Source organism: Indicator indicator, chromosome 5 (assembly GCF_027791375.1).
Source record: "Indicator indicator isolate 239-I01 chromosome 5, UM_Iind_1.1, whole genome shotgun sequence".
NCBI lineage: Eukaryota > Metazoa > Chordata > Aves > Piciformes > Indicatoridae > Indicator > Indicator indicator.
The window spans coordinates 29734602-30022959 of NC_072014.1; the positions used below are offsets into that span (position 1 = coordinate 29734602).

General features: G+C 43.2%; 1 protein-coding gene across 1 annotated transcript; it reads left to right on the forward strand.

Annotated features, from left to right (window-relative positions):
- Positions 1–93264: 93264 nt before the first annotated feature.
- GLI2 (GLI family zinc finger 2) lies at positions 93265–232915 on the forward strand. Its single transcript, XM_054380837.1, has 13 exons — positions 93265–93397; positions 165262–165367; positions 192059–192261; positions 193878–194069; positions 205776–205977; positions 208208–208421; positions 210084–210197; positions 213590–213721; positions 217498–217647; positions 221256–221420; positions 225848–226129; positions 229168–229504; positions 230556–232915. Exons 1-13 carry the CDS (start codon positions 93265–93267, stop codon positions 232913–232915), a joined length of 4590 nt encoding a protein of 1529 aa, XP_054236812.1.
- The last annotated feature ends 55443 nt before the right edge of the window (positions 232916–288358 follow it).

Below are 288358 nucleotides of genomic sequence, written 5' to 3' on the forward strand. Positions count from 1 at the left end.
ATCCAAGCACAAGTCAGCTGCTTGGGAAGGGTGGGCGTGTTGTGAAACTACAGTGATCCTACTCAAGCTGAATGGACTTGTCCCTGGAGAACCACAAGCACCCACGGAAGGCACTGGTGCACCTAGGTTTAACCAAGTTTCCCTCTCAGGGCTGGAATTAGTGCCTGTCACGCATGCATTGCACAGAACTTCTTTCCCTTAAAGACTGGCAGCTCTGGCTGTGTTTCTATAATGGGACTGTCAACCCCATAATAAGCATCATCGCACCAGTGTTTTGGGTGAGGAGATCCATTGTGTAAGCACAATGTCTGCTTGAGGTAAAATGTTCTCAGTGCAATGGCTGTCAGATGAATAAGTGTTATCTCCCAGATTCTGGTAAGCACTTAGAGGTCATTTTTTTAGGTTTTCAGGTCCACAACGGTATTTTGCTAAGTGTGGCATAGCACATGTAACTCTTTCAGCCAGCTCCTTCTGAAAATGACTTATTGCTCCTCATACACTTAGGATAAATCTGCACCCTCACTCCTGCACAACAACTTCCATGACTTACTCAGGGTTTGCTCCAGGTCTCCTTCCTTTCTCAGGGCACATATCTTCTGTGTGGTCCCCTACAAAAAGAGCCTGATCAGAGGAAGACAGCACAGACTGTGAGCATGCTAGAGCCAGTTAGCATTTTGTGCACTTTGCATGCCTATTTCTGTTTGGTTATAATGTCCCCCAAATTATTAATGTGAACTAATCCCTTTATCTATGACATTTCTTTTTAAACTGAACACAGTCTGTTACCCCAGATTACATCATACACTAATTAAGAAATCTAGAGAGTACTACAGAATATGTTTTTCACCTGAGTATTTCCAACAGCCCTTAACAAAGGGAGTTACTGTGGTATCAGCATAGTAAAGAATAAAAAAAAAAAGAAAGACATTCTGTGTACCACTGCAGAATAATTGTGGTAGAACAAGTGCTGAGCAGTTCCCCTGTATGTTGCTTTAAAACTCTGAAAGAAATATACAGCTTTTTTTTCAGCAGCTCAGCAGCAACGGTTAAAATACCCAACCCCACTATCACTTTCCTTTTTAAAAGTCAAAACAGGTCAACAAGGGTGACAGAAAGTTCTTTCTTCTGCTTGCCTTCATTAAGCCTTTTGCTTAAGAAACAAGAGAGAAGTGACTGAAGCATGCAGCAATTCCTTCAATAACCTTGCAGCAAGCTGCCAGAAAGTTTTCCAAGGCTCTCATGCGACTGAACCTGGTGAAAAGAACCTCCTCCCCTATTCCAGCCCACAGCCCTCCTTAATAAAGTTGCTGGAAGTTGGGTTTTTTGGTTTGTTTTTGGTTGTTTTTTTTTTTTTTTTGGGGGGGGGGGGGGGCGTTGGTTGGTTTTTGGGTTTGTTTTTTTTTTCTTTTTTCCTCTGAACACTTAATTGCCCTGGTCTCCCAACACACTGGTGCCAGCCTGGGAGGATCAGAGCTGACATTGCTGGTGGGTATGGGAAGAAGCCGAGCTGGCGGAGGACGCTCAGGGGTGCACGGGAGACTGGAGATCTGCAGTCTCCGGTTTCCACTGCTAGCTGGCATACAGAAGTCACCAGTTATGATTGGGTTACAGTGCATGACTATTTAGACTTGGACATGGACTTGAAGCCACTTCATGTAGGTACAAAGGCAGGAATGTAACACTGTCTCTCCAGTGCCAGAGGGGAAAGATTTGTAGGTTGGTATGTGACCTTCACTGCTGGCCCATGCAGGTGCTGTTCAAAGGCCCTCCCCATTCAGCTCTTGATACTGATACTAGATTAAAAAGAGAGAATGAAAAAAGTCGTTGTTAAAAACGTTCCTCTCTCTTTTTCCCCTTTATCTCTGTGAACAAGTTGTCTTTTGATTTGCTTGGGTTTGTGGGTTTAGGAGGCTGTTTTCTTTTCAAGGACTTACTCTTGTACTATGTATTTTTTCCTGTAGTGAATAACATTTAGCTTGGTGAAAGCAGATTTGTCTTGAGGCAATTCTTGGGTGATTTAAAACATTTTTTTTTTTTTTTTAGTTTGTGCACATGCTGTTTTGCCACACCAATTTTTTACAGTTTAAATTGTAGTTCCTTATTTATTATTAAATTATTCATATGCCCACTGTATTTCAGTGTGTGTATTATAAGAGTTGAATCAAGGGATAGAGAAGCATGCAAAGCCAGCAAATGCACATCACCAGGACAATTAAAACAATAGCTAATAATAGTCTTCCTGGCTGGCGATCAGGGAAGGGACCAGCATCCTCTCTGGTCTCTGGCACCATTGTCTCTGTCAGTTGTCAGTGTCCAAACAGCCCACTGTTCTGTGCACTCGAGCAATTCATGGTATTTAAGATGTCTTCAGAGATGACGTGTTTGAAAACTGTTGAACAAATGTGCTCTGCCATCCTGTAGATGGAAGCGGAACAGAGCAGCCTTCCTCACCCTGCAAAGCAGATGACATCTATCAGCAAAGGAAAACTTTGCTTAGCACAGATCCTCAGGACTGACTTTTGGACCAGAAAGATCACAGGGTATCTAAGGAGCTAAATTGTGCAACAGAGCAAAGTTTATGTACCTGTCTTATGCTATTGTGTGCTTAGGTCAAATTTATCCTCGACTCCTCTTTGGAAAGCAGCAGAACTACGATGCCCTCTTTTAAAGACTGTTCTTTTGCTGTATGCATGCTAAAAGGACCAAAATATGTAGAACAGAATTGCTCCTTCTGCTTCCAAACTCACCCCTTGGAATGCTACATAACAGAGCAAGCCTGTTCAGCCTTAGCAGCAATTTTTTCCTAACCCATATAAGATACTCTTATTGAAGTGGTTGGTATAATTAAGAAGCAACTGGGCTGCTTCTGATTTTCTTTGTTTTATATTTACTGGAGAAAACCACTGGGTTGTTGATCTGTGAGTTTTATGTTATTATTTAATTACCTTGAGGGATGATCCTACGTTTTGGCCAATTTATTTTGAGCACTCCATTTTCCAGGGCCTCGTTTGGTTCTAGTATTAATCCCTGTCCTTCACAGAAGTTTGCATATGGCTTTGGATTATTTATACTTCATTGTGCTTCCAAATCCATTATTAATCACACAGGTATTGAAATACATTTCACAGATAATACTGGACATACTGCTGTATTGTTTGCTCACATAATAGGCATGCTTTCACTCGGCAGGTTTCTCATACATCAAATTATCATTAGATAAGAAAAAATGCTATGGTGAAGATTTGCCAACAATTTAATACTGGATGCTCAAGCAAAACCCTGACGTTCCCAATTCCAGGTGATGACTCCTGGGGACAATAAATGAGCAGATGCTCTTGTTAGATGAGAGCATATCACCTTCAGGGATGTGAACGGTGCAAGGTTCTGCTCAGTGGACTTAAAGGAAACCTCCTGTTCATTTTTTCTCCGGCAGCAGTCCAGATGACTAAACAAGAGAGATTTCTTTTACAGTTGCTTTTTGGTTAGTATAGAAAGCGGGCCATATTTTAGTTTTGAGACTGTCCTGCAGCTATCAGTGACTGTAAGTCAGAGGGCTGGAAAGGACCATCTGTGTCATGGTGTCCAGTTTCTGGGTCATCCATCTCCTAACAGCCCATGGGCTGCAGGCCATGCTTCTCCAGGCTCAATTGTGTAATTAAAACCTCACAGCAAAACTCAAAAACCTCAACTAAAAAGAAAGAAAAAAAAGAAAGAAAAATCAAAGGGAAAAAACAGGAGTGATAAAGAGTTTTTGCAACATTCTAGACCCATGAAGGAGCAGAAAGTATAGATAAAGCTCCTCAGTGATCCCAGCAGTCAACTCTAGCCTACTGTAGAGAGAAAGGCAAATTCTCCTGTCTCTTGCTTTCTCTGCAGGCTTTCCTACATGAACCCTTCTGTAAAAAAAATGGTTTAACCCTGAGAGTTTCAGAAAGTGCATGTAACAAGCTTTCGAGATTCTAGCCACCAGGATCTGGAGCATTTTCTACCTTGCACATGGCAACCGCATACTCACTGCTCCAGTGCAAGCAAGGTGTTTTAGAGCCAAACGAGAGCACAGCTCTGCACTGTACAGAACAGGGCTGGGTGGTGGAAAGGGATGCACCTACACTCTGCAACATGAAGGTCCAGTTTAGATCTCTGAGACGATTCTGCCATGCTCAGTCTGGTAGGAATCTCAGCATGGATCCCTAGCTGAGGTACAACATGGCACTGACCCAAAAGCCTTTTTCAGCTGGCACTGGTTTAAGGAGCTTAAATCTGAGCATATATACAATGCAGGGGCTAGGGAAGAACACATAAAAACTGGAGATCTTGGTGCTGTTGACAAGTCAGAGAAGAACCTTCAAATACCTCCTTTTTTTTTTTTTTCATTTCTACATCTGTATTTAAGGGAAAGTAATCACACTTAGACATAAAAGCATTTTTCTGGTCTTGAACGGATGGTTGGTACTGACATTAAGATATAAATCTGTTAAAGCTGAGGATTGCAGTAATTGTTTTCTGTTTGCCCACACAGTCAGGCACACATGAAGTCCTCAAGAGAGGGGAGGAGATCTGCTGTATTATCCTCATCAGTTTCTGCAGTGTCTGGCTCTTTTCATCACAGTAAAAGGTCAGTTTCTGTAGGTGAATAGCAACTGTAATAATGTCTACATCACTCAAATTTGATCTCTTGTCTGAAATTCAAAGGAGTAGCAAGATAGGTTTACAGAATTTCCTTCCAATGATAACAAAGTGGAAAAAAAAAAAACGACTCACAAACACCACCTTCATCCAGTCACTGGGCCCCAGGGAAGTGTGACTATTTTGCAGATGGTGAAGACATGTCACAAGCAAGAAGTGACTCATCAGATACATACAGGAGAGCTGGGGCACAGCAAAGAGCAAAAGAGCATTAGTCTGTAGTTCACCTATGCTAAATACTAATCTTACCAAGACGGATAAACGCATAAATACAAGTAGAGATCTGTTTCTGTTGCCCTTTGAATTTCATATTAAGTCATGTGCAAATTAGTCTGTATCCTTCTTTCTAGTGTAGTATCAGCTCTAATTTGGCTTAGCCTTTGGGAATGATGTTTGACTGAATTAGAGACGGATGGTTGTCTGTTACCTGTCCATGGGCAACTCTACCAAAACCAGTTTAGTGATTGGCTTATGTTCAACCCATTTTGGCGACTCATGAAGTCTCTTTATATGGTGATATTTATAATTTATATGTAATGATCTTAATCTTTATAATTTATATAATTGCAATATATTAATGTGGTTGCTTTAGATTAATTTTTCTGCAGACAAGCACCACTGTGCTTCCTAATGTAGAGAATTACAGCTGGGCCAGTGTAGCATATTCTGACCTGTCACTCTTTTAGCTCAGAAACATTCTTGAGAGCAGCTTCAGCTTGCCCTTTTGAGTTTTGTGGCCATAATTTTTCCTCCCAGAACCATGTATGAGCTCTCACTGTTTTACTTACTAGTTCAAAAGTCTCTATACTGCCTATTCTCAGACTGTTGGGTCCGGGCTCTAAGTAACGAGATTGCACAGAGGAAGCACAGGGGATTTCTTGGGATAGAACAGTGTCTTCAATGAATCTATATGGAGAGCTATCTGGAGATAGCACCATCTTCTTGATTTGTCTGTTGAGTGCCCAGCTCACTAGGGGACATGCTTAGGGAATAGACATCTAGCCAAAAGGCAGTTGGGTGAAAACACAAGAGAGATTCAAAGTAAAAGAACCGGAGAGTTTGATTTTCCTGTCAGAAGTGAAAGGGTGATCAAAAGGTAATGGAAGTTTTATCCAGGGGGGGGCGAAGATTTCTGGATTATTATTTTTTTAAAGCAGCCACATCATGACCCCTTCTGTGTTCATGTGTCATTACTTCTGTGAATATTCAAACTATCTCCTCTGTGTTCAGGATTGCAACATCAAAAGGACCATAGAACAGACTTCTTTGATGTTAAATGTTTTTGCTGATGCCATCTGTGGTCAGGTAATACCACATGATTAATATGAAAAGATTTGACCTTTGCGTATTTTCCCATGTTTGCTAGCAAGGCAAAGATGCAGTGCCTCAGTGGGGATATGAGATATAGTCAAGCAAGAAATTCCTCCGGATTAGAAAAAAAGATTTTTAGCCTCCCCAAATCAACCTTGATGTATTTTCTTTGTGTTTATTTTGTGTGTGTGTTTGCATAATTGTTTAATATTAAAGGAAGAGAGTGTGGTTGGGTCATTTAGTCAGTAAAATCAGGCCTTGGGACAACCAGGCCTGGGAAGAACTGGCTCATCTTGCTCCACTCAGCTTGGCTATTGGCCAGCCTAGGCAAGTCACTTTGCCTCTTTATAAAATAAGGATAATGGTTTCTCCATTGTAAAGATGTGAGATCTACTGCTGAAAAGCAGTACATGAGTTAGGTAATATTATTTCTGGCTCTCCTACAGATGTGCTTAGTGTTCAAGCTTTCCCATTTGTAATGTGGGGATGTTAGAACTAATCTACCTCCCAGGGTTGTTTTGCTTAATTCCATAAAGTACTTGAAAACCTCACATGGAAAGAGTTATAGGAGCACAAGGTTTCTTAATAAAGCTCATTCATGAGTAATGTATTTTTGAAGTAAGTGACTTGAACCTTCACCCATAGTTGGAAACCAACATGAGCCAAGTCCTCTTTGTTGTTCAGCAAAGGCTGGTTGATACTTTTTTCTTTATAGATATAATTCTCATAAGGCTTCACATTTCTGGTTTCTGGCTATGATTGAAAGCAGAAATGCCAAAACACCACAAAAGAGGATCGGGGTTTTTTACATTTTTTTCCTGACCCTCCCAAAGGCTGGAAGTTTTGAAACCCATTAGAGTCTTCCCCACCATCCCAAGTTCTCACTCTCCCCCTGCGAAGATAGCTGTCTGAAGTTGTTTCCTCTGAAAACTGAGATTTACCCAAACACAGTCCATAACCTGCAACTTTTGAGGCCTCCCCAGCCACATTGAATATGATCTGCAAGTGACTCTTAGGTGCATCAAGGCTGCTCTGTTCAGGCAACCACCAGGTTCTTCTTTAGCACTTATCTGCCTTGCCTTGAGCTATACAAGACCACATTCAGTCTCATTCACTACACAGTTGTTGTTGGCTGTTGGCTACAGCATAGTAAGGATCTTCTGAGGTGCCTCACAAATGCCAAGGCTGAGATGGTCTTTATGTCAAGGGCTTGTAAGAGAAAATCAGCCAAAACTCATTTATCTCAATGTCAAAATTCCTAGTAACTCAGGAAGAAGTAAAGTTCCATCAACAGGGAGGCTTTTACAAAGCCTGGCCTTCACACCGTGGGATGCATTACAAACCCGGATTTGCAGGATCTCTGCCTGCAAATAATCCATACTCGGCGCGCCCCGCACATATCATTTGATGTGTGTAAAAGAGGGATCGTGCCAGGAGCACAGAAGCTAACTTGGAGCTTGGGGAAGTTTTCAGTGGGTTTTGCCAGGGTTTCCCTCGATGGGAAGGCACGGACGGCTTTCTTCTGCCCCCTCCTGGTGCAGCCCTCGAAATGTGGCTCTGAAAGCACTCGGAAAGCAACCTAGAGGCTGAAAAAAATAACACCCTCGTTTGTCAGGGGATTTGCACCTGGACTATATGGCAAAGCTGGTCTGTTTTCATGGCACAAAAAGGAGGTGTTATAATTTTTTTTTTTTCCTTCTTGGCATTGTTCATCTAGTTGAGCCTTGTGAAAATAAACCAAAGCTGGGTCTGTTTACTGCACTTGCAGTAGAATGGATAGCAAAATTCAGTCTTTCTGGTGTTTGCTCTAAAGCCCATCATCATGGGAACACACTGTCTTAGGAAATATTTTTAATTTCTTTTTAAGATGGTCTGGTACTTGGCCAACCAAAGAATAATGTAATGCAAATATTTGAAAAAAGGTAGAAAAGAATATGTAGTCCTCTACCAAATGTAGGGAGTCTGTTCTAGGGAGTAGCTGTAAACCCAAAATTGAACCTCAAATATAAAACTTGGCAGTTTGTAAGATGTTCCCATTGTGCATTTGAACAAAAGACAACACCAGGACACTGCACTACATGGAATGGGTTGTTGAACTAGATGATCTCCAGAGGTCCCTTCTAACTCGTATCATTCTGCAGTTCTGTGAGAGAAAGGGCTGCTTGACAGTGTTCGGATCTGCAGCACCACCAGTAGTATGACAGCACAGCTGAGCAGACAGACCAGTGTAGTCTTCAGTTTTGTAATGTTTGCCCATGAAACAGAAAATCTGAGAGTGGTAAGTCAAAACAGCTACTATCAAAGCTTGTTCCAGCCTTTAGCCTTTTGGATTGAGCACAAATGGAATGCGGTCGAATCCAAACTAAAGCAGAGCTCCCTGTAGGTAGGCATCCTAAATCTGGGCTATGCATTAAGTTATTGCACTTTTAAAAGTTGTTGTTATCATTCACCAGGACAGAAAAAGATAGTACAAGGACTTTCAGACCTTTTGGTTACAGTATTTGGTTACATACAGAAATATGGCTAACCTTTCCTGTCTATTTCGCTCTTGATACAAACCCCCTTGACACCCCTGTCTTTAGGAAAAATAAATAAATAAGCCAACAAAGCCACACACACAACAACAAAAAGCCACCAAACCCCAATCAAACAGAACCCCACCAACGACAAAAAAGCCCCTTATTTTCAAATGTAGAGATTTCTAATCACAGCAAAAAAGAACAGATGAAGAGTTTATGACTTTATTTTTTCCATTTCTGTTCCCTTATCACACCTAAGATATGCCTATTGCAGAGGCTGAGTCTTCTCCATTATTTTTTCTTTTGAGTTTCATCATCTGTGATTGTGCTACGTTTTCAGAGGTTGTTCATATTTCATGGGAAGGTGTTAAACTTTCCATCAAGTCCCAAACTGGTGGGAGCACTCTTTCTGCATAGCTATACCCCAAGCTGAGCTGAAGTGATAGATGCTCACTGTAGGTTATTATCTTTCTTTGATAGATGTGTTAGAAAAACATGTCTTGTAGCACTGTATGGACAAGCTTAATGATATAGATTCCTCTCTATAAAAATAACATGTTGTTCTTTTGTGTGTTTTGGCTGAGAAATTTCCATACAAGTTCTTGCAATTCAGCTCCCACTAGGTACCAGGCTTTCTGTCCAGTAGCTGGAGAAAGGTAAGTGACATTTCTCCATGTGGTCCTCATGACTATATGTTTGCAGCATAGAAGATGAGACAGAAAACAGGGTAATTCCTGCTAAATGAACAGTATCAAAGAGAGAAACAAAAGGCAAGACTTGCAATTTTCTTTTGGTCATATTCAGTAGTTTTGAGAATAACTGGCTGCACAAAACTTTTCTACCTGTGAGACATTTTCTGGGGAAATTTCCAGATATTAATTCTTTTCATTGAGTTTCTTTGGGCTTTCCCATTGCAGGGTTTATCCATCCACCTTTTGAAGGGCCACGACTCTCTGATGCATATTGATATCATCTGGCATCCAGCAGTATAACTGTTGAAGCTTGAAATGCATAGAAAGGTCTGAGAGAAGTGACAAAAATTTTGGAAGGAGGAATGATTTCTTCACCACTCTAAAACCCAGTTAGGGATTTATTTTTCAAGATATTTTTCCATAAATTTATGTTTATATGCCACAGACCACTAAGACAAAACATTTTCAAATCAAATGAAACAGTTTAGTCAGACTGACAAAAATAACTTCATAGCTCTTTCCATCAAGAAACAGACATGAACTTCACTTGAGGGCAGTGTGAATGTTTTTTTCTCCCTTCAAGTTCACCTGGCAAACTGAAAAATTAGTTATTTGTACAGGCCTGGTTGTGAATCATCTTGACTCAGATGTGTCCCTGCTGGGGAGGGCATGTTAGCCCCTGACACTTTTGCGTGGTGCTTTTGATTTTCTGCTTTTCAAGTTCACCATGATCCAGTTTGGCCTCAGATGGCCTGAAAAACACCATTTCTCAAAAAGCACTTGAACTGCTACAGAGCTTCAGGGCAGGTAAGTACTGAGATAGGTATTAGATAACCAGAACCTCCATTTTTTATCTTTCCTAGACACTAGCATTTCCAAAGAAAAATTATAAAAAAGCAGGCAGAGTTACCTTCTTAACAGAGTAATCAAAATATGGAGATTTTGTATTATCACATAATGTTATGCTCAAATTTTCATTTTGTTAGACTTTCTGCACAACAGAGGACCTATCCCTCTCCACTAGTTTTAGCATTGTGCCTGTGACTTTCACTTGAATCATAGCACAGAAATGATAGCAACAGATGAGACCTTGGAGGTAATCTAATTCTATCCCTTCCCTAAGCAGAATCAGTGACACTGAACTGAATTGAATAGAATATTCCATCTCGAAGAGACCAGAAAGGATTATCTAGTCCAACTGACCAATTCAGGGCTGACCAAAAGTTAGAGCATGTTGTGAAGGACATTGTCCAAATGCCTCTTAAACAATTACAGGCTCAGGACATTGACCACCTCTCAAGGAAGCCTGTTTCAGTGTTTGACCACCCTCTTGGTAAAGAATTGTTTTCTAAAGTTGAGTTTAAATCTCCTCTAGTGCATCTTTAAACCATTCCCACACGTCCTGTTGCTAGGTACCAGGGAGAAGAGCTCAGCATCAATCTGTCCACACCCCTTGCTCAGAAAGCTGTAGAGAGCAGTGAGGTTGCCCCTCATTGGAGATGGCAACTAAAAGTGTTACTCACAAAGATTTGCATAAACAAAGCTTAAAAACTCCAGTGATGGTGACTTTGTGACTCTACAGCTTTCCTAGATAGTTAATCTGCAATGTATACAACTAGAAAAGATTATTTACCTGTCTCTCCCTCTGGTTTTGTTGTTGTATTTGGAGATTGTTTTGTTTTGGTTTGGGGGTTTGTTTTGTTTTGCATTGTTTTGTTTTGTTTTTTGGGGGGAAGGGAATGTGGGTTGGGTTGGGCTGGTGATTTTTTCTGAGAAATTCAGTACGGTTGGAGTGGTAGCACTATCAGCATGTCCAGTGGTTAATTAGAGTCACTTCGATATTTTTAGCTCATTTTCAAGTTTAGGTTTAAAATCTTTTTCCCTAGTGGGTTGTACTTCTATATCAGATTAGATGTATCTTTTTTGCAGACATCCAGAGCTTCTGCACTTAAAGAGGAACATGCAGTCATCACATTTTTCCTCCTGCCTGCCATAGACTTTTATACTTCATGCTGTTACCCAATACTTTGCATTTGAATTAAGCATAGCTTTTATTTTGGCTAAAATATATTTTCTGGAATAGCGTCTAATTTTGATATGAATACATCAGGAAATGGATAATCAATCATTTCCTTTAGAAGTTTGTCACAGCGGTTAATCGCTGTCACTGTTTGAAAAATTGTGACCGTTTTGAATTTCTGATTTCAACTTCCAGTCACCGGTTCTCATTATGCTTTTCTCTGCCAGATGTAAGAACCCTTTAGTATCCAGTATGTTCTTCTCTGGAAGTAACCATGCAGTGTAATGAAGGCATCACTCATTTTTTCCTTCCCAATAAACTCGGTAGATAGGTCTCTAAATCTCTCATGGTCAGGTGTCACCTTCATTTATCAGCTCACTCTAACACTTGTTCTTCTCTGCCGTTTAAGTTATTAACAGCAGTTGGTAAAACTGGGCTCCAGGTTTCCGTGAGATGTTGTACTGTGAAGAGGTTAAATCATGATGCTACTTATTGCTCCCTTCTTTGTAGGTGTATGGATCATGGGAACAACTTGACTATGTCTCAGTCTTCCTGGAATTAGTAATCACATGCCTCCTTGTCCACTGTGACCATTCTCCAGAAGCACAGCTTTCTAGGATTCAAGGTCCCATCAGGTCTGTTTTTCTCTTTGCCTTGTAGATCACCTTTGCCTTGACTGCATTTGGTTGAAATGGACTCCCTTTAACAACTGACCCAAAATACTCTCCACATGAGTATTTTCTCCTCGTCGTTATTTACCAGCCTGCTAATATTTATGTCAGCCATCTGTCTATCAGTGCTGACTTTATATTCCCTTGCAGAACATCAGTGAAAATGCTGAATAGCACCGAGTATACTTCAAAACCCTGCAGAAAGGCAGTAAAGTATCTCATTGATGATGGTCTGATTGACGCAGCTGGGTTTTGAGTTATGCTAAATAGTCATGTCTTAGCTATTTAACATAAGTTTCCTTGATGTTATATAGTGTTTATCTATTAAGTATGTCATGCACTAAGACTAAAGCTTTGAGAAAACCTGCTATGTCTGTACTGTTAGATTTTTTTGCAGGCAGAACACAAAACCTGTTTGATTCAAGAGGAGCTATTTTTCATAAACCCATGTTGACTGGCAGTAATTAAAATCTTGTTCTTTCATGTTTTGGCAGTTCAGTCCTGTTTCAGCTTTTCCACTATTTTACCTGGGATTGATGTGAGTTTAACTGCTCAATAACTCCCCTGTAATTGCACTTGATTTCCTGTTCTCCCTCTATGCCTCTCTCTCTCTTTATCTCTGCCTCTCACTTTCTCTTTTTTTTTTCAGGCTACTACTCTGCTTCCAGTCACCTGGAATCCCTCTGATATTAAAATTTATTAAAAATTAACATTAGCAAGCCAGAGTTCTCCTCAGTCAAATATTTTAGGACCCCTGGGTGTGATTTATCCAGGCCTGCTGATTTAAAAATGTTTATCTCTACTAGCTGATGTTTAACATCCTGCTTATTTCCTAATGGGCTGGAAAGTACTTATTCAACCATGGTCTCATATAAACACCATCACATTATTACTTTCCAAAAGACCGAGCAGAAACATTTATTGAACAAATCTGCCTGTTTGTATTGTTGTTTGCAGTTTTACTCTGTGCAATTCAAACACTCTCAAAAAAATCCAGTTTAGCATCATCAGACTGATTGTTCGCATTCTCTTTAATTTTGCAGTATCAGTTTCTTCTACATTGTAACTCTGCACTTCAGACAGTTGCTGTATATTTCCTATTTGTTGACTCTTTAAAACACTTTTGGTTTTCCACTGAAGTAGCTGGGCCTTAGCCAGTTTGTCCTTAATGCTGATGGACTGAATATGCTGAAAGAACTTCTGATTTTCATTCATGCTTTCCTCTCAGATTTCTTCCTCCCACTCACTGTTTTTTCATAATTTTCCTCAGCTGGAGGATATTAGCCATTGGGAGGCACCAGCTACAATTGTCTTCATTTTGTCCACTTTTAATTGTGAGCACTTAGGATAATGTCATTTTCCAGCTGTTTGACTGATACATTCTTTGTTAATCAGGATGTAAAATAAGTAGTTCATGCTGGATGCATTATCTTTTGCTTATGTAAATGCATAAGCACATGTTGCATCAGATCACTTCCTCACACTCATTTGGATGAACTGCATTGCACCCAGGATTAACAAGATTATTAAGATTTCTTCAGAAACACGGGTCAGATGTGGAAATCTCTGCACCACGCTCAGTCCTGAACCTCAGCTTCTCCAGGGGTCACAGACATCAGACCTTGCTTTTTATTCTGGCCCTAGCTCACATTTGGTCCTTTTCTCTCTGCGTAAATTGCTCCATGTTCTGGTGCCTTCCTCAGGGCTTACTGCTGCAGATGGTGTATTTATATTAACCTAAAGATCACATTCCATCTTTCAAATGAGATTAATAAATTTTTCAGACCATTGTGGTTACCCAACCTGACCTCCTATAAATGCAGCCTATAATACTTCAGCCAGATTCCAGCATCTGGCTCTATAACTCATACTTGCAACATGGCATATATTTTTTTGGAAATGCATCTCAAGAAGATGTAAAGCCTCTGGCACTTGTATATTTTTCTTTATATAGAATAAAATCTTGTAGTTTGGTGATGTATAGGCATCACAGTACCTATGGCTGTTTATAAGTGTGTGACTGTGATGTGTTCCTAACTGTATACTAGAACTCATCATCTCCCTACCTAAAGTACTGCCCTTGGTGTATTTCAAGTGAATATTGTTCTAGGCATGGACATGGGATCCGAAAGTCAGAGTTACAGATGGTTACTGAAAGATGCATCATAAAACCTTAAATAATCCAATTACCTATTATGATGTCTTTCAATTAGACATGCGCAGGGGTCTGTTGAATGTCTGTATCTCTTTCATTGCTGTGTTTCAATTTTCTGTAGTGTCTTTCAAATAAGGATGCAGCTATAGCTGCTGGAATTAGGAAGGCATTGTCATTTCCTCTGTGAAAGGACCATATCTGTTTGTATCTGTGATTAGGGTCAGAAAGCAAGAACTAGGGTAGAGTGTTCAACGTCTTACTAGCACTCCTGGGTTTTACCTTTATTTTTTATTTCATTTAATTTCTTTTTCTATGGTGAGGTTTTGCACTGAACCCTAATATACTCCTGCATTCTCCTGGGCCTATTTGAAATTCTTGATCTTTTCTGCATCTGTTTAAATCCTGCATTCGTGCACGTACAGTACAAGGTCAGTCCTTTTGTTTGTTACTTTATGGAGTTTAAAGAAAGTCCAAATACCTGACCGAGATACCTGTCTGGTGCAGCCTTGTGACAGTTGCAAAATCATCAGACTCCAAGAGTCACATGATTAACTGTTTCACGAGGAGCAGAAGAAACCACAAAATTGGGGATTTGCCACATAAAGGGTACATTTTGCAGCTAACAGGTATTTAGGGTTGGCTCACCACTGATCAGAATGCAGAAGGTGGCAAATTGTATGCTCGATCAGCCAAGTAACATGTTGCTGACTTGTGCTCCAAACAGAGCCTCACATACAGGGAACTAAACAGCTCACAAACAGTCCACAAAGCTCAGCTCTTCCTTAACCTTATTATCTTCACAATTGGTCTTACCACACAGCGTGGCTAGCAGCTTCAGAGATCAACGAGCATACAAGCAGAGATGATCTGTCAAGAACATTCTGAGTTACTTCTGCAGTAGTTACACACCTGAGTTTGGTACTGGCACTTTCCAAGGCCATATCAAACACAGTTATTAAATGTATCATGCTCCTGGGGGGTTGTCCTTCATCTCAAAGATGAAGCTCAGCTGCCTACTGGTGAACTGGATACACTGCTGAAATCCAAGGAACTTCTTCACTAAAGGTGTTGTTTTGGGATTGCTGCAGTTAGCCCTGAAATTATAATTACTTTTCTTCCTCTTTTTTTTTTTTTTTCTTGACAAAAGATAAACTCCCTTTAGACATTTGAAGGGATTTTGTTATGTTTGTGCTTCATTTTGTTGGTGTGAGTCTTTGGGGAGAGACTGATGTCTAAAGGAAATTTATTATTAAGAACTAGCTATACTGTTTCCCAGCAGTGAGCTTGTAACTGCCACATCTTCTCCTAACCTTTGTAATTGGCAATTATGTTTGCCTGACCTACATTTTACTGTGTAATTGTAGCAAGTTATGGTATTTTTCAGTTCCTGAGTAAAAAATGTCCACACCAGTTGTGAAGTGTTGCTGGGCAGAAGCTTCTACCCTCAAAAGGCAACAGCATTTTTGTGGTGGAGGATGCATTTTTTTGGGTGTATCTAGCACTAGGATCCTGTGGGGGTAAAAAGCAATGTAGAAATGAGTTAGATATAATGACATGATTTTTCAGAACCTAGGAAACTAATGGTCAATTAAATCCCATTGGAGGGTGTATATTAGCTTCCTAATTTGTTTTGGACCCACAACTGGAATGTGTCCACACATGCTATTCAGTCCAGAGCATTCATGTGAAAGATCCTTTGGGTAATTTAAAAGCCACAAATGACACTTCCATCTAAAATTGTTATTGTGTTGTGTTTCTGCACCAGCTGAGTCTTTGATAACAAATTTGATGATCAGGTTAGAAAATTCCCCCTCTCCTACTGATTTTATCATCTAAAAAAAAGAAAATTCATATTCTGAGGTTCCTCGGTGGATAAAAACATTCCTTTCCACTTAACAAATTATTTTTGATTTCCCATAAATAACATGAGAAATATCTTCCCTACTGCTTCATCTCAGAAGTTTTCAAAACTTTTCACCCATGAAGATCGGAGGATGTAGTGGATTGTTAGTATTTCCCAGTACGTGGACTAGATAATCTGACCACAGACCTTGTTTCTGAGCCTTTCACTCTCTGGCTTATTGACCCAAAAGTTTTTCATCTGTTCCTTGGGGGCTACTGAGAATTCTGATATTTTCTCCATCTGTTTCTTGAAATTTCCCCTGTGAGCACTCGGCATGTTTCCCTGTTCCTTCCAGATGACCCTCTCTTGCTGTTCCCACTGGGTGTCATAAACTCCATGACTACTTCCAAGAAACGTTAAGGTGAGTCGCGTTTTATTTATTGTGCTGAGTAGTGCCATTAACACTTTCCAAATTGATCCGTCAAAGAAGTCAGCCTGGAAATCCTGCTCAGTGGCAACCTCAGGTCAAATATTTAGGTGGGGCACTGCCGTTTACCTGAGCACTACATGAAGTTGTTATTGAAGTATATTGCCTAAAATACCCCTCTGGGCTCTGCTGGATTTGCTGGCCTATTCCACGAAGTCAACCAGGTGCTTCTTTTAGAGTCCCCCTCTGAAATGTGAACACAGGACAGTGAAACTGCTGTCCCGTCGGAGCATTCATCTGGAAGAGACGTTATTAATAAGGAGTGATAGACTTCCTGCTGAATTGGGTAGAAGGTATGGTTTTATTTTATCGGTGTTTTGTTTTCGCAGTTTTTTGAGACCAGCGCTGAGCCCCTGAACAGAGCCTGGATGAGTCTGACTCTTGCCTTAGGGGAAGTTCACAATGTTGACACTTAGAATGGCTGCAATGAATGCTGGCAAAAGCGTTCCCTTCATCTGAGAGACACCACAGTGATTAAGAAAACCAGAATCAGGTAATTCCCTGTGATGCTTTAGAGATATAAGGCCTGATGTCTGGAGCTCCTCAGAAGTTGCTTTTTGGTCCTCAGGCTGTCTATGGAGGCAAGGGACAGTTACTTGTTTTCTGGAAAAACCCAAACACAACACCTAAATAGTTTAATTTTTAAAACCTCATTAACTAACTTGTACCAATCTTGGTTTTCTTTGTGTTTTGCCATGCGGCTGCACAGAAACTGTGTTTTGGGTTCCACTTGATCCTGTTGTCTTCCAGTTGTGCATCCACCTTGGGCTGCACATACCATGATGTTTCATGGCACACCCTTTGGGAAATGTAGAAGCAGCCCCTAACAGGAGTCCCAGCTTGGACAAACTGGAAGCCTGGCACACAAGGAGAATGGGAAGAACAAGACCACAGAATGACAGTGTCTCTGGTTACCAGGGAAACACTCCTAAATGGGAGCATTTTTTATTTCAATCAGAATATTTGTTTTCACTTGAAATATTTTTATAGCGGTTTTGGGTTTTGATTAAAAAATATTTTTCAGGGGCAAATTTGTTTTTAAAGCCTTAACATTTTTTTGTTTGGTTTGATTGGGGTTTTTTTAACCAGTCTTTATGATATGAAGATTGGATTTTTTAAAAAATGATGAGTTAAGTCATCATCATCTTTTCATAAACAACTAACCTTGTGCATGACTTCACAGAAATACAGATATCAGTGATGGAGCTGGAGATGCTTAAAGGGGTGCACTGGTGCAGACAGGATCAACTATACTTCATTTTCCCCCAACACATATTTGTTTAACATGCTTGTAGAGAGGTAATCATTGTGGGGATTCCCCACTCATATTAGGTGATCCTACAGTTTCCCTACCCCTAGAGTTAGTAAATAGTCTCTGATCTTGATCTTATCTTTGCCACAATTTTAAAGCAGTTAAATACAAATTTTGACTTTGTTCTGTAAAGCAATCTTTTGCATATTTGCAGACCATTGTGTATCCCCAGTATCTTCCAAATACAGTCATGTCAATGTTACCTTCTTGGTCAGAGGTCTATAATCCATGACCTTTCATGCTTACTCCCTTCAGACTGTATATTTCTTGAACTGTCATGCCCACAGCGCACATAGCATCAGAGAATGGTTTGGGTCAGAAGGGACTTCCAGAGGTCATCTACTCCAAACCCCCTGCAATGAGCAGGGACATGCTCCACTAGATCAGGTTGCCCAGAGCCCCTTTGAGCCTGAACTTGAATATCTCTAAGGATGACGCTTCAACTCCCTCCCTGGGTAACCCGTTCCAGTGTTCCACTACCCTCATGGTAAAGATCTTCCTCTTAAGTCCCACCTAAATCTACTCCTCTCTAATTTAAAACCATTGCCCTTTGTCCTATCACATAAATGGTTTTATCCCAGCATGCATGTTTCTGATTGCAGAAAGGATCATACTTTTTAAGCAATATCTGCATCTTTTCCTTTGAGCTGAACAGATATCTCACTATATCCAAAACTGTGTGTTTAAACATATTTTACCCTTCATGCCTATATAACAACAATATTTTGACAATGTAATTTGTCAGTAGCATCCTCCTGTTAAGAGCTATCATCTATAATCCAAAGAAGTGATACAAATCTTAAGTACTCATAACCCTCTTGACTTGTTCATCGAAGATGATCTTACGTAGCCTTCACACCTGCCATTTCTCTGGCATTTTCCTCCACAGTATCCATTTGATGCTCATTAGGTTTTCAAGTTATTTTCCCAGCTTTTTAACTATGTGTGCAATCTTGTATTCTAAATAGGGTTGTTTATGCCCCATGTGTTTCAGTGAGTATTTTGGTAACAGTACACATGCAAGTGATATATTTGTCCTACACATCTTTGTCCCAGCATTCTGCAGTTCCTTCCCACTCGTGCCTGAAAATTGGAGTACACTGTTTTTTTCCCTTCATCTCATCATTGTTGTTGTATTTTTTTTACCCTCTAGCATTTTTAGAACATAACATATTTTCATGTAAGTAGTGTTAATTATGTAACAGCAATTTATCTCAGATAAGATCTTTTATTTTTGTTGCAATTTGGCAATTAGAATGCAGAAAATTTCAGGCTTTGAACCCTGCCTTTTATGTCAAGTTGTCTGCCCACAACTGATGAGTATAAGTATCTTATGTGCCTCAGAAAAGGAAGTGAAAAAAGTACCATCTGCAAATTTATTGGGAATTTAAATATCTTGGAGGTATGCCTGAAGGAATAGATCATGGAGTAGTCAGAATTTCTGTGTGATAGTGACCACAAAGTACTTCGATTCAGCACCCCAAGAACCAATATCAAAGGGCATCAAGAACAAAAGCAGATCTTGCTTCAGACACATCACATAAGACAATTCACTAGTGTCTGATAGGAAGAAAGTAACATGGCAGGGAATCTAAATGAACCCTTTTTGCTCATGCATCATGATTTACTGGAGTTCTTTAAAGGGGTCAGCAAGCATGTGGATAAGGGAAAACCAATTCTTATAGACTACCCAGATGTCTAAAAACTATTTATAATGCTTTTGTGGGAACTGAGTAATGACTGGAGAATAGAAAAGACTCACAGTGGACTTCCATAGAGATTTGTAGAAGAGTAAATGGCAAGTGTCACTGTAGACTACTACTAGGATTTTCTTTTTAACCTTTAATCCAACACTTTTGATCATTCTTATGTTCTAGTTTAGTCAATCTACCATGTGCTTGAACCAGGACTCTTGAGTGGATGGTAAGTCTGACTTCATGTCTCCCAAATATGCTGCTTTCACACCAACTCCTTCTTTAAAGGGACTTCACTTACACTTTTTTAATAGGAACCTGAAACTAATGGGAACTAGGCACTCTACTACTTCGTTAGGAAGGTTCCATTTCTAACTTTGCTGTAAATTACAGTAGACCTTTTAGTGCTGGTCACACAGTTGTCTTCCTACAAGTGTGTACATTGATGTTGTATCATCTCCAGGACATGGATGCCATATCACCTCTAGGAGGTCTCACTGTGGTGGAACAATGCAAGCATGCTAGGCTTCCCAATAGTTCTGTTCTTCCCATTGGAAGGGCTGTAGTGCTCTGCTTTATCCTTTTAATCTTAGGGAAAACATCTCTTTTGATATTCATCCACTTTATGTTAGTGACACAGAATTATCACAACTACCAATCCTAATTTAGATAGTTTTTCAGTGTTGGTAGAAGACTGTAAGTCTCATATTCTCTATGAACTGCCATGGTATTTCTGGGCTATGGAAGATGCTCCTCACTCTTCTGGTATCTATCATTGAACTTGACTGTCCTCATCAAACCCATCAGCTGACAAATAGACTGTATTGCCTTGAACGTCAGAGTTGATTTTTCTAACTAGGTCTAGCTACTGAGCATATGCAGGAGCCAGAATAGCAGTTGCCTGTCTATTTCATCCTCCTCCTCTGACAAAGCTAAACAAGCTGATGTTCCCTGCCCAACATGATCTTTCAGGCCTTTTAGCATCCTCTATTCAAATAACTTCTCTCTGAAAGAGAAATTATAGCTCCTTCAAGCTTGCTGGGTGGGGATGATGGAAAGTAATTACCCCAGATGGGTAGACCCTCATACATGTGACTCAAAGGCTATAACATATTATCATGATATATTTCCTCTAGACATCTTCAGATATGTACCTTTTTAATCTCAGGCATTCACAGATCAGCATTCTGTGACACTTCAGGCTGTATATCTCCAAAGGAGTGTAACTTCATCAATGTTGGCTTAAAGAGTCTACTGTCTTTTTAAATGTGGTAGTGTTGCTTCTGTCAGCAGAGCTCCCTGGTGTACAGAAAGCCCTGAAGACCCTCACTCTTACACCCTGGCAATGGCAGACCAAAGTCAGCATGGCAAGAAGACAAAATTTTGGGGGGGACCTGCATGACTTTGAGACAGAGACACTTCCAAGAGGTACGGCAGTGCTGAAGGATGTGAGTGCACATTCAGTGGGTACTGCAGTGCTGTGGAGAACACACCTGTTTGGTATGCTTCCCTCACACAGCCAGGTTTAAATTAGTCACCAGATTTGGGCTGAGGGCAAAGTATTTCTACAGCAGGTACCAACGTCTGTCTCTCTCCTTCCTATAGCTTCTTCCTCTCCAGCAGCATGGTCCACGGCCCAGTTCCCAAGGAACAGCTGTATCTCCTAAATCCTCTCTGCTATATCCACCTATATTAACTGGCCAAATAACCCTTATTGGCATTACTAATCTAAGATCACACACACAGTTTCAGCCACAAATGCCCTTGAGTCACAGTGTCCTGTCCACCTCACAATTGGCTGTGTCATTAATTCATCCTCTTCTTGTCCTCCTGCATGGTACAGCATCTGGAGCTTCTGATCTTTGATGCAGAAAGTTTACAATGGGCATTGAGAGCTGTTTTGTGATTAGCCATGTCTAGGCCTGGGGGAAGGTAAAAGGACAACATGTATTTTTTTCCTTACAAACCGTTCATATACAGCGGTAATGACTGAAGAGACCTGGCCCTGATGCCCCAACTAGGCTGTTCCAATTCTGACTTTCCTCTGTCTTAGAGGACTGTGGTTCTTCAGCAAAAGGTAATAACCCTGTTTCCTCTGACCCAGAAATACTTATATGAGTCATAATGTTCTAAATGTGCCTGTTGGTGTAAAACGACATGCCAATGTGAAATCCTTCTTTGGGTTTCAAGGTTGTTTCAGAACAAAGAGGATTTTAATTCTCCACGAATGTTTTACTTTATTGTTCTTAGAACTGGAGGTGAAGGTACCTGTATGTGATTTTTATTAACACAGAGTAAATATGTGATCTCATAGCTGCACCCTAGTGAGGAAAGAATGGGGAGATGAGAAAAAGAAGTTCAGAGATTTAAGCAATGCTGACAAGGACAGCAAAAAATCAGTGTTTCCAGAGAGTCCCTGTCTCCTAAATTTCTCTGCAGTGTTTAATGGACCATCTGTCATGCCCAAGGAGCAGGATTTTTAGAATGATTGGAGAGGCCACCAAGACCTGAAATCTTTTATATTCTGTCTTTCTGAGACAAAACAATTCCCCTCAAATATCTTTATGTTGTTCAGCATAAAATTATTCTAACTCACTTAAGCAAAAGAAGCTCACCTTCTGATGAACTCAGGTGAAGACAACACTGTAACTGAAACTTGCTCTTAAAACTTAAATTTTCTTGAAACAAACTCATTTAGGAGTGGAAGGAGAATAGGAGAGAAAGGGGCACACCAAACTGAAAAGCTACAGAGAATGTGAGAATTGAATAGGGCAAATAATGAGTTTATCAAAATGAGGTGCTGGCTGAATCTGTAGTTGGATGGTGATGGCTCCACCATTTTTTCTTTTCAATTTTTTTATCACTGTTTTATCACCAAAAGAATTACTTGTTCTATAGAAATAATGCCTTGAGATACTTTAATAGCTTTAATATATGGTAGCCAGTGAAGATTCTTGCAGCTCTAGAGTTGTTGCTCTTTCTGTTTCTGGAGAGTCCATGACCCTGTAGGTTGCAGGTGAAACTCCCTTTTAAGTCTCTTCATTAAACAGTTCAATCAGTCCATGTAGCATGAACATTACAGAGTTGGGAGATGCTTAGCTAGGTTTGGCAGCCTGTATCTGAACCTTAGGTGACTACAGAAGTGGGGATAAGGGTAGCAGATGGCAGCCTCATAGTCATTCAGGAGGTATTCAAGATAGTGCCATGGAATGTGACTCTATTGCCTTGGGCTCTCCTTTGTACACAAAGCAATGAAGGCAAGAGTTCCTCATCCTGCTGCAAATCTAAAGCTGAGTTATGAGTACAGGTAAACAAAGTACAAGGCAATGTCTGGCACACCAAGCAATTAGGACTCAACAAGCAACTGGATCATGATAGACCTCAACAATCACATGCAAGCACGTTAATATATAACACAATGTTAAAGATTTATCTGTGAATCTTTCTCTTGTATACAAGCCTACAGTAGAAAAAGGTGTAAAATTGAAAATAAGTTGCAGGATAAGAGCAAGAAAGAGGCAATTCTATTGATGTCCAAGGTCCTTGTGAAAGCTAGAAAACTCTGTAAGAGAAAATTCACTGATGGCTCCCAGGAAGCAGGTTATGGTCCAGGGTACAGAGAAGGGCAGGGCAGTGGCAAATCCAGGAGCATCCCTTCTAAAGAAGTTCCCTCCATGTCCAAATCTGGTTGTCAACTTGAAACTGGGTATGTGCAAGGATACCCTGACTATGTACCAAATTTAGCAGTTGAAAAGAAAGGGGCACAAGATGTTAGTGATCTGCTCCAGGCATGAAGCAGTGATGAGGAGATCCTGGTTCCTGTCTCCTCTCTCCCTCTTACAATGGTAAATACAAGAAGTAAATGGGAAAGCTAATCACAGAGAGCTGTGATTGTGGTTACACCTGAATACTTAGGGATCTGGGTTTTACCATGGGGAGATGATCGTTAGCATAGCTGTGTTGAGCTTGGATAAGGTCAAACAGAAGGGCTGGAACCAGCACCAGTAATGTGAAGCACTATTTTTGCACACACTCTAACTGCTGTACATTGGTGCCATCTACTGCCTGGCTTGAATCTGTCCCTGCCTGGGCCTCTGTGAGTGTCACCTTAGCCACAGGTAGCAAAAAGGCAACAGAGGAAGGAAAAAACTACAATTCTCTGTTGATGTCCTGACATAAGAAGAAAAATTTTAACGATCTGTCGTGATGATAGCAGCACTGGTTTGAAGAGAGGAGACCTGCTAACGAGTAATACAGCTCAGTGGATTTGGAGGTAGAAGAGAAACCACGGGTGAGCAACTTTTTGGTCTGGAGGAAACAGGAAGGAATCAGCTGGGTTCCTATGTCGACATGCTATGGCACTACAAATCTCATCTAATCCCACTGTGAGACAGTACCAATGGGTGTGGAAGGAGGTGCTGCAGCTCTTGCAGAGCTGATAGTATAGAGCTGCCTCCCTGGTATCAAAGCAGAGGTTCATGTGGCATCTGTGCCAGGAGCCTGTCACTAGAGGACATGACCTATCTCTCACCCCCTGCAGCTGCTGTGATTGTCACCATGAACAGGCAGCTGTGAATGTCTGAAACACCTGTCTGCATGCTAGGGCTTCTCTGTAGTTCATGTCTCTTTTAAAGTCATTACAGTAACTCACTCATGAAGCTTTTGTGGTGCTTCCTTAAGCTCAGGGCTGTTGTATAAATGAATATATGTCAGGGATGTCTCACTCAGCTGAGAGCTGTACAGCACAGTTCATATCGTCACAGTTAACTCGACTGAGGCTGCTCCAGAAATCTTTGGGTGTAGGGAAGGCAGGAGAATGCATCTAGAATTTCTAGTCAAGCATTATGCTATCAAGGGATGAATAATGACTAGGTACCTCCTTACATATGCCAGATGTTGGCTCCTTAAGCCATAGAAATTGTGAAATTAGCTCAATTATTCAGATTAAACTTTAGTAATATCTACATGTATGTTGGGTTGGTCTACAGGCCTCACATTCAGTACCAGCACTGTTTTCAGTGAGCAGTGGCATTTGACAAGAAAAAAAAAATCCCCCCAAAATGACAAGCACAGAAAAGCAGAAAGAAAGCTTAAAACTTTCCAGAAGAGTTTGACTGAAGCAAATGGAAAGTCAGCAGGTTATGCTTTGTACTTTGTATCCTCAGAAAATCTTTATGAACGCTTCATAAAATTAAAGGATATTACAATCTGAAAAGTCTTTACATTGCATATTTTTGATGTTATTCACTGTCCAAAGAAGCGGCTAATAGGGAGAGAAGGTATGACTGATGGCACATGATTCTGACACTCAGGAGCACACTATAGCATCCAGCCTTGAAGAACTGCATGGGCTGAAAATGGTGTTCCCCCAGGTGGGACAGCTGCAGGGATCAGGAGAGAGATCTATCATCCTTCCCCTGGAGAATGGGAATAGGGTTAATGTCCCTCTCAAACCATGGTATTTGCTGTTCTTCAGAGCTGTCAAACTGGGTATTGTTTACAAGGTAGCTCAAAACACTGTGCCCCATTTGTGAGCGTGCTATCCCCCTTTTACAGGCAATAGCAGCCAAAATCCTGAACCTCTGGCTTGTGACCAGCCACAAAGCCAGTACCCAAGCAACAAGAGCAGTGCCAGCAGCAGCAGGAAATTCCATCCTCCAACAGACCTGTCCAGAGAAAAAGAGGGAAGAGTACTTCAAGATAGAGACAGTGTTTGCCTGACTGATGGTTCAAAGTGAAGTCTCTTTCAATAACACAGGCCTCTGTGTTTACTTTGGATAGAAACTGCCTCAGATCTTTTCAGTGAATAAATGCTACCTTTTATAAAAACTTATTCTGAAGCCTCACTTAATCATTATGATTACAAGGTAATCTCATAACCAAAGACATCTTCAAGTGCTTATCGAGCTCAGCTATTTCAGCTCCAAATTAAGAGCAATATTAATCATAAATATTCCAAACCCAATTCCTATCCAGATAAAAATTTTCATTGATAAGAATATATATTTTTGTTATTATGTTACCAGTGGAGAAAAATAATCACAAAATATATTTCATTCTTCTTATAAATGGTAAATTGCTTAGAAGTCATGGAAAATAGCCTTTTATGATAATTCAGTTTTAAACAAATTGAATGTAAACTCACTCTGAGAATATTAGAGTAAAGAAAGAACATTTTTGCCAGAGCTGCAAACCACTAGAGACTGCCTTTCAGGAAAATAAACTTGAGTTTCCCCCTGCAAGCTGATCCCACACATGATTTTCAGGTAGGCCAAACATGGTCACCAACAGTTACACCTTCAGAGCCAAAGAGAAACCTTCAGGGCAACATGATATGACAAGCGGCTGCCACTGCTGAAAACTTTCTTTGTAGACCCTGCCATCTGGCTTCTTCAGCTGTCAAGCCTGCTTCCTCCAAGGTACCACAGGAGACAAGTTGTGGTAGCAGGTAGGGAACCAGAAGGACAAAGATCACAGTTAGCTGTAATTGGGATGTAGGAGACAAGGTTGGCTGGGTATCAGGCACTAATTTGCAAGCCTTTTGTGACTCTTTTTATTGTCTACTAGTTTACTCCTGACTTTGCAGTTCTAGATGCATAAATTATGGTAGTAGAAGAAGGGAAAGGTGAAAGGAAGGGTATGTGAAGGGTTGCACTAGAACTTTTAATCTATGCTTGTGTATTCAAAAGACTGGGATAACCAGCTGGTGTACAGCGATTTTGTCTGATGCACAGAACACCAAAACTTCAATCCTTTTTCAGGTGAAACCAGGCTGAGGCTGCTTCTTCAGATACTGAAGAAGCCAAGATTTCGTTTTAAGAGGTGATCACTTGATATCTGAATGGTGAGACAGGGTGAAGGGAAGTTCATGTTGTTATGCTAAGTGTGACCACATTGTTACAGGGAAAACAAGGTGTTTGTTTTCCCTGGCTTGCCAGCTGCTGGCTGTATAGGGAGAGAGAAAAAGAACTAGATAAAAACAAGGGTGTCTTACTTCTCCCTCTGATGTATCTGATTCCAGTGTGCAAGACAGGCTAGGTCACTGGTTTTAGCAAGGATAACACTTTGTGTTGTACACTTTGTGTTGTCTTTTGGTAATGTGCAAATATCTGTTTTCCAAAAAGTTTAAACTATTCTTTGGTTTGTAATAATTTTTGCATATAATTGACTGAACTGCTTTCCTCACAACTTGGCTCCAACCTAGACCTCAGTGAGGAGGAAAAGAAATTACCTGAATTTAAATGCTCCCCTGTTTATAATCCAAACACAGCAGCATGGAACTATTGCCTGAGATCTGGGAAGGGAACCTGACTACAAGCCAGGTTTTCACAAATGTGAAACAAATGTCAACCTTTTATTGACTGAGACAAAATATAAAGGAAAGAGCCACGGCACTAATTCACTTTTTAACCTACATCACGGATAGTTTAAATGGATGGACGTGTTCCTAGCAATGCAGAAAAGCCTTTTCCATCAATATTTTAGCTTATAAATCTTTAGCAAAAGTCTTACGCAGTCGCCATGCGCAGTTGTCGCCAGGACTGATCAGAAATTGAACAGCACTTTTTAAAATCTACCACTAGATGGCAGAGTTGGACTTAGAACAATTACACCTTCATGTAAACTAATGACTGAAACTTGATGTCAAAAATGTCTTTGTGTCCTGTGGAGAACAAACAAACAAGAGCCATCTTCAATGGCACGGAAATGCACATATGTATAAAAAGAATAGTACCACGCAAACTAACCAGATCTAAAGTCAAACACTGGAATATGGGCTCCTTTCTGAATAGCTCTGTCCACAGTGGAAGCACTTACCTGGATTGTGATACGTACAAGAATTGAGAAGTGATTTGGTGGTACTTTCCCCGCCGCCCCCCCTCCCCAAGGTCAAGAAAAGCAAAAAGCCAGGCAGCAGCAGCTGCAAGATGATTTCCAAAGATGGTAGAAAAGCACATGATGGCCCACTGCTAACTGCTAGTGTTATCATAAAACTTCCAGGAATATATTCGCCATAAAGAGAGAGTTGTATGCTGCTTAGAAAGTATTTGCCCTTACAAATTGTCCCTGTTAAAATAATCCTTTCAAAAGTAATATCTACCTGCAGCTACAGTGGTGTCTTCCATCCAATAAAGTTGATGTCTTGAGGAATATCCTAAGAATCAGATTTCCTGTGTTTCAAAATGGTTATATGATCTCCAGGATGCTAATCACCCATACATTGTACACTAAGTGCCTGCTGTTTCCAGATGCCAGAATAAGGTAAAGAGAGGGTGCATGGAAGTGATGGAGACGTTTAACTGCTAGAAAACAAGCAACATGTGCCCATGTCTTTGGAAGCACAGGCCAGCATTGCTTGGCTGCTGATAGCAAAACAATACAGACTCTTACAGAGAAATCCAGCTCTGTCTGTATACCTTAAGATGGCTCTGAAACGATAATACAGTCTCCTTTAGCTGTGTGTTGTTGGGTAGCTAGAAGATAGCCTTGGCCGTACTCAGTTATTATATCGATGGGATGGGATAGGATGACGTTTACTAATCTGGCTTTTTCCAGCTTTCAGGGAATGTTTTTAGTGCCTTCAGTGCTTGGTTGAGGGGCGATTTTCACTTTTCCACTAGATGGCAGATGGCCATAGTTGAAATCCTCGTTCTGGTCCGTTAATGAGCATCGTCTACTTGACAGCTTTCTAGGTGAACTGTTTCATGTAGAAAGAAAACATTAAACCCAGAATAGATTTGGTCATGCGCTCTTCACCAACTTGTTTAAAATTCAACAGGTTCTTTTGCTTATTTATAGAGCTCAGTCTGACATTTCAGTACCTGTGCAGCAGGGCACATGGTTTCTGAGAGCGTTAGACATATGTGCTTTGTAGTTGCTTTGTACCTGCACAGCTACTTCAGGGCTCTTCAGAAAGGAGTGTGTTGGACAAGTCTTATACAGATCTAAGACATGTATGCTGTGGCTCTCTGGGATTTCTGGACACAGGGTATCTCCAAAAGTCCAGTACTATGATGCAATTTTTAAAAAATATGTGTATTTTCTCTCTGAACCCTAAAGGAATTGAACATGCTTTCTAATAACAGACCAGCAATAACCACCTCTTTTGTTCACATACTGCAGAGTTTTTCAGTGCTCTCTTCCACTGCAAGTGGTGAGCAGCCTTCACTAGAACAGGTCAAGGTCTTTAAAAAGTCCCAGCAATAAAATCCTGCAGTGCTGATGCTCCTGTGCTTGCATGATGTTTTCCGGGATCCAGTTCAAGCTTTGAAACTCAAAGTAAGTACCACTATAGGTACCAGATTTTTCCTGTTCCACTCAAACCTATAAGTTGTTACAGATCCCTGGAAAAGGACCTTAAGTCACAGGACAGTTTAGCTGGAACCAGGTTTTCTCCTCTGGAATTTGTTATTTATAACCTTAAGAAATTCTTCTGGGGATAGTCTTGTGCTAGTGTCATTCACTGAGTTTAATGGATTTTTTTTTTTCCTGCTTTATTTTAGTGTAAGAGAGATCAGAGTCAGTCCCACGGATTTCTCCCTACCCATAACAGATTTTCCTATAGTGCTGTACTGACTCCACAGTCTGTGCTAAGAAAGTAAATTAGCTAAGTGTCAGGGTCTCTCCATCTAAAACCACAGTGCAGATTTCACATGCCCAGCTCAAACAGCAAAGGGTTTCGATTAGTTGTGAAGCAGCCACTGGCACCTGAAATTTCACTTCTGAAGGAATGTGTGTGAGCTTTGCATATACTTCTGGAAGTGTCAGCTTTGTCATGTGCTGTTTGTTGCCTCAGCAATGGGGGCCTTTTAACAGCCCCAGAGAGGTGTGATGTGCTCACACCTATCTGTATCTGTTTTCTTAAGTGTAGTGCAAGTCTTTCAAACTTTCATTTCAGACTATCAATGCTTCTTATTAGGCAACTTCATTGAGTAACCTCCCACTTTCCTGCAACCTAGGTAAGGACCTTGGCCTCTTGCAGTGCTAATTGGAGCCTTGTTACAAATGGACTGATCTGTCGGACTGTGACAGCATTAGGCACACAAAGGTCACCTAAACTTTTTTTTTTTTTTTTGGTAAATGATGCCTGGAGCTGGCTATGTTCTGCAAGGTGGTGATCTCACTTCTTCACACATCTAATTTGAATGACTTCTGTCATGGTGGATTAGCACTGATTGGACACATAATAATCAGGACAATCTGCTGCCCCATGCTCTTGGGAGTTTCTCTACCCCTCTTACTTGGGAACTTTTTTTGCACATTTGTAGATGTTAAGCTACCAAAGCAATCATTAGGGTTTCTCCTTTGTTCCTTCCCTGCCCCAGCATCCTACTAGTTTGTAAAAGGTGGATTTGCAGATCGATCTCTCAGGGAGGGTTTGGCTCTTCAGAGAGCTCTACAAGCCCAGCAAACACAGCCGTGTGGAAATACTTCATTTTCCCTAGACACAGCTATTCCTTCAGGCTCCAAGCCTGCTTCAAGCCCATTCCCATTTGTGTCCATCTGTAATTTTCTGCAAGAGTCGTGCTGCCAAATTTTGTTTTGACTACATGCAAACAGAAGCTCCCTAGAAACTATCTGAATTGATCTAATGGAAAGCCAAAGACCTGTGGCAATGAAACAACTGGTTATAGAGCAGTGACAGGTTTTCAGGGTATAAAAAGCTTGTGACTGAAACTCCAATGCTTCATAGACTGCAGAAGAGGGAGCTTTATATAATTTTCAGCTCACTAATAGTGTTGCCAACTCTCATGATTTTATCATGAGTCTCATGATATTCTTCTTAAAAGCTTAGTTTCTGGAGTTAGGCAATTAAAAGAGAATCTTCCTCTCTCTCCTCCCCCCTTTTTTTTTTTTTTTAAACATTCTTTTCTTAGCAGCAAGCTTCTAGCCCTGCTGTTTCCAAGGGAGGAAAAAAAAAAAAAACTGAAGAAATGAAAAAAAGAAAAATCTTCAAAACTTGACCAGGGTTTGTCCTGAAGTCTCAAAAACCCCAAGAATTCAAACCAAAAGAGGTACATAGGTATTATTGAATGCTTGTTTCTTTTTAATCTTGTGGGTTTCTTCAAAGTGAGCCTCATGCCCAACTCGTGATTTTTAAATGCTTGGGACTGGCAACACTATTTTGACAGACCTAATATATATGTGTAGCACTGGAAGTTCTGTTGTGGGATTTATTTTTAGAAAAGCTATTTTAGCTCATTTGGCAAGGTCTTTGTAGTTCCATCTACCTTGTGTAGTTAGACTCATGGGGCCAGATCCTTCAATGGAGGAAATTAGAGCAAGACCAATGATTTAAACCATCTGGAGATATAGCCCATGGTGCAGTCATCTGGCTTTACTTGCAAAGGGATACAAAATATAGTCCAAATAGCATTTTTTTAAAACTCCATAAAATGTTTCTAAAATAGTCTTCCGTCATCCTGGAGCAGATGTGGTATAGACAGAGAACACAGGATGGAAAGCTTCAGAGAATTTTCTTGCTGCTTGTTTGAGAGTATCCCCATAGCTCACTCCATAAGATCTGCCTCTTTTGGGTTTTGTACTCTTCCCCTGCACTGCACCACAACTGAGCTGCTGATTAAGCATGTCTGTGCTGGGTGCTGCAAAATCATCCTCACATGTGTGATTTCCACACCAGAGTTACTTACTCTGCTTCCTTTTCTTCACAACCTTTTTACTCATTGCAGTGAAACCATGCAGATTAACATGCATGAAAGAGCTCCTCAGATAATAGCCCACACTCAAATCTCTTCATGCTGGCCTCTCAAAAGTCCTCTGAGGTCAGACAAGGTCAATTCTGCTCTGAGGTTGGATTCCTGAAGGACCACAGAGGAACTGCAGGAAGTGGTCTTAGTGACTCAGCTGATGGCAGTACTCCTGCTGGTTCAGCACTGAGACCATGTCCCAGCAAGATGTGAGAAGACAATGTTTGCATGGACATCCTTCTGACAAATGCAAGGTGGGGATTCAGACCACTTTGTTTCCAAAAGATCGTATAAGCTTTTTTAGTAGGAGTGAAAATCGGAGTACCCTTTCTAGAGATTGAAATGGTCAAATAAATGTGGCTGCTAATTCAAATAGAAGGAAATGTGTTTTTAAAAAATATTTAATCCATTCCCAGCTCTTCCTCCAGATACTCTCAATGAGAGTCCCCACATCATCATGCAGAGATCCTGAATCTCACTAAACCGTTCCACTTTGTTGGCTGTACTTCATGAGGCTGAGCTTCCCTTGCTGAACTGTTACCAGTGTTAATTGGAGCTGTTCCAAGCTGCTCTTTGACTTTAATTTCTGTGACAGTATTGTTGACACTGCAGTAGAGGGATGTGAGCCCTTCTTCCACTATTCAGTAATTCCAGTGACAATCACCAGAGCAAATGAAACGTCAACAACTCTGAGCCTCTCTGGCATCTTTTGCTCATCTTTCTAAAGCCACTTCATGGAAGCTGAGTGTTTTGCAGCTCACAACATTTCTATTCAAAGGTGATCATGGAAAGGAGACCACAGCTCAGCAGCTCAGCTGCAAATTGTGCAATGCCCTGAACCACACTGTGGCTGGAGTTCTTTGCTCCCAGGAAAGTGCTGTAGCTAGGATGGCCCATTTCCTCAGGGACTGTACACATGCAAGACATAGGGCTCGATGTGGTCTTCTGAATGGCAGATGTTGTTTGTTGTGGGCTTTCTTGTGGTTTTGCCTGCGTCACTCCTTGATGAAGTTATTCTCCTACAACACAGTCCATGGGTTCTACCTTTTGACTACAAGGTATATGCTATCTCATGCTACATCAGCTCTACCCTTTTTCAGCGTTTACTTTGTGTGTTCCTCTGGACTCATCCAGAACCTGATCAAGTAATTTTGTCCTGGGCAGTTAACTGATCTGAAAAGCTGGAGAAGATGGGCTCTAGCCAGAGAGCATTTGGAAAGAAACCCAGAGGGTGGGCTGTGAGTTAAACCCTTGGGAGAGTCAGGGACCCAGCACAGGCTGATGTAGTACTCTGTGGCCTCGCTCTCTTCTTGTCATGGTCTTCAAAGGTGGTGCACACTTCAGATGGTAACTGTGACATTCTCTGAAAGATGAGGAAAAAGCTGGGCAGGCACAATCCTTTGGGGTACATCTGGTTGCTTTTACCACTAATATTCTTGTGTGGTCAGATGGGGAAAATGTAATTTAGCTGTGTAAGGAAATATTTGCTGGGTTAAATATATTCACATCAAAATATTGCACATTTTTCAGACAAGTTGTGGGAGGTGTGTTGAGAAAAGTCTCAGGATGTGGCAAACTTTGGGGCTGCACCAGGATCCCATGAGTTACTAGCCCTGTGCTGGGAGGACCATACTGCTGCTTAGGGTTGTTGTGACTGAATGACAGGACTCGAAACAGTATTCTTTCTGATATTTGGAATTTATTAATAAGTCTGGACTACTGGGCTGTATTCTGTGTCAGAATCTCGTGATGATCTTTGCAGAGAGGAATGTTGTTCTTTGCATTGATTACAATCTGCACGGTCAGTAAGGAGGTGTTCTCACTGTAAGCACCTGGCTTGGGGAAGCTCAGCTCCCCTTGGGGCTGCCTGGGCAGGTGGAGGAAAGCATAGTTTCTCCAAAGAGGGATTCACAGCAACAGCCTGGCTTACATGCTCTGACATGACCCATTTACAATTCTCTCTCTCTACACTGATGCATAGGAAACTTAGAGCAATACCCTCCTAGCTCAATGAGGTGCCCACATTTTCTGTCATTCTCACCATGCTGCAGTTACTATTTAGGTTATGTCATATTGGCTGTGCCAGATGGAACTGAGGATTTTGCAGTGATACTAGAAGATTAATTGGCCTATTAATAGGTCATCTTACCACAGAACCAGACATACCCCATATTTTTTATACAAACACAAAATCATGGGGCTTTTTTCATGCTTTATGCTGGACAGTTTTGTGTTACTGATTCTGAGGAAATCAAGGACTGATACACTACATATTAGTAACACACTCTCTTTTCTCCTTGTGTGTAAGACTGTTACTACAGTGAATTTTCAAGTTTTTCTCCATTCCAAATTTTGGAAATTTTTAGGGATAAAATATGTTTGGTCTTGGTTTGTTTATTAATATAAATGTTGAAATGTTCACTCTGGTTTGGAAAACTCAGTTTGAATTCACGCATTGGAAACAATAGATTTAAATAAGTGAATGGTTAGAAGGTGGTAGAAATGCATTTCAGACTTTTGGGGAAAGTTTATGTGGTCCTTGCCAGTCACCTTCTGCTGATACCATTGTTCTATGAATATGTGAACAGATCTAAAATGTATTGGATTGTTAAATATCTATGACATCTAAGACCAAGACATATTTCAGTGGTGGTCAATGTGATTTCAATGTATAGAACTGCATGTATTTCTTGTGTAAGGCCACATGATCTACATGTCTGCTACTGAAGATTATATCTCATCTGCTTATCCCATGACAAAAAGCACAGATCATCTCCCATGTGTAAAGCCAGCAGGATTTAGGCTCTGTTTTGGAAATGTTCAGGATCTTTCTGGAAGAAGAAGTATTATAGAGCTACCTATCTGTACATATTATCCTGGAAATGAGCAAGGAAAAGAGACAAAGAAGTGGTTGAGTTCTGTGGAAAGGTTTCATGCTGTGCATTTCAATGGATTTAACTTCTGTCTCTGTGGATGTGTAACTTTATAGTATTGGTTCCCTAAGTATATGTAAAATGTATTCTGCCAGTAAAGCACATTTTGTGCAGTCAATATGCATATTTATTGGTAAAGCATACATACACTATCATCTGTCAAATGTTTTAGTTGGTATCTGATTTCAAATTACTTGAATAAAATAATTGCATTAGGCTGCAGAGGTATATTAGTAAAACATAGATATTTTCTTATCATAAGAGGAAGTTCTGAACCTCACTAGAAATTGTGGTTCATAATACCAAACCCTATTAAACAGGGTATAAAATCTTGCCACAATGGCAGTTTGAGTTGTGTTCCCTTCGTGAGGAGCACTGAGTAACACATTAAGTTCATCAGACAATCTAGAGAAAGGGGGTATCCAAGCATTAATCTTTCATCTCAATGCTTCATGAAAAAAAAAAACAAAACAACTCAGTGAAAACAAAAGCAGGAAACTCAACTGTTCTAAAAAGCACTTTAAAGTAGCACTAGTTTCAGCTACCAGGTATTTGCACTATCAATCAAAGTATATTTATTTATCAGTTGAATCATATATTAAAACTCCAGGCTATGCAGAATAAGAGGCAGAGGAGAAAATATTGAATGTATACATGCAAAAGTACCAAAGCCTACACTTTCTGGAAATAATACATACATGTCATTTGCTGACAGAAATACAGATTGTTGTAAAAAGAACTTCAGAAATGACCTGACATCAGAATCACAATTTCCTGTGTCACAGGTTAGTGAGAAATTGCTTCTTTACAGCCTAACAATTCAAGAAATAATGACCTAACATTGTTCCACTGTGAATTGGGGCCAAGAGATATATTTTTGCAGGTAGCAACAAATAAGAATAAACCTTGCAAAGAGCTGAAATGCATAAATCCTAAAGCACACTGGAGAATTCACCAACTCTGACATAAGCAATCTATAGACAATATAACCAATTGGAAATATATTAGGTATGATTGCAAACATTGCTTGTCTCTTCAGCAAACCAGGCTGGACTTCTGTGGGCAGTACACTGGAGAACTATTATTTAGGAATTTGGGGGTGTTCTGGTTCTAGATGTCAATGCTAGCCATTTATTTAAAAATGTAAAGAAAATTCACATTGGCTGACAGAGTTTTTCGACACCTTGTGCTGTTCAACCAGCAGCATCACACATCCATGTCTACGATTTTTATTCATCATCATAAGATGTCAGTCAAGATTCAGAATAAAGAATTGATATTTTGGATGCCTGGCTTGAGCTAACTCACAGACACTTGATTTTCAAAGAAGGTAGGCTACCTCTGAAAATTTTTAGTACTGAAGATTAGGAGCCCTTTCCAGAACTCTTAGCATTTATACAACTTGGGCTGTTGTTCTGCAACCCTTGGAGGTGTTATCTTGAGAAAAGTGTCCTTGATACACAAGAACTCTGAGATGTAGATGATATATTCTTGTTTCTAATATTTTTATTCCTTTACAGCCTCCTAAAACTAGGATTAGTGCAACAGTCCATGCTTTTGCTGAAATGTCTTCTAGAAGATTTGTAATTCCTCTGAAAGTGACTTACAAAAGCAAATAAGGTGAGATGTTTTCAAATACTTTATATGCACTGAAACTCAGGGCAGCAGAAAGAAGACTGAGCTCTGATAAAGCAATTCTTCTTGGGACAGCACTATCTGGCAGCCTGAATTTGGGTCTACAAATTGGGATTTTCTTTCTAGCTTTATCAGGGACTCTTTATCTGGCCTTGGATGAGATAAGCGTTAGATTTCCTAATTAATACTAACAGAACTGTAAAGGTTAAATGAACAAAGTTTTTTTTTTGCTGGGGGAAAGCACAAACTTTTATTAGAATCACTGTCCACTGTAGATAATGTTTCAGCAATTTAAAATCAATGCAAATCATGAAAATTATTCATCGGTGTGTATATATATATATATATATATATATATACACGTAGTATGTGTGTATATATATATTGTACTGAGAAGGATATTGGGTTTTCTCCAAAATGCAACAAATTTTCTGTTCCTGAGGTAAATGGGTAAATGAAAAGTCTTCTTGGATGTCCCTTGTGAAATACAGATTTCAACAAACCTCATTAACTTCATATCAGTGGCTGAGTTTTGCTTTCAGTAAATTGCCAACTTCAGTTCATAGATTCACAGAATGGTTTGAGTTGGAAGGGATCTTAAAGATCACCTAGTTCCCACCCCCTGCCATGGGCAGGGACAACCTTCTCTAGACCAGATCAGTCCCTCAGAAGCTGTGGATTTTGTTTTCACATCTATGCCAAAGAGCAATAGTTCTGCAGTGCTACTTATATTCCTTTCTCCACGTAAGCACTATGTACTGCTTTCTCTCTGGAAGCACCATGAGGGATATAGACCTAGACTCAGTTTTTCATGTTAAACTTTTGGGTTGGGTTCTGGAGCAGAGTTTCTACTCTTAGAGCAGAACACACTTGTGTTTCAGATTTGAATGGAGGAAAGGACCTCTCACTTCTGGAGAAAAGGCCGGGTCTGGCAAAATCAGTCACAAGTGTGACAGTTCTTAACTGTACAGACATGACAGGCCCTGTGTCTTTTGAAGAAGCTTCTGCTCTTCTTTTGAGTCAGGTAAGAGATGGTCTGTATACTCTTAGTTTACAGTGAATGCACATTCAAATGGTTTACTTATCGTTTTACGAGCAGTAATTTCAGTGTATGTATTCCTGTGAATAAGGCCCTGATTTAGCAGGGTGTTGCAATTTGTGTTTGAAGTTGAATAAGATCTTGCATGTTGTCTGGAATGAAAGGCAAGCTTCCAGGCTGTTTTTTTCAGTAAGTAGAAGCACCACCTCCTTTGCTGATGTAGCATAGACATATCCTTTTGTAATCACCAAAAAAAACCCCAAAAGCCTATCAGGAAATTAGCATTGAAGTAAAACTTTGGATAGACTTTGGAGGGAGGAAAAATAAAATAAGACTTAATCAAAATTTAGAATGCAGGAAGATGGCACCTGCCTCAAGGAACTTACTGCTGAACCTTTAGACAAGAGACAACACATACATGGAAGAAGATAGGAATCAGAGCTGCATATCATCCCTATGAGTATTGTCTCATTGTCTACTCACAGTTACATTTCCCTCAGGTACCAGCACAACTTTATTAAAAAGAACTGAGTGTATTTTGCCAAAAAATCTTCTCTGTTCCCCTAGCAAATTCTGAGCCAGCATTGCACGCGGTGTTGTTAATTTATTAAGTATAATTGTGATTGATTATGTTCTACAGATATGAGGTACATTTAGACTTGGTGCAACTTCATTGACCCCAGAGCTGGTACAGCTGTTTAAATGAGGGCAGAAATGATTATATACTACTCCCCACTTGGACTTAAACCAGACATCATAAAGACAGAAGTTGCATGAAACATGATTTTATGCCTCTATCTCCTAGTGATCACCCCACATGTAATTAATTTCCTCATTCTAAAAAAGAAGCATATTTAAATGTGGGGTTTTTTTCAGGTAGCTTCTACCCGTGAGTATCCTTTGGAATACTCAATTGGGCCTTTTAATTTATCATAAAGATCTATGAAGATTTATAGAAATAAATCCTATAATTATGAACAGAATGGAGCATCCTCCACTGGTTTTTCAACTATTTTCTTGAAATATCTTCTTTAATAAAAAATTACAGTTCTCTTTCAGAACCATACAAACCATTTTAAAAGCCACATTTGTGCCTTTTGAGGCTAGTCTAACTTCCTCTGTGGTTAGTCAGATTCGTTCCATTGACCTAACAGAAGTGGGACAGGTCCCAGATTAGCAATACTAGACCTGGTTGTATGCCAGTCTTTAATCATTGTAAGAAATATCTTTTTCTTTAATTGTGATTAAAACTCTCTCTTCCCTTAGTGCGGAACATTTTTTAATATGTTCTCTACATCCACACATTCATTCTACAGCAAAGCATAGTAAGTGTATGATGTCATATATCTTTATATCCCTTCTTGGTTTCATCCCCATCAAGTTACACAAGAGCAGGAGGGAAGACCAGAGGGAAGAGCTGCACTTTGACCTCTTGTTCATATTTTGGTTCTTTTATGTATACCAAATGTCAGTCATTCTGTCGTCTATTTAATCTCAGACACCTATGGAAGATTAAGAGAGGGCAGTTCAATGAGCAGAGCAGGAGAGGGAAGGATGGATGAGCTACAGCAGTCAGATAATGTAAAAGCCACCTCAAAGTTCTCAAAAAACTCCAACTGTCACCAGCCATCATCCTTCTGACAAAAAGGAGGAGTTTCCATTTAGGTTTAAAAATTGTCTTCTAAAGGATTGACATTTATGAATTCTAGAGAGGAAAACTGTCCTTCTTAACTACATATCTCCTCTGAATTAATCCTTTCATTCTTCCTTCTTTTGATTTAAAATATTATTCTTGGCCAACAGTCTGAATGTACATGTGTTTGTAACTACATGGCAAGAATTTAGAACATATCTAATACAAATTCTTTTGCTTCTCTTTCTGGTCCATCCAAAACCCTCTTACTCTAACCCACCTTCCAAAACAGCAGGTCATTTTACCCCATTAAAGTAACCTAGGAATACAAGTGGACTTTGTTTTCTGGAGATCAAAGACTTGGTTTGTTCCTACTTCTGGTAACCAAAGCCCCCTTCTACACTGTGTGGTGCTCTTTGGTGGTAGATGCAATGAAACTCCTCTCAGCACAAAATTGTCCACTTGCATAGGGTAAGGTTACATTGCTCTGCCAGCATGAACTGCATATGTGCCGTGGAGAAAACTGGGAATGTCTTCAGACGACATAGTGCTAGTACATGCTAGTGCTAGTATTTGACCAAAAGAAAAGTTGCAGTGTTGGTGGTTGCTAAAATAATCTGTCACCTCCCAGTCCTCCCCAAGCTATTTGAAAGAAATAAGTGAGGTTTGAGGTGCATGGGGAGCCAGTTGTCACCCTCAAATATCACCCTTCCAATGCCATTAAAAAAAAAAAAAAAAGGTGCAAGCTTTCAGACAGAAGGCACCCAAATTTGTAGCAGGCTTTTAGGCTTGAAAAATCATAGTCTTGAGCCTGGGGTCCAGCCAGGTTGCTCTGCACAGGCTAGAAGAGAAAGGCTTCTGAGCAGCATAAAGCTCATTTTCCACTTGCCTGGACCTGGGCTGCATGTCTGGCAAATCTGCTGGCAACTGTGAACACTGCCCAAGGGACTGAAAGTGAAGCTGGGGGCTGATGTGGCATGCGGTTGCCATGGTACTGGCCATAATCCTGCCGGAGTCAGATACCCTGATGATATGGCAAGTTTCAGCTTGCTCGTGGGTACAGCAGGATGACCCTCCCTAGGAGCATCTGGTTGTTTTAAAGTTTTGATAAATTCCATAGCCAAAGAAATCAAAACAAATGAAGAAACAAGCCCAGTCTGCTTGCATTTCTCATTAGTACGACTGTTAATGCATCAGATCAGTGCAAAAGCAAAGATCTTTGGGGTAAAAGTGGGGCACTTTTGGGAGATTCTTTTTCCTCTTCTGGGAGCCTCGGTCCCAAAACACGAGGATTAAAATAGATTATCATGCTCTGGTGAGGCTGGTTACCGCCTTTAGGGGAACGTCTTTAACGAACGCTTCATCTACCGAAGATGTTCCTCTCGAAGGCTAAAGTCGCTAAAGTGTGCGGGGCTGTCTCCTCGCTGGGCTACGGCCGCAGTACGGGCCAAGCTTAGCCGCGTCCGCCGCGATGCTCCGTGGGGCTTTGGTGCCTCCAGCGCGGCGACTTCAAAAGTAGCGCAAACTGCGGGGAAAACCCACCAAACCTCACCAAAGTTGGAGGGAAGCCACTTGCCAGCTCCATCCCCGGCTCAGCGCCAGTGAATCGCACAAGGCCAAACTTTGGTCTTAGGGGGAAGGAGGGGGACTACTTTCGCCGAAGATTTTTTTTTTTTTTTTTGATGGGTTTGTTGCAGCTGCCCTCCAGCTGAGCGGGCTGAGGAGGGGCTGCTGGCGGCCCCGTTCCCGAGCGGCACCGCAAGGCCAGAGGAAGACGGTAAGCGGGTCCCACCCAGCTGCCGGAGAGCCCCACACCCGAAATGGTGCTGTTCGCCAAGGCGAGGGGATGATCCAGGATAGAAGGAGAGAGTGGGTCCGGAGCAGACTGCTGCTCCCGCGCAGAAAGGGTGGGAAGGGTTTCCCCCACCTCCCCTCCCCCCCCTTTTTTTTAAATTATTATTTCATTTCCCTACTGCGGCTGTGGCGGGGAGGCAAGAGGAAAACAGACCCTACAGCCAGTTTCCCTCTTGTGTCAGGGCTTGAAAGCGCTGCAGCGTCTTCTCTGCAGGCTGCTCAACTTCAACCTGTGTGCGTGTGCGTATACATATATACACATGCACAAAACTATGTATATGTGTGCACGCCGTGTCCCGGCCCGGGCTGATGGGCAGCAGGAGCCGCTCCGCCGCGCCCCGCACCTCTCCAAACTGCCCCCGGCCCTCCCCAGCCCTGCCTTCCTCCCCGCCTGCGCGTCCGCGGCACCAGCCGGGAGTACGCGGTACCGCCGCTGGGATTCGCGGCAGCTTTTGGCGAGGAGCGGAGCAGAGTTGAGGGGAGAGGCACAAAAGGGAAGGACGGAGCGAAAGTCCCTCCCACGCCCCCCTCCCCCAAGTTTATGATGGGGGTCCGGAGGAGCAGCTCTGCTCCGCAGCAACCGTTCGCCTGCTGAAAACTTGCTGCTTCGCTTTTGGGGTAAAGTTGATGCTTATTTTGTCTTTTTATTGTGCTTTTTATTTATCCCCTCTCCTCTTCTTCTCCCGGTTTTGTCGGAGGTGCCCTGCGGGGTGAGGGAGGGTAGAAATTTTTCGAGGGGCTCTTCTCTAGCGGGGGGTAGAGGGGGGGGTCCTGTCCCGTGTCGTGTTCTTCTTCCCTCCCCCGCAGGTGAGCGGGGCGGATGCGGTCGCGCGTGTGTGTGTCCCCGGTGTGTGACTCCCCCCGCCCCAGATTCCGCCAGGACTGGGCTTCGGGCCGTGCCTCTACGGCCATTGTTTTTCCCGGGGGCTGCGGTGACAGTCCCAGCCCCGAGCCGCTGCGGGGACCGCCTTGCCCTGGGTCTTGGAGGACGGCTGGGCTCCCTATAGCCAGCAGTGAGTTTGTATTTTTTTTGTTGTTGTTGTTGTTTTAATTAAGTTAACCCCTCACCCCACCTGGGAAGGAGCAATCTTTCGACAAGTATATTTGCTGAGGAATTTAAAAAATTCCCTGCTGCAACTTGATCCCTGTGTGATGAGGAGCGGCTCGGAGAGACCCGGACTCCAATCCTATTAAGGACTTAGAGGGTTGAGAGTTTTCCCCCCAGACTCGGTGGCTTTAAAACAATCGAGGAGGAGGGGAGGGAGATGGGCTCATCTAAATGCCTTTTCTGCCTCAAGCGATTGCCATCATTTCCTGGGAAACCTGACTTTTCCAGCGCAGGGGCTTAGTGTGGTTTATCAGCGGTCCCGCCGCTGGCCCTGCTGCCGATTTTCTGGCGGTTACGAGGTTTTTATAGATTTATTTTTATTTTTGCTGACCTGCAGCTTGGGCTTCAAAACTTGGCGGGATGGGGCCGCTCATCTGCGCGGGCGCGGTGGCGGTGCGCGCAAAGCCGCGCCCCCTCCGCGAGGCCGGGACCAGAACTCCTGGGTGAGCCGGGCCCGGGGTCCGGCATGGCCTCCCGGTAGATTTCTGTGGGGGAGCAAATGCCCAGGCGCGGGGCTCACCGGGACTGATGCCGCGAAACTTGTGCCTGTCTATTGATGCCCCCGTGTGTCCTACAGCTGTGGTGCTGGAAACCCGTTTGCCCGCCTTTCTGCCCGTATAAATTAGCATTTTATTGGCGTATCGTGTTTATATTTTTACAGCCACTGATAAAGGGACTAGTTGTAAAACTTTGTCCACTCCCTGCTAATCCCCTTCACTTTTAATTTTTTTTTTTTTTCAACTGAGGCTCTTGGGATGGTCAAGAGTTTGAAAGCAAACGTTTGACTAGCATGCTGCATAAAACAGCATTTAAACAAATATTGTATTGGCATGTTCTGTGGAGCTGGTGCCAGAAAAGTAAAGTAAATAAGCTATGAAATTCAAAATATACAGAAGTGGAAGAGACTGATTTGTTCTAAGGCTTGCTGATTTGATCTGTTTGTTCTAGCTACCTTGCTTTAAGAAGAAAAAAAAAAAAAGTAAAAAAAAAAAATTCAGGGCTTTTGTAGTTCTAAACTCCATTCACTTAACTTCGCTAGAATAGAGACTACATTCATGTGGAAAAAATGATCCTGATAAATAATTGTCTATGGTCCTGGGATGTTTGAAATGCCTGGCAATTGCTGCATGCAGCAACTACAGTTGGTGAATTGGTTTGGTTCAACTTTTTTGATGGGTTGATATGGTAATTTGTATTTTGGCTGGAACTTGAGGAAATGTTGACACCTGTCAGACTTTGAATTGCAATAAAAATGTCATATTGAATGTTATTGCAAAACTGACAACTTTTAAGAAGTGAATGAAATTCATTATGGCTTTTCCACTGTAAACAACTCTTGGAAATTTGTCACTTGATTGAAATCATGACCTATCTGTAGCACTGAAAAGTGCCTGATCCACTGAAGATGAACTGTTAATCTATGGGTATGTGTATATCCAAGCCTCTGGTGTATGTTTGTGAAAGAGCTAATCTTTAAAGCAAGGTGAGGTAAGATTCAGTTGATCTCGAATGTTGTTATTGCTTAAAGTATGAGACTTTGAAGTGCCCAGAAATGCAACTGCTGTTCTTCAAAGAAAAGCAGATCTCAAGGACTGTTTCCAACTTCCTTTCAATGTCTTTTTTTTCCAGTGTGTCAAAGGGGATGTATACAGATGGACAAATACTGTTTGTGTGAGGTCATTCATTCTGAGAAAAATTAGAGCCATAGAAGAACTTGAACTAGCCAGTATAAATCTAGTGTAATTTCAGTGAAGCTGCTCCAGTTTATACTTGTATAAAAGAAAACATAACTTGATCTCAGATAGACAATAACACAGCAGTCTGCATTCCTTAACGTCACACTGAGCACTGAAGTCACATGTAGAAAAGACAGCTTTGTTGTGGCATATATATATATATATAATGACTGGGATTATGGGCATTACTTTGAAAACTATTTTAAATTTTTATGGCAGTGAATAATTTTTGAGTATGGTTTCTGTGATTCTAGTGATCTTATTGATTTATATCACACATTCCCCTTCAGTGGCACATTTGTGTAAAAACTGTATGGGCTGTGGAGCTATGTGGTCAGTTGTACAGAGGAAGGGTTACATGATCACTACAGCACTGTATAACTTGAAAATAGCTTTTTCATGATCCTGATACTTTATTTCTTTTTAGAGAGTTTGAGTTTTTTCTAATGAGTTTTCCAGTCCTCTGGCCCTTTTTTTTTTTTTTTTTTTTTGTCTAAGGATATGGTAGGGTATCTAGTCTAGTATCAAGAGCATTAACCCCATTCTTTTCTTCTAAGTACAGAGAACACTTGGTTAACTGCTTCCCCCTGGTTTTGGTGGCATACTGTAAGCCAGTTGTTTGCCCTGTAGTCTGAAAGGTACACAGATACTACATGCTTTTGTACTCTCAGAAGTGCTCTGTTCATACTGAAGTTTCCAGTGCAGATTAGTGGAGGCAGTGGAGTCACCAAAATCTGTATGTATTTGTGCAGCAAACACCTATCTATTGCTCCATCACAAAGCCTCCACTTAATAATCTGGCCAAGGATTTCAAGGCAGTGAGTTTTTTCAAAGAAGCTACTTAGGCACATTAGATGTGACTATAGCATCAAACTAATTAGTTGCCACTCCATTTCTATGAAGCTTCCAGAGCTTTATAGAAATGCAATATTTGCACTTCTTACTTGCTGCTGAGGCATTGAGGTTAAGCAGTCTCTGCTTTTTGTCTGCTTTTTTACTGATGGGAAAGATTCCAGGGCATTGTTCGAGAGCTGCACAAGCCCTGCTATGTACCTAGGTAAATATTTTAAACAGTTGCACATTTGGACAACTTGCCACAAAGCATTAAGTGGTATTTAGGGTTTGCTTCAACTCTGTTCCCAGGGCCTTTTTAAAGAAAGCCAAAACAACAGGAGGTATTTGGGAATTAATTGAAACAACACTAAATGAAATGGCAAAGAATGAATTCTAGTATGAATGAGGCCAAGAAGTTACTGTGTAGCAAAGTAAATATTGCTTATGTGCCTGGGTATCCATACATATGCGTACACATGTGTATGCATGCATGTGTGCAATGTGATGCAGATCCCAGATGCATCTTCTAGAAATTAACTGCTGTTGGGTGTGCAAGTAATGAGCACTGGATCTTACACAGTAGTCTTGATAGTTGCAGAGGCAGCGCTGCAGGTTTGCCTTGTGAACAAGTGACTGGAATGGAAGTACTGGGTAATCAGGGGTAATTTTCTGCAGACCAGTTCCAGTGGGGGGTGAGCAAATGGTACATATGTGTAGTCCAGGAGAGGTCACAGAATTCATTCATGCTTTTCTACTGTAAAACCACACACCACACCCTTTAGCTTATTGTAAACTAAACAGACTCAAATACACAAAAGATGAAATGTGCAGCACAAAGGGAACAGAACAGTTGTTGTCCTGTAGTTCAAAAGTAGTTCAGAGCTGTAAAAATTCTTTGGGATTTGTGAATATTCAGTACAACTGAAAAATAGACCTTGGTGCCTGGAAGTGGATGCTTAAACTATAAAACATTTGAAATTAGTCTCCTTTGGGCCCCTGCTGCAGTGAGTGGGGGCATTTCTGGTACTGTCATGGGCATGGCTGCCCAGATACATGAGTCACTGGTGAATCTTTTCTCATCATTTCACAATTATTTGCAATTGGCTGTCGCCTTCCCACAACTGTAAATATTCTAAGAGGAAACAATGCAAACTAGAACTGTAGGTACCAGGATCTTTGTACTGGATGTATTTCTTTTTACTTTCTAAGTGTTCTTTTTCATATGAAAAGAGTTTAGCAGCTTTATCCTTATTCAAGTCTTTTCTTTTTGTATCTGCTGGGGAGAAAACCATTAATTTTGAGGAATGGTGAGAGTAAGCCTTAAGCTCTCTTTGACGTTTTAGTTTAACTTGAATAGGTTAATTTTATTTTATTTTTTTAAAAAGAAAACAAGTTGGTGGGAAGTGTGTTTTAACTGTGAGCGCCTGATTTCAACCATTAGCATAAGAAAAAAAGTTTTAGTGCATTTACTATTGTATTGAGTGAAGAGTTCCAACAGTCAGGGGAAAGAAAGTAAAAAGGCTGTAAAGAAATGATGGTCTATTCAGATTATTCAGCAGCCCAAAGCTCTGGTCATCTGCCTCTGAAATCTGTGATCGGGATATCACTTTTATCTTCCTGTGCCTTTCTCTCGCCTTTTTCACATGTTCAGTTTTGTCAAGGTTTATTGATCACGTTTTCTTCTCTGCAAATCTGTGGAAAATTTAATGAACCAAAAACAACAGAGAAATAAAAGGAACTTTTTATTCATTAGCACTAGTTTGAATTTTATTCTATAGCGACTACTCTTCTGCCTCCCATGTGCGTCATTGTGTCATTCCTGCGGGACTTACAGTGCATACAGTGGGGATGGCTGCACTATTAATTCTTTTCTGAGGAAAAGTTTGTTCAATGTTGTGATCTCATGGCAGATCCAACCCTACTGCTTGTCTCTTCTTCTCTGCCCTCCTGACAGTCACATCCTTAATGTGGTGCTTCTGCTGCTAAATACCTTAAAGTGTGTATTCCGCAGAGCATTTACCTCTTCAAGAATGCAATGTATTTGCTCCCTAGCAATTAAGCCCAAATTTAAATGATTGCAGATTAGTAGTAATTATTTAGAATCCTGATTGTTTTGGTGCTATGATCCTTGTTCATTACACATCTGCTTTGCCAGTGGTGCTGCCCCAGAGTGCTTTGTGATGCAAATGCTTTTGTTAACTTACAAATAGTTTCAGTATCTAAATCATCTCAGGTGACATATTTAAGTCTCTTCTTTTTTCCCAGATGGACTTAAAAAGCTGTAATTAAATGTGGCTTCTAGTATGATAAGCTTTGCTAACGTTTTCTGTGGAACCACTTACTTGAACTCTGGCAATTCGTGATCCTGGAAGATTTTTCAGTAAAGGACCCTCTTAACATTAATTTAATTTCATTTAATGCAGCTTGTGAGTGTAAGGAAATAAGTTAAAATGGAGGATGTGTCAGCTGAAAAGATTTCTTGATTCCAAGTAACTTCACTGCTGCTCTATGTTTAAATGCCAAGGTGTAAATCCCAGGGGAAGGAAAACCATGTTGTTCTGTAGAATAGTCCCAAATACTCTCAATAATGATTGGCACCATCAATGCTGATACTTCTAAGGGATGACCTAAAAGCCACAGAAGGGCATCAGTGTTTGAGATTGAATTTCACCTACAGTGCTAGCACATCTGTGACTGCATCTTCTTTTCTGTGCAGTGAGTGACTCTATGTCCTGTAGGAATACACATCTGCAATCCTGAACTGCCTCTAAATCTAGAGGAGGAATTTCGTGTCCAGCAGAAGGAGCCCTGCTGGGGAAATCTGGACTCCTCTATGGAAAGAAAAAAAAAAGTAATAAAAAAGTATTCTGTCCTCTGTGAAATGGTGGGATTTTAGTGTAGGTAATTCATTCACATGAAAATAATGAAATCTCTCCAGAGGACCATGCTTTCTCTGGGTTGCTCTACTGCTCAGTGGAAGCCAGCATGTGTCTAGTCCCTCAGTGACAAGCAGCTTGCGTTCACAGTCCCTCACCTCTTGCTGTGATGTGCCAAACACCCTCGACAGGGGACTGGCTGGTCCTCCCCAGGATCTGCAAGGGGTGGTCAGCTGCACAGCTTTATTTCTGCAGTAGCAGTGGAAACGCTTCCAGTGTTACAAATGCAGTTCAGATGAGCAGGTGGTGCTGTAGTATAACCTCACTGTGGCTTTTTTCGTCACTGGAAGCTTTAAATACCCATTCTCTGGAAGTTAATTTTTTGTTTTTCCTTTAAATGTCCATATATTTAGTGATTATATTTTCTTAGAACAAGAAGATTGCCTGGGACATGTCTAGCACTATGTTAAACAGTTTGATTCTGTTACTAAAATTCTTTTAAAACGTCTTACCAAATTTTTTTTTTTTCAGCTTGGAAAGTGGCATCTCTAGCTAAAAATGCTGCTCCTCTCCATACAGACCTGTGAAGTCCCATTAGAAACCCTTTTTTTATTCCTCCTTTAAAAGTGAGGTCTGTTGATTATGACAGTGTTAAAAGAGCATCAGTTCCCAACACCCAGATAGCTTCTTTTCAGAGCAATGCTCGGCAATGCCTCTTTGTGCAGTGGACAATGCAATAAGTCAGACAGGACTCTCTGAGCCACCTCTATAAGGAACTGTAAGGGCTGCTGAAGTACACTTGTGTTAAGTTGAATTGATTGAAATTTAATGGCTGTTAGTAGCTATGAATGGTAATGATTTTCTAGAGTATCTTCACCATGCTTGACATTAATAACTGGAGAGTGTGTATGTGTGATGCTAGTGTGTTACTCATTTTTAAAGATACTTCCTCCCAGCCCTCTTTCCCATAATTTAGGTGTTCTGATGCTTTGGAAAAAAAGTCTTGGACTTTGAAGAGCACGTACATCTTGTCAGCATAATTTTGTGCTCATGATTTTTATTTTTTCCAAGTCCAACATAAATCAAACTACAATATAGTGAGAATGATGAATTTGTTTTACATGCCACTATGAATTAATGCTATGCAAATAGAAGCTTTACAGGTGCTGTGATTTACTTAATAATTTCAAGTTCTAATATTTAAGCTCATTCATTATGTTTGAGTAAAAAAAAAAAACCACAGCATGTTCATATTTTTAAACATGAAATGTGAGATTTGTGTGCGTTTGCTGTGTGGAGTTGCTGTGTAAGCACATTTGATGGCTAAGAAAGAATCAATCAGTGTTTGCATTCAGCATCTTATTCCTGTAGATGTTACAGAGACATTTCAAAGGGAATAATCAAACATTTGCGTGTAAGGAGAGGAAGATGCAGGTAAAACAGCCTTCAAGGATATAAAGAAGCAGAAAACTGCCAAAGTAAAGTTTTTTTGGCCTTTAAAAATTGAGCAGAGTGATGTAATTTTGTTATGCAAAATGGCCTTTATTTCGTCTTGAGCAGCTCACTGTGAACTGCTCCCAGATTGCTGTCTTCACCATACAGTGAGGATGAACCAAGGAGCTCCTGAGAGCTATAGGCATCCTGGGTCAGAGGTGAATGCGGATGTGATCGCAGGGTTTTCAGGCTTTGAAATAATTTTTAGTGTGCTTCCCAAAGGCTAAGGACAAGGGGGAGAAAGTCTAACACATAAATACATCTTGAATCTCTGAAGATAAGAATAGATTTTGGCTTTATTTCTCAAAGAATTGAGGTCACTGTGGTCTGATGACAGGCTGAAAGCCCATCACTCAATTTATTTTTCTTACATTTTCTTTCCTTCCTCCCACCCCCCCCTTTAAATGAACAGATAGAATCCTATTTTTGATACATTGTACATACCGAGTTAGTGACAGCATATTCAAGTTTTGAAGTTTGTGGCCCCAGGGTCAAGGATCAGCATCAACATCAGGGCCTCTGCTCAGGTAGTAAGAATTTTACTGATTATGCCTTGAAACAACCAAAATTCTTTAATTTGGTAATGTAGATGAGTGAAAAGTGAAGCTTTGCAAAATATATTTGCTCTCTGCAAGAGGGCCATGTGTTTGCATGATTGCCACAGCCATTAGTCATGGGAGGAGGCTCAAGAGGTTGGTTCTTGACCTCTTCAAGCCTAGGAGACTGTTGACCAGGGAGCAGAGTGGTACTTGGCTTTTAGTAATGTTGACAGCTTCTTCTTTTGCTGTGTGTGTTCTTGAAGAACTCAGAGGAGAAATTCATCCCGATGTGCCATTCAAGCCAAGGGTTTAGCTGGGTGTTAAAGGGCCATTTGGGAAGTGGTGCACAGTGTATGTACCGTGGTCAAGTTAATTATGTTGCTTTGGCAACCACAGCTTTGGTATTTCCTGACTAGGGCTTGTTGATGGAGTCATATTCCAATATCTGGCATCATCAACACTAAACCCTCTTGCAAATTCAAATCAGTTTTGTCAAAAAGTTGCAGAAAAAAAAATGAGAAGAGGGATTTTTCTGGCAGTGTTAAAAATTCATTATTTTACAGGTTTTGAGTTGAAATAAGATTCTATTTAGAATTTTAAAATGTCATTCCATTGTAGGAAATAGACTAGCAATACAATTGATTCTTCAGTAGGTTCCAAGTGATTGTTTCAAATTTGTGGAGTATTTCAGCATGTGGAGATTTTGTTGCAATCGTAAATTCCTTTGTAAATTACAGTAAATGTATTCCTAACTTTGCTCTTCCTTTCTCAGAACTGTAAGGCAATACAGAGCTGAGCACAGTACGTATGTTACCCAACCATGCCCATGGCTAAGTTTTTTGCCCTTAATTTAATGGGTTGTGTTGTTGGGGGAGTTTCCCCATGTTTTTCTTTTAAAGAAAAGGGACTGAAAGGAAAAACATTGCACATACTGTCTCAGCAAAGCCTGCGCCTAATAACTGACCCTGCTGCAGCACTCCTAATCTCTGTTTTCTGTTTGAGAAAATATTCCTACCTCTGTGTTTTCCTCCAAGGCCTCTGGCAAGGCTTTCTAAAATATAAACGATGTGTTGGACTTATTCTGAGAAATTCACTGGTGCTGTAGGTGAGTTCATCCCTCTGGGACAAAGCACACAGGGGGAGGTGGGCGGCAAAAGGCAGGTCCAGATCTGCATCATGGGGACGGGGATGAAACAGGGCAGCGCTGGCAGCCGCTAGAGGTTGCACCATTCTCCCAGGAGCATGCAAGGTGAGGGATCCTCCTTTGCTTTCCAGAGGGCATTTCCAGCAGTGCAGATGGCATGGGGATCATTGCCAAAGCATTAATTTCCTTTAATCTCTTTTCAGGGTAGAGATACCCAAGAGCTAGACACCATCCAAGCTGCTGAAGGTGGAAGATGAGCAGAGCTTGCTTGGTGGAGGGATCTCACTGACAGTGAGCTGACATTGCTCTCTGCTGCCCTTTTCGGCTGAAACATTTCAGGTCCCCTTGGGTATGTCTCTCTGTCTGATGGTTTGCCAGGGAGGCATTGCCTCAGGTTAGGCTTGACGTTTTTAGTGTGTTGGGTGTAGTTAGACAACACTGTGCTCCAGCAGTCAGGCTGAAGGAAGGGCACATAAAATAACTTGGGACCCCTAGCCATGACCGTTTTGGTGTCTTCCTCCTTTGCTGTTGAAAACGCCACTTTGCAGCATAATGGAACCTCCTGTCTTCACCCCAGTTCCTCCCTGCTGTTGCTGCATGTTCTTGGGATTTACCAGCGGATGTGCAGCATAGGATCCTCCAAGGGAGGTGAAGAAGGCAACCGCTCAGGATGTACTCTTCAAAGTGGCTTTTCCATCCTTTCCTTGGCTGCACTCTTCTGGCATGGTGCAGCTGAGGGGCTGCCACTCTGGGGCTGGCTGGATGTTAGCTTTCTTGTAGTGAACTGGGAGCATTTTTGTATTTTTTTTCCCCTCTCATGTTAGTTGCTAGGATGAGGTCTATGCTCCTTGCATGCCAAACGGCGTGCCTTCTGGGTGTACTAAATTACAAACCTCCTGTGTAGGCTGGACCAGGAACCATTGGTACAGCAGTTCAAACAAAGTGCAGTGCTGCAGGTGCTCTTTTGCTGGCTGCTTGCTTCAAATGTCACACCTCTCCTTGACTTAACATCTATGCTATTTCAACATCTCACATGAGCTAATGGAGTTTAGACATCACCTGTTTCTCCCTCTCTCCCTGGAGGTCACAGATTTCTGGACACCCTTGAAATGGAGTTTTATGGTCATCAGTGGCATTTTTAGGTCGCACAACTGCAGCACTCGGTCTTCTTGCCAGCTAATCAAATGACTAATTAGTTCTTATGTTGCTGCTGTTATCTTTTTCTCTAGGTTTGGTTCAGCTCTGCAGGATGGAACCTGCTAGGAGATGACTTCTGAGAATTATTTGATTGGAAACTTAGAGGCAGATATGGTCAGGAGACTCTGTATGAGCAATCATCAGTGCCTGTGTTTGTGTACCTCGACTCGTCCATGTATATTAAAGCATCTGTCAAAGCACAGTGTTTAAATACAGCCTTTTTGTAAGCCTTCATGTGATTATGGCATTGAAGATACCACATCCACAGCTCTTTTAATTCCATTGTAATGTGGGTTATTTCCACAAGATTTTTTTTTTTTTAAACAAAGGCATCTGTGTACATCTATTATAGTTTATTTTTACATACATTCATTTTTGCATCAAGGCGTTTTACCATGCACCCTCTAAAATGCTCACAAATGGACGTGGGCAGTGCAAACCTTTGTGTGTATTGCAATCACATTAACCCACATTATTTCCCACTTTTCTCAGGTGTTAATGGCATCTGGTTGCGACAGATGCTTTCTGATAAAGCCTTCAGATCAACATGCCTTTGGAGACATCAGTGCACTGTGTTGGTACTTGCAGACTGCTGTATCCAAATACTCTTCTTTAATTGTCTTATTAAGTAGAGAATTAAGCTCTGTGCTTTGACTGTTTTGGTGCCAGTGATTCTTATTGCAGGCTTTGGCACTGCACTGCGTTGTGTTTTAAAGAGGCAGCATCACTTTAATGGTGTGGGAATTGAGTTGGAGGATAAAAATCCACTGAGAACAATGGCTGACTGAGAGTATGGTACGTCAAATCTGATTTTACGTTCTTCTCTTCAGATTGTTAGGTGGGGAGTTTAGTTCAAATGCCTGCGACGATTTAAGAAATGAAAAGCAGAAATTCTGGCTGCTGCCAGACCACAGGCTCCTCAGCGCCAGACTTGCAGACGAATGTCACATGTTGCTGTATGTTTTGAAAGCATACCATGTGTTATTCTTTAACTGTCTCAGTCCCTCCCCCAGCTGTATTGTCTTCTCCCTAGCCAATCTCATAGGAAAACTTTTAATGAAAGGAATTTACCTCTTCCTCCGCTCCCATGCAGACCACGGGATGTGTTCCCCCATACCTGTCACTCCGCAAAAAAGTCTCTGTCTGTGAACTTGCAGAAGTGATCTTAACTTGACTTCATGTAAATCTGCCTCTCATGCTTTAAATAAGGCACTTTTGACACCAATATTGCAGCTTATGTTGTGTGTTAGGATCAAGGAGCTCACAAATGACTTAACATATGCTTAAAACTTTTTTTTTTCATGGAATATAATATGTTTCAGTTTAACTTGGCTGTGGCTCTAGATAACAAATGCTTGCTGTTAGAATCATTGTGTTTCCAGAAACAATTTTTTTACTTCTTCTTTTCTACTGTCTTGGATTAATGTTTCCTCCAGCTAATGACAGGACTGGACATGCAAACTAGATTAGAGCATAGTGTGAGTAGTATGAACTGAAAATGCTGGTATCTCCCTTTACTGCCTACAAGGTTAAGTGGTTTATTGTGAGGTCACAAAAAGTAAACTGAAAGCAAACAGGCAAATTAATTCAGATCTCTTGGGTCCTTTCTCTGGAGAGAGCAGGTCCCAGGGGATTTACTTCTAAAATGTTGTTTGAAACCTCGACTGTGTCTCTCCCCCCCAGCCTGCAACAATGCAGAACCTTCCCACTGATGGCCAAATTGTGTATGTACAAGAGATCAGTCTTGGTGTCATTCCAGAAGTGCAGCCATGGGATATTGCACCTCCTCCTCATCTGTGATGACAGGATGACTGTGGCAGAAGACGAGATGTCAGTGGTAGCCCAGTGCTGTGACTGCCATGGATGGCAAAGGCTGCTTCATATTCAAGCTGCTCCCCGGGGCTGCCTTCTACAGGAGGTCTGCTCCTCTTTTCAGCAGGGACTGGAAGCAGCCAGTGCTTTTGCTTGACAAATTTATTAAACTTGTCTCACCAAAAAAATCCTGTGGCTTGGGAAAGCATACTGCTTCAGTTTTTTCAGAAATGAGCCTTTGAGTTGGTCTGGTGGTAGGACTTTAGATCACATCTCTGATAAGCCAGAAAATGTTGGGGATTTATGTTAAAGGATAGATGGTGAGGACTGGGAAGACTAGAGCAGCTGGTACAAGGAATCATACATGCATATCTATGTGGGCTAGCCATAGGTACGTTCTAGATCTCTGCTGAAAATGTATCATACTTTGTCAGTATTCCTCGGGGTTCTTTTTCTCTCCTTTTTTTTTTCACTTTTTTTCTTCTTTTTAAACACTGTTGTGAGTAGGATTTATGCAAGTGCTTGCATCCAGCTGTATCTTGTAATTGTAGATGGTGCTCCCACCAGCCTGGGACCCCTCAGGTGCTCAGTGTGCCAAGTGGTATCTGAGTTTGCAACCATATTTGCCATACTGGAGACTGGATGGGTCTGCATACTTACTCTACTCAAAAGCCTAGATTTGAATCCATGCAGAAAGGCAGGATCCTAGCCTGTCTTGGAGTTCTCTCTTCAGTAGAAATTAATGATTTATTGTTTTGCTATGAAAACCAGACAATAATAGAAAGTTTCTATTTCACATTCAGATGTAACTGTGAGTGTGGTACTTGAATAAGGTCTTCAGTGTTCAGAAAAAACCTGTCACCATCCTGTGCAAGTGCAGGATTTCTACCAAGCCTTGTCCACCAAGTCCTGCTGTGACTGGGACCTCCTTCCTCACCACTTCCTCCTGTTTATTAGGCACTGCATTGCTCGAACTAGGCTCACCAACCAGCTGTGTTGTCAGGGCAGAAAAACTGCTGGGACATGGCAAGTGCTCATGCTGGGGCCATCAGCCTAAGGGAGAGCCAAGCGCCCAGCTGAAATACATAGCTTGTGTCTGTGGGAAGGAAGATCCTCATCTCCCACTAGTGAGACTGCTGGAAAACAGGGTTGCATGGCTGGAGGTTGGGCTACATGGTGGGGGTACCATGGGAATCAAAGTTAAAAGGAGACAGCCATGAGAAGGCAGGAGGAATGATGCCTTCTACTTGCAAACCAGCTTGTTAATTTTTAAGTGATTTTTTTTTTTTCCAGTTCAGGAATGAGTTGTGTTGGTTGTAGCAAGACTCTAAAACTGCTTAGCTTAGGCTAGTGCTTCTCACATGGTAGAGGGGAATTTGAGCCATATTTGGAACTAGGCCTGCTTTTCCCCTAGTGGATAAAAGACGTATCTAAGGAACTACTTTAACCTCTGACCCTTTTAGTGTAATCAGGTGGCATGGGTTGCCTTTATTGGTAATTAGAAGGGATCTCAAGAAATTATTCCCATCTGCTGCCACCCTCAGGAGACACTGGAGGAAGGTGGAGAGTGCAATACCCAGGCACCCAGACTCCTCAAACACATGACTTTGAGGTGAGGAGTCAGACCAGAAAACTCTACTTCTGCTATGTATGGGTCCAACACCTGGCAGCAGAGTTGGATGAGAGGTCAGTGCAGCTGCTGGTAACACTAACCCATCTTTATCATCTGGGAGGGTGGTTTTTAGGTGCAGTTTCCCAAACATTTCTGCTTCCTGAAGAGATTCCAAGGTGCAATGCTGCAGGTTGCCTTCTTCTCTCTGTTACCTTGGGCTGCCATGGGTGAGGGTGTTACACAGGGCCATTTGGAGCATGTTTGCAACACCGAAGGTGTGAAGCTCTGAATCAGTATCAAATATATATTTCTAGAGATGGAGGAATGGGTAACCAGGTGTTTTCACAAAATAGGCATGCACAAGAAGGTAGTTTGACTTAGTCCTTTGGAAATAAGGATAAATGTTCCAGCTCTGGCACTCTCATCAGGGAAATATGACTGCTTTTTATAGAGCAAGTTCATAGCACAGAGCTAGCAAGTGATGACTACGTTATGAGATCAAGTGCAACCAGAAAGGCTTTCTTCCAGCCTAATGTGTGCTATTGTTTCCCTCTCACGTGGACCTCTGTGACCTAACTGTACTGGACATGGAGGTACTATGCTTTGGAACCATCCAGAGATTGTGCTAGAGTAGAATGACTGCTTAGCCTGCAGCCCATGTTCTGCAGCATGCCTTGTCTGTGTACAAGTATGCAGGGGCTGTTCCAAGATGACTGCTGTAAACAAGAAATGTTTATCAGGTTTGAGACTTGCATTGTTGTGACAGATACTTCCTTTCTAATGTTGGTAGCATATGAGAAGTTGCCTGAACCTGATCGCCTTGATTTATAAAAGAGCTGGGCTGGCTGTAAGTTTGGTTGTTTCCCACAGGGCTTGTCAGAAAACAGTGCTTTCTTTGCCCTTTCCTTCTCTGAGCCTTTTCTGTGGTTTGCAAAGACCACCTTATCTTTCAGGGCATTCATGGAACACATACCAGCCCTGCTCTGTTTGGTAGTGATGCCTGTATGGGTTGTGTTAGGGAGAAGAATTATTGCATTATTATGTGTCAAGTTCATAGACATTTTGCAGTCTGTTTTTTGGGGGGCGGAGATCTTTGCCTTAAATTCATTGAGCTTCAGTAGAACACCCAGTGGCCTAGAGATGAGAAGGTTGGAATGTGAAATTGCCAGCTCTCTTTTCTACTAGACCTGTGGGCAAGTGCAAAACCACATTCAGCTCACAGCTAGCCACAGCATGTGTGGCCTCTTGGCTCATGTGTAGTTAAGGGACATAAAGGAGTCCCAAAGAGCCAGGCTTCCAGGCAACCTGCTGGCAGCTGCAGTAAATACTGTTAGGGAAAGAAGGGATGTAAGACACCAAGCCTGTAGGAAAACACTCTTCATTAGTTCTGCAACCCGTTGGACAATTTGCATTCCTTTATTAACTTTTTATTATGGCAAAAGTGACTAGAATAAAAATATCCTAGGTGCCAAGAGGATAAGTAGTGAATTAAAAGGATTAAGGTCTGAACATTTTATAGCTTTCAGAAAGTTGTGATTAGATTTACTGGCTTAAGTTAAATTTACATGACTGAATTACTTCTTAACTTAGTAATGAGTTTTGTGGAGAAAAATACATCTGTTTAGGTGCTTCAGAATACATCATAACTCTTTAGGCCATTATGGAAGACCAGAGCAGCTCTCCTTTCTGTCATAAGCCAAACGAATGCTGACTGGGCATTTGAATCTTCTTCTGGAAGTCAGCATGACCTGCATATTGTATAGGAACTGATAGCAACTCCTGTGAATAAGATAATGAGGGGACTGTTCCCAATGTTATATTAGTTATATTGCCAACTGCAATATTTTACATTAGTTCAGTTTTCATAAACTCTTGAAACACTTTAAAATAACTTGGGCTCTTTTAGCAGATAAAAGCCTTATTTTCTGTCAGTAACTCTTGGGAAACTGATGAGTGACAGTGGCAGTTGTGTTGGAGGTCACCTGCAATAAATTTCTTTCCTGGTACCCACTGACACTGTGAAAGTCCAGCCAAGGTCTAAGCTCCTGCTCTGTGTAAGGGTTCAGTATTGCTTCTGGTGTGTGTGTGTTGGCTTCTTCTGAATCCATGGTGCTTGTGTGTGGTTCTCTTTCCCCCCTACAGCTCCTCATGCAGCACACTTGCGTGTTGGACAGAGTCCAAATTTCCTCCCTCCTGGGGATTCCTTTGCTGTTAATTTAAGTGATGGCAAATGCAAACTTCTTGCCAGAGCTTGCTCTGTGTTTTTGGATGCTTTTTTTAGCTGTTCCCCGAGGGGTCAGCTTTTGTCCTTCCCTATTATACTTTCTGTGGTAGGAGAGAGGCCTTGAGCTGGAGCTGATGGTCCCACCTGGCTTTGAATGTGTCTCTGACATGGCTTCAGTACCTAAGCGCCTGTCACAGTTTTTGAAGACTTTTGCTTTGTTATTGTTTGCTCAAGGCTGGGCTTATAATAGTGTGAGCATATATGTTATCTTAATAGCCAAATGAATCATTCATGCCTATAATAAAGTGTGTCTAAGTTCCTGCAGCACTGTGACTTAAGGATTTTAAATGCTGAATGGAAGTTAAAAGAAGGGGAAAAAATGACTGTTTTTAATAGGTATGTAAAATAGTTTTTCTCTTCAAAAGACATGGGGTTAATATGAGACAGGGTGAATGTGTTGAAAGTGGGTTAGTTCCCATCTGCTGTAAGACCAAACTGAAGACATTTAAAACTGAGGATGTGCAGATAGATGAGGCCACTGTCTGGAAAAGCACTCAGTGGCCACAGTCTCCTTCCAGGTAGACCATCAGTGGCCAGACAGGAAGCTGTGGAGCAGCTCTTCTGTTTGAAGTCATCTGTACCTTTGCTTACCTCCCTTCAAGGGGTCTGACCTTGTCATTGGAGGGAGCTTCAGCACCTGCCCCAGTGCTGAGCTCTGCTGCTTAGCCAAGAACCAGTTCAGTTCTGATTTTAACCCTCATCTCCTGTTTTCAGCAGTCCTCCTCTTGCTTATCCAGACAACTTTGTTAGAGGAACTGTGCAGCAGGACATGTTCACAGGACAGAGAACAGCACTGGCTTTATGAAGAGGCAGGTGTTGGAAGAATGTCATTTGTTTATGCTTCATTTTGCACTGATCTTGCACAGCACACTGCATTTGCTTGGACCATTCAGATTGTTTTTAAAGGCAAAGTGTTTATCCTGGCACAGAGGTATGTCACCCCACTCAGTGCGTAAGGTGGAAAGGCCCTGGTGCAATATCCTCTTTCCTAGTGGGCAAGCAAGTGGAAATGATGGTGAGGGAGCACTTCAGCGTGGCCTCCTGGGTGGAGGGATGAACCACTGAGGCTGGGAGCAGCATGGCAGGCAGACTTGGTCCTTGGGGAGAGCACAGAAGCAGCAGGTCAAAACTTCAAAATGAAATTCAAGTAAGAAAAACACTTAGACTATCTGGAGGAAAAACCAGAGGAATAGACATCTAGGAAGAAGCACCTACTGGGATACCAATGCCCTCAGGAATCAATGGCTAGTATGAAGAAGACTCAGGTTTGCTGCTTTTGGTAACCTGAAGAGACCAAAAGAGGGTTTGTGTGCTCATCCTGCTGTGAGGAGGCAGCTGAGACTGAGGATGTAGCACTGCTAAACGCAGGAAACGTAATGCATTCAGGTCTGCTTCACTCCATTACAACACAGATTGACAAATTGGAGAGAGTTCAGGAGGAAAAAAAAGGTAACAGGAAAGCTTGAGGGATTGACTTATGAGAGAAGACCGAAGGAGCTGAATATGGATAACTTGGCTAAAGGATGACAAATGGAGTGGTTGAGATATAAATCTACAAATATCTGAAGGGTGTAAACACCAAGGCTATGAAGAATTATTTAGAGTGGTACAATAGGGTGTAACTAGAAGTAATGGGATGAAGTTTAAGAGAAGGCAAATTTCAGCTGAATAATGGGAGAAGCTTTTTGACAGTATGATGTATTAGACTATGGGATGCTCTTCTAGCAGTATTCTTATTGCTCACTACTTAGGGCACAACCCTCTTTATTAAGAAGTCAAAGTTTTTCAGAGTCCTTATTGAGGACAGTTTCAAATCATGCCTTCTGGTTTTTATGCATTTGATGCAGAGGCGTGCAGACCATACACCAAAACTGCTGTGCTCCTTAACATTTGCCCCACCACCAGGTGTGCTGTAGTGGCTCTTGGTATAGCTGTGGTGAGGGAGAAGGCCACAGATCTGAGCAACCTCTTGAGTTGCAGTTCAGTCCGGACAGCTCTGCTGACATGGAAACTTTAGCCAGGTCGGTAGCGTCCACTCTTTGATCAGGACCTCCTCATACCTCTTGTACTTCTTCCTATCTGGGTGTTGTAGTGTTACAGTTTAGGAGTTAGTTGAGTTATGGTCTCGGGAATAGACCTCAAAGTTATGCTGCAGCTTTGTGTAAAAACCAAGAAATCTTCCACCTTGCCTCAAAGAAATTAGGGCAAACAAGATCCCATTGATGCACGTGTTCTATGGTCTTTTAGAAATCCATAATACTGTACCTTAACTTTTCTTTAGAAACTCTCATTTCTTCTCCTGCTTTTCACTTCACTTGAAATGCAAACTAAGGTCAAAGGATCACTTTCCTACTGGCAGAACACCCTGCATTGTCTGTCATTTTAAAATGTCCTCCACAGTAACTGAGGAAAAGCTCATTGCTCTACTCCTTATGTTTAAGAGTGACTCTCTTGAATGCATTTTGCTGCTTCTTATCTTGAAGGGCTAAATTAAAAAATTAGGCAAACTAGCTGTATAAATCAAGTTAGAGCATCTCAACTAAAATGGTAGTTTATCTTCAGCATGGGGAAGATGGCAGATTCATGTAATTAGAGAAACAAATGCAGCTGTAGCACTTAGCATACACTGGCAACTCAGCTATTCTGTTGAGGAGAGGGAGGACAGAAAACTTTAAAGCCTTGGCATGCTTGGAGCATAAATGAGACAAGAGCTGAAAGTGTCTTTTATAATTGTTCTTAAATGTGTTTTGCATTGCTTATGCTGTCCCTGAAGAGGTCTGGGTCTGTGTGCTTCAGGGAAATTTCTGAGTTACATCCTCTCTCAATCTGTGGGAAGAAAGAACCGCTGAAGGGTTTAACTCTCCTCTGGATGGGGATGAATATTTTCTTTGCTGAAAAATGCAGTTTTGGTCTCCTCAGTACTGGATTAATTTGTTGAATGCTTTTCACAGAGAATTTTGTATGTGGGGAAATGTCAAAACAATTGTATCTTCGGTGCAGCCCTTCTGTCAGTGAGGGCTGTGGTGAGGGAACACTCCTGGATAGGAGGGCTTTGCTTGGAAGCACTTTTCATATTCAGATCAAGGGTGGATGTGTGTTTAGGGCCTCTCATCCCAGGAGAGCAGCATAACCACTAAGCTACCTCAAGCTTGCCACCTTAATCTAAGTGGTTTCCATTTGGCAGAAATAAATCATTTATGTCAATATGACTGCAGAATTATTTTTAAAAAATTGTTTGGTTTCACTACTGTGAAGGAGTATCAGTTATTCTCCCTGCCTTACTTCCTGAGGCCACTTTTAAAAAGGAATTTTAATTATGCAGCTGAGGGTCACTAATAGCATTTGCAAGAGACGTGATTGTATTTTTATGGAGTTTGATTCACGATACTCCTGCATCTCTATTGTTAAGCAGAATTGGGCCCTAGTCATTTCCCATTTACAAGGCAGACTTGCCAGTCATACACTCCTCACAAAGAGGATGAAGCAGATGTGTTCAAGGTTCTTTTAACTGCTGTTGCAAACTCCTCTGAACTACATTTTTGCAAAGCATGTCCTGGAGCACACTGAGGGAGGTGTTTGGGCCTCATGAATGAGGTCTTGTGTCTCAGAATAAACTGCAGTAAGTTTTGGGGTTACTGTAGCAGTCCAGGACATGTTCTTTGGTGATGGAGGTCTTGGAATGTCCTTGCAAAATGTTGATGCATGCCTGTAGCTTTCTGTCCTTCCTCAACCCTCTTGCACGTGTGCCTGTATCACTTGCTTTCCAGGCTGGTAGTCTAGAGCTAATCCTTCCCAGCAGGGCTGGATTATGACCTGGAGCATTTGGAGCATTTCCTGCCTTGTTGGTCTGCATTGATAATCTGTAGCTGAAGGGCTGAGGAGATGGGTGGGAGCCATGAAGTCCCAGAAGGAGCTGCAGAAATTCAAGAGCCAACCCATGCAGCATGGAACCCTAGAATGGTTTGGATTTGAAAGGACCTCCAAAGGTCAGCTAGTCCAACACCCCTGCAGTGAGCAGAAACGTTGGCCACTAGATGAAGTTGCTCAGAGCCTTGTTGAATGTGGCAGACTATACTTTTATCAGTACAAGAAAGAAAAGAAGTTGCCCTCCCCCCTTATCTGTTGCGAGCAATCAAAAATCTGCTGTGGGTGTTTGATTAATAAAGCAGTAGTTTATCTTCTTACATTTCCCCATAGCAACTGCAAGAGTTCCAGATGTGCATGGCCTTTCCCGTTCTCCTTCTACAGTGAAACATCTGTTTCACTGAGTGCCCCTCACAAGGACAGACCACCACCCAAACCTATCTTCCAGCAGGATATTAAGGAAAGCCCAAACTGATGTAATCAGCCCAAGTGCAAGGGAAACATCTTTCCTTTTTTTTTTCCCTACCATATGGGCAGGCTCATAAATGTGTGTGCATGACAGCCATGCTGTGGAATCAAGGTTTTTTGACTCAAACTACTCTATTGTTTTCTCTTAGCAGCATTTAAAAGCTGAAGAGGTTTTAGTTAAGTGTACTAGAGGGTTGCACTGTTTCTTCTCTGCCATATGTATTTTCCTGGGCTTCTATCCTCTATCACTCCCATACCAGGACCCTGCCTTTATCTCTTGCAAGTCCTATTCCTCAGCCCAGCACTGAGTGCCTCTGGGAGCAAATGTTTATAATGTTCATTTAGCTTTCAGTGAAATCTCTTCCAGCTTTCAAAGAAAGCTCATTAGTTTGGTCTACACAGATGTAGACATTCAATAGGAGATATTCCCTGGATTCAACTAATGGCCTCAGGACTGTGAAGTGTTGCTGATATGCTATAGTTCAATGTCCTTGTAACTCCATGTAAAAATTATGTGCTACCTCTGATTGTGTGTTTAAGCACTCCACAAAAGTAGATTTAGGCCTTTTAGACATGCAGCATATACTAAGAGTACTTATTGTGGTTTACATATAAATAAGATGTCTTTCTGCAAGTTCTGTCAGAGGCCAAGCTTGGATTTTAAAATGAGTAAATAAGCAATGGAAGAGTTCTTCTATCACAAGGTGCATTGTGTCAACAGAAGTTTATTTTATTTGTCTGTTAGAATAGAAGTGCTTTGACTTTGACTTGTTACAATTTGTTGTTGCTTTCTGTTTGTTGGGTACTAACATGGCTCTCAGTCACTTTGTGTTCTGTTTTCCTAGGAAAAAAATCCTGCTGGCTTGGTTTTACCCTTATTTTCCTTTTCAGATGTTTAGTATTTTATTTATTATTAGCTACCATGGACTATAGATCATCTAACTAGCTCATCGTTGGAGGTAAATGATTCACTCATTTACTTTTCATGTTTATTTAAAAATAAAAACAGTTGAGGAGGTGGCCATAGGTGATGGAAGTTTCCCCCTGGCTGCATTCTCAATTCACAGCAAATCCAGATCAGTGGTGACTAAAGACTGTGATAACTAAGGCTTGTTCACTCTGCCATCAATACCTATACAAGAATTTCCCCCCTATACCTTTCAAAGTACTTTAAGAAAATGCCTGAACTTTGTAAGCCAGATGGATGTGTTAAAAAGCTGAATCACAGGTGGACATTTGGGAGTATCAGATAGCAGTGTCTGGGAGTGGGGACCCTTGGCTTTCCATCCTGGGAATCAGGCCACAGTTTCTTCTGAAGTCAGACTCTTGTTGGGTGATAATCCCACCTGTGTCCCACCATGTCCTGTGGAACTTGGAGGCACATGGTGCTTAAGGTCTCGGCTATCTGCCAGCTTTGCAAAATACTGTATTTTAATGCAGAGCAAAATTCCCAGGATTTATTGAGGTGTCCAGAAAAATCAGCTACCTTTGCAGTATGTCCACCCTGGATAAATGATTTCTTGTCATTTTTTTCTGACAAGATGGGAAACTGAATGGCTATGACTCTAAATTGTGTCCTCAGTGTCTCTCGTGAGGGCAAGGAGGAAAGGGCAGAACTGGATCTGGTCTCTTGTCAGTCTGTGCCATGTGGTGAAGTGCAGTTCCAGCACCTCTAACTTAGCATCAGATAAGCAAGTGATAAGACAGGTTTAGCAATGTCCTGACAGCTTGCTGTTGATGTCATGCAGCCTAGTACTGGGCTGCCTTGGACTGAACAGCCCCAGCTTGGAGGTGTCTAAGATGCTCTCTTCACAGCACAGGCACGGCTGCATATGACTTATAGAACTGCCAGGCTGAGGACTTTCACTAGGCTAAAACTGCCTTGGAAATGTAGAAATGAAGGCAAAATAATTGGCAACTAACTCGTGCTGGTCGCCTGAATCAGTCTTCCATTTTTACGGCTTGCAGCCATTAATCCTGATAACTGTTGTAAGGGTGTGTGTGTATGTGAGCAGTAAGAGGAGGAAAGAACTGCTGGTATTGATCAAACTGGATCTTAAGCTCTGATTTGTGTTGAGCCAGAAGGACTTAATCATATATATTTAACACAATGAAAAGCAATGTGGGACTTGGGTAGACCATGTGTATAAGTAGTGCTTGAGATGAATGAGAGCAGCTGAACCAGGCTTTGGATTTTGGAGATGTGGTTCAGACACAGAGTTGTGCTGATGTCCCCAAGCTTTCCTGGTTTTGAATAACATTTTTCTAGCTGAGATTTTTTTTTTTTTCAAATATGAAGCTCGAAGCCATCTTAACTGAAACTTTATGATGTGAAAATAAAGTTTTCTCTAGTAAGCTGCAGTTTGTCAAAGCAACAGCACACATTCCAGTTGGGTTAGAATGCCAAAGATTTCATCTCTCCCTGTGAATATCCGAAGAAAATGGAAACCTGGCATCTTAGTGCTACATGGATTTCTACACATCCCTTTCAACAGCTGGGATAAACTACTCTGCTTTATCACACATTTCCCTTGTGTTATGAATCACCATCTTCTCTACAGGCTGTTCACATGCAAGATACTTCAGTCTGTGGAAGCTCATGTGTTTGGCTAAGAGGAGCAAAAAAAAAAAAAAAAGGTTGCAAAGGGACTTACCCAAGGATAGGATGGATCTCAAATTTGGTTGTCTGACAAGAAAGGAATTGTCATATAATTGGAGTTGATGCTAACTGATATTTCTGCTTTTGGGGAAAATATTTTTGGAAAATTCACTGTGTTTCCTAACAAAGGTCTTAAAAGTGTCTCACGGAAAGGAAATTCCATACATTTTTTTTGCTGTGGAAGCAAAAAAAAAAAAAGAGAACTAGTTTTAGCTGATTATTCCAAAATGAAAGGGAGCAGCTGTCTGCCCTGACTCTCAGAGCTGGGGAATTGAAGCCACCCTAAGCTTAATATAGAGCTTGGACTCATGAAGCTCGCAGGCTTTATGTTCCTGCCACCATCCTGGGATGGCTGCTTGGGGTCCCAGCAGTCCTTGAAGTGGGGCTGCCTGACTTTAATTGTCTGCTCAGACAGTTGGTGAGAAGTTAGGCAGCTCTCTGATCACACCACCAGCAGTTACTTTCAACAGATGCACAGCATCAGCTGATGCCTGCATTTCCAGGGATGCTCTGCTTTGGAAGTGACAGGAGGCTCTGTTAGGCACATTCTGGTGCATTTGCGATGTGTAGCATATTGCTAGTAAGGTCATGTAAAGGCATTAAGATTTGGAGTCTTGCTGGAGCAGAGCTCAGTTGGGGAATCTACACGGAAGGCTACTGTCTGGATGGGAGCTAAATGGAGATGCCCAAGCAATTGTCAGCAGGTAGGCAATAAAACAGAAAAATCTGAGTTACTCCCTTGCTGCTTTGCGACTGCAGCATTTTAGAGCTTTCCCCTTTATGAAACTCTCCCCTGTGTGAATTCACTCACAGCTGTAAGAACGATTTAGTTCCACTCATTAGTGATGAAGCAAAGGTGCATAATAAAAAAGAAAGGATAATACATCACCTAATGTATTTTGTTCCTGGGCTTGAGGCATACAAGGCATTTTAAAGTATTAGTTGTTTCCTGATATAGTAGATGTACTATTGTATGTTTTGGAAAACCTAACTGTCTAAGTAATAGGAGACCTCGGCCATACACTCTGCTATTAAATCTCTGCTAAGAAGTATGGAGAGGGTGGTTTGCTCGCTGTGTGTTTGTGTGAATTACAGGCTGTGCAGATCAGTGAAGTGCAAATTAGCAGTCCTCTACTGTCCTGTCATATCTTAACTCACAAGTTCAGAAGTTCACTGCTTGGAGGAGGCAAAAAAAAAAAAAAATCTTAAGAAAGTTTGCTCTGACTTTCTTGTGCTTTTATGAAGACTGTCTGGAGCTGAATAACCCGTGGTGAACTTGTATCCTCCACCCCAGCTGCAGCCTTTCAGCTCCAACAAAGACCACTCACTAAATCCAGGAAATCGAGCGGCGCGTGGGTGAGTGGCTGACTCCACGTTCACACCCTGCCTGCTGTCCAGGGGGAAAGCTGCTCCTCCCTGCCCCTGCACTCGGGGCCTGTGAGCAAAACCCTCAGCATGTGTGTGTGGAAAAAAGAATTCTTTACTATCCACAGAAAACTGCGCTTTCCATTGAGTTTTTTCCAGCAGTGCACCTTTGTAGAAACCACAATAAAAACTTGGGGCTGCAGGATTTTTATTCTTTGCATACCTTACTGTGCAAGGAGGGGATGCCAAATGTTTTTCTGGAAGCAAGATTTCCAGCCATGAGCAATGATTTAGGAGGGTGAGAATATCAGTTTTCAAGAATGTTTTATTTGGAAAACTTTGAGATTTACTTGAGACACCACTGATCTGTTTCCTCTACTTTGATTACTCCGCTTCCATATACATTTAGCCACTGGCTGTTGTTCTTTTACCCTCCAACACTCTGTTTTGATGCCCTAAACATGATCATCTTTGTTATGCTAACACAGGAGATGGAGCAGTGTGCAGGGAGAGATAAAAGCAGTGTTTTCTTATGGATCCTACGCAGTGTACTTTGCAGGAATTTTAAAATACTTTGCACAGTGCTTCTTAGTGGGATATATGTTTTTACAAACCATTTACAAAACATGAACAAAAGAATATTAACAAAGATGAGTAAGCACAGATTTCTTCATTTCACAGGTGGAAAAACAAAACTCTGTAAAACTCATTGTTGATACAGGCTCTGATCATGGTGAGAATGGTGAGGCTCAAACTGCAGGGCTGTCATGTCCATGTGTCACAGGAGTTGGAGGGAGATGTTAATTTGAAGTGATTAAAAGAAGTAGATATCTTGTAGTCATTAGACTTTGATGCTTCTGTGACATGATATGTATAGGAGATGTGTTTAAGTTACCTGGATTTCTATCACTGGGGTGTAAAAACTGCCTAGAATTTCAGCTGCCCCTGCCAGAAGCTGTAATCATTTGGGTTATGGAACGCTGCATTTTAAACAAAAATTTAAGTTTTGTGATGCTTGAAGATGTTTCCATGTGACCTTTCATTATTATAGCCTGAAATAAAGCAGGTGAACTGTTGGGTGGAAGGGAGAAGGTCCTCAAAGGAGCAGCTCTTGAGGTGGAGTGCCCCATGAATTCCCTGATCACAGCTCTGTGTGAAAGTCCTGCTACTGGATTTGCAGTTTTTGTTAAAACCAGTGGTTAGTGGTTTAAAAACTGTTATAATAAAACTCATGAGGAGAGGTTAATGCGGAGCAGTTAGAGCTTCGCGCTCACCTGCTGACTGTGTGGTTCTCCAGCTGCTATCTGATGGCCTCTACGGGGAGGCAGAGGACTTTCAGACTTGCTGTACTTGGTGATGCTCTTGGTCAATAGCAGTTTCTCAGGGACACTGTCAGGAGGGGACTCAGAGCCCATGTGCCCTATCTGGAAACCATCATGGGTACCCCAGTGCAAATGCCAACATTTGAGAGTCTGAAAAGTTGTCCCAGATGCTGTGCTGAGGCTTTTCTGGCCCCTCTGCTTGCTATATTCCCCATTCTCTGCTGCTGTATTTAGGGTTTTTCTCCTGCAAGGTGTTGGTCAAGGGCAACTTAAACTGATCCATCTGTTACAGTCCTGTTTCCATCTTTACCCCTCTGGCATTCAGGTGGTCACACAATATACATGTTCAGATGCTGAAAACAGAAAACCAGGTTTTTTTTTTTTTTTTCCTTCCTAGAATTTGTTTTTTTGGATGGATTGGTTTCCCAAACTCATTGACACTGTAATTGCATTAATGTGAGTGCAAGAGAAGGGGGAGGGAAGGGGGCTGTGCGTGTGAGTGGAATAGGAATGGGAGGCATGGTGGCTTCACAGCATCACAGGCTGTTTGGTGTAAGCTGCATTCTTGGTTGCTCGGACAGATTGCATTTATGTGGCTGATGGGGCATAAATTTGAAGATTATGTGTGCAGGAGATTACAGAAAAAAAAAAAAATATCCCTTGACTGGCTTCCCAGACCACTGGAGGTAATCCTGCATGTCAGCTACTCCACAGCCTAAATAATACTGTCTCTTAGTTTTTTGGGTTTGTTTTTTTGTTTTTATTTTAATCAGTTGGGCTTGCAGTGGTTTTGTTCTACATCATCTGCACTTAGTCTTGCTTCTGAAGTGTGATACTGCTGTTTATCAGTGACTGGGGTTATGCTGCAGCTGGATCTGAGCTGCTCCAGGAGGAGGGCTATTCCTCAGGGGCTGGTCCAAGCAGATGTACACCAAGAGTTTTGCATCCTGAAAATGTCAGTCTGGTGCTTTTATCCTTTCTGACTGGATGTTTCTGTGTCCTGGTACCTGTAGGTACAGCTGCCTTTTCTTAATTGCCTGCAGCAGTGGGACACAATCTACTGTGGTTTTCAGTGCTTATAGATGGGTGATTTTTACCCTGCCATTTGCACTAGTGTCCAAGGACACTGGCTGACAGTCCTGGACTAGTCTGCTTGTGAGCTGCTCCCTGCATGCTTTTAGCTGTGGTTCAGTCATGTCTCCTAACGAGCTTGCCAGTAAACTGGAATCATCTGTCCTGCAAATGGTCTCACCTTTAACTAGAAAATCTTTAATGTCTGTGAAATCACATGTGGGTGCCAGAGTTTGCAGCTCTGCAATACGAGTTTTGTTGCCTTGCTGGCTTTAGGCATGCATTTTTAAACGATCTCTTGAACTTCAGGATAACAGTACCCATTGAACTGTGCTAGCAGATGTTCCACAGGTTAATTCTGGTGCATACCCCACCCCCACCACCCATTCGTACTTTTCCCCCAGTGAAAGCCTAAAAAAAGGTTTTCAATTCGTTTTATCACCTTTATCCCCTATGGTCAGCTGGATGTTCAGACTCTATTTTTGTTTTCAGTATTTCGGAGCAAATGCTAATATGCCTTGGGTTGTTTAGGTTTTTTTTCCTCCATATTTCTTACTTTGTCCTGTTGTCCAGTATCCTGACCCTGTCTGCTCTGTGTCAAGCATTAGCTTGTTTTTCTATTAATCACATGGTCTCCCTGGCTGTAGCTTTTGCTGTCTGACTGCTGCCACCAAGTTTTGTGTGCTGGATAGCACTGAGACAGCAGCTCTGGCTGCAAACTGCAGTCCCTTTCTGATGAAAGGGCTCTATGGGAATGCTGTGACAGCAGCTAGTGCAGAAACCACGTAGGCTTCTTGGTGTCCCCTTGAAATCTGTGTTACAGAAACCTACCTTGCTCCGGACTAGGAAGGAGACATGTCTAAGGGCAGGACTCTGAGCAAATTCCTTACAAATAAAACCTTTGAGCATTTTTCTGACTTTGTGGGAGACAGAAAAGCATCACTTGTCATTCAGTTCATGGGATTGTGGAGGTGACTAAGCCTTCCCATTAAGATTTAACAGGAGCTGCCCTAGAAGAGATGTAGCCCAAGGCAAGATGGCCACAGCTCTCCTGTTTCCTGTGTCATTCCTGCAAGTTGTTCCTGTATGTTGTAGCATCAGGAAAGGATGCTGCCACTTTGCACACACTAAAACTCCCAAATCCAAGATGAGTTTTGTGGACAAAGCTTATTGAGCTGTGCAGAGAAGTCTATTAATGAAATAAAACAGCTTCATGAGAAGCAACACTTAGTGCTTTGTCTGCAAACGGATCAGTCTTTCATGAAAGACTTCATGTTCCTCTGATTTATTTATTTATTTTCCCATTGAATGAGCAGGATTGTTTGAAAAGGGTGGTGGGGAAGGTCACTGGGGAAAAGCCCCCTCCTCTACTCACTCATCAATTCTTATAACGTTAAAAAAAATTAATTTAAATTGCCACTTTCCTCAAAATGAAGTGTAAAGCTTTCATAGTTCTGTTGTTTAATTTCCCAACTGGATATGAAATTAAGGAAATTGTAATTGTTTGACCTCTCGCATCAGGGAGTCTAGGTATTTTTTCTTTTGTTTCACAGGAGTACATCTATATGAGAATAATGGCTTCCCCAGAGGCTCCAGTTCTTGTAAAACATGATCTAATGAATTAAAATATATCTCCTCTTGTTGGTGCTTTGGCACACTGTGACTTGCCTTGGGTTTGAGTTCGGGGTGGTTCTTGTTGAATTATCTGAAGGCTCTAAGCACACTTTCTCCTCATGAACTGTTCTTCCTGAAGTTTGTCCATTGATTACATCCTTTGGATTGGGTTGGTTGTCTTTCTTATAACGGTTCATTATTTTTTTTTCTTACAAAGCATTGCTAATGTGTCCTCCATAAACTTGCAGCTTTTTGAGCTCTGATCCAGGAACCCTTCCAAATTCAGCAAAAACAACTAAAAGAAGCAGAACTTTTTTCTCCACCCTTTCTTTGTGTCCTTTGTTACTGAAGAGGGCTGCAAATATTTAAAATCATTTTAAACCAGACAAAAAACGTCTCTTTTGGTGATTTCTCCAAAACACCAGTTGGTTATTGTTGGCAAGGAGATCACACTGGAAAGGACTAGCTGTTCTGTGTGGTTTTGAGTTCAGAATACTTCAGGGATTGTCCCTGGTGCCTGGGTGGAGCCCTCTGGGTACCTGCCCAAGAGCCATGGGATGTCCATACAGAAGATGAACCTCTCTTGGGAGCAGGATTGATTGGTACCAAAGAACAAAGCTACTCTCCGGTGAAGGGTGAAAAAAATATACTAAATAACACTGAAAAAGTAGCAAACATTGGTCTTGAGAACTCTGTGATGTGTATGTGTGATCAGGTGTATACAAGGTTTTTCAGGGGATCTAATATGCTGTCTTGTAGAGGATAACTAGACATGTCAGAGTGTGCAAGGATGCATTCATTTTGAGGGCTCTTGCAGAGGAATTTTTGTCCCAAAGGCAACACTTAGAGAGGTTTCCCATTTGGTAGGAATGGAGATTGAGCTGATTTACCATCAGAGTAAGAATATTTTGCTCTTGAAGAGAAGATGAGCAAACATCAGCCTCACAGATATTATTTAGCTTGCAGTGATTGTGAGGATGACTTCATCTGGATCTGTGATCTCTTGCTTAGCCCGTATTTCCCAAACGGGCCACACAAGTGGCCTTATGTGCACCCATAGCAGCTGGTAAAACAGCTCTCCTTGCACAATGGGAAGACGTTGGCAGGAGAGGACTGTTGGGATTGTTTTGCTGGGAATTTGTGGTAGAGAGGTGACTTTGTCAAGGCCACAGAAGAGTTGGAGATCAGAAGTTGGGACCTGTGCTGTTACATTTTAGGTGTCAGAAGCTGTGGCTCACATAGCATACATGACTCATGACTGGGCTTTTAATATGTAAAAAATCCTTGTATTTGTTTCCCTTTCTCCAATCTCTGTTGCTTTAAAAGGAGAGAAACTTTCCTGTGTACTCCAAATAGGAAAGCAGCAGAAAACAGAGGGTTGTCCATCCTTCAGGACAACCCTCTGCCCGAGACTGGCAGAGGAAGTGTCAGTGGCCGTGGGAGAGGGGCAAGGCAGGTACTGCTCTATGCCATGGTGCCAGACTGTGTCGGTGTGCGAGTGGCGTGAGTGAAAGCTCTGCCTGTGGCTGACAGGCAGCTGTGAGCAGGCAGTGGCAGCCAGCTCACTGACAGCACGGCTCTGGCACGGCGAAGAATTGAGCCCTTTGTATTTAACCATCCAGACCTAATATATGGACATGGTCGTCATCAGATACAGTTGACACATGTTTAAAGGGTGTATCTTGCCGCTTTGAACAAGTGGGAATGTGTTCTTGGACTGCTTTGCTCTCTGCATTTCTACGGAGTTTCCCACTGTCCATTTTCCATAGTTACTTACAGCAATTAACTGGAATCCAAGGCTGCAGCGGCTGCACACATAGGCTCTCAAACCACACCTGTGGCTTTTTTGTGTCACATATAATTCATTATTGAGTGATGCTTCCTGCCTTGTCATCTTTACTCCTAGATGAATGAATAGTGTAGCTAAATCAGCTTAGCACTGAACTAAAGCAGTGGTTCATGTGGCCCTCGCACAAGTCATGCAGAAACTTATTTGCGTTGGTATGGCTGGGAGTTCACTGGAGGCTCCAGCTCTTTTGATATCGGATCCACTCACAGCTTGCGTGTCCTGCCTTAGCTTTACTTTCCCTTCCAGAGGCATAGATACTGCATGATTCACTGTGTCTTTGCAGGGGCTCCAACAGGCAAAGGTTTTTGTGCTGAAGCCTAACCAGATGTAATTAATGTGTAGAGTAAAGGAAATGGTTTTGTGGCAGCTAAATGAAGACCAAATAATGCAATGTGATGAAAGGTGTGCTCAGCACTCTGATTCAGGATCTGAAGTTTATATGCCTTTAGCTTTATGGTGAGCTGAAAATACTTGAAACAAATCTTAAGTCTCAGTAGCAGACAAAAGTGGACAGAGGAAACCCCACACCTAATTATATATTAATATGCAGAAACCTGCACAAAGATATACAAAAATTACACCTTATTATTTACTGTATTTGAAAACATTCAGGAAGCTTTACGTATAAGCTATGTACAAGTGTTGTACACAAAGAGGCACATGCTCTCTATGCATTAGATCTGTGAGATCAGGGCACCTTCCAGTGAACAGTCTCTTCTTTGGGCTTTAGCTATGCTGAGGTAGAAAACGTGTGATAACCTTTAAAAGAAGTATTGCAGACTTTTGTAAGCTAGACTGGGTGCTTTGGTTGGTTGGTTTTTTTTTTTTTCCTGTGGTTTTCCTTCTTGGGTTTTAATTTGTTTTGTTTTGTGGGTTTTGTTTGTGGTTGGGTTTTTTGGGGTTTTTTTTTGTTTGTTTGGGTTTTTTTCAGGTATGGATTGTTTTGCAGGAGGAAAGAAATTGCTGATCATGTTGTTTGAAAGTTAAATATTTCTCAAGTCAATAGTTTGGGGTTAAGTTTTGTTTTTAAAGAAGGAAGTAATGTTTTGAATTCATGTTTCAGCTTGTTCAACATCAGCTGCACCTTTGATGCAGGTTCTCTCACATTACTTAAAGCGTAGCTGAGATTGTTTTTAGCAAAAAGACACAGTGGTGAGCTGGGCAACTTCACTGTAGTTTGGTGACTGTGGCCCTTAGAATTGGCACTCTGAAACACTTGAAGAAGCAGCAGCAATGGGTCCTTACCTAACTAGATAATCTTCCAAACTGTTGAGATTTCTCAACTCCACATGCATAGAATCACAGAATCCTAGAAATTTCAGAGGGCAGAGACCTGTGGATGGTTCCAGTCCAGGCTGCAGCCCCAGTGGGGATTGTTATAAGCGGTCAATTTGGCTGTGGCTTGTCTAGTGGAGTCTTGAAAACTTCCAAAAACGGAGGTACTGCAGCCACTTGAGGCAGCCTGTTGCAGCACTGTATGGGAGTCCTGGAGAAAAAGCTTTTCTGAATGTCCAGCCTGAACTTTCTAAGCTGTGTTATACCATCTGCCCCACTACCAGGAAGGGTTTGGCTCTGTCATAACTGCAGGCTGTCATGCTAGATGATGTATGCATTCTTATTTTCACTTTTAATCTAAGCCTTTGATTAACAAAACAGCAGTTAGAGTGTTAAGGTAAAACCTGATCAGATTTATAAATTTTTAAATGAAATCTTAATTTCACTGTGGCTCTCTAATACCTATATATTTTGTAGCATGGTAAGATCGTGACAGTACTGTTATGATGACTTTTATTGTCATCATCACTATCTCTGTACTTAATATGAACATGCCATTTCAGGTTGCCCTCCCTATTTTTGACAGCAGAAAGCAACATTTTTATAACTGGGCAGAGTTAAATACTGGTAGAGAATGGCTTGGATTCTATTACAACTTCAGCATTATCAACGAAATGAGCAAGCACTGTAAATTTACATTATAATGATGATATGAGCCAGACACACAGTATAACTTGTTTTTTCAAGTTGACAGAGAATGTGCCCTGAGAATTTGGAGGGAAAATATTTGTCTCATTTGGAAGCTGAATAAGGCCTAACAGATGTATTGCAAAAAAGTATATATAGTTCAGCGATGTTATATTCAGCAAGTATTTTCTAATTAGTCCAAGTTTTAGGGTCAAAACACTTCATTTTCCTGTTTTATTTTCTTGTAATAAACTCAGGATTCTGCATTTTTCTAATATAATTTGCACCCTACACACCTATAGCAATACCTTTCTTCTTCCTTTTTCCTGTGACTTACTCATTCAAGTAAGCAGGTTGTAGATAACTTGAATCTTAAGAGATTAACGATGGAGGAAGAGCTCTGTTTTCAATACTTTGGTTAAGATGTAGGTCAGTTGTTTCAAAGTGTGTGTTGAATTGGCTGCTGGAAGGGACACTCCCGAATACCTCATGTGTGCAGAGATGGGCTGGGTCCTTAACTCCTCCTGGCTGTATAATTTCTTTAAAATGTCTAGTCGTGGACTTTCAATATCCTCCACATGTGAAAGATGGTGATATCTGAGCTACGCTTTGCCTCTGTTAGAGAAGATAGCCAAAGCCATGAAGCTGCTTCTCAAAGTCATGTGGAGGGAGTGATTCCTCTTCAAAACAAATCTTTGTGCCTCTAGTGACTTAGAGCTTCAAAAGGACTTCGTCTCCAGATCTTTTTGTTCTTACTTAAGAAAGGCTCCTCTCTGTCCTGCTCAGGTTTTTAGAGGTTCTCCATGGATGACTTCAGGGAGAACAATGCTGTCTCTCATACCACAGTGGGTATGTGAGCACCCCTGCTGTAATATGAACTCGTAGGTCTTCTAGTAGCATGTGATTTGTGTTTGTGCTGGTGTCTGATACCAGTCAAGTGCTTTGTGAACAAGCAGCACCCAGTGCAGCAGTATGGTCCTGTAAATTTACTTTCTTGCCTTCCTGCCTCCTTCCTTTCTTTCCCCGCCTCAGTTTCTATCATGCTTTCTCTTGTAGATGGCATTATAGTATCAGGCTGCTTTTCATTTCCATCACTTTTCCCTGCTGTGACTGAATCTGTTGCAATTAAATTTTAATTGAGATGCACACTGCTTAAATAGACACAAGACAGCTACAGCTATTGCTAATTAATTTTCTTCCAAAATGACAACATTTAATAATATTCCATGTCACTTACATTATTTATACAAGTTCAACTCAGGGAATTTTTTTTTTTTTTAAAGACACGTCAGCTGTGGAAGTGCTTTATGGTGTTAATCTCCTGTAAGGCAATTGTGATTAATTTAAGAAGTGAAACTATGTTTGTGGTGCATTTAGTAAAATAGAATGTAGCTCTGCAAGTTGCAAGAGAGATTGAGATGTCTCTGTGAAAAGCTGACAGTGTTTCTGGCTACAGCATTCAGAAGCCCTGAAGATAATAATTTGTGCTTCTCTGTAGTCTTTGAAGATCTCTAAGTACTTTCTACAAGCTTATGCCATATGATAGGACTTCCAACTCAGTATCTCACTTCACCTTGTGTAGCACAAAGAGATCATCTGCTGCCCCAGCTCTATCATCTGGTTCTAATACAAGGTAAAGAAAATGACCTTTTTGTGTTTTAGTCTGAGGAATCCATCAGTGGTTGCTGTCAGAGTGTTGGATGAGCAGGACCATTTATCTGTTCGGTGTGACAGTCGTTAGGCAGCACTGTGACAATTTGGGGAGTCTGTCTGTGCAAGAAGACATAATTGCTGCATCATGGCATAGCTTGGTGTTTGCAGAGAGATGCATCGTCAACCTCTGAACTTTGAATGTTCACCAAACAGGTAGAAATTTCTTGGGACAGCTGTGTGGAAAATTTTTCCAGCCTCCCCTGTGAGGCTGCACAATGGTGATGCTCCCTCCACAGAACAAAGGAGCCAGCTATGTAAGGTGAGATGGATCAGCCTCGGGGATTTACTGGCAGAACAGGGAGCTTCAGGAGGGACTGAAGAATCAAAGGGCTTTTTTTTTTTTTTTTTTTTTTTCTCAGCAAGGGTCCTGTCTAAGGTGAAAGTTCAAGCTGGAAGATACAGCAGAGGGATTTCGTGGGTCAGAGAAATAAATGTGGGAGAGAAGAACAGGTAAGATTTTTGATCCCTCAGGGGACACAAGACCAATAAAAGTCAAAACTAGATGAGAAAAGTGACTGCAAATACCCAGTTGTGTGTATTTCCTCTGCTAGCTTGGAGTGACTCTTTAAAAACCTCTGTACTATTCTGGTTGTCGCTATCCTGTATCAGTGCAAACTTAAGCTGCTGTGAAGTGTGTTTGCATTTATTAAGGGCATCAGGGACTAGTAATGATATCATAGAGCAGAATTAGTTGGATGGTGCAACCCCCTTCCAAGAAGGCACATCTGAGAAATTTTCCCAAAATGGCATGCCAAGCAATAGTGCTGAGTGCTCATGTGATCAGAGGAGGCTAAAAATTTGTGAACCTGGAGGACAATTGGAGTGTCTCAGCAGAAGGAAATTTGGTAAAATGCGTTAAATGGGCATGGGGTGAAACTCTTTTGTTGGGTATATGGGACAGTCATATACTGTACTCCTCACAAACATTTCAGTGTCTTCTTGAAGCTACTTATTTTGGTTCTTTTTATAGAGAATATTATGGAAAAAAAAGTACATCTAGAACCATTTCACTGTGTGAAATGCTCTCTGGGCATCTCTCTATCCTTATGTACTGTCATGGAAACAAAACTGCATTTAAAAAGCCCAAACGTTTTCATTGTCATGTCAGTTTATTTTCCCCTCAATTTTGACAACAGCCAAACAGACTGGGCAATAACTAGTTTTGTTTTGGTGTCTATGTGGTTTCTTGTGCACTGTTACACAATGACAGGGCTGGGTACTTCAGGAAACTGCATCTTGGGTTTTTTAGAAGTAATAGAAACTTCTCATGTGTTTATTTTATTACTTCTGTCAGTAGGTTGTAGCTTATTCTACTCTCCTCCTAAGCAGGTACTGGAGTTAACTGTGTACAGATTTTTGTGCTTATTGGTAACACAGTCACAATTCTTGGCAAAGACACAATATCTTGGTAGAACAGTGCAATGGTGTGTGCAGCCCCCTTTCTTGCCAGTGGGCTTGTCCTGGAAGCTGAGGGCTGCTCTATTGCACCTGATGGGACAGGAATAATTTATTCCTCTAGTAAATAGACCTCTTCTTCTGTGTTTTCCCTGGAGTTATTTACACATGATATTGTTTGCTTTGAGGTCTTGCACACACTGTAATTTGCACATGGTGCTGGAATTACTGTTTCTTTGATTGCCGATTCTCGTGGTCCTGAAATAGACCTTTAGCTGCCAGTGCAGTTGTTTAGCTGTAGGGGCTGTAAGCCGGAAGGCCACAGATCTGGTAAACTCTGGATGAGTCTTCTCCAGGACAGGTGGTATGAGTGGTCATGTCCAGGTCCCAACCAAAAGACAGGGCAGGAGCCATGTGGTTTTGGGTCTGTTTTGTATCATTGCACCATCCAGCAAAAGGGAAGGCTCAAACACTAACAAATGTTCACAGCTACCACTCCTCTGCTCTAAAAATCTCAGTGGGGTGCAGTGATGAAAAGCAACACTGTGCATGCTTCAGGTCTCTTTCTCTGAAGGCATTTGCCTGCATAAATTCACATAAACAAAGACTGATCTTCGGTTACAAGAGTGCTAAGGGAAGACATGTGATGTTTTCTGGGTATGCCACTGATGATTTGGGGTTGGCCAACAATTTTGGTTTTAAAAAGATATGTTTTCTCTAAACAGTTTTCTAATGAACTTTTTGTAAAGTAGCAATAAATCTTCAAAAATGTGAGCCTGAAGTGGAGGTAATGGCTCCAAAATAGAGAGTGTGTTGAGCTCCCTCACTTGTAATGCATGAAAGGCTGAGAAAAGCCCAAAGGCACAAAATGGTACCAAATGTTGGGTGGCTAAGGAGGTGCTTTAAAGACAAGAAATTCTGTTAGCATCTCTAGATGGTGACATGTCCCCTGTCCCTGTGCCTTCAGTTCGCTGAGGTGGGTCCAAAGAAGGGCAGCAAAGCTGGTGAAGGATCTGGAGAGCAGGTCTTATGAGGAGCAGCTGAGGAAAATAGGGCTGTTTAGTCTGGAGAAAAGGAGGCTAAGGGACGACCTCCTTGGTCTCTACAGTACCTTAAAGGAGGTTGTAGTGAGATAGGAGTCACTTTCTTCTCCCAAGTAACAACTGACAGGGTAAGAGAAAGTGGCCTCAAGTTGCACCAGGGAAGTTTAGGTTGGAGATTAGAAGAAACTTCACTGAAGTTTTATCAGACACTGGAATAGTCTCTGAATTGCCATCCCTGGAGGAGCTTAAAAGATGCATAGATGTGGTGCTAAGGGACATGGTAGAGTTAGGTAATCCTTGGACTTCACCTTACAGGTCTTTTCCAACCAAAACAATTCAGTTGCATGATTCTGTGAAAGTTTGTGCTCAAACAGATTACAGTAGATATGGGAGAGAATGTATGTTCAATTTCTTCAGTAGAGGAAAAAAACCTAACTTGCTTTTCAGTCAAGTGCTGGGTTATGACAGCAGTCAGGATGAGTACTTGAAGAGGTGTTTCAGTAGTTCTGGTGTATAATTTTGAATCTCAAGGTGCCCTGGTGCTGTGTGTTATATAGAGAGTAAGATTACATAAGAAATATGCTCTTTCTTTTAGTAAGGGGCCAGTGCATTATGATAAATGAGTTATGCAAATGATATTATCTTAGATGAGAAAAAATACAGTGCAAAGGTGGTTAACTGAGGAATCCTGGTATTTCTCCTAAAATCAGAGCAATGAATTTAAATCATAGAATAATAGAATTGTCAGGATTGGAAGGGAACCTCAAGGATCATCTAGTTCCAACCTCCTGCCATGGGCAGGGACACCTTCCACTAGATCAGCTTGCCCAGACCCATATCCAGCCTGATCTTAAAAGCTTCCAGGGATGGGGCTTCCACCACCTCTCTAGGCAACCTGTTCCTGTGTCTCACCACCCTTAGGGTGAAGAACTTCTTCCTAACATCTAATTTAAATTTACCCTCCTCTAGCTTGGATCCATTCCCCCTAGTCGTAACACTACCTGACATCCTAAAAAGTCCCTCGCTAGGTTTCTTGTATCCCCCTTCAGATATTGGAAGGCCACAAGAAGGTCTCAGCCTGTCTTCATAGGAGAAGTGCTCCAGCCCTCTGGTCATCTTCGTGGCCTTTCTCTGGACACACTCCACCACGTCCATATCTTTCTTGTAATAGGGGCTCCAGAACTGGATGCTGTACTCCAGGTGGGGTCTCACCAGAGCTGAGTAGAGGGGGAGGATCACCTCTCTTGACCTGCTGGCTACACTTCTCTTGATGCAGCCCAGGGTGTGGTTGGCTTTCTGGGCTGCAAGTGCATGCTGGTGGCTCATGTTGAGCTTCTCATCTACCAGCACCCCCAAGTCCCTTTCCTTCAGGGCTGCTCTTAAGCCAATCACTGCTCAGCCTGTAACAGTGCCTGGGATTGCCCCGACCTAGGACCCTGCACTTGGTCTTGTTGAACCTCATGGGGTTGGCTTGTGCCCACCTCTCCAGCCTGTCCAGGTCCCTCTGGATGGATCCCTTCCCTCCAGTGTGTCTGCTGCACCACACAGCTTGGTGTCATCAGCAAACTTGCTGAGGGTGCACTCAATGCCACTCTCCATGTCACCGACAAAGACGTTAAACAAGACTGGTCCCAGTATTGATCCCTGAGGGACTCCCTTGTCACTGGCCTCCACTTGGACATGGACCCAATTACAACCACTCTTTGGGTACAGCTGTCAAGCCAATTCTTTATCCACCGAGTGGTCCATCCACATTTTACCAGCTGGGAGATCAGGGTGTTGTGTGAGATAGTGTCAAAGACTTTGCTCAGGTCCAGATAAATGATATCAGCTTCTCCCCCTTTGTCTGTTGATGTTGTGACCTTGTCATAGAAGGCCACCAGGTTTGTCAGATACAATTTACCCTTGGTGAAGCCATGTTGATTGTACCAAATCACCTCTTCATTATTCTGTCTCAGCAGTACCTCCAGGAGGATCTGCTTCATGATTTTACTGGGCACAGAGGTGAGACTGACTGGCTTATAGTTCTCTGGATCATCCTTCTTTCCCTTTTTAAAAATGGGGGTTATGTTTCCCCTTTTCCAGTCAGTGGGGACTTCCCCAGACTGCCACGGCTTTTGGAATATAATAGAGAGTGGTTTAGCAACCTCATCTGCCAGTTCCCTCAGCACCTATGGATGTATCCCATCAGGTCCCATGGACTTGTACACCCTCAAGTTCTTCAGATGATCATGAACCTGATCTTCACTTACATTGGGCAGCTCCTTCTTCCAGCTCCTGCATTATCTTCTGTGATTTTGGGAGTGTGGCTGGAACCCTTGCCTTGTGGCTGGATATGTTCTCTGGTTCTTGATTTTCTGAAGAGATCTAATTCTCATTTTGGAGACCTGTAATAGAACAGAAAGCAGTCCAAGTCAGTAGTTTTATTGGCAAAAACTAGTTATGGATGAGAACAGGAGTGGATATATATCTGGTCTATGTGACCAAACCAACTCAAGGAAAATGTATTTAGACTTTGAGTGAAGAAAGTGCATATGATTTTGCTCAAGTATCCCTGAAGCCAACAAAAGCATGGTATGGTAGGCTTTGTAGGGCTTTGAAGAGGAGGCTATAGTTGAGGCAAAACAGAAGAGCATACTATCAAAGGATGTAAAACAAAGTGATGTGAAGAAAGCGACAAGCTAGGGAAGTGCTCCCACATTGTGAATGGCTGTGAAATGAGCTTCATACTCATTACAGCAAATGTAAAGGAACTTGCTGTAGATGAAAAGGAATGGCTTAGAGGCTGATGTTTTAGTTCAGATGCGTACATGAGTGGCGGGAAGCTCAAGTAAGCTCCAGGCTCTGAGATGTTGTGCAAAAGGAGGAAGCAGAAGCAGTGGCCTAATGGCCACATCCTACAGTGATGCTGGGGGAACCTAAGGACTTGAGTACCAGCCAAGATGCTATAGACCTCTACAGCATTTGGCATCCTTTGCCACCTTCTAACAATGGCTACACTGCTGTGAGAAGATATTCAAGAGGTAGACTGAGGTTTCTATGTGGTTGAAATGAAGCAAGCCTGAACTAGGTCAGTCTGTGAGTAAAATATAGGAAAGATTTAGTGGAGAGAAATCCCAGAGGCAACTGGGTACAAAGGGTTATATAGCTTTGAGCGAGGAGGAAGATGGAATGAAAGTTACAGGCATAAGTGGGATTTTGATTTTAGGGAGAGGCAGACCAAAGAAGACCAAATTTGTGAGGAAAAAGAGCAGAAATAGAGAAAGGGCAAGGAGGTCGGCTGTGACATGATGTAGAGGATGGTTGTGGAGGAGTGAGGTAGTTAGTGAAGAGCACATGAAACTTTAGGAGCAGGGAGGAAGTTGTAGAGGGGAAGCAAAAGACTTACCTTGTTTTGACTATTTTCTCTAGGAAGCACTCAACAAGCCTTCATGAAAAAGATACAAATATAGAATAGAATTATATGCATTAATATACAACAGAAATAATGTAAAAAATACAAGGTAAATAGTAATTCCTACTAGCAGTAGTAAAAAGCTATATTATATTCATGTGTGCTTACAAAAACGTTCCTATAAAAAGGTTCTGTCCTGAAGACTTTATGTTTATCCTTTGCATTTTGCCTTATATTAGTATCAAGGAACTAAAGTAAAAAAGGATGAAGTATTTACAGGGTTTTCTCAGGCTATCCTTAATGATGTGAGTCTTATGTAATAGTAAAAATCAGGTTTTTTGCATGTGTTGGTGGCTGCACCACTGAAGTGTGCCCCAAAATCTGGTATAGCCTTTAAATAGCTGTGGGGCCCCACAGCAAATGCATTTTCCATTGCTTAGCTCCTGGCTTGCTTGCCACCAAAAATAGATAGTTTGCATCACTTGCTTCCACTGCCCAGTTGCACAGACACAACGTGGTTCCTAAACCGTTCCTCTGAGCCATAGCAACCTGCTGACATTTGTTAAAAGTTTACTGCTAGCCTGGCTTTTGTTCCAGTAAGTTTTGTGGACACGAGATGTGCTGGCTTGGCAGCTCATCTTGTTTTGTATGTGAAACAGATACTGCAGGGCAGCAGATCAGAAGATCAGACCTCTTACTTCCAGTCTTCTGTAGGCTGTGGAGGTATCAATGCTGAAGTTGAGAAGGGAGGTTTTTTTCCTTTTATAAAAAGAGAATTAAATAAATGACAGTGTTGTGTTTTGATTTGTTTTGGGGGTTTGGTTTGTTTGTTTGTTTTGTGCTGACAGCTGCCTACCAGACCAAGAAACCAAATCAGTTCTTGTAGGCTACTAAGTACAAATTGCATGTTATTCTGTTGGAACAGTTTTATATCTGTCTCAGTAATCAAAATACTTGTAGCACAGTAGACATAACTGAACAGTAGAGGAATGTATGCTCAGCAACAATGCCATTGGCAGGACATAAACACCTTGGAGTTTATCAGTGTTCTAGAAGATGTTTATTACTTGAGTCTTACTAAGTCCTTATCATGAAAGAAAAAAAATAAAGTAGTTGGAAGGTAGGAGTTAGTTTTGCTTATAAGCAGAGACAAGCATGGTAAGATTCAGTCATTATAAATGCAGATGTTTTGATCTATGAAGGCAAATCAGCCATTTATTAACACACTAATACATAGGTGTGTAAGATCATAGAGGATAAAGGTGCTGATCTAGTCTAACTTTTTAACACCATCGAGGACCTATCCTGCACTTAAACCCATCCACGTCCAATGATAAGTCTCAGACTACAACTGATCTTGAAAAATACCTGAACAAAATGTCAGCTCTGCTCTTTTCTGTTGGAACTGGTAGCCTTTTTGTAATCTGAATTTCTCTTAATTTAACTTCCAGCTCTTAGTCTTTGTATGTAGTTGTTTTAGCCATAGATTCTTGTAATGTCTCTTACCTCTTGGTTATCAATTTTTTTGTTGATGATACATGTATTAGTATTAGTGACCAAGTCATCCTGCAAGCACCTCTCTTTTCAGTTCCATTTCATATTTCTCATGGATAGTACTGGAGCCTTTACAATTTTCATCTTTCTGCTTGAATTGTGGGTACCAGAGCTGGGCATAGTGGTCTCTTAAAAGTCACTTCAGGGCTACACAGAGAGGCATTATAACTTCCCAAATTCTGCATAGACAAACAAATTTTGCTTTAGTTGGTTGCATACCAGGAACCTCCATAGAGCTTGTCAGTCACTGTTTGCCCGTCTTCAGCTTAAAGTCATCTCCAGTCAGTGTTTCTCAAAACAGTCTTTATTTTAATCAATAGTTTCCCATATGTGTGGCCTTATATGTGGCTGCTTTAAAATATATAATCTTTGTATCTAGCCTATTTAGGGATAGAGAGCAGGTCACTGATACAAAGCAGTCATCTTTATTTCCTGTGTCTCTAGTCATTTGTCACTGACAAACTAAACTTCATGGCTTTTTGTTTCCAGTCATTGATACACAACATGACTGTAGCTGAAATCATATTAATATTTCCACTAGATTCAGTAATACTGGTTAGGACTAACTTGTGTATTAAATGAGCTATTCCACTTCTTGTTTATTACTCAGGTTTGCCATGTTAAGAGTCTACACAATTAAGGAATCTCTTCTCTTTGAGTCCCTTGGTACCTTGATTAATTTTAATCTTGACGTCTTGATTTCTGGCTAAATGAGTGCTCATTTTCACCCTTGTCTTTTGTCATTAGCTTAATACCCTCCTGAATACTTTAGCCTGTCTCCTGAAAGACTTATTCCCTTCCATTGAAATGACAGCCCAACACATTGTGCAGTTTCTTTTATCTGTAGAAGATGAACCTGCACTGCTCAAAACTGAGGGGCTCTGCCTTTCACCGCTTACTTAAACCATTAATTTTTGCAATCATATATAGCCCTGTAACTTGAGTTGCAGCTTGCAGAAAGGAGTTCAGAGTATTAATTTAATTTTCTCTTTTATAGAGTTCCTTGCAAGGACTCTTGATTGTTCTTGAGTCTTTCTTCATCAGTGTGCTTCTGTCCTTGCAGACTAGGCTGCATTGTGGCTCATGTGTATGTCCCATATAGTTCTGTCCTTTCCTACTTCATCGACTGTCAGATATTTCAACAGCTTTGGAGTCTGCAAATGCTCCATTAATTTTGAGCATGAGGCTGGAGTTGACCTCCATCGGTTCCTTCAACCCTAGATACTCTATGATCCTGTCAGAAGCTCTTCTCTCATTCCCATCTGGGTGAATTTTATTCCGTTTTCCCATTTATGAGCTGCCAACCGTTTTATGTGGTCTGCATCCTGCCTTCAGCTGGCAACTGTAGTCTTTTAAAGACAATATGTGTTTCTACCCAGTGTGGAATAACAGCTTGTGTGGTGTATGTGTTCAGCAGAGGAAAACAAGCCAATTGAAGTGTTGCTTTTTTGTTTTTAATTACATTCTTGTTTCCTTCCCAGGCTTCTCTCTTCTACATACTTACATGAGTGCCTCCAGAGGGAGGATTCAATAGGCCGACGGAGTGAAGTGGTATGTTTAAAAATAAACCAAAAATTTGTAATGAAACATGCTCTGAAAGAACCCAGTTGCTATAGGGACTTTTGCAAGGATGCAGTCCTTCATCTTTCGTTACTTGAAATAAAGGTTTTCTTTCCTTGAGCCAAATGAGAGTTGTCTTTACCCAAGCTTTGGAGCCTGTTCAGTGTCACAGAATCACAGAATATATCTGGTTGGAAGAGAACACAAAGGTCATCCACTAGTCACTACAAGACAATATTACTCATCCCACCCCTGCGTAAAGCAAACCCATTAAACTTCCCTTCCCTATGTGTTTTGTATTTGGGGTTTTCTTCACAAGACTTGAAAGTGCATGAACTACTGTAGCATGGAAGCATAACCCTGAGAGGATTCTCCCTCAGTCACCACCAGCCAACAAAACATTGCCACCTTCTCTAAAGCTCCCTCAAATCTGATTTCAAGGTAGCTCTTTTCTTCTTAGCCACATCTCCTATGCTGAGCCTCACCTGCTCTGTGGAACCTGCATGAATATCTATTCAGAATCAGAGTTTCTGCTCTACTCAGAGTATCTTTTACTCATAAACCTGCTGTAAGGTCAATAGCTTAATTCTTCCTCATTTGGAATTAGAGACTAATTTTGTTGTAAACAGTTTAACTCCTGGTCCTCCACCCTGGTTTTAATACAATCTGTATTTAGCTGTTTCCCACCCTAGTATATTTGCCAACCACCACAGATGTTTTATCTGACATGTTGCTTATTAACAGTTCCTGCTCTTGTTGGAGCATGAAGACTTGATGATGTTTTTTTTTTCCTTTTTTTCTTTTTCTTTTTTTCTTTTCTTTTTCTATTCTGGTGTACAAAGGTTTCCTAAAATGAAACCAAGACTTTTTAACTTCATATTCAGGTAATAGTTGTATTTTTTTTCCACTTTTATTTTTTTCTTTTTTATCTTTGGGGGAAAAAAAAAAACAGAAAATTCTGTAACAGGAAATTGAAAACATTTCTGGATTTACATCAAAAAACCAGACAACTCTTTTGCCAAAGTTCTCCCACCCTTATTACAAAAACAAACAAACAAAAAACAAGTGAAGATTTGTGGACCAGTTGTAATGGTGACACATCGCTTTTGAGCAATTTTTGTTTACCTAGTGGCATCCTCCCATATTTTTGCAGCATGTTGATACAGAGTCTGAATGCAAGAGTGTTTTCATTATCTTCTTTGACAACTTTTCACATGTTGGAGTTCTCATAGTAAAAATTTTCTCATGATAAGACACGTAGAATTAGATTTGTTAAAGTACAAGCATAACTTTTGTTTTCCTATTCCACCACAAAAAGCTCTTTTCTTTAGCCCCTACTCCTCCATCTCCTCAGTTGCTCCAAAGTAAGAAACAAAGATAATTTCTGAGAGAGAAGGGACAGTCAGGTACTCCAGCCTGCATGTCTCAGCATGGACCAGTGCCGAGTTTGTGTCTGGCTTTGAGCTTTTATGTCTACTTGTATGTCTTGATGATGTATTGTAACTGTTTATAACCTAGCATATGAAAGACAATTTCTGTTCAAGACTCTGAGGTTGGCAACTTGAAAATATACTTGAAATAGGGAAACAATTCAAATTTATCTGATATTTTATAACTTGATCTAATCTGTAAGGAAGCAGCAACATTAAAGTGACGTTAGAGTTCATAAGAATTATGAACAGCAGGTAAAACCCAAAGAACAGGTGAAATGTGAGTTTCTTTATTCAGTATCATCTCTATTCCTGTAACCACAGCCCAGAAAATCAATGGCTTTAGAAAGGGAAAAAAAATTGTTTCAATTCAGTAGTCTCAGTGTTGTCTGTTACCACGGAGTGTCTCTAGGATAGCCTGGCCTCTGGCTGGCATTCCTGAAGGATGTACGTCTTCTGTAGGTCCCGTGCTTCATCTGTCAGCCGTGCCCAGGACCAGGGTTCCAGGGTGCTGTGTACCCCCATGCAGATATCTGCATTGCTTTCTTGCTGTCTGGGGCCTGTTAGTGTCTAGTTCCTGGTGGAAGGTCTCCAAGGAGCTTCCAGCTGGTGAATGGTAATTCTAGAGCAGGTAGCTAAATACTTAAAGACCTTCCATACAGTGATAATTTTTGATCATCACTACTAACGCTACTGATGTTGCTTGATATAAGAGGAAGGCCACTGTGGTCAGTGTAAGGAGAGATGGCCCCTGTGACTCTTTCTGAGGTGTATCAGACATTGTGTGCTTTCATACGCTTAGCACTGCGCGATGCAGTGGTACTCCAACTACAAAGAGTGATAAAGCACGCTGGAGGGCTGCATTCCTCTGAGCACTTTGCAGGGTATATTTCCTCCATCAGAGACCCCTGTATCTCTCCATTTTGCTTCCCTGCAATTCCCTGAATGCTTTCTGCCACCTTTAGTGCCATGCCTCCCTGCCCAGTCCCTCTCATGCTAGACATCATGCCATGCCTTCTCTGCCCAAGCAGGGCTGTGTATTTCCATCTCCCATGGTACCTGGTCTGTCTGCAGTCTCTTTTTTCCCTTTTCCCATACTACTCTTCTCTTCCTTCACAAGACTTGTCATTGCCTGCCTTGTGACTGTACTTCTATTCACTCATGTTCTTCAGTAAGGTCTTACCTGCTTTAGCTTCTGAGGTCCTCCCTCTTTCGCTGTTTCTTCTCTGTCATCCAGATTTTTCCCCATCTTCAGCAACACTTTGCTCTTTCCACATCCAACCAAGCATCATTGCAAGCATCCCTTCTTCCCTCATGCCTCCTTCCCATCATGCATTTTTCCATATTTTGCCTCCTTTCTTTACCTCCTTGGGGCAGAGTTGTGACCATTGGTACCTGGAATATCTCTGGAACTTCTGGAGCTTGTTGGAGGTGATGTTGTGAAGAAATCACATTACAGAGGAATGATACCAAGCACCAGACAGTCCTGGGTGCTCTTTGACCCCTCACAGTAAGGCAAGAATGGCTTCTTCCTCATGCTTTGGGTTTGTTGTTGCCATATGGAAATAGCAGATGGTGTTGATCAGGAAGTTAATCTAGAAGTGTATCCGTTTCATGCCGTACGCAAAAGATTTTTTCATTAAACTTAGAACTCTAATTTAAAGCCAATTAACAGGATGATTTGAAGAGACTTGTTGTTTTTGAAGTTCAAAAGAGATGGCAAGTCTCTGATTTCAGCCTTTGTACATTCCAGAACCTGTATAACTATTGCAGTGTTGCCAACTTTCCTGGGATTTTTTTTTTTGTCTTCTTTTTCTTTCTTTCTTTCTCTTTTTTTTCCCTTTTTTTTTTTAAGTGATGCAACTTTTGCCACAGGCTGTAGCTGTTTGGTGAAGCCCTATGCACACCGAGCTTTCTTAGCAATTTTAGCCCTGTGGGTGAGTGGGCAGAACTTGTGTATTTTTTCTTTCCTCTTTGCTGAAAGCCATCACAGCTTCTCATTCCCTTCATCACCCTGTCATTGCTCTTATCTGAGCAAGATCTGGGAAAAGAGGTAGAGAAATGGAAGAAGCCCTGAGCAGCTCTGTGTCCTCCTAACACCACAGTCAGCATAGAGTTGTCTCTCCTTTCTTTCCTGCCTGCCCATAACAAGAAGCTGGTAAGGTCCCACCACAGAAGTTTTCTCAAGCTTGGAAGGGACAGCAGGGGCCTCAAGACTGACAGCTACTGCTCTACACACACCCCCCAGCATGCAGCTCTAATTTCCATGTGTAACCAACCTGGGAGGATTGGCCTAAGTGGGCCATTCCTAAGAAACGTCAAGATGGGAAACCTTAGGTCAGGAAGACCCTGAAAGTGATTTGTTCTGAATTTGTGCTGCAGATTTGATATTCTGCAAACACTTGATCCTTCAGCAACAGGCAGCATGTTTGGGTAGTCCCAACATTTATTTGTGGCGTGTGTACAGACAAAAAACTTTCTTTAGTAATGTGAAGGTGTTGCTGATACAAAAGAAAATAGAAGGGTCAAGTTTTGGTGTGGTAATAGAGGCTATGACTTCACCAGGTTAGCTGCTGCTACCTCCATGTAATTGAGAACATATTTTGGCTCAAGCCCTGGGAGACTGAAAAGAATCTCAGCAGCCACTGTATTAAGCCAATGTTCAAAACAGTTGGCTCACACTGAATTTCGTAAGCAGATCATGTATTCAGAAGGCTTTAGTTGTATGACACAGTCCACTGCAAAAGAAGAGATGGTGGGAATATCTCTTTGTTTATTATAACTAAAGCAGCATGCCAGGAAAAGCTGTCAAATATGGTATTGTACGTACATGGGAGGTGATGTGGCAGGACAAGTCAAGTATCTCTCTGTGGTTGTGTGAGGACAAACCTGGTGAGAGCTGTGTGAAGGCTGAGCTTGACTATCCCATCTCACGTCGGTCATGGCAGGATACAGCAGTAGAGGGGCTTCATCCTGGCTGTGCAGTCAACACACCTCTGTCATGTCCCCTTGGGGGTTGATGGCAGCCTCTCTGGTGTTGTGTACGAGAAGGTCAGGTAGAGATGGACTTAAAATAAAGGAGAGAATAGACTGGTATGAGAAAGCCCAAAATACTTACAAAGGCAGAATGGCTGCTGGAAACCTCCTTTAGAAACCACCCTGCTTGAACAGCAGGAATGAAAGGCAGCGTTTAGTGTCTGTGATGGCTTCTGAAGTATTGGTCCTGAGTAATAGTGTCACCAGTGGCACCTGTCCTCTGCTAGAGAGGCTCACTTCTGAATTGCTACTTCATTTTGGTGGTCAAAATCAGTGATCGGTATTTCAAAGAACAGCTTGGGGGACAGAAATCTGTTTTCTGCTCTGTCTAGGGGAGAAGAAGGGGGGTTCCTGATGAAAGAGCCATCCCAAAGAAGGAAATAATGTCTTTTCAAGAAAAGGGTGTGTGGGGGATGTGGCTGATGAGTATCTGTTTATTCCTACTTTGCTGGCAGTCCCACTCAGGCTGATGCCCTCCAAAAGACACAGGCATTTTGGGACAGCAGTTTTGACCATTCCTTGAGCACTTAGCGGGAGGGATTGTTTTATTAGGAAAGTTTACAGCTTCTTGTTTTCCCTCAAAGACAAATGTGACTTTGTTGTTTTTAATTCTGTTGGGATTTCTCTCTTTTAATATACAACACAGCTGTTAAAATAGCTGGGGTTGTCTAGGGCAAATCATATAGCACTTTCCTTGTTCAGATCTCAGATGGCTGCCTTTTTAGTGTCACTGCAGAATTATATTACAGGGCATATGAATAGTGCTGGTATTAGTGTCAAAATCAATTACCCAACCCTCCTCCTGCAGAGAAAGCTACAAACCTTAGGAACAATCTGAGTAATCCATTCTGGGTTTCTAATTCTGAGTAATGACAGAGGGCAGAGACTTGTGCTTGAATAAGTGCACAGGGTCTTTCTCCGTGTAGTCACTCCTAAATGCATGCTCTTTACAGGAAAAAGCAGGCTCCCTGTGAAACCCTTTTTCATGCCAAATGGCTCACTGCTAAGATTAATCTGTCATTGAATTTATAAATTTTGCGTGGCACAGAGCAGCGGGAAAAGTTTAGCATTGAGCAAAAAGCAAACTATGCATTGCTTTAAAAATGCATGTTGTGCTCCTGGATGGTGTGGATTGATTGCCTCCATCAATATATCTTCTTATACTGGTAATAAAAAGACTTCCGTAGCCTTATGCCTCCGAGGATCTCAAAGCACTTTGCAAATAGGGCAGGGTACTGTTTCCTATTTTATGGCTGTGGAAACCAGCTGCAAGAGAAGTTAAGCTTTTTGCCTAGGGACACAGAGGAGAATGTAGCAGAGCCAAGACGGGAGCCTAAATCTCCAGAGCTCCAGTGCTTATGTCCTGGTCCCACGCTGCACCAAAGCACAGTGAGTGAGTCTGCTGGTCACCAACTCTCAGCCGTCATTCATGAAACCTCAGGAGATGGTGTATACAACCAGTATTGGTGCTTCAGTGTAGGCTGGGGACTGACCTGCAGGAGAGCAGTGAAAGGGAAAAGGACCTGGGGGTCCTAATGGATCGAAGGTTGACCATGAGCCAGCAATGTGCTCTTGTGGCCAGGAAGGCCAATGCCATTCTGGGAAGTAGTAGAAGGCGTGTGTTTAGTAGGTCAAGAGAGGTTCTCCTCCTCCTCTACTCTGCCCTGCTGAGGCTGCATCTCAAATATTGTGTCCAGTTCTGGGCCCCTCAGTTTAAGAAGGACCTCAGGGAACTGCTTTGAGTAGTCCAGTGCAGAGCCACAAAAATGATTAAGGGAATGGAACAACTTCTTATGAGGAGAGACTGAGGGAACTGGGGCTCTTCAGCTTGGAGAAGAGGAGACTAAGAGGTGACCTTATTCATGTTTATAAATACATAAAGGGCGAGTGCCAAGAGGATGGAGGGGGGCTCTTCTCGGTGATGCCCAGTGACAGGACCAGGGGCAATAGGTGGAAGTTGAGGCATAGAAAATTTCATGTAAACATGAGGAAAAAATTTTTCACTGTGAAGGTGACAGAACACTGGAACAGGCTGCCCAGGGAGGTTGTGGAGTCTCCCTCTCTAGAGATATTCAAAACCCACATGGATGCGTTCCTGTGTGACCTGCTGTACGCGATCCTGCTCTGGCAGGGGGGTTGGACTAGATGATCTTTCGAGATACCTTCTGACCCATAACATTCCGTGATTCTGTAATTTTGTGATTCTTCACTCCCTGGTCTCTCTTCTGGTCTGCAAGTGAAGGATCTGACCAGGGAGGATGCTTGTATCCTCCTGAGCTGGGAAGGTGAGTGCTGGTTGTAGGTGGCTGTGGAAGGACAATGACTTCAATCACTGCTGATTTTGGGAAAAACCCACACCCAACCTGTTCTGAACCAAGCACCCTTATGAAACAAAAGTAGTTATAGACTTATTACTCTAAACCCTGTAAGATTAGAGTAGTTGTATTCCTTTTTTTATTCTTTAATCCAGTATTTGAGAAGGATTTACCGATTTTAATACAAACATTTATTAGAAAAACTTGATTGATATTTTTTCTTGAATTCATAATTCATCTGAAAAGAGAGTGTACAAAGGGCATATTTTCAAATTTGGTCCTGATCTCTTGTCAGATTCTAGTTGGAGAAATGACACATCTGAAAAACTAGGTCCCTCCTGAGCTGTTTGCAGGAAGGATTTAAGAGATCTCACTTCAGGCACCTCTCTGGAAAAAAAGCATGGCTCTAACCTACACGCTTCACAGGAGAACAATTTCTGTTACTACTTTCTTGCTTCCTTTTGCTGGCTGCTCAGCTCTGCAGCCTCCTGAGGAAGCTGCATTGCACATGAGGCTGCCCCGAGGGTCAGGGTAACCAGGGAGGGAAGCGGCCAGGAGGGGTGCAAGGGTGAGCGTCTGGTTTCAAACAAAAGTGCAAAGCCTTGAAAGGAGGGACTAAGAAGAAACAGGTGGGGGACTAGTAATATAGCCTCTGAAGTTTATTTGCTTAACGAACAGAAGCCCTGGCTGTCAGACCTAGGTCAAATACTCCAGTTTGAGTGTATTTATTTCATACATGATCTGTAACCCAACCTGATTTCTGGATTAAACAGCTGTGAAGTCCTGGCCCCGAGGAACCCATCCCATGTTTGCTGTCAAGCCCAGCACATGCCAGGGCAGGACCTTGAGGGGCCACCTCAGTATTCACTGGAGCCTTGAGTCTTCAGTAAAGCCTATAATCGTGGGTCCTGTCATTTCCAATGCAAGGTTCACTTTCTGCAGCTGCAAATCTTGACCACAGATCTATCACTTAGTTGTGCCATTAATGTAAGCTGTGCCTGAAGGCTTCAAGGAATAATCTGCTTGGTCTGCAGCACATTGCTGCTTGGTGGGCCACTGTCTTGCTGGAACCTGAACAACGGTGGCAATGCAGGGGGACAACATCCACCACACACCAGGACAGCAGGGGTGGCTATTTATAGGAAGATTTTAAAGTAGCTTGCAGGAGGAAGTAGTTTAGGACAGCCTGTCTTGAATAGTGGTGCTAGGTGAAGGGTTTCCATCTACCAGTGTAAGGAGTCTAGGAGCATGAGGCCATGAGACGGCTGCACTGAGCCATAGAGCTTGTCATACAGCAGGAAAAGAGAGTCTCTGCTTTCCTGCTTCTGACCTGAAGCTATGGCACAAAAACTGTTTGAAAACCAGCAAAATAGCAAGAGGGAAAAAACAACCACAACAAACAATCACAAAATAAGGTGCTTACACCAGGGTCATGAACAGTTAAAGCTGTGGATCACACATGGGACTTCCTGAAACCTTCATGTGCTTTAAAGTTTTTAGGAGAGTTAACTTTTTAATCCAAGATATTCAGGAGTCAGTTGATCCTCCAGAGTGAAAGGTCAGAAGTTTCTGGTGGCATAACAGCAGTAAAACTACCTGCACAACAAAAAAAGGTTTTCTGGTTTCTCAGGTGCTTTACCAGTGAGGTAAACAGCCAGAGTATGTCAGGAGCTGAAAAATTTGCATCTGAAAATTTGCATGTGAAAAATTGTGGATCTGCATTAAAATTAGAAAGGAAAGGAGGAATTAGCAGTGGGTTTTCCCAAGCTCAGCTTGAGGCCAGTAGTGCCAGGTAACTGTGGGTTCTGTGAAAACAGGAATCACGTGGAGATGTTTGAAATAAAACATCTTAAAATGGGGCTAAAAAAAAGGTATTGGCAAGTGTAAATTACACATGTCTCTCCATTTAAGAGAAGCTCTATTTCTGCATTAAATATGAGATACACTCCTATGCTTGCTTTTGGGAGATCAATTAAGTCTGAGTGCAGCAGAAAAAAAGATCACGCTAACAGAAAGTACAGGAGCTGTTCGTTTTCATGGCCTTAAGTTTAACAAAACTGCTGATTTGTGCTTTTGGTGTCTTCCTGTTTTGTGGAGTTCCCACTGGCATTTAACTCACCATTTGTAATGGAGGCAATGTTGCAGCTGATTTTCAGATGCAACTAGTAAGAATAAAAGAACTTGGTTGGAAGAGAGAGGAATCTGTAGGTGTGGTCCTCACTGGTGAGAGCTGGATATATTCTTGTAGACCTGCTGTGGCTTACCTGTAAGCACTATTGAAATGTTCTGGTGAGGGCACTGATACAGAATAAGCATCAACTTGGAAAAAAGATAACAAAAAAAACATACCTTAAATGTATTTTTATCTCTATTTATATTGAAAGTTTTTAGCTGACTTAGTCTTTTGTTCAAGTGGGCTGGGTAATATATGGGATGGACAGATTGGTTTCATATGTGCTAAATTTTTTGTATCTCCCCTGTCCTTTAATCCTGGAAAGCCATTTAGACCTGTAAGCTTTATTATGTGGCCCAAGTTTAAATGGAGAACAAAAGTGTGTTTTGGTCCTGATCCTTTTAGGTCTTCAACTGCCTGAAGCCAGCAAGATCTCTTTGCAGGGCTGTACCCTTTTTTCCTGTGACTGCCGTAGTGGCTGTGCCGCAGGAGTTAGAAACCCAGGAAATCTTTCCTGCTTGCCATTTACTTTTGAGCTCTGCTATCAGCCTCTTCCTCTTGGAAGTTGATTTTGTCTGTTTTGTGAGTGGTGACCAGAATCTGGTTTTATGTCCTGTAGGGTCGCTGAGCTGGAAGATGCACATCTAAGATGGAAACTTCTGCTTCAACTGCTGCTGGGAAAAAAGAAGGGAAAGCTGCAGTTCTGGAGGGGAATGGCTTTACGGAGACGGGGAAGAAACCCACTCCTTTAGCAGCCACAGGAACAGCAGTGGCACAAGGAGGTACTTTATGTTTTCCACAATTCGAAAGCAGCAGGGGTGTTTTTCATTAGACTGTAAGAATTTAATAAGTACAGTTGACATCTGTCCTCCTGTGAACAGGCTGAGTTTATTGGGGTTCTTAGCTGTCAGAGGTCACAGGAGTTGGAAGCTGTGTCACTGCATGGTGTCCAAATGTCACAGCACCATGATGAGTCACCTCAGCTCCTAGTGAACTCGGCTGGGGTGAGGAAGAGGATGAGTGGTGAGAGATGGCCACTGCAGAGGTATCCCTTTGCTGCTTGCCACTGGTTGACTGGTGCTGCACGGTGTAGGCAGCATGATGCCTGCCACTCCTCCATGGAGGAATTAAGGGGTGGCAGGCAAGGATGGTCAGAGCTGGGGAGCATCCTCTTATCATGGCTGGGGAGGTGTATCAGCTGTGATTCTGATAATGAGCTAAATAGACTGCACTGTCTTCAGTCATTGCTGTTGGGATATCCTGGTTAGGGAGTCATTTGGGATTGTCCAGATCCAATGCAAGAATGCTCACAAAGAAATCCCCTGATTTGTGCCATTCTTGTTACCTGAAACAATGCAGGTCCTGATTACTTTTTTCATCAGTGTTTTTGGCAAGGTTCTGGTCACGCTGGTGTTGAACTCAGTTGGGAAGCTGTCATGAATGGGGTTGTTTTTGGCAGGGGTAACACTGGTGTGTGATGACATGCGAGCATGTTGCTCCTGCCTCCTTTTGCCCACTACAACAAGCAAAATAAAGCCACAGAAAATACGTCACTCTCTGGCACACATGCTAGTGGATCTCCAAACTGCTGCCAGGGCCCTTCAAGAAAGGTCTAGCTGTGGGCAAAGCTGTGCTTGGCAAGGATGCACCATGCCAAAGGACTGACTGTCCTTCCTGGGCAGGGCATAAGGATACAAACTTAGAAGGGGCTGCAATGGCTCACATGTGACAAGAGACATCCCAGCTGTGTAAACTTTGCAGGCAGCTTATTTTTCCCTCTTTAAAATATACCTTATTTCTAACCAGTCTACCTCAAGATGAACCTTTCCCCTCCCTATCCTTCACTGCAGGGTGGATTCTCATCACCCCAGGAGCAGCATGACTCCTCTGTGGGCTACTCTGTTTCTTACACAGCTCAGCTGGAGAGTTTGTGTTTTCTCTTGGCTGAGTTCTGAAGATAGTTTCCAGAGTAAATTGCTTAAATCTGCTTTATCTGCCCTTCCTTTTCAACACATTTGTTACTCAGATTTTGTCTGCACTTCGACCTGTAGAGATTCAGATGTACAGAATAAGGTGTGTTTGATAAACTTTGTTAGTTTTTGTTAGCCAAAGGAAAGTTTTCATAAAAAGAACCAGAAAATCTTTTCCATTTAGCTGTTCAAAGTGAAACACAATTTTATGCTGTCTGAGCCACCTTCCAGTAAGCAAAGTGACAGAAAGGAAAGTCTTGCTGGGTGGCAGAATTAGGGGAAAGGGAGAGACAGCAACATTCAGAAGTTTGCCATCCTCCAACAGGTTCTGATCTCTGTTGAAGCTCAATATTAGGAGCCACCAAGTTAACCCACTTAAGGCATCAACTCAGCACCTGGCAGATCCAAAAGGCTGATTGGCTTCAACAAAATCCAAGCACGTGCTAACATTCAAAACTCACAGACATGCTGTTACGAATAAAGACATTCTCCCTGCCTGGCACTTGCCCTGGGAGTGCCTCCACTGAGGAAGCAGTCACCACTTTTCCAGACGTGTGAGGCGAACGAGGATGCCTCTGAGGTGGAATGTCCATTGGCCCATTTGGCACCCTCTGAGACTTGATTGTTTTTTAAGCATTTAGTATATGTCCTGCTAGCCATGTGCTCTTGCCTTTGGAAAGAATGATTTACAGGCTCAATATCTCCCCTTTTATTAAGAGGAAGTGGAGAAGTAAGTGGAGGGTTGTTTGAAGATGTCAGGAGAATTGTGATGAAAGCATTGTGTAATGAGATGTAAAGAGCAAAATCTATGTCATGCTGTGAAGAGAAGTGCTCATAAATGACCTGAAATGGCTAGCAATGAAGCAGTGTGTGATCGGACACTGGCCCCAGGACTCTGCAGGTGATGCACATGCTCTTGTGGTTCAGAGGGCTTTCCTTTGAATCCTGCCTAGACATAATACATGCTCCTGAAAGGGAGCGGCATGGTGCTTGTGCTCGTAAGTAGAGAAATTAATACAAAGTCATCTTCTAACATCAGTTAACTGCAAGATGTGATTTAGCAGATGATAACAAAAAGGCTAGGTAGAAACTGTACTTAAGTGGTATTCAGGATAATAGAATGTATTTGATTCGCTAAACTAGTGTAATTACTCAGGCCAGAAATATACATATTTATGCTCTTATTCTTCCAGAAGAAAGCAACGAGGCATGGAGATTAATTATGATGTTCAGCTTGAGGAGGGGAACAGCTTTAAAGGAAGGGCTTTTGCACTCCCCACCCTTCTCTGGAGCCATACGAGCAAGTCTTTATTCTCATCCAAGACAAACTCTTGGTTTTATTTATTGTAGAGGTTTTACTCTTTGTACTAGCATGTGAGAAAGTGGCAGCAAGGCTCAGCTAGTGCTGCAGATCACCAAGCTGCTCTCCAGAGCTGAACAAACATAATTTGCAACACATTTCTTCTCCTTTATTCTACTGAGTCACACAGATGGAGTGCCAACATAGCATGTTTCTCAGATCATAGGGGTTTGGGTTTTTTTTTTCCCCCCTTCCCTTGTAGAAATGAATAGATTCATAAGGCTTTAGATATAATTATGGTAATTGAAGCAATAAACTGAATATTAGTTAAATAATTGAAGAAAAGGTATTTTATTATATTTTTATTTAGACTATATTGCTATAAGGTAATAATATGCCCAGTCTCCATTTCTTATTGCCTTGCTTTGGATATTTGTCCCAAATGTTTTCAGCCTTGAACAAATTAAGTTATGGCTGTAGGAAAAGAGATCAGTACTGTGGATGCTGTCAATGGAAAAGAGTCCTTTTGTACTAACAAACGGCATCTCATATTTTTAGTCTACTGAAGCTGCCATTTGAAAGATCTGTGACATTTTTTTATAGTAACTCATTGATCAGATATTCAGAAATTGGCTTTACAGAAGTGACACGAGGGAAGTCTCTCCTAATTTTCTATTTTTCCATAAATCATGCCAGCCAAGGAGTCAAATCCTCTCTCTTCTATTTCAGTAGGTGCACATGGGTGTGTGTAACAGAGGTAGAAACTGGTTTTAATGACAGTGTGTAGGAGCTATAGACAAAGCAGCAGAAAAGCCTCTCACTTCCAGTGCATCCACTTCTGGAAGGGCATTTAATAACAGTTCACGTTTAGAAAATCCTTTTGCTGAATGCAGAAGTTCATATTGCTGTGTAGTGTAGGAGACATGGTAGCAGACCACCACGTGAGTGAGGCTGGTTTGTGTCCTCCAGGCTAGCACTGTGACATCCTCCTTATCAGCACACAAGAGGAAGTCCAGACGTGTGGCTGGAGGAGAAATTTAAATGAGCCACTCTTTCAGAGGCAGAGATATATAGGAAGATGGGTTTCTCATCTTGTAATAAAAATTAAATACAAATTCTTCTAAATACTAACTGCCTGACTTTAACAAGACCCAGAATGCACCTTTCCCTCTTCACCCCACCCTCTGTATGACACAAACACCAAGTTCCCAAATTGATGGTGTTTATGTTTGAAACATTTTTCTGATGTCTGGCTCTGTCAAGACTAATTTTAGCATTTCTAAAGCTGGGTAAAAATATAGCCTCATTACTTTGATGTCAGAGCATAGTTTACTATTAGTATATTCTGGGGTTTATCATTTTAGTCATGTTTAACACGGCTGTAGCAGGCATGCACTATTAAATCTGGCTTATTTTACATTCCTGTCTGAGATTATTTATTTGGAACAATTTCCTCTCTATCAAAAGACACAGCTAATGCTGAGTTTTAATGTGTTATTTACACACAAAATAACCTATTTACAACTCAGTATCTGCCGCAGGGAGAATGAATGGGGCAGTGCTCCCTTCATCCTGTTGTATCTGAGTTTAACAATCTGGATTGCTAATAGAACCATTTATCACAGGGTGGTAATTTATTTTATGTTAGCTGCACAGGTCTCCCTGCCTCTGATCTATGGAAATACTTTGTATATAATGAAGTTCAACAAGTCATTTGGTGTAAACATGGGGAAACCAAGCTGCAGAACCAGTAAGACTCTGAATACACTTTTTTTTCCAGGAGGTAATGACTCTCCTCTGATATTAAGGCTTCACTTGATGAAATACAGCTCTTCACCCTGCGTGTGCTGTAAGGGCAGAGTTGTTGGGCTTTTCTGCAGCGGATCAGAGACTGGGGTGGAGTTTGGTCACTTGATTTATGGGCTGGTGGGAATGCTCCCTGCTGCAGAAGTAGCACACTCAGCCCTTTCATATGCAGAGGAGAAGGGCAGGGAGCACCTCCCATTGCTCTCCAGAGGTCTAATGTAAGCAAGCCTCGAGTGGCTTGGGAGGGAGTCCTTGCGCAGTTCAGCTTGTCTCAGTGCTGGATTATGGGAAGGCCATGTAAATGAGGAGGAGGAAATGCCAGCATCGCAGCGGACCTCAGCACACTGAAAAAATATATATTTTGTGTGGCCTGAGACTCAGAGAAATTAGAAGAAGAACAGCCCAATGAAGTCATCTCCTCTGTCCACCCTGAAGGGGCAGGGATCTGTTCTAAAGAATGTTGGGGTTTTTTATTCAGTCATTCACATTTTCCAGGAATAGAAATACAACCAGGATAAGCACATTCTTAGCTTCCCTGTCCTGTATTGCTGTATACAACTTAAAATGTTGAGATACACAGTTGACAGAAAACCCTGGGCTGGTTCCAGGAGGGAAGGGGTCAAGTGGTTAGAAAGTGAGTGATGGGAAAATCCTGTAATTTAGAAGACAAAATTCTTCTGACAGCCACCGTCTCGATTATGTGTTGCTTGCGTGTAGCTCGGTGGCCCCCACCTTGGGTATGGCTTCAGTGCAACACTGCTGTGTGATAGCAATCAAGAATCGTGTTTCTTCCTTGAACATTTCCATCAGTCTTAAATGAAAGTAATTCTGTTAGGTGGACAAATCCTGGTCTTCCTGGCTTGGCTAAAATTGCAGAGTGAGGTTAAAGCAAGCAACCAAGGTGGGACTAAATTAATGCTTTTAAGTCTTTCATTCACGTACATCGGTTTGTAGCCTAATGAAGTTTGAGAGCCCTGACTGGCAGCTCTGAACTGAAATCTCTCCCTGTGGCTTCTCAAGCTGGAGACAAACTTGACACCCAAGTATGAACACAGCCTAGGGAGCTGCTTCCCAGAACAGGTCCAGATTTACACCAGCATTGACCAAACTAGTGTTTTAACAGCCCATTCAGAGAGATAGACAACTTCAAATCGCCACTAAAAAGACAAAGAAAAAAAAACCAAGTAAATCCTAAATGCTACAAAAGGCTTCTAAAAATATCCCAAGTAGAGGAAGACTATTAATGCAGAAGTAAATAATTATGTTAAGGGAAGCAACTAGAGAGGCCTGTTGTGTAAATCACTCTAAGGAGAACAAGCTTTAGATAAAATCCATTCTTTTATCACACAGATTAAGTCTTCCTTTTGACGCTAAATAATTGATAGATTTTGGCAGAGCATTCCACAGCTGCCTGTGTGGAGCAGTGGGACTGCTCCTGGGGTCAGATGAGTGGCAGAGAAAAATGTTCTTAGAAATGCTGTGCATCTAATACCAGCGTCAAGAAATGGGGCTTCTATTCCTGGCAGTTCCTGGAGAATTTCTGAGTGGCCTTGAGAAGTCATCCATATACCTTGGAGTAAAAGGAGGACTTGACACTGCTCCTCTCCTCCTTAAACTGTGCCCCATGAATGAAGGCATTCTGCTTTCATGGTCTCATGTCACAATGAGTGAGGTGGAGAGGCCTGAGAGGACACAACCCATCTGCTGCATTTTTTTTTTTTTAATTAGAAAACATTAATTGTTCTGTCTAGTGACTTTAGGAAGGTGGTGGAGTCACTGTCTCTGGGGGTGTTGGAGAAACATGTAGACGTGGCACTTGGGACATGGTTTAATAGCCACAGTGGTGTTGGGTTGAAGGTTGAACTCAATGATCTTAGAGGTCTTTTCCAACTGAAATAATTCTATGATTCTACGATAAAAATCAGTATCTGAGCATTCCTGAAAACCATCCAATAGACAAAGTGTCTTCCTGTAAGCCTCTGGCTCCATGTGTGCAGCTATGACAGCAGTTTAATCATTTAAAGAAAGTTGAGATCCTTCTGTAACTAATGAGATGCTCTGAACCTAGAGAAAGTGGTAGGGGCTCAGTACTCCTGACATTGGGTCCAAAGTGTTAAAAAAAGGCTTAGGTTTTCATCAAGTGAAATTTTTGGTCTGAAATGGGGCAGGGAAATAATTTTTCTCTGTGTTGTTTTTCTATCTGTAGCTGACCTGGGTTTATGACTGGTCTTTGGGGGATGGACCAGCAGTGACTGGGGGATCTAGGCAGCATCCTCTTCTGTGTGCTGGCTGGTGTGAATATCAGTGTTCTGTGTGAATACATGAAGCGCCTTCTTTGTGAGGCTTGAGGTTAAGTGAAATTGTGTTCATAGCAGTTCACAGGTAGAGCCTGCAAGTTCTTTCTGAGGCATTTACTGCCACGTTTTAAACTGCAAACAGAGAAACACAAAGGTGAGGACTTTAGGCATTGGTTTGCACGTCCTGTTTTAATGAGAGGAATTATTATGTGTTGTGGGAAGCTGACCCGACTCCCAGAGGCTGCTTGTGTGAAGATACCCAATTTTTTGGCGGCTCCCTATGGTGCACAGACACAGAACTGAGCCTGCAGAAAATTAGTTTCAGTTCCTGATCCAGCCCCAAATTTCCCTCATGATTTTGGGAAAGCTGCTTGACTTCCCTTCACTCCCTCATTTATATAATGGACTTGTGTTGTTCTTTGGGCCTCCAGGCCCATCCATCAGCATCTGGTTAGCATGTTTATGGCACTGGTCATACTGAAGCACTTAATGGGTCAGACCACATTGAGGTTGCCATTCCACCCTCCCCACTGGCTGCAAGAGGGTGCTGCTGCCCCTGGGTGCTGTGTTACCAGCACAACCTTGTTTGTATGTCAGAGGTGTCAACTTGCTGCTGTCAAAGGGGACCAATTACACAGATTTGCAGTGTTAGGGAAGATAAGACACCAGTATTTATACTGGAGAGACTGTTTGGGGATACATAGAGACTGATAGTATTCCAAGGGGTCTCTGGAGTAAGAAAGTTTTATGGGTGCTCTTACCTGGCGAGCTCAGTTGGAGAGTGTCGTGTTGTTAATAGCTATGCAAATCGCGTATACTGAAACAAGAGAAAAATAACTTTTCCAGTTTAAGACGGTTTCCTACATGCATACATGCATAGTGAGGTTCATCAAGCACTGAGGGTTAAGTGCGTGGACAGAGTTTTGGACAGAACCTCGATGAGTTTTACAGGAACCATGCAGAATTTCAGGGTTTCATCCTGACCCAAGCAATAAACAGTGGTTTTAGCAAAGTCCTAAGAGTGTAATTACAAAGGAAAGATGTTGTGCTGGGGACAGGTAATAGAAGGAGAAGAAAATCACTGATATGGGATGACAGCTTTTCAGAAAACCTTGTTTTTGGTTTCCCTTCCCATTAGCCTGCTGAGCATGTGCATGCTCTAATACTGTAATCAGCTGCAGAGGAACTGGCAATATTGTTGTTTGGTGCAATTTTTTTCCCTTTAGAAGACTCCAAAGAAACCTTCATGTGTTACTACAAAGACGTCCTTAAAACAACTTTACTGCAAGGTCCTGTATTTCAAATGCTGGAGCAGTGACTCTTAAAATAGATATGAGATGGCTGAATGTGTGAAAAATATTTGCATCTCTCTTTCTGAGCTCTGTGCATGCTGCACCACTTCTGTAAGCAAGCTAAAAAGATTGGCTTCTTTTAATTCCATTTGAAACGATGTTTTAGTAGCTGAAATAAGATCCAAGGCTATCTGTTGGCCACATAGTGTCAGTGACACTTGAAACAGGCTGGATTTATATGTAGTTACTAAAAAATATATAGCAAAATGAAAGGCTCAGACACTGAGTTCATGTGCATTGCCCATTGTAAAGATAAGTAACAGCTGTTATAAGATCACTTAAATGGTTACCTTTGGGACATAAAAGGGACCTTTGTGGACAGTAAGTCTTAATACAGAAATGTTTACTCATAAAAAATACATTTGGAATGGGGGAGGGGAACGCATTTCCTATTAATGTGGGTTTTTGCCTTTTATGGCAGGTTGTAGCAGGTCTTTAACCTCTGTAGCTCTTGAATGAGGATAGAAATGAGCTTCTCTAAGTATCAGCCCAAAGGGCTTTTCCTTACTGCCCATATCCGCAATGCTTCTTGCAAAGATGGTGTTAGTTTATTCTTCCTTTGTGTGACCCAAATGAAAAACTATTCTTTTCCAACTTCAAAACCTTCCTGTAGTTAAGTCCAGAGGGCAGAATAGAAATGTGCTCCTGAATTTGGTTTACTTAACCTTGTTTTGTGAGGTATGGGTCTGGTGGCCCAAACCATGCTTCAGCACACTGGGAATGTGAAGGTTATGTCAGCCAAGTAAGGCATGAGAACAGAGATGGAATTTCCTTTGAATGCCATGTTTGTAGAAACCACAAAGGATGATGTTTCTCCAGATGCTCACAAATGATGCAAATGTGTAAGCTCGGCATTCTTGATCTGCCCCTGGGTTGAACATGAAGTGGATGCTGGCTCGCATCACTTGGGAGTTTTCTGGTAACCGTTCTGCAGGCAATTTCTGAACACTTTTCTAGAAAATTGTTATGCAAGGGAGGCAAGAGGTGATGTCAGCAGTATTTAATCAGTTCTATGTGATCCCGTAAGTAGAGAGGATATGGTTTCTGCTTCCGAGTTTTGCAAATTTATTACTAGATGGGTTAAGACACAAAGTACCAGCAGTCTGAGAAGTTTGCAGTCCTTTATGGAAACCATAGTGGATTATATAGTCAAAAGTCTTTACTCAGATACAACAATTTACAGAGCAGCAGAGGTAGCCTGGACCCAGAGGTGTAAGAGGAAGGCTGAATTGTATAGGCCTTTGACCGTTTGTTGTCCAGGAATGTGATAAGGAGAATTTGAACCAAAAGACATAATTTTGTGGGATCTTTTAGAGGAGAACTCGGTAGCAAAGGGAAAAATCATGCAATATTTGAGCAAAAGCATTACATGCTCATAGAAGCATAATGAACTGTCTGAGTGCAGAAAAAGACAAGAGGTAGAGAAGCTAGAAAAAGAGTCTGTTTGTTGTGAAGATGAGGTTACCAAACCGAGACAACTCAATTTCTGATGAGTCTTTTCCCTTAGCCACGTACAAAATTTTCTCCCCACGTGCCAGTGACAGGGCAGGACTGTTGGTGGACATCGTTATTGCTATTCCAAAACATGATGCTCATTCAGGCAGTAATCTCTTTAGGTAAGTAACAGAAATTAGGTTTTGAGTCACATACTGACCTGTCTTTGTAGTTAGTACAGCATGTTCTGGTCACGTAATGAGACAGAGGACAGATTAAATGAAATACAGGCAGGATTTTCATTCAGGAAATTGGTATGGTAATGACATATATGGAGTCTTGGCATGTTTCAGACAGGCTTCATCTAGCCTCTTCAGGTAGCAAATACAAGCACGGTTCTTGCTTATATTCACCCAGTCAAGCATGAGGAGGTAGCAAGTTCTCCAGGGAGGCTGGTATTTAATATCTACCAGATGCCTGCCGGAGAATACTAATAGAGATCCCAGGTTTAGTGTACCCTGGGAATGCAGATGGTTGGTAGCAACATGCCCAGCCTGAAAGCCACATCTCCCTTAGCTCCATGGCAGAGCTGCCTGGATTTTCAGCTCCTGCCGTTTGGATTGTAAGAGCAATGACTTTCCCGAAGAAGCCTTTTGCTGATTTTCCTGGGAGTTTTTCTGCAGGGTGTGCTGGTTTGAGGCCAGCCAGTGGGCAAGAGAGGAAGAGATGCTGAGATTTCCATTGGGGTATCTCTACCAGTGTGTAATGGGAGCAGCAACATCACGAGATGTAACTTGCACTAGCCTCTCAAGAGGACAAGTTGAGTGCTGTGACACAGTGATGGACTACAGGGAGGGTTTGTTCTCAAGGAGAAACTTCATCACGGTGACCACAGCGAGGGTGCTGCAGCCCTTATGAGAAGCCCTGGAAGTCCCACAGCTTGTCCTCAGGCTGGAGCAGGGAAAAGACTTCTGTGAAATTCGCTTTCTTACCAAAAAAAAAAAAAAAAAAAAAAGGGAAAGGAAAAAAAACCCCAAACCCCTGCAAGCCTGCATATAAATCAGGGCAATAAAACTGCCTGTGGTTGCGATCAAATTATACGGTCTAAATCTATATAAAAGAACTGGAGCAGGTTCAGTCCAGCACTAATGTTCTCTTTGCTGTAAGCAGTGAAAGGAGGGGGAAGGAAGGAGAAGGAGGAGGGAGGGCAGGCACTAGGCTCCCAGCACCAACGCAGAGGGGAAACAATTTGCTGAGATGGTTGAAGTACATGTTTTCAAAATCTGCTTGTGTCTGTAAGGGTTTGAGAAGAGGATGTTGTCTGCTTACTCGGTAACTTGTGTGTGGCCTGCAAGTGGTTTCAGATGCTCGGCCAAATCCAAGTAATCTGTCCTTTTAGGAAATTTGAAAAGTATGTGTGGATCCCCAAAAAAGAACGGAGGTTGGCACTGATGTCCTGTGCTCCTGCTGCAGTGCCTTGTGTAATTGTGGCACTGTGTGGTGGAGAGGTGGAGAGTGAGCGATTGCTGAGCCCTGTCTGCTGTAAACAGAGACCCGGTCTTATGATTTGGGCTTTCACAAAACTCTGAGTTAATAGATTGTTTTTAGTAGGAGAAAAGGCTACTGGGTATGTCATATATCTTCAGCATTCAGCCGAATGCTCAGAAATGTCCAAATTAGGACATGGTACTTACTAGAAGTGAAATAACAAAACTAGTGAACTTTCACATTGAGAAGAACTTGCAGATAAAGTTGAAATTTATGATGGTGTAGGAGATTTTTAAACTGAAGGTTTTGGCTTCTTTTCTGAGTACGCTGGCCATGCTGATAAGTCTATAAATCTCTGCAGTGTTTGGCTAATATCCTGAGGATCTGCACTGTCCTACTCAAAAGTGGTAGCTGCCTTCTGTATTAATTAAGGGCTGTATTTAAGAAAAAACAGTGGGAGCAAGAGGGGTCTTTCAAGTTCAGCAGCTGCCGCCTTCAGAGGAAATGAGCAGAGACTGCACACGCGTAGCCTGGAAGCTGGAGGGACTTGCAGCACCCCGCATCTGCACAACAGCTGTGCAGGGCCAGCCAGAAGGTGTGAAATACTCACTAGCTATGGGGAGAAACTTCGAATCTCCTGGGTTAAGGTGGGGGGGAAAAAACCTGGGAAGCTAAAAGCAGTAGCAGGTTTAGGCACAATCCCTTGAAGAGCACTGCAGGCTTAGACGAAGGAAATGACACCAAGAAATTTAATAACCTGTTATATTTATGTAGCGCATTTCATCCTCAAAGCATTTTACAAACTTAATGATGTGCAAACTATGGGTGCATGTATCCTTTCATCTGCCAACGACTGTAGACACCTTCAGTGTGATGCCTGAAGTTACAGCATCACAACAGTATATGCCAGCAAGAGGAAAATGCTTTAACTGATTGAATAGAAAGTAGGAAACCTTAGGGAGGCAAAATTTAACCTTTGGGAAAGACAGAAGAATTTAAGAAAAGTTGTGTTGCCAAGAGGCATGTATGGCAGTATCTTCTGCAACTACAGTCAGTCAGTGATTAATCTTTTAGAGATCTCACCAGATAGACTTTTTTTTTAGGGATAGCTGGAAAATTAACCTTAGTTGGCTAGAAATATGATATAAGCTTTCTTCAGTGCCACTTGGCAGCCTCCCACCTCAGAAAGTACTTGCTGATGCAGACTCACATGAGCTGCTTTTCCACCTGAGATCCAACAGGATCAAATAACGAGGTTCTATGGATGCCAATGTGATGTTGTCCTTTTCTGGAATTTTCCCACTTAATGGCATTCTTGTCTCAAAGGAAGGATACTTATTTTTAAAAAGAGTCAATAATTGAGCATTAGAAATCCTGGGAGATGTAGGAGTTGATAGCATTTCAAAGTTGGGAAAGAAAAAAAGTGCCACACCAGCAGCTTTTCCTGTTACCTTCCTAGGGAAGTTCTGTATTTTCAGGCATGATAGTTTTCAATGTCACCTGCCCTGTGAAAGTTTTGGTGTGTCGTCTAATCCCCCAGTTTAATGAGTTCTGCAGGGATGCACCATGATAGCTAAAGATCATTTACCTGAATTGCTTTTTAATTTCTGGAATGGGAAGCTGCTTGTGCAGCAGGATAATTACGTTATAATTTACAGCAATCCAAAATCAATAAATTTAGTCATATTGGGATAGAGAAGGAGAGTGAATAATCCCCCCACCATTAAATTATTTCACACTCTGTACTTGATGTTCCAAGAACTCAACAATAAACTTTGGGGGATGGGACAGAAGAGTGGAGAATCTCAGGCTTTCTGAGACTGGTAAGTAAATCAGCTTTGCCCAGTGATTTCTATAGTGAAATGACACATGCTTGTGTTTGCAGAAGAGAGCAAATACAGCAGATAATGTCCTCTTTCTGATTTATTTTTATTCCAGAGTATTAAAACTTTGTTTTAATTGCCCCTTATTTCAGTGGGGAAAAGGTGATGGACTCACACCAGCTGCAATCTATACCCTGGCATCCACTAGAGCTTTTCTCCTTGCCTGAATGTAAAAGTAGAGTTGAATTGTTGCTTTAAGCCACTGTGGGAAGTGGTGGGATTTCAAGCTCTTGATGTCTTCATCAAAATGTTTGGAAGCTTTTCTCCGAGTTGATATTTTTGCCACATATAAGTGTGTTGTGAGTACAATGGGCTATGTGGCCTCAGTGTTTCCTGAGCTTCAGAGTTCAGAGCCTCTGCTTCTCCCTACTCCAAGCCTAGGATGGACCACATGGGGGACAGACTTTTTTTTTTTTTTTTTTTTTTTTGAGAATCTTCAAAACCCATCAGTGCTGTTACTGTTGGAAGCACTAAAGGAGGAGGGATGACACTGCAAGAAGGAGGTTGGTCTCAGGACCTTTGTATCAGCTATCAGCACCTCTGGTGCAAGGCAAACCAAGGCAACACCAGTCCTGATCTGGCTGACCTGGACCACTGGACTGGCAACATCCACAGTGCTTCATGTTTTCCAGAGTCCATTCTGAAGTCAGGTGCAGTTCCTGCAGGTGGGAGGAATGTCAAATGGACACAAGTGGCCAAAATGCACCCATGCATGATTTAAGAGAAATAGTATTTGAGCAGATAGATCAAATGGATTCAGCTGAATACGTGGAGATTGGAGCTGTGTTTTGATGTGGGTTTCTCTTCCTTCTGTTTATAAGAAAGCTTCCTGCTTGTATTAAATCTCACCTATGTCTTCACTGAGGTGTGGCCTCCTGAATTCATCTCACAGGAAGATGTATTAGGTGTTTCTGGACTTCCCCACTCAGACTAACTCGATTTTATTTTTCCTTTGAAACCACAGAAAAGCTGTCAATGCTGCACCCAAAAAAAGATGTTGTATGAGAGGAAATCACTTTGTCTCTTGCATTTGAGGAGGATTATGATCTGGCACGACCTCATTATGGGTTAGACGAGGATATTTCTGGAAATACTAATTAAATACTTTTTCCATCCCTTGTGCCCTTGTAGCATGTGTAGGCTCTCTAACAAGAAAAAAGAGAAAAAAAAGCTGTCTGCAAGGAATTTTTTTTCAAGCTTTCTCCAGTCAAATGAAGGAAACACAGATACAGTCATGGTAGCAATATTAGAGCAATAATAGAAGCTATTAAAGAAAGTTTTCATAGTTGTGATGAATTAGAAGAAAATAATTATCTGAAAGAAGAGAGAAGAGCTGGGACTCTCCAGGTACTTTTATCTATACTTGACTTGAGGAGTCTGACTGATTCTTATAATTGCAGCATGATCAGTCTGGATTGCTGAAAAAGTCCTTCCCTTCTCTGTAAGCTGTTTTTTCTTTTTTTTGTCTTTGTTTTCTTCACATTCAGATTCAGTGAACACAAGCAGTAGCGCAAAGCCCCACAAACTATCTCAATGGCAAAAACTGGTGATGAGCTGTGACACGGGGTGGAAATCCATTAGACAGGTACAAACAGGGAATAAATGACGTGGAAGCACATCCTAATTTATTTATTTATTGATAGTCTGCTGTTATTTCTTATGGTGGTGTTCTCTTCCTGGGCTTACCCGTTTTGCTCCAAAAGCTGTGTCCTCAACTTGTGGCATTTCAGTGAGTTTTAGCAACTTTGAATCCAGTCCTGACTGTCTGAGCTGTTTCCTATTTGAGGTCAGTGGGAGTCTTCCAGTTAACTTCAATAGAAGCTGGACTTGGCCACTGACAAAATGTCTTTAAAAATTGCCTTCAGCAAATAAGCTTGTAAATGTTAGCACTAAAATAGCAACGTGCAGGCCCAAATATGTCTGTATTGAAAACACATGCTGTCAAATAGATAGAAATGTGTTCTCACAAAACCTTCAAGCATCATCATGTGGAGGTTATAATTTTTAAAAAATTTATTTATTGTATATTTAGCACTTTGGTTCGCTATCCTGTTGTGTGGCATTTCACATAGGGTTGAGTCTAATGAGGTGAACCCCTAATTTATCTGAACAAGCGTCAGATGGTTTTTGTTTCCACTTATTGTTCTAAATCCAGTGGTTCTTCTTTTTCCTGTGAATGTGAGATTTTTCTCCAAATTGGAATATTCCACTGGTATGTAACAATATCCAGTCCTGCATTTCGTTTAAAGTCTCATTGCCCCCGTGGATATGAAACAGGACTGCTATATTGGAGCCAAATGAGGGACATGGGTGCGTTAACTTAAGGAATTGCTTCGCGACCTGCAAATGGACCAACCTTACGTTGTAATATTGCAAATGGAAAGAGGATGTGGGGGATTTGCCCACATATTTATACCTCTTCTATCTCTGTCCTTCCCAAAGGTTAAAGTAAATTAAAGCTCTGGTTAGGGAGGCTGATGAGTGGACCATGGCTGTCTAGTTGCTCACTTTGCACTGCTATGCAACTGCTGGAGCAGTTTGTCTGTCATCAGCATCCTGAAGTGCTGCACTTGAGAGAGTGATGGTTAAGGCAGGTGGAGCAGGGTGATGGCTTAAATGCCTGTTGTAAATTGTGCAGCCCCAGGAGTGGATTGATAATGGATAACTTGATTCAAGGCAAAGCAGAGGCAGCTGTGGAAGTGGTGAGTCCATCAGCTGTTCCAACCCCTGCTGCCTCTGCCTGTCAGTGAGCCAGCAGCACCTGGCCTTCAGCAGAGGGAAATGAAATGATTTTATCTGGACTCATCTGAGATGACTTGCGTAACTATCTCTGTTCTCCCAAGTTCAAGTCAATAATGTTTGAATACTCTTCCCAGCCACATGGGTGATGCAAATGCCATTGTTTCTGTTTCTCTCATCAAAAGTACTTCTTTGCAGGGGTCAAAATCAAAAGTCTCCTATGAAGTCTATTAAAATGAGTTGAACCTGACTCCCTGGAACAGAGAACAGGAAAAATCTTTGTCAGGGTAAACCCTCTTGGGGAACTAATGGAAGCTGGAGCTCAGTGGATAATGCATTGAGATGGGCTGGAGTTTACCAAGACATGCACTTGAACTTTCCCAGACTATGTGCTTGCCTCCTGTGGGACATGCTCATACCAGGGGTCCTGCCAGTCCTTGTGGGTGGTGGCAGAAGCACTATTTTCGTGTTGTTGGTTTGGTGCAACACCCATTCCTTTTGCAGGAGGACTGATGAAGGAAAATTTCCTGTTGGAGCTTAATTTGAGAGCTTAATATTTGTGTTGTCTCATAAGGGCCTCTCCAGCCTCATCTGCATCAACAAACTACTTCAGTGGAGAGTACAGAAGGGCTCCTCCTGTAGCGAAAACTTATTCCTCAGCCCAGACTACACAGGAAAAATGTGTTTTGCCATTTGCCTTTTTTTTTTTTTTTTTTTGTCTTGGCCAGTGCATCTGTCTGTGGCTGGGGCATCTGTATAGGGTAGAGCAGGGTGTGGGGGAGAGATACCATGACCCCTCCCCCTGCGAGGGAGTTGAGGACACCTGCAGTGCTTTGCAAATTGGGTGCCAGGTGGCTGGTCCAGTCTCAGCCCATCATCTAGAAGGAAAAGTCATGCAAAGGCTTCTGCACAGTGATTTATGCATGCCACAACATTTTTGGGTTTGCAAGAGAAGAGGGTCTATTCTTCCCTTTAGCCAAGGAGGCTTTTGAGAAACTGACCTTCTGAAATAGGTCTGTACCTTGGGGTAAATGCCTTTGTAGGATAAAGGTGCAGATGGTTCAGACCCTGGTCACTGCTGTTGTAACATGCAGTGAGACTAAAGCACAGCTCAGTACAGACACTGAGGCCAAGCCGATTATGCGATAAAATAACATGAGCAAATTCATGGTGAAGCAGAAAAACAATATGGGATTTAAAAAAATCAATCCTTTTATTAATTTCTTTGGAAAAGGTGAGCTAATGATTCTGCTTATAATTCATTAGTGTTTAGACTAAAAATACGTTTGATCAGAAAGATAAGGATACGGGGAAAGATGTAATAAAATCTCACTCCTGCCCTTAAAAAAAGTGTTTTGCACAAAGCAAAGACAATTCACTGATGAGAAATAAAAGTTGTAGTCCTGTGGGGCCAGGCTGGAATTACTGCATACCACTTGCCTTTGAAATCAAGGCCTCCAACCTTCTTAATGTCCAGGTGGGGAATTCCGGTGGCTTTACTCTAATCCAGGCAAATCTGAAATCCAACCCTGTTGGGAGGAAACAATGTGGGAAACAGATTCATCTTGATCTCAGCTTTGTGCCTTGGAAAACGATTAAGACCAACTGTTAAGCAGCTCCTGATAGAGTTCACAAACCTGCCGGCCTCTGTGTGACACAGATTTCTCAGTTCAGGCTTCACCCCTTAAAATAACAGATGGAACTGATCCTGTTAACCCATAGAAAGTGAGTTTCCCTTATTTCTTAGTTGTTAAAATACTATTTCTGTAGTTGCAAATTGTTTATAATCTGATTGCTTTGCTGCTTGTTATTATTTTTTGTTTGTTTTTGTTGTTACTTTAAAATATCAAACCAAAACAATTTAATGCTGCCACACTGACTCCGAGAGTGATGCCCTGAGACACAAGAAATCCAGTGCAGTGCTGTGGAGGTCACACACATGGTCCTATCAAGCTCACACAGTAGGGTTCCTTCTATGCCCTTTTTTTTGTCCCATTCTCAGTCAAGATAACTGGTTTTATCGTAGCTTTTGAGGATTTCAAAGTGATTTAGAAAATTGAGTCCTTTGAGGCAGAGAAGTACTAATGTTCTGTACATAAATAAAAGGCAGAAGCAGAAAAGCTGCCCTTTGTTGAAGATTATTTTGGCAAATCCATGAAAAGGGAACAAGGACTTGCAAGTCCATCTACCAAGATAGTTGTTAGAAAATTTTCCTCAACAGAACTTGCTTCTATGAGGTTTCAAACCTGGTGAATGCTGGAAGGAAATGCTAAGCTTGCAGAAACTTCCTGAAAATGAACATTAGAAAGTTTTGATGTCTTCATCTCCTATAACACTGCTTAAGAGAAGGTGGTAAGATAAGAATAACCGAACATTCATGTAATCTTTGCTATTCTTGTTGTTCTTACATATCTTAATTGCATATGGTTACAATCAACACCAATGGGTAGTAAAACTTGTGCTGGTTTGATTCTCAGGTAATTTTGCAAGTGGTTATGAGCAGATTGGTAAAGTTTGTACCGGACTCTACTGCTTATGGGTGGGATTTCAAAAGCTTCCATTGCAATTCAGTGCACACTTCCCTCCATTTTTCCTTTGCAAACAGACATTCCTTACAGTGGATTTATCATTATTGCAGTTTTGGCAAGGTTGTATTAGCAATTTTTTATACCATTTCTCAGCATTCCATTACTTAAAAGGCACAACCAGCTTTGTTCTTCTTTCTTCCCCTTTAGACAGCACATTCAACGGGTGATTTTTAAAAGGGTAATTAAATGTGCAGCATTGTGCATGTCTTCTGCACTGTGTCAAGGAAAGATGGGTGGATTCTGCTTCCCCTCCCCCCTCCCCCCCAGAAATATTTCTCTAAAGCTCCTTGGGAGTTGGGGTGTATATGTACACTGGCCACTAGTCCTGCTTCATGATGTAGTTAATACTTGATGTCTCCTGCTAAGACCAGGAGGAACTAAAAAGCCAGAAGAAGAACCAGTCTGAAAGTGTTTCAACTTTAAAGTGGGGGCAGAAAGTTTCATCAGATTGTCTGGGGGGAAATTTTCTGCTGTTCGTGGCATTCCTCAAGGTCGTTTTGTTTTCCTCTTTAGCAGCTCCATTAACTCTAAAGTTTTTTCTCATTTCACTCCTTGGAGGTTGCCCAGACACCACCCACTTGAGTTGGAACTGGAGCTTTCATGTTTGCAAGCTGGCTGGAAGAGATGCTTGCAGACGTTTTCCCAGTGCCTAGCTGGGATGAGTGGCTGTGTGGCAGCACTTGCACCTTCAATGGGCACAATGTTAAGGCAGCCAGGGCAGGGTGGAGGATAAAGCCCCACCCACTGATCTTTTTTGAGGTGAAGGCAGGGCTGTGCTTTGCTGCCTGGATGTGGTCCTGCTTCCCCTTGCTCCTTGTCTGCAGGGCAAGTACCTTCACAAGATTGCATTTCCTACCAGCTGAACATCGGTCCTCTGCTTCTAGTGCACTTTGCTGTTCAGTGATAAGCATGTCCTTGGAGTTGAATTTGAGCACAATTGGACTGAATGGGGGTGTCAGTGTGAAAAATAAATGCTCTAAGGTTTTGGCTGCTTTTACTCTTCACCTTTGCAGATTTGTAGAGTTGCTTGCTGTTAAGTGTGGGTGTTTCCTTCTTACATACTGAGAATGCAGTAAATAAAGGGAAAGTGTGAAAGGGGCCAATCTAGAAGTCCAGTCAAGACGTTCAAGAACATGTTGTGGAAGAGTTACAGAGAAACTCACATCTGTAAATGACTAGCTTTTATGTAGCAATATACATGTTTAATTTATGCTTGCAGCGACAGCAGTGGTGTATGCAAAGGCAGGCGTGCAATGACATGTGCCCTTCTGCTCGGGATTCCAGGCTTTGAGAAAGAAGTGATTATCATCGTAGATGAGTTGTACTGTAACGGCTCCTCATGTTGTATAAGGAGCGTCTGGTTGCAGTATTATGCACATGTGAAACTATTTTTATTATATTCATTTGATTTCCATGGGAGATAGCATAGTAACCATTTGCACTTAATGGCTGCATAGAAACTTGTTGTGCAGTGAGTTCTCTCCTCAGTTATGTGGCTCTTGATATGCAGAACTTACCTAGATGGTTGACGTTTAGGCATTTACAATTACTATTTTTACAACCAAAAATCCAGTTGATTTGCCCTGGAGGAGTTGCGTTGTGAGATTTTCATTGTCATTACAAACATGCTACTTACTAATTATTCTGTTTGAGTATTTTTCTTAATGGGGAACAAAGTTATTTTGGTAAGAGTTAGTTCACTCTTCACTGGTTGCGAGAGAATGATTGGAGGCAAATGACAATGAAGGAGCTTTTGCAGTTGTCAGTGTGAGATCTCTGCTTTTCCTTATTTATCTATCTATCTGTTTAGAAGAGTGATTTCCTCTTAGGCTTCTCCCTGTGATAAAACTTCTCTCTTTTCACAGGATGTAATTTCCCAGTCCTTCTAAGGCTTAGGAAAGTATGGTTCAGCAGTTCAACCTGCTATACTGAGCTGCCTCCTTAAGAAAAGAGATGCACAAGACCTTGCCCCAGAAACAGTGGAGTGTTTAAACTTTCCAAAGCTCATCCTTCAGCTTGGTTATCTGTTTATCAGTGCTGTTATCTATGCAGACACTCAGATTTTGTATGACTTTTTGTCCATGCTAATTTCTGACAGCAATAGGTTCCCCTGAGGAGCCCCATGTCAAAATCTCTTATATTTGCCAGCAGTGGTGCATTAGAGCTGACCATCTTGATTTCCATTTGAGACTTCAGACAGTGATGCCTTTGCTTCTGACTGCTTTTTCCAAGGCTCACAGTTTTCAGTGTTCATACTGACTCTGTCATAATCAGGAATTTTTTAACTTCAATAAAACAGCTCAGGAGGGAGGGTGCATGGATGATCATCTCTTCATGGTTTTTGTTCTTTGCAACACAACAGCAGGATAAAAAAGTTACATGGGGAGAGATGTACTCTAAACAATTACCTTGATTCACTACACAGCTATGCAAGCTTGGCCATAGAGGCACTGCTCCTCTGGTTTTTGTGTCTTTTATATAGCATAGAAGGAGCCCTGTGATCAGCACAAGAGGCTTTCAAAGTTCTTAAGTTCGAGTATAAAACCAGTCCCCTTCCATAAGCAGTGCTTAAGGAAAAGGATAGAATACAGGAGGATGCTGAAGACTGCAAAGAAAATCAATGTATATTAGAGCATAAGAATTTTTGGTACAGAGTTAAAGGTTATTTTTGGCACTGGTAAAGTAAATGTTTATCTGTGAGTTTTGCTAACAGAGTTTTTAAACTTCAGGACTAGTCTAATGATAATGAGCCCTTGATAGGGCTTTTCCCATTCTGTTTCAGGCTCTGGGTTTAATAGTAATATTCTTGTCATATGTTTTACACAATGACCATCATATTTGCCTGTCTTTATAGGGACACCATAAAAATTAATTATCTCAGATCTGCTTAGTTTAATTCCTCTCTGAATACCTGTATCGATTTAGGAGAAGTGTTTCCAGTATAGGATGATGTTTTGCAGGGAGAAGAGTATCCAAGTCTGGCCAGAAGTGCCTTGGAGATGGCACATGCTGCTGATTTTCCAGCCAGGTCTGAGGAGTGTATTGACAAATACCCAATACTTGAGTATGTCGCCTTCCTTTCTCCCAGGCTCTGCAGGATGTCTTTATTGCAGCAAATTATCTTAATGGTTTGCTAGACCAAATCAAACGTGACTTGAGGGGGAAATCCCGTTTTCAGGATCTGAATGTTGAGGAAGGCAGTATCTGTTGCAGGCTAACATATGCAGGAGTGCGTGTGTTTGGGTGCATAGATAATGTTCGTACATGTCAGATCAGGAGAAATGTATTTCAATATGTATATGTTTTTCCTGATCTAACAAGTACAAACTTCAACTGATGGCAAAAGCACCAGTTTGTAATTGTATTTAATAAGGAGATGGCCTGGAGTCAAGCACTCAGAGATCCCAGCACTGCTGGATTTGGGAAAGAAGCAGGTCTCAGGCAGGGCTCTGTGGTGGAGACATATCCCTTACCCATGCTCTGTCCTGGCAAGAGTTCTGGCATCCACTGTGGATGACAGGTCGAATGACCGTGCTTTAGCTTGTCTTGGCCATCTTACAGCTATTGGTACAGGCAAGCAACTCTACCCAATAAAAGGATGAAAACAATGCTTTTGCATCAAGGGTTGGACAGCAAAGAGCAATCAGTGGTGTAAAGAGCTGTTAGCTCTGGGCATCCCCAGTTTCATGGCTGGTATGCTTCAGGTCCGTGATCCAGACCAGAGAGTGTACTGAATAAGCAGACCAGCTCCTCTGCCTGGTTCCAGAAGCCTCATATCTCATGCTTTGCCTATCACCAGCCTCTGAACTGAAGGAAAGTTTATCTCAGGCCAGGTATGAAGCAAAGGATGCACAAAGGATGCCTGCTATGACTCAGAGGCAAAGTAGCAGCTTTGGTCTGGCAGAGATGGAGCTTGATATATGTTGCAGCCCAAGCATAATAAAGGTCTGGAAGCTATAAGTGGGGAAAACCATTCACAGCTCTGACTTGGCAAAGCTCTTTAAAAAAAAAAAAAAACCAAAAAAAAAACCTAAACCAAAAAACCAGCTCTTTGCCCCAAGCCACAGAGCCTCCCAAATCTCAGTTGGTTCCCAGAATTCAAACACCAGTGTTCCTACGAGAAATGAACACACACAGTTCATTTTAATAAGGATCAAATTGGCAACTGCATGGAGTATTAGTTACAAGAACATAATAGACGTTGTAGAGGGAATCTTTAAGCTGCTAAAAGTGACTACAGGGATGTCCTATCACTCCTGGAGTCCTTTTCTTTTGGTTTCTTCCAAACAGTTGTGCAGCAAAAAAGTGTCATTTTAAGGATATGACCACATGAATGCCCTTTCAGTGGGACAGTGCTGCTCCCAAGGCTTCCACTGCTTTCTAGATGGCATTAAGGGTTTTGCTTTGCTGCAGCTTTTAGAGATACCATTTCTTGTGTAGACCGTTCCCATAATGGCTCCACAAGTCCAAATGAATTCTGAGTGCTGTGATCTGATAGTACTGCACGTATTTTTTGTGTGACTCTCGTGATATTGTCTCATTTAACATTATTGTGGCATCATCTCAGCTTCACAGATTCAAGGGTCAGATGTTGTGGTGACTCAGTTGTGGCAGGACAGTACTGCTCATTGTTCTGAAAGTTTGTCCCTATAGAAATTCTGTGTGTGTGCATAGAGACGTTTTCATAGTTTATTCTTCTTTAAGCAGCCTGAAATCTCTGTGGATCCCTGACTACATGCAAGGAAGGTGTAGCTGTAACTCAATTCTGATTTTTTGGGTCTTAATGGGTTGGAGCCTGTTGGAGCAAGATGTATGTTGTTTCATAAAGGCCTTAGATGAGATACTGTGTCTGTGCAGCTGAGCACAGAAGCTTTACTGAAACCACATACACCATGTTTGGGGCATGCTGATGGTGATGTACTAATGAGCAAAGTAATGGTTGGAGAGGTTAAGATCATGGCAGCAAAGGAAGAACCTACGAACTGTGAGTTTCAGCTCCTTTGAAAGTGTGGAAAAGAAACTGAAGTTGTTGGTTCTCCCTATTTGGCCACTAAGTGCAACTGCTCATATTGTACTCTTGCAGCAAAGTGTCTTCATCAGAGGTGGTCCCTTACGTATCCTGGATAAACCACTGAGGATTAAACCACACCAAAATATCCTCGTCACTAAGTCTGCATATCTGGAGGGGAAAGAAATGAGGGATGGAAACAATGGATGTTTTTTTGCTGGTTGCCAAGATTTATAATGATGATTACGGTGATGATGAGTAGCTGAAGGAATGTTGCTCACATTGTAAACCACTGATCTCCTGACGCTCATCAGCAGAATTTCAGTTCTCAGATATTTTAGTGCTGGGGTGTTTTCTGTACTTATCCAAGTAGTTTAATGCAGCTGCAGCCAAAACCCCAGAATGGTGGCTTCCAGCTGCAGAGGCTGCAAGCCCCCTCATCAGACCGCCTCTCAAGTGATTGCCACACTGAGAGCCCAGCACAGGGAGGTGGAGAAGCAACAGATGTCATTGTGCAACATATCTTGTTTATCTTTTGTTTATTGCAGGTATTTATACAGGGCAAGTCTTGCTGCTCCCTGCTCACAACTTTGCACCAGTGGCGGCTGCAGCTTGCCAGGCAGAGGCAGGAGGAAAGCAAAGGATGGGGCATGAATAATGCAGCTCAACATGTTTATCAACATTGTCAAGTTAAGCCTCAGATCAAGTTTAGTGGGTAAAGAAGGGGCTTTGAATTCCTGCTGTACAACACATTAAGATTCAGATAACTTGGGTTTGGAAAATAAGCAAGTCTGAGAAGCTGAAACCCAGGAAGTGTGTGTCTTTTCCCTCCTTGTGTCACTAGTGTGGGATTTGAGGTGGGAGGGAAATCACCTGAAAAAGATTAGCTGGCCACAAACACACTTCTTCCTCTACTGCACACCTCTCCCACACCACAGGCCTGCTGCCGTGTGTGTGGAAGGGTGGTTTCATGCAACTTCTGACACTAAAAATGCTGTACACCATTTTTAGTAATTGTCAGGACAAAAGTAATAATTCCAATGAAGAGAGCTGAACAGTATTTCATCTACTTAATGCCTCTGCCCAGCTTTTCTGACCACCGTCCCTGATAGGTCCGTGCAGCAACTTGTGTACTGTTTCCGTGCTGCCCAGAAACCTCAAAGCTGCATTTGATGGCAGTGTTGGAATGTTGAGTTCTGTGGTGTCTCCTGGCTTTTGCTCCTACTCCTGCCAGCACCAAGGAAAGAAAGCTTGGTAGAGATGAGCAATCTCAGAATAAGTCCCTCCAAGCTGACGTGTCTTCTTTCTCCTCTGACTTTGTGTGATCCTTTGCCTGTCACAGGCTTTGGTGCAGCCATTGCTTCCGGTGTCATATGTATGTCAGTGGCTCTTCAACCTCATCATTGGTACTTGTGGGGTACCGCGCAGCTCCTGGGCATGGCCACTGTGCTTCAGTAGTGGTGGAACAGACCTGCCTACATCCCCATGCTCAGCAGCTTGGGCTTCCCTTGCAAACAGTGCAAACAGCTCAGGCTTAGAGAAAAGTGATTTGTTTATTTACCTAGCTAGCTATTTGTTTATTAAGAGCATTGGAGTAGGACTCTTGAGATATGGTCTGTCACAAGCTGCACCAGGCTGGGATTTTCTTAAAACATGCAGCAATAGTTAACTCCTCTGCTCTTTGAAAAGAATGACAGTAAGTCCCCATTAACATCAAGGGGTGAGGAGGAAAGAAGTGAAGTGCAAGTTAAATCAGCACTGAGGACTTCAGAAACCTCCACCCTTCATGTTCCTATTTTCATCTCTGTGCAAAGGGAATGATGTTTCCTTACAGCACAGACAGCCCTGAAACTTAAACCCCCTATAGCTGCAGTGGCTTTGCAGTGCTGTGGGCATGAGTAATGTAACAGCAAAAAGTCAGCATACTTTAAAATGAGATTCCATACAGTCTTTTATATATATACACTTAGACAGTCTGTGTATTTTGGATCTTGGACACCAACACCTCTTGTGCTCCATCTCTTTGATGTTAAACCTTGGTTTGTCCCCAGGGTTTGGTGAGGCAGGTGGAGCTTCTGGGCTCTGAGGTTAGGAACTCATTCGCAGCCACTTCCCCAGGGGTAGTCTTTCATTAAGTCATAATTTAGGAGACATTCATTTACTGATATCAGTTTTGGCTGCAAATAGTAAATGGAGATGAAAAAAGCCTTGTAAAGCTAGCTAGAAGGGTAGGTTGGCCCTTGTGTGGTGTATGATACTGGTGTATAACCCCTGTTTTTATACATATGTGCAAGGTGTGTGTGTGTGTGTGAAATTAAAATGGGATTGTTATTTGGCCTGCGTTTTAAGTGCCTAACCTCTCCATCATTAAGAGATCCTTCGGCTTTGTGGGAAAACTCATACCTCTTAAGTCTGGGGTTTTTTTGTTGTTGTTGGGGGTTTTTTTGTTTGTTTTGGTTTGGTTTTTTGAGGGGGAAGTCCATGGGGAGCTTTGTGGGCATTTCACACTGTCAAATCAGCATTTTTGCACAAAAAACGTAAGTCTTCACAGTCAAAAAAAAAATCACACAAAAACCCAAACCAAACAAAAAAACCCCAACCAACCAAAAAAAAAAAAAAGCCCCTGAAGAGATGATTCTGAGCAAGTGGTTGGTTTTTTTTTTTTTTTATTATTTAAATGTGAGGGATCTGGGCTTGCCTTTCTTTTTTTGGATTCAAACAAATAAATATTTTCCAGAAAGCAAACAGAATTTCACTCTGTGTACAGCACACAAGGGAAGGAAAAAAAACTACTTGACCCCAGGACAACACGATGCTTTTTTTTTTTTCCCCTGTTGTCTGGTTGTGGTGCAGGAATGTGCAATCTGCAGTTGGAACTGGCAGATGCATGACTTTTATTTGTAAAACTGACTTCATTATTCCTGCTGTAGGGGTGGGCTGGCTGAAGATGTTTGGGATGCTGAACAGTTTCTAGCTTTCCTGTTGAATCATCCATATATGTGGCCTGGGTTGAACAAGCAGTAGCATTGCTAAGCTTGGATCCAGGCTCTTGGGAATGGGAGAGCATCTGGCATGGTTAAACTATTACTTTTTAGCACTAGTTTTCATTATCTCAGTGTTAGTACTGTCCCTCAGTTTTATTTTGTCATCTTCTGAGACTACAGACTTTTTGGACTGGCGTCACTGCCTTACATCGCATGCAAAGAGTAGGGCAGAGATGGTTTTTTACTGGGGCTTTAGATAGCACTATCACATTACAAATAACTATGATCTAATGTTATATATCATCCTAGCACTATAAATCCCAGCCACCCACCAGTGCTTAGCTATATTTTACTTCTGATGGCTTGTGTAGTGCTGTACCTCCTGCTTGTCTCACTCTGATGACTGTCTTCTCTTTTTTACCTTCTCAGATGTCTACCCTAGTCTGAAGCAATTCCCTTATGGTTAAGGCAAAGGCACTAGGGAAAAAATTATTTGTGATTATATAATTAAAGCTTGTATTAATATATGTGAGAGTCCAAGCAGTCCAAACTTCTACGTTTCTTTTGGAGCACTTGAATTGACCTTCTCATTTGTATAGTAAGAAAATACTTCTTTTTTTTTTTTTTCCATCATTTTCCAAAGTGGAATCTTGTTGTTTTCTTACTAGAAAACCCCAGTTCCACTGTGCCCAAAAATGATATTTATGTTTCCTTTGCAGCCACCCCTGGGGTTTGAACCACAGACCTACAGCACTGTACAGAGGTCTCCATCATTGCAAATTAAAGGGATTAAGACCAAACTTAGATAGAAAGGGAAAGCAGTAGCTTAGGGCTAGGCTTTAGAAATGGGGGGTTGATGTAGGGACACATCACATTCTCTCCATGGCTGATTGTGCTGCCTCCATGGGTCCCCTCTCGTGTCTTCCAATTGCTTGTGAGACCGCTCACCCTCCCAGTTTGTTGCCTGTCACCTTCCACGTCTCAGCTTCAAGTGTTCCCTTCCCAGTGCTTCAGGACTGACTCTATCCTCCTCTCTCCCTCTTGCTGTTATTTATCTCTCTGTGTAAAACATTTTAGGCTGTAGTTTCCATGAAGAATGCTATGCAGAATAAAGTTGGTGCTGTGTATATGAAGCTGTGATCTGCAATTTGTATTTTCTCCACTGCATAACTCAAGATTATTAAATAAGCATGTGGCTGGATGCAGTTACTAATATCGAGTAGACAATGCAATTTGTTTTTACCATTTCCTTTTGTTGATCCCTCTTTATTACTTCTCATCTTGCTTGGAAACACAGAATGTTTGTTTCCTAGATTTGTCAGCATCGTAGCAGTGGGTCAGAGATGCAGGAGATGAAGAGGAGGTTAGGAGGCATGATTTGAGTGTCTGTTATTCAAAGTGACCAGCCAAACCCCCTGGGGAGAGTTCAGCATCTGCAAAGCTCATTAGGTTGTTTATCTTACCTTACTAGTATTTGATTTTTGCTAACACTTAGAAATCTTGCACTTCTGAATTGTGCTGGCATGGGATCTGATGCACTGAACAGCTCGTTACTATGGCGTAGCTCAACTCCTTTGTGTTTCATGACACTCCTACAACTCAGTGACCTGGGTGGTGGCCCTACCAAGGCCTCTGGTTCTACCTTTTGACAGAGAAAAAGAAAGAAGGGGAAAAAAGCATTAAAATTAAAGTCTCATGACTGTAATGAAAAGGTTATTTCCCCTTCTCTCACAAGTTAAGTTCTGTGCAATTGCAGCTCACTTTGTCCTGTCCATCTCGTAGTCTCATTAGCTGGTGGGCCACAGAGGAATTGAGGAGAGAGAGTTGAGGGTTTTATCTGCATGCTGTTCCAGTGTAGAAGATTCAATGAGATGATGGTTTGTCATTTTTTATTAATGAGTTGGAGCCTGATTCATTATAGATGTGTGGAATGAGTTCAGTGTGGCTGCAGGGGGAGGGGAGAAACTCTGCCAATGAAGAGGTATCCTCACCACGGGTCTTCTCTTGATTAGCCTTAAGCAATTTGACTTACCAGTGTGTTGCTTGCCAGTGTGCTACAGGGCACCTGACTTAGCACAGGACTCCAGTTTCCCACTGCCCAGGCCTGTGTGTTTTGTTGTAGGACCTGTAACCCCAGAGGAGAAACGGGTGTTTAAAAATGCTCAACAATCAGCCACTACAAAAAGGTTTCTAAGGGATGGTCCCTTAAGGGCTAGCTGACTGGCAGGTTGGTGGCTAAGAAGGTTTCCAAAATTTCTAATTGAGGGAGTGGTTTGACATGGTGGGGAAAATTGTGTTCTTACCACCAAACAGCTCTGTGTCTTCTAGTCCTTCCTTATGTGCTGGTGACATGACTTGTACATATGTGGGATATCTGTAAATGCAGATACACACATGTATGTATGTATGTATAAAAATACTTTTTTGACATTTATAAAAAGCCATGTGGTCAGAGAAACTCATTTGTGGTCAGAAGAAGGTGTGTCAAGTACTGAGGAGGTACCAATTGTACAGGATGTAACAGGATGCAGATGGGGCATCATTTAGCTTGCCTGATGTATTGTGGTTTTTCTGTGTTTAAATTTGTAAGCTCTGCTTTTTACACAGGTAGGTAACCGTTCAGCATTAATCTCGATGCAGACTGTCAGAAAGATGTGCAGTTGGAGTTATTCCTAATCTAGAGTGAAGGTTGTTCAGATTGAAGTTATCTGGCTGCTCTTTGTATACAGAAAAGCATAAATCCTGTGTGTTTGGCAGTGGTCTCCCACTGGGAAGGTGTGGTAGTATGTAGTACCTCTGAGCCATGCTGGTGCACCTACTGATGCATGAGTTTTGTCTCTACATCAAGCTACCAAATAGAGAGTGATTAAGGAAATGAGTGTCTTAGAGAATCATTAATTTAACAGCTTTTGCTGAATAAAGGAAAATTCCTGCATTTATACTTTCCCCTAGATAAATTCTGGCTGAGGTTATGTTCTGGTGATCTGCAGAGGACAGAACATGCTGGTTTCCATTATTGTTATTTATAATCGGGCAGTGTGGTTCAAATATTTTGAAGGTAGCTGCACAACTGGGTACACACAGAAATAAAGACATGCTGCTTCTGTCTTCAGTGAGAGCTTTTTTTTCCAATGTTTTTTCAGGCCCCTAAGTCTTTTCAAATGCTTGGGTGTACTATGTAGAAACTTAAATAAAATCTCAGGTTGCTGTTTGTTATTCTCTGCTTGCAAGAAAAATAAAAGATCAAACTGTCCTTGCAGTAAAAATGCAGGCTTGAAAGGGTTAATGCAACAAACAGACCTAAAGGAATCTTTTCCCCTTGTAAAATATGCAGCCAGCGTGACAGCAGAATTCCCAGAGTCAAGTTATCTTTTACATTAGTGAATGTTGTTCCTAAAGCTTTAGCAGGGGTAATAAATGATTCATGGTAACCACACTTTTGTGCACAGCCGTCCACTTGATGTTCAGTCCATACACAACTTCAAGAAGCCTTGTGCAGGAGCTCTACAGCTCCAGTTCATCAGCTTTCTCCCAGTAACTGTGACAGGGTGAAAGGCATTTGAGAAACAAATGGTAAGTCGAAGGGAATGGTTTCTCTTCTGCCTCTTCAAGTGTAAATTAGAAGTGTTCGTTTGTGCTTTCTGTGCAACCCAAGTTTGATCCATGCTCCTGAGAGTATGGATGTGGAGAGGAGGCTAAGGAGGAGGCAGCTTCTCTTTAGGAAGGAATTTGAAAAGTTGTGCATGTCATTTCTCCAAGCACTTCCCCAATGTGCGACTAATGAGACCTCCCAATACATCCGCACTGCAAGGGAGACCCCCTTGCAGAGCTGCTTCAAGTGAGATGACATTCAGAGTTGAGCTGGAGAGCAGGCTTCCCACTCCCTGACCTTCTGTTCACACTACTAAATGTCCACCAAGAGAGTGAGCTTCTCCCAGACCAAACACAGCTGTGGACCCAGGCTCCTTCTTCTGGGAGAAAGGGACTGGCCCAGGTAGGAGCTTAGTGCTGGATTTTGGAAGGCCAAGGGTCAGTCCCTGCTGTCTCTGCAGTTTGTCCTGCTGGGGTAGTCATTTGACAGTTAGTTACATCTCTTGATAAGATATTGTTATATAAGTTAACTTAACCTGACCAAAAGCACAATACACAATCTTTATTAAAATGGTTAACCACTCATGTAATTAGAGATGTCCGTCTAGAGGGTTCTTCATCTGGTCTGGAGAACGGATTGTAAAGTGGTTGGGAAAATTGCTTTTGGAAGACTATTTCCACAGTTGGAGGGGAATTAACAAAAAAGTTAGGCATAGGAGAGATGAACCTTATCTTTACTATCTCTGGTTGATTTTTTTTTTTTTTTAAGAAGAAGAAATTAGGGCAGGACATATTTTCTGGCGCTGTGGGCCAATTTACAGCAGTATAGATACCCACACAGCTACACTGCTATCTTCCCCAGAGCAAAGTGGTCTTGTTTTCATCCCATACAGGGAGAAGCCCTGGACCAGTGCTCTTGTCCTACTTGTACCCACTACTTTCTGAGCGTTATACGAGAGGGAGGTTGCTAACAGTTGAACAGAGCCCTCTGATAACTTCCCTGGTGGGACTCATAGCCCTACTGATAACTTCTCCAGCTGAGGTGACTGAGAGGATAACTGCTAGATTCTGTTGTTCTGTGATTGCTTTAGATAGATTTGTTCAAGCAGTAGGACTTGTGCAAGATTAAAAACAATAGGAAAGAAAAGTCTTCCAACTGCCACAAAGGTAGGCACAAGATTTGATCCAATTAAAGAGTTGATATTGCCAACAGGCCCTTATGTCAGGACAATGGACAGTGATTTACAATAGTGCAAAGTGAGTGGAGAAAAGAGGTATCTAAAAGTAGACCTACAAGTTTTTCAGCATCTTAAAGAGCCCAGAACTAAGCATGACAGCAAACATCCAGGAGTGACAAATACTAATGAAGGAAACTTGCCCCAGTCCATTCAGTTTTATCCACAAAATCATACGGGGGAGGTTTTTGGTTTTGATCTTGAGTTGACTTCCAAGTGGACAGCCCTTACGTCATTTCCCTTATGACTAACCCCTGTGCAAGCATGAAACATTACGCTAAGCATTCATCTGACTTTCCCAGAGTCTGGTTTCAGAGTGCTCCAGCTCTCTGGAGCAGCTCGTGTAATGTATTGGAGACCTGCATTTTATGTATCTCTCTCTCTCTCCAGCAGTTCATGAATAGTATGCACAGTGGGTTTTACAAGGACAGATATGGAATAGTCTCCACTGCATTTTAGTGGAAAGTGCAGCATACAATTGACATAGCTCAGTCTTGGGTGTTTGCTGGTTTAAAAGAAAAAAATTATTTCCAACAATTGAGAGTTTTTTCTTACCAGACCAATCACAAACTTCCGAAGCATGAAATGAATTTCACTGGTCCTTGCCAATAAGCTTCTTTCACTGATATTGGTTTTTATGAAATGGCTATAATCTTTGCTGGTAATGAATGAAAGCTACACTATGAAGTCCCACCTTACATTCTTCTTCTTGATTTATGGTGTATTGGTTAAAATAGTAAACTGATAATGATCTCAAAATAGCGATAAATCACTGTGGGCTGGTGTATCAGAAACAATAGAAAATGTTCTGGAGGAAGAAACTTGGAGCCAGTTGGGAAACAGCTGAGTGTTATGCAGACATGAAGGATACCAGGAAATCCACAAAAATACAAATTAAAGTACTCTCTCCCTTTATTTTTGTCAAGATTGAGTTGTTCCTTGCTTCTGTATAATAAACTCAAGAAATTTATGATGAATTAGCGTTCCCGCACGGCTTGATGTATCAAATCTAATTAGAAAGTGCTGGTGGAAATCTGTTCAGGCCAAAATCCTGCCTGGATCTGAAGTTTAGGTCTGGACATAATCATTCAATTTTGTACAATTCTGCAGAAGTCCTGCTCCTACCAAAATAATTACCTTTGTGGATAAATCTACGCATATAAATAGTTTTCTAAAGATGAAGCAAAGTAATGTTGTTCTTTTCTATTGCCTTAGCTTCTAGGTAATTCACCTTTTCTCTTCTCTTCTCTTTTGTATCCTTCAGATGTGTTTTCAGACCATCCATGGCTTTTTGTTGGGATCATACAATACATTCTGGCTCAGATGTATTTTAACTAATGCCGTGCCAACAGATAAAAGAACAGGTGGAGCCAAACTAGCCCTGCCTAAAGGTAGTTTGAAGAGACTATGATGTCTGCTAAAGTCTCCTGAGAACCAGAACATTACCTGATCTTTTGGGGACTTGACCTGTCCCAAACTGATCTTCCTAGAAAGAATTTGGGTTAAATTCTCCATCTCGTCTTGTATCATGATGGAAACTTTCTTTGGACTTGGTGATAATCATACCAATGAGCCAGCTCTCATTGGTACTAGCTTGCAAAAGGCCTCTTTTGTTCTTGTTAGAGTATCTAACCTCTAAATCTATTTAATACCCTTTCCCTGGTTGTCCATCATTATGACACATGATTTTCCAAAGGATTTACTATTAGTTAGTAGCACAGGGCTTTCTCCCTGGGGTAGCAGCTACTTGCAGTGAAGAAAATGCATGTTCGATGTAGCAATTTGTCTTTTTTTATATATTTATTATAAGAGTAAATGAGTTATTGTGGGAGACTTCAATATTATTGCAAATTAGGTGCTACAAGCCAAGCCATGCACATTTGTTATGTTTCCAGGCATACACAGCATGCATAGCAGTTCAAAAATCAGCAGTCATATTATATCTAGGCCTTTTCCTGGGCAGCTGCTACTTTGCAGGTATTTTTGTAGTGTGACTGTTCCATAACTCTGCTCACTTCAAATGAAGGGAGGGGGGAATCTGTCACAAAAGTGATTGCTATAAAAAAGGTTTTGATGAGCACAAAGGCATGAATTATAAAATCTCTCAAGATTTAGTTTCCAAAGTAGGCATGGGCTAATGAATATACAGAGAGCATTGCTTGTCATATATTTCTTCTACAATAGTAATTTATGAACTGGATGGTTTTTTTACTTGCACCTTTCTGGATGTGCTTGCAGGCTGGAAACTTATCGAAATTATAAATTGCTCCTTTATTCAGAAAAGCGTACAGAATCAAGTAAAGCACACAGAAATGAGTCCTACCCAACCTCTGCTTTAACAAGGGGTTTAAATTAACTGCTGAACTTGAAGTCAGCAGGATTAGTCAAATGTTTTGGTTTCAGCAGCTTGCCAGTGCCAGAGTCTCTATGTTGGGGAGGGAATGGAGGGAGTTCTGCCCCAGGTCAAGCTCTGATTTGCTGGTTTGGAGGAAATCAGACTCTTGCCAAAAAAACCTGTTTTCACAGAATTTAATCTCACAGGGATGCAGAAATGGACAACCAGGTGAGAGGCCCTTGCTAAATCCTCTGCTTCCTCAATCGAGCCCTTTTCTCTAGTTTAGCTATCAGTCTAATCCTGGATTTAGAGTCTAATCTGGATTCAAACTCTATTTCTTCTGATGTTCCTGCAGGACAGATGCTAACTGGTGAGAGGCTAGAGCATCCTGTGCACAAAACATAAGGAATATTCAGAAAATTCTCCTTGCCTCTATCAGTTTCCAGAACAGAAGAACAGATAAGAAGGTGGAGCCCTTCTCTCTTTCTTCTACATTTCCTTTTTTATTTTCCAAGAAGAGTAAGCCCATGTGTCATGTTTCTTCTAACACTAGTTGTATTCATCATAGGTGACCTGGATCATTTGTACTTGTGGTTTATAGTCTCTTGACATGCATTGTTTTCTCTAGCATGAAATATAGCACATTAATGAGGTATGTATCTGTTCAGATGTACGCAGTCGGCTCATGAAAGATGCTTTGGTAACACTTTGACTAGTTTGTCAACAGCCAGTATTTTGGCAGCTGCAGAGGAAAAAGCAGCCCAAAATTCGTACAAGGGACTGAGACAATCCAACATGAAACTTTTGAGAAATGTGTTTACACGTGCTGGAACTTCACATGTAATTAGGCACCTAATTGTAACCTCCCTATTCCAAGCTATCACTTACAACGAATGCACATGCACTTGTGATGGGACTATATTGACACTTCTTGACACACTCTTTGCTGAGAGTGGGCTGCAGCTGGTGTAGCCAACAGCCCGGGAAGGTACAGCAGTGCTGAAAAATAACTAAATGTGCGCAGTGGTTGGTGTTGAAAAGTTAGGATGGGTGCATTTGGTGAAAGGAACCGGGGATGCTGAGGACATGATGGGACAACCTGGGGACATGGTGCCTGGACTACTGCTGCACTTGACCAGATTGTAACCTCAGCATGGAAGAGTCACCCTATCCTTTGCTGTGCAAGGTCTGTACAAGGAGTCTGCCCCTTGTGCTCTGTGGAAGCCTCCCCATTGCATCTGTTCTTTCCTGTTGAGCTGAGCAGCCAGTGCTCAGCAATTCCCACCCGGGCACTTAGCTGCAATGTCATTTTTGCCCTTCCTTATTACAAAATAGGGTCACTTTTTACTATTCTGTGGTGAAAACAGAATGACTATGAAGTTCTGGAAGTCCTAAATTTAGCTTCTCATTTGTCTGTAGGTTACAGCTTTGTGCTTCCATGGTTTAGGAGTGCCTTGGAAAGTTGTTAGCTTGTCAGTTTATAGCCGTTGTCTTCAATAAGCATTGGACCAGGACCTATTTGCAACATGATATTAGATCTATAGGAGCATGGGGAACAGTTTGGATTGTGCTCCCAGTTACCAAGGGAAGCTGGAAAAAGACCTTGCAGACAAATTTGGGGAGAAAAAAAACATTATTGCTATTTCTCCAGCAGACAAAGAGAACGAAAATCATTTTCTTACTGAGACTTTGTGGGTTTTAAGCCATTGTGGAGTACAGTCCTGCGGCTGTACATGAATGCAACTTTTTATTATTAATATACAATCATCCAGAAAGCTGTCTCAGTTTGGCAGAAACAATTTTATTTGTGTATTAGTGCAATGGATTATAGATACCAATCTGGAGTGGCATGCTAAGGACAAAGAACATGAAAAACTGCATCTTGAAATCCATCTAAACTTGAATAGTTTAAGTCTCAAGGGGCAAAACTGTGTTATAAGTATTCCTGTTGAGTACTAACAAGTAGTCCTATTAAGCAGTAGCTAGAAATCAGCATGCCTCCGAGACAACCCAGCCACATTTATTCAGAGACCGATTTGTGGGTGAGATGAGTGGCGGTGTCTTTGTACTTTCCTCTGAAATACTTATCCCTCGAACATCCCTCTGAGCTCCTGGGTTTCCAGAGGCCAGGACTGCCTCTTAATCTTTGTTTGCATTCAGCTCTCAGAGATCAGTATTTTCTCATTACAAATTGCTATGCTTTTAAAATGACAATAAAGGTAACTTTTAGCCCACAGATAGAGCCAGTTGTTTGATTTAACTGAGCAAGTGGTGTATATTTAGGGGCTTTCTGATTCATGAGAGTTTGTGTGTATACTTCCTTAGGAGAATCTGTGCTGTCAGGGACTTTTTTCCCCCCCTGTATAGAAACTGTTTATCAGAGTTCATGCAATACACTTTGTAGGAGCTGAGACTGTAAGAAGTCTCTCCCAGCTGTACAGAAGTCTTTATTGCTTTTAATCGTTTAGTATTCCATGGAAATGGTTTTGTCATCGTTTTTATTTTCCAGGCTCCACTCTGATAAAAATGCATCTTTTATGTTTGCAGATTTGGTCAAACCAGTATATTATTTCAGCCACTTTTCATTGACAACTTGGGGTATTTTAGCTGTGCAGTAGTTTTTTTTTTCTTTGTGCTTCTATGCCACTTTACTACTGAATGAAATTTAACACGTTGCTTATAATTAGCAGTGAGGAATGTTACCCTATCATCAGTTCACTGCTACAAGGCTAGCATAAAGATTTTAACAAAGAAAATATTCTTTACTCTTGAAATGCTTTGTACTTCCATCCAGACTGCTCAAAATAAACATTGTTTTTGAACCAAACTCTTTCCCCCAATTTCCCCTTTCCAAGACAAACAAAATATTTTCAGTGGCCAACAGATAGAGATTTGACCCTGATTACATGCTTTGCCTCTTCATGCCATGTAGCAGGGGTCCAGAGCATGATAGTTTTAAACTGAATGCACTTTAACATAGTGTCAGGTGCTGGCAGGAATACACAGTTTGTGTGCTGGAAGGTCTAAAGAGGTGGGATTTTTTTCTTTTTTTTTAATTTTTTTTCCCTCTGTAGTGATCAGCTGTTCTGGGACGAGCCTAGAAATCCTTACTCAGCTGTGAGTTCCGATGCTTGGTCATTGCTCATATATTCATAATATAAATGGGACTTTGGCATTAGTTGAGTTTCCAAAGACCACTGAATTTCTTCAGCCCCTATGGGGTTCAGTAGGCTCTGGGATGGGGAGAGGAAGGATGTAACTTGGAGCAGCTTCCCAGGTCTCTTTGCTTGTTAGTTCACCATGCCATTGCTTCCACTCCTGGACATTTCTCCAGGGAGTCAGGGAAGCCAGATGGGTTCTGATGCTCATAGCAAAGCTCCTGCCAGTGGCTGGGTACCCTCAGTGCCCAAATTCTCAGCAAAGCACTCTGGAAAGGTGTCTGCCTAGTCCAGGCTCTGCTCAGTGGGACCTGCTGCAGAAATGGCTAAGCATCAAGTGCAATGGTGATTCCCTTGGTGTTAACTGAAGGAACCTTCATTAGTAACAGTGAGGATATTCAATTGGCTGTGGTTCTGCTTATGTCTGTATGCACCCAAGTGGGGTGAATCAGTAGCTCAGACCTGGAAGCTGTTGCAGGCTGATGTTGGTGTGGAAATGCCCATGAAGAGAGGTGAATCAGCAGAAGGATATTTTACTCTTCTCTGGGTGGCTATGGCCTTGTTGCACTGTTTTTAGCTTTCATATCCTGGCTTCTTTTACTAAGCTCAGTATGCCACACTAAGGTCCTGTTCTTTACAAACTCGCTCTTCTGAAACCCAAAGTAAAAATAACAACATTAGTGTCATTTCTTTTCCCTTTGGTGGTTCTTTTTTTTGTTTATTTCTTTGTCTTGAATGCAATTTATGACTTTGGTTTCTCTGATAGATAGGAAAATTTTGTGGCAGCTCTGCAGGGACATTACTTCTAGGCAGCAACTTTAAACAAAACAAGGAGAGAAAAAAAGGAGGAGATTGTATCTTAGTTACAGAAGAGCTAGTTTGTTTGTATTGAAAAAGAGACTAGCTCTTAAAGAATGCACTGTAATTTGTATTGTTCTAATTTGTGTGAGACTTAGGTGCACCCATGTGGTAGAGTGTTTGCAGAAGTTAAAACTTCGAGATGTTGGAAGAGATTGAATTTAATTTGTAATTTGTGCAAATATTTTAATCTCCTTTACTTCTGAAGTCTTCTGAAGACTTCTGAAGTCTTTTCAAGTCCAGAATGTTTAATTGTTCAGGCAGAGCTTTTTCAGGGTGCCCAAGGTAAGCAGGGACAAAAACTCTCAAATGAAATCACATCCTTGGGCTCTTTCCTGTTTCTGTCAAACCTGCACTTCCTACCTCTGCCACATGAGCTACCAAAGAAAAGTATTGTGATTGGTCCTGTGTGGCCTGTGAACAATGTTAGCTGTGTCTTCTGAAGGAAGCATAAGTGTGCATCAGGTAGAGTTATCCCTTCCTATGTCAGCTCTAAACTGTGAAGAAATCCTAAGCAGAGTCAGTGAACCAACATTGTCATTGGATGCTAGAATGAGAAGGAAGAAACAAATTTGTTCAGCAGCCGTGTTAGAGATTCAGTTTTGTGCTCCTTGGATAGTTCTGCAACTGCTTCAGTCAAAAAGAGAAATGAAAAGGAGCATTTTATTGGATACCTTCTAGTATGAAATGGTTGTGCTGGGATGGAGCACTGATGGAGCACTGTCCATGACAGTTCTGCGATAGAGGTTTTTCAGTGAGGAACACTGACAAAATTATAGACCTGTTCATTTTAATACATTCTTCATATTACCCTTGAGTGGTGTACTGGCGCCAATACTATTTAGTGTTTTCATTGAAGAGAGAAACAGTGCACCCTCAGTATGTTTGCAGATGACACCAAGCTGAGTGGTGCTGTTGACATGTGTGAGGGGTGGGATGCTGTCCAGATGGACCTGGACAAACTCAGGAAGTGGGCCTGTGTGAACCGTGTGAGATTCAACAAGGCCCAATTGCAAGGACTTGCACCTAGGTTTGGGCAACCCTTAATACAGCTGGCAGATGAAGGGACTGAGAGCAACCCTGTGGGCAAAGACTTAGGGGTAATGGCAGATGAGGATGTGGACACAAGCCAACCATGTGCACTCGCAGCCCAGAAAGCCAGCTGTATCTTGGACTGCATAAAAAGAAGCATGGCCAGTAGATCAGGGGAGGAGGAGATCTGTCCCTCCACTCTGTTCTCATGAGACCTCCACCTAGAGTACTGCATCCAACTCAAGAGAGCACAGAGGAGGGTGACAAAAGTGACCAGAAAGATGGAATGTCTCTTTTGTGAAGAAGGGCTGACAGAGTTGAGTTGTTCAATCTGGAGAAGTCTCTGGGAAGAATTCGCTGATACTGTTCAGTGCTTGAAAGAGGCATAAGAAAGGTGGAGAAAGACTTTACCAAGGGCAAAGTGAAGCGGTTTTAAAATGAAAGAGTGTAGGCTTAGGCTGGACATTAGGAAGACAGTTTTTACAATAAGGGTGGTAAGATAGTGAAACAGCTTTCCCACAGAAGTTGTGGATGCCCCATCATGGGAAGTGCTCAGAGTCAGACTAGACTGGGCTTTGAGCAACCTGATCTAGTGAAAGATATCTCTGCCTGTGTCTGGGGTTTTGAATTAGATGAACTTTGAAGGTCCCCTCCAACACAAACCATTCTGTGATTCTCTGATGATAGGTTGTCAGGTATGCCAAAAGTTTCAACAGCATATGAGACACAACCATCTGAAAAAAAATGGCACAGAGTCTCAAATCGGACTTCCAAAATCACTTAAAATGCTCTTGAAATATTTCCGTGAGTGTGGTGAATCTCTGTCACACCCTCTTCAACCTGCTCTGAAGAAGTACATATTTGGAGTGTGGCTTGCCTCAAAGGCACTCTCCCAGACAATTTGGATGTTATATGCCTGGTAGTACTGAATGGTGTGCCATAAAGAGTCGATTTTATATTTTGCACACAGTCGTCAATGGCTTCCTGCTTGGGAGCTGTGGTATTCAAACACAGCAGCAGCAGCAAAGACATGTAAACACATTTACACCCATTAAGTCAAGGCCAGAAAAATGTTGGCCTGTTCCCACTAAGAATATAATAACTTTCTCACTAGTGCTGGTCCAGCTCATGTGCTAGAGTGGTTTCTGGAGCAGCCCAGACTGGTGGCCACATCCCAAGTAAGCTCCATGACGTTGAGGCTGACTGAAGCGTCGGCCAATTGCAAGGCCATTGCTGTTCTGTCCTTTCTTCTGCTCTGGGGAGTGCATGAGGGATGACGGCCATTTTGGTCATAGTTTATTCTTGGAGTGTTTTTTGTTTCTCAGTCACCAGCAGGCTGTCAGTTCCATTATTCATGACAGAAAAATCAGCAGAAATTATGCTGAAACCCACCATCAGGACCTGTTATTTCATAATTACCTCTGATGCTTTTGGCCCAGCCACTCAGGCATCAGGTCTAATCATGTTGCAAAGCCAAATTTCTGTGGGTTTGTTTTGGTTTGGTTTTTTTTTTTTTTTCCCCTCTTGGCTCTGGCAGTGGTCCTACAGTAATGTTGTGATGTCTGGCTCCAGTGACACTTCTAGTGAATTTGTATGACTGAGTGGTCAGAATGGAGCAATCATACTTAGACTATCCTTAAATACAAGCATCAGTGGAGTACAATACCATGTTTTTGTCTGATACCACAGGGGGACAATTCAGTGTATCAGTCTTGCTCTGTTTTGGAATCAATATCATACCTTCATGCACTTCACAGGCAATTGAATGTACTGTAGTATCAGTGCTCACCACTGAAGATTTCCAAACTGCTCCAGAATATGGTCCAAATGGCTGAGAATGTGAAACCAAACTTCTTTTGCTTGTTAATTGATCTCCTGATTGGTTTTTAGTGCATTTTTGGCTAGTGTGTGGATTTTTTTACAAGAGGCAACTTGCTATGGCAGCTTCAGCCTCAGTAGCTTTAAAGGACTTCTACACACATTTTGGAATGGATCTGTGAAGGCAATGACTCATAGATGGGCTTGGCCTGACTCCATGGTAATGCAGTTTTGATCCCCTCCAACAAGGGGCAATACTGCCAGTCTGCATCAGCCAGCACACGCTCTGTTCTCCTTCTGTGTATTCACATTTCCCATGAACCCGTGGCCAATCTGACCATGTGTGTGGCAGTGTTTTTCTTTTCTAAGCTAAAAAATGTAGTAGTGATGGCCCAAGTCAAGCCAAACCTAAGCATTTAGATACTTTGGGAATGTTCCCATTATAACAGATAGGAAAACTTCCGTTGCATAGAAGAGATTTTGCAAATCTAAGTGAAAAGCACTGAATGGAAAACTTATTAGAATATAGCCATGAATTCTTGAGCTAAATCGACAGTTGGACTCGATAATCTTAGAGGTCTTTTCCAAGCGAAACAATTCTATGAAGTTAACAAGGTTAAATATAATTTAGTGAGTTTCTCAGTGTAGGTCTGCCCAATCCATTAACAGGCATTTAAAACAAACACTGTGATAACCACATTTCTTAAGAGCTGCATCAAAAGTGCTTTTGCAGAAGGTCAGCCCTGGATCTGTGATATTCTGGGCTACTCTGTGCTCTTGGGACCACTTTCAGTGTTTAACATGCAATGAATAAATAAGCACTCTAGAGCCCTTTTTGGTTTTTATCTCTCTCTTTTTTTTTTTTTTTTTAACTTCTATCTTTTTTCTTTTCTTCTTCTCCTTAGTGTGAAAGGCTCTGAGAAACAGTATTGGCAGCAGCAACACCTTGTGCAGATCAGAATAAAAACCTCTCCTCTGACTTGAACTGACTCCTACTAATTACATGGCTGGAGATGGACCTCTAGGGAATCTGCTCCACAGCATTGTCCTGGACAATCCCACCAAATTAGGGCCAGTCAGGCCAAATGTGAAGAGAGTGGTGATTACTGAGATTATTTTCTTTTTAAACATGCTCCTTAGCTCTACTTTGCTGGGTGTTGGTTTTCAAAAGGGACTTATAATAAACGTGGGCCATCTATATATAGCCCAACTTTTGTTCGTTTGCACAGTTCAGAAAGCCTACTGTTTGAGGTTAGCCTTGAGTAAACTTGTACCATTTACTTTGGAGCATTTCAAAGGGAACAAAAACACAAATCATGATGAGGCTAATAAGAAGTTTGGGTGTTTAAATGTGTACACAGCAATCATTGTAGAGGAAGTCCTTCTCTTTGGGAGTACATTATTATTAAGCAGCATTGCTGTTTGCCTGGTTTTGTCTGGTCCACAATTTGCATTCACTTGATGGATTGCCAGGGTCGGAGGTGCGCTACTTGGGAAACACTGAAGTGCCGTCTCAGCAAACTCTTAAGAGGAAGGGAACACTAATACAAGCATTTGCCCAAGCTCCTTGAGTCTTCTTAGGCTTCCTTAGGCTGTACTAGATCAATATGACAGTTTGCTAAGAAGCTTTGGACATGCATTCACAAACTCTTTCTATTGGCTTTCTTGGCATGTTATTCAGGAGGTAGCTGCTAGTGAAACATGTCTGCTACCAGCACAGAAGATTTATACATGCATTTTCTTCTCCAGCTAAGTGATTTATTTACTAGCAATAATGCCTTGCAGAGCTGCTTGGTCCAGTTTGCAGAACTCATTATGTCGACCCTCAACAATCTATAGATGAATGGGATCACTCTCTCTCTTGTTTCCTCCCCCTCCCTCCCTCCATCTTGTGTATTTTAGCTGTGGTCACATGGTTTCAATCCTCCTGTTCAGTAGAGTGAGATGGTCCCTAGCTGGTAAACATTTCTTTCCATAGTATGTACAGAGGAAAGTTTTCTTGTGCCACCTGTCTCAGAGCAATGAAGAGGTTTGCTAGCTTGCTTGCTCTAAAGTTGTAATAATTTTCTTTCTGACATCTTACTGTACGTTCTTTTGCAAATGGATGGGCTTATATAGGAGACACTTTAGCTTATTTCCCATGATCTATAAGCCATTCAAAGTAGAGCGAAAATGTAATATTGCAAAAGTGTTTAATAGCAAAACCTTTGCACTGGCAGATCACTCAAATCCCTTCTGTTCTCAGGCCACCAGAGTTTCATGCTGGTGCGTCTCAGCCTTCCCACTCACTGTCTCTCTTTAATTCCTGCCTCTCCTGAGAACCTGGTGAGGTTCAGCCCTTTTGCTTCCTGCTGGTGAAAGATGGGAAATTGGCTGCTCCGACAGCTCTTGCTGTCGATCCCTCAGCTGAGGAGGTTAGGCAAAGGTGAAAGGTGACCAGATTAAACACGTTTTTATCTGTGAAGCACTAGCAGCACTCTTCATGTCACTAACAGGAGGGATGTAGGCAGTCTGGGCTCAGATACAGCAGAGTTTTCATATTCCCCTCAAAGCCCTGTAGCTCCACATGCCACAGAGGTACTGGCTTGGCTGTGCCAGGGCAGAGCTCCTGGCTCCCTGCAGAACAGCAGGCAGGCTGTCTGCGGAGCAGGCAATGTAAGCTCTCCATCCATAATGTACCAAGTTTTCTCTTAGCAGTGGGAAGTGCAATTCAACATTGGGGTCTCACTGTGCTTTTGGGGAGTGGGGAGCCTTGTCCTGGTCTTTCTACTTCACCTGAGTCTTTGCTTAGGGAACTTCCCAGCATGTTTGGCATTGTCCCCTTCCTCAAATGCCTGAACAGATATATGATTCCTTGGATATATGATTTAGAAATGTTCCAGGGCATCTTAAACTGTTTCACATTTTATTAGCCCTGCCAAATTCGAAGCACACCTTGAATAAATTCATAGTTGGTGGTTGTGGCGTATGTACCTTGGCTGTCGTGGGTGGACAAAAAATGTTTTATACCCCTGAGGAGCAGCTAAAGAATGAGCTCGCTCCATGCAGCAAGAGGGTTGAAAAAGTTGGATTAAATCATGTCTGGCTGTCTGTGGTTGAACTAGCAATGAGGCATTTTCAATCAGAGGTCAGGGCTGTGGTAAAATTTCTGCTTCAGTTTTTGCTTGCTGTAATTTTCCCTCAAACCAGAATCTCTGTGAAACTCCAGAAGGACCAAGACACTGTCTGTGTCTGACCTTTCAGAGCAGGATTTTTCAGACAGTCCTGTTTCAACTGAACCCTCTGCCAGAGCATGCAGGAAGGAAGTGACATGTGTTAGTCATACACCCTGGTGTGTGTTTAGCATCCAATTTGTGTACAGTCCAGGAATAACCTAGAATAATTCTGCAAAACTGGACTCATGCTTAGATGTTTTGATGTTTGGGCTAGGAGGGGATTTCTTCATACATGAAACAGCTTTCAGCAGGCGGGAAGGATCAATACCTCCCCCCCAGGGAGCTCAGGCAGTGAAAATATTTTTGCAGTAGAAGCCAGAGCTCAACCTATGCACAGGCATCTCAGCCTGAATAAGTGCATTTGAAAGCTGGAGTTTGCTTATGTTCACCCACCCAAGACAGACCCACCATGGGTGCACAATGGCATTGCTGCCCCAGCTTGGCAGGCAGCTGATGTCCACCAGTTTGGTGGGGAGTGTGTGCAACAAAAGTCAGATTGTGAGAGGTGTGGGAAAAGCCTGAGCGGGCTCGCCTTACTCACCAGCCTTTGGAAAGAGTGCTGGGGGCAGTTGCGCCAGGCTTGACATCTTGAAACAACATTAATTAAAAGTAACTTTTTAATCCTTGAGAGAAGAGAAACCAGAAGTGACAGTCTCCTGGCTACAGCCCTTTGTTTTTAATCCCACTTTTGACTTTTTGCCTAGGATCAACAAGACACAGAGAACAAAAAACATAATTTCAAAAGTTTCTTTTAAAGCAGATGAATCTTAATCATGAGGGTAATGGTATTTTTGGACAGTTTTGTTTTGGGGATTTTTCTTGATTGCTTGTTGGTTGGTTAGTTGGTTTTTACTGCTGCTGGTATGGGAAGAACTGGAACAGCAGACAGGTTTGTTTAAATGGATATCGTTCTGCTCTTGCTTCTCTAAACACCATTTCTGCTCTTCAGCAATCAGAGCGTTGTACACTGCGCCTGGTTATTTTGGGGATGTCAGACTGCCATGAGGATGGCTGGTGCCCTGCATCACATGAGCATGGTGCTGGGATGATCTCTGCAAAGGGCCCTTAACTGGGAGGGAGTGGAATTAGCCAGTGTTTGGATCCCTGCCGATACATACACTTGAAAATGGGCTCTTTGAAACCAAACTGGAAGTGATGCAAGGGGGGCAGGAGATACTGTTTCTCTTTTTGTTGCCAAATCTGACCCTGTTTTGCCTCTGACCCAATGTATTAGTCAGCACATCTGATGCCTTGCAAGGATCTTGGCCTGATAGTGGCTGGGAACAGTTGAGCAGAATGCCTCTTCTCAGCTACCTGTCAGAGTAGCAAGCCTGGGATTTCCACAGAACGCACTGGTCCAAAACTCTGCGTGTGCAGTACGACAATTAACATTCCTTCTGAGCACATTGCATTAAGCATCTCTATATGTGTCTTGAAGGGAACCTCCAAGAGATTGTCTTTTATGTAGGAATTATAAGAGATTTCTTATGGCTGAGTTCACCTATAGAAAATACAGAATTGTAAGTCTATGTAGTTCAAGAAAGAAACTGAATTAGCCAGACCCAGACAAGAATAAGTTAACAGTACTCACTAAGGAGCCTTGAGTGGAATTAGAAAAGAGAAAAACGGCCTGCTGATAAAAACAAAAGCTTAAAAACTCCAAGAAACCCTTCCTTCCCCCATCTCCATCTAATCAGTCCTGAACAGGAGGAGTGGGGGTAGGAGGGAATGCAGAATCTACTGGTGCTGGTGGTGTATCTCCTCCTTCTCTTCTTTATTTGACCCTCTCTTAGAGGAATGTTTAGCAAAGCTGTTTATTTTGCATAAACCCAAGTAATAACGTGGCCCCGGGTGACAGGATCTGAATGAAGATGACAGCAGTTTGATTTAACGATTAGCCACCTGACCCAATAGCACCTCTGGAATCTCAACTGCAGAATAAATTCCCATTCTTCCCGCATGGGCTGCATGTTAATCACGGGAAGAAAAGCAAAGGGTGGTTGCAATAGGGCCATTGTTCCTGGGGGCAAAGGCTTGAAAAGAAACTACCCGTCCCTGCCTGCTTTGTGCTGGCTTCACGCTGAGTCTTGGACACTCAAGTTTCTTTTGCTTCTTTTATATCCCCACCCCCAGCAAAATACTGTTTTCCAATGGGGCAGATTCAGTCAGATCCATTCACTGAGGGACTTGCCTTCTCCTTGAATTATCACTATATAGTGTCTAATATTTGTTTCAGCTGAAAGTCAGCACTTGCTGTGCTGAGTCTCTCCATTTGTGGAGTTAGTGGAGCAAGTCGCTGAGGGATCTCTCCTTTTTCCAAACATTCCCTAAAGCAGCTTAGCAAAGTGTAGGGCTTTGTTTTGAGGGAAACCAATTTAGGGAAAATCTTGCTGTGCTTTTTGTTTCGTCCTTCCCCTCCCCCTGCACTCCCAACTCTTTGAAAGCTTCAGCATTAAGCAGGGTTGTAGTGGTGCAACCCTTGCTTTAGCGGTCTAGTACTCACTTACAGTGCAGCTTTCCAGCTTGGTAGCACAGGGAGAGATGTGGCAAAGGGGAATTAAAAAATGATTGCAAAGTCAATGGTTTAAAGAGTAATTACAGAGTCATTAAAGGTTATTATGGGAAAATGTTCAGCTGAGCAGCGATTAGCATTCCTGATACCTCAAGTTCACTGTGGTTTTGAGGGCACAAGTGAGTCGAGTTGTAGAGGTCTCTGCTGTGAGGGAATGGAAGTGGCTCCTAGCCCTGCAGCTCCTCTGAGGCTCACAGCCTGTTGCTGCGGCCGGGCACTTGCTGCCCTCCTGTCTCCTCTGGGACCACCAGTTCAGCCATCAGCTGCACCTCGGTATCATAACCAGCTCCAAACTACACACTGCCATGTCCTGCCCAGAGCAACACAGCTTGGGTTGGCTTGTGGCTGGTGATTCCAGCCAACCATTGAGAGTTGCTTCAGTCCTGCCCTGCTTACTACCCATGTGAAAACCTTCAGGTGTCATCAGGATTCAGCTCTCTCAAGACATGGATGGTAGAGGACTGCATGCTGCCTCTTGCACCTGCAAATAATTTCAGAGGTTGAAACTCCTGGTAGGCAAATTCTTAAAACCAGCACCTCAGCATCGCCCTTTCAGGGTCACTGCAATGCCATGTCAGAGAGCTGCTCCGATCTGAGGTGCTGTCCTTGATACAGATGGACCTTGCTCAGCCCCAGAGGGAAGCTGAATGTTGCTCCCTGCTGTAATTGTGAAAGTCTTGAAGAACAGCAGGAGCAAACACTATTGTCTTGTGTGTGTGTTTGTTTGTATGAAGTGAAAAAAAATCACAAATTGAAGTCAGGTCTGCTGACTTAGCACAAGAAACATGAAACTGACCAGAGCCTCTGAGTTTCTGTAGTGTGGAAAGCCGATTAAGTATTTAAACAGATAAAACGCATAGATGAAATAAAACTAAGTATTAGTAACAGTATTAACAAGTTATAAATATTTTGGTACAAAGCAGGTACCACTCTCATTGCTCAGACAGTTGGCTTCTGGTTTGTGCTGCTGTTTGGATTTTCTTTTGAGCATTGAAAAGGGCATTAATAAGTTGCCAGGAAATATTATTTCCAAGGTAAATTAAAAAAAAAATTAAAAAATGGGCACAGTAAGCCAGTGGGAACCCTGAGGTTTGCAGAGGCAGACCATGCTGGAGTCCAGTGTTGGGGTAGGAATGTGCTTGTGCTAGAAGTGAAGGGATGGACAGATGCATCTGAGGCAGGTCTCTGGACCAGTGAAGAAGGCTCAGCCTTCCTTCCTGTGTAAAATAAAATGGGACTTGTTTTTAGATTAAGAACAGGATTATTCTTAAAATATCAAGGATGGTAAAAAGCTACTTTTTTCCACCCGAGGGCAAAAATCACTTACTTTGCTTACTAACTGACACCTTGGGAGGAAAACACTGCTGCCTTTTCACCACGCAGCTCACCACATGTCTCACCTGGATGGACAGACACAGCACATCCCGCCAGCTTCCTTGGGAATCACAGCCTGTCCAAAGAGGGAGGCTGTGCTCTGAGTCTGTTCGGGCAGCTGGTATTCATTTATGTTTTACAAGAAAGCCTCTCACTGCAAATAGCTTTTGCAGATCTCTAAGATGTCGGAGCAGTGTAGGGAGGGAGGGAGGGAGAGAGGCCTCATTTTTGGCTGCACAGGGCTCACTTTTGTGGTGCTGCTTGACACCAGCCTCCCTGTTTCCCCACCCCAGCTCACCGTCAGATCCATGCTAGTGTACTGCCAACAGGGGTTTTCACACTTATGTGACCAAAGCTCATCCAAACACATTCAGTTAATTCAGTTGATTTAATTATTCTTGTAGGCTGCTTCTACCATCTCTTCGTAAATCCTGTGACATCTCAGACAGGGAGTGGTGGATGCAAGACTTTGTATCCCACTCTTTCCAGGCCTAGCAAGGGCATAGAGATAACCATGCATTGTCACCGGAGCATGGTGCACAGTAACTGCTTTATGTCTGAGCTAGGGGCACTTCAGAGGCTGTCATCTTTGCCAAAATATGAAGAATCAAAGCAGAGCCTCTTGCAGCTGGTGCAAAAGTGCCAACTCCCAGAACAAGAGCTGGTTTGGGGCCAGGAGTTGGGAGTTTGCAACACAGGGAGTAAGCAAGATGTTCTTCTTCATCAAGCAAAATAACAAAAGAGAAGGTCCCTCAGTCACTGCAGGCATCCAGGATTTTTTTTCTCACCTGTGTTTTTCCCCCACTGATGTGAAGAAGAGCAGCTGTGGCCTAGCTGTTATGTTTAGCTGAGCAAAACACATCGGAGGTAAGAAAGACCAGACTCAAGCAGGCATTGCCATTAACCTGGCTGGCTTCTTCCCAGCTTCCTCAATGCTCTCATGCACTGCTGTGCCACATCAGGAAGGGGAGCTCTACAAAACATCATCACATTAGCAGCAGCATCTTAGGTTGAGGTCAAGGTCTGTGTACCTCTAGCTTCAGACAGGGACGAGCACTCAGCTGCAGGGCAGGTGTGCAAGCAGCTTCTCAGCAGAGTTCTCACAGCCTTGCAAATCTTCCAGTTCAAGAACTGCCTGAATTGCAGATGGCATCACTAGACTTTTCTTCTATGAACTGGTAGAGTCGTTTTCTGAAATGTTGCATCCCATCAGTGCAAACACCATCCTACAGTGAGGAGTGCCACAGCTTAGCTTTGTGCTGCGTGTGGGAACACTGTCAATCATTCTAGCCTGCATCCAGTCTGTGTAATTTGGTGGCTTGCAGGTCTTGCATGGGAAGAGACTGTGAACTAGCAACCTGTAGTGCTGTCTTTATCCCCAACACAACCTACTTAACATCTTTTAGCTGTTATTTTTGTAAAATGATAAGCATAGGTCTTGCTCACTCTCTGCATTGAGCCTTATCATAAGAGCAGAGCTCAGGCTGCTGGACTTGAGGCTCCTAACTTTTAATTGCCTGAAGTAGGAAATGGATCTCTCTGAGACTCCTGAATAGTCAAAGAAGAGAAAAAGCCTCCCTCTGGCAGGAGAGCCAGGCCACCCAGTTTGATCCCCCTTGTCTTTATAATTTCTTTCTGTATTGTCTTTATAAGGAGACTCTTTATGTAGAGACCTACAGGGTTCAGGTGGTGTGATTGTCAAATTGTCATGCTGTGAGACAAAAGGACTGAGTAACTGGGTGCTGATTGGTTTTTGGTAGGTTCCTACCAGCTAAGATAGGGTGCTGTTGGTTTCTTTTGATTCTTTGTTTGTTTGGGGTTTGTTTTTTTTTTACTTTTGCTTTTGATTTTTTTTTTGTGTGTGTGTGTGTGTAGGACACATCTTGGTAAATAAACCTTTCTGATTAGGTGCTGGTGACTGATGGTCTCCTCTGAGAATTCAGGCTGTACTGTCAGCTGCTAATAGTATGTAGTCCCGTATTCACAGTAAGCCAAATATATAGCTTCATGGTGGGAGTCCTTTCTGCATGACTTGCCCTTTCTGTTAGTATTTTGGTTGCAGAGGACTTGCAGTCCCTCCCTCAGACATATCCTCCAAGGAGCAGTATGTTTTACCTTAGAAACAAGATGCAAACACAGAGACATGTTCCTTACGTAGTCAGTAACACCAGTGACGCTCAGTGCACTGTGCAGAACGCCTGAGCCATACAGAGGTGCTTTGTGCAGACCTGTGACCTGCTCCCTATCCACATTTTCCCTCAAAATATTTTGTGTGTGACGGTGCATGGGGAGAACGGAGGAGGAGGAATAGGAGCCAGGGATATTTGGCAATTGTCTACCAGCTCAGCCCCAATCTCTGTCTTCTCTTGCCTTTGCCTGTTCCGTCTACCAGGCAGAAGTGACGGTGGCAGCAGTGCTGGGAACACTGGTGGGCGCCAGTGGGAATCTGCAGCCCTGCTTTGAGTTTGACCTAGCCTGGCTCTGAACGCAAGTCTCCATGGGTGAACGATCAGTGCCTTAAACAATCACACTGTGCTCTCCCAGCGTCTAATTACCAGGACAAAGCAGTCTGTAATAATGGATATTGCAGAATAGCTTATTCTCCTGGAGGATTTGATCCGAACCCCAATGAAGTCGGTGGAAAGACTCCCTTTGATTTCAATAGACTTTACGTCAGGCTGCCGCTGTGCTGTTGGTTGCCTTGCCATTAACTGCAATACAGTTTTCCAAAACTTTGTCATTTAAGAGATTTCAATATCGTAAATTATTTGCTCAGAGCAAGGAAGTGCCATCCTTTTCAAAATTACTGTCCTTCCATCTTCTATTGTGATGTTGATTGCTAGGAAAATAGCATTGCTTTGGAATATCACCTAGTTCAGCTTTAGTAATGACAATTTGTAATTGCTTGCATTCTTTTTATTTTCCAGTAAGTAAAGCTGTGCAGGTATGATGTCCTAACTTCATACCATTTCAGGAACCTGGCAAAATACCTTATTTGCTTTCTCTGCTGAAAGCATACACAAGGACTGACATATACACTACAACACTGTTCTCCTGTACTTTCACTCCTTGTGGCTGAAGTCTCATTAACATTGCTGCATGTAAAAGACTCCTAAGACTTTTTTTTTTTCTTTCTGTAAACTGAAAGTTTCTTCACCTGATATTTTCATGAGTCTCAGGAAAAATATTTTGATATAAACTGATGGAGGAACAGTGAAAAATTTTATAATTTGCATTACATATGCATTTTAAAAGCACATAATGCTTTAAAATTCATATGGTCCCGTGGGATTCCCTATCACCACACACTAGTCTGCAAAAAAAGTGCTTGTATTTAACTAACACAGATGTTCCCCTTTAAATGGACCATTTTCTTTAGAAAACTAAAAATTTAAAAGTTCATGATGTTCCTTTACCGCTTCTTGTTTTGGCCTGGTTAGGAGAAGAATGGAACAGGCTGCCCAGTGAGGTTGTGGAATCTCCTTCTCTGGACACATTCAAAACGAATCTGGATGCATTCCTGTGCAGACTACCCGAGGTGATCCTGCTTTGGCATGGGGGTTGGACCCAATGATCTCTGGAGGCCCCTTCCAACCTCTAATGTACTGTGGTACTGTGATATTGTAAGATGACTGTGCCTTGGTGAGGACTTTGGAGGTTCAAATCCCAGGAGCTGAGTTTCAGAAGTGCTGTGGGAGGTACAGCCTTGACTTGCAGGGGGAAGGTGTTGGGAGAGATGGTGCACATCCAGTACGGGGAACGCTTTTGCGTGTGTGAGGGTGGTGAAGACAAGACCAAGAGCAATAGTGATGTACCTGGGATAGAGAAGGGGGTTGGTAAGGGGACTAGCAAGTGCTGACACCCTCAAAGCTGGGAATCCCAAAGGAAGGAGCTGGAGATGAGTCCAGAGGTAGAAAAAACGGGAAAGCAATTGTCATCATATTTAGGGAGGTGGTCAAGAGACCAGAAATTAAACAAAAGGCAAACAGTGAAAGCAGGACATTCAGAGCTAGTCTGGAAGAGGGTTCCTGGTACAACTGGTGCCCGGTTTCCTCCCAGGGGAGACATCACCAGTGCATGTCACTCAGGCTGCTGAACGTGATCCCATCCCAAACATAGAATATCGCAAGTTACCAAAACCAGAGAAAGAAAGCCAATACCATGAGGGACAGGCTCACTGCCTCTGTTACCAGCTGGGCAAAGGATGGGGGGCACCAGCACAAGAAGAAATCATCTTCAGTCCCTGCGCAGGAGCTCATCCCAGCTCAAAGGGCAATGTTAGGCTATGTGTAAGCTTTAAACTACAGCCATCTTTGCACATGACTGTACAGGTGCCTGGGTGGTGCTTTCTGTCTGCCAGGCAGCCAAGCCCAAGGGACAAGCCACATGGAGCGCCACGCTCAGCCCAACATGCCGAGTCCAAGAAAAACAGCTCGCTTCGCCAAGACAGCGACAGCTAAATTTGTCTTCAAACTACAGTGATTTGGAGCAGAATCCCTGCAAGGGGAAGCTGGTTCGTCATGGTTCAGAAGATTATTCAAAATGCATGAAATTTGCGTGGAATTTCCTTAATCTGCCTTTACAGGAAAATTCTTTTCCCATTTCCTGAGGGCAGGCTCATGTTGTTGAAGGCACCATTCTTCAACAGGGGGATATCATTTATTAAAATGGATCACAGGTCAAAGTATCTTAACCCAGATCAAGGGCAAGGTCTGTGGGGACTGCCTGGAGCCTTTCGTGGTAACTCACAATAAAGAGCGAATTATAGAGCGAGTGGCTGACACCAAACCCATGCGGCGGCTCAGGATGCTGAATGCACCTACTTGGGTCATGCATCTTATAAAGGGAGAAATTACTGTACATTCAAATTCTTGAGCTGGGCAGCCATGCCTAGCAGGCTGATTGTGCATTTCCAAAGTGAAATCCATGTTGCTTAATACTTGCTGTATTTTTCTCAGTAGTTTAACCTTGATATCTTTCCTGGGATTAGAGAGTGATGAAAGGTTGAATTATTTGTCTCTGAACTCCCACTGTGAGCACTCTGACTGCATCTGTTTGAGTTCCTGGTTTCTCAATGTTGGTGTTGCATGCGATGCTCCAAGGGTATTAGGCACTGAGATTGTATCACTCCGAGCTGCTGTTATTCACTTGGGATGAAGTTTACTAGTTTGAAAGAGACAGCAGTTCCAGGAAAAACAGGAAAAAAACAAACAAAACCAAAACAAACAAAACCAAAACAAAACCGACAAGCTGGGTGTCCCATGTAATTTAAAGAGAGTGTAAGAGTTTTACATATATATGCATGAATTTATCTCCAAGCTTTTTTTGAAAGCATATGCAAACACTGGTGTAGTTGCTTAAAGGTTTTTGTAAAACTGTGAGCATCTTTTTTTTTTTTTTCTGTGTTGCTGCTGGGAAACTGAGGCATGGCTTGGAAAGGCAACCTCTCAAAGATTACTCAATACGAAAGCACATCTCTGGCCCAGGTGGGAGGTTACCTGAGGGGAGTACTCTGGAGTATTCTGTTTTCTCCGGGAAATGGGCATTGCTAGAGATACAATTCCTTGAGCCTTTTCTGAACGGATGGGGCTACATGGAGATCTTTGGGTATTGCTGGGTATTGCAGCTGCTAGAGTCGGGAGGTTGGGAGGAGGAGGGCATCAAATGTAGTTCTAAAAGTAGTAAAATATTCTTATTGTGCTTTTTTTGGAAAGACAAAACTGTATACCTGTGTTTTAATCCTGTTCTGTATATACACTTTCAACACATCCAGTAACTGTCCAAGCTGGGTGTTTGCAAAAGGAGCCCTGGTGCACAGAAAGTTCTGCAGGGGAGTGGAGGCCAAGGGAGGTTAGCAATGCGTGGGATAGCTGTAGCTGGTCTAAGTGCCAGGCTGTGCTAGGAGGTACTGTAACCTCTCCCTATGTCATTAAGGCACAGACAGTGATTGGAAAAGGCTTTTTGCAAGGCTGAGCTGTAAGAAATAAAACTTGCATTCTGATACAGGCGTCATGCACTTAGCTAATAAAAATAGCCTTGGTGTCAAAAGGTTTCAGTAAATGTGGCTAAAGATATTAGCAGTCACTGTGTTTGCCTTTCACTTCTCTATAGACCTAGGATGAGGTGAGGTGATAAAAACTGGCATTTTGTTTCCACTGGGAACCAAAGTCACAGAAATTTACTTAGGATGCTGAGTGAGCAGTCCTGGTATTTCCCAATGCAGATCCCTCCCTACTCTTTTCCCATACCGGCAGCCCAAATATACTCCCAGCCACAATGGGTTCAGTCTCAGGTGTGGTGGTGTCGGCAGTAGAATTGTCCTTTGTTCCTGACCCTGGATGGAAGGCTGGAGCACAGGTGACATGCCTGACATGGGAGTGGAGACCTGGCCCTCCATTCTATTGCTTGAAATTTTAGGCTATGAAAAGAGAGGGAAAACTGAGCAGTGTTGGGCATGAGGACATGCACCATCACGTTCCTGCATTGGAGCTGTTTTCCAAAGCTCAAATCTGCCATCCAGCCTCAGCTGGAGCTCTGTTTATTCAGTGGAACTGCTTGCAAACTACAATATTACCAGCCATAAGTAAGTGTAGCAAAACCAAACTTACAGCTAATAAATTAAGGGTTTCTTAGGACCAGATGCTGATGAAAACACAAAACATCATGTAGTTGAAGGTGAATGTTGATTTGACAGCAAAGCATTATTTAACAGTGGAGCAATTAATGTCCCTTAAATGCCCAGCTCTTAATAGATTTCTTTCGTATGATCACACAGTCATCAAAGTCAGAGAAAAGTGTGGTAAACCAGTCTGCCTGCATTTTTCAGTCATGTATCAACCCCATGGTGTTTGCCAGGAAAAGTGACAGGCGTGCATGTGAACTGGATTGTGGTCTGGAGGTCCATTTTCTACTGGAAGCTGTGGTCACAACAGTTTAGTAATAATAATTAGCACTTATGTGTAATGGCAAAGCTGTGTTTGGCAACTCTGTTGGGCTGTGGATGTGCCTTGCATTGATACTAGATGAGACAAAGTCAAGAGAAAACAAGATAAGAGTGCTTCATGATAAATGGAGAAAAAACAGTAATCCAGAAAAATCATTGTGCCCAGAAACTCATTTACTGGCCAACTGAATAACTGAAAATCTCATAGGGAAGTGTGTGAATAATTAAACATAGGCATAGCCATTTGTGACCATTGTAGGTCAATTAATAATTGAGAAAGCTATCCACAGCAGCCTGTCTTCCTCTTCCTTGACTTCCTAGCTTCCCTCACTCTTTTTTCTTCCTCCTTTTCTCCTCCTCCATCTTTTAGCATGTGAATATGGCCAGATCTGTGGTACCAACTTATTTCTGGAGCAATGTGATAGAGTCTTGTGAACCCACCAGTATGGTTAGATGTGCCATCACCTAAACCAGTCATGAATTTGACAACCAACACAGGTCTGTCTGTTTGGGCCCTTCCTTTCCTCCTCTTCTCAGAGGCCCCAGTGATGTTTTAAGGTACTGGTGCCTACCTGGTGTTCTTGGTCCCTGAGGAACAAAGTCACTTTTCTTGCAATGTGGTTTCTCTGTTTCCCCAGTCCCTGACCCAGATCTCTTCTCCTTTTAAGTGCATGCAGGTGTGTTTACCTGTGAGTGCAGAGTTGTGAAATTGGGGGTGGCAATGAGAAAATGCTCATTCAGGTGTTCAAAGGCATCTGCCGCTGAAGTTCTGCTTCTCATCTGAAGATGACAGTGGAACTCCTAAGCACAGGGTGCCTCATCCTAGGAATATGTCCAGTTTATGTTGATGCCTGCATAAATTTCCTTCCTGTGAAGGAAAACATCCTCAGACTGGGGGCCTGGAAAACTGAGCCTTCGTGAGCACGCCAGCCACTGCCAGTGCTGGTGATGTGACATGTAATGACGTGAGTGCAGAGATTAAGGCACACAGTCTCCTCAGCTGTCAATATGGCTTCAATTCACAAAAGTTAGAAATTTACCTGCAATTTTCAGGAGGAGAAAAGGCTCTAAGGGTGGGTGTCACCAGCTCAGAGCGCTCATGTAGGCCATATCTAAGTTATCAAACCCAACAGCTAGAGGCAAATGTCATCTTATCATAACTGGTCTATAAACAAATCATTGCATGATCTTTTGTCTCACCCATCACATCCAGGTGACAGCCCAGGAATCCTGTTAGCAAATGCCAACACGCCTACCGCACCCAGGCAAGTTGCATGCCTGGGTTAAGCACCACAAGGGGAGTACAGGAGCTCAGCAGGGTAACAGCAATGAGTCACCTGAAGTCAGAGAAATGCTAAGTGATTTTCTCATGGGAAAAAGTGAGATCTGACATCACTGTGATTGGAAACTTCTTTTTTTTTTTTTTTTTAAAGTTTCTTATTGAAAATATCATTCATGATAAAAGAGGAGCACAGAAAGGGAGTGCATATACCTGTGGCACTCTAGATCATCATATTACAGTCTGAGTTTTCCAGTGGGAAGAAATTATAGAAGTAAGCAGAGTCTAATGAATACTAGAGCCAGAAGTAAAATTGCAAGAATTACAGTACATGCTTTCAAGTAAAGCACTTGTACTAATAGTTTGATAGCAATAGCTGTTTCAAAGTTAGAAGTGTGTTGTTGGTAAAACACAATGTTCACGGATGTGAACACAGCATTTCTGAGGAATTTAGTATGTCCATTTCTGCTGTTGCCCTAGTATGAGGGCCCAGTACACAAGAAGTTGTGTTGATTCCATCCTGAAATGACACAATGAGCCCCAAGCAGTGAGGGAAAGCAAATCCAACAGTCTTCCCCAGGCCTTTTCTACCAGGCTGTCTGGTTGGTTTTCCTGTCCTGTGCTGCTGTGCAGATGTTGCTACCTTGCAGCTGTTGATTCTGTGCCAGAATACTGAAAATGAAAGTCCTACTATGATGCTGTACCTGTTGTGCAGTGGCTTTCCAACTCAAAGCCACTGCTAACATTGCTTTCAGCAGGCAACGAGTGAACAAATAAAACCTTAAATGGTATCTGAAGCTGTTTGCTATAGGAGGCTCCCCATGCTGCAGATCTTTCAAATTAGCTTGAAGCTATCAGTACACATCAGCCAGGCTCTGAATTGTGTGAGAAAGCAGCTACTTTTTCTGCTCACTGAGGACACATGCTAATAGAGAGACATGCTTCAGAATCACACAAATTGAAAGTTAAATTGTTGTGTTTTACAAGTGGGGAATTTGCTGTCAGTGGTAGCTAGAGTTAAAAAAAAAACAAAACAAAAAACACATTAGCCACAAATTAATAAAACCATCCCAATTTATGCAAAACATGAAGTTGCAGGAACCTGTTTCAGAGTCCTTTGTGTCACTAAAAATACTGCTGATTGTGCAGGTGGGGTTGTTGTGGTGATAATTAGATTTTAATACAGATGTCATTTGGTTTATTCTAGCTTAGTTTAAGAGTGTGCTTGACTTGAGTCTCCCAAATTGTCACTTTTAACACAAGAGAAAGGGAGTTGCACACACTGGCTTAAATAATGAAATGTACATAAATTGAAAGCACGGTTTTTGTAGTTTGATCTGGTCAAAGTAATCTGCTTCACTTCCTAAAGTTATGGGATAGATACTGGCTGAATTAATATGGGGAGTGATACAGGATATTTGAACTCCCATCAGTTATTTCATTCTGCTTTTTCCCACCAATAAAATGGATTTGTTCTGAAACCTGGAAATGAAAAAAATAAACTTGGCAGATGTAGCCATTTATGATTTATTCTGAGTTTGTAGCCTGATCCAAACAACACTGAAGTCTATGAAAGTCTTTTGGGGGATTTCAAAAGGAATCTCATCAGGCCCTTGATTAATATGCTGGGGAGTTGGAGGGGGAACACACATATTTGAGGCCAAGGGAGTCTTGCAGTTCTAATCCTTTTTTTTCCAGGGTTTGCATTCTCTTGTTGTACATCCTTTCATGCGAGTCTCTCGCTGTTCCCTGAACCATATGTATTTGGATTAAAAGGTAATATGAGATGTGCTAGGAAAAGCTGGAGCCAAGTCTCATTTTATTGCAGGAAGACCTCGAAGTGATGTGAGGGGGGACAGCATGTCTGACATCTGGGGATGTGGGAATGTTTCTGAGTGGTTGCAGTAGAGATGGGGGTTTCTTTTCATTCCTGTTTCCCTCGTGTTCAGACTCTCATACTTGTGTGCAAACTCTGAGCAGATTTGAGGGTGAAAAGGAAGTGGGGGGTGAAGGAGGAGAGGTTTGCATCGTGTGGTCTCCTAGCATGAGCCCCACCTCGAGGGATGCTCAGCAGGCAAGCATCTTGTCTCAGGTTACGGGTGGACCAGGGAGAGTAGCAGAACCTGGTGCATATTGGATCTTGGTTTCATGAGGCACAGAGTAAGCATGTGACCTTAATCAAGCCGATTAACCTTGCTGAAGCATCTGGAAATAATGATGAGTAATAGTTATAGCAGAATTTAGGATGTGCTATCTTTTAACTTTACAGTTATCTATAGTGTTTTCTGGAATGGATAATTTCTAGATTTTTCTCTGACTGGAAACAAAACAGACCGTGGAACTTGATTGATTCCTGGACTACTTATTGTTTGACACAATCAGTTACCTCTCAAAGGGTGATATTAATTAATGTTTATAAAATGTTTGCATTCTTAGGGGGAAAAGCATCACAGAACTGTGTTATTATTTGAACTATTTATTAGGTGGCACCCAAGGTGTCAAACCTCCTAGTTGTAACTCTGCGACTGTGTTTCAGTGTATATTGTGAGCTCTCAAGTCGTTTTGGAAAAGCTTGTCTTTTAAAACCTTACTATTTTTCTAGAGGTTTTTTTTCCCCTAAAGTGGGAGGGAATCGCAAATGATCTTTCACATGATTTCTTCCAACACCCAGTCATTCATCAGGAGAGAGTTAAAGATAATAAACTTTTTGTTTCAGGCAATTACTTAATCTCGACAAACTCCTGTGTTAAGCAGGGCTATTAACTGAGCAGGCCATAAATCAGCGTGTTGCCAGGTGGGTGAGTCTCCTGAACTGCAATCACTCTTCAGGACCTTCCAGAGACCCCTTACAGTCTTAAGCACCCTCATTACACAAGCAGCATGCTAACAACCAGCACTTTGCATGAGCTGCCCAAAGAATCCGCTGCAAACTGCCCTGGGACCATTTTTAACACCAGTCAGAAAATTTTCATACTAAGGCAGGATGATACATGGGAGTTATTAGCCTGCACCAAAACCACAGCTGGGTAAAACAGATAACTTCCTCACCCCTCTCCTCATCAGACCTTCTGCTTAGTTAAGAGCAGCAGGCTGCCTTATGCTTGGTTAAAAGCCAACTCGCGCAGAATCCTCTTAGTCTTTATGGACTAGGAATGCTTCGGGGTCTGGTGTCCTAAAGCGTGAAAGCTCCCAAAACTCTTCTTTGAAGACGACCGAGATGCTTATCACCTGAGTGTAGGCACAAGACAAAAATATCCAGCCCTGCCACTTTATCATGACTAGTACAAAGTAGACATCTTTGTTTCCATTTTCAGGAATAGGTTTGGCCAAAACGCACAGCAGACCCTGCATGGGGTTTTGCCAGACTTGATTTGTTCATTTTACAAGTAATATAAACAGACCTTTCATATGAAGGGGAAATTTTTCAAGCCATTGCCTATAGGAACAGTTTGCTTTCAGTTTGGTGTAGAGCCTGGAGGAGCATATGTGTAAGCAAAGCAAACTCACTCCTGTGGTTTCGATTGTAAAGGCTAGAAATGCTAGTGCTGTGGATGGAAGCACAGCCATGTCCTGAAAGATTGAGGAAGTCTTTGTGGCATGAGGGGGTATGGGTGTCCTTGTGATGGCAGCAGGTAGTCCTGTGGCGGGGGAGACTGTTCAGGTAGGTCTGTACTGAAGGCAGATTGGCATGCCCTTTCTTGTTGGCATTGGCACCTAAGCTTTCATGGGATTTTGGCATCTGCCTGGGAATTTGTCTTCAGCAAGGCGACTTTCCAAGTCCCACAGGCTGTGCTGGATCCTTGAAGAGACAGCTAGTGGTGCACTACCTGATGGATTTGGAGAAATGTGTTTAGTTTGTAAAGGCTGGTCAACCCAGCCACTCCATGCAGCTGGTTTGGCCAACACTAGAAGCAGCTGTGCCTCCCAGGACCAGCACCTTGGTAGCTGGACTTGGAGCGTGAAGCTCACCCAGGCGAGCACCAGTGCTTGGGAAGGGATATGTTATCTTTCATCAGGGAGCACTCCTTAGTCCAGTCAGCCCTGCAGCCACACAGAAACAGCCTGGCCACCCCAATCGAGAGCACCGTGCCATGGGGACAAGTGGTCAGGACTTTTGTTTTCTGTGGTAGCCTGGGCTGGAAGTGGTTGCTGAACAGCAGCTTTGAGGGCCTTTGCTCATTTGTGCACCAGTGATCTCATGGTAAACTGGTTCAGGGAGTTGATCCAATCAAAACCCCATGCAATGAAATTTTAGGTGATTAGTTTTCAATTGGATGGACTCCCAGAGCTGGCTCAGTGTGTGATTGCATTAGTGCTGATGCCACCTCCAGGAAGGGGTGTGAATGCTTGACTGGGAATGTGAGGCAGGGACTATTTGAATGCTAAAAGGCATCCCCATCAGCAGACCTGCTCCTAGGGCGGTAGGGTTGACCCTCCTCACTAAACCTTTATTTGCATGAGCGGAAAGCACATGGTCAGGGCTCTGCTAAATTTGCTGTTGGATGGGAAGCATCATGCAGAGAGCACTGAGTGATAGCTGATGTGCTTTCCCTCCTTTTTCATTCCCTAGTTTTGTCCTTTGGTATTTAAGCAGTCTCACTATCTCCAGTCTGAGGCTGCTGAACTTCCCTATCCCTGGACACCTCACCAGAAAAAGTCCTGCTCTTAGTCATGTCAGATGCAACTGAGGGCATCAGTGCTCTCTGATGCTCCTTCTGTTCCCTGGTCATAAATGCCAGTTAGTGCTTTCCCCATAATGCCTCCATCTAACAGCATGTTACAATTTAGCTATGAGTTATCAGTGATCTGAAGAAGGGGCACTTAAGAGAGCCAGGGAAAAGTTTGCTCAGATGTAAAATCAAGCTCTGGAAGCAGCTGAGCCATAATCGAGCAGCACATTCAGTTGCCTATGGACTTTTGCCCTGGTTGTCTGCTCTCCATTGTCCCTGCCACAGGAGGCAAGACCTCTGTCAGGGCTTCATTTGCATGTCCATCAAGTGCATTTCTCACTCCTTAGGATACCCAGGAAAGGAAATGTCCTGAGGACTTGGGGGGTCTCTTACAGACAGGTATTGGGGAGTGTGGGAGAGAGGCATGGGATATTGGAGAATACTCCAGGAACTCAGCAGTCGACTGAGGTTTTCACAATCCCTTTTCACCAGCCGCTTCAAGTGATGTGTCTCCCACTGTGAAATGAGCTTTAACAAGAAATACACAGGGGAATGAAAGAGTTTGCCGTTCATTGGCCTGATCCCAGAGCAGTCAGTGGCAAATCCCTTTCGCTTGTTCTGTTTTTTTGAAATTGCTGCATCAGCTGGAGGTGCAGGCAGTAACTGAATCCAGGATGCTGCTTGCTTCCTAGGAAGCAGAGTGATAACAACTTAGAGAAGACTTCTCTTAAACTTGTAGGCATTTTTCTGGTGTGAAAGTGTCTTCCTTGCATAGATGTTTTTGATGTACTGATTCTGCTCTTACTGCCCATCTAGGCAGGCACAAGCTGAACTACCATCTGGTCTGCCCCCCACCTCCCTGCCTGTCCCTCATGCATGCTGCGATTCTTCCTTACTGGTTGGGATTTTTTGTTGTTGTTGTACTTTTTTCTTCTTTCCATTCTCTGGCAGCAGCTGTTGGGAGAACAAGCCCCAAGATCCATCTGGTCCTTGGGGCGTACCGGGCTGTGTCTTTTCTCGACAAAGCGGCAGTGGCCGCGCTTTCATACCAGAGTTACATTATATAACAGCAACTCGCTCGCAAAGCAAACTGCCTTTTATTCGCCTGTGCTGCCGTTCTCCCTTTAGAATTGCAGCCACAGCCAAACCACAATGTTGCCTCAGATCTGAGTCAGTCTAGAGGGCTGCTTTTTTTTCTTTTTCTTTTTTCTTTTCTTTATTTTCTTTTTTTTTTTCTCTTTTCCTTTTTTCTTTTTTCCTTCTTTGCTTTCTGGAGGAGTTGGCACAATCTTGTGTTATTAGGACATAAGCCAGCTTGTTCTAGTGGAATTTCCTGTCTGATTTTAATTTCCCCCTGATTTTTTTGCTCCCTCAAAGCGAGACAGAAAAGCTCTTTAATTGCACCGCCGTAGGTTGGCCTTTCGGGATATTATTCTTATTAAGTACTTCCTGTTGGGAGGCGGCACATGAGTAGAAGTAACAAGGATCTTGGTGCAGTTGGGGCTTGTGGCCTCTTTGTTTGTTAATAACTGTCAGATTGGCAGCATCCTCTAAATACATCTTGGCCTGACAGCCTGGCAATTAAGTGATTTTCAAGACTCTCAGCATTTGCAGCTTAAGACCTGTGGAATTAATAAGCTACATTAGGCCTTTCAGGTTTGTTTTCTGCCAGTTGGTAGTCACTGCTCCTTGTCCACCTAATAAAGAACTGGCAGTGATGAAAAAATCCTGATCTGGAAATCCTGGGCATGGAGGTAGGAACTCCTGATCAGATATGGAGATAACTGATGTGTCCCAGATGGGATTTGAATCCTGTTGTCCATCTCCATCCCAGCCTCAGTAGCTTATGTTTCAGCAGGTTCACTGTACCTGCATAGCAATGAGCACAGTCAAAGCAGAGAAGCCTTAACAGCAACCCCGTTCAATGCAGCTCAGAGGCTGAAGCTTGGGTGACTTCTCCAGCAGTGGCATGTGAGTGGAGCAAGCTGCCATGTACCATTGTGCTGCTGATATTTCAGATTTCATTGTGTCCCAAAGAAGAGTTCAATGCTTACTTAGCAGAAAAAAAAAGACAATGTTATTATATTTTCAATTTCCCAGAAGAAAAAAAAAACCTCTTAGCAATCTCTTTCAGAAATTTTCTGTGTTGGCAGATACTGTTGTAATAAAGTCAAGGCATTTGAAGTTCATCACTTCCACTTTCTTCTTGTAGTCTAAAATATAATAGATCATAAACCATCGTGATCTCTTCTGTGATGCTTTTGATAGCAGCTGCAGGTTCCTGGAAAATGTTTTCTGACGGAAAACTGTTCAGCCTTAAACCTTCCCCCAGCTCACTCAGCTCACACTGTATAGGATTGAAGGTGATGGCTGGTGGCAGCAAGGTGGATCAAGAGACCTTTCTAATTATTGCTCTTTGCTAAGCCATCAGAGCTTTGGTGTTCAGGCACCCCACTGCAGGATTTCCTTGAGCTTGTGGGGTTCCCCCTGGCTGCAGGAGAGCTATGCTTTCATGTTATTTACCTTTCCCAGAGGTGTAAAAACCAAACCAAAAAAAAGATTCATCCCCCTAAGGCTACCACAAATCAGAAACCCAAAGAGCCCAGGCATTCTTGTGGAGTAATAAATAATACATCAGGTTTATTCACAGATGCCCACCTGAATGTCTGAAAATACTTTTACAGATATGACTATATTAATCTTTCCAACACTATTTTGAAGTTTTTGAAAGTTTGGGGTGCAACCTGTTTTACAAGAGCAAAGCCAGAACTTGGCATTCAGGTTGTCTGCAGGCTTCAGAAAATATCTGGTTTCTCACCAAGAAGCAAAATGCCCTATTTTTGGTCACACCTGATGCATGCTGCAAAACCAGCTACTGCATAAAGAGTGCTTTGCAGTTTTCTGGCATCCTCATAGGCCTGCTGGCAGCAGCTGGACTGTCCCTACTGTGACCTTCAGTGACCAAGGTGGAAAGCTCCTCATGCTTTTCAGAGATGTTTTTCAGAGATGGTAGCCAGCTACTGAGGTATTTCAGGTGCTGATATCTTAACAATATCTACATTCTTGTGGAAAATGTCAGTGAACTCTTATATTTTTAATCTGATTTTTCCATGTAGAGTGAAAGCCCATTTTTAGCCCCACTGTAATTGTGCCAGCTCTTTTGTCCACAAGAAGACTGACAGGTTTATGTTTAATGCCCTTAACAAAGATATGGATGGGAGCAAGCTGAGAAAAGCTGCCAGGAACTTGAGGACAGGTTAGACATCAAGATGAACAAGAATACCCTTCTAGGGCCTGAATTCATTTAAGCATGCTGCCTCCTTCTTGGGATGGAGAGGAAATTTATTGGCAAATTCCATCAGTACTGCCTTGAGCTGACCATGGGGTCATGGCAAGAGTTCGCTGATCTAATCTCGCTCCATCTCAGCTACAAGAGCCAGCAAGCTCCACAGATGCCTGCCTGTCTGACCTGCTTTTGGACACAACTTGTGGCTCAGCAGTCAATGCAAAATCAGTGACTGGGCTGTAATGTTTTCCCTGGCTGAATGGCCACCAGGACCACATTTCTGCCTGTCATGTGCCAGCAATGCCTGTGTCCTGTGTGTGAGCTGCGTAATGGCAGCCCTCAGCATCTTCAAAAGACTTTTCTTTGTTCTTTCCCTTGATCTGAAGCACTAGAATAAACTTTGTAAGAGGATAAACTTCTCTGGGCCATCCTCAAGAGGATGGATGATTGTTGTGATGATGGCTCCCAAGGAGGTTTCCTCTGGGATGCTGGAGAGGGGCAGCCTTGAATTTGTAGTGTCTGATGGAGATATTTGCTCTGTCTCCTGGCCTCTGCAATGGCTTTTATTACACAGATAATCCCAGGAATGGGCTTTACTCTGCAAGTACCACCCCCACATATGCATCCAAAGTCTGTGTCCCCACAGGGAGCTGAGCAGCTCCACATGGTCTTGTGGCTGGCTGGCAAGGAAACAAATATCTCCTGTATCTTTCTGTGGCCATGGGGTTTGTGCAGGGGACTCGAGCAGTCCTGTTGGAGAACAGGCAAGCAGAGAGTCAAGCCTTCTTGCTGGTGTCCTTTGCTCCTTACTGCAACTGAGTTTCTCCAAGTGTGAAGTCATGATGATGACGTCCTGCAGATGCTTTGAGGTGTCAGTACAATATTTGATTGGAGGCTTTTTTTGGTGATTTTGTAGCTGAAGGACAATGTATTTTATACTATTTCTTGTTGACTTTTCACATATCTGTATCCCAGCAAGGCTCCTTCTCTTTCCAGCACTCCTACAAGTGGTTTACCATTATCTGAGCCATTTGTCTAACAGAAGTTAGTAGGGTGCTCTTTATTGCTGACCTGAATGGGGTGCTTGGCTTGCTCTGCCCAACCCATAGTTAAAACTAAACACAGTGCCACCCTGACATGTATTGTATGGAAAGAATTTTGTAAATTGGGCTGCCATCATTTTTTTTCATTTGGTGTGTTAGGAGGAGAGTCAACTGGTTCTGCATCCATCTGGATGGAAACAGCTGGCTCCATGTGTTTCAAAATGCCCTGTAATACTCAGGATGGAAGAGGGGTCTCCTGCAGGTCAGTTGGTTGGAGCTTGCTTTGCATTTATACTTGCAATAATGTTTGTAGTGGGCCAGAATTAATATTTACTATTATTTTACCTCTGTAGTTCCTCTTTTATTTTTGTCAAAGCCACTGAGCAAGCAATAAAACAGTGCTCTAATTAACCAATAATAATTGAAGTATGCTGTATGGAAACCAAACCAAAATACTAGCAAGCCAAACAAAAGAAGAGCATGCAAGGTACAGCCCTGTTTATAATGCTGTCTGCTGGAATCATAATGCTCGTTGATATAATAATACTGAGCTTTTAATTACCACATCATTTTTTAAAGTGCTGTATAAACATTAACCACACCTCTGAGGTAAGGAGGTATTATTATCTCCATTTTAAAGAAGGAAAATTCTGACAAAGCGAGATTAATTGGAAATTTAGTGTCGTGAAGCCAAGCAGCTGGCAGGGCAGGAGATGAGGTTGTGGTTCCATGGCCAGTTTGCTGTGATTTTTGAAGTCAGAAACGTGGAGCTATCGAAGTACCTGAGAGGTTTTGCTATTCAAGGAGGACAGATACTCCCCCGTCCACCTCTCTGCTTAGAAAATACACAGATTGGTGTAATTAGCAACCACATAATTATCCCCTTTTGAGGCAGGTACACAGTTGGTGTATTTTACAAAGTATCTAAACAACAACAAAGTGAAGCTCTCAATTGAGAGCTCGAGGGGGGCTAAGAGAGGCAGCTACTGTAGCCCTGTCTGCCTCCCTTCCTCCCCATACCGATCTGAGCGGTGGTTCTGGGAATGGCTTTCCTTGCAAAGCCCTTAATATTCTGTGTGGTGGTACATGACTTCATCCGAGGAGAATCCCACAGGCGCATCAGCGTGATCTGCTCTGTCATGTTTCTGTGACCCAATTTTCCCCCTTCTTTGTCTCAGACCTTCCCTGACCCCAGGCCTATTATCTCTTCCAATAATTCACCCGGGCCATTATTAATGGTGCATTAACTTCGGCTGCGCTTTCAGCGAAGATGTTTTTCTTGTGCTCATTCATTCGCTCAACTCACTTAAACAGCGAGATCATTATTCTGGGGACGTCACACAAACACAAAAACATCTCCCTTGCCGACACCTACAGCCCAGCAGCACTTTGCTTTAGGGGCGCCCATCCAAATGCAACAATGAAACGCTCAGGAGGGACTATCAAAGGGAGTCAAGTAGCCACACACACACTCAGTCCCCAGGGGCTGGGTTTACCTCCTCTGAAGCCCACCAAGCCCGAGGGAACTGACATGACGAAAATCACTGCAGGAAGGCTGGGGAGCAAAGTATGAGCCCCTGTTTGCTGTTTCAAAACAAACCTGATGTTTACCCCCACACTTGTTGGATGTCAAAATCTGTTTCTTTGAAATGCGTGCTGTGAATCAGTTAAATTGGGACTGTGAAAGTGTAACAAGAAAGCGAGTGCCAACTGCAACTTGTCTCTCACTTGATACTTTGGACTTCTCTGTGTGATGACTGAGTGAAGGACATTTCATGTCTGTTGTATCTTTAAACTTGTTCTTGAGAACAGAGTGAGATTTGGGCATCTAGGAGAAAATGTGGGCAGCAAGAAGGGCCTTTGCTGTGGACATGGGAGAAACTAGAAAATGCCTCCTCTCATGTTTTAGAGGATTCCTTGTAGTGTCTGGTACTGACAGCAGTTACTTTCCTATTTTCCTTTACAAAGAAGCTGGACCAGAAAAGGGAAAAGGGCTGAAGTTGTTGCAAGCTGCTCTGTTGCACTAAGCAGCATCTCACCAGTGACGCAGCATTGTCCCAGTGAAAGGGATGTGGCCCATGATACTACATCACTGATGCTATGAAAGCACTCATGGACATTTACCAGCAGCTTCTGACACGTCCCCATCCCATTTTTCCTCTGTGTCAGCTGCTTGGGCACAGCTGCTAATGACACCGCTGCGACAAGAGTGTGTGAACTGTTGTCTGGAGGAATTTTTCTCCCTCTAATCCAAATCAATCCAGTACCCTGGGGCTCCAAAGTCTTTTAGATACAAAGTTGCAGTTTCTGCCTGCTGTTGTTTGGTTCACTGGGGAAGCTGCTCTTGTTTGACTGCTTAGACCTGGTCAAGTTATTTTATGTTACCCTGGTTCAGCCCATCTCAAGTGAAAAAAAAAAAAACAAAACAACCAACTGTGTTTCAAATGCATCTTTGCTTCTCTTCCTAAGGAGAGGTGTGATGGTTTAAAACTGTCTCTTTACTCAAAGTTCAAGCAGAGAAAGCAAAGGAATGTAAATAAGTCACTATTGGGTGTAAGAAAGCAAAATAATGATTGCTCTAAACACTTCCATTGGATAGATAGAAGCGTTTAAGGATCACTACTCAAAACAGAGTTGGGGCAGTCCGAGTCTGAAGTTCGCAACTTGCTGGGCTGTCTGGCTGCTGCTTCTTCTCTTCTGGCTGAACACAATACATGTACAAGAGGTGAAGCTTTGTTAGTCTTTGCAAGGTAGCTTGTGATCCCTTTATGAAAGCTCTGTTCCATGCGTCACTAAAACCATAGGAAATCAAGCTGATTTCTCAAGAAGTCAGTATTTGTTTTTCCTGTTTTATAAAATGTTAGTTCTTTTAAGGATATTTTTACATTTTTTTTCCTTGACAAGTGACTTTCCCTGTTGATTGCAAAATGTTTGTGCTCTATTTCTGATGGCAAAGAAGCCCACTCAAAGCCTGGACTGCTTCTTCCCACAGAAGACTGACATCTGTAGGAAAACTGCATTTTTTTTTTAGCCCACCTGGTTGCCTGCACAGCTCACGTGTGATTTAGATAAAGCAGTGGGAACCTGGTACATACCAGATGGCATGGAGGGCATAGGAGGGTCTTCCTGGGATGTGTCCTCAGCCAGCCTTGCTGAAACATGGCAGCTGCAAGTGATAACAGAAGACATCCTTTAAATGCTTTCCCAAAGGCTTTCCAAATTGTTTTGTTATAGTGAACTGCAAATGAAACCCAGTTCAGTGGTATGGGGGTCTGATTTCTTTTCTTCTGCTGCCTTTTGGTGTTTTTTTTTTTAAAGTGATCACATGTGTAGGCTGAAGTTTGGAATGGAATTTGAAATGGAAAAAGCTTATTTTACCCTTCCTAATTCTTCTTTTTTGCACTCAAAGAATTGGAGCTGCTTTGAATGATGTCAAAACAGCTCCTTTGCTTGCTATGCAAACCCATACATGCAGTCTGTGTTCCTCTTGAAGCAAAGGTTTATCTGTAGAGATAATCAAAACCCTGCATCATCTTCAAAAAATGTCTGTTTCTGATGCCTCCCTCGCCTATTCCTGGGATTTTCGGCAAAGGGACATCCCCTTTAAACCTGAATTTCTGCTTCATATCTTTTCTCTTTGAAGCCAGAGGGTTGGCTGGCCTTTGAATAGACAAGGATGAGAATATAGCAGTGGGAGGTCCATGTCTTGCTCATAAACCTTGGCCAGAAAATCAACTCTGACAAGTGGGGACAGGTAGCAGCGTCTTTCCCCTTATCAAACGGCGTGGTGGAGCAGACACATTCCTGCACGAGCAGTGGCTGGGTGGAAGGTGGGGCCTCCCAACTGCACCCTGCTGCTCTGCTGCTGTGCTTCACCCCAGGAGCTGCGTACCACAGACTTGATGAAGTGCTATGTTATTTCTGCTTGAAACACCCTGTTTTCCCATCATCCCTGCCCCTTGGGGGCTGCTTTGATTTGTTCTTTGGTTTTCTTTCCCTTCCACAGGAGCCAGAGAAAATGTTTATCTGTTGTTGCAGTGCTAGGGGACTTTTGGAGGTGCCATGTCTTGCCTTCACGCCCCAGCATATTGTACCGCATGGCTTGGCGTGGCCCAACTTCTTCCTGAGGGAAAGCTTTCCCCAGACCTCCTGCTAAAACCACCTTCCTTCTGTGTTAAACAATCGTCATTAGCGCTAATTGGGCAGGTTTGGGGTTAAATCTGCAAAGATTGCTTGGATTTGGTAAATCCTCTGCCACCACAAAGCAGATAATGCTAAACAAGAGATTGCCTTGATTAGATTAAAGTTGGCAAATTCATTGCTCTAATCATGATATTGCCCTTCCCCTGGCTATTCAGGAATACATCACCGTGACTTACTTGAAGTAATTGAATATAATTGTCTTTTTAACTCATATGTGTAAAACATCCATCTTTGTTAATAGCGTGTATTGCTGTCCTGCTGCCAGCTCACCCTCCTCTTCAGGAGGGGTAGGAACAAGAAGCAGAGCCAGGATGACGTTTATGAATTGGTAGCTGATTGCCTATAAAACCATTCATTATTTCTGACCAAGCACCTGGAAGAGAATAAAAAGGAACAGCACCAGCCTCTGGATCATATAGGCTTGGCTGGTGCTCCCAGGCAGGGGAGCAAAAGGGAAGCCCTGAAGAGGGACTTTGCAAAGGGACGCTACGGAAAACAACCCTTCCATTCGCTCTCAGCAGCAGCAAAGCACGGAGTATATGGTAGGGTTGAAAATGAGAGCAGCAGAGTGAAACATTGTGCAATTCCAGTCAGGCCCAGTATTATCTCAGCAATCAGTCATTTAGAAATGCAGTTATAAAATAAAACTGGTCTGGATGTTAAGAGGTTCAGACTAACCTATTGTTCTCAACGGTTTAGTCATTGTCAGTGAATTAAACTGGCTCAAGGATTAAGCTATGACTGTATTATTAAAGTATTACGGTGGTAGCCAACACAGTTTCAGGCCATGTCCACTCATGCTTTCCTGCAGTTTGGGGGTTAACCCAGCCCTGGCCCTCCCCATTATGGGCAGAGTGGCCACTCTGATTTTGTAGGTTGCAAAATTTCAGCAGTAGGGATGCCACTAGCTGGGCTGTGTAAGCTGATCCAGGGTTGCAGAAGAGTCCCTGCTCTTTTGGGTTTATTTATATGGCAAAAATATAGGGTGAGCACTACAGGAAGCCCAGCCTAGGGACTCAGACTGGAAAAGATGTTTGTGTTGTCTGGCACTGGATGTCTGTGCAGGAATAGTTTATTTCGTGACCATGCTTAGTATATTATGATGTATAACCTCCTTGTCCCACTCCCTCTGATTCCCACAGCAGCCATGGGTTGTGGCTGTATCTGTGGTCAGGGGACAGCAATGTCTGCAGAGAGGAGGACAGAAATTTTAGATGTCTGCCAACCCTGGCATCAGTTTGGGCTGAGCATGGTTTGTGTAGACCAGAGGCTGTATGATGCTGCATTAGCAGGGGATGGGATGAGACAGGATGGGATAACTGAACTCTGTAGCATTTCTGACCTGGAAAAACACCGGCTGCCTCCTAAAATGAAGACTCTTTGCAAGTGTCCTTATGTAAAAGATTGTCCGTACCTAGGACGGTTAAAGGGTGAATCTTTCTTCTGTCAAAGCAACTCCCTCCCGGAGCTGCTTTTGGGAGAGGAGGGAAGGGGAGCAGAAAGGGGAAAGGCAGTTAACAGTTACTCTACTGTATGTCCTGACATTAGGCAAGCTGCAAAAATGCTCTTAGTGTATCAGGTAGCATGCGGTGCCAGCCCTTCGCTGGAGCACGGAGAGCGAGTCTGCTGTGGAGCCTTAAATACTTTCCACCCTGACTACCTTAGCTTAACGCCTTTCAGCAGAGTTGGCAGAAGGGTTGTTTTTGTGTAGTCTCTCACCTCTCCCGGCAGCCCGGCTGACGCGCCTGTGCCACGCTGTGCTCAGGGCTCGTACGTTCCAATGGGAGTAGGAGCCTCAGATCCTTTTCCTGATATGCCTGAAAAGACATATACGGGAATTTCACTTAGGCTTTGTGCGACGGACCCGAAAGGAGAGACCAGCCTTACTGGATAGAGTCAGGGTAGCTCTGTTGCAGCTGGTGTCAGACGCGAAAGGCTGAATTTTAAGCCTTTCTTAGAAAAAGAGTTTGGCGTTTGCTGGAGTTTGCCGAGCATCAGCGAGAGACTTGGCCGAAGCCTTGACACTTTGGTTTTGGATGGTGCTTCCCCACTCTACCAGAGAGATGCTACCTGTCGTGGAGGCAAGTCACAGTGAAATACGGACCGCAGACTGGGTTTTTTTAAATGCTCACTTAGGAGACTGATTTTTGTTTTGCTTTTCGTCTCTGGTTAGGCAGAAAGGCCAAGAAACCAGACAATATTAGGTAGTCTTTAATGAAGAACTTCTGACTGTTTGTGAAGGCAGAGCCAAGGCCAGCCTTTTAGCTTTAAGTAGATTGCTGTTACAAACCTAGAAAATGACATCGTTACAGGCGCGATGAGCCCCGTCACAGGGCGATTGTACAGTAGCGATATCCAGGCTCTGCTAATTGTATTTCTTTAGCGTCTATAATTTCAGCAGGAAAGGCCCAGGCAGCCAGTCAGTGTTGTTGGGGATGGTGTGGAGAAATAACCTGATGAATTTTCCATCAGTTCAACTCACTCAAATATTCTCGCCGTTAACTTTTGGGGTCAATAATAAATATTAAAACCTGTAGATTTAATAAGTCAATGTAGGTGTTCTCTGCCTTTTGAGACCACTTTATCTTTCCATCAAAGATGAAACAAGCTTCTCAAATGAATAAAAAATAGGGCCTCAAGTGATTACAAGTGAGAGCAATTTGGGCTCCTCTCTCAGAACCTGGCAGTAGGCACTTCTGAGGCTCTTCTGACTGCCTTGACGGTCTGCATTAGCGCTGCTCTTGCTGTTACATTTTTAGGTAAATATTTCCAACCTGTGTGTACAGACCTTCAAGAAAGGTGTTTGCTGCCACTCCAGGCATGAGGGATGACACAGGTCTGGATCCTGCCAGGCTCTGTTGAGTCTGATTTGAGTTGCAAGTCTAGTTTTCCTTGGTGCTTCCTATAATCTCCTCAAGTTCAAAGAGCGCTTAGCTGCTTGTCTTTGTCAAAAACCCTGTTGGAGATCTTTTATGTCGAAGATGTAGGATTTCTCCGCATGACTTTGATTATTTATTCATTCCACTTCTCTGGTGTATGATAGCGCTGATATCATGAAGACCCCTTGTCTTGCACTGCTCTTGCTCTGAAATTCATGGAGATTTAGTGCCTTTGAAATTGTTTTAAAAGGAAAGGAAAGTTTTTGAAGTCCCTTTTTTTTTTTCTTCTTCTATTCCCCTCAACAGTACCGCAGCACATTTTTCCGGCCTTCCACGCTCCTTTGCCAATTGACATGCGTCACCAGGAGGGACGATACCATTACGAACCTCACTCTATCCACGCTATCCACGGGTAAGTCTTGCACCTCTGCTTCTGTGCCTTGCTAGAATGTCGCCCACCTGCAGTATACCAAACCCTACTGCTAAACTCCCCAGGACTCGCTGCCCTCCTGGCAGGCTGGCTTCACTGGCCACCCTTTGCTCCACTGACAGTACTGACCTGCCTGGGAGCTCCATTAAACCTATAAAGGTGGCATAGAGCAGCAGGATGGGATTACAGGGCTTCTGTGTCACTATCCGGCTGAGGTCTCAGGGACAGGTTGCATTTGTGGCTTTGCGTCTGCAGCGTTTCTCACATCATGCCATGCCTGGGTCATTTCTGGTACCAGTTTGGAGAGGACCTACTGCTGCTGTCTCCTTTTGGAGACTTTGCATGCCATTCCTTCCTGCCTGCTGGTTGAGGGGATGTCAGTGAAAGCTTGCTGGGAATGCTGCATTTCAGTTTGGTTTCACCAAACAACATCCTGAACAAGGCTAAGTGGCATTTTACAAAATGCGGTAAAGGGCAGGTCCTCATGCAGGTGTCTGTGTCCACTCTAAAGGGTCCGGACCCTGGGTTTCAGTGGTGACCTTCTTGCAAGAACTCCCCCTGCCAAGCAGCTGATAGGTAGTGGGAACAGGTGCCGGTCAGGATCTGTACCCCAAAAGGGCAGATCATAGTTAATCTCATCTGGGACCTGGAAGTTCAATAGTGTTTGATGCCTTGGAGGACTTGTTTATAGAGAGAGCTGAGTTCATCTCCTGTAAGCTTTATCAGGACAGGGAAAAAGAAGCCAATGAGGATGTGAGCAGAGGCTGGAAGGGTTTCTCCATGCTCCTGAAATGCATAATCTCTGTGGGAGGTGAGCAGCAGCCTGAATGGGGTTGGTGGTCCCACAATTGCCCCAGAATCTTTCAACCTGCAGCTCTAACACAGGGCTCAGCCAACAGCTGAGGGTCAAGTCTCCCAGGGTGCTTGGTGTAGGGGAATCCATAAGGGCTGGAAACATTTTGCAAGAAGATTAAGGGAATCACAGGTAGGACTCATAATTTAAAAAACCTGTCATTTGATTCCTGGAGCCCTGTTGCAGCATTACTGCCTGGCCAGGGTCAGTGCTCACCTGGCTTTTCAGGTGAGTAGAGCTGTGCTTTTTCTGGTTTGCAGAGCTGTGCTTTTTCTGGTTTGTAGAGCTGTGCTTTTTCTGATTAGTTGTGAGTGGGGGAACAATCCCTGGGAGGCAAGTAATGGAGACAGTGGCAGCCAGGGGATCTGTGGAGTCCCGCAGCCACCAGGGCTTTATTCTCCTTCCAAAGTGCCGCAGGAAAAACATTATAGGGCATTCCCCTAGATCCTACCAAAAGACAAGTGGTTGTCTTTTTGGCTGGCAGGCAGTTTGACTGAATATTTAAAGGGGCAAAGCAGATCCTTCGATGTTGTGTGCAAAGGGGGAAAAACAGTAGGTTGCTAACAAAGGGACTTGTGGGGCTAAGGGGGAGGCTGAATGAAATACTTCTGGCCTACAGAAAAACTGCAAAAAAATGCAGAAAAAAAGAGAAAGAAAATAAAAAAAAACATTCTGAGAGGGAGTTAATAAGCCAGAGCTCTGTCTAACAAAGCATATACTGACTTCTAAAAGGGGCAATATTCACAACAGTGGTTAGAAGAGAGGATGGCAGCTGCTCAGATGTTCAAAACAGGTTATTTATGTACCCTGCTCAATGCTCCCCTTCACTCCTCATGAGAAGAATTGAGTGCACTGCATCTGCCAGCGGTTCCACAGCAGTTTCTTTTTGGGGTCATGAAGCAGTCTTCCTCAAAATGCAACCAAGAGCTTACCAGCCAGTGCTATGCATGTGTGAATCATATCCTCCAGTGATAGGAGCTGATATTTTATTGTACTGTCATCTTCTAACTTATCTACCTTACCAACCATACAGTGCTGTCAAATCAGGTGCCAATATTGATAGTCTCTTGTCTTAGCAGTGATCACATTTGTCCGTCAGTAGACCAAGAGAGTGCTAGGTAGTATTTGCTGGAGTTGTTGGCAAATGCCTCTTGCCCTCCTTCTTTGGGATCCTTCACCTTCTCTTACAAAAATTATTTGTGAAGCACTGGAGAGAAAACTTGGTTGCTAATCTTAGAAGAGGAAACATAGTCATCTTTGAATCTACCTGGGCATTGCACTGGAGGCTGCTTCTGTGGCTGGTGAAGCACCAAAGCTGACCAGCCAACTGCTTCTTGGCTGTGGAAGGTATTTTTGGGTCAAAGGAATCCCACTTCTGCTTGGTGCTTTTATAAGTGCCCTGGAGTATGGCATAATCACAATGGGAGAATTTTCACCAGCTATGGATCTGGTTTCTCAAACATTTTTTATTTTCCAATTTTATCTGCAAACCCCTTAACCTCATGCCATGCCCTTTCCTCCTTTATTCTACTTCTCTTTCGCCTTTCTCTTCTCTCCCCGCTGTTTGCTCTAGAAGTCATAACACAAAGTGCTCACCTACCTTCCTGGAGGATATCCAGTGTGAAATCGTCCCGAACGTGGTGGTGGAGCTGAGTTAGAACATAGTTGTTGCATGGCTCTTGTTGAATAGTCTGAGTTGACTCTGCAGGCACAGCTGAACTTCTGAAAATGCGTAGTCCATCCTGATGGTACAGAAATCCATTCGTCTGTTTAAACAATTGGGGGGGGGAGGGGGAAAGGAAGAAGTATTTGCATGTTTTCACTCTAGAAAATTATGGCAAATGTTTGGAAGACAAACTGTGTCACTGAGTTTTGGCTTTATGATTAATGTGATCAGTGCCTGACAAGAGAACCCCCAGTTCATCAAGCCCATGTTCTCTCTGTCTGCTGTCTTGCTGGTACCAAATTTATCTAATTATGTGAACAGTGGAAATGAAGTGTAGTCTCATTTGTTGCTAACTATGGGGTCTTATTACCTGCCTGCTGCATGTCAAAGCTTTGTTTCCCGATTGCTTGATGTGACATGGCAGTGCATTCCCCTTCATCACTGTTTGTATTTGATCTAATGAGAACATTCGCGATTGTATCCTAACTAGGAGGAGCTCACCTGCAAGGCTGCCTTGAGCAGGGCTGCCTGTAGGACCCCTTTCCTGAGAATATGGATAGGAATATGGAAAGCTCAAATAATGAAAGACTCGTGCCAAGAAAAGGTCTGGAAGATCTGCTGCATTTCTACTCACTGTTTTCAGTCTCTATGTCTCAGTGAATTCCTTGTTAAGCTGCATGACAAATAGTTTTCAGGACTTCTTCCAAATCACTGGGCATTTATTATATAAATCCAGAAACATATCGTGTTGGCATTTCCTTGAAGGGATTCCTTCTTGAGATTTTTTTCAGGGTGTATCAGTGTTTCTCCAGTCATTAGGACAACTTGTTTATTGTACAACCACTGTTGGTTTTGCTTATTTGTTGATACATGTTTTTTTTTTTTAATATCTTGCATTTTTGGACATTTCTTTTTGGCATTAAGAACAATTTGACAGAATCATGGTGCTTACTTGGCTCGTCTAGAAAAACAAAGTATTCAAATAATCCCTGAGCTCGCTGCAGTGCAAACCAACAAGGATATTGTGGATGCAAGGCATTGTCCTGGATTTTAATGCTTGTGAGCTTGTGGTCATATGGAGGATGAGGGGAGAGGCAGGACTGGAGGCCAGTGGATGCTGTGAATGTAGAATGGAGAAAAACTGAGTATGGGATGAAATCTATTCCAAGAGTGCAGAATTAGAGCAGAATGAATAAATGAAATTGTATTGGTACATATAAATTTTATGAAGTGCCACATCCACAAAGAAACATTCATTTAATATTAAGGTTGCAAACTACTGCACTCAAGCGCAACAGAAAACTAAATTTGGGTATTCTCACTCAATTTTGTACGCCATTGTTGTAATGCATTAAATTACAGAGCCACATACTGTTTTCCCCTGAAATCCTTGCCTCTTCCACAGCACAGGGTAACCCAGGCTCTGGGGAAGAGCAGTGCTGAGTGTTATCTGTGGTTTTTGCATGCAACTTTTATTGTTTGTCAGATTTTCCCTCTGCACCATTGGCTGTAGGCAGAGCATAGATCAGTATTACTGGAGCGAAAGTCATCAGCCAGAGTGTTTCAGCAGCTTCAAAGCTGAAGCAAACAAATTTGCTTCGGAAGTTAGAGCAGGTCCTTTTCTAATGAGGGGGGTATTTTGTATTTTAGTGACCTTCCTCACAAAAGCCTCCTGCACTGGGGTCTAATCTCTGCAATAACTCCATCCGCTTTAAACCAATGGGACTCTCAGTGTCAGCTTTGCAAGATCAAGCCTTTGACTACAGAGGAAAGCTTCTGGCAGATACAGCAGGTGATTACTGACGGCTCCATTCCACTCCCCACTTTTAGGTGTGCTTAGCTACTCTCAACTTTTTAAAGCACAACAAAAATAACTAAAAACGCCTTAGCTCAGCTTAAAAGTCCCTGCCAATGCAAGAGCCTTCAGGGCTAACCCTTGTAAACAGCATGCCTAGGCTTGACTCAGCAAGAAGCTTTTTAACAGTAGCTCCTAAAGTGTGGTTAAAACCCATCAGGCATTACACAGTGCAACAAACAAAAGCAGCCTTGCTTTTCTACCGACATCCTAGTGGTGCTTCAGGATGCAGTTCTGACATTGTTTATTAGCTAAATACTGTTGTTGCTCTTCTGTCCGCACACAAAAGTAGTAAAAAAAAAAAAAAACAAACCAATAACAAAAGCCCTGAGCTAACAAATCACAAATTCCATGGTTTTCATGACAACTGAATTGTCCCAAAGACCTAAATATAAAGAAGCCTCCAACTCCATGATAATGTGGAGTTACCCTTAATTTTCCTCGGGTAAGGATTTTATCTGGTTTAATCATGGATCTTCCTTCATTTCCCTGGGATCTAAATATTATAACTGATTCCCCTGATATTCAGCCTGCACTTTTTTCCTTTTTCTGATCCTATTACCCCTTCTTGTTGATGTGTGTTTTCTTTTTACTATGTTAAAAATTACAGAATGCCTTTTCAGGACAAGCCTCAGTGTTCCTGAGCTGTTTAGGCAGGGTAATTTACAGCAGACAAGGTGAATGTTAAACTTTTAATCATAAAAAGACTATGTCTCAAGTGTTTACAAGTAATTTTCCAAATACGATGTTGAACCCAAGATTTTCCATCTTGGGTATCTATTTCAGGCTGATTTTCTCTTTCCTTTGTTGTTTTTGTGAGATTCGGCCAAGGGAGGCCAAGAGAGGTTAAGGGAAAATATGTTGTTTAGCCATACAAAAAATAATAATCATCATATAACTGTGCTTTGAAAAGCACCAGTGTCCCTTGCTTTAGAGCTGGAATTTACTATTGTCACAGATGCACCTTCTGCTGTTACTGTTTAAAAGAAGAGCACACACAAAACTCCCTGAGTTTTGCCAGATACAAGTCCTTTGAAAAATTTCACTGCCAACTAAATTGTCCAAGTGCCCCTATAGCCCTGACCACAGTCCAGCCAAGCCCTGCTGGGGCTTCCCTGCCAGAGCTCTCTGTTTTCTGCTGTGGCTTCTCAGCTGGCTCCTCCCTGCAGGCAGATTCATGACCACAGCTGATGGCACAGGGGAGCCAGTTGCATCGCACAGTCACGGAGCCACCTTTGTGCATTATTGAGCGTGTGTAAAGTGCCTTTGGTTAACCTTTGGGGGACACAGCTCCCACAAGGCTTCAGCTTTGGTCCCATCAGTTGGTTTGGGATAGGACCCCAGGTAATGGTTGTTCCTGCAGCAAGGACACTGCTTGGTTGAGCCACAGAATGCACATGCTAATAAAACCTGTGTGTTTTCATATTTACTTTGCTACCAGAGTAGAAAATCTTTGGCAGGGCATGATTGATGGTACTGTGCTGCTTTGGAGATAGAGTGAGCTCCCTCCGGAGTCAAAGCAAACAGCTGCTCAGAGAGGCCTTCTTATGTGTTTTGCGAAGTTTTACAACTCTCACCAAATAGATACATTGCTCATTTGGGAAACAGATTTGGGGGCTCCCACATCCAATTTATTCTGTCCTCTTCTTTCCCACATGCTTCTTTTATTTATTTAAGAAAATAAGAATGTGTGTGAGTATGCGATGGTTTGCAGAGGCTGGTCCGCTCCAGAAGGATGGGTCAAACCTCTCCATGGTCTGTAATTAGCAGGAGCTCATTGCTTTTAGGTGGCTCTTTGGTAACCTACAGGAGGTGATTTGGGGCGCTGTCAATACCAATCCTACTGTAAAACTACCAGGATTAATACTTCATGGTCACTTGATCCATCTCCAGGAGACCACAGATTAAATACTGGGCTGGTGCTGTCCTGTTTTGGGAGCTGAAAACATTACTTTACATGCATCTGTGCTTTGCTTTACCTGTTTCTAGAATGCCGTGACATTAGTGCTCACCTACCTGATGTTTTGAGAGCTAAGTCAGGTGGCTTGTGACTCGTTTGGCTCCCTAGAAGGGGTTTGTGGCATGTTTTCAGGCACCAAAAAAGACATACACTGCACTACCTACCTGTGCAGAAACTGAAAAGGTACATATTTAACATCTTCTGACCTCAGTAGGAGGACAGGCTGATCAGGTCTTCTGAAAATGGGTCAGACATAATCCAAAACACTCATCAGGGCTAGAATGTTTCTGTATGGTTTTCCAATCTGATAAACTATTATATGGAAAAAAAATGCAACCAGCCAGCCAAACACAAACCCTCACAGCTTTCTCCTTGAATCTTGTTTACAATTTTCAAGCCTTTTCCATTATGAGACAGATTTGCACATCTATGCTTTGCTTCAAGTGAGGATAGTTTCATCATGCATGTTTAGTTAAATAACCTTCAGAATACTCTGAAAAACTTAAAGCTGAAGTCCAGAGGGATCTGCAGATGTGTAGTTTCAGAGTTACTAAACTATTGAATAAGACACAGATAGGACTTAGAAACATTTGGGTTGCATCTTCCATTGCTGAATGCTGATCTTCCACATCACACTGGAGCTGAGGGGCCTCAGTGAGCTCAGATGGAGTCATGCCCATTGGCACTTAGTGAAAATCTGGGCCACCAAGTTGCTGGTACTGTGACACCACAGTGCACTGAATGAAAAACTGCAGCTCTAATTTAGCCTAATCACCACCAGAAGTGTAAAAACGGCTAGGAGGTTTTAGTATTGGGAACAAGAGCATGATCTCTGGGCTCTTTTATGTAAACCTCTGGCATGTGTTCGTTTAATATGATGTCACTCTGTAATCCACCATTGCTTTTAAATGTCATTCTCAGAGCTTCATGTCAGCAAGTCTTAAGTGATAATCCCTTTGCTTACCTCACTTTACAGCAGATTAAAAGTGACTTCATGCCTTCACCTTATCCACTGTTAAGCTTGTGCTTTAGGAAAAATTTATTTGAACTCTATTCTCCCGCTGCTTTCTAAAGACTTTCTAAACAGAGAGTGTGGGTCTTTCAGAAGCCATCTCAATGGTATTACCCATTCTCCACTCCTTTCAGCATCCTGTGAAAATGGATAAATGTTCAGTGCCAGTCTCCTGCCCTTTTAAACTCAAGTGCTTCGAATTTGTTTCTCAGGTTTTCTCCTGGCTAAGTATGGAGCACTGCCCCTCTTGGCCTCTCTTTTCTCTTGATCCTAAATAAATCCCCTGTCTAGATGGTTTTTCAGCTCTCAACGGCTTCTTTACAGCCACGAGGACATGAGACAATGAGACTTGTTGCAGTGTTGCACTCCCGTGTAGCGCTATCTCCTGTGCAGCACAGGGGTGTTGTGGGTTTCCCCTTTCTGGTCTGTGTCTCCTGGTTGAACTTTTACTCTATCCTGTAGCAAATCCTTTCTCAGTGTAAAAAGGTCTCTATGCACTTACCTTCCTGGTCCACCCTCCCTTTTTTTCTCTCCTTGAATTTCACCCTTCTGCTTCCAGCACACCTCCTTGTGTAACACGTCCCTCCAGATGCTTACTGGGTGTTGTCATATCCTTCCTCCCCACACTAATGAACTGGCCAGGCTGCAGCCTGCAGCGTATACTCAAATATCAGTCTGCTCAGCCTCCCCATTTTCACTGTGTTGCTCTGAAATCCTTCCAGTGAGTGAAGATAAATGGACAAAACTCATCTGTCCCATTGGCCTGTGAAATGAAGCTTGCAGCACATTACTTTTCAGGTGCTGGTTAATCTTGGTTCCCAGCTACCCATGGCCATTGGAAGCGAATAACACAAGGTGCTCAGAGATAAAAACTAATGGCAGGAATGCTGGCTGGCGATACTGGAAGAAAAATGTGGGATTTTTAATGTCCATACAGAGTGGAAATTTTCAAATCTCATCCAAAAGTTCCCCCCACGCAACAAAGAGCAGAGAAGTCAATTTACTCTGGAAGGATGAAGGACTGAGTCAACTCTGCTGGGATTAGAACATGTGGTTCGAGGGATCCTAGGTATTTCAAGTCTGATTCTCAGACCACCCAGATGGCTGGGGGGAAAAGAAACACACACACACAAAACTAATAAAAAAAGGACCCTATTTGCAAGAACTGTCGATCTGGATACCCTGCCTGCAGCTAAACACCATGCACACACATCTGCATGCACCGAAGGGCAGAACCTGGGTGCTGTTACTCTGGCAAATCTCAGATCTGCAGAGCACTGCTGTGGGAATGTGTGAGTTTAAGTGGTCTCTTTAGATCCCTGGCTTTGACACTAAGCCACGTATGTATGCTTTTCTTCTTTGTGCCAGACCATTTTGAGAATTTGTGATTCTACACAATTTTCTGCTTCGGAGGCTTTTCGTGCCTGTTCTTTTTTGTTTCACCGTTGATATTAAATAGACAACTAACAGAACTGAAATTCAGAGCTTCACTCAGGGGTCAAATTTTTAAAAGTGCCTGTATGATCTCAGATGATAAATCCCACTGTACAGGGTCTGGCTAACATTATTTTGAAAGTGAGTGTTTTGAATTGCAAAATAATGTTGAGTCTGAGGGCTGGCTTGTCAAGTGCTGGTAATGCCAAGGCACAATGGGTTTGTTTTAAATATGCTGGATCCCAGTTAATGTCTAACTCCCCTGATCTTCAATGAAACTCAGGACCCTAGTAAAGGTGTTAAGTACATTTTAAATAAATAAATAAATGGTTGGAATGGAGTTAAGAAACATCTACATGTTAGTGAGATGGCATGTGCATATTTGGAGTCCAGATTACATGTCCAGGTCATATAACTCTGTAGAACTGAGGGGGATGTTTTCTGCCCAGGCTCCTCCCTGTTTGTAGGAGCATGCACAGAGCAAATCTTATTGGAGGATGTGCTATGGAAAAAGCATATTCAGGGATATCAGTTGAGCAGACTCCAAGAACTCCAAGTTTGCTGCATTCCCTGAATTCACTTCATTGTATGGGATTGGGTTTTAATATAATTGTTTATGGTAGCCGATAGTGAAACTGGGTGATTATGAGCATTTTTATGATTTTTTTTTAAAGCTGATACTTAGATGAGGGGACACTTTACAGCATGACAGGAGCCTGGGAGGTAGGAGCTATCCTTTTCCACACCCTGAGCAGCAGAAGGACCTGTATCATGGTCTCCTCACTGCTGAACACCTGCTGTTAGATTAAACGTAAGAGTTACTACCATCTCCTCCCTTTTCTACAAGCGCAGTGGTGCGTCACTGTTTCTTTCAGACAGGTGGAACCTCACAGCAGAGGTATTCCTTCCTGACACAACTCATTTTATGTCTCTCTTACACCTCTCCCTAGCCTGCACACACACACCCCCAAGTCACTTGTAACAGCATCTGGGTGCAGTCAGGCATGGCTGAAAAACTATGCTAAGGTTGTATGAAATTGAGCTTTTTGAGTTTAAGTCTTTCTGAGACATAGATGTGTGTTCCTAAATCCTGTAAGGGCCTTTGAAATATTTTTCTTTTGATCCTGTGAAGGCATGCTGGCAAAGACTTTGTCTTACTCCTCTTCTGGCCCCATCATGAGAGGATTTCCTAGCTTGGTTCTGGAGCTACTTACAGGGCTTTTGATTTGCAAACAAACTGCTGCACATGGTACCTGCTGACTGAATGTTTCCACCTGAAAGCTTTGTAAGATCCCACAGAGTAACCATACATCCCAAATTACTACTGGTAGAGGAAAGACTACCAGACTGTGGTTAATATGTTAAAAACAGGAAAGTTGCAAGCTTACAGCTGCGTTAGGGTGATGCTCTTCCATGCATATTCTTGTTTGAGATAATTTGTCTTCACTCTGTGCTAAAAACACTTGATTTCATATGCTGCCTTTCATCCCAACTCAAGTGCAGGATGATATTTTACAGGAGAAAACTGCATTGTAGATGACAAAAAGCAGGGTGTAGAGAACTGGGGTGATGAAAGGATTAACACAGTCATCAAATCAGTAAATGAAAGGAAGATCAATCTAATGGTGATTAGAAAAGGCAGAGAGTTATTTGCAGAAGGTATTTGAAAAGAAATGATGAGCTAATAAGGTAGAGGGATGTAGAAAAGTGATCCCGATTACAGAACTGCTTGTAAGACTGAGGAAGACATGTAAGTACATGAATAACTAGAAATACCTGCTTGGGTCCCTTGACTTCAGAAAAACCTACATGTCCTCATATTGTCCTGGAGAGAGGCATTCTTCTGAAGATACCATAAGATAGAAATGTTTACTGTATCCCACTTGTGCATTCCTGCTGTAAAAATATTTTATATTAGAGATTTTTCTTGTGCCCATATGGGCTTGGCAGTTGAATTCACTCCTGTTACAGTATTTGCTGGTATTTTCATGAAGGACTTGAGTTATGTTTGTTTAGATAATTTTTGCAAAGTAGAAGTCAAGGCCTAATGAAGAGAGATTAGAGCTCTGTGACTACTTCCACATAATATTGCTGTGACTCCAGTGTCATCACAGGAATCCCAAAACTGGTGTCAAACAAGCCAATTTGGAGGAGCCTAGCCACAATGGTACCATGAGGACAAAATGATCTGGTGTTTGTTTCCAAAGAAGAGCAAATTTTTAAGGAATTAACAGAGTTTGAGGTGCTGCTTTGAGTGACTAATCACCACTTAATTCAGACAGTGTGCTGGTCCTGCTTGTTTGAGAAGACCGACAAGAAGCCAACAGTGTTTTCAGTTCTTTGGAAGGAACAGAAATGATATCTTTGCTGCTGTTTCACCCTGATCATTAGGGACCCATTTTATGATAGCATCTTTGGAGGGTCAGGGTAGAGCATGAGAGTTATTATGTGGTAGGGACTAAGTATTATCTATAGAGCAACGGGAAGGATTTTGCAGTCAGTTCCCAAGGGAGAAATCATATAAAACTTATTTCTAGGTTTTTCCCTTTTATCTTACTCCTCCAGCTCAAGCATTTCTCTGTACAAAGTAATGCCAGGACTGATGACAAGTGAGGTGTCCTCAAAGTTTTATCCAGTACATTTGAATGCTTAGCTATCATGGTAGTTGGGTTATGGTTGGACTCGATGATCTTAAAGGTCTTTTCCAATCTTAATGCTTCTATGATTCTATGATTTGTATATTATTTTCAGTAGCAGTCTCTAAATAGAGAAATGGTAATAGTGCAATCAGTGCCAGCAGAGCCTTAGACCACTTTATTCACTTGAAAAAACAGAAGATTTCTAAACTCCAAATACATTTCTTTGGAAAAGAAATTGTATACACATATATAATCAAACCAATTTTCAGGTTAGGTCAGGAAAGTTCAAACCCTCCCTCAGGGCACACAGTAATGAGATGACCAGAATGTAACAGACTAATATGGAATTGAGCCAGGTTAGATATTTTACAACCCATGTCTTTTTAAGAGTCCCACAGGACCTTTATTGAGGACAAATGCACTGGTCTTGTGGGCTTCAGCAGATAGGAATGACAGCTGCTCTGTGTTCCTCACCAGAGCATCGTCATGTGGTGTTGCCTAATGAGTCAGAGGGAAAGGCACTCTCCCACCACCACCACTTCCTCCATGTCCTGGGATTTTCTTTGCAAGTCATCTATTCAAAGCTTGGCTAGGTCTTGACCTCTCTTGGTATGTGAGATCTAAACCTGGTATGACTCCAGACTTCCCTCGACCGCGTCTGGTTTGAATCCTGTCAGTGCCGAGACGAGTGTTACCGCAAGAATAAGAAACTCTTCAAAGAGTTGTTTGTTTGTTTGTTTTTTTAAAAGCCGGCTTCTGCCAAATGTGAAGAAGGTAGGAGTGTTATGAGCTTCTTTCCCTTCAAGTTTGGGTGTGCTGATGGAGCTCGGGATCCTATCAGCTTGGTTTCTCCATGCTTGATCTCTGCAAAGCAGGGCTTGCATTTCTGGTGAATTATGTAATGGTTTCTGATAAGGACAGAGGGTGAGCCAAGGCTTGGTTTGTATGCAGATGTCAGATTGTTTCAGGTATGTCACACTGGTGCAGCATATTGGGTGAATGGCCTTTCCAAGGGTGACTTAGTGAATAAATGGCACAAACTAAAGGACAGAAAATTCCTCGAGGTGCTTTGCATTGAAGAGCAGATTGTGCTTCCTCCCAAAATCATCCACTAGATGCAGTGGTTTCCTATCCCTTCATCGGTTTTTGACTACATTGCCAAACTGGTCTTTATCCAGACTCTGGTTGCTGCAACTCATTGCTTTGCCTTTCGTAAACCAAACCCTTACCCTACAAGCTCTGTGTTTGTTGATGGCTTTTCTCCCAGAGAGGGTGATTTTGTGGTTCACACATTCACCAGTAAAATTGCTGCAATCTATGAACCTTCAGTGGAGTAAGGGTGTGCAGTACATGTGTTTGTGTGTGGGTAGCCTTCTCTACTTACCAGTGCAAAATCTGAATCTAATCTCCTCCTCCTGTTACTGTCCTCAGTGGGTGAAAGCTAGGCTGAATGATAATCTCCTTGCCTACAGTGAATTTTGGTCTGCACTCCCTCAACTGAGTTTGAGTTTCAGATGAAAGAGCCTCTGGAATCCAGAAGTAAATCTTCACTTAAAATGCAACTGTAGAGTTTTAGAAGCAGTTCTTGAAGGCTGAAGATAGAGATGGTGCAGCCAGGGTATGTGGCATATTTAGAAGTGTCACAAGAGCTTGACAAATACACCAGTAAAACTTCAAGGGTACAACAGCATGAGCTGTGCATTCATTGTCCATTTTTTGACTAGTTAAACCTTTTGTCCTACTTTGTTAAACAGCAGAATGAGAGCTGCATCTTATGTAATTAAAAGTTGATCTCCTACCCATGGATCCTTACAGTTCTTGTTGCACTTATTGTCCCTCAAATACCTTATGACTGAGCTTAAAAATGGCCGGTGCATTCTTGCACCTTTTTTTTTTGCTTGAAACTCTTTTATAGCAGGTGTGAAGGTTGTATTCATCCTTACACATTCATGAGTACCAAATGTGTATTGCAGTGCTGGGTAAGAGTAATTATTTTGTTATTACATTATAAACAGGTTTAAAACTTGCACTGTAATGTGTACTGCAGTGCTGGGTAAGAGTAATTACTTTGCTATTACATTATGAACAGCTTTAAAACTTGCACTGTAATGTGACATGCATGAAGGGAATTGTTAATAATAGAAGTTCAGTTCTGGATAGTTGAATTTCCTTGGCTACCAACAAACATGATAGATTATTTAAACCATAGGGGGTTTTAATCCACTTTATTTTAACTTGTTATGTCCTTTGCTTATTTTAACAAATCAAGCAGCAGACAAAATTAAAAAAAAAAACCCAAACAAACAAACAAGCAACAAACCAAACACACATGCACAAATCACAAAATGAAACAAACACAAAACCCCAAACAAAAACAAAACCAAGACATGCAAATTGCAGGACATTAAGTCCTATTTTCAAAGTAAACTCAGAGCTCGAAGTATTTAGGCATCAAAATCATATCAGCATCTTGTTCCCACAATGAATGAATGTAGGAGTTTACACCCCACTGAAATCAGCCTGGGGTGCAAAAAGTACTGGAAGTTGCAAAAAGATGACTGATGGGACTTTTAAAAGCTGCTAACAGATGGAAGGATTCCAGCATAGCTTTGGTTTCTAGGGTTGGTTTGTTCGTTGCTGTGTTGGCTAAACAGGTAAAATAAGCCACTGCACCTGAGCAGTTCTGTTTTCTCATTCACAAGCCACAGTACAATGGCCCTGTGTTTGCCTTTTCCAAAACTGTTTAAACTACAGTTTTGTGCTGAATTATTAAAGCCACTGCAAATGTTTTCATTAAAATTTGAGTATGTTTAATATCCCTGCTCTTTAATTTTAAATAGAGCCAATACTTTGTGACTTAATTATCCAGCAATATCTCTTTTTTAGATTTTTACCTTATATTAGTAAAATGAGTGTACTTACATAGTTCCAACCTAAGCATGTCTTGTTTTACTAAATGCATCGTTTAAAGGGCACACAGTGTTAACACCTTTTGGCTCGCCTGAGACTCATCATGCTACACACTGAATCCCATAGCAAACTTTATTCTGTGCAAGAAATAAGTAATTTTCTCTGTCCTTCCTGATAAAATGTTTAAAAAAACCCTCACAACTCAATCACTTTAAACTGTCCCCAAAACATACCTAGAGTATCATCCCAGACAGACTTTGGCTGCTGTTCTGGAAAGCATTGGCTATAATGTGTGAGTTGAGCACCTGCAGTCGGCCAAAATCAGCAGATGCCTCTTCCTTGGCTCTGCACAGTTTGAGGGCTTGGCAGAGGGTGTAGAAACAGGGATGGAAGTCTCATCCCACTCTTCACTTAGATGCCATAACAGGAGCATAACCTGCTGTTTGGTGATATGCAAGAAGGGTTTTATTGAGGCTTGTGGAGTGATGAGGAACCTCCTGCTTCAGCTGCTGGTCCAGCAATATGGGCCATGCCCAGAACTGTTGCTGTGAGGAGGATATCTGGAAGGCTTTACCAGCACTGATGCTGTAAAACTCCCCTGTTCTTCAGGTGGCACCACAAAACCAGTTGTGATTCCCTGGGAAGGGGAGGTTGAAGAGTGGCTGTGCCTCTGCTATTGCTGTGTTTAGGAAAGAAATAGCTTCAGAAACTTGGCATCAGCTTGGCCTATTTGGGAATTAGATGTGATATCTAAAGTTGGGTTTGGGTCATTTAAAGCTCAACTGAGGACTGGAGATACTATATTTCCTACTTTACGCAGCTGAGCTCAGGGCCAAGTTTTTCCCCAAGCTGTAGGAAGGTTTGGGGTATCTAAAATTGGTGTGGGTCACCATGCAGGTAGAACAGCATACGAGAGCGATGGCCAGGAGAAGCAAGGCCACAGCACAACTGTGAGGATAAAGATCACTGGAGGGTGGTGGCCTGATGATGAGCTGTGCTGTGCCACACTGGTGAGCACCAAACTCACTGGACCCTGACACAACCACAACAGATGCATAAGGGTGGGCTGTGTGACCTCTAAAGGCTATGTGTATGTGTGCTTCATTCTCCAGCTAAGACAACGACAACTCTTTGAAATGTTTTTCTGCATTTGCATTTACAAAAGCTGGATAAGCCTTTAAAAAAAAAAAATCTGATAAGTAGCAGGCAATTGAATTAACCACTGTTGACTGCATTGCTGTCTCTTAACAAACTCCATCTGTATGGTCTCCCTTTGTAGACACAATTTTATAACTTAATTTCCCTACCAAAACATCAGTGTTTACTTAGTAAGAAATCTGTTCTTTGTCAGCTTAAAACACTGATTTCTTTATTACCACTCTGCGCAAGGAATGACAGCACAGAGCTGGCACTGGAGCAAGTCTGGTTGAGTCTACAGCGTTGTAATGGAAACAGGGTGAACTGAGGGTCAAGTATAATGGGATTTGTATACAGAAATGTGTCTGCATAAGGAATAGCTGCATGAGATAAGGGAATGAAAGATGAGGCCTGCAGGTCTCCCTTTGCATGGTGGTGGGAGGGAGGTGTTGCTGTAGGTATACAGTGCTGCTGACATGGGAGGTGGAGTTACCTCTGAGCTGTTGTAGCAAAGAAACCTAAACATGCATGGACTCCAGCACTACTTGGTGTTGGTGGGTGTTGGATGGATTGGGGCAGTGGTCAGATTGGGACTCTGAGAATGGCTCATATGTAATTTTTATTCATTTTGGGAAGCATAGGGTCAATGAGGGATTTTTACACTGTTACAGTCTGGGGCCTCCCTAAAGATTTTTCCAGCAGAGTTGGCAAATAAGGTCTAGTGAATTTGGCTGAAATAACAAGAGGCTTGCAGGGTTTGTTTTTGGGTTTGTTTTTGTTTGTTTTTTTTTCTGCTGTCTTTCACAGCACCTGAAGAAGGTTTTTGTGATTCCCAAGGGTTTGCAAACCACAGGTTGAAAAGCACTGGTGTAAACTTTCAGCAGTAAACAGCTGGGGAACATTAGAAAAGATAGAAGGAGAGCAGCTGTAGAGAATGACACCAATGGACCTGGGTTCTGGAAGGAAGGTTTGTCAGATGGTATGTGGACAATGAGATACAAAATATCTCATCCCTTCTTACCATGAACTGATGATCTAGGGGGTGGGAGCAGCAACCTGGCTCCTTTGAAGTCTGTTGTACAGTGCATCAAGCACTGATGGGGTTTTACTGTAGGACTGGACTTATCTTTATCACATTTAGTTTCGTCTGATTTAGAGCCTTTTTTAATCTTGCACTGCAGGGTGGAGCTGGTAGAGAAAAGCCAGTTCTTTATTGCAGTCAGTTGGGGAGAGATTCTGCTTTCACTGGAGTATTTGTGTTCATATTTTACCTATGGAAAATTAACTCCCAGATGAATGTTGTCCAGATCTTTAAAACATCTGTGTTTCATTCTAGTTCATTTTCTTACCAATGATAAAAAAGAAAGAAAAGAAAAAGCTGATAGGTTTAAAAGAAGAAATTAAAATTGAACAGCTAACTCATTGTTAATTCTGTTATTTTACACAGAAAACCCCAGATGCTTTCAAGAGAAAAAATTGTTTTGAATAAAAAGGATTTTTTTTCTCTGCAGTCATATCAGTGAGAAACTTTTACCTAGTTCTGCTCTTCACCATATAATTGCTTGCTTTTCTGCATACTTGTAGCAAAGGAAAGGATGGTTAGATCAGCCAGCGTGTTGGATCAGATCTTACATTACATCTTGAGCTCTTTGAGTGCCATTAGCATTTCCTTTTAGAAGTGAAGAAATATTGACAGTTTGGTAGGTTATCTTGCATTTTATTGCACGTTAGGGCACTTCAAAGTCTTTATGCAGTGATGGGAACTGTCATGAAGTAGATGTGAAAAGGGCCTTTGGTCCAACTAAACCTGTCAGCAAGAAGATTTAGGGCAGATGGTTATTATTAGAAATCAATGTATTTATATTATATATTGTTCAGGAATATTTCCCTTTGGAGGTTACTGTGAGTGCTGTTGCTGTTTAAAATGTGTCAAATACCAGCAAAATTAATTCCTGCAGAAAACCCAGGGAGCCCCAGCCAAAAGCTTTGCTAATACAGGAATGCATGTCTTTTTACTGCTTTGTGCTGTGATGCACCAGAGGCAGGGACACACACAGTTGCCAGCATCGTACCTAGCATGTGTGGGCAGGTGTGTGAGATGTGTTTCTATTCAGCTATCACAATCACCTTTACACACAGAGCTCCTCTGCTGTGTCCAGAAAGGCTTTGTGGAGATCTGTGCTGTGTCTAGAAAGGCTTCGTGGAGATCTGTACTATACCTGCTACCCTTTATTCCCCTTTGTAAACCATGGGTTTCTTGTTACTTTTAGTTTGTTGGAACAGCTTACTGCTGCTTAGAGAAAGCACAATGTCTTTTGAGACCTTTAATACCAATGGTTTTGCCCTGTACTTCAGAAAAGGGAAGCAGGACGTTTCAGGCTTTTTTTTTTTTAATGATTAGTTTATTCCTTTGTATCTTGTTTAGTTGCAAGATGTAAGATATAGGACTTTGGATTACAAGAAGAGGACTTTCCCAATAGAAAAGGATCATATTAGCAGTAACATTGACGCTGGAAGTTGCTGTCCTGGAACAAAGATTCATTTTCCATTCACCTCATGATTTACAACACTTTCCAACCAAGTGATTTGGCTGTGGTCTTCTGGCATAACATTGTTTGCCCTTTGCCTGACATTTTGCATATAAAGAAAAGTTATGAGCTTCTTGGGCATTCAAGGTACCAGGAAATGCAGGAGTCTACCTAATTTGTTAACATGAAATTATAGATGTCAGACATAGACTCTGTTAGTTAACATTGGTTAGAGTAATGCTGCAGCCACTTGATTGTATTACAGTCATGATGAAGAGAAATGGTCCTTTTTTGCTTTTCTGGGATGTGATGGCTATAGAGCCAAGGCAGATTTAAAGGGTAATGAATGAATAAGCATTTTCTATGGTTTGCCTCACTCTTCCATGAGCTCCACTGCTGTGATGTTGCTGTCACTGACTTTCTCCTCTCCACAGCGGGTTAGTGCTGACATAGTAGGGAAAGAGCCTCTTCAGAACTACTGTAGGAGTAGTCTTTTAAATGTTAAAACTTTCTGTAGCACTTGAGCGTTATTTCCTTTTAAGGGAGAAAAGCCACCACCCAAAAGTAGCATGGCAAGAAGCAGCAAGGCAGGGATCAAAAATTCAGATTTTCTCCCCACGCTTCCCATTTGTTTTCCCGAGTCCAGGGTCTTCACAGCTACAAGCAAAGCATTCACTTGAAAGTGCTAATATTCTCAACATGTGTCCCAAGGGAAATCAGTCAGATGCAGAGAAATGGCTGTGTCACATTTGACACATCTTTCCAACACCCATTTCCTACATGCCCTTGCCAGTGTTGAATCCTCTCAGATCTCCCTCGACTTCCTACTCACCTCCGACATCAGAATCTGGTGTACGTTTGCACCTATGCCTGTCTTATTCCCCACTGCTTCCCACCTTTCTTGCTCCCCCCACACCCACCATGCTGCTGCCTAGCCCTCACCCCCTCCCTGCCTTGAGCCCACAGCATTTTGACACCTCAGCTCTCAAATTTTGCAACTACTGGAATCAAGTTCTCATGCCTGGTGGTTTCAACCTGAAGTTAACATGCCTCTGGATTTTCATCACTCCGGTTTGTCTCTGGACTAGTTTCATTGGCTCTTGTGCTTTCTTTTATGCCTTTTCTCTCACTCTCCTTCCATCTCTCCCCCTCAGCTACCTTCCTTGAAGTTCTCTTTCTTAAAATATGCTTCTCCTCTGAAGGCTTTCATCATTAATTTCTCAAGAAACTATCTTAGAGACTCATCTGCTGTGCTTTGATTTATTCATTGCGGGGTTTTTTTGGTGGGTATCTCACAAGAACTGAGCTGGTCATCCTTCTACCTCCATCACTAAAGGAAAGCTTGTGTGAAAAGGTGGGCTTTCAGAACCTAAATTAAAAGATCATGTAAGTAAGATAATTGGATAAAAGGGATATTGGGATCTGAAACAGAATGTTTACTTGCTTTGATGTGCTTTGGGAACATATGTCTGCACAGTGGGCTGTGTGACTGATTAAGTATAAAACAACCCAAGAAAAAATCACCACTATTAAGCTTAAATCAAAGATCTCTCCTCAAGACACTAATTTGATTTGGGTTTGAAGGTCCCATATCAACTCTGATTTCTAACTTTGATGTCTTTCTTCTTTGTGTGTTGTATAATGGAGGGCAACCTTACTTATTAAAAATTTGCATTTTTCTTCCATTTTAAAAGCAAATATTGATATTGTTGTGGTTATCGTGTTGCAGTTGTGCCTATAAGTGTCAGCCAAAACTCAAAAGTGCATCGTAGTAAATGCAGCATAAATGCAATGAGAAACCATATGTGGATAGGAGAGTTTCTAATATGAGGATCAATTCCTGTCAGGCTCCCAACTTTGCTCCCTTCAAATGTCCTTGCCTCCACTAAGCCTGCCAACAACCTGTGAGCTTAAGAGTGTTAACTTCTAGTGGAGCTTAGGTGGGGGAGGGAAAGGTTTCAAGCTCTAAACCAAAATACTTGAAATTAAATATTTTGTTCAATTTGTTCTTGGCTTTAGATATTTTAAACTTAAGATTGAAGTCAAACATGTTTGAAAATGGAGTGGTCTTTTGAAAGGAAAAAATGAGAGATGCTTACCTTTTTATTTTCCACTTTTGAAAGAAAACCCATTCTTTCTCTTACCTGGAAGAAATATATTAAATTGGCCTCATATGCTAGAAGTTGCATTAAGTCTTGAATATGTTTTTCTAAGGAATGGAAAAAGGATTGTGCTAAGAAATTACACCTTAGATTATGATACTGTTTCCATGGTATAGATGGAAACAGAAGAATCAACACATTGGAGACCTGTTCTTGTTGCTCCTGCCATCAGTGGCAGAGTTTCATTTAACTTCAGTGTTACAAGATTAGACTTTTTAGACATCTACCATTGCCAGTGGATGCAGAGCAGGATTTTCAATAGCGTCTACCTAAATCCTCCTCAAAGCAGTGCCCTAGCCACAAATCCACAAGTAAGAGATTTTATATTCAGAGATGTGTGTCTGTTAAAGCCCAAAAAAATTACCGCAGTTATCTGTTCAAACATCTGCAACACTGGCCATAGGATTCCTCCCTTTAATTTTCTACACCGAGAGAATTTACTGTTTCTTAGTATTAAAGCTTCAAAACTTGTGGTACACTCAGAGCCCGTCTTTTACAAAAACTTCTAGTTTTGCTGCTGAAGTTTTGCAGCAGTGCTGAGTTTACCACTTTCTTCCATGAACTCATCTAATGGGAACTTGTCCTTGATATTGAAATTATTTATTGAAATTATTTTTTTCATGCTTTCCATACCTCAAAAACATACTTGAGGGGAAAGGAGAACATGGGAACTGTTCAAAACACGCCTGTTAAATTTCCGCAGAGAAGCTGTAGCAATTTTTGTCTAGTTTCACAGTCTTCTTAACAGCTTCTTATCAGTAAATACATTAATTACTGAATTAGCAGAGGTAGCCCTGATTTTCTCTATATCTTTGTAAGTATGAGGGGAAAAAAAGATATTAATAACCCCCTTTTACAGCTGAGAAAATAGGGGGGAAAGGAATAAAATTACTTGTGTTGAGCATCTTGGCAGGGGAGGGTTGGGAGTTAGCCATGATGTCTCATGGGTCCCCATCCTGATCTCTACCTAGTGGGACACATTAGCTGGCATCTTCAAGTTGATAGCTGTATATTCGAGCGTCAGTCACTTTCCTGGATAATTATCAACTTGTTGCAGTGCTGGGAGAGCTGCGAAGCGTGAGCGATTCCCAGTCGCCTCATTACTGGTCTGCCCCACGCTCCCTGGCAGTGGCTGTTGAGGGGAGAGGTGGCTTCAAGGCAGCTCTGCGCTGCTCCTCCCAGTGCATCCTCTGCTCTCTGAGCTGAAAAAATGAAAAGCGGAGAGGGGGGGACACACATCTTTGTGAATGATCAAATGCCATGTGAATTTGATAGTCATGGCCCCGGGTTGACCTCTGAAAGGTACCTCGTTTTGAGAGACCTCGCAGGGTTTGATCCTGAGGGAACTGCACAAGTGTCATGACCTCTCACCCTTCCTGTGGTAAGGGACTTTAAATCAGAAATAAACAGAGGTGAAGTTGAGGGGCTGGTGAGAGCTGTTTAGACTGAACCATTTAGCATGAATCCTGGGGCATTTTAGGTTTCCTGAAGGATATAGCCTTAGCATCCCGCATGAGGAGTGTCTGCCTTGAGTGCAGTCTGGGTTTTGGGCATCCATATGGCTCTCTTCCATCTTCTGCAGACACTGAGTGGTGTTCTGGGCAGACAGGACTTACAAAAATGAGACCAGGAAGTTTTATTTCAAACAAAAGAAAGGAATTGGGGGGGGGGGGCTAGAAGGGATTGTTGGCTTTAAAAGTTTTTTTGTTATAGCAAAACTCTACCATGCTAAGATACCCCTCACCATGAACAGCTCTGGTCCTAGCTTCCATCTCTTTGTAGCAGCTATGTAGTTTTTTTTATTGTACAGTAAAACAATTGCCTGCAAATGTCCATATTCCATTAAGCATATGGAAAAGTATTCAGCCCTTTGTTTTCCACTGAAAAATATATTTGGCACATAAGTATTAATTTAGAATAGTCATGGGACATTAGTGCTTGTTAATTGTTCCCATTTTCCCGGGGTTTATTTAACTTATGGGGATGATTTCAGAAATGGGCAACTTCCTTAACTGTTTCTTTTATTACTGAGTGCCCCTTGCAGAGGCTCCAGACCCTCATGGAGCAGCAGGGAGTTGATGCTGCCATCTCTGCCCCTCAAGATTTTGGGATTGCTGGTGCATGACCACAAGGGAAGGGCAGAGTGACAAAATGTCACCTCAAGACCCCGTTCATTGCAGCCAGCACTGGTTTTGTCAGTCCCTGAGGGGTTTCCTGTACCAGGAACCCAGCCCAGCTCCTCAGAGCCAATACTGCTCCTCTGCCATGGGACCATGAGGATCCTTTCTCAGCACTGTGTCCAGATGTGCAGGCAACTGGAGATAGGTAAATATTTCAAGAATTTCTGGTCTCCAAGCAGATTTACCTAGTGCACAGGTGAAGTTTTCAGAAGTGTGCATGCCCCCAGCATCACCATGAAGCTCTGCAGCCCTTACGTGGGATCAGGCGATACTTCCCTCACCTCAGTGTCTCTCTCTGTTAAAGAGCAGGGAAGGGAGAGCCTCTCTCTCCTGGGTGGGGAAGGAAATGAGTCCAGGCTCGTGTGCTTCGTCAGAGATGCAAATTGCTCTACAAGTCCTGAGCATTAATTATAGAGCCTGGGCTTTTTGACGGAGCCGGGGGGAAAACAGGCCCCTGGCTCCCATTACATTTAATGGCGTTTGGACACCCAATTCCCTTAGCCTATTTGAAAACCAGAATCATGATTTCTTCAGAAACCTATGTGGTCAGGTGAAATCCCTTGTCCTGCTGCAGACAGCGAGGTTTTTACACAGCACTGTCTTCAGCAGAGCCAGGAGCTCCCCAACAGGCACTCGGTGTGTTTTCCGTGTGCCATCTGTGGGGAGTAATGTATGGATAGTGGAGCTCTGGGCAGGAGCTTTACAAACACAGCAAGAAATCCAGCTATGGCACCATGGCACCGTTGCACAGGTTGGTTAACTGCACCGAGCTGGAGATTGTCCTGCTGCAGGATTCAGGACCCAGGGATGGGAAGCCCTGCTTGCCCAGGAGGTGAGCTGGAGGCAGAGCCATCTTTCCCCAGAGCCACTTCATCTCTCATCCATTTAAGCCACTGCCTCTAAAAAGCAGTTGCTATTGTTCTTCTTTGCCAAGAGTAGACCTGTGAGGCTATGACTGCCTCTTGTTCTCTGTTTCTCTGTCTCTGTGACGTGTGTGAAGAGAGCCTACAGGAAAGCTGGAGAGGGACTTTTTATAAGGGCATGTGGTGAGAGGACAAGGGGCAATGGTTTTAAAGTAGAGCAGGGTAGATTTAGATGAGACATTAGGAAGAAGTTCTTTACTATGAGGGTGCTGACACACTGGAACAGGCTGCCCAGAGAAGCTGCGAATGCCTCATCCTTGGAAGTGTTTAAGATCAGACTGGATGAGGCTTTGAGCAACCTGGTCTAGTGGTAGGGGTCCCTGCCCATGGCAGCTGGCTTGAATGATCTTTAAGGTCCCTTCCAACTCAAGCCATTCTATGATGCTATGGTTCTATCATACAGTGTGAGACTTGGAAATTAGATAAGAAATAATGCTGGTGGCACAACTGGAAAAAAAAAAAAAAGGAGGGGGGGGTGTGAAGAAAAATTTATGAAGTTAGGAGCAGAGGATCCTACTGGATGAGTGAGTCATTCCTGGTAGGCAGCTACTGGAAGCCACACTTTTTTTTTTGGATGTGCTGTGCCATGGTGGTGCTTTGCTAGAATTGCAAGTGTGCACTGGTAAGAGGTGATCCCTGCCTGGGAGGGCTTACAGGAGCTTGACCTGGGTATGTGTTGTATGGCTGTCCTAGTCCACAAATGGAGAGATGTGGCAAGGAGAGGGTTTAAGCTGGCTGCAAGACGAAGCCTTTTTGCCAACTGTGTATGCACAGGGCCAGCCTCATATTGAAACACCATACGTGTCTCCAGCTGCAAGCATTTTGGGTGAATTCTTGATCTTTTTCCCAGCGTTACCTTTTTGGCCAGGGTGGAGTTTTCCTGTTCTGAGAGACACCAACATTTCTGCCCAATTTAGCACAGAGAAAATGAACAGCAAACCCTTCATATTGTTATATACATTTTAGATGTTGGCCTCACAGTTTGATCAGCAGAGGCTCCAAAGGCTCATAAACCTGCTAATACATAGTTTCAAGCCTGCATCAAAGAAGTTCACAACCCTTTGGGGAGAAGCTGTGAGTACTGATGAAAGAGGGAACTTATTGTATATGTAAGAAAACTTCTTTCATGGCTTATGTATTACGGCAAGCTCTGTGGCCCAGAGAAGATTTGGGCTGCTTTTAATTTACATCCCCCCTCACTTACATTAAGTCTTCATCAGAAGAAAAATTAGTCAGATGTTTTCTTAATGACATCATTTTTTTAAATCCTGTTTCATTTTTTCCAGATGAGGCGGTGGAGATTATTAGAAATGAATTGAAACTAAATCTGGAACAGAGACTTTGATTCACTTCTCCCTCCTCCCAAGCAGAAATAAATTGGTCAGCTCTGTGCTCAGCTGCCTTTATTAGCAGCCTCGACAGAAACCAGCCCCGGCAGCTTCAGCTGCAGTTTTCTCAAGCTTGCTGCCGCCATGGCTTACGTCATGGAGAGAGGCACCAGAGACTGACTTGGAGAGGGACTTCTGTTGCACCATAGTTTTGGTAATGAATGGCCTTGGCAACACAGGTGTGGAGGTCGAGATCTGAAATAGCCATGCCATCATAAGTTTGTCTTTCAGTGCTATGAAAGAAAACAGGCTCGATGCTGCTGGTGGGTGTTGCTCTAGCAAAACCCCGTTAAGGGCTGAAGGCACATGAGCACATGTGTGATGGTAGCTGTGCATCTCCACAAGCCTTTTATATCTGGTGGGTTTTCACTACATTGTATTTCTCACCAGTGAGCCACAGAGAGTATCGCTGCACGAAAGTACTTTGAACTATAAATATTTTAAAAGTCATTTAATTTACTACCCATCAGCAGAAAGTGTTCAAAAAGCCACAAGGTTTACTAATTTATCAGAAAGACAGAAAAACACGTGGAAGATCAAACAAAGATAAACACGCTCATAAACTGCTGAATAAGTCTGCAAAGCTTATATTACGTTTATGTGTGGTTTTGTTGATATGTAAGTATTGCAAAAAAATTAAAATGCACCTGAACTGTTGATAAAGCAGGGTGGGACCAAGACCCTGAGGTGCAGGTGGCATGCCTAAACTGCTCAGACCCTTGTGTTTGTGCATGGAGAGACAGATCTTATGTGTGTTCACTAATGACATATTTGGATGTTCCTAGGGAAGGACCTTTGTAATAGTCCCTTACCTCAGCCCAGTTCCCAGATTCCTGACCTCTAAAACCCCAAATCCCTGTGGTCTGCCATACCCCGAGTGCAGCCCCGTGGGGCACATATCCATCTCCCTCAGCTTTGCCAAAGTACCCAGCCAGGGACAAATGCCATCCCTGTTGTGACCTACGTCTTCACACCAGCTACACTCCTAGAAGTCTGTGAGTGCAGAGAGAGGAGAATGCAAAGCAGATTTTGCTCTTTCATTTTGCCTGATGACAATGCTGCTTCTTTCACTGTCTAGCTCAGATTTTCTGCTTCTCAGATTAGGGTGTATAATTTTTTTCTCCTCCTTGCACTTTCTGTGGTTTGTCTAAGAGGCTGGAGGGAACAGTAGGAGATGTGTCTGAGAGATGTCCACACGCTTTTTTCTTCCCTTCTTGTTCACATGGCAAAAACTGCTTAAGTGCCAAAACATGCCTGTGACCTTTTTTGTTACCTGATGAATCCTTCAGCATTTACTGACTTCTTTCTCAGGTAGCACTTGGCCTGAGGAAGATCTGAGGGATTTAACAGAGGTGGCCCCCAGAAAGCATGCAATAAAACCTTTTATGAACTTTTGCCCTCTGAACTGTACCACCGACCTGTCAAGGAGGTTTGTGCAAGCTGTGATGGACGCAGGTGGGGAGGGCTGCACCACTGGTGCAGACCAAGCCATGCATGCTGGGCTGAGAGTTCACCCCAAGATCATATAAGCACTCCTTGAGCCGTTTACATCCCTTCACATGCATCCCTATCCAGTGCTTTGCATGCATGTAGCAGCACTAAGCATCTGTAGCCAGGTGCTATAGCTTACTCAAGGAGCTTGCAAACCCTGGGTTTGTCATGAATGTCTTCATGTAGCCAGCCTCCCCATGCAAGGAGATTGGGTGGGATCTCTAGCATGGGGTATGCTCCACACAGCCCATGTGTACAGGCACTGCCTGAAGCAGATCATGCCCCTCTTCTCAGCAGTCCTACTGGGATGAGCCACCTTGCATAAATACATGTTTGTGCAGTACGGATGTGGGTCCACAGGAAGCTTACACTGGCTTCAAGCTCCATGTATGGCAAGAGGGGAGGTTTCTCCCACCATGTGCTTGAACTCATCCCTTGCAGGTGAAGGCAGTGGGATGGGAGGGAGAAGGGTGGCATGCACCCGTGCCTGCCCCAGGTGGCTGAGAGTGACGGCATGTCTCTGTTTTCTTCCCAGGCCTCCTCCTCTAAGCGGCAGCCCTGTCATCTCTGACATCTCCCTCATCCGGCTGTCTCCTCACCCCACTGGGCCCGGCGAGTCGCCCTTCAGCCCACCACACCCCTACGTGGCACCCCACATGGAGCACTACCTCCGATCCGTCCACAGCAGCCCCACGCTCTCCGTCATCTCTGCTGCCAGGGGCCTCAGCCCTGCCGACGGTAAGACGCTGTGCTACTGGTACTGCAGTGATTTTGTAGCTCACCAGCACTGAAATTCCCTTAAACCCGGGGATTTACAGCTGCAAAGGCTCTGCAGCTGCTCTCTGAAGTTGGAGAGCTGTCTCTTTTTCTTTTTTTCCCCCTGCCTTTAACTACACATTTGTTTTGCATCATTGCACTGAGAAAGCAGAGCGTGAGAATAGCTATTACCACTGGATCATATTATAAATATTTTGCTTAAAGTACGTTCCTTTCTGCAACGCTCTCGGCTCTCGTATGAGCTTGCCTGCTCTTATGCCTCTACTGGGAGCTCTGCTTCCCCTAAAGAGGGCTACAGTCACTCCTGATGCCTGACCTGGCTAAGAGTGATGTTGCAGAGATGAGGCAATGCTCCTTGGGTTATCCCCTGTTGGCTTTGTATCTTGAGGGAGGATGGCTCCTGGGTGAAGGAGAGGGGCTTCCTCTTTACTCCTGAGCTGTCCTGCAGCAGCTTTCAGAGAAGGTGAAGCCGTGCAGGGATCTGGCACTGGGTGCACACAGAGCTGGTGATGCTTTCTGAGCCCCGGCAGACCCTATGTTCATGAGCTAGGGACAAAAAAGGGAAAGGGGAAAATGAACAACTCTGATGTCACTTGGGGAGGTGCAAGTTATGCCTTACTTTGTCAGAAGTACTTCATTACCCAGGAAGCAGCCAGTGTTTGTGGACACTCAACAAATCCCAGCATTCTCAGGTCCCAGGCTGCTGCTGGGACAAATGACCCTTAGCTGCCACGGAGCAAAGAGCGCCACAGAGCAACAAATCCCCCGACTTACTGTCTGGCATCATAAACCCATCTTCTGTGGCTAAAAAAGCTATTGCTAGGGTTATGGAGAGATGCATGCATTCTTCCCTCCCCTACAACGTCATCCAAAGTCTTAGCCCCCGGTCATGGAGAGGTCTGCTGGCTGACGTGCGTGTGCTCTGCCCCGTCCTCTCCTTCCAGAGCCAGTTGTGGTGTTTGCTGCGAAACAAAGGCATTGTGTTTGGAGTGCTTGTATTTTCCATTTATTTCTGTTTTTTTTAAGGCAGTGGTAAATAAGTTAATGGGGCAAGTGGGTGGGGAGGCAGGTTTGAAAAATTACAGCTGGGAGAAAGTTAGCATAATTGGCTTTGGCAGCCAGAATGGTTTTATGCTGCCAGACACTAAACCTAGCTCTATGCATTAGACCTTGGCTTTAATTTCCTTGCGCTGCTATCGGGAACTGGGCTGCATTTGTCTTTCCTTCCTAATAGGCAGGGATGTTAATGCTGACAGGGTTACTGCTGCTGGCGAGCTGGGCCCTCTCCCTCCTCCCTGGGGTGCCGACTGTGCCTGAACAGGAGGATTATTAGAAGGGGGAATGAGAGATTGTTTATAAATTTGCGGAAATGGAGGAATGCAGAGGCCCCAGCTTAGTTTCTTTTGTCCGCAGAAGCACGCCCAAGCACACGTCACGAGAGCCCTATGCGGAGCCGTGTGGCTGGGGCTGGCGGGGGGCGCGGGGGGGAGACTGGGCCGCCAACGTCAGCACCGCGATCTAACGTTGCGGTGGGAACCTTCTCCCCATGTTTTTCTCCTCACCCACGATTCCAGCAGTGGCTCATGAGCACCTGAAGGAGCGAGGTCTCTTTGGGCTACCACCACCACCACCAGGAGCCAACCCCACGGACTACTACCACCAAATGACACTGATGGCTGGCCATCCGAACCCCTATGGGGACCTTCTGATGCAGAGTGGGGGAGCAGCCAGCACAGCCCACATCCATGATTACCTCAGCCCTGTTGATGGTGAGTAGCAGTCTGGGCCCTCCCCAGCACAGCTGAAATTTTGAGGCAGATGTATGAGGCTGTCCTCCAGATGGAGGCTGCTATATGTGATCACTCTACCCTGCCAAAATCTATGGGTGCTGCACTATAATTTTTGACTTTAAAGGTCACCTCATTACATATGTATGTATAAAATGTTAATAATTGAAAATAGATATATTGTGGTCTCTTTTGGAGGATGGCATGGCTGCTGCATGTGTTAGGAGGTGGGCTGGTCCGGTGGGCAGGGCATTGCTGCCATCCTGCTGCTTTGACCATGGATGACCACAGTGTGCCTGGGGGCAAGCTCCATCTCTGGCTCCCTATCCCACCTTCTTTTGCGTGGTTGGCATCTGGGGCAAAGGCTGGCCATTTCCATACGTAGCTGTGCTCAACGTGAGGGGCCTCATCTTGGTTGGGACCCAAGGAGATGATGTGTTAACAGGGAGCCAGGATGGAGTTGATATGTTAGTACTTTGTGGGAGAAAAAAATTTACAGGAATGTGATACTTATGCTAGTATTGGGTATTATGAACCCAGAAAGTTCTCGCTCCAGACTAAATGATGAAGAAATAAAATCATCTTAGGCACTGCAGTGCTGAGTCACCCCTGTGGCCTGACCGTGCCCTGGTGAGATGGGTAAAAATCCATCTGGAAGCATATCTTAGGTCCAAATGATTTTTAGAGCTGTTAGAAATTTCTTTCTTTTCCTTTCACTTTATGCCACATGTTGTAAGAATTGGAGTTGCACGGATATTACAGAGGGCAGTTTGGGGATTATTTCTGCTGTAAGAGTGAGAAGTCTCATCTTGACTTTCATATCCCAGCTTCTCTTTCCTGGGCTGCCTCTGGATTTGCCTGTGGACCATTATAATTTTTGGAGTGGAGATCTGCATCATTTCATTACCGCTTCAAAGTTTCTGTTGTTAAGCTTTTAAGATGAAAGACTTTGTGGTCTTGCTGCTTCATCAAGTGACTGGTTTAAAATGATGAAAGCTGTTCTGGCTGTTCAGTGATGGGGGCTTATAGATACTTCTAACAAAAAAAAAAACTATGTCTCGTCTGCAGCTGCTACGGAAGTCTTATCTTGAATAGTCATTTTCTACTATCAATACCTAGATTAATCAGGAACCTGGATCCCAGTTTGGAATGGAGAAACGTGTTCCTTGATGCCATCCTGCCTCTAAGAACCAAAACATACTCTGGGCTTTTCTGCTAAAAAAGCAACTGGTCAGGAAGACCTCTCTGTCTTCCCTCCAATGGGTTAATGTCTGTGATTATAGCAGATGGGTGCAAACCAGCCCTGCCAAGTTCTGCTCAGGCTCATGAGCAAGACTCCTTCTTCCTTACCTCCTTATTAGTCCATCTCTGACCAGCAATGCCTTACTGAAGTGCCAGATAAACAGTCAGTAAGGGAAGCAAACACAACTGTTTTCCTGCTAGTGGAGGCTAATTCTCAGTGCACCGAGATACTTGTCTTCTGGTTTGCTGAAGATCAGTCTTTATCTGAAGTCATCTGAGATACTCCCCTTGGCAGATGACTCTCTTACTGCATGCCTTTGTCTGAAAACGACTCTAGAGTGAATCATGTAACAAAGGTCCCTACTTCATGCAGCCAAGCTCATAACCATTCCAAGCAAAGCCAGGGGTCACCAAGCCTTTATTTTGGTCTCTCATAAAGCTTTGTTGATGAGGAACTGGAAAGCCTTTTCTGGCCCTTTGCATGCTCTGCATGAGATGAAATCATTCAAACATCACAAGGATGTGACATGGGGACACTGGAAGGCTACTTTAAATAGTATGAAAAGGAACAGCAGCCCAGTGCTGGTCTTTGGTCCATATGTTTGTGTTCATCCATCAGCCAGAGAGAAGAGAGCATTTTGCATAATCAAGGCAGAGACTAAACTGGATGACTCTGAAACGCTGACTGAGGAACCAGGTTCTAAAAGTTCTCTTTTTAGAAAGTTATTTCAAAAATTTAAATCAGCAGGGCCTAAGTAAATAGTTGAACAGATAATTTAATAAAGCGTCCTCTTATGGTGCTTTTCTGAGACAAGAATATCAGCAGCATGCCTAAAACCCCAATGAGTCACTCAGAGCATCTGTCATTCAAAGAGTCCTTTTGTTCCCAAAGAGCCCCAGAGCATAAGAACTTGACAAGAATTAGTTCTCTGAAAATGCAGGTAGCTCCTGTTAAACCATATGCAGCACCATCACACATCTGTGATAACACTGGCACCTGCAAAAGTAGAAGTAGCAGATAAGCATATTTTAAAACCGGCCTATTCAGTGTCACATCACCTCTAAACATCTGCAGGTCCATGGAATCCCTAGCCCCTGGATATGGTAGTTCTTTCCCAGACACATACCTGAGTCTTTCTGGTTGTTCTAATTGCACTTCTTGGAGAGTTTCTCAATGCCTTCATCTTTGTCAGTGGTTTTTCATACCCTCAGATGTCTAGGGTCAGAAAAAGTACCAAGGACATAAGTGTTGGCTGGAGCGTGTTGGTTCTTACTACGTGTTATGTGTCAGGTTTGCTGAGTGCTGAAGTAGTGACTGAGGTGGGGTGCCCAAGAGGTGCATCTGTTCAGCAGAGTTGTCACTGTGCAGAGAGAAGTGGTTACATCCCCGAAACAGACCAGTTTTACAAACTAGACTGCTGGGGTCTTCAGGACAGTTCTGGTGGAGACTAAATAACACTTCAGTTAGCTGTCCTGTTTTATTCTGTCATCCAAACAGCGTCTCTAAATCCAAGAGTAGAGTTCAAATCCAGACTTATATCTATTTTCTGGAAAGGTTACACTTTCAAAACAAAAGTTAGCTGCTTTTCAGTGTCACAGCATTGCAGGTGGGGTGCTTTTGAGACTAATTGCACCAAATCAAAACAATCTTTTGCATTTTTGTTCTGGAAGTGGATACCACATGGTGGATTATTGTAGGTGACAGAGTGGTTGCACAGGAGCATCCCTGGGGCAGTAAAGACTTGTATGGAGCACAGATGAACCTGGAGATGACTACAACTTTCTCATTGTGTTTAGTACATACAATTATTTTTTTTTCCCCCTAAGCACCAGGGCTTCTGTGATTAACCTCAGCCTTTCAGGAGGTGTTATTTGCCCTCAGGAAGAGGGTATGCAAACTTGATTCTTTTTCTGTTAAAGCCCTGTACATCGGTATAGCCGGTTGCTGAAAGCAGCTGCCTCAGAACTGGCCTGGCCAGCAGCAGAGAGACAGATCTCGATGTACAGGAGGGTTCCTGAGATTTTTCTCTTGGTAGGAAAGTGACAGGGGAGCAGAGAGCAGCCCCACCAAGAGTGGACCAGCTCTCATGGGACAGGCTGACAAGGCCTGGGCATTGCCAAGGCAATGGCAACCATACTCATACCTTTAAAAGAAGCCCTCAGGGAACACAGTGACCAGGGCGTTGTGTATTGAGTGGGCAAACAAGACATTGTGCTGAGCTAGCCAAGAAGTCCAACAGCATCCTGGCCTGTATCCAGAATGCTGTGACAAGCAGGACTGGGGAAGTTATTGTCCCCAGGTACTCAGCACTGGTGAGGCCAACTCCTTGAGTATTGTGTTCAGTTTTAGGGCCCTCACTACAAGAAAGGCAGTGAGGTGCTGAAGCATGTCCGGAGAGGAGCAACAAAGCTGGTGAAAGGTGTGGCTAACATGTCTATTGAGGAGTGGCTGAGGGAACTGGAGTTGTTTAGTTTGGAGAAGAGAAGGCTGAGGAGAGACCTTCTTGCTCTCTACAACTACCTGAAAGAGGATTGTGGCAAAGTGGGTGTTGGTCTCTTTTTCCTAGTTACAATGATAGGACAAGAGGAAATGGCCTCAAGTTGCACCAGGGGAGGTTTAAATCAGGTATTAGAAGAAACTTCTTCACTGAAAAGGTTATCAGACACTGGAATAGACTCCCCAGGTGGGTGGTTGAATCACCATCCCTGGAGGTGTTTAAAAAGACACATAAACATGGTGGTTAGGGACGTGGGTTAGCATGAGACTTGGTAGAATTAGATAATGGTTAGACTCAGTGATCTTAACAGTCTTTTCCAGCTGAAACAATTCTGTGATTTTATGATCAGAAGATCTCAAAGCTACTTCATCACTGAACACCCTGAAGTGAAAGGAGATGAAAGAGAAAGGAAATGAACAGTGAGCAGAGCAGTGGCAGCTCTAGGAACGAGGCGCAGATCTTCAGAATAAAACTTATGGCTAGAGTGGGAAGAAAATCTCATCTTTAAATCCATCACTTCTATTTGCACAGTGGAAAGAGTGATTGGATTGTCCAAACTGAGTCAAGGAATGGGGGAGAAAGCATCTTGAGTTCAACTTGCATCAAAGCGGTGTTGCACAGACAGTAACTCAGGAGGGCTGCATGGATCTGTTTGTGCAGCCTTACAGTTACCAACAGCAGGGATGCCTCTGCAGTGGCATGGCATTTCATCCAGTTCTGGATCTACAGGGGGCATCCCTGCCCTGTTTCTTTCTTCCAGGTGCATGGCAGTTATGAATTCCTTGACTCACAATGAGCAGTTTAACAGGGAAAAGGTTTTTTTCAGTCTAATATAGCCAAGAAGCCAGTAGCTGGCACAGTTGCCTGGAACATGGGCAAATTATCAAGCAGGATTTTATTTCACCAAATCAAACAGTGATTCAGCTTCACTGGCCTCTTTCAGTCAGTGTTGTTGGAGCCTTTCTACTTCAAGTAAATGATTTAATGGCCATCAGGGTAAGAAGCAGGGCTGGCAGTGAAGTCCAGTGGTTCCTGCAGTCAGCAGACATGGGTGTGAGAGGTGATCTCAGGACTCTTCTCCAGAAGGTTTAGTTGAAGCGACTGGAGAGAGCCCAGCCTGACAATGACCTAGGAAAGAAGTGTCTTGCCTGGGACTTGAGGGACCAACAGTTCCAGGTTTGCAGAATGAATATACTAGATCTCAGATGACTTCCCAAACAAGCCAGCAGTTGGCTGCTCTGGGTAGACGGCGCGCCCTGTACTCGCATCCTTAAAAACTCTGAAAGATACTTTGGTTTGGTTTGTTTGCCTTGTCCCAGCACAGAATGGAAACCTGCTGAAATCTCAGATAGGTTTCAGAGAATGGGAAATAATTTCCCACCCGTTTCTAGCCAGTAATGCTGTTTTCCTCCACAGAAAAAATATATGCAGAAGGGAGAAACAGTCCCAGAGCATCCCATAAGCCTCTGTCTGGAATCCTGCTGCACTCTGGTTTCTAAAGAATTCAATTTACATATGCACGTTGGGTTGTCTAAACAGCTACCTTGTGGATTGGGAGTAGAAGAATGCAGCCTTGTCTTTCAGTGAGGATTTGAGGGAAGCATTAGTATTCCTTGAACTGAAAAGTTGATTGGTCTGGAGAGGGAAGAAAAAAGGGTCCCAGGACAGCATCTGGTGCCAGAACAAATGTCCAGCATCTGCTGCAATCTAACTAAGACATGTGTTGCTGCTGCTGAAGAGGAGAGAGGAATAAGGAACTGGTTATGTGAAGAGTGTTTGTAGTTTATTGCTGCTGCTTATTGATCAAGAGATCATCCTGTGTTTTTATACTGCCTATTGATTTAATTTGGTGATGGGAGGAGGGGAATATTTTCTGTATGCCTTGGGTGGAGTTTTCTTGGTGAGTGGCCAAGAAGAGGGACCATTTTGATAAAGTGATATTTATCCCAGGGCTTGGGCATGGGATGCAGGGGAAGCGGTGGCTCCTGCCATGTTTTAGTGAGGAGGAGGGATGAGCCATCTGCAGCCCACATGCCTTACAGGTTCAGCCATTTGGAAGCAGATTCCCCCAGTTTCCCTTTGGAGCTGAGATCATGGCAACATGCTTGTCCTTAAAGAGATGCCTGTGATTTCCTTGCCCCAGAGACGTCTCAGAGGAGCTTCCACTGAGTGCCTGGTGTTTCCTTTTAGGAGGGCTTTGCTGCCACTATTTCTAGCATGATACAAGGTCTGAAAACTCCCTCCAGGAAAGCCACCTCCTGTAATGTCAATCTGATGGCCCACAGCCACAGCAAATGGTTGGAGCAGAAACCTTCGTTCCTGCCTCCCATATGAGCAGAGGTCCGATCCTGTCCTTCAGCTAGATAGCACTGGGAACAGCTGCAGGAGTCAGACCACAAGCTGCCACATGTGTAAAATCTAACCATTTGGCTCATCACTGACCTGTTGTGGATAAATCTAAATTTGGGAAGAAAATCCCAGTTTCTGAGCAACCTTTGTATGTGATAACTTTTAGATGCCATAGGAAACTGCCAAGAAATCTATTACCTTTTCACCAAGAAAAGCTTCAGGCTGGTTGGAAGAAGAAGCTGGGACTTTTGGCAGATGTGGCTTGTGTCACTTGAAAATTCAGCCTTGAATTGTTTCTCCCCTCCAGGAGAAAAATGAGCTGTGGTAGTTACATTTACCCTGCAAAGACAATGCTGCTGTAAAGTCAGGCTTTTTCTACTCAAAAATTTTTCCAGGCAGTTTTAAAAGGTTTCTTAAAATATGTGGGTTATATTTATTCTGTGGTATGTAGAGCTGAGCCTGTGCCAGTCAGTTTATCTGGGTTTGTGTATGAAATGGTATAGAAAGACTAGTGCACATTAATGAAAACACTGCAAAATGTATCTAGAGTTGACTTTTTTTTTTTGTGTGTGAGAGGAGGTGGCAGGATGCATAGGCCTGCAAGTAAATTTTTTTAGTGAACTTCATGGGCTATCGTAATGCCCAGAGCTTTCACCTCAGCCATTACTGCACCCTTCTGTTCACCAGTTCACTTCTCTGTTCTAATCTCCTTCTAACTCTGAGAGGGAAGGTGACACTCATCCCCTTTATGAGGAAAGGCTGAGGGAGCTGGTTATCTTTAGCTTGGAGAAGAGGAGACTGAGGGGTGACCTCATTAATGTTTATAAACATGTGAAGGATGAGTGTCGGGAGGATGGAGCCAGGCTCTTCCCAGTGATGTCTAATAAACAGGACAACGGGCAACGGGTGCAAGCTGGAACACAGGAGGTTCCATGTGAACATAAGGAAACACTTCTTCACTGTGAGGGTGAGAGAACACTGGAACAGACTGTTTAGAGAGGTTGTGGAGTCTCTTTCTCTGTAGACACTCAAAACCCACCTGGATGCGTTCCTATGTGACCTGCTCTAGGTGATCCTGCTCTGGCAGGAGGGTTCAACTAGACGATCTTTCAAGGTCCCTTCCAACCCCTAACATTCTGTGATTCTGTGAAAATTTCCTGCCTTATTTCAGGCCAAACGATTTTTTTTGTTGTTGTTGGTTGAAATCTGAAACAGTTTTGAATTCTAAGAAGGTATCTTTAGATTGTGCAAAAACAGTATAGCCAAGTTTCTTCCATTCAGAGCTAATTCATCTAATATACACCAAATAAATAATGTCCAAGCTATTAGCATGCCCAAAAAAAGAGTGCATAAACATAGCATGTTTTCCAAGTGGAACAGAATTAGTTTGAAAGTGAAGATGTGATGTCTCAAAGAGGGGTGTCTTTAGGTCACCTTTTAATTCATACATATTCCGTGTACCAAAGTCTGTGGAAGTCAACGGAAAGCATCCGTTGGCTTTTAAGAAGTATTCCTTCAAGATGAGTGGTAGAAGTAGCAGAGCAAAGTGATACAAGAACAGCCACTAGCCATCCTGGACATGCTGTAAATGCCATCAAACTCTAGAGCAGGTAATGCTATGGAGTGTCTCATGGAGCTGTCTTGTTTCTTGTTTTACTGTGTTGACTTTGACCTTTCACTTCTTTCTGGACCCATCTAACAATGCTATACCAGGGAAAGAAACTGAAGGTAAGAAAGTCTCCATCGGAGTAGAGAGGCATGGAGAATTAATTTTAAAAACTGAAACACTGGTAGATTAATGGAATTAATTGTAAAATAAGTGTCTACATTTATTTCAATATGTGACTTCAAAAAATTAATTTTAACTCATAATTTTATGTTTCTGAGCAAAACATCTTCTAAAACAACAATGGGAAACTACCCTTTTTTTTTTTTCTTTCAAGAGTGTGGGAGGGGGTACTCTTACAGTTTGGAAACTTCCCCCAACACATCTTCCAAAAAAAAAAAAACAAAAAAACACAAAACCTTGGAACTATCCCTGTTTATTTTGATAAGTCAGCATTTCTGAAGGGGAGAATAGAGAGGAAGTGCTAGTGATAAATTCTCCTCAGCCTGTCCATCTTCATGTCTGACAAATGTATCCCTTCATTTACTTCTCTGGGCACAGTCACTGCTGAAAAAGTTGTGTGTGGTTTTTCCTTCAAAACACTTGTGGACCCCAAGCAACAGAGGATTTTGCTGCATATTCAAGTGGTTGTCAGTCAGCCCTTATTGAACACCTCACCCATGTGTACAGCTACACTAATGCTTATCTTTTCTGCTCCCTGCTAGCGTTCAACATTCATGCTCAGTATCCTCCGATCAGGGGATTATGTCAGGCCAAATTTATTATCAAGAACGATCCCAATGCTGTTAATCTGCTTTTGAATAATAATTTTTAAATGCAATGGCAAGCAATTCTTCATGTGGTTGAACACCTTTTCTGTTTCCCAGGTGCTTCTCTTCCCAGGCACCTTGGGTGAGCTGTCTTTGAGAAGAGAGGAATTGTTCATCCACAGCGTGATTTTAGGTCATAGCTTTCCCTTGCAGCCTGCAAGACTTGAGGCTTTTGTGTAAAGCACAAGCCCAATCTATTGGATCTGCTACCAAACATTTTAGATAGCCCACAGTACTTGCAAGATTTAAATTAGAGTGGACACTAATGCAGTGCATATTACTGGGTTTGGGTTGGAGAATTCCCAGGCTAGCTTGCAAATCTGACAGCTTCCAGCAGAGTTTTGCACGAAGAAAAAATGACTTACCTGCGTGCAGCAGGGAGGGGTGAACATGTTGTTTGCACTGCTGAAACTCAGGTTTCTGTTGGGCATCGGGACTTCTTCCCTCTGCAAATTAATGGTGACCAATGGCTGAACCAACACTATGGACATAAATCATGGGAAGGAACAGCGAGAAATGAGTACAAGGCTTTTCTTTCTATTTAGTAATTTATCAAGGGAAGTGGCACATTAATAAACAGATCTCCCTTGAGGTGTGGGAGTAACAGAGATAAATATGACTGTCAAATCTGGCCCGCTTCTTTCAGTTAGAGAGGGAGGAGACTGTGGGAATGCAAATGCAGAAAACAATATCTATATCTGGAAAGAAACGTATTATTGTAGGACAGAAACACTGACAACTCAGCTGAGATGGAGCCCCATCACACTTGGTGCAATACAGGATAAAACACAAACCCTCTCTAAAGGAGCTCATCTAAACAGATGATGCTAGGAAATGGGGACACAGAAGCAACATTTTGCTCAAGGAGATATGAGGGGAGAGAGCTGAAAACAGCACCCAGGTCTTTCCACATTGTGGCCCATATATTGAATCAAGATGCCTTATGGACAGAGTGGGTGGAATTGAAAAAAAGGTTTAATTCTTTCAAATCAATTGCATTAGTACATTAATATGTTCCAGACAGCACAGTTTTGACCACTATAATCTAGACCCAAGCAGCCTTCGTATTGTTTGGTCCAGGCCTCTGGTAGGGCCCAGATTTCATGAACCAGATGTGAAATCTGGGAATTCTCAGTTCCAGCCTTTAGACAGGGCCAGCCTTTGCTGAGGGAAGTTCATTTGCTCATTGTGGTTTTGAGTCCATAGGACCTCTGTAAACCAGCTGCTCCTTTTCCAGCTCACAGGGTTAAGTGCCACTCACCACAGCAGAATGGGGCTGGAGTATGCCAGCCACAAACATTTGGAGAATTTGAGTCCAGTCCCTCCAAATCATGGGACAACTTTAACATTCAAGAGGTGATTTTCATATACCACTGCATGCTTTTTCTGTTTCCTACCTGATCCTTGAGTCATCTTTTCTATCATCTTCCTGCTCCATGGAAGCTGGAAAATGTAGTTATGCTAAATATATGCAACAATCTAATTTTTAGGAGAAATTCCCAATATTGCCAGTACTGCAGTAAAGGCATTGCAAATAGCAGCTCTTGAAATTTCATAGGTGTAGGACAAAAGTCACAACAGTGTTCAAGTAACAACTTAGCCTTGGACTTCCAGTGGGACCTTGCGAAAATCATTTATCTTGTGCAACAACGAGGAGACAGTGGTAGTAAACCCCATTGATTACACAGCAGCCAGCCATGGTAATGACAGAGCCACTTAGGTACATGAATGAGTCATGTGGAGACTGGGAGACTGCAACCCAACTGCTGGTCTCAGGGAAATGTTGACACAAGATTCTGCTAGCCAACACAAATCAAGGAACTATTTGGTCACACTGGCAGGATATGTTTTACCTCCTTTATACATCCTAGTCACACACCAACACTATCATCAGGACAGAAAGTTTATGCTCTTGCAAAATGCTGGGCTTGGTTTTAGTGATATGCAACCAAAATCAATCCTTTCAAGCAAGTAGAGGAAAATAGTTCATATTGCCTGACTGGGCAAGTTACCGTGTTATTCAGAGAGCTTAATAGGATATACCCACAGCAAAGCATTCTGGAGAGACTGCTGCTGGAAAAGCCAGATGGTAATACAGTGCTGCACCCATCATGGAAAGGAGCTAGAGCAGCTGAGCCCACCTGCACTCCAGACTGGATGATGAAGATTACCAGCCAAAACCCATGGCTGAGTGGCATATTTTACCCTTAGAAGTCTTTTCTTTTTTAAATATATGACCTAAACACTGCTTTTGTTACTTTGGAGGGATGAGCTGTTCCAGACAAGGCTAGAGGTTTGACAGACTTTGGATTTGGCACTCTGCTATTAAGGAACGTTGTTTTATGGCCCATCCCCAGCTTCCATCCATGCCACCCCAGAGATTTGCAGGTGGGTCAGACTTCGGCAGAGTTTCCTTTAGATTAAGTCAATTGTTCCAGTTAGCAGTGCTGAAAGGCTGGAGGAGGCCAAATCCAGACAGTAGTAACTCACCACGTACTGCAGATCCACAAACAGGACTGGCAGGGTTGGAAATTACTTCATGCCTGAGGAATGATTGACAGTTGCTAATAGGGTCCAGGCACTGGCAGATCCCCTCGGAGGGGGAGAGCTTGAACTTTGTGCCTGAGCTGCCAAATTGGTTTTCTTAAAACTCTTAATTTACTTTCGGGGCTCCTGGAGCCTCGCCTCCTTCATTAATTGGATGTCAGCATTGTGCTCGCACTCTTTCGGTTTCCGCTCGCTCCGCACACAAGAACACGCAGCATTTCCGAGGGTCACCCCAGCTCTGATGTGCAGCTCTTTGGGCCCACCGCTCCTGCCACCAAGTCAACGGGGACAGCTGCGCTCATGGAGACCAGGCGCAGCCTTTTCCCTCTTAATTTTAAGTTAATTTAGTGCTGACGAAAAGGGGTGATGGACAAGCCTCTGTTTATCCCCTGCGGGGGGCTAAGCAAGCGGGCGTTTGTGATGCTGCCTGACCCTTGTCATTCAGCACCCGGCAGAGAGGAAACTTCCTGTCAAAGTGCAGCTTGTCCCTTTGCTGCTCCTAGCTCCTGAACATCCCACAGCAGTCACGAGTGCAGCAGGTCTCCACACCTCCTGCCCCCCTGCAGGAAGGGAGCAGCCCACTGGTTTTATCTGACAAAGTTTTTCTTTCCTACAGTGTCGCGATTTTCAAGCCCACGGGTGACTCCAAGATTAAGCCGAAAACGAGCTCTGTCTATCTCCCCGCTGTCTGATGCCAGCATTGATCTCCAGACGATGATCAGGACCTCCCCAAACTCTCTCGTGGCATATATCAACAACTCCAGAAGCAGTTCAGCAGCAAGTGGCTCATACGGCCATTTATCTGCCGGGACAATCAGGTAAAGCTCTGGGATGGGCTCTGTTCAGCTGCATAAACATCCCATCAAGAAGAGAAGTGATCCTCCAGCAAGGGACATCTTCCTTACTAACTCTGCTTTGGTGTGCTGGGGCTGTGTAGTGTATTAAATCAAAGCCCCCAGCTGGTTTTGCATTTGTAAGGGTACTTCATGGTTTATGTGGGGGGTGTTTCCTGGATTGGGATGACTGATTACCAAGTTTCCAGTAATTACACTATGATCGTTCCTCCCTGCAAGCAGAAACAGAGAATAAATTCATCTAACAAAATATTCAGTGTGAACAGTTGAACTGTTTAAGAAACCTTCTGATTTAAGAGATTGCCCCAAAGTATTCTGCAAATTACTAAAAAAAAAAAAAAAGTTGTCTGGGTGGATAAAGGAGCTTAATTCTAAAAACATATTTAAAACAAATCTAAGCCCTTGAGTAAAGTTTTGTTCAAATCTTAATTAAAAAGCACTTACACTAGGCAGTTCACTGTTGTCAATTCCTGCTGTGATTGCTTCACCCAAGTTTCACAATGTTGTTATTCTTTTTGTTGCTTAACTGTTAAAAATGTTAGATCTAATTAACACTGACATTACTAACCAAAGGTTTACAAAGATCACGCACTCCTAAAATTTACAAGGGAAAAGAGAGATATTGCCATTAGTAACTGTAACATTCATTTTATAGGTTGCTTTAGTTTGCAGCATCAGTTAGAAACTGATGATAAAATCAAGCAAAATGTTAATTTACATTGCAACTCATTCTGTAGTAATCATGTTTTTCTAGTCTTTTCCCCTGTTGTCATTAACTGGACATACCCATAGCATCTCATCTTACACACAGATTTTAAGTTTTTCAGGGTAGCATCTGGTATTCTCCACAAATCAGTAGAGTGCAGAGTCTGACCCAATAGTTGGTTGTTGGCCTTCAAGAGAATAATCAAGTAATAAGAAATTTTAAACTCTTCTTGGTGTTCTAAAGTCAGGAATTGTAAATTGGGTAACGGATACCACAAGATAAATGTCAGCAATCTGGGGTGAAAAGACTCTTTTGTTGTTATTTTAACAACGCCTTAGTGGCAGGAATTAAATGCTCTCTTACCTGCTCAGACCTGGATCCTGGTAGCATTTCAGAAAGTAATTTTTGGACTTCACTGTAACATAACAACATAAACATAACATAGTAACATTTGTTATGTTTAACTCCCAAAGCTCTTTTACACTGTAGTGATTTTTAGCCTTTATTCTTTTGGTTGTGTTGTCGTTAACTGTTTTGTAACAGAAATACTATGGTCATCCATGCCATAAATGGTCATCTGCAATGATGGCCTCATTCTCTGGGCACTCACACCGTGGGCAGTTTTAGTGATGTGAGAGAAAATGTCATGTCAGTAAAATTTCAGGGTGACCACCCTGGAAAATAGTCAGATTTTGGCCTGAGAGTCTATGGTTTGTGCATCGCTCACCTGGAATACAGGGAACAGAGCTTCTCCCATTTTTCTTGATCTCTGCCAAAGGGACTCACCCCTGGGAATTAACCCCTTCTTTCCAAAAGCAGGACTTTGTTTTTAATCCTGTTGACTGCTGAATCCTAATTCAGACCTGTTAGTGCCCCCAGTTAGTGCCCAAGCGTCCAGGAGCTGGAATTGTTTCTGGTCACTGTTGACCTAGATTGGAGCTGAACCAGTGACCTAGATATGAAAGGTGACATACTTCAGCAGTCCCCTGAGCCAGCACTCCCCTCACCTGAATGCAGAGGAAATTGCATGGGCTTGTACTATGTTAAATGGATAGTAATTCATCCCTGCTGTGATCTGTGCCAGGTGATGCTGGGTTTTTTGTATCCAGGATATAACCCCAAGGTTGTGAGCTGGTAGAACAGGTCTGCCTGGGAAAACTCAGGAACATCAGGGGCTGCAGAGACAGATGCATCTAAGTCCCATCCTGTTCTGTGCTCCTGGCCAAGAGCTTTGGCTGTTTTAAAATATAGGAAACAAAGAAATGATAAGCAGTCTGATACATGCATAGAGATGATTCACAGGGTTGCTGAGGCACATGAGACAAATCCTGCCTTTTCAGTAAAGGAGGCTTTTAGGCTTATCATGGCATTGAAGACACCTAGCCAGGGCATTGCAGCCTGTCTCCTGGAGTCTCCAGGAAGCCAAACTTGAATCAGTCACTAGTTTAAAATAACCCCTCATCATTTTATCTCCTCCTCTTGCTGCAGTCCAGCATTCAGCTTCCCCCACCCGATTAACCCCGTGACGTACCAGCAGATCCTGACCCAGCAAAGAGGCCTGAGCTCAGCTTTTGGACACACTCCTCCCCTGATCCAGCCATCCCCGACCTTCCCTCCGCGGCAGCACATGGCAGTCCTCTCTGTTAACCCTCCACCAACACAGATCAGCAGCAACAGCAACTGCATCTCTGACTCCAGCCAGGTAGGGATGGCCATCCATGCATGGCGCACAAGGAAACGGAGGCATATTCTCCATGGGATGAGTACTGTGGGACTTCATGGTGAATGTGAGAGTTTTACCCACTCTCTTTTTACTCACATTCTCCCTTTATGTTGTTTTTTCTTCCTTCTGGCAAAGCATTTCTGGACTAGTCACAGCCAAATTTTGCACTCCTACCCATGTACCTATCTACATGGTACCAGGTACTTATCTTCACCTACCTACATGCACCGTGTACCTGCTCATGCAGGAATGAAAGACTCTGATCCATCAAAGCATTGAACATGATTTGTAGGGGCATCTCAGGCAGCAAATCTCCTTGAACAAATTATGTGCTATTGAAATCAAGGGAATTCAGCACGTACTGGAGTCTTTTGCTAGATAAGCACCCAAGCACTGTGAACCAAGTCGCATCAGTTCCTTCACCAACTCCTCCTTCCCTCCTTCCTTTTTTTTACTGACGTGAACCATGCCAATGGTCTTAAAGCACCTTATTCCTCTGTAAAAAAAGTGCTTCCTGTCTAGGACCTCTAGCCATTTTACATACTTTTTCTTCTTTTTCAGTAGATTTCTCTCTTGGGCTAGCCTTGCTGCTGATTTTTACTGTTAAGGTTTGCAAAATGAGGAGCTAGGTTTTGAAAACTAGGAATGCCATCATGTGTGTAACACCCCACACCTCCAATGCATCCTTGCAAACACCTCTGAATTCACACAGACACGTGCATATGTACACAAGCCTTCCACATCCTCAGGGTTAGTGAATATGACTAGTGCATTTTTAATCGTTTTTCCTTCCCATTTTTTTCCTGTGGAAGTTTAAATTGCAGTTGCTTTTCTCCCCAAAGACTTGCTTCACCTCATCTCATACCCATTTCAAGTTGTTGTTTTAGTTGTATCATACGGAACTTTTCAGACTGGTTTATTGTTTTAGGGTTTCTCATGGCTGCTGCCCTGCAAACTCTGTTTGTTGTTGGAGGTTGATTGATTGGTTTTGTTTTCTTCTTACAAACTGGCTACCAGAATAATGTGGCTGGCAAGAGTCAGGCCTCTCTTTAATAACTTGCAGGACCAATCTTGAGCAATTAGCAAGAGTGTATTTTAAATGTTAATGTTCCAATTTTTTTCACATACAATGGGATTTTTTTTGCTCTTGAAGTTGCTCTCATTTTTTAGGAGCTTAGCAAAATATACGCATAGCCTTTCGTGCACCCAGCACTCTGGAGCCCTCATGTAACCAGAGCCCCCAACTTCCCCCAGGAATTCATTTTCTCAACAAATCATTTCATCACATTGAGAAATTAAATTGTGGCTTGAGTGGGGGTTGCCTAAGGTTTTGATGGCTTTGACAGGGACCGAATCGCTCTGAAACACAGCAACAGCAGCAAGGCCAAGCTTGCTGCTGAGCCTGATGAGGCTAATGCTTGTCTTGACTCTTCCCTCTTTTCCATCTCTCTGCCTTGCAAAAACCAACACAGGCTAGATTTCGTGTGAAACCTGGGCCAGCGAGCCAAGACAGTTGTCCCTGGCCACTCCTGAAATTCAGCCTTGACTGATTTTTAGGTTAATTTTTAATGAGGAGGTGGGCTGCAGTCTGTCTGCCATCAAAAACCCTGTTGTCATATCTTGCCTGGTTTTCTTTCCTAGAGCAAGCAGAGCAGTGAGTCCGCCGTGAGCAGCACAGTCAATCCGGTAATAAACAAGCGCAGCAAAGTCAAGACTGAAGCCGAGGGTTTGCCCCCAGCATCCCCAGCCACACAGGTAACTTTGCTGGTGTGAGATACATTGCAAGGCCAAGATAGTGAGCTGCTGGGTCTTGTTATCTTTGGGAACAATGCTCTTGGCACCTTTTGCTGCAACTGGGAGCAAGGCATCAAAGTCTGCCAAATAGGCAAGTGTCTCTTGGAACATGAAGCCCAGCAAGGTACAAGGCAGATCCATGATGACTGAATGAAGTATCTGATGGATGACTGGAACTCAGCTTGCGGTCGTTGTGCTTGGATAGAAATAAAGGAAGGATGGAATATTTCAAGCATGGTGATTTTTAAATGATATCTGAGTTTTGTGTGCTGCAAAGCGAGCAGGATTAGTGTCTCAGAGGAAACATAGAGTGTGAGGGAATCTTGCATGTAGGTAGAAAGCTTGCAAAAAAAAGGATGACTTCTTGATTCAACAAGGAATTGCTCCTAGAAACATCCTTTACACTGGTGACACAACATTTGACACCAAGAAGGGCCCAAAGGCCTTTGCTTTCTTTCAGGAGCTCTGTGATAGCAAACTGTTTAATGGCTGACAGTATCCATCTGACTGTCCTTTATCACAACTGTAAACTATCAGGAGTGCACTGGGCACTTCATTTTCATGAAATATTAGGCCATGTTATTGTCAGGCGAATGGAAGAGTTGATGACAAATTTCTCCTTCTGCCCTGGTTCAGGAGCAGGTCTCAGCATGATGCATGGGGACAGCAATGTGTGCAGTCATCAGGGGGCTGGTAAAATTGATGAAGATAGCATATCAGGGAAAGATAAACATGCTGTAGTCAGCACGATTAGGGCACAGAGGCACCTCTCTGGAGCTTTGAGTTTAAGAGTGCATCTATACACTGCTGCAAAAGCACGTGCTCCCAAAAACCAATCTGGCCACCACCCAGGCTAATAGGGCCACATGTTTATTTCTTGCAGCAAATGAAAAAAGATTTGAAAGCCATCACCTGCTTGCTCAAAGCATCTGTAGCAGAGGAGCTGTGGGATAGACAGCTGCTTGCTCAATGGCTGTCATCCTCCCTTTTCTACTCCGATGGGAAGAGATGTGTGCAGGAAGCGCTTGGATAGCATCAGCCTGTGTCACCCTTGCAGCTCTGCCTTAGAATTTCATCCAATGGATTTTACATGAAATAAGCAGTGAAAGAAGTGGGAGAGTAGTTTCAAGTGCTGCAAGGAGGTTTGATAGAAGAGCAAGGTGAAATTAAGAGAAGGAAAATGCACACCGGTCATCTAATAGTTGCTAGTTAGGAGATCTGTGAAGTAGTACCCCAAAGGAAATGTAGGGTTCATAACTTGCAGCATTTCAGTACTGACCAGGAAATTACTGGAAAGTACGTTGTAGAAGCAGCACATACTTGGCAAGCAGAGCAAGTTAAAAGACGTAGTTGGTATCTCCTCTTCAGCTGATCTAAGTGGCAGCAACTTGCTAAATTTGGGGATTCCTGTTCTGCAGGACGCTGTGCTGAAAAGTTGAGTTGCAATCACTTAATTATTGATCGATGCATGTTTGTAGAGTGTGAACATCACCCATTCCAAAAAAGCATGCATGTGTTTTGTTTTGGAAATGCCGTACTGGAAATGCCTCATGTGAGTTGTGGCTTGGGTATTTAAAATCCTTGGCCAGACAGTATCTCCCACGATGACTTGGGCTGTAAAAAATGCAGTCCAGACAGGATTTGTAGGACACAGTGGAACACCAAGCATGAGGGACCTGAGATACTCTGCTCTTACGATACCAGAGTAGTTCCAGTACAGATTTAGACTGATGTCAAACTAGACAGAAATTAACCAAGTCAGTCCTCCTAAAAAAACTGAAAATTGCTTCAATAAATTATTCCAGTGGAAAGTACAAAAATTTCAGCAAAATAAGTTTTTAGCAGGAAATTTCAGTTTTCCAAAGCCCACACTTTGCATGGATAGAAACATTTCAACAAAAGTAATGTTCACAGAAATTGCAGGTAAAAGAAACTGCTGTTTGAACTTTATCAGACTGTTGCTCTGGGCTCTGATGTAGTTTGAATCTTCTGAAGTCTTTCTGTAAATTACTGATTTCCTGTTCCAAAAGCCACCTTACAATTGTTTGGTTTTGGGTTGTTTTTTTTTTTAATTAAGAGCTGATTAAAACAAATCTCTTCCTCTCCATATCTAGACTTTTGAACTGAAAAATCACATCTGGCACGTATGTCTTGAGCTAACTGATGAAAAATTATGAACTTTCATACAGTACATCTCACTTTTCAAGCTATATAATGCCATTAAGTCATTAATCATTGCAGATCCTCAGTAGACACTGAGAAGGTGTTGGTGGGAAAGGTGATGTTTGGACAGGTCTGGGTGTGTCTACACATAAGGCAAACTGGAGCACCAAATCATGAGGAACAGCATCTGATGTGGTCAGTCATCCTAGATGCTCCCATCTAAAGCTGCCCTGAAAGTGGGATGCTCTGCACTGTGCCATAGTAGTAACTGGGACGAAAGGGAATGAAAGGGATCAAAACCTGCAGAGTTTTGTATCACTAAACTCCCAAGCCAGTCCTGGCTGGTTGCCTTGTCTGTAGTGCAAGTGTCTGAGACACATACAGAGCCAGCAGTTGTTCTTCCTTCTGAATTGTACTAATGTTGTGGTATGTTACACTGTTGTGTAGGTGCGGATGCTTTAATCCTCATAGCAGCCATAACAAAAATCTTCTGTGCTTCATTTAGCACTGAGGAGCTGACTAGACAGAGAAGTTTAGGAGAGAGCTCACAGCATGCCCAACATTAAAGTAACTCCTTTATGAGTCCAGAGCCCCTGGAGCTCTACTTTGCAACCCACTCCTCACTGGGTCTTACTCAAGCTTCCCAAATTTTTCTATCTCAGAAGAGTGCTTTGAGGGCTCACCACTTTGTCTCTGTGGAGCACCCTGCAATGTAAATCTTTGGGTAAGGATTAGGTATAATTTTCTTATCTATTGAAAGATGCAGAAAACAGCCCCTTCTCCCTCTGCCCCAACACATTAAGTGACTGTGATAACCACCAGGCACTGACTGCAGCATAGTTTCTTCATGCTCATATTTCTCCACTCCCCAAGATCAGAAGTTTTGCTCTAGCAAAGAACACAACCAAAGGTCAAAAGCCAGCCTTTTCCTTTTTTCCTGGGACTGCCCATATACTAGCAGGAGCCAGGCACCCCTGTGACCATGGCTTCAGAGTGTTTTGCATTTTGTCATTAACTCTGATCTTTTTCTACCAAAACTGTAGCTCATTATTTCACAGCAATCAAGGATGTTATGTTGCTACAAGCAGCACAATTTGTGATCAGCTGATACCTGCCCAAAAATCTATGAGTAACAGAGGAATTCAGATGAAAGAATTTCACCTTATAAAATGCACCGTTGTGTGTTGCAGGAGCATCTGACAGACCTGAAAGAAGATCTAGATAAGGATGAATGCAAACAGGAGCCTGAGGTTATTTATGAGACGAACTGTCACTGGGAAGGGTGCACAAAGGAATATGACACTCAGGAGCAGCTCGTCCATGTGAGTAATGGTCGGGAGGAAACCCCAGCGATAAATTTGGGTTTCTATGCACTTGTCCTCATTTTTTATCACTAGCTGCTGTACAGCCAGAGCTCTCACTCTGGGAGCTACTAAAGGTGCAAATCAGAGATATGGTGTGTAAACACTGCCAAAGCAGGTCGCTGCTCCCCAAGGAGTTTAGCTGCAAGATGCTTCTCATAGATTATTTGATGTTACTCTCATCTCAACTGCTGAGGCTGCAGATACAGTGTCCCTTGTGCAGTGACAGACAGCTCTGTGCAAAGGACCTGATCAGAAAAATGGGGAAGGGAGCTGAGCCCTTCCCTCTTTACTGGCTGTATTCACTGAGCCTCCCATGCACCTAAATCGGCTGTGGATTAGGGATCATCCATACTATACTCAGTTCTTGTCCAGGTCGTGAAAGTCTTTTATGCTATTGTGGGCTGTAGGGCCATATCACTTAGGGGCTGTTGACCTGCTCAACTCATCCCTCCCACAAAAACAGAGCACTTCCCAGAGTTTGGAGACATGCTCCAGTATCTCCATCAGGGGCCAGAATATAGAAAGTGGGTTGATTTTTTTTTAAATTGAGAAGTAGGGCTTCCATAATCACAGTGCTGTCCCCAAACCAGTGTCAAAACTGCTCTCTGAAGGATCCCCAACCCCAGTCATTAATCAGATTTTCAGTTCTAATTAATTTCAAGAACCTTTTGTGTGCTTTGCTTCACCTGGGAATCCACTATTTGGTTTTCTTTGGCTTCTGGGGTCAACAAATCCCTCAAATTCTGAGCAAAAGTTGGTGAAATCAGACATGATCTGTATCCAAGACCCATCCCGCCCCCAGTTTAGCACCCTCCCAGTCCTCATTTTTGTTCTGTTGTGCCAGACCCATTTGTTTGTAGCCAGCCCAGAGCTGCTGGAAATGCACCTGCCCCAGCAATCCTGATGCTTGCAGCAAAAATGTTGGTTTGAGCAAATTTTCTGACAAGGCCTGCTGTCTTCTGCTTTCACACAGCCTTTCAAGCAGCCTTTTCCTGCTTGCCTCAACCAGGCTCCAAAACTGCCAGAAGCCACCCATGCACAACTCATGTATACTCCTCATTCTGAAGGCTTGGGTCTGCTCTTACTTTTTTTAGATATGTTCATTTTAGTCACGTTTAGATGCTACCAAGTAGGTATCAGTCTCTATTTTGCCAAGCTCTGCACACAAACATTATCTAGTGTGAGGTGTCTCTGCCCATGGCAGGGGGGTTGGAACTAGATGATCCTTGAGGTCCCTTCCAACCCTGATTGATTCTATGATCTTAGCCCAGAGGGTCCACACTCTAAATGACAACTTTGGACTTGTGCTCTTCAGCCATTGAAGGCTAACACCTGCCAACTGTTGCCAGAAGTCACTGGTTTAGTACAACAAGTCCTTGCATACAAAGGGATTTGGAATTGGTTTTCAGGGCCAAATGACTGATAAAGTGCTTAGTGGATTGTACACTGCATGCCATGGGGCATTGCTTTTCTGGGGTTAAACCACAGCAGCCCAGTCAGATGGGCTGGGCTCACATTTGTCCAGCAGTATTTGTGTTTCCCTCTGGGATGTGAAAAATATTCTTTAACTCTGCCCAGAGCAAAATACAGGGCAGATCCAGGCAGCTCAGCACAATTTATTTCCAGAGAAAACCAAAAGAAAAATATTTGGTGGAATGTCACAAGATTTTCCTAAATCTGAAAGGTTATAAAAATGGAGGCTTCTGTACTATGATTACTAGCAACATGGGGTTGTGGATTTGGTATGCCCAAAATACACATGGAAATGAAATACAGATGTCTTGGGCCAACTTCTGAGAAGGTGGCATCCCACCATGCATGGAAAAACTCTAGTTTGTGTGCAGAGCAAAGTACCTGGGTGTGCAGGGTCCATTCTCCATACACAGTGGATAATGTGCTGGTGGAAGATGTGTCAATGGGGAGCAGCAAGAGTGAGGACATATTTTTTGCAAGCACCACTGCAGCTCCCAAGCTTGAAGGTCACAGCTAAGCTTCACACACTTGAGAGAAGCCCAAGCCAAGCCTCTAGCCAGTTGGGATTTAATGAGGGCTATTGTGCCATAGCTGAAATATAGTGACGTGTGTAAATGCTTTTCCAGCATGTGATGGGAAGCAGATGTTACTCAGAGTTCATAAGCGACTTACTAACCTGAAGTGGGGGCTACAGTAGCCCTCCTTATACATGTGTCTTCCTCTGGCCCATTAGAGACAGGTGAGCCTGGGCACTCCCTGACTCCTAGGACTGCCATGTATAAACTTGGTTGTAAGTCAGAGTCCCACACAGAGCCAGGAGATCCATCTTCCTAGTTTAAACTGGATGTGGTTTAGTGTGTTCATGGATCTCCTCTGGGATTCACCAGATTTGTACCATCTGAAGCTAAGAGCTCACACTGATGTCAGTTTATGAAACCAGAACCATAGGCACCTCAGCTCCAAACACATAGGAGCCAAAGTCAGCCTCTCACAACCCTTCCAGTACTTATCTTTGGCTCTCAATTCTTACCTACGGTGCCCAAGAGACTAAATGAGTACTACACACCTGCTTTTGCCACTGCGTATACCTGGTGCCCCAAGTGGCAGATCCCTTTCCTGAGGGTTTGGCCACAGCACACAAAATGCCTGGCCTCAATTTGGCTGTGACCATGAAGGTTGGTGATTCTGTTTTAATGTGGTTTTGTGTCCTCATGCTACCTCACTACCCCAAGAGTCTCACCCTGATCTGCAACATGTGTGCCTGGCCTTGGCCAGGAAGACAAAGGCGGGGGCTGGAAAAAAATCTCAGCACAGGAGAAAAACCAAACCCAAAAAACCAAAATCCAAACTCAAAGTGGTTTATTTTAGGATTTTCTGTCACTGAATGTCTGCTGAAAATGCAGGGGTGAGGACAGGCATTGCTTTTTGGCAGTGAGACCCCATTCAAAGGGACAAGGCCACCGAGGAAACAATATTGCTGATGGGCTGGTCTTCAGCTCTGTTTATTTTCAACAGGGCTTCATCTGCCTTGGGCTAGGAAAAAGCAACCCTCATCTTCCTCCCAGGGTGGATGAAGGCACCCTTCTGGGTTTGGCTTTTCAACACCCCAGCACAGGATTTCATGGACCTAAGCAATTAGCAGTAACTGAGGCCACCAAGCTTTTTGTGCATAGCTCACAGATGCTGTCATTTCCTGCAAGCTGCCAGTGCTGGACAGCAGGTGGATGTCTTAGGGGCAATGTATGGGCTGGCACACAAGCAAGCTTAGAATCCTAGAATCATTTAGGTTGAAAAAGACCCCTAAGATCATTGAGTCCATCTGAGTCTTGTTTTCTGCTCTCTCCCATCCTCCCAAAGCACCCCAAGAAAGGATCCCAGCTGCACAAATGCAGGACAAGAGGGTTTGACACAGACAAAACCAATTCTGTCGTGCCCCAAAACAGTGGCCTCAGGCAGCCTTGGAGACTGAGAGGACACCTCTCTCCCTGGCACCAGGAGTCCCCAGTGCTTTAGCAAACCTCCCATTTATAGGTTCTTTGGACTCAGTTCTGGTGTGCTGGGTGCTGGGTGCCTTTTCCTGCAGGACACGCCAGACTGCAGAGCTGGCTTTCATCTCCCCAGTGTTATTTGTGCACCTGGGAGCCAGGTGCAATGCTTGACCACAGGCACTGGGGAGGGAATGGCTGGCTTTTGGAGCACTGCACGTGCTTCACGAGCATCAGCTCTTCCAGGAGTGACCCGTTTTTCCTTTCTCCTACCAGCACATCAACAACGATCACATCCACGGGGAGAAGAAGGAGTTCGTCTGCCGCTGGCAGGACTGCACACGGGAGCAGAAGCCCTTCAAGGCTCAGTACATGCTGGTGGTGCACATGCGGAGGCATACTGGAGAGAAGCCACACAAGTGCACGGTGAGCAGGCAGGGGGACATGGTGCACCTCAGCTTGGCAAGTGGGACACTGGACTACGGTGATCAGACAGATGTGTGTTCAGAGATAGGCATGGCTTCAAGCAGAGCTCTCCATGGGTATTTGCCAGCACCCAGCTCTGGGACAGTCCAGCTCTCTGGGTTATACCTACTTGCAGGGTACACTCTAGACACAGGGCAAGTGATTAAGGAGGATGGTCAAGGTCTTAGTAGGAAAAAATACATTTCCTTGGGGAAAATGGGTTTAGCTCTACTGCAGACATCCAGAGTGACTCAGGACAAGTCACTTAAGGTGGAAAATCAGCCGGATTAGTTGCTTACATCCAAGAAGGAAATCCAGTAGCTCCACACTGTGGGGCATCACCTAACCCTGGTTGTGTCTAATTCTGCATCACCCTGTACTGCTGCTGGGGCTGCAAGTTTGCCTCACCCATGTACCCAAGTGTGCTCGCAAGCCTCCCTCTAGCCTGGGGAGATGGGCCAACACCACCTTCCTCTGCTCTCTCAATGCAGAGGTGAGGTCAACCTCTGGGTGTTTAAACTCGATGGGGAGCTCAATCTGACAACCTTTTGCATGCAAGCAGCACTGTGCCTAGTGTTAAACATTGCCTGAGGAAGAGCATAAGGTGCTGCTTTGTATCTCAACCCTGTGGGTACAGGCCCATCTAGCACATGGGAGAGCTGGGCTTGCCTCCTCCTCAACCTCAAGATATTAAAGCCCTAACACATGGAGTCTCTCATCACACCACTGGTTGGCATGGATCAGCCAAGGATGCCTGAAACAGCACACGAGAGAAATGAGCTGTGGAGTTCAGTGTCTGTGGCTAACTGGTATGAGAAGAGAGGTGTTTCTCATGTCTTTTCACATATGCTTCAGCCCTTTTTCCTCCTGAAGGTCCATCCCTGCCTTTTGATATCCTCTGCTCCCTGCCTTCTCCTACCAGTTTTTCATACCTCCTCCATGCCAACTTTATTCCGTTCCTTTCCCCAGCATCTTGGGGATGAGCCTCTCTGCTCAGCAGATGTCTGAACCCTCCTCCCATGTCTTCCTCCTCTTCTGCTCCATTAGTCACTTCCAGCCCTACTGCTTCCCTGGCTCTGCCCCAGCTCCTGCTTACAAACAGTAGGATATGTATGATTTGCTTGCTGTGTGGCTCCTTTATTAATCTTCCAGTGCTGTGTTCATTTAATTTAGAGCATAAGCTCCCCAGAGCACAGGGCCATGTCCTTTGTTTTAATCTTCTAAAGCAGTTTGCCCAGTTCCAACGCTTTACCAATCTTCCTTAAAAGTATCAAGGAGTGTTAATCATTGGTTTGCTATGATGTGAACAGTGAGGGAAAGTCTAGCCATGCCCTTGGAGGTAGAGGGACTCAGAAGACAGAAAGCAGCAGGGACTGCATCTTCTTCAGTGCTGCAGTGGAGCAGGAAAAAGCACCACTGCACAATCCTGCCTCTTTCAAGCAGTGGCTGTGTCACACTGAAGCAATGGCAAGGCTGTGTGAGTCTGAGTCTCAGATCATCCTCTGCCTCCTGGAGAACTGCAGTCTCACCACATGCGCTGTGCCACCGTTTTCCAACTGCCTGGGATATACAGCAGCTCTGCAGAAGGTGCCCTTCTGTGGCAAAGCATTCCTAGTCCAAGTCTGGCAATGATTTTTCAAAGCACCATTTGTTTCAGACAAGAAGTTTGTGGTGTACATAAAGCTACAGATGAGCCTAGTTGCAGCCTGGGATTCGGTCAAGGATTATTTCAGCAGATGACAGCCAGAACTCCCACTGACATAATCAAATCCACGCGGAAGAGTGGGAGCAACTGCTCCCAACACGCACAGGCTGCTTTGCTGAGAAGCTCTTATTTGAAAATGTGGCCTCAGTACTTTTGCTCTTAATAACAGCGTTTTTGTATTAATACCCAGCAAAACCAGAATGGACACGAGTTGCCTCATGCTGAGTTCCCTTTGTTTTCTAGCAAGCAGAATGATGTATTTCAATAACTAAGCAACTTGAGTTCTTCTCCTGCACAGGGCAAGAGAATAAAGGGATATACTGTGCTTCCTCAAAGTTGAAGTATGTTCTTTGGGCTAAATGGGCTTATGAAAATTGTCTAAGGAGTGAGAACTGGATCCATCCCACCCTGACAAAGCTGTGGAAAGAATCAACTCTTGCAGGATACTCCTACTGTCTTTGAAGAGATCTGAATATCAAGAGAGCAGAGCAAGTTAGCCTTATGTCCACCATCCCTATGCTAGACCTTAATTGGAAGCTTCAGTAACTCTGCCTCTGTTCCAGCACAACAATTTGTGCCTACATGCTTCATGGGGATCAGTGGGCTGCATGTTTGCCCTACTCTTAGCAATTCAGGCTAGTCCTATGCCCGCTGAGCACGAGACAGGTACCATTGCTGCTGCATGCAGCTTCCTTTGGCTTCTGCCCAAAAGGGCCAGATCCCTGCACACATAGAATCGTTTAGCTGCCACAGGGAAATCAGACACTGAGCTGTGTCATGACCTGTCCTCTATGACACCTTTTCTTCACTGGCTGAGACTCAGACATAGCACTGTTTTGCCACATCTGGACTGAAATTGTAGACACGTTTAGAGTAACCTGACTAAAATACAACATCTTGCAGCTTGCATACATCACAGCAGGGGGGATGCTTGTTGAAGTTGAGTGTGTTTTAAGGTGCTTGCATGGGCTTTTCAATACTCCCAGCTGAACAGTGAGTGTAACATTTAGCTATAATTTCTAGCTAGGGTTTGCATTTCTTAATACCTTATACAATTGTTTTAAGTTCCCACTTGTTTTGTCAAAGAGCATTTAAAACAGCCTCTTTGGTTTGAGGTGAAATCCTCCTGTGCTGCAGACAGGGCAGGTGCAGGAAGAAGCCTCCAGCCCAGCCAGGGAAGGGGTTGGGAGGACTTAACATTGCTGAAAGCCTCACCATGCCTCCCAAGCTGCTTGTCACAGTGGGTAGCTGGTTTCCTTCCAGGAGGAAAATTCATCACCTGTTTTGACATCCAGAAATTCATCTGTCTTTAAGACTGAGAATCCTGTTTTTTAAAGTAGTAATGTCAGGTGGCCCAACCAGAGCATCCTCCAAGAGTAGACCCAAGCTGTAATTTGGGAAACTTCAAAGCTTGCTAAACTTCTCCTTGTCTGTTAGAGAATGGCCTGGCCTTTTCAGTGCAGGTGCTAGTGAAGTTGCAAGGCTGGTCAAGAAACCATCAGTTCTCTCTATGGGAAGGCAAGGACCTCCATTTCTGAGTGTGTTGACTGCAGAGAGGTGGGAGGAGGGACTAAGAGAGCCTTGGGAGGAGTGTTCAACCCTGCTGGAAAAAGAGTCTCTTGTTGAAATGTCAGGTGGGTACCCAACAAGGAGCAGCACCTTAAATATGACTCACTGCCGAAACTTTCTGCCTGCCTAGGGAAGTGAATTCTCCCAACAAAGTGGATGTTGTTCTCTAAAACACAAGCCCTTTAAAGGAAAGCAAAAAAGAAAGAATGAGAAACAGATGAGAAGGGTTTAGGCAGGGGGAAAATCACATTTTTCTGGTTAATTAATCACTCCTCTTGCGTGTTTTTTATTTTAGTTTGAGGGTTGCTCCAAAGCCTATTCCCGCCTGGAGAACTTAAAGACACACCTGAGGTCCCACACTGGTGAAAAACCCTACGTCTGTGAACACGAAGGCTGCAATAAAGCCTTTTCCAATGCCTCAGACAGAGCCAAGCACCAGAACAGGACACATTCCAATGAGGTAAGCCTGGGCTCACCACAGCTCAGTGAAGGGCTTTTTTTTGCTTTTTTTGACTTTGCTGACAATAAACATACACTTTACATTCTGGACTCATGTAAAAAGAAACCTACTGTAATGAGAGATTTTTCTTATTTTTTAATGGGATTTATTTTGCTGGAGAGCCAGACCACATTAACTTGATATTTATGAAAGCCATGTTTGAAATCATAAACAGATGTTAAAGTATGCAAACTTTTTTATCATCTTTGGAAATTAAAGCAAGCACTTTCCAAGTTTATCGTTTTTAGTAGCGCAAATAGGGTTGTACAGTTGCGCACGTGGTGTTTAATATAACCACGGAGCAGCCTCGCAGTAGTGGAACAGCTACCCTGGATCCTCATGCTCTGGAAATAACACTGCCTCCGTCCTTTGATGTGCAATGATAGAGCACAATGCAATGCTTTGTTAATCTTGGCTAATTAGGACCCACTATTAGTAGTTGGGGAGCTGAGGAAATTGCCTTATTGTAATGCACGTGATAGTCTGTTGCCATCAACGATTGAAATTTGTATTACCACTAATTAGCTGACAGGGGAAGACAAAAACAACACCAAAAATTTCTAACAGTGTTTGCAGCCATGAAGAATTCAGTCTGTAGGCTAAATTGCAACAGTTAAATATAGATTATTGGAGAATGGAACAGAATTGACACAGATGACAGCTTTTTAAAGCAATGCTGCAGCTACAAAGGGCTTCATGGGAGTATTTCTATCTCTGGCATTATATCAGTCAGTGATAACCAAAGCTATGTAGGTTTCAGAGATTCTGTTGGAGTCAGAATGAGGACTCGAAGTCTAGGATGCCCTTTTGTGCAATGTGATGCTAATATCACTTGAGGTCAGATCTCTAGAGTTTTTCCAGGATCCTTCCTAGGCAGGCCGGACTTTCCCTTCTGGTAGGCCAGCTAGTGTCCCATGTTCCTGCATGTGGAATTTGGGCTTTGGCTATATTATTAAATGCAATTTGATTAGTTACAGGTAATTAGTAATAGAACCAGAGGAAATGGCCACAAGCTGTGACTGCGTAGGTTTAGACTGGACATTAGGAAAAAATTTTTCATGGAAAGAGTGGTCAGACATTGGAATGTTCTGCCCAGGGAGGTGGTTGAGTCACCAACCCTGAATGTGTTTAAAGGTTGTTTGGATGTGGTGCTTGGGGATATGGTTTAGGGGTGAACCTTGTAGAGTAAGGTGGATGGTTAGCTTTGGTGATCCTGAGGGTCTTTTCCAACCTGAATGTTTCTGTGATTCTGTAATTTCTTTGATGGATTCAGTTTCACTGGCTTTTGATTCTTTGTTAACATGTCACATGCATTATTTCATTTAAACTTTCAGTGACTATTTGAATCCTTTCAGGGGTTATCTCCAAAATTACTACTGGGAAACAGGCTTTCATCCTGTGACCACTCTCCAGTGCACACACAAAAGACTGGCATGAATTCATGGCCAGCAAAAAGCTTGGAGTGGTATTTTCTCCCATTCAAGCTAAAGAAGGGTTAAATCATAGAATCATAGAATCAAGAAGGCTGGAAGAGACCTCAAAGATCATCGAGTCCAACGTGTCACCCTAAACCTCATGACTATCTAAACCATGGCACCAAGTGCCACATCCAATCCCCTCTTGAACACCTCCAGGGATGGTGACTCCACCACCTCCCTGGGCAGCACATTCCAATGGCCAACCATTCTCTCTGTGAAGAACTTTCTCCTCACCTCCAGCCTCAACCTCCCCTGGCGCAGCTTGAGACTGTGTCCTCTTGTTCTGGTGCTGGTTGCCTGGGAGAAGAGACCAGCCCCTTCCTGGCTACAACCTCCCTTCAGGTAGTTGTAGACAGCAATGAGGTCTCCCCTGAACCTCCTCTTCTCCAGGCTAAACAGTCCCAGCTCCCTCAGCCTCTCCTCATAGGGCTTGTGCTCAAGGCCTCTCACCAGCCTCGTTGCCCTTCTCTGGACATGCTCCAGCAATTCAACATCTTTCCTAAACTGAGGGGCCCAGAACTGGACACAGTACTCAAGGTGTGGCCTAACCAGTGCTGTGTACAGGGGTACAATGACCTCCCTGCTCCTGCTGGCCACACTATGCCTGATGCAGCCAGGATGCCATTGGCTCTCTTGGCCACCTGGGCACACTGCTGGCTCATGTTCAGGCGGCTGTCAACCAGTACCCCCAGGTCCCTTTCCATCTGGCTGCTCTCCAGCCACTCTGACCCCAGCCTGTAGCTCTGCATGGGGCTGTTGTGGCCAAAGTGGAGCACCCGGCACTTGGATTTGTTGAATGCCATCCTGTTGGACTCTGCCCATCTGTCCAGCCTGTCAAGGTCCCTCTGCAGAGCCCTTCTACCTTCTAACAGGTCAACACCTGCTCCCAGCTTGGTGTCATCTGCAAATTTTCTGATGATGGACTCAATCCCCTCATCCAGATCATCAATAAAGATATTGAACAGGATGGGGCCCAACACTGATCCCTGGGGGACACCACTAGTGACAGGCTGCCAGCTGGATGTGGCACCATTCACCACCACTCTCTGGGTCCTGCCCTCCAGCCAGTTCCTAACCCAGCGCAGAGTGCTGCTGTCCAAGCCACAGGCTGCCAGCTTGGCCAGGAGTTTGCTGTGGGGGACAGTGTCAAAGGCCTTGCTGAAGTCCAGGTAGACTACATCCACAACCTTTCCCATGTCCACCAGGCTGGTCACCTGATCATAGAAGGAGATCAGGTTGGTGAGGCAGGACCTGCCCTCCCTAAATCCTAAATGTTGGCTGGGCCTGATTCCTTGGCCATCCTTCAGGTGCGCAGTGATTGCCCCCAAGACAATCTGCTGAAATTCAGCTCTGCTGAGGATCTGGGGAGTTCTCCCACCCTACGAAGTTTCATGCTGTATGTGTATGGGAGCAGGAGGCAGGCATCTGAGGTATCTGAACTGCTGGCTTCACTAGGGCATGCACTGCATTAGGTGTCAGAATCTGGATAAGCTGAGGAATATATGAAGGCATGCCAACAAAATAGCAGTTCATTCAGTTCAGTTTCAGGAGACATGGCCTGATGAAGAGGGTGGTCATAGCCTGTTAGGTGGTCTGCTGTCCAAGCAACAGTGATCACGTAACCCTAATTTCTGGTGTCAGCATCAGAAGTACTGGGCCTAAAGGATCTTTATTAAAACTCCTTGGACTGTTTTAGTGTGTGTGGCAGGACTTTCAATAGCAGCAAGAATATTTCTATATAATGCCTCATCCAGAAGTCTTCTTTAGATTTGTAAACAAACTGTTTTGCTTTTCGTGCTTTGGTTTATTCAGCTTTAGACTGTATTAAATATGTACCGCAGTGGGGTGTTACAAGGGTTTAGTTCGTTCAAGTGATGTGCCAAGATCAGTCAGGAAGCATGCTTCTGGATAAAAAACAGACTTTCAGTGTTTTTCATGTGATAATGCTGGCTTTCTGCAAATATATGCTCTTTGTATTTGTTCACTTAAGCTTCTGGACAAAATTGCAAAACATTAAAAATAAAAATAGGAATGGTCATTTCAGGTAGCCATCAAACAACATCTGCCTGTTTTTTCTCATGAATCTATCCTAGTGCCTTGGCAGAAAAATACATAGAATGTCTGTGAGGCTGAAAGCAGAACTTGTGATGAATTCAGAGCTTCCAGCGCAGCAGCACCAGCTCAAACAACTGCAGCACTAATACACTTCGGAATTGGAAACTCAATAAAAAAAAAAAAAGTTAAAAGAAGAAAAGTATCTGTTTGCTGACTTCTCTTTTCAGAAGCATGGCTTCAGCCTTGTTTACCTGTGGCAATCAATGATTCATGAATTTGGGACTAGAGTGCTATCATCTGAAAAAAACATCGCATGCCTGTGGTTTGTTTTGCACAATAACAGATTTCAAGGTGACAGGTGCTGGAGTGGTATGATAGATTGGGCAGAGTGAATCCAGTCTGGCTTGGATTCACTGGAATTCCATCAGCCAGAAGGTCTCAGACGTTTTCTTGGTGTAGACCCCACCTTAGCAGAGAGAATGTGTTATGCCCATTCCTCTACATCACCTCCCTCCCGTCCATAATCAGGAAACATTCCTGTGGCCACCCAGGCAAATACATATATCGGAAAGTAATATTAGGAAAGTATTTCATGAATTCTTAGCTGTCTCTTAATCTAGAAACTGAAAACAAGGAGTTTAGCCAGCCACAAACGACTGACCAGGTCTGTGTGGAAGAGCAGCAGCCCATATATCACTTCTCAGTGATCTCAGTCATACAGAATCCTGTCGAGCAAATGCTCCACATTTTGCTGCTGCCAGCCACTATGCTCCTTATATTTTCTTGGTCCATACACTGTACCTGGCCTGCTTGAGCTTGTTTTAAATGTAACTCAGGGTTTGCTTGCGTTGACAGAAACCCTACGTCTGTAAAATCCCTGGCTGCACGAAGCGGTACACGGACCCTAGCTCCCTCAGGAAGCACGTCAAGACTGTGCACGGGCCTGACGCCCACGTCACAAAGAAGCAGCGCAACGACGTTCATCCCAGGCCACCTCCGCTCAAGGAGAACGGGGACAACGAGGCGAGCGCCAAGCAGAGCGGCAAGGTTTCAGAGGAGAGCCCTGAGGCCAACAGCACCACGAGGAGCATGGAGGATTTCTTGCAAGTCAAAACAATAAAAACGGAGAATTCTGTGGTAAGAGCAGTTGCTCTTGGCAGTAATGACGTGGGCCCTAATTTCTCCAGTGCAATGGGGGCGTGAAGCATTTGCACGCCATTTACCTCTCCAGGCAGTTGCCCTTCACCTGCCAACACCCTAGAGTTCACATCCAGAGATGAAACTGCAGGTCAGGGCACAGTCTGGTACATTTTGTACCTTCCTACCCAGCATCACAAATTCCCGCCCTCATAGTCATAGGGGCCATGTGATGCCCAGTGCTGAGTTTGGCCTCCCTGTGCTGTGAAAGTGAGTAAAACTCAAGAGTGTTGCGGTCAAATGAGCTTTACCGACCTCACCAATTTAAATTGAACAAAGATTGATGAATCCTTCTTGAAACAGAAGTCCTGGCTTAAGTAGTTCCTTTTCTGCTCCTTCCTTCACCCTTCACTGTTTGTCTTTCCAGGCAGCTACCACACAGCAGTTTTGCTGGCACAACTCTTGCTGTGTATTGTCTAATGAAGCCAGTGGAGATAAAAGTTGCTGTCTCATTTTTTGTTGGATATCCTGAAGCAAGTTAAATTCCTCTATCTTGTCACCCATGTACAGAAGCACAGAATCAGTGGGGTTGGCAGGAACCTTTTGATATCGTCTAGTCAAACCTGCCTGCTCAAGTAAGGTCTACTAGAGCAGATTGCTTAAGGATACGCAAGTTGAATACAAAACTCTCATCTTCCGCAGAACATTTTAGTGAGACAATGAGGCAGGGGAATGAAACCAGGAATAAATATGGGAGAAATACCATGGCCTGCAGTACAGGCTTACAATCAGCCATGATCATGATTTACAGCCACATGTGCAGCTACCAGCTGAAGCAAAGATCATTTATCAGCCTTTTGGCTATGACAACAGCTCCAGAGTAGGCAGTAATGTGGTCAGTGGTGCTAACAAGGTGTGTACAGTGATGAGTCCAAATACATTCAAGCCTCTTCCACCCAGGCAGGGAGCCCACCTGCTCCTCAGCACACCACTGCTGGTGGAGGAAGTAGAGAATTGCAACACATGGGTCACTTTTGTCTTTTGATGGTTCTCTCTACCTTCATACCCAAAGTTCTGGGCTGCTGCACCAGCTCAGAGTGGAGGAGGGTGTGGGGTGGATACAGCAGACAAGACCTTCACTTGGCAAAGAGAAGTGTTTGCATAGTCCCCAGACTTCTCACTAGAGCTGAAAGGACTTTGAGCTCCAAAATATATATTTTCTTGATTTGAATTCAGACTAAAAGATTGTTGTTCCTTTGAAACAATATGCCCTGGAGCTACAAAGATTTTCTAAAAAGGGATGTGTTGTTGAAGAAATTGCTAATGAGCAGCATGTTTCTGCTAGAGAGGAACTGAAGATTATCACATCCAAAGTGTCTCTAATGAACGAAAGGAACAGTTTTACTGTGATGAAACTCTGTATTGAGTTAAAAAAGCTGAGTGTGAGAACCACTGGACAGAATGACCTCTCTCCAGTACTCTTCCTCTGTATGTTTTAGAGCTTTTTTTCTGTGAAAACAAGGACACAATCCCATCTCCCCACTGCATTTCTCCCAAAGGTGTGAGGTTGTTTTCTTTAGGGCTCTGCTCTCAGGGTTGCAGCCAAGCTGTCTTGCTGGCAACAGGATCAGATGTCCTCTGTGCTCTCTCCATCCGGTGTTGCATACTTCCCTCATGCACATCTAATGGGCAGCTCCTGTTTTCCTGGTTAAGGTCAGGGTGGTGGGAGGGATCCCTTCACTCCGAGGCCCCCTTGTTTTGGCCCATCTTCGGGTCTCATCCCAAACCCATAGAGATAAGTAGGAATTCTCTCTTAGGACTTTTTAGATGGGCCCCCAAAGAGGGAAGGCAGGGAAGACAAAATACAGGAGAGGGAAGATGTTGGCAATTTGTGTTGTATTCTGCATTCCCCACTTCCTTCTTTTACTACCATGGTCCTTTCTGTTAATGCTGTCTTTGTCCTAACAACCTGTTCTTTATTCCCACTTTACCCTTCCTTACTCTACCTTCCTAAGGACAGTCGGTACTAAGGTGAGCAAAGAAATCCTTTGTATTAAAATAGCTATATAAAGCATGGTTTCCCACAGACCTCCTGTCTCCAGCTAGCCTCTGTGGGGTGGAGGCAGAGGCATGCAGAGCAATGGGGAAGAGGGATAGGGAATATTTGCTTGAGTGCAGAAAGGGGGAGAACACAACGTTCGAGGATTCCTTTTGCTGCCTTTCTGCCATCATCACTATTTGCTATTAAATCCTGGGATTACAATCTTTGTCATCCCAGCTGAAGGGCAGTGAGGCCATCATGGCCAGGTAGCGTTGCAAAGTAAAACACTGCATCACCCTGCACTCTTACCTTGGCCTGGGGCAAACGTTGCCTTTCCAACACTCTCCCATGTTTTTGCTGGAGCATGGGCCTCAAGAAGAGAAGCCAGGCATTCTGTCCAGAAGCAGCAACAGCTACCTAAGAGCAAGTTCAGACCATTTAATGTCTGTTGCAGATAAACTAGTCAATATGACTAAATATGATTCCTAATGTAAATAAAATAAATATTTATGGTGCTTATCTTCTTTATCTGCAAGTGGGAGTTTGCAAATGGTGAACCAGGTTTTTACCTGGCTGGGAAGTTTGTCAGTAACCTAATTATGTGTTAGGGAATTTTAAAGACAGAAATGGGTTGTGTCTGAAATACTTAGGCCTTGATCCTATGTTAGATAAGCCAGCACTTGCTGCAATATACTTTACATAACTAGGTAACATGCTGCTTTTCTTCAAGAAGCATCTGTCCTTAACCTTTTAGGGGGAACGGCATTTGCTTTCTCTCCATCTTCCAGTTGAACCCATAGTTTTCCAGCTGTGGGATGATGCTCTGGCCTCCTCACCCAGGGAAGAGGCCCCTGCTCTCTGATAGTGTTGAGATGTGGCAGCAGGGAAGGGTAGTAAGTGAGGAGAACCAAGCATGTAGAGGCCACTGGGGATATTGGGCTCCTGGTTTCTTTTCCCGTTTCCACCTGCCCAACTCTTCGTCTTTTCCTCTCCTAAGATGTGTCAGTCCAGTCCTGGTGGCCAGTCATCGTGCAGCAGTGAGCCATCACCCCTTGGTAGCACCAACAACAATGACAGTGGAGTAGAAATGAACATGCACAGTGGGGGAAGTCTGGGAGATCTGACAGCGCTGGATGACAACACTCCTGTTGTGGACTCAACGGTCTCATCTGGTAATTCAACAGTCAGCCTGCAGCTAAGGAAACACATGACGACAATGCAACGACTTGAACAGCTCAAGAAAGAGAAACTCAAGACAGTTAAGGATTCCTGCTCATGGGTGAACCCAGCTCCACAAGCCAGAAACACCAAGCTGCCTCCCATCTCAGGAAACGGTAAGCCTTGGACCTGGGCCATGTGTTGTAGGAACCCTCCAGAGTTTGATACTCGTTTCTTAACCAAGAGTCTGTCCTGGAGGAGGATCATTTCTTATTGCTTCTGAGTCAGCCCTTGATGAATAGAGATACCAGGTAAAATGGAGAGCTTGGGTGTAAACACAGCTGTCTGCTGATATAGAATAGAAACCCAGATGCTCACTGCTACAGAGCTATGAAGGGAGACAGCAGTGTTGGTGTCCATGTTTCTGGGCTTGCCCAGCACCCAGGCATGGCTGTCTTCACTGTTCCGTGGCAGCCGCAAGACTGCTTGTGTTTGTTCTAGCAGTAACAGTTCCCAAAAATACTAATGTGCTTCCTGGGAGACTGCGGAACACAGCAGCAAACCAGACAAGCTTTCCATCCCTGATCTTGCTCTGACAGCACTTCTGTCACTTAGAGCGTTCCTGGCTATTGCCTACAGTTTTATATGTTAGTTGCCCACTGGCTAGGGACTCCTGATAAAGGCATCTTTATGATCCTTCCGTGCTCTTTTAACTTTGCCAAGAAGTCCCAAGGCATAGGGCCTGGGCTATACTCAATCTCAGATCTTAATTTATTGGAGCTCTTTGGAGTACTCTGGGAATAGCCTTTGTCAGTTTTTGGGCTCTTACTCTCCTATCCATGACTGCTGTGCAGCTGTCCCAGTGAGCAGTTGTGGTTGTAGCTACACGCTGTCCCTATGGCACTGTTCACACCAGTCCAACTTTTTTTCTACTAAGAGAAGCCCATGTGGAGGCACTTCCTCAGCAGCTGAGCATCAGCAGGGTATGTGCTGCAAAGGTTCTGCAGCAGGAAATTCTTCTCTTCTCTCCCCAGCCTTCTTGCTCTTTGTTCATGTACACAGAGCTGGAGGCAAATGTTTGAATTCACTGGCAGCAAATGAAACTCACTGTCATTCCCACCCACTTGGGGGTGACTTTTGTGTGTCTGTATTCTGGCATTAAGAACACTACCAAGTAGAATTTCTCAGCTAACTAAATGTTTTCCTTTCCTGCAATCTTTATCTCAGGCTCTATTCTAGAAAACAGTGGTGGTTCTTCTGCTACATTGCCTAATCCCAGAATAATGGAGCTATCCGTCAATGAGGTTACAATGCTGAACCAACTCAATGAGCGCCGTGACAGTACAACAAGCACCATCAGCTCCGCTTACACCGTCAGCCGTAGATCATCAGGGATCTCCCCATACTTCTCCAGCCGCCGTTCCAGCGAGGCTTCACAACTTGGGCACCGTCCCAATAACATGAGCTCTGCCGACTCCTACGACCCAATCTCGACCGACGCCTCCCGTCGGTCCAGTGAGGCGAGCCAGTGCAGTGGGATGCCAGGTCTGCTGAACCTCACGCCAGCTCAGCACTACAGGCTGAAAGCCAAGTATGCTGCTGCCACAGGGGGCCCTCCTCCAACTCCCCTTCCAAACATGGAGAGGATGACCCTAAAGAACAGGATCTCACTTATGGATGGACCAGATCCTACCTTGCCGTCTGTCCGCCTCCTGCCAGGACCCAGGCGTTGCAGTGACGGCAACACCTATGGCTACCCATCAGCCGCATCATTTCCCCATGAAGTGACAGGCAACTGCACAAGACGTGCAAGCGACCCAGTAAGGAGGCCTGCTGGAGACCTCCAGGCCTTGCCACGAGTTCACCGCTTCAACAGCACCAACAACATGAATCCCTTCCATCAACCACACCCTGCAGATAGGAGGAATTTTGGCCTCCAGAGCTATGGACGCACAGATGGGAGCCTACCCCGGCACACCTACTCACCTCGGCCGCTGAGCATCAGCGAAAACGTCACCATGGAAGCTATGTCCGGGGAGGCAGAGGCACCCATTGGAGATGATGACATTATGCTGCCAGATGATGTGGTGCAGTACATCAAATCCCAGAGCAATGGGACGGTGGCTGAGAGCACTTCCATGGGATACAGCAACGAAATGCAAAGCTTCCAGGCAAGCAGCAAGCTGCAGGCTCCAGCGTTGCCTGGCCAGCGTAGGATGGCAGTGGCTGATGCAAGCATGAGCCACTTGGGACCCATGATGGCAGAGTGTCCCATGAGCTTTGATGCTTCCTCTGACATGAATAAAAATAACATGCCTGTCCAGTGGAACGAAGTTAGCTCAGGTACAGTTGATATCATGTCCAATCAGTCCAAGCAGCAGTTTTCACAAGGGAACTTATCGGTGGTCCAGCAGAAGCAGAACTTTGGTCAGTACCAGAACTACAACCAGCAGCAGATACAGCTGCAGGAGAACAGTATGAACATAACACAGCAGACCTTTATGCAAAGAAATGTAGGCATGGATGGCCAGAGGCTAAATTGTATGCAGCTGCGGCAGCAGCCGATGAACCTAGGCCCCACTATGAATCCTGATTTGGACTTGCACACAGGCTATAACCAATCTCATCAGATGCTGAGCCCCGGTGCAATCAGTGGCAACCCAAATCAGATCTCTCCTTCTTGTAGCAGTATGGCAGCAAAGTCTGGACCCCACCTTCACCCTCAACAAATGGACATGGCAACCAACCCTTCCTTAATGGTCAGCAGCAACAGCGAGCGCACAATGCTAGGCCAAGTCATGCATGAACCAAGTCAGCAAAACTTCTCATCTCAGCCAACCCACTTGAATTTCCCCATGGCTCAGGAGGCATTTCATCAGCCTATCATGACCTCCAACCAGGCCAATTTTGAGCCTCAGCAGAGCATGATGAGCTCAGCCACACAGGCGTATCCATCTGGCATAGTCCAGCCTCGTCCTCCACCTGAACCGAGTCCAGGCAGCAGATCCCGAGGCCTCCGCACAGTCCAGCAGCTGGGTGGCTACATGAGAACTCCCCACTCTACAAACACTATCAACTCGGCCCAGGAGGCTGCGGAGGCCATGCATAAAAGAACCAGCGACATGTTGCCAGCACCAGTCCAGCAGTGCGTAGATGGCACGAGGGAAAACAATTTGATGTACTATTACGGTCAAATCCACATGTATGAACAGAACAGCAGCATCGATAACCACACGGACTGCCGAGTCAGGCAGCAGCAGTGCGCACTGAACAGCAAGCCGTCCGCTCTGCCTTCTCCAGGCGCCAACCAGGTGTCCAGCACAGTGGACTCACAAGGTCTTGAGCCACCCCAGATAGATTTTGATGCCATCATGGACGATGGGGATCATTCGAGCCTGATGTCAGGAACCCTGAGCCCAAGCATCCTGCAGAACCTCTCCCAGAACTCCTCTCGCCTGACGACTCCACGAAACTCTGTGACACTGCCCAGCATACCCGCAGGAATCAGCAATATGGCAATAGGTGATATGAGCTCCATGCTAACCACACTGGCAGAAGAGAGTAAATTTCTGAATATGATGTCATAACACTAAAGCACAAGGCCTTAGCGCGCTACCCAAGGGGCTCTGCATGAAGCAGTTTTATGAATGTGCTTTTCAAAAATAATCTTTCACTAGAGTAGATTGTTTTTTTTAATAAGTACTAAATACATTAAAGGGATTCAAAATGAAAATTTTACAAAGCCTATGTACAGAATTATGTAAACTATATCCAGGCAGTAGTTCAGCACCACAAAGGTGCACCTCTAGTATTATTTTTCAGCTTGGTTTCCCAGAGCACTGAACAGTTTCATCACCAAGCTAGAAGACGACATCAGCGTGGTTAGAGATTAAACCCTCCCTCCCCAGCAGCCCTGTATATAGCACTCCCCACCATTTTCTGTTGGTTACATGTGCAGAAATTTCCATTTTCAACATGCCCCAGAAAGAAATGGGAGGATGTGGTTTTGATCTGAATAAAAGCCATACTACGTGTTCTGCTCTGATGAGAGTAGGGTTTAGTTATGTCTCCAAACAAGCACTCTGCCAGCAGTATTGTTTTATACTGTAGATACCTTTATACCTTGCAAAGATCATTGACTCCAAACAGCTTCTCAGCGAAGTGCCTTACCATGCTTTTGTGTTCAGTAGCCAAGACCTCTTCTTCCTTTAAAAATCAAATATAGTGTATTGCCAGAAGCGTATATAAAATGTACCTTTATAAAAACATAGTGGTGTTTCTGAGAAAACATTGGAAAGACACATTGATGAGACACATAAAAGGTGAATGCACACTTTGATCAGATGTGTTTACAACATGGTTTATATCATGTGCAGAGTGGAGCAGAGGCCTGGGAACAGCAATCACTGGGAAATAATCCCCCGTGGCAGGAAGGCTCCAGCATGCAGACTGACACACACGCATAACTTCGCACCCTCTGAGCGCAGTGACTTTCTGCAGGGGCCCTGCATGGATCTTTCATGTCAGATCTCTGAAGCACACATCACCATTTCCCTGTGCAGCTTCGCAACAGCTTCGCTTTCTCCTGGGTTTTCCATGCTGAGGTGCTCACATAAAAAAGTAATGGTGGTGGGGAGAGTTTAGTGATCATTCCAGCCTGGTCCGCACTGTGCCAGCATTGTAGGAGCTGGTTTATCCAACGAGGGTTTCTCTGTGAAATGCGCTTCATGCAAGGCTCTGCCTGGGCTCCAGGCACACAGCAGGCACGTGGCTGCACTAATGCAAGGATAAGCATGAGCTAATACACCCTGCCCTGCAGAGAGGCTTGTTGATAGGCACTCACTGCTACATTAGTGTGGCCCACAGCCTTGGTCAGCATGGAAAGAACTGTTGTATTCCACAAAATATCCCATGGCAGCCCAGGACACTAGTTTGGCTAATGCTTTGTGCTACAGTACATAGCTCACTCTTTGTACCCAGCCTGGTTCAGTTCAGTACTGCACCTGCAGTCTGCAGCAAAGGCAAACACCTGGATAGTCTCAAAACAGGTATGAGTCAAAATAGTAGCTCAGTCAGTGAGAATCTCTTGGAAACGTCTTTTGGGGAAGAGGCAGGAAAAGAAGGGCCTCCCAAAGCCAAAACCTCCACTGAAATATAACTGTTTGTAATAATGATCAGCTGTTTCCAAGCCAGTCCCACCTGGCATTGAAGTAAATGTTGGTTGCATTATTTATTTTTGCTGTTGTTAGACAAAAGGGTAGAAATGGTGGATTACATGTACCTGGGAAGGAGGCCTTAACTTGTGCTTAACTTCTGACAGTGTTGGACAAGGACAGCTCTTCTCTTCCTGCTCTCATATGATCAAATACTTTGTGCTCTCTATGCTGAAGGGCAATGGACAAATGTGATATACCCCCAAACAGATTCTCAGTTTTACCAGAAAAGCATCTGCAGAGCTTCACCCCTCTTCTTCCCATCTCCCCTCACCCCCTCATATCAATGTGATGTTCTCGCTTGCATCTGACTCCGTTCCCTGCATGGAACAGGGACAGCTCTATAAAGGTGCTTTTTGGTGTCCCTGCTTTCTTTTTTGCACAAACTGACATCAGGCTCACTGTTCCCAGCATAACATGGGGCTGGCATGAAAATTTTACATGGTACCTCCAGTTATACTTTGCAAATATCAAATACACCAGCAGCTGTGCTTGGCAGAGAGGCTGGGACAGCACTGCTGCCAGGTAGCCTTGGGTGTGGCTGGTGCAGGTAGGTGCTGCTCAGCATCCTGCAACCTCACTCATCTTCATTCCAAGTGCAGAAGGTGCACACAGAATGCTCTCAATCCCACCTTTCACCCCTCAAGGCCCCTGTGAATCCTGCTGATGCCCAGGGTACACGAAGACAAGAAAGCAAAGCAAGGTGCCTGGCTGTTTATTTGTGTCTCCTGTGAAAGTTGTGTTTAAAGGGATTGTTTTATAGTCCACTGTATATATTCTTTTGCAGTTACTGACCTTGCTCTTGCCTTTGCATATATGAAAAGAGGGCAGTACATATTTTAGGACATTATATATTGTCCTGGACGCTTGGAGTACAACTGAGGATCCCACGTGCCAAATGGATCAGGCCTTCGTGTGTCCTTCAACTGCTAATCTGATTTCTTTCAACAGCTGCACAGGGCAACGATGGCTACTGATACCCTCTTCACTGATAATGTCATTAGCAAAAGATCACATACAAAAGCAAAACCAAATTTCCAACGACGAGATTTTTCAGACCTTCCAGTGGTGGTCTTACTTCATTAACTGAAAAAGTACTACATTAACCATTCCAGCACTGTATATATTATGTATAGAAGACATCATTACTAAAAGTACTGTAGGTGAATTGTTCTGTCAAATTTATATCTTAAGAACATTTTTAGCTGTTTTCTACATCATAAGAATGGAGGTAACGTGCTGAACCTGTATATAAACCTTTTGTACATTAAAAAGTAATTTTTTTCATAATTCCTTGTGCCTCTTGCTACTGCTTTTTATTGGTAACAGTGATTGGTCTTGATCTGTCATTGCCACACCAGTACAGTTGGTTTGACTCTGCTGGTGCTTAGGAACAGCTGGTGATGAGCTGGATGGGCCTGATGTGTGAGTCATTGCATGGGTGTGTAATGGTCTTGCCTTGAGGAGCTTCCAGTCAGCAGTGGGGTGGAGGTGGCAGGAAGAGATGCCACAAGTCTAGAGTGCTGCTGCAAGCACAGCCATGCTGCCATGGTGTCTTTCACTGGCTTCTTGGCAGTGATTTGAAGAAGGATGATAGTGCAGCAGAGGGAGCGTAGGAGAAGGGCTTAAAGCAAAGGCTGGAGAAATTTGGCAACCAGAAGATTCATGGCAAAATGGCTTATTAACCATCTTGATCAGTGTCCAAAAGGAGACAGAAACACGGCAAATCAGCAGACCTGTGGTGGGCTGTGACAGTGACAAGTTGAATATTGGGTTTGAAGAAAGGGGAAATCACTTTGTACACCATGTGTGTGATGGGAAGCAATGATGAGGTGAGCAATGGATACATCAGTTGAGATTCAGTTAGTCTTTAGTCCAGGTCATTGATGAGAAATATTTAATTTGACTGCAGCAAGAGTTAGGTCAGCAACTCAAGAGACTGATTTTTCAACTTGGTCTTGAAGAGGTGAGTTGGTTTGGACAGGACTAGAGCTTTAAGTGAGGATGGGAAGGCTATTGAACAAAGCAGTTTGCCAGTGAATCAGCCATGTCACTCATGCAGGATCTCTGCTGAGCTGATAAGTAGAATCAGATATGTTTGTGGCAAATCCTTACCCTATCATCAGGGTTCCGTTGTAGCCAGTGGCAAGAGATAGGCATATCCCAAGACAGAATTATCTTTCTCATTTTAGACCTGTAGAATGGGAGTGGATTTTCCTTTGCAAGATATCTATCACTCTATTCATTGATTGCAGAGAAACCCCATGTAGCCAGTTTAGATTAGGTTCCTTCTCTAGTCAGGTGAGATGCATCCCATGCTCCTGTGAATCTCTTGCACTGATGTAGTCACCTTCAGCCCAGTGTGAGGCTGAGCCAGTGAACAAGAGGTTGATTAATGTGTTAATGATCCTGTTAGTCTGCAAATCCATTAGACAAACATCACACCTCTCTGTACTGTCCAAGAACTACAGGAAAAAAAATGCAGTACTATTATTGGAAGGATATTGTTCAGTGCTTTTCTATTGACTAGAGGCTTTGAAGATTCAGATCAGCACCTACTGCTTTTCTACTTCAAGCACTTGAAGTGGGTTTCTAATCTAGAACAAATGCTGCATTTAGCTCATATTCATTTCAGAGTTCAATCGGGGCACTCCTCTGCCTGTGTAAGAACATATTTATTATTTAAACTGGGCTAAAATTTCCTAAGAGCCCCCTCGAGGTCATGTACCAGCATGTGCATTTTTACTGCTCAGCCATCCTGGAGTGAATGGGGATCGAAAGGCTCATTGCTCCAATTGTGAGTAATAGCCCTTCTGCAACAAACATTGTTTATAAGCCAGAGCTTGGAGTTTATACTGCTGTGGCAGCTGCATAATACTCAATTAACCTTCTTTTTAATCAGCCATATCCCTTACGAAAACAAACCATCCTAGCAGGGTTGGTTGTGATGCTTTTTGGTGAGTATTAACCTCACTCCACCCCCAAAACCATTGAGAGCATAGGAGGAGTAAGATCCCACTCTGGTTAAAACCATCACAGCTCTTTAATATTGCACTGATATCTCAGGTTTTCCTGAAAGGGAGAAAAAGCCTGTAAAAGCTACTGCTGCTGGACCTGCCTGAACTTGTTGAGAGCAGAGTCATTCCAACAGCTCTTTATTGCAGTGGTCTCAGTAGGGATGACATAGGAGTTCTTGTTCTTTACGAGCTGTTGGATCTACTTGGAGAAGCATACATGTTGTAAATAAATGGTGTGTTTTATACTATTGGAAGGACAATTTATGACCAAGGCCTCTTGCAGACAGCTACTTAACTTGTAAGTAAAATGACCTAACACTTAAGAAATTGAGAAGCTACAAAACAGCCCATGTTGTGGCCAATATACTTATTTCTCCTTGATTTATGCTTCATGTAAAACTTGAAATGGCTATATTAAATACATTTGCAGTAAAAAAAAAAAATAAAAAATAACAAAGTGATGCTTTCACACATGCTGAAGGTTTGTGACTACTGTAGCTTCCTCCAGTTGCTCTAGCACCTCTGATTCTTTGCAAAGCTGCCTTTCCCCTCCCTATTTCCATTTGCCACGCACTGGCCTGTCAGTCAGGTATGTTGGGATCATGGTGGCTTGCCTGCTGTTAACTTTGGAAGAGCTGCTGCACTCAACAACAGTGCACTGGCTGGAATCTCTTAAGTATTAGTGGCTTACTGAAAAGCAAACTGTGTAGCTGATATGTCTGTCTCCCAGAGACTACTTTGCCATCACACCTTTACCATCATTTGCAGGATAGAATCAGCAAGGAGCAGCAGGGATGGCAGCAGGCCCTGAAAGGCAGCTCCTGCACAAGAAAGCAGGGCATGGAGCTACATAAATTTTTGGTGTAGGTTGCTCTGGCTAATCTTAACTTGTAAGTACAGCCCAGGCTAGCCTCCATAGGCAAAGGATGCCTAAGGAAGGACTTGAAAACAGATTGGTCTGATGTTCTGAACGTCTTCTAAAGGAGTCTCTCATTCCCTTTCCTTCTCTATTTGCTATACAGAAAGCCTACAGGTAAAGACAACCTTCAAAAATACCTCTTCTCTCCCCTGCTGCTATGAGTTTTCTGTTCCTCTTCAGGAAGAACCCCAGGGTGCTCTGCCCATTCAAACACACTCTGCCAGGGTTTAAGAGACAGTTACAATGTCTGACTCAGGAGCACAAGGAACAGCTTTCATGACACCTGCAGAGGGACTCATGCAGAAGAAGACCACACATTTCACAGCTGGACATGGGCCAAAGCACCAAGATTTGTACTACAGTGCAATGGTAGTGATTAAAATAGATCAAATGAAGTGAGAAGAGCAGGAAGGAAGGAAGCAAAACTGGCCAAAGCAGGGCTACTGTTTTTCATGGCTTTGTGTCTCCTAGTATGTCTCCCACCCATACATTTTCAAGGGCTGTGAGGAGCAAAACACAGAATAAAAGTAATGCTTATGTCAGTATAAGAGAGATCTGTCTTTGAAGAGTTTAGATCTGTAGAGTTTCAGGAGAAGGGGTTTTGGGGAACAAATGTACCGATTTTAGCTCTGTTACCTCGTTTGCCCACAAACTCAGTTGACCAGTCATGCAAGCAGCCAGCACCTGAAAAGTGACTGGTGGCACAGCAGTTTGTATGGTGTTTGGAGGGCTTCAGCCACTTGCTCAAATGGAAGCAGCCACAGCAGTAATGGCAACCAAAGAACAGGTGGGACTGATTCCCAATAAGCTTGGAAAGGCAAAGCAGCCCCAGGCCTGGAGTCTGTAGGTGGGCTGCCCCACCCTTTGACAATACCATCATCCTACTCTTTGGCTACAGTCCTCAGACCAAAGGCACTCCCAGGCTCTACACCTTAGCCAAGCTGCAGGAAACAAAGGTGCTTCTCCTTTTCTGCTCACTGCTATTGAAGGCAAGATCCTGGTAATCTGCAGGTGGCTTTATTGGCCCCATTTCCCAGCTGACAAAGCAGCCCTCTGAGAAGATACCTGCCTGCTGCACTTACCCTTCTGACTGGCATGAGTAAAGTGTCTCAACTGACTGAAAAGTGATGTACTCTTTTTTTTTTTAAATACTTCTTTTTTCCAGCAAAATGTCTTAATGTAAATCGTTTAACCTCTGTGTCACTCATCAATAATGACGATAAGTGAAATTCGATAGCGCTACATGAAATGCACAGAGGATTAAACATCACTCCAGGCACACCGAAAGTAGGTGGCATTACCCTATCTGGGAGATCTTAAGCAGGGGTGAGAAAACAGGTTTTGCTCTGCAGTCCAAGAGGCTGTACCCCTATAACACCAACAGGAGAAGGGTGCTCCAAATAGTGATGCTAATCGGTTCCTGCAGGCCAGTGAATTTCCCTTGTTAGCAGCCATTCAAGAACTGATCAGGTCTCACCTTGCTTGAGGAGCAATCAGGAAATGATTGCTTGTCTTAGCAATGTCAGGAGATTTGTCAGTGAATATGAAAAATGTTTTCAGGGAATAGAAACTGGGGCTGAGCCAGGTGAAGGTTTCTACTTAATTGGAAAAAAAAAATCCCAGCAATTTCATCACTAACTTGAAGTAAGTGGGAGCATTTTGAGCTGATCAGCAGTGGCCTAGGTGTTGAAAGCACCAATGACACCAAAGTAGTTAAGAGGGCTTTTCATGGGCCAGGTTTGTGGCCATTGACCACTTCCCAAAAATGGCCAGAAATTGCCCAGATAATTCAGAGGGAAATTTAAAATCTGATTGCATTCTCAACATTTAAACATACTAATAGTTCATCAACAAGTTTAGCCTAAAAACATTCCACATTTAAACCTTTAATTTAGAAGAGCATGGGGCTGAGACATGACGTCTCAAGTGGTCTTGTAGAAGTGACATTGAAAGGATTTATCCGCTAAATACTATCATCAGTACATTTCTTTGTTAATGTAAAATTAATTTAGTATGCAGAGAGCTAGGCTGGCTTCATCATGGGTGAATCAGTACCAGAAAAAGTCAAGTCTCCATGGATCCATGGATCTCCAGAATCAGCTCCATGGAGCTGATTTCCACCCCTGCTTTCCCTACAAAGTTGTTTCACCTTTAAAGAGTTGGGATTGAGCAGATCTCACAAAAGATGAAGGTGTAAAACAAAGTCAGGGGCTGAGGGCCTTTTAGATTAGCATTATCCATCCTTGTAACAGGAAACCCCACATTGTTAGTGTTGTTTAGCATCATTCAGGCTAAAATACAATGTATTGTACTGTGCTGCAATTAGATTAGCTAAGGTAAAACATCTTTCCCAGCCTTTATTTCAGTGCTGGCACAAGGTACTTCAGGCAAAGAGCTGGTCCACACATGTTTCATCAGATTCAGCAGTGCTTGGAAACAGCTCATTTGGGAGCACAACTGGTGAACAAAGTGGGAGCCTTTTCTCCCTTCAGAACAGCCCCCATAGTTGAAGGGGAGAAGGTTTATTTATTTTAAGATATTTCAAACAGCTTTACTGCTACTGAAAAAGAAAAAAAAGACATTGCTGGTTTTTGAAGAAAAATAATCACAGAAGCATCAGGGGATTGCAGCTGTGAACTTGGGCCTGCATACATGCATCAATGCTCTCTATTGGATTAATGAAAACAAATTAGAAAAAAAAATCTCAAATGCAACAAACTGGTTATCATACTGGAAACCAAAGAAGATTCTCATCCAGTATAAACAGTGCAAGTGAGGCAGCATAATTTGTCTCATTAGCTCCACATGTAGAGATTACCCAAGGAGAGTACGTTGATAGTGGAGATGGCAGAGCTTCCCTTCATCTGTGCAGACCACAGAAATCCAGTCCTGCCGCTCTCTGAAGAACACTGTAGCACCTTGTGATGGTTTGAAACTGTCTTTTTAATTTTTTTCCCTGCAAAGTTCAAAACAGAAAGTGAAAGAGTGTAAATAAGTCACTATTGGGTGTAAGAAAGCAAAATAGTGATTGTTCTAAACACTCCCATTGGATAGATAGAAATGTTTAAGAACTATTACCCAAAATAAAGTGGGGCACTCTGCACTCTCTCTGCATTCTGCAGTGGGGGCAGTTGCTGGGCTGTCTGGCTGCTGTTTTCTTCTTCTCTTCTAGCAGAAGATAACACACTGACCTTGGCAGCTAAGTTAACAACTTTCTGCTTAACTAACTCTGCTTTTCTGTCCAAGAGGGTCTGGGGGGGAAGCTCCTGGGAGAGAGGCCCCTTTGGGAAGGGTCCCCTTTGGGGGGAAGCAAAGGGAAATTGGTTGTAATTTTCTGTTGATTGTATATATTTGTAAATGTTGTGAATTTTGTATATTTGTACATATTCATTGCATTTCATCATAGATTGTAGATTCTGCTTGTAAATACAGCTTTCATTCACTTCCAGACTGAGCTAGCCTGGTTATTGTCGGTGGGGGGGGGGGGGAATTTCAGCTCACACTGACACACACCTATTGAGAAAAGTCATATTTTTTAGTGGTAGTTGTGGTGGGAGAGACAATCATGAGCAGTGCATGAAGTGTAGAAGAAGGCAGACAAAGAAGGAGGAGTAGTTCTGAGCTTAGTGATAGTAATTACAGATTTCATCACCCAGGTAGGATGGACAACTGAAAGACCACTAAGACATATAGAGTGGTTTGGGTTGGAAGGGACATTACAGGTCATCAAGTTCCAACCCCCCTGCCATGGGCAAGGGACACCTCCCACTAGACCAAAATGCTCAAGGCCTTATCCAGCCTGGCCTTGAACACCTCCGGGGAGGGGGCTTCCACAGCCTCTCTGGGCATCCTGTTCCAGTGTCTCACTGCCCTCATTGTAAAGAATTACTTTCTAATATCCAGTCTAAATCTGCCCTCCTCAAGCTTTGATCGATTCCCTCTCATCCTATCACTACAAGCCCTTGTAAAATGTCCATTCCCAACTTTCTTTTAGGCCCCCTTCAGGTACTGGAAGGCTGCTGTAGGGTCTCCCTGGAGCCACCTTTTCTTCAGGCTAAACAGCCCCCAGCTCTCACAGCCTGTCCCCATAGGGAATGTGCTCTGATCATTTTCATGGCTTTCCTCTGGGCCCACTCTAGCAGGCTGCTGTCCTTATGCTGTGGGCACAAGAACTGTTGAACTCCATGAGGTTGACCTGGAGCCACCTCTCAAGCCTGTCCAAGTTCCTCTGGATGCCATCCCTTCCCTCCAGCGTGTCAGCCACACCACGCAGCTTGGTGTCAGCCGCAAACGTGCTGAGAGTGCACTCGATCCCTCTGTCCATGTCACTGACAAAGATGTTAAATAGCACTGGTCCCAGTACCAACCCCTGAGGGATGCCACTTGTTGCTGGTCTCCATTTGGACATTGAGCCATTGACCACAGCTCTCTGAGTGTGGCCACCCAGCCAGTTCCTTACCTGGGGAGGGGATCCACCCCTCGAGTTCATGCTTTTCCAATGTGATTACCAGGATGTCATGAGGACAGTGTCAAATACTTTACACAAGTCCAGGTAGATGACATCAGTTGCTCTTCCCTTATCCACTGATGCTGTAACTGCATCATAGAAAGCAGCCAGGTTCATCAGGTATGAGATGCCTTTGGTAAAGCCATGTTGGTTGCCACCAATCACCTCTTCTTTATTTTCTGTATGCTTTAGTAAAGGTTTCAGGAGGTTCTGCTCCATGATCTTGCCAGGCACAGAGGTGAGACTGGCTGGCCTATAGTTTCCAGGGTCTTCCTTCTTTCCCTTTTTTAAGATGGGGGTTGTGTTTCCCCTTTTCCAATCAGTAAGGACGTCATCAGATTGTCATGACTTTTCAAATGTGATGGACAGTGGTTTGGCAACTTCGTCTGCCAGTTCCCTCAGAACCTCATTGGGTGGATCTCATTGAGCCCCATAGATTTGTGCACCTTCAGTTTTTTTTCATGGTCTCAAACTGGATCTCTGCTTATAGTGGGTGGTTCTTCCTTTTCCCACTCCCTGCCTTTGTTTTCTGGAGCAATACAGGACTGACAGCAGGGTCCAACCAACTGCAGCCTTCACAGTGTGCTTAAGGTCACATACAATGAAGGACAGTATTATCCCTGTGTCAGGAAGAAGAAGATGGAGCAAGTCAGGGTATAACTCAGTTATGTGAGCCATCTAAAAGATCATATGAATAGATGAGAGTCACAATGACCCTTTGGATGGAGTTTGCTGGCAGCCATGTGAGCTTTTTTTTTTTTGTTTTACAGTATATGTGATGAGACAATGCTGGTACCACTGGAGCTCCAACCCAGAGGCAAATAGCTTACTTAAAAGTTTATTTCAATGAAGTCACACTAAGGCCTCCAGCTGGAAAGGTTATTTATTAACCTCTTATTTACAAATTGAGCCCTGATTTGAAAATTAAGGCATTGTAATTTAATATTAACCCACGTGTCAAAAAATAATGAGACAAACTACAGGGAAAATTGCATTCCATATTGCAAAAGACCCATTTTATTTATAATGACCAGAAATACAAGCCATGCCAACATTGATGGATCATACTTTAAAAATCTTGATAGCTCATTCATTTCTATAATTATATTTATTACAAATTAAATAAGTTGAGGACACCCTTGATATACAAAGAGACAAAATTAATTTGTGAATCAGTATTAATCTGTCATCAAACTAAATGAACTCTCTTTCTAGCAGCCTACTGCATGTAATGTACTGTACCAGACTTTCTGTGATCCTCAGGACACAAATGCAGTGGAAGTGCAAGCCCAAGCTCTTGATTTAACATCTCTTCACTTGGATGTGTGGAATTTCTCAGTATAGCTCTTAAAATCAAGAGATGAGGCTACAACAGAAAACATTCTTGGCTGCTTTCTAGAAATCTCAAATTCTAACATTTCTGTGGGCCTATAAGGACCCTGTAGCCAGGTGCTTCAATGCAGCCAATTTGTAGAGATCCATAGACCCCAATGTGACCAAGCCCTGCAGGCTGGTCTTCCCTCAGGCAGCAAACTAACCCAGCAGTCATGGCTGCTTAGGCCAGTAGTGAAATGCAATGTGCTTCCTGTGGTCCCTATAACTAGATCACACTGTGAACCCAAAAAGACTTGTACATTACTGCACATTATTGCTGTCCTTTCCTGACAACAGAGGGCCTGAGGCTTTGGGGCAAAACCCTGTTGTGCACTGTAGCAGCAGTGCAATGGTGTTTGTGATGGGCTTCAGCCCAAGCGTCGTGGGTGATGCTCACTCCCCTTAGCCAAGGGAGAAGCAGCAGTGGCTATTCAGACGTTCCTAGATGAGATTACAGACCCTAATGTTCAACAACTGCCACTGTGGTTAACTGAAACGTGTGCCCATCTGCTCTGGGGTTTTGAGCCTGTAGACAAGGCGTTCTGCCAGCTTCAGGAGAGTTTGGGCTTTCCTCCAAAGTAGTAATTTGGGAGGAGAGAGAAAAAAAGAAAGAAAAAAAAAAGAAAAAGAAAAAGTCTGGTTAGAGCACATCATCCCAGTCGACACAAACAAAGTACAGCAAGACAGGTGGTGGCTGCATGTCCCCTTGCCTCCATCCTTCCCATCCCAGCACCGTCCCCTAGAATCAGTGCTGACGAGATGGTAGTTGGTCTGTTTCTCTCCAAAACAGGACACAACTTGTCAGACACAAGGCAGCAGAAGTGCTTTCTTGCCTCTTTGCAGAGCAAGAATCATCCTGTGTTTAGAGTCCTCTTTAAATTTTTTTCACCAAATTTTCTTACTTCTCTTTTTTACTCCTTCTCCCTCAACTCCCCCTTCCCCCTCAAGCTCTCCTAGAAGGAGGTGTACAAGCTCATCATCTCAGAGGCAAGTTATCAACTTCAGAAGGTTGAACCCCATCCAAAACTGGCCAAACGCACTACGGTAGTCTACTGATCTTTCCACATCATTTAGCAGCTAAGATCAACTCATAAAGTGAAAGATGTAGAAATGTCTTTTAGAGTTACCTATCCGTAACTAACTAACTTTGTAATGAATGAAAGGCCATATTGAGCTGATGCCTTAAGGACTAACTTCATCTCCATAAAGAAAGAAATATGACTCCAGCGGAGACAGCCTGCATGTGGCATTAACAAACCCTCTTTGTGCTTCCACAGGAAAGACTGACACCAAGTGAGTTGTGCACTTGCATCAGCTGCATGTTATTTTGCTTTAGTACTGGTGACTCCACCTCGTAATATTCCTAAGGCTTTAGTTCTGCTTGCAGAGAGCTGGTGGGCCCCTTCTCTAGGAAAAAGAGAGCTGTAAAGGTGTTTCTGAGCTAAATGTTTTGTCTTAGGCTGACTCCAGCTACAGAATGAGAACAGTACCTGGTTTAGTAATATAGCAGTAATTAATTCTGAATGCTCATAAAGGAAAAACTCAGTATTGCCAGAAGAAATTATTTACACATCTTTATATGACAGTGTTTTTCCATTCACCTTTTTTGGAGCATTTCCTTCAAAAGACATTAAGCCCATACATTACTATTTAAAGAGCCTAATTCAACCCAGGCAATAATGACCCATAAATATTCATGATTTTGTTTTAACATTAAAATAACATCTGTTTCAAAACATCTGCAATCTGTTTTCAATGCTTGGGTAACATTTAAATTAACTGTAACTAATACAATAAACCGCTATTAGGGATAATGATAATGAAAGATGCCCTATTAAGAGACAGGAACAACATGGAATTGGATGAAAAACAAAACAAGGGGTGGAGGGGACGAGCCAAACAGTCAGATACCAAAGATCCTTGGAACTTAAATCCACCATTATGGGAGAGTTTCCTGTGTGTGGGACTATTGCTTAACTATTTCAGCTGCTGCATCTCAGCTGTGCTTGGGTCTTGTTCAAACTTCCACTGCAAGGGTAGTAATTCATGGTCAAGCAATGTAACTACTTTTAAGAGGGTTGGGGGGCAGGCTCATTCTCACCAGTTGAAGGGGCCCACAAAGTATTTCTGAGCTGGGAAAGCCAGCCACAATGTGCCCAGGGCTTTCCTACCCAGATGTGGTTAACAAACCCATTAACCACCCCACCCACCAGCAAGATGTCTCTGGTGAGTGATGATGCCTGGTGTTCCTGGGCACTGCCATGCTCCACAGCATAGAGTTAACCAAAACGATTAACTTTCCCCGCAAAGGGTTATTGTTTCCTACTATGATGTCTCCTCTTTTTCTCCCCTTGCCTGGAAACGATTACACCATGCACATCTGCATATCATTGTAAGGGTGAAGGTGAAGGTCAGATGTGTGACCATGCCAGGGAGGAAGTTTCCCATCCTCTGCTGGTGGCTGCCGGTCGGCTGACACTTGGCGCTCACCTCCACAAGACCCACACACAATTCGTGCCCACAGCCCCCAACTGGAAAGTTTTACTTTCATGGAAAGTCTTGGTGGGTCATAAATCATAAATTAATTTATTTAAAAATTATATTTAGGAGTTTTGTGGTTTGCTTGGGTTTTTTTTTAAAACCAGCCCTCCCTCTTTGCTTCTTTCACTCCCCAACAAGAATTCAGGAGGAGTTTCTAATCTCCCAGCCCAAATGCAAAACCTTGGAGTAGCAAAAAGCAAGGATTACAGCAGCTGGGTTTACTCTTATCCAATGATTTCTTTTAAAAAAAATTCTCTTTAAAAATACATTCTTTCAGTCAAAACAAACCAGGACTTGCCGCACATCTGTGTAAGTTTGACGCAATGAGAACAGCTGTTTACACTGACAGAGCAGCACCTTTTTACCCCCAAATCCTCAGGCAATCTAAGGAGGCCATTGCATAGGTACAAATAGCTTCAGGAACAACCCTGTGGCTGCTCATCTGCCTTGGCCTCAGCACTGCACCCCAGACCAAATCCTGCATCTTGGCTGTGCTCCCAGCCCCTGGCACTGGGCTGGACCAGGTCCTGGCAGGCCACCACGGAGCCATGCCTCTGTGCCTTTCCAGCAGCGACAGGAGTCCATGGAAAACAGAGCATAAATCCAAATCATTTAAAGTGTGATTAAGACTTCCCCTGATTACTGCTCTGCATGATATTGAATGCTTCAGCTGTGGGTGATTTACTGAAGTAATATATAATAGGCTGCATTCCGTTAACGGTCCCCATCAAGCACAGTCTAGCTGAATGAAGAGAGAGTCACAGCGAGAGAGAGAGTGAGAGAGCTCTCTAAGAAGAAACCTCTCTGGATTTAAAGGAAATTGAAATATGCACATGGTAACCTGTGTCCAAAGCTTTTAGCACTTCAAAAAGTGCCAGTTGCTAATACCACTGGCTAAAATCAGCATTGCTTCAATGGTTAATGGTCTCAGTGCCATCCGCATCCTCTCCTTCCCTCCAGTACTGACAACTGGTTCCTTTACCAGGGCTACTTTGAGGTAGACACTTGGCTTTTGGGGTTTTTCCTGCTTTTTCAGCTTCAGGTATATTCAATGGGATTTTTTTTTTTTCAGTTTTATTCCAGAGTGAAGTTTCACTTTCATGTTCTGTGGCAAAGGGGAGGATGCACCAACAATGTTTTGTGCATCACCAGCAGCAGTGGAGGTGAAACTGGTGGAATACTATAACCTGAAAGGCTGCCATTCAAAAAAAAAAAAAAAAAAAAAAGGGAGAAAACAAAAATACAAGCACTCAGTATAGTTCAAATACTTCTAATATTTTGGTTTTAATAGCAGAATTAGCTCTTAGTTATGCAGGTAAGAGGTTTATTTATTTTCATATTGATATTAGTTATATTATTGTTCCTTTAGGATCTGATTCAATGAGATGATACCTCCACAGTGGGCTAATTTTAAGGCATCATCTTCAATTAACACTGATCTCAATCACAAGCCTTCCAAAATAAGGTGGCTGGCTTAGAAATGACAAGATTATAAATCAAATATTTTATTTGACATTCATTTTTGCGAATCTATGTCTCCAAGTTCTTGAGTGGTTACTCCCACAGAGTGCCCTTAAAGGCATAAACGTTGGAAATAACTTTCTTAAACCAGCAGTAACGAAAGCAGTTACACAAACACCCCCACTCCACAGCCTGGAGCTTTCACAAAACTCAGTCCAATGTCCAGAAGCCACAAGCATTGTCAGTGCAATACTCAAACTTCTTCAGCTCACCAAAAAAAGACACCTGAAGACACATATGGGGTTTGGTCTCATTTTCTCAGTTTCTAAAACTGATGAAACTAGACCCAATACCAAAAGCACTACTGATGAGAAAGACTCTTCTCCAGCTCTGATATTCTTGCATGAAAGTTGTAGGTTTGCTTTTCTGCACCACAGTAGGTAGCTGACTTGCAGTCAGTTTGTGAGGTACAGCAGTGCCCATGTGCATTTCCCTTCCAGCAAATGCACAGTGCGGCAAACAAGGGATTGCTCTTGACATTGCCCTGGCTCAACTAGCCAAGAGCAAGACTGCCACTCATGTCTTTATTCTTCATCCTCCTGGATGCCAGGCAGATATGCCCCATGGTGTCTGTGAGGTTACACAGCCCCTTCCCTCCTGTCAGCTATATCCCAAACATGCTGCCACAAGCAGAATTGCAAGGGAAGTCCAATTTACCTGCCATAGCCAAGCAAATGAAGGCTTGGTCTGGCTGGGGAGATGCTACATGCACATTTAGGTGGAGTTTGGAGTAGTCACGGAGCTCATGGAGATGAAGAGTGTGATTGCTGTGCTCTAACATCTGTAAAGTACACAATGACAAACATTTTTAATTTTTTCCCTGCAGATAATGTGGGTAAATTCTGATGGGAGCAAAAAAATTGCAGCCCTGACCTGAAGGTAGGCACATGCCAGTGGTTGAGGTCTTGCTCCAAGGTTGGAGAAGTCCAAGAGCTTCTCTGGAAAATGTCTGTAAGAGTATTTTAACCTGGGCATCATATTTTCCCTGAATCTCCCTTTCAGAAATGATGTCATCATTTTAGCAGAAACTTTCCAACTTGAATTCAGCCCACAGCACAAACCATTAAAAGTCTGGCAGAGTTGTAGGCTGCTGGGTCTTCAAATAGAAGGACTCAGGCAGTCTCACAAAGAGGTAGAAATCCCATCTCTGCTGATGCACCACTGCACCACTTGCCTCCCAAAACCCAGAGAAGCATCATCAACCCAGAGCCCAGATATTATGACTCTTGGTATTGCAGTGGCAAAACTATTGCTATTTCTCGACCCAATAAAGTGAAAAAAATGCATATGCAATAAATTGTCTTTTTTTTGCTGTTGTGGTCTGGAGGTTTTTTTTTTTCAGTTTGATTATCCGTCATGATAAGACATTACTTAAAGCGGTGGTGACACTGTCTAATCATTCTTGTGAAATATAGACTACTCTCTCCACTTCAGACAGAGCCAACATTAATACACATTTATGCAAAGCAGAGCTGAAGCTGTCAGGGGCTAATCTTTACAAGTATGATAAATGATGTTTATTTTCAGTGATGGAACGAAACACCCGGGCTGACAATAATTGTAATAAAAAGGACAGATCAACTTCTATAAAGTGATTGAATTACCAGTCTATTGCATTAATGCCTGATCTTGGCTCTGTCATAAACCTGCTTTAGGTTACCAACGACTGTGCATTAGGAAATATCCACCTTCAAATAGGCACCCTGCCCTTGACCTGTGGTAATGCAGGGGAGTCACTGCTGGATGCAGATTTTGGCCACTCTTACTTTTGTTCACAGTAAAGTAATGTTTCCTCTTCTCAGGCCAACAAAAAAGCACTTTGTGTCTCCTGTGCCTTGCAGAAAAGTCACAAAAGCTCAGCAGCTGCACATGCCTCCTCCATGCACACGTGATGTCAGAGCTCCCATATGCTGGGACATTGGTACTGATTTTACAGCTTGTGCCTGCAACACAGGTCTGATTCACCAACATCTGCAAGGACCAGCACAAGGACTGGGAATCGCCAAAGTCTCCTTGAAGCAAAAGATTAAAAGACCCCTACTTGCTTGGACAAATGGCAGCATCCTGAACTGGACAGGTTATGATATAACCTAGAGCTGTGGAGAAAAACAGGAGATGGGTTTCAAGCCACTAGATCAAACATCAACATCTCAGGTGCAATCAGATCAAACTCTGTCCCAGACATGGGCAGGAGACACTCTCTGCATCTCCAACAAAAACAAATATCTAAACAGCAGCCTTGGAAGACAGAGATATCTTTGCCTTGGTCATTAGTTTTGCACAGAAAGACAATTTGTTAAAATGTGGACTCCAGAGAGTCCATAACCTGTCTTAGCTTTACCTGTGGCTTTGCTGAGTGGGTGCTGCCACTACATTTTTTGTGGTTGTCCAGGCTGTGATGCAGGCAGTTTAGAGACACAGGCATCAAGCAAACCCAGATAAGAGTGGGGCTTCTGCAGCTATTCCAGGCTGCAGAGTGACTTACTCCAGATTCAGGACTCAGTCACAGCCCACCAAAAAATGGGCTAGACTAGGAGACATTGCGCTGTCTTCCCTGCTCTATGACTCACCTTAGTATCTGTGCTGTGACCAGAATGTCTCATAAATAACTGAGTCAGCTGATTGCTTTGGAAGTAACACTTTCATAGAAAATAAAAACATTTGCAGTTTTTCAGAATGGGACAGATGTTGTGGGAAAAAGAAGGGAACACAGACAAAGAGAACAGAAGGGTGTGCAGTTACATCTGTATGTTTACACAAATGTTCATACATCTACTGCCCTGTGCTTCCCTACGGCTACATTTCTGACATAATGCTAAAAAGGAAATAGGAAAGATTCAAATGGTGTTCCTCAACAATCCCTCAACAAACAATAGCCTGGAAACACTTCACTTCAGGTCAATTGAAACATTTGTTTGCATTTTTGGATTACTTCTTTTATGGGTTTTCCATTTCATTAAGTTTATAGTTAGTTTATATTTCATATTTTGGGTATTCCATGCTTCTAATCTGGTCCAGATTTGTACAGTGTTATTCTGCTTCATAATTCATTTTACATTCTTTCATGTGAGACTTTGTACTATGTTATACATTAACACACAGCAGTGCCAAGGAGAAGTTGTTTCAGACTGAAAACTTGAGATGTCCCATTCTGACAGCTATGAATTTATTGAAATGAGTTATTCTGACTTTTGTTTCCCCCCCACCTAAACTTAAGCTTGGCCGAATTGACACCACCCCATGGGATAATTCAATTCTAGCAGAGCAGCGTTTTCTGACAGCAGACATTATGCAGGGAATTTTCAACCTTCCTCAGTCGTGTCAATTTGCCTGCATATGAGTGTGTCTGCTGTGCCACAGGGAGCAAATGACCACAGCTGGGCAGCAGGAGCTCTGATCATAGCCCAGATGATGGCTTCCAACAGCCTTAGCTCATGCCCAGCTGATGTTGGAAAGGTGACATTACTCCTGAAACTCCTGACAGAGAGAATCATGATTTTGAAGGAATATAAAGCACGTAAATACTGTTGCTCTAGAGAGGTGGCTGGCTTTGTGGAAGAGTATCTTCCACATCAATTCCTTCACGAAATAAACATTATTTCTGCTGAATATATCAGCAGAAGCATTGCTATTACAAGGTTTCAGCCCCTGCAGACCTGCCTGCAGTCAGAACTGCAGTACACCAATCTGCAGTATAGCTTATGTGTAGACCTAGGACCATCTGGTGTGAAGTCAACATATGTGTGAAGTTCCTGGAACAGTCCAGGTCCAGGCTGGACCTCCTCGTTTAGCAGGAGTTGTGCAGAGGGCTCAGTGTTTGAGACATTTCTGATCATGGGATCAGGAAAGATAGATATGAGTGCAAATACAACCTGTCCTACCACTGCAAAGGGCACTCAAAGATATTAACCCCTGGACAAGTCTCTTTCTCTGTCTCCGTTTCTTACTCTGAGAACCGAGATATTCTAAATACTCTGGTTTTTATTAAGGGAGATATGTGCATGAGATGTGCACCTTATAAGGAGGGCAGAAATATCTAAATTACATCACATTCCAAGTTTACACATCACATAATGCTTATATATTCTCCAGAGTGAACTATTGTCAGAGTGAAAATCAACCTCACAGGCAGCTACATATTTTTTTCCTCAGGAAGAAGTGAGAAAAGATCCGGCACAATCCCCTGATCATCCAGTAATACCTGTGTCTACACTTGGATGGCAGAAGTGCTTGAGGTCTGAGTCAGAAGAGCTACAGCTGCTTCTGTCATGTCCCACACATCAGAAAGGGTCTCATTGCCTCATCATTCAATAATGGCAGCAAGACACTGACATCCTCAAAGTATTGATGCCCCCAAACATGCTGGAACTGGTGAGTCAGCAAAAGTGCACTTGCTTAGCTAAAAGAAAGAAAAAAGAAAGAACAAATTTTAAGTCATGTATTTGAGAATTTCATCTATCTGGCTTTAGCTCATTATTCCTGAGTGCGGTGAAGCCCTCAACAGGCAAGGGAGCAGCAGCAGCCAGCAGGCATGGGCAGAGCTGTACAAAAAATGTAACCCAGGGTGGAGGCTGGGGCTAGAGAGCAACTCTTCCCCCTGCCACCCCCAGGATCTGGAACTGGCAATGCCAGATGGGGAACCGTCTCCTGTCCCTGGCTTCCCGATTTCTCACCTTCCTCTGTGACAGGAACATGCCTGGACTGGCTGTCACCAGTGTGGCCTTGTTTTCCTGCCCTTCTTATAGACTGCTGGGACACAAAGCAAGTACAAAGTGGCAAGAAAACTTGTGGTGTTTTCAGAGAAAATGCCTGGCTTGTTTTTTTTTGCCCAGAACAGCCAGCCTGCATCCCTGTGCTGCTCTGGGCAAGGCAAGGCCAGTGTTACAAGCACACTTGCCACTTGCCAGGAGGGAGGGCAGGGAAACCTGAATACTTTTAGTTTCTAAAATAGGTTGTTTGCTGTGACACCAGCAGCATTATTACTTCTGTCTATTTTGTTTATACCAATGAATCCATCATAAGGCAAAGACATCTCTTACCCAAAAGTGTGCAGAGAGACCAACAGAAGGAAAATCCAAGTAAAGCCTATGTGTGCAGGGACAGCTGGGGGTTGCAACACGCAGCTCCCAACAGTGCCCAGGCTTGGTGTGAGATAGAAATTGCCACCAGCATTCTGGGAACACCAGCCTCCAAAGTACATATCTCTAAGGAAGTGGCAATCCCAAGTAAAGTTTATGCAGGATATTGGGCTCCCAGCATGAGCACCATCAGGAGCTACTCAAAGGGCGACAGAGAGCGGAAGGACATGTGGGAAGAGGTAATGTGATAGCAGGGGCCATCAATCTTGTACCACCAAACCACACCACTAGATCTCCAAACACAGTGGTGGGGTCACATTTCAACACTAGCTGTTGGTCAAATAGGTTGTGGTCTCCAGCTCCTGCTTTGATGCCTCCAAGAGCATCTCCAAATCGCCTGATCCACTCACGTTCTGTATGTAATTGGTTTGAACAGACTCGGGTGAGTTTTGTCTGGAAGGAAGGAGAGGACACTCACATAAACTGCTCCCCTAGCAGTGAAACAAAGGCCCTGGAAAATGGAAAAGCAGGAGGACATGGAAGACAGAGATCTCATTCACAGGCACAGACCACAACCAGGGCATCTTGTGGCAGCAAAGAGCAGCCACTGTGAAGCCAGGGGAAAGCAGGGCCAAGGTGTCAGGGCTCACAGGCATTGCACAATGGAGGTGTCATGTGTGGGGGTTTTTGTTGGAACTGCCAGAGTGGGGAAAGAAGTTTCTGACATTTGAGAGTGTCAAAAGGCAGCACCATGATAAAAACTGTGAAAACAGTAGGAACATTTCTTTAATAAGTCTCCAGACAGATAAATCACAGAGTAAGGATAGATTGTGGTGCTATTTATTAGTTATTTGTGCATGATTCGCTCACAGCAGTGGTAGTGGAATTTATTTTTCAGGTACTTAATTTTCATCAGAAATGATTTGTGTGCTGCACAGCAGTTCCCACTGACACCACCACCCAGCAGTGCACAGGCACCAGTAACCACTGGCCTACAGATGGCTCCAGCCTCAAAAAAAAACCAAAGCTGATGGAGGTATCCCCAGAGGTGAAATGCATCAACTTTCACGAGTAGCTGTCTTATTTTTCAGACCTGTTAGGTATCCTTGCATGGCTGAGCAGTATTTACCAGGTATGGTTGTTTAAGGTGAATTCCTTATTTCCAGCCATTTCCCCATCCCAGCTTCACACTGGGAAACAACAGGCTTGGTGGTAAGGGGTGACAAGGCACAGGATGAGGGGTTTAAAAGTCCAGTCTAAAGGAAAACCAATGGGAATAATTAGACTGAGTTAAATGATACCCCAAATTGTAACTGGTGTTAGTTAGTGGGTTTAAATTAAAGCAGGATTTCCCCCTTGTATGTAACATGCAGCAATACAACAGTGCTAGGATTGAAGTGACATTGCAGAAGCTCTATAGCCATTACTGCTGTACAGATTTCCAGGAACATCTACTTGATCTAGTTTGACTTACCTACAAATTAAAAATGATCCCCACCTCTTGTTCTTCTGATAGTTCAAGATACATTCCCTTCTTCACTCCAAGCCCCACTTACCAGAAGAGGCTGTAAACCAACATGTTTAGACTTTGGAAGCCCTTACCTGAAAAACATGAGGAACTCCAGATGCAGGCTGTACCATTGTGTAAAATCCAATTTTTATCTTATTCAGACACACAGAGAAATTCAGTCCCTAGTCTGCTCCCCGCCCAAGCCCTTGAACTTGTGAGAAACACTAGCAGATGTTCATTAGTGCATTGGTAACTAGAGAATTGGAGGCACTTGTCGACTCTGTATGTGATGAATAAATGTTGGAAAGGTTCTGCTGGGTAATAGCACTTTTGGTTTGGGGCCAGCTGGATGCACTCAAAAAAAGTGTGTGAGAAGAGGGCAAGTTATGGCCAACAGTTCTCCTGTGTTGTTGCTATTATTATTATTAATTTTAATTGTAAGCGTGAGCTGCCAAAACCTTGAAGGTATCTACCCACTACCTAAACATAACAAATAGCAAATACTTGTGTGAGATTAATGATTTTTTGAGGTTTAATAAAGATTTGGTTGCTCAAAGGTAAGCATATGATGCCCTCTTGTTCCCTGCACCATAAGAGCCTGGACATCACAGTAAACAGCTAAGAGCAGAGCTTGCTCAGGAGCACTGAAAGCACCAGTATTACTTGGGGTCACAACACATCTCCCAGACTAATTTTCAGGCTTGTACTTAATTGGCAAGTTCAGGCTGTTTTCCTTCCCTGCAAATATCCCTCCGTTGCTTGAGTCCACCACCAACTCCTTCAAAATCCAGCAGATATCTTTGACCCCACGGGTAGATGCCACCTGTACCAAGTAATCTCTTTTAAAAGAAAAGAGGTACTTCGCTCAGCATTAAACTGCACTGTGTGTTGCCTGAACCAGCCTGAGACTGCAAGCAAGGTGGCTACGCTGTAAAGGAAAGTCGTGAACTGTGCAAGAGAACAAAAGCTTGAGGGTGGAGAAATTGCTTTACTCTGAAAAACTCAAATGTTTAAACATTTCTTGTTAAAGTAATCAAAAAACCCCTGGCCCAACAGGAGAGAAGCCAATGCTTCTCCCAAGGTACTTGCCTGGGCCAGAGCACTCTCTGTATGTGGGAGTGAGCAGCTCTGCTCAGTCTGTCAGCAGAAAAATAACGAAAGTGATCTGTTGGAAGCTGTCTCCATACACACAGGCATGCAGACACACAAACATGCACAAACACAAACACAGAGCTTTGATATGTGGGTCTGACTTAATTATAGCTGGCTGCTGAAGGTCCTGGGCACACTGGCAAACGCAAAGGGTAGATATCCTTGAGAATGATGCTTGACAAAGCTGTACTCTGCGAAGGAGACCGCGGTTTCCCAGAGAAAAATAAAGCAGAGAGCAGCCACATCTGGATTTTTTCTTGCTCTCACATCACTCTCCATTTCCTGGTTAAAGCTGGGATGACCCCAAGAGAGGCTTTTCTTGTGGTATTTCTAGCTGGGACTGGATGCACCACAAATCTCATGAGAAGGTCTTTCCTTCCAAGATTCATGAGCTGGAGAATCGTGAAGCACAGATAGTTCAGGGATGTGACTGGCTGTGCAGATGCTTTCCAAGCTCTCAGCCTTTTGTGGGGTCCAGTAGCACTCATAATCATACAGGCTCCCATCTTGCCTCCTTCCCACCAACATGGACACTTGAGGTTACAACTGTCTGGAAAGCTTCCTTACTTCATGAAATTAAAAAGGGAAACAAGAAGTCCTGCTGTGCCAGAGGAGGCAGGACTGGAGGTTTGCCTGACTGCTTCAAGGTCATGAAGCAGCCATATTAAAACTGCTGCTTTAGCTAGTAATACACTAAAAGAAGAGGAACACCCCAAAACTGCCCAACAGTTGGTCTTCTTTTCCAGGGGACATCACCTTTCCACTGTGCTGGAAGGTGAGCAATGTCTAGAAGGAACCTCAGTCCTCTTGCAGGAAAAAGCTCTCAAGCCAACCCAAGTTTTTCACTCCAGTCAGTCCTGGGTCTAATCCATTTCCATAGCACACACATTATGAAACTATCCAAGAAAAACAAAGCTTCAGAGCCCTCTCCACCCTGGCTTACACCCCTTTGTGCTTGGTCTTTGGATCTTCTGAAAAAGTACAAAAGAAGCACTTGGAAAGGCATTTGGCTGATTGTGGGACACCTAGGACCTCAGTCCTTCCTTGCCATGGGTTTTGCTGCCTCACCCTGAGTAATCTGCTTAACTGATCTGAGCCTCAGCTCTCTATCCATAAAAACAAGAGGGAGATAGAAGAAACAGCATTTCCTGGCATCTCTGGGATGTTGTGAAGATTAATGCATTAAAGAACAAAGTGCATCAAAATTCTCCAAAGGAAAAGCAAGTTAGAAGGTCAATATAGCACTGAGAAGGAGTATGTTTCAACACAAGGTTTGTTTATTCTATATTGTTCCTGTCCAAGGGAGATCTGAAAGTTAAAATTAAAGCAGATGAAATGCATCTCCTTCTGTGCTCCAGAGGGGACAGCTCAGTGTGTGGGCACATTGAATACTCTCAGGAATAGGAGGTTTGGAAGCTATTGCAAAAACCAGAGTCAAGAATTGAAACCTACTCAGTCCCCCAAGGAGCCTTTACTGCCAACCATTCAGTGATCTCACAGACAGAGGCTGGTGGACACACAGATTTCTCTGCTCATTGACTTAAATGCAAAGCCTGGAGCTGCATAGTCTGAAGGTGCTCAGCCACCAGGTGCTGAAGATGTCCCTCCTCTGCTTGGATCTGTTGTGGCTTCAGGGGAACTCAGTTCAAGCCCCTAAACTCATCAACACAAGTCTCCAGCAGGGTTAGGGTTAGAGACCTCTTTGCAATATAATCCCATTCCTGAAGATGCAACCTTCCTTCCTTCCACTTCATCATTGTTCAAACCTGAAGGCTTGCTGCTCTGCCTGTCCTGAATGAAATCTCACTCTAACAGTGTGTGTTGGCTGGGGTCACACCACATGGGGCCTATGGGATCATGTTTTATCAGAGGACAATGGGGCTCCCAGGGCCTTTCATTTGCACACAAGGCAGCTGCTATTTAAGAAGCGTGGAGCCAGTTGGGAGTTGAACACCCACCCCCCAGTTCAGTCTGCAGCATCATGCTGCATGTTTATTTGCCTTCTGGACCCAGGAGATGTATGCTCCTGAGAAAGCACCTTTCTCTTTAGGGATGTTCGGGCCTCTTTTGACCAACAAAATAAAGTCTAATATTCAGATCTATCATCTCCTGAGCTCCATTGGGAAATGTCTACCATTGTCATGAACCCATCTGAGGAAAACAGCTATTTCTATGTAAGGACTCATCTTGGACATCTAAGTGCAAGACACATTGCCTCTGAATCTTCCTGCTATGAAAACAACCACCTCAGACCTGAAAGGATCTTCCAAAATAATTGCTGGTGCCTTCAGATTCAAACACATCACTGATACTTCATCTCAGATCCTCCCTTCACCATATCCCATTCCAAACAAGGCTGTGCTTAGGAACTTCACTGCATGGGAAATGTAGATACCTGAGGCGTCATTATGCATCCCAGAACAGCGCTGGGATCATGAGTGCTTCAGGGCAAGACCAGCCCTACCTGCTCAGCTGCATACCCACTGTTCATCCAGTTTGTCCACAGGAGCTTGAGAAATTCCCTGCTTTCATGTTATCCCATGTAGCTCCTTCAGTCACACTTTAGATAACTCAAGGAAACAGAGCCAGTGCTTCCATCGTCCTCTGAATTACAGAGGTGTGCAAACATAAATCCAGCCCTGACATCTGAGTGATGGGCTCCTGATGCATTTCCCACTCCATAGCACCTGTCACTTTTCCTCCTTTGAACTATTGTTTCTGATAGGGCAAAAAAAATTCCTAAGGTGAAATGTGATATGACAGGGCCTGGAGAGAATGTGGGATGCTGAGGCTGGTGCCTCACTCCCTGTGTGAGTCTCTCACTGGGAGACCAGCTCTGAACCCCCTCAAAGGAGCCTGTTAAGCACAAACTAAAGCAAGCAGGGGCAGAAAATTTAAACCAGTCTTTGGTCTAATAGGAGCCAAGGATCCTAGGTATTGACCCATGACTTCATCTGCTACTTTGCCCAGTCCCACTGAGCCTGAACCTCAAGGAAGACTTAGATGATGGGTAAGGGCACAGAGAGTATGAGTGCAAGGAATATAGGACAGATCAGGAAATAACAGTTTCTGAGTGCAGATGTGATAGTGGTCTTCAGATGTGCAATAAACTACAGTGAAAAGGAAAAACACTATTTCCTGTCCAGGGTGTATTGAACAAGAAGTCAGGGACACCAAGTGCAGAAAAAAGACTCAGGTTAAACAGCAAGAACACCTCTGTAATGATAAGGGTAATGCAGGCTGTGGGGAAGCTGCAGAATTTCCCCCATTAGAGACCTTTGAGAACTGGTTAGATTAATAAATACGTGCCAAGAAGCAGCAGAGTGTATTTGATCTTGCCTTCAGGTGTGACCTCTTCAGGCCTCTGCCACTTCTCTGATCTTCCAGGTTGTGTCAAAATAGCCCAGTAACACAGAGCTGCAATAAATCCCAGCCCTGGGCTGTCACTGGGAGCATTAGAGATCTCAATGGAAAATGTCACCTTTTTGAGGTGGCAGGAATCATCCTGCCAACCTGCTTGTTTCTCTGTCCAGGCTGTATATGAACCCTGCCTTGGAATAACTCACATGTACCTGGTTAAAATTCTACCATTACAGATGTGTTTGACTTGTAGGGGTGGAAAAGGGAGTTAACATGAGAGGTCTGACACTGGGTGAAGTTCACCATCTCTTTGATGGTTTCTGGTGATGCTAGGTATGAACAATGTGTTCATGCCTTTCTTTTTAATAGATACAACCCATTTCAAATTATATTTCCTAAGACCAGACAATAATGGGTCATAAAATACCCACAGGTGTCAAAACAAATGTGTCATCTGTGCCTAGTGCAGTAGGAAATGTGGCTGCTGGTGAGGGTGACAGAGTGATTGCTAGGCTGCTGGCAGCCATGGCCTGCTCATCACCCTGCCCTCTCCCAGCTTTCTGCATCAGCATCCCAGTTTATTTGGGTCTGCTGCAGTCTCAGTTAAAACAGATATCTTTAGGTTTCTCTAGGTTTCTATGAACCCACCTTCCCTTGTGCTTAGCTATGAGAAGCTGGAGGATTTTCAGCCAAGCTCTTCTCTACCACCTAGTGGGAAACCAGATTTTTCCCACCGTGGCCAGCAGGATCACTTGAGTAATGCCTGGACAAGCTGTTTGCCAGCCCCTCTGCCTACACCCTCTGAGAACATTCCAATGTCCCCAAAGGCCAGAGCACAGCTGGAGCTGTGAGTCTCTTCCTTTGTGAGAAGGCAAAGTTGGGTGATGTTATGTCCTCCATTACTGAGTCTTTCTAGTGAAATAAAGCCCCGTCCAAGCCATTTCCCAGTCAAGGACCAAGCAGAAGGGCACACAAATTTGCAGCATCTCAATGCCTCTCAATGCAGCAGTCCACACACATACACACACCCCCCCAAAAAAATTCAGAATTTCCCAATAGTGCGTACATTCTCCGTATCTTCCTGCTTTCAATCACCTTAGTCCAGGTCTTTGCACAACCCATGAGGCCCAGAGCTGTTTGCAGCCTCAGGAGACATGATGGTCTTGCAGCACCTGAGCACTGGCCATCGGCATTCAGTCGCTGACAGCTCTCAGAGGAGCAGGGCTCTGGCCAAACTCCGGGGCAGGTAATTGCAGGCTGCATATTTAAACTCCCCCTGCAGATCCAGCCGCCTTCATTTCCTGTCCTACACACTGGGGCAGTGTTGCAGAGTGTTGTTAAACAGCTGCCATGCGTTACCCAGAGGGGCTTGTGTTTTGGCGGTGGGTGGGTTTGGCACGCTTCACCTACACTGAGAAAGCAGGCAAGGAGGACACTGGGTTGAGCTGCTGCTTGCCTCTCCCCTTCCCCAACAAAGTTTAGGCACTGATGGCTCTCTCTCTCTGCTCTTTCTCCCACAGCCAAAATCTGGATAATCCCTTCCCTGGTAAGCATGCACCAATGGGGAAATCTGGTCTTTCTTCCAGCTACTCCAAAACAGAGGATGCAAAGGGTTAATGGTGCAATTGCTGGGGGGGGGCGGTGGTCTCTTCTTGCAAACTGGAGACCCCTGTGCGTTTTATGGGGAGGGCTGGTGGGGGCGGAGGAATGAGGCGGGGGAAGAGAATTTGCTTTATGGCTTTGACAGGAACTCCCATCATGGTATAATTATGGAAGTGAGAAGTCTGCATGTAATGAAGACCATATGCTGTGTTAAAACACACATGCACAAATATTAGGCTCCCATGAGGTCTGGGGGGGGGGGGGGGGGAAATGGGAGGGGATCAGGAAGGGGTGGTGGACCCAGCCCTCTCTTCGAAGCTCCTGGAAACATGTTGCCTGGCCACAGCCAGGGTTGTAGGGCTGTGGGGCAGCTGGACTGGTCTGGGTGAAAAAAATCCAATTTAAATAACTTACAGAGTGAAAGGAAGGACCCTGATGCCAAAAAAAAAAAAAAAATCAAAAACCCCACAAACTTGCACTCTACATTGCTGCAGATAGCCCTTGAGAAAGTAGTCTCTCCTTCAGCAGTAGTTTTTTTTCTCTGGGTTTCACTAATATTTTTCTCTTCCCTTTCAAAATATGCCCTTGCTTCTCTTCCCTCAATGGAAAACATCTGCACACAGCTGTCTGTGGAGGCGACAAGCCCACCTCCTGGCTCAATCCAGCTGCACAGGCAGGAGCCACAGGAGCCATGAAACATCCCCAAGCAGCTCCCGGTTTGAAGATGACTTCTCTGAGTGCCAGGGCCACCCAGCTGTTGTTTGAAATCCCCATGCCATTCTCTCCATCACCCTGCCTGCTCTTCATAATGTGACGTTTTCTTGGCTACAGCATATTCACGTCTCCCTGCTGGATCTTACATGTCTTCTGCTTCACATCTCCCACTTGCTCTTTCTATGAATCCTTTTGGTTTCTTTAACATTGTTTCTTCCTGTGCAGGTCACACGCCCACAAGACTATCTTCTTCCTGGCTGACTTTCTGAGTCTGTCACTCTTCAGTCCCTGTGACACCTACGCTCCCTTTGCCCTCATGCCCACCCTGCCAGCCCACTGGCAATCTATCATATCTCTTAGGGAGCTGTGCACCATATTAACCTTCCTAGGGACGGATGCAAGCTGTTTTTCACCAGTCTTAAACCCACTTACAACATCCACTCTCCAGCTTTGTCCATCCTTTTCCCACTGACAGGACAGGCTGGCCAATTTTCTCCCTGCTGGTGGTGCCTTACCTGGGAGCTCCAGCTCGAGCTGCCTGGCAGAGGCCCGTTTTCCTCTTCCAACTATTTTGTCAGGAAAAGGCAGCTGTTGCTGTTTGTGTATCAAGATGCTGTTTGTGGAGGCAAGAGCTGAGCAGCACCAAGGGCATCCAGTGGCAGGTCTACCTGTGGTCAGCAAGGGAATGCAAGGATCTGGAAAAGTAAAACCTCTTAGCTCATCATCAGCTCTTTTTGCATCTAAGGAAGGAAAGATTTATCCTGGTGCCTCTTTGGCAGAAAAGAGAGGTGACAGAAAAAAGCCCATTCCCTCAGAAAGAAATGTCAAATACAACAGTGAATTATTCTCACTGGTTTGGCTGGGACTGGCAACATGAAGGAGAAACCATTAATTGCATTTACCTTATCTTTCATTCAGCCTACATATATTATTTTAATTAATTTATATGAATACCATTGTGTGTCCTCCTTAAAAAAGTATTTGCTTTCCACCACCCAAAGCTGCTGCTGCTGCTCTTATAAATACATTACAGAAAAAGGGTTCGCGAAGTGACTCCCACAGCACTGCAGGGAGGTTTTAGAGAAGGGTCACCCATTCCATAGAGGCAGAACTCACATTTCCCATGTACACCAAGGAGATCCACACAGAAAGTGCCTGAATGAACTGTGCTACCAAATGTGTGTTCATTTTAGGATTTACCTGTCCTTACTTTATCTGTGGAAGTTTCTCCCACATTTCCCACCTACATCTGCTCTCAGACAAAGCAACAATGAGCATTCAGTGTTGGGAGCAAAATCTTTAATTGCTACTCCAATTAATAGTATCCCTCATCTCAGTGGCTGAATGATGCCAACACTCAGGGCTCACCCTTCCCAACACTTACTATCCGCATGCTGCAAACCCTCTCCACCACTGCCTCAACACCTGATGAGAAACAGAGACATTGCAGGCCTGTCCAGCTCAGCTGTGATGCAGTGAATTTTCCAGGGCTCCTGCTTTTACAGCTGTTTTTACAAGGGGGAGCTGTCACATGGAGGAGATTTGCAGGTGCAGTGCGAGTGGCCTTGCTCCACCAAGGATGGCGGGGTGAGGAGTGACCTTTTCTTTTCCCAGTGTCTGCCAAGATCCATGATTCCCATCATGCACAGTGTGTCATTTCCCATGAGTACCTGCTTGTTTCTGCCATCTGCCATGATTTATAGAAAATGGGCAGTGATTAATGGCCCAGTCAATGCCGACTGAAGCCATTTTCTTTCATTTACCTGCTCCCTGACCTCCCTGTGCAGCCTCAGACAAGGGCTGGCAAAGTGTATTAATCATGCACTTTAAAAATATTTTAAAGGGGAACTTGGTGATATTTATGAAGTAATTTTCTACCCAGGGTGCAAACTAATTGCCAGATTTAAAAAAAAAAAAAAAAATCCCTCTTTGAAATGGAAATGAGTCACTTGGTCCTTGAATGATGCCCCAAACCTAGGATTCTTGAGACTCCATGCTACTTACCTGTAATTAAGTGCAGTGGTGGCCATGGCTCTCAGATACAGAGGGTGCAGTACAACACATCAAACTGAAGTGTGGTCACAGTGATGTCCCTCTCACCAGAGAGGTCTCTGGTCCCGCTGTCGTGGTGGCATCAGAGCAGAGTCCTGCAGAACTATGAAGGGTTCATGCTGGGCTGAAGTCTGCCTGAAGAGAACCTGCAACAGGGGAAGGATATTTGGGGAAAAGATCTTGATTTCCCATGACACAAGCTGTATTCCCAAAGCACATGAAAGCATTTGGTCCCTGTCTGGACCCACAATAAGAACAGGCAAATTGAAGTGCTCCAGGCCACCTGGAGCAGACACAAGATGAGTTCTCCATGCCATTTTTACCAGTTCTGAGTGGCAGGACTGGCCCTTGGGCTCCTCACACCCCAGGAGGACCAGATAATTTTATGGGGATAAGCATCAATTTCTCGTTTCCACAATCCTGGGGACATGAGCCCCTATTCACCTCTACCCTCTGTGGCACAGAGCCATGACGTCATCATCTGGAGCAGCATCCCACTTCGCTCCAGCTCAGATCCGATGTTTCCTTTCCTGGTGTTACAGCCTTGGGGCAGCACCACGTGCCATGCCCTGTGTCTTGGAGAGCTCTGCGTGGCCTCCCGGAAAACTCCACTCTGCTGTGGGCCCCTAAGGACAGCTGGGGTTGATAGCAATAAAATGAAAATCCCCTGTCAAGCCAAACAACATTATTGAGTTATTCTCACCCGCCAGAGACCAAAGCTTTGTTGACAACTTAATTAACTGTGTTTGTAATGAATTTTTGGCCACATGCAACAGACTAATTATCAAAGCAAACCTTAATCTCTTTCTAGGCACATCAAAGTGTTGAGAGCACAAAATATTTACATGAGTCTCAGATAAAATTCTTTGCACTAATTCTTACATAATTAAAATTATGTTGGGGCTAAGGTAATTATGCAAGGTGCTTATATGGCATAACAATGTAATACCAGCCTGGGCCATTTTTTCACCTGTAGTCAATCAGCAAAGTCCTCAAATGTGTAACTTCTATTAAGTGCATTTTTAAGCAAGAAAACACAGCACCACTTTTAAGGTCGGTGAAGGCATTAAGAACTGCCCACTAAGGCCACAGGTTTGAGATAAGCACCTTTATTAGTAGTATTATTTGAACTTTTCCCAGCAGTAACTAGATATGAGCAGAATTGGAGAGTTTTAAATGCCTGCTGCAGCACTTTCAGCTGTCTCTTTGAAACCAGTGATAGCTTCCCTTTTTCTTTTCCCTCAAAGTGTTGATGTGATTTTGATGACTGAGAAGTGGAGATGATTCTGCCAACCCATCCCTTCCTAAGGTATGCTCCTCCAGAGAACAGGGTGCATGATAGAGAGAGAAAAAAGGGGAGGAGAGGGGAAAGGGACACACTTTCTTCCTGGGGTTGGCAGGACACCTCTTTGCTCTGATTGGGAGACACTGTGGCACGAGGCTGGCACCTCTGTCATGGGAGGAATCAATGTCTTAATATATTCCAAAAGGCTCAGAAAGCAAAGGAACATCTCTTCTGCCCAGTCCTGCATGTGTAGCTGTTCCAGTTGTCACCATGGCTGTAGCTATCTTCAGGCCACAGTGAGCTCAGCCCCAGCTGCACACACCACCAAAGAACTGCCTGCAGTTCAGTGCACCAGCTAAACCTGGGCATGAGAAAATGACCAAAACACAAGGTCACTCCCAGGTCCCACCTGCCATCTGTGCAAGGAGTCACTTCTGCTGTCACAGGATGTGGCCTAGTTTCAGAGAGCAGGTCCCAGAGATGTCACCCTACATCCCCCAGCATGTTCTCCTGTCCCTGGGATCAATGCACCTGTGCTGCTGTGACCCAGATCCTCATGGTGCAGGCTGCGTGGAGATTATGTGATGACCCACAAAATCCTTCAGCTGATGGTCTGAAAAGGCAAGATGTCTGGTTGTGAGGGAAAAAAAATAAATTCATAAAATCAAATGCTGCTTCAGATCTGTATTGTCAAACTGCAGAGATATGGCTGCAGAGGTTCCTGGCTTGCTCCATCCCTAATGTAGGACCAAATGTGCTTGTCTGCCTGATGGTCTGACCCATCAAAATGATCCTCTAGCACTGGAGATAGACCCCTTTTCTACCCATACTGGCAGTCCCATTAGAAAGTTTTTAACTTTTCCTTGCTGGTGTCTGAGTTTCATGTCCTGCCAACCAGTGATGGATAAAGCTAGGAACCTCCATGGGTGCAGCAGCCTCATTTGTCCTGGGATGCCATCTGGCACTAGACCCACATCTTGATCCATGTTGTACTAAGCTGGAGCCTTCAGCAGCCATTAAAACTGACCCTTCCTGATAAAACATAGAGCTCAGCTTCCTCCTCACCCACCACACCAAGTAAACCAGCAGCAAGGCCACAGGGGCTCACACTACACCACTGTGTGACTGTGGCTGTGAGCAGTGCCTAGTCCCAACACTGTCCCTGCTGCAGATGTCAGGGCATATGCTCCTGTTTTCCCAGCTACAAAAATCAGCTCCTTCCCATAGCCTTTGGAGACAATTGCTGGAGGAAAGGCTGCCTTTGAACAGATTTCTGCCTAGTTTTGACTTCATTAATCAAATCATTTCTTGACACAAAACACCAAGAGCTTTCTGGAAATGTGAGGTGGGAGAGCTGGGCCTTGCTGAGCAGATCCAAGGGCTTGCCCAGAGGTTTTCCCACAGATAGACAGCTTCAAAGAAACCGTTGAGCTTTCAGCTTGATCTGGAGAGCCTAAAAAAATTAACAAGCAAGTTTGGAGCAACAACAACAACAGCAACTCCTCCCAGTCCTGCTTTCCCCACTGTTGCTATCAAGCTGGTGGGGATGCACTGATGAACCCAGCACTGACTGGTGGGTTTTCCCACATCTCTGCAAACAGAGTCACCCCAGAAAAGCACAGATATGGGGGAGGACTTGGTGGAAACCCAGGCACATGCCAACATATCTACCTCAGGCAACCCCAGCTCCTCTTACCTCCCAGCTGGGTGGAAACCCCTTAACCCCACCCCAAATGACTTGTTCTCTGTGGCTTACAGAGATAGGGTACAACCAGGAGCTCTTTACATTTCAGGCTTTTGAATCAACCACAAGCCATTCTGGAGCTCGACCAGAGTTTAATTTTATGAGTGGAAAGTGTCAGACAGAATGGAGACACAGACTAAAAGGTGGATGAGTATGCAGAGAAGAGGCTTTTAGAGGCTCAGAGTTTTGCTGCTCCTCAGTCTCAGCAGGTGGCTTGCTGAGCAGACTCTTTCTCAGCTTTCCATCAAGAGAGATGTGGAACTTCTCATGAGTAGAAAGAGCTCACTTACTGGTACCAGTATCTGCTGGTGTTAGCATCCACAAGTAAACTAACTTTACATCAACAGAAAAAGAGCAATGTCCTATCTCAAAGTCCTCATAAAGTCCATGAGCTATAGAGAGACTATATGAATTTCTTCCACAGCAGGGCCTGGAATTACTCAATAGATAAATCCTACTATTTAGCCACTTAATCAACCAGTTGATTGCCCTGAAGCATCTGAGGGATGTGATGCAGGAGAGATCTGTCTGCAAGGGAGTGATGTAGGAGCCATTCCTCCTCTAGCCTCTTTAGCCAAACAGTTTTGGCATTTTTTTTTTCAGCATCTGAGTAGGTGAAGTCAAGTCTAAACTCTCAGCAGGATCCTGTGCAGTGCTGCTTCTTAATGCTCAATTGCCTAAAAGACAACTCCCACAGTCTTCAAGTTTCTGAGCAGTTTGGTTTGTTGGGATTTCTTTTAAACCTTCAAAGCTTCTGCAGGATTAGGGCTCGGTTTAACCTCTGGCAGAACTGACAGATGCCTTAGGAGTTGGAAAGGTTTTAGAGCTCTTTGTCCTTGGCCTCTCTGCAGAGGCCAGGACCTTTATACTGCTGCCACCTTCCAGGCCCAGGAGATTTGCTGGGGATGCTCTCTGGTGGTAGCCTACAGAAAAACGAGAGGAGCATTGTGCAGATCTTACCCACAACATCTGGAGCAGCTGAGGTAAAACTGCTGGGGAGGCAGGTTAGTTTTTGAGGCACAGGGAAAAACAACACACATTAGTCAGGGGAGTGGTAGGCTACAGACTGGTATGAATATCCTCTGACCAAGTTGCTCTCATCTAAAAGGAGTAGCATTTTCCATGAGTTGTTTGAAAGAATTTGTTGTATCTGTTCAACACGCTGGGGTTTTTTTGCTGCTTGCAAAGCCTTTCCTGTGCTACCTGACCAGCTCCACATTGGTAGTTTTTTGTTTTATCCTGACAAAAGTATTTTTATATTAGAAGGTACCCCATTTTAGTGATAGGAAACAAAGAGAGGGCAGCTTTAAAGGTGTTTTAGCACTGGCACAAAGGAAGATATTCAGCATCATTGGAAAAGGTGCATGAAGCACTCCTCTGCATTTTAAAAAGCTAGAATAACTCCAAAATCTGGATCAAAGCACAGAAAGGATTCATTTTAAAAGTTGTATTTATAACCACTGCATCACCTTTTCAAATTCTGAATAACAAAGACTGGAAATTAAATGGACTATTGAATTTTACCCAGCACATAGCAGGGAAGCAAACTGACAAGTTGGGGGGAGAAGGACTTGTGTGAAAATAAAATTAAACAAACCACCCAACCAAAAAAGCCCAGCCAAACAAGCCCAACCAAACAAACAAAACCAATCAACCAACAAAACTCCAAACATTAAGTCCATGAATGTTTTCTACCTCACAGTTGCTGATACATTTGACCTTTCTCAGAGGCAAATAACAACAATTCCACATTATTCGTAGATTGTCACTCAAATCACCCTGAAAATCATGTGATTTCTTTAGCTGACTAAAACCGGCAAGAGTTCACTTTGGCGAAGAAGGAGGGATGATTCCAACCTCTACATCAACCTCTACCAGCAGCTGCCTCCTTTTGAGGCCATACATGAAGGAAAAAGGCTAGCAAGGGCTTCCCTTGCAGGATGAACCAGCCACTGCATCCCTGAGTCCCAGGCAAATTCCCAGGGCAGCACTCAGCCATCTGAGAGCTATGAGGGTGCTCCAGACCTCCTTGCCTCCAGCTTTCTCAGTGCCACCAAACTGCTCCTGGCATCAAAAGCTGCCATGCTTCTGCTGTCATGAGGGAACTTCGTGGGAGAAAGATGTGGGCTTTTCCTTCAGATAAATAAGAGCTGAAACAGTTTTTCACGTGCAGAACAAAAATACCACAGAATCATTTAGGTTTGAAAAGACCTTTAAGATCATCAAGTACAACCATTAACCTAAACCTGCCAATTCCACCACTAAACCATGCCCCTAAGCATTGTATCTATATGTCTTGTAAATACTTACAGGGATGGTGATTTCACCACTTCCCTGGCCAGCCTGTTCCAATGTTTTACAACACTTTTGGGTAAAGAAAGTTTTCCTAAACCTCCAACCTAAATCTTCCCTGGTACATCTAGAGGCTATTTCCTCTTGTCCTATCATTTGTTACATGGGAATAGAGACTGACCTCCTACAACCTCCCTTCAAGTAGTTGTAGGAGATACAAGGTCTCCTCTGAGCCTCTCCTTCTGCAGACTAAACAATCCCAGTTCCCTCAGCTGCTCCTCATAAGACTTATTCTGTAGACCCTTCAGCAGCTTTGTTGCCCTTCTCTGGACATGCTCCAGCACCTCAGTGTCTTTGTTGTAGTGAAGGGTCTGAAACTCCACCCAGTAGTCCAGAAGTGGCCTCACCAGTGCAGAGTACAGATAGATGATCACTTCCCTGGTCCTGCTGGCTACAATATTTCTGATACAAGACAAGATGCTGTTGGCCTTTAAAAATATGAATTGTTATTCACAATTCCTTAACCCCCTTGTGGTCAGCAAGGAAATCTAAGACTAATCCTTATTCCAGGGAGGAAAACACGCCGGCTCGGCACCCGGCAGCCCCGCTTCAGGGATGAGCACAGCAACAGCAGGTGGAGCTGCGAGACCAGGAGTAGGGTGCCTACTACAGCTCCTCCCTGCTCGAGAGCACAGGGGAAAGAAACATATGGTTTTGAAAGGGAGCTGGAAACTCTCAGCTTATTGTGGCTTTTTGAAGCTACCCCTCCCTGCCACTAATTAAGAAAAGGAAATGTTTGTTTCAAATACAAGAGGAAAGGCTGGAAGGGGGCAGAGCCTGCTAGTTTTTGCAGAAAAGAAAGATGCTCTGAGGTTGGGATGTGGTGTTCAGCTCCTAGTTCCACTGCCTTCACATGCTTGTTGTGTGGCTTTGCCCACATCACTGAGGGAGACACCTGAAATGACCTTTCACCATTTTCCACGGAGCTTAGGCAATTGCCAAGCATATTGACTCTGGAGCATCCCTCAGTCTCTGTTCCCAATGTCCTTGGTAGCCTCCCAAGATATCCTCCATTCTAATGCTGCCTGCACAAATTCTCAGGGGTAGCTAGCCTTGTCCTGCTCATAGCCAAATGGTAGAGCCACAGCATGCCTAGAGGATTTGGGGATTCCTGGAGTTACCCCCCAGGACAAAGGTGGGGTTTGCCAGCCCTGCAGGGTGCTGGTCCTGGCCCCACTGTTTGCTCCAGTGACTCCAGAGGGGGCTCTTTACACATGTTGCTTTGGTAGGTTATAAAATTCTCTTGTTAAATAACTCATTGCAATTAATGGATGTGGAGTGCTCCTTGATGGTCTTTGTGTGATGGGAAGGAGTGAGAAAACAGAGACTGACATGTGTGCTCAGGCCCCCAAGGCCAGGCTGATCTTGTGACAGATGGGGGGGACTCATCCCTTCCCCCACACAAACATGCCCAGCACTCAAGTAACCCACTGTGAGAGATTTTATAGAAGAAAAAGCAACAACCTCAACCTAATAACAGACCTCCACAGTTTAATTTTTAACTATGAGGATGACAACCAACCAGTAGAACAACTTCCATGGGGAGCTGGTGGATTTGTCATCCTCAACAGATCAGATCTGTTTCCCTGTGGGGTTTTTCAGGGGCATCAAACTCACTTTCTGGGGCAGGCCTGGCTGACACCCCAGCATCTGACATTTGCACACTTGGACTTTTAAAAGAAACACATTTAAAGATAAGCTGTATGCTTGCTGATAGATTTACCTTATTGCTTCAGCAATAATTTCCATGTAGTTACAAGTACACTACCCTGAGCTATTACACCACCCTGCAGACCCTGAGAAGTTAGGATGAAATTGTTCTGCAGGCCACATCCAGGCTATAGCTATTATTGTTTCATTTACAGGCTCAGGGCAGGAGGATTTTTTGCACAGGGCACAGGGGAGCCAACATATGACTGCAGAGGCTCCTCCTTGCTCTCACATACCTGTTGTGCCTGTCACATGGCAACAGCAGGGAGCGAGCTGTTTGCTCCACAAGCATAACCACAGCCTAACATTGCACAAAACACGTAGGAACAAAAATAAAAGCATGTTCTAACCATGTAGCAGCTATTGTTCTTCAGCAGGATTTTAATTTGGAGGGAAGAAAAGATCAAAGCACAACACCCTCTGAGATCTGGCCTGAGGGACACTGTCCCCAAATCACTTGATGGCATGTGACATTGTAGTCTGCAGAACAGGCTTTAACAAGTAAGATGCCTGGCTCAGTGCTGCCTGCCCCATCATGGAGCTGAGCAGGACAATGACCCAACCCAACCCAAGCCTCCCACACGGTGTGGTGGATGAAACAGCTGTATCCTGGGTAAGGTCAGCACAATATCCTACAAAGACCATCCTTTGAGACTTCTCCCCTGTTGCAAGCCAGTACTATCTGACCTGGGACATGTAGTTTCTTCACATTCCAGATCAGCTCCCATTTGCCAAGAAATTGAGATAAAAAAACTTCCTTGAAGGAAAACAGCCTAGGAGCTTGAGGGCTTGCAGAGCAGATGTTGTGCTGTGCCTCACCTGCCTGCGCAGCCTACGCAACTTGTGGGCATCCAGCACCCGTACTTGCAGCACAGGTCAGCAGAGCACAGCGACCAAGGAGCCTCTCAGGTTTGCGAGCCTGAGCATGTTGCACAGGACCAGCAGAGGAGCCACAAGCTGCCCCTAGCAAACCCACTTGTCTACCCAGTTGCTCTGTACCTATCGACAAGGCTTACCGGTTCTGGGAGGCCCTGAGCAACCTGACTTAAGATCAAACTGAGCCCTGATTAGAGCTGGGAGTTGGATCGGAGACCTCCTGAAGTCTTTCAACCCTGATTTATTTCATGATGCTAGCTTTATGCACCATGAGAGGTTAATCCAGGCCACCACTCTCTCTTCTTATGCACCTCCTATAAAAGCTAAACCACCTAGTGCTCCAAGTCCTGACGTAGAAGCTCTGCAACCAGATTTCTCCTGGTATTTAGCTTATCCCTTCTGCCAGCTCAGCTGATACAGATCATCATCTGAGCTGGCACAGGATCTAGAATAACCCATGCATCACAGCTAACCAAAGCCCAAACTCCCCATGATATTTGCTCCCATTTGTTCCACACCAGCAGAATAAACCTACATCTCCCACCAGCTTTTTGCTACAAATGACCAAGCTGATGTAGAAAGCCCAGAGTTTAACTCTTGACTCCCTGCTAAGTTTGCAAGGCTGGACCCTGAGGTAATAGACATCAAAACGCTTCACACACCAGGCTCAAAAGGCAAAACAGAAATTTGAGAAGGGGAACTTTGATCATTGTGGCAAATAACCATTGGGAGACTGGAGAAAGACTTCTCTAGCATACTGATCTGCTCATAAAATGAAAGAATAGGCTGCATATTTAATAACTTTGTGTATTTTATGACATTATTGACTGTTAACTTTCTTGGTTTCCTCAGTAATCAGAAAACCGACTCCTTTAATAGAAAACACGGTGTACTCACCACAAGAGCAGGGAATGAAAATTGGCCTCCTATGCAAATAGTTCAATCATAGTCAAACACAAACACAGAGAAGGTCAGGTTCCCCAAAGGATGTATGTTTACATTATAAATAAGGAACTGGGAAATGGGAAAAATATGACAATTTTACTACGTAAGAGCTGTGACTCACTAAGGTAAGTGGCAGTTTAACAAGAGGGTGAGACAGGCTGCCAGTGGTGGAACCATGCAGGGGTTTTGAGTGAAAAACTGTAGAAAGGCTTCTTGGGCTGGTTGGGGGTTTGGTTTTTTGTTTGTTGGGGGGGTTTTGTTGTTGTTGTTTGTTTTTTTCTTAAAACCATGAGGCTGACCCCAAGATAAGTCAGCAGGGTTTCCTACTTGCTGTCTTGCCTGGGTGTTTGTTTAGTTGACCCAAATCAGCACAAACAACTCTTAAGGAAGCAGAATTTGTCACTTAAACTCTTCACTGAAGATAAAATATTACCCTCAGGGAGGAGGAGAAATCAGTTCCTTAGAATGAGTTTTTTTTTTTAAATTCCTTTTGGTTCCCAGTCATGAATTGTTAGTACAGTCTGTCTTTAAGAGATTGGAGCTTTTTTGGAATGAAAAAAAAAAAAGGAGGAAAAACCACTAAATATTTAACTATTTATAAGTAATCTGTTACAGGCAAATAATGGAGTCCTACTATAGCTTTTAATTAATGTATAACTTAAATAATGGCTAGCCTAATGCTGTTGTGTTGGTTTACACCCAGGAAGGCTTTAGACCAAAGCAGAGCTTGATGTGGGTGGTTGAATAATACAACATAGAGAGCCTAAGAAGGAAAGCAAGCCCAGTACAAGGAATTGCAAATATAAGACAGGAAATATATAAGAAAATATAAGAAAGCTTGCTATAAGCAAAGACAAGAATTTCTCTCTGTTACTTCCCAGGATGTGTCTCAAGTTTGTAGAGCTGCAGGCTGAGCCCACAACATACCTCCTGACTCTAACCTGCAGGAAGAGATCAAGGCTGGAGATATCTGCCATACATACCATTTAGGTGTGAGACACTGAGCTGAAGAAACAGTAAAATGAGGCTGAGGGTGCCCAGCATTGGGCCATGAGGGCTATGCCACTCTGAATGTGAAAATGGCACTCACCTGTAGCCATCCATCTCTACTCTAATGCACCCAGCTGGAGAGGATGCTCCCAGCTAGATAGCAGTTCTTGCATTCCCTCTGGCCCATCTGCTGTGCACAGCTTCTCAAAAGACATCTTTCAAGAACATCTTGCCTTCTCCATCCTTGCTAAAGAAAGTTTGCCTAGAGTGAACAGAAAGGCATTCAGCAGCACATCTGACAGAGTAAAAAATCATATCCATACAGTTTTGGTAGAATTAATTTTGAGATTGGACACACTGAGTGCTGAAGGCCAGGTAGCAATTTCCCCTCATTTTCAGAGGTGCAGGACAATTTCAGCTCCCACTGAAGTGCCCCCATACTTGGGGGTGGGGGGGAAACTCCTCCTTTTAAACAAGCCAAACTGCAGATGCAAAGGCTAACGGAATAATACCAATCATTGCTTGGACAGGGAGGAGGGTAGAAATTACTCTGAAAATCAGTCAAAACCTCTAATAGAGGTCTAGAAGCCTCTCAGATTACAGTGGAAGACTAGCAGTGATGATTGTCCAGAGGAAGGTTGAGGGAGCTGCTGCTGCCCTCCTGCCAGCCCCCACCTCCAAGGACACTGGGAACTGCAGCAAAACACCTCCCAGAGAACACTGAGGTGACTTTTCAGTCTGCCCTGTCAAGCTAGTGGTAGGTTGACAGCTCCTTATGTGTCCGTTTGCAGTGCAAAGTGTAGCACGTAGGCATTACCTATATCATATTTCATCAGTGTATTTACAAAGTGCTTTATCAAAATATTTTCCAAGAACATTTGCCACCATTTTACAGATGGAAAAATTAAGATATAGAGAAACTAAGAACCTTCACTCCACTTCTGGTATATCAAGTCAGGTATATTCACCTATTTAATTGTTTCTTTGGAGAAAGAAACATTTCCCATGTGCAGGAAAAAATGTTGTAAAATTGTTTACAACCAGTATCAAGTGACAGAAGAAGTCCATGAGTCAGTGCCTCTAACTTCTGAAATGACTCCTCTACCTCTAACTAATGAGGATAATCAGCAGACTTCTAGTTCATTAAAATCACATGAACTATTGCAAACTTTCCTGAGCACCCCCAAATCTGGACATCATTTCCAATTCCAAACAAGTGCAAGAAGTCATACTGTGCCTCCTGCCTACGACCAAGCTACTGATAGTGTGGGGTTTTCACCTGCCCTAAACAGTCAGAGTATTTTAGACTAGAGGAGAAATTTGGCCCAGATCTGTCTCTGCTGCCAAATCCCTGCTAGAAGGTCAAAGGACACAGAGATCCATTAGCCAGAGGGGCTCTGTGCCTGCCCCCTCTTCCCTGTTATGGCACATGCTGCTGCGATTTTGGCTCTCCCATCAGCTGCACACTGGTTCTTTGCCCAGATGCAAATATGAGGAAGGTAGGGAGCACACACAGGCCAAAACTGATCTATTGGAAGCATGGAGTGGTGAGAGGGATCTGCGAATGCAGGAAAGCCCAAGACCTGAAAGTACCCAGAGGAAAAAAAGGGATGGCTTGAAGGGCTGAGTGACAAAGTGCTTTTCCTCCTAAGAGTCTAAAGGAGGACACAGTCAGACAGAGATGAACAACCCTGCTCCAGCCAAATGAGGCATTAGGGATCAGTTCCAAGACGAAGGACGCTCCAATAGATTCGATGTGAAATTCAGCAAGAATTGCAGAGCAGGATCTAGGTGACAGCAATTATTTACTACGTGCTCATACAGATGTCAGCAGGACTCTGTTTACTTCTCCATCTCCATCTTAACTGTGCAGCAACTAACAGCTGCAATCCCAGAGACCCAGAGGTGAGTGCACACCAGCAAGGAGAGTGTCTACATACAGTATATTGATCATGTATGTCCCCCAAACAGTCCCTGTCTATACCTTAACCACTGATCCAGGCTGGCTGCAGAACAGCATTTGTGTTAACACTCGACGTTAGTGATGCATAGTCTTTTTAGAAGCTGAAGTGATGAAAAGCACAGATGCTTTCTAAAATCCTGCAGGATATTTTCACTGTTACCAACAGCTGGTCAGGCTTTTGCATGGTAGCATCACAGAAGATGGCAACATAGAAGAAAAGGAAAAGCTGCTGCCCGAGCTGAGTAGCCAGCATTCCAGCAAGAAAAGCATAAATGCAGATGTGATTTCTGAGCACAGCAGAACCCCTCTCCACCAATTCTTCACAAGCTGCTTACAATTTCTACCATTTCTCCCATAACAAATGAAGTTATTTGTCCATGTGATTTTTTGCCACAATTACAATATTCTCAGAATTGGGGGTGGGGAAAAAAAGAATTGCAGGGTTCGGGACCTCTCATACCCAGGCCTCCTCTCCCCGTCTACAATCACTTAGTCTCCAAGCATAGTGGGAAGTTCACAGTCCATGATAAGCCCTCCATCATTCAGAATATTGGAGAGCTGGAATTAGGGTCCAACTGGGAAGCACAAGAAGGGCAGCCTGTTGCACATATGCTGTTGCAAGTGCTCACAAGCAGGTTCTACAAATGCTTATACTGCTTTCACACACCATCACACAACATCATAAAACAAAGGGTTGCCAAGATCGACGTGTTTGTTTCAAGAGGTGTGCAGAGAAGGGAGGGGCAGTTACTAATGGTCTTAGCTGTTCCATGAAGTGGTGTAATTAAAGAGTGAAAACCAGAGTATACTGTGTTAATATATAACACTATAAGATATCTTTGAAAGATCTGAGGTTGTACCCAAGGGAAAAGGGAAAAAAAAAATGGAAAGAAAGAAAGGAAGGAAAGAAAGAAAGAAAGAAAGAAAGAAAGAAAGAAAGAAAGAAAGAAAGAAAGAAAGAAAGAAAGAAAGAAAGAAAGAAAGAAAGAAAGAAAGAAAGAAAGAAAGAAAGAAAGAAAGAAAGAAAGAAAGAAAGAAAGAAAGAAAAAGAAAGAAAGAAAGAAAGAAAAAGAAAGAAAGAAAGAAAGAAAGAAAGAAAGAAAGAAAGAAAGAAAGAAAGAAAGAAAGAAAGAAAGAAAGAAAGAAAGAAAGAAAGAAAGAAAGAAAGAAAGAAAGAAAGAAAGAAAGAAAGAAAGAAAGAAAAGAAAGAAAGAAAAGGAAAGAAAGAAAACAAACAACATTACAAGAGGAAGAAATGTACTTCCAGCAGTATTAACCTCTATTGTCATATCACCACAGCTTCTTTCCACCTGTGAATAAAACATAATAGTAAGTCAGTGTGGAAGAAAGACTTTTGTTTATTTCTTTTTTGTAATGAAGTCTACCTTGCAAACAGACAGCAACTGGGGATTGGCTGGATTTGAAGGAGAGTAACACAGCGAAGCTATGTACATTTCTTTCCTTCTCTTCCTCAACTGCTCTGCCAGGCCCTGTGCATGGCATCTTCATGCAGATATTCATGTTCTTAAGTCTATATATTGTGCTAGAACCTAGGAGTCCTCAAGTCACAGGCAATATCATCACTGGGATCGGTGCTCTAGAAATGTGGAAGCACAAACGTGTTCCTGACAAATTTTGAGGTAAAACCTGTCCAGTATGAAAAGTTCTGTAGAGCCATTCCAGTTCCTACAGAGCAGAGTCAGAAATAACCTGTATTCCTTATCTCTAATCCATGAGATCCAGAGCCAGAGCATGGCCAGGCCACGTCTCTCTGAGATTTGGTCCCCTGTCCAAAGTGCTTCTACTCTCTGTTTTGACTGAGGAAAATGCAGAGAAAGCTTCAGGCTCCATTTGTACCCACCTCCAAAGCTATTTAGTTATAGTTTAACTCCTGCTTGAAAATGAGGTCAAGAGGTGAAGCTTACAAGCTGAGAAGAAGTCCTCCAGCAGGCATGTGGTTATTGGGTGCACCACCAAAAACATCGTCTGTGCCAACTCATCACATACAGAAGCCTTTGGAAACTCTTGAGGGCAAGTATCTTTCCTAGAAATGCCACCTAAATTGGGTAAGATTGTAAAGACTTTACTTATTGTTCATTAGGTACTTTCTCCCACCAGATGTGGTACCAGACAGCCCAGAATTTTGCCCCAAAAGAAGCTGAACTGGCAAGTCAAGGCTTGCAAGAATCTATGTGCCCTCAGCAAAAAGACATCATGTTTCCACTCTGCTGGGTCTTGTGTGACTCTAAAAAGCTTCTCAGGCATATGAGATATGGCATTACAGACTGTGACATCCTTCTTCCTGTTCTTCGCACAGGTCCCAGAATGTGTTATTCATTCTGAAATGCACAGATGTCAGGCAAGTGAGAGCTTACACAGTAAGGCACCTGCTGTTGGAAATCTTGTCTCGTTAAAGGGAAAAGATACCACAAGTGACATTTCCTAAAGCAAGGGACTGCCTAGAGAAAAACACAGTACCCATGACAATGCAAGTGACCTGAGTAAAAGTGGGGTTAGCAGATGCAGTGGTAGCATAAGGATGCTTTCCAGCAAGGGATATGTGCTGTCCCCCATTCAGTTATAGCTAGCAATAGGATGTTGAATTCCCAAAGCTGTGAGAGTTGAGGCTTCATCTTTTATCTGATCTCACACTCATGTCACTGTGGTATCTTAGCACAATCCCGAGCTTTTCTAAGTAAACATTTCCACAGAGCAGCAACGGTATGTGCTAACTCTTTCCATTTGCTCTTTTGTGTTTCCCAGGGTTGCAGGTGATCACCCTTTCATTCAGCAAGTCTGAAGAGGTTTTGCTGCAGAGCCAACGGGAAGCTCTGGAAATGGGAATGGGAAGGATATGGCCAAGCCTAGCATATTTTTCTCTTTTTCTCTTTGGTGATGGTTCAGCCCTGCATTCTCCTCAGCCCAGTTAGACAAGTCAGTCTCCGGACTGACCTTGCTCTTCTTCCCTGCACCCCCACATATTACCTTCCAGCATTTACCACAGCCCAACAAAAATGCATGTCTCCAGGAAAACTCTATGCCTGACCCACACTTACCCATGGATCCTGTTTCCAGAGTTAGATGTAGGTATCTCAGCAGGCTTGCAGCATTTATGTGGTCTACACCCACATCATTGCAGAATGAATCTACAATACTTTCTACTTCCTGGGATCCATGGAAAATAATGGGGATTTGAAATTTATATCTGGATGGCTTACAAGATACTTCTGCAACTCTGAATAACTACGAAGCTTTGGAAGTAACTGTCAGTCTAAATTGTATGTAACTCCATCCAAACCTCTCTGAACATCTGGGCAGATCGTCAGCTGGTGTAAATCAGTGTAGCTGTGCTCAGTTACTCCAGCTGAGAATCTGGCACATGTGTCTTATAACTCTTCCGATATTAAAAGCACACATTCTCTTTTTGTGTGAGCTCAAATAATTGTGTTAGGTTCTTTAGACAATTTTGCTTTTTGATGCAGACTATTCTCCCCCAGAGAGATGAGTGCAAGTAAAATGGTCGCAGTGTTGAGGCTTTACTCAGTCCCTAGTATCCATGTTCCTTCTGATTGTTGCTTGCATAGGTTTTTAATGATGTAAAGTATACATGAAAAAAATAATAATAATTTTAAAAAATATATATGTATCTGCATATGGGAAAGCAACTGATGGAAGGACCAAAAGCTGATTCCAGATGAAATGCCAAGTACTTAGTGGAGTAAATTCCACCAGAGCCAAATAAGTCCAGTTGAGTTACATGGGTGCCATTCTAGAGTTGAAGAGCAGGCTCTGTACATCTCTGAATCTTATGTACCAGATAACTGCAACTGGATCTATGCTCATTTAGATCACAAGACAAACTGCCCAGTTACCTGTATCTGGAAATGTATTCATCCCCCTGAGATTGCCTCACAAATTTATCTTTAATCTTAGGCCACATGAAATTGGACTTAAAACTACAGTGCCCCAGTTCCTCTAATGAAACGTTCCAAGCTCTAATGGACTTCTGCATCATACCTGTCCCCATAGCTGTGCAAGGGTGTAGGGAATCTTTCTCCAACTGTGAACTTCCACATCAGAAGATTTTTCTCCTGACTTTAACTGTTTAGTTTTGGTTTTTTTTTTTTTTTTTTACATTATTTTATGGTCATCCCTTGAGTATCAAGGCAATCTTGCTTGAAGGCTTGTGCATCTCGACTGCAGTCCATCACTGTTTTTCAAAATGGTTGCTGTAACAGCTCCATGCTAACTACCACATAAACCTCCTATTTCCCCAAATGCAGACACTTGGGATCCTCTTTTATGTGACTATAGAGTTTTTCTTTCCCATCAGTAGCATTAGAAAAGTTATTAAAAACAGTGTTTTTAATAAAGCCCAGAAAGCTATGTATTTCCTGGCTCCAAGAAAGGTTCCTTTTCAAAAGTGCAAGATGCAAAGTTTGTATCATCTGCCAAGGAAACTATACCTGTACTCAGAGCACCAGAAGTGAGCAAACTAAATGAAGAACCTGTGCATAATTCCTTTAGCAACCAGCCTCCAGCTGGATCAGACAAATCACTAGGAATGAGGTTTCTATACATTTTTAAAGCCCACAAGATTCCTCTGCAAACACTAGCAACATACCCTCTCCATCTAGTCTTTTCTACCTACAGAATGAGCTGGCTAAGAAATGCAGTTTACTTGGTCTATCACAACATCTGGAAGTCATATTGACACATTCAGGCAAATGAGGGTGAGATCAGCAAGTTACATAAGGAATAAACATGCCTGGTCAGCCCTCTCCCAGACACCACAATACCGTGAAGGAGCCCGGCAAGGAAATGCAAGTGCAAGAAAAAGATTGCATTGGTGCACTCACTCACATCCCATCCAAATTCCTGCCCTTGAGTTCAGAAAGACAGCTGAAAGTTCATGCTAATCAATACATTCATTTCTCTGCAAGAGGTTAAGGGAGATATATAGAAAATTATATAAATAATTAGTGGGGTGATAACTCCTGTGCTTTACTTTTAGCTCATTGTTTGAGATAAAGACGGAGACCTTACTACCCTAAAAGTTGTGGCTGCACTGAAGTTGCAGGTAGCAGCATCGTGCCTTGTAAATAAAGCTCTGTTTATATATGGCATGTCTTCCACAGTGGCTACTGACTGGTAGAATTTCTGTATTTTCATACCACCTCCTTTCCCAGCTCAACATCACACTGCAAACAGAGATGCTCCAACTTGAACTGTCCATCATCAGCATGTACTACTTCTTATCAGCAGTTCTCACTTGGTGGTGTCAATTTTACTTTTTTGAGGTCAGCAAAGAAGCGTTGCTGGACTTGTCTTATTGTTTACCTTTGAAGGCTAATCACAGCTGCAAGGCCTGGGATGCTGCCATGCTCCAAAACATCTTAGAAATTCTGCCCTAGCATCTGATGTGCAGTTTGATGCAAAGATGGCATTGATGAAATGTTTCTCGAACACACCAAATATGTTTCTACAGGAATTCCACATCTTAGAACCATGCAAGAAATTGGAGTACAGTAGTGTTTTGTTGACCTTTAATTGTTGTGAATTTTAATGCCACACTGCTGCCAGACTGTGTGATAACCACTGGAAAACATTTGGATTTGCCACTGCGGTTTTGCAGCTTTTCACCAAAAATGCCATTTGCCACTGCCCTGTCACCTAGCAGTCTCTGAGGGACATTTCTGAGGGGTAGGTGGTTGCTCCAGGAAAGGACAGTTGGCACAGCAAAGGTAGGAGACATTAATCTAGTTATGTATGTCACAATCTCCACTGGTGTGAGGGATGTGGTGAAGATCCCGAGAGCTTCTGCAGCAGGTAGCAATGTTGCTTAGTGTAAATACGTTGCTAGGAAAGCAATCACCCTGGTTAAGTAGGTGCACAGAATTATTACCTAGCAGAGGTCGAAACCTGCACCTGCAACTGGAAGTCTCTGCCTGGCACCCTGTCTCCAAATCAGCCCCTCAAACAGCTCTTACAGAAGGCAGTGCAGAACCAAAACCTGAGGCAACAGACAGCATTCCTATGCCCTGCTACTGGCCCTTCCTTGTTCCCAAGGAGTGTCCCACGAACATGAGCTGCTCTGCTCTGCAGACTGCCTCAGCTGCCTTTATCCTGGGACAAGATAGGGCCAGGGACCTACATGGGGAAGCTAAAAATATCCCCCTGCCAAGCTTGAGCATTGGGTTGATTGTAGGGCATTTGTCTTTTAGCTAAGTATAGTTTGGGGTTCAAGTTATTTATCAATGTTTTTTAATGTATTGGAGACAAAAACATCTGATTGAAACGATGACATGCAGATTTGGACCAGATCCTGCCCCTGAAATGTTGTCTCTGAATCTCAGTTGAAAGCAACATTTGGACACAGGAGCAGCCATCCCCTGGGCAAAATTTCCTTGGAAAATACACAACCTCAAAATGATTTTCAGGGCAAAGTTATTTCTCGATACAGTGCAGTCACAGAATGAGAAGGTATCTTGTTCCCGTAGGTCCAACAGAAAGCTTACTGTTTTTTTACAAAGAGCCCATACACATCAGCTGTGAAGACAGGCAGCAGGCAGAGCACTGTCCCTCTGTACGTCAACTGATCCTACATTCAGCCAAGACCACTATAGACTAGTAAGGAATAATTTAAGTTTTTCATACCTGGAGGAAGCAAGGAGTTACTTTAAGCACAGATCTGGACCACAAGCTCATGGCCCAATATACAAACTGGAGGAATTTGAAAGGCATCACTCCATGGCAGATACTTATGTCTAGTTCTTGCACTGGATTCAATTTGAGTCTCATTTCAGAAGCCCACCTAAAGGTGAATGAGAGATGAAGATTGGAGTTCAAAGAGCAAGTGCTGCATAAAATACAATAAATTCCTTTGGTCAGATGAGGAACCGGCTGGTCGTGATTTGACACAAACAGTTGTAGGGCTTTGTTGCAAGCTACAACCATGCAGGTATTTAATTTGTTTTTACCCTTGGCTGTTATCATCCCTCCAGAGCTGGCTCAGGCAGAATCAGGTCAGTCAATTCCAGTCTAACCTTTCAGGGGAGGGGAAGAAGGAGGGACCACTTATTTGCACTGCTAAGCAAAGCCATTATTTCTGTCACCATCTGCCTCAAGCTTTCACTAGATGGCTTTTAAAAAGAGCATAGCTATGAAGAAAAACTGAAATAAAATAAAATCCATATCTCAACCAGCCTGCCTCCACTATATATCTGCCCTAATTAAAGGTTAAAAATGAACTCAGGCCAGGGAAATGGAAATAGAGGATAAACATGCAGAACCATCTGAAATTTACTGCTCAGATAGGACTATTTTCCACAGGATTTGACTGACAATTCCTGATGGAGGAATCTGATGCCTGATGGAAGGCAAATCTCTCTCTGTCCTTTGAATAGGACAGAGACTTTCATGTCTTTCTCTGGCTAAGTGCAGGCATGTGCTGCTTTCTGTGGATGGGGAGCAGATGTAAATGCCATGTTCAGCAGTCAAAGGTTCAGCATAAACTTGCTGCTTTCAGGGAATACGAGATTTAAACAAAGTCCAGAAAGACAGCAGGAACCTTCCTTGACTCAAATGCCTAATCCAAAAGCCCAGTGAAGCAGCAGGTCATCTGAGCATGGACAATTTGCTCCTTCTGAGTACAAGAGTTTTCATTCTCACAGGAAATCTATTAGGAAGTTTGCAAAGAACTTTGCAATAGTTAGGGCCAAAACATGCAAATTTCCCTTCTTTCATTTTACATAAACAAATCCAGACCTCAGCAAGTTCCAGCTCTGCAGCACAAACAAACAGGAAATCAGCTGTCACAAATTCATATAGTTCCCAGTATATGCCAAACCTATCCTCATGCAGGAATTGTTAAGAGCAATAAGCTTTTCCCTGTCTGGGAATACCACATATCCATAACTGACTGGTCATATAGACAGGACATCCTTAAATAAACCCCATATAATTAGCTGTGCTTCTTATGCCTGTCCAGGCACCTGAGCTAGTATCTCTGCAAGATGCTGTTTCAAGAGACATGGATACACCCATTTGCCCCAGGATAGCTTGGGTGCCTCCAAAAAGGCTACACAGCACAGACTAATCTCATTCCCACACACCTTTGAAGAGGAGAGATGTTCCACTGACTTGACCAGCCACATGCTGTACAAAAGCACTTATATTTTCCAAGTCCACATGAATTGAAAAGACAAGCAGAGGGGCAACGGAAGGATAGCTTTGGACTCACCATAATTTTTTCAATAGTGTAGGGTAAAGAAAATCCTTCCCCCCCTCCCTATGACCCCCATAAGGAACATCGCCTGTGAGGACCTGGTAGTACTATACTGACCTGTTTATTAAAGTCAGTCTCAGAAGCTTACTTGCCATTTTATGCCTGTGTATGTGTACTCCTACTTGGGAAGTCCTGATCCCTCATTTCTATCCATTGAATGATGTCTCCAAAATAACTGCCCCGTACTAAGCTGTGCAGAAGGCATGGCACAAATGCAGGGCAAGAGACAACCTGTGTTGATCTAAGCAGCCCCCACAACCTAAAGAAACAGATAGAGGAGTAGAGCCTGTCCATTGCAGGCCACTGCTCTGTCCCCAGCTGGCAAAAAATTCACTGCCTGCCTTCACTTAACTGATGCTAGCACTGACATCACTTCAGCAGTATTGGCAGGGGAACAGCTTTTGGTGTTCCTTCCTTTCCTAAAACACAGTTTCTAATGTGTCCCTTTCTGCTTTCCCTGTGCATTTCCACACACTTATGGTAGCAGAACATGGCTTCTGTGGAGGATGCAGGGAAGCAGGTGTTGGGGGGTTGCTGCTGAGAGGACAAAGTCCCTAGCCATGGGCCAGGGCCGGGTGCTGAAAAAGCCCAAATTCCTGCAGCTGTTCATCACAAAGAGCTGCTAGAATGTTCTGGCAGAATTTTTGAAATTGTTTTAAATACAAGACAGCTAGAACAATACACTATCAATGAGCACAACCAAGGGCTATTTAACATCAGCATGGACAAAAGACAGCTACAACACAAGCACAAACCCTTCATTGATCCTGTTAGCATCCAGCTTCTGTTCAGGTCTGTGTGCTTAGGGACACATTTACATGGCTCTGTAGTGTGTTTACCCTGAAGTTAGGAGTTTCTGTCCTTATCAGTCTGCTGTATCTAATAACAAAGTTGCAGCACTGCTTTCTTTGTAATGCTTGTAACAGAATCCAGTATTACTGAGCATTATGAAAACAAATGTGAATGAAAAACAAAGACACAAGAAGCACCAAGGCTACATCTGATCTAAAGAAGCAATGGCCTGAAGAATCTCTTTTTCAATTTGAATGTAGAGCAAATCTTTAAACTTGCATGAACACATAAGTCTTCATAATACACACTCTAGGGCAGGAAGAATATGAACACACACTTCTGACATGTATCAGCTTGTCTACCACGGTTTCTCCCTGTTCCCCTCAGAATATCTGTATGCCCAGAATGTCTATCTCCTGCTAACACTGCAAGCTTTCAAATGGGCAGAGATCAGCCTTTTGCTCCCTGACAGTATTTTCTTTGCTGCCAACCCAACTAAAGAACTAAAGAGGTCTTTCTGCATGGCTAGGATTCCTGACAGAAGGAAAAAAAGCTCTTCAATATATGTCAAAATATGTAATAAAGAAGTCAAATATCACAGTTCCAGACTGACAGAAGGGAAAAGCTAAGAAAGAGAGGTCATGCCTGTCCTAGTTTGAAAGAGCAAGTCTGAGCAGCACAGGATCCCACTTGCTTGCCTGTGCTATCTGTAGAAAGACTAGCTGGCTTTGCCTGGGGGAACAATATTCTGCAGCTGTACCTGGGTGGATAGCAATGCTCTGGATGATGCCTGAGGCATGGGTCACTGGCTGGTTGTACAGCAAATGAGGATGGCCTCGAGGCAGATATCGCCAGGCAGTTAGCTCAAACACCACTTCTCAGAGATGGACTTTGACTCCTGGTCCTGTTCCATCTGCATCCTTCTGTATTTCAGTACACAGGCAACTAAAATATCCCCAGCTAATCTAGAGTTGTTTCATTTTCAAGATAGTGATATTCAGTCTGAGGAAAATGGTTCTTATCAGAGAAGAGGTAGATCAGAGTACCCAGGTGATAGAGACATTTTCATCAATACACCAAGTGATGCACAGGGTGCCAAAGCAGGGGACGGGTGCTAGGAGAGTAAATATAACATAAATATATCATTCTCTGTAAAACCACCCCTCAAGATGCCTGTACTGAGGAGCAATGAGATTTACAAGAACAACTAGGATTTACCAGAAAGCTCTCTCTTTTGCTGTTTTCTAGAGGATATCATACCTAACACCTATGTGCCACCATATGTGTACATGGTGGCAAAAACTGAAAGCATGCTCCAAGTGCTAAAAGGAGAAAGAATATCTGCAAAAGGTGAAGTCTGGTGTTTAAACAGAAGTTATGATAATTTATCTATTCTTATAGGAATTCTACTCATGGCAAAGACAATCAAAGTACTTGTTCAGCTCCAAGCAATGCTTTTTTTTAACCTAAGTCCCTGCTGAACACGCTACAAGGAACTGCTCTAATCATAATGGCTGGGTTTGCTGTAGAGACTTTCAAGGCGCATAGGAAATCAGAATTTAGCAGATTTCAGTCATACCTTTGCGAGTGCATAGAAAAAAGACACCAGCCTCCTGAAAATCTAATGATACTGTGAAGCAGGTATTTCATGCAAGTTGCTAATCCCATTTTCTCAATATAAAGTGCTAGAGATAAATGTATAAGCCAGATGTTAAATGTGCCACAGGGCTTGAAAGTTCATTTAGTGTGAACATCTCTCATTCCTTGGATGGATTCTCTCCTTGGATGAATCACTCTGGACAAAAAGTCCTAATCATCCACCCCAAATCAGATAATGTTCTTCACCTGGCTGCAACCACATGCTAGCTCTCTCCCACACTGAATTCATCTAATTACCAGTGATTCACCCACTACTGTTACTGGTACAAGTCCAAGTGCAGAGGTTACTCTGAATCAATTCAACATCCAAAAAAATGAAAGAATAAATATTTTTCCTGAGTTGGAATGACAGTTATCAGGACAGTATTCATTTAATTAGGACAAAATCAACTAAGTTTCACTGCCAAAAGTTAGACTTCTTTCTCCTTCACCAGTATGCCCTTCTCTATGTCAACCATGAAAATGTAAGCTTTTCATACAAATTCAGATGAATCTCAAAGGTTTGATTTAAACAATATAAAACTTGGAAAGCTCGTCCAATCTATCTGACCTTCTTAAATCTGCTACCAATTGCTTAGTCATTTACATTTCCAGACAAAAGCAGAAACATAAAGGCCTCCACAGATGAAAAAGGGTGGAGAATGGCATGCACCAGTCACTGGAATTGATTACCACCCTGACTGTAGAGAACCACAGACATCAGTATGTACCATTACTTCTCTTGTGACAATCAAAGTGAGATTTGCACACTAGAAGACATGAGTGTGACAGCTACCAAAGTCAAAGGGCTTTTCCAGTTGGTTTCTGCCCTGGCTTTGTTTTCCAAGCCAACTCCATCATTTTCAGAAACTGCTCAGAATTTTCTTTAAGGATTCCTTTGAGACATGAAGTTTTCTAGGCTAAGATTCAACCCAAAAGGTTTTAATTTTAACCAAATTGATTTGATCATTTTTGAGAAGTGAAGGAATGGAAGAAAATACTTTTCCCCATATGTTCCAGTCAGAGGAGTATGTTTGCCGAGAAGAATCCTTGAAGAGACACAGAGGGGGAGAGGGGGTAAATATCTCTAAAGGATAAAAATATTCCCAGACACAACATCACCATGAGCTAAGCCCTAACCTTGCGTCAAAGAACACAGCAGCAATGGCATTTGCGCCTGCACCAGCTGAGTATCTGGCCCACAGGAATAGAGAAGAACGCTTCCTATTAAAATTTTGGATAGGTTGCTTCAGAATCTAACTGATGTGGAAAAAGCCTCACATTTTAACCCTCTCCTTGTTCTTCCTCAAAACTAAGAGGCAGCATATTCCAATGCATAGAGAAGACAACCTGGTGCAAGCCCTACCTGAAAGCAACAAATCTCTACAGTAAGGCACCGCTGCTTCAGTTAGACTCAGCACTCCCCCAAGGCTCTGGGCTTATTAAGCACAAGAGATTTCTTACTGCTGTGTGCTCCTTGGCAGCTCAGCTGCTCAACTTCGACCTGGGTCTGACCAATCCTTCCATACCTCAACCTGCTGCTTCTCACCTGAAGAGAGAAAATATGAAGTCCGGGAAGAAAATGAACAAAGTCAGTGGTGAACAGTACTCTAAACTACAGTTGCCCAAATCTTATCAGTTCCAGTATGAGAGAAATACAAAAATGAAAACTGACAGCTTCCAGACCTGCTGTGGAAGCCCATGGACCTATACTGTGAGACAACCCACAGTGCATCACTACTTAGGCAGAGTGTGTAAGGCTTGTGGAATCCCATGTGAGATAAGAAAGGCAGGTCCCACAAGAATCCAACTGCACAGCAGAAAGCCCAGGAATTCAGAAATATATTTCTTAATTTACTCTCAATAAAGCCTTTAAGATTTTCCAGAT

Excerpts from the sequence above, each read along its gene's own strand:
- GLI2 (XM_054380837.1), top strand. The coding sequence starts at position 93,265 with ATGGAAACTTCTGCTTCAACTGCTGCTGGGAAAAAAGAAGGGAAAGCT. Across the intron at positions 208,422-210,083 it reads GCATCTCTGACTCCAGCCAG|AGCAAGCAGAGCAGTGAGTC; the intron begins GTAGGGATGGCC and ends TTTCTTTCCTAG. Across the intron at positions 229,505-230,555 it reads GCCTCCCATCTCAGGAAACG|GCTCTATTCTAGAAAACAGT; the intron begins GTAAGCCTTGGA and ends TCTTTATCTCAG.